At 39.4% G+C, this 288,358-nt stretch overlaps 1 protein-coding gene across 3 annotated transcripts; it reads left to right on the top strand.

The window, feature by feature from the left end:
- The first annotated feature begins 66,354 nt into the window (after positions 1–66,354).
- Positions 66,355–285,877, top strand: LOC121396214 (Kv channel-interacting protein 2-like). Of its 3 annotated transcripts, XM_041570957.1 has the most exons (9): positions 66,355–67,280; positions 269,182–269,277; positions 276,076–276,200; positions 278,230–278,299; positions 280,045–280,115; positions 280,561–280,668; positions 281,454–281,558; positions 282,424–282,486; positions 285,648–285,877. In XM_041570957.1, the coding sequence occupies exons 1-9, from the start codon at positions 67,208–67,210 to the stop codon at positions 285,693–285,695; spliced, it is 759 nt and encodes a 252-aa protein (XP_041426891.1). In that variant the 5' UTR covers positions 66,355–67,207; the 3' UTR covers positions 285,696–285,877. The 3 variants fall into 3 exon arrangements, with proteins under 3 accessions (XP_041426891.1, XP_041426892.1, XP_041426893.1); XM_041570958.1 differs by lacking the exons at positions 66,355–67,280; positions 269,182–269,277 and adding an exon at positions 162,162–162,917; XM_041570959.1 differs by lacking the exons at positions 66,355–67,280; positions 269,182–269,277 and adding an exon at positions 245,711–246,604.
- Positions 285,878–288,358: the final 2,481 nt, after the last annotated feature.

The raw sequence follows: 288,358 nt of genomic DNA, 5'->3' as shown, positions 1-288,358 counted from the left end.
TTCGCCCATATCCTATTTAAGAATACAACCCTTATGCCTATATTTGGGAATCCTGCTTTTGTTCCAGGTGTACGGAAATCTGATTTTCACTGGTGGGAAACACATAATATGCAATATGTGACTCAATTCTTAGGCTTACAGGGTATTGTGAAATGGGACACTATAATTAAGCAACATGATCCGCCTGGAAGCGAATATTTTCGATATTTCCAGAATCATCATTTTCTCACCAAAGTACTTAAAGGGTGCAATAATGTTTACTCTTTGACTGCGTGGGAACATATGTGTATTAAGTATCCTTGTAGTAGAGGAATGATTTCCTTGTTATATAAAGAAATTCTAGATTCTTCTTTGCTTACCCCTCCGACTTATGTTCAGCAATGGGAGAAAGAGTTAAATGCGACAATAGGATCCAGTTTATGGCAACAATCTTGGGAGATTACACAATAAAGTTTGATTAATTTACTGGCACAAGAAACACAATATAAGGTGCTATCTGGTTGGTACATGGTGCCTACTAACCTCCATAAGTGTTATCCTAATTTCAGTCCGTTATGTTTTCGGAATTGTGGTCTGGAGGGTTCGATGTTACATGTGTGGTGGCACTGTAGAGAGGCGTCTAGATTTTGGTCTAGGATATTCACTTTAATAGATTCTATTCTGGGAGTTAATCTTCGGAAAGATCCCCTGGTTGTACTGTTGAATACGAAACTTCCAGTATCATGTAAATACACTCGAAAACTGATTCAGTTTATCTTCATAGCAGCAAAACAAACCATCGCTGCTTCGTGGAAAAAACATTCCATTCCTATAATTATGTTTCGTCAAAGGATGAACTGGATTATGATTAATGAAAGATTGTTAGGTATCACAACTGATAAATATGTTGTTTTTACCAAGATCTGGACGCCTTGGATATCTTATACTAGTATGTAATACTGTCACACTATTGAGAAATCTTTCCCCCAACTGTGTACCTTGCCACCCACACTGTCTGGGTTCTCAGGTCGAGTTGGAACCTCTATGACAATGTTTTACTGTTCATTAGCACTATTTTGGGAGTAAAATGATAAACAAATATCGAGAAATACTCAGCTGTAGACGGTTTTGTTTGTTAGTTAAAATTTTTATTGGTATGTAGTATATAAATGGACTGTCATCTCTCCTTGTAACTGATTGTAATGCTGGTGATTCCCTCTGTGTAGGTGAACATCTGTTATCTGCAAAAAATCAGAAATATGGTTACTTCATATCGTACATGGATGTAATATGTTAAACAAATAAAAAAGTTTTGAAAAGAAAGAATACAACCCTGCTGGACTACAGCTCCCAGCAAGCCGTAAACTTGTTATATGTTATATGCTAAAGTATGCTGGGATTTGTAGGTCAGCAACAACTGAGTAAAATGCGGTTGAGCAGTGCAGTACAGTAGGGTTTACTGTCCCTTTAACAACGGCGGCCTCATTTACAAAAAGAAACTAGGTGCAAAGTGCAAAATTAGGGCTCTTTGGGGTGAATGTAATTAAAATTGCAAGAATGACTTAAAATGCCGTTTTGCGAATGTTTAGTGCTGCTCTCAATGAAAAAACATTCGCTGGTGAATATTACATAGCGCAGGATCGCAATGCAAAGGTTAGTGTTAACACCTGCTCTAGAGTTTTGTTTAGTATTTTGTCACAAAAAAACCCCTTTGCAATTGTGAAATTTTATTGCATACACCATGAATGTTCGCAACAGGCAATTGGCTGGAGTTTTTGGGCAATTAACAGAGGAAAAAAATATGCCTCAAAGAGTCCAAATTAATTAAAAACGGTCCAATGAGAACAGTGCAGCTCCCATTGACTAGATTAGAGGTGTTTGTGTTTTTTACACTTAAATCTCACATTTTTAGAGATTTTGAGAATTATAGGAAAACCACACATTTTTTTGATATTTGTGGGAAAAATGCAAATTCCTTTGTTAGTAAATTGACACTATAGACTTTTGATTGAAGCTCCTGCCAAACTTTCTCATGATCTAAACCGCTACTATATAAACACAATACACACCAAATTTGAAATGTGGCCTAGGTGCTCAATCCCTGAGCCCATCACTTTAGACCTCAGTCAATCCCTCATCTCACAGAGGCTTTGAAGACTAATTTTCAAACTTTCAGGACATTCACCAGGAGCTCTTGGTGGCCCAGGTGCTGCAGCCCTCAGTTGGAGAATTCCAACGTGTGCCCATTTGTCATACCTCCATCCTTAGCAATATCATGTAAAACTACTCATTTTTATGGGAACATAATTAAAAACATGCTTGACACGTTTCATGTCTCGCACTTAAAGGGGATGTTTAGTTACATTTTAGTATGATGTAAAGAGTGATATTCTGAGATAATTCGCAATGGGTTTTTTATTATTATTTTTTATTATTTGTGGTTTCTAAATTATTTAGCTTTCTGTTCAGCAACTCTCTCTGCAATTTCAGCAATTTGGAAGCTAGGGTCCAAAATACACTAGAATAAGATACTGATCTATGAATAGGAGAGGCCTGAATAGAAAGATGAGCAACAAAAAGTAGCAATAACAATACATTTGTAGCCTTGCGTTTTTTTAGATGGGGTCAGTGACGCCCCCCATTTGAAAGCTGGAAGCAGAAAAAGGCAAATAATTTAAAAACTATAAAAAAATAAAGGCCAATTGAAAAGTTTCTTAGAATTGGCCATTCTATAACGTACTAACCACCCCTTTAATCATAAGCAAAACTTTCCCCAAAATAAGTTTCAGTTACGTATAACTACAGTGATTGCAAACATTAGTATCTGCTGATAACACAGCTGCTTAGGACAAAACCTACATAAATGCATACAGAATTATTTATGGTGTCATAAATAGCCAACAAATAACCAATTCCTTTTCCATGTTCAGTTTAATTTAGTTCAAGGCTACTAGTTTTTGGACTATGTTGGTTCAACCTCCTATATATAATCCAGTGTTTATTCAAGGTGCCCCATCGCCCATATACTGTAATGAGCATAAATCAGCCATTCAGTCATATTGTAAGTCTGTAAATATCAAGAAATATTGCAAGCAGCAATTGTTGTAGCTAGTTAATATGTCCTGCATGTTTCTAAATTCTCCTGGGGCATTTCATCTGATTCCCTTCTCATTTTAAATTTACATCACTACCTCCTGATTGATGAGTGGGATGGAGCCAACCTCTTAGGCTAAGGCCACACTAGGCGATAGCGGGGCGATTTGACTCGCGGCGACTTTTCGCCGCGACTTTTAAGCCGCAATCGCTGTGGAAACTTTTGCGCTGGCGTCTATGGAGAATCGCGAGCGTAAAAACACACGCGGCGATCTTTTCTCTACTGTCGCTCGAAATTGCCTCGCTAGGCGATTTTGAGCGACAATAGAAAAAAGATCGCCGCGTGTGTTTTTACGCTCGCGATTCCCCATAGACGCCAGCGCAAAAGTTTCCACAGCGATTGCGGCTTAAAAGTCGCGGCGAAAAGTCGCGGCGAGTCAAATCGCCGCGCTATCGCCTAGTGTGGCCTTAGCCTTATAGACCTCTAAAGGAGTTAATTGTTTCTTTATCAAATTCTTTATGACCACCCCAGGGAGGAAGAGAGCAATCAATACAAGTTAGATAAGTTATTACAATGCAAATTTGAACTGCACATATTACTTCTGAAGACCAGCTGCATCTAAAGTATTATCTCATATAGTAAACTCTGCAAAAAGAAAGAAAAATTACTGGCAGATGTGTCACTAAGTATCTTTGGCAGTTTGCAAAGCATGTATTTAATTAATTCCATTATGCATAAGGGAACCAATATAACATTTAAAGCATTGAAAATTTATATTTTCTTCTAAATTACATTCATCCAGATAATGATTTATTATTAAGCAGTAAGATCATCCATAATAAGCAATCTCATTTATTTTGATCTTCCCTCCACCAACAACCCAGGTAGCTCCTGATGAAAATACACAGTTAAGATGCTAAAATACTGTCCTTTGTTTTAATAAAAGTGAGTAATATATGAATGCTATTACCAATTTAGAATGTAGGACATTTTTCTTGAGAGGCCCATGATGCACATTTTTTCAAGATGCAGATTATTAATAAGCAACAACCAACGTGTTTTTGGAATTTTGATAACTTCACCTCCAATTAGTGATGGGAGAATTTGGGAATTTTCACAGCAGTTTCACGAATTGTGAGAATTCGCCGTGAATTCGCTCCTGGACAATAAATTCGCCCATCACTACCTCCAATTAGAAGAAAGGCGGTTCCGGCTAAATATTTGGAAGGGTTTTTTTTACAGTGAGAGCTGTGAAGATGTGGAATTCTCTACCTGAATCAGTGGTACAGGCTGATACATTAGATAGGTATAAGAAGGGGTTGGATGGTGTTTAGCAAGTGAGGGAATACAGGGTTATGGAAGATAGCTCATAGTACAAGTTGATCCAGGGACTAGTCTGCCATTTTGGAGTTGACAATTAATTTTTCCCCCCTCTGAGGCAAATAGGAGAAGATTCAAATGGTTTTTTTTATCTTCCTCTGGATCAACCATAGCAAATAATATCAAAACATGTGAATTTCAATACAATTATAAAGACATTCCATCATAACATATAACATAACAAAGGCAGTGTTCTCCCTCTGTCTACCTCATGTCAGCCACTCCCTCCTGACGCTCTTTGCGCCAATGGGTGCTTCATCAGAGAAGGTCTCATAGCTACTAGGTATAGATTAGGAATCTTCTCTCCCAAGTCCATCAACCTCTGTCTTTATTTCAATATATTATAGTTCCAAAATAACTAATACAAATGTTTGATCATGTGACAATTTTAAACAAGATGACATCATTTTTTATACTGATATAAGTTTTAAAAGTTCATTCATTTATTAATCAGCAATTACTGACAGGCAAATATATCAAAAGTTCAGTTTGTGTTTTTTCCCACGATTTGAGAAAAAACGCAAACTGAAAAACTCAAACTTGTGATATTTATTTAAAATAAACTATATAGTGGGCTCATGTGTGGGGCAATATAACAACTTTATATTATTTTATTAAGATTTCACGGGCTTGTGTAGTGTAATGTATTTGCTGCAACATATACGTCCATTCAACTTTAACTTCCCACCGTATGCAAATTAGCCAATGCTAGCGCAACTTCGCTTCACTTGCCGCAGTAACGCTAGCGCAACTTTGCAAGCGTTCTGCGCCATGCACGCAACCTTGGATTTTTGTGATGTAGCGTTGTCCTGGCTAATCTACACCTGGCGAAATGTTGCGAGAAGATGCAACTAGCAGCCAAAAGGATGGAAATTATACATAAACCTTTGCTTCAGATCTTAAAATCTTCATTATTCAAAATTATTACTGTTCTTGCAGTACAGCAGGGAAAAGTACGAAGAATCATTTAGCAGTCAATTTTTTTTTTATTGTGTGAGCCATCTGTATATTTATGGAATAGAAAGAATAAAAGATTGGACGCAAGGGAACAGTCACTTCAGTGAAGAAGGATTAACATATGGGACATGTGATAATATGTTTTATATCCTTTGTCGCATGAAATTAGAGCATATTATATTAATCACCACAAGTTATATAATTTAAAATTCAAATATAACCTATTCATTGTAGGGGAAGGGGATGATGTTTTACTAGTTTAAATCTCTTTTAAACAGGCAGTATCCTTACTGGGTCTTGTTTACTAACCCTGGTCAGTTTGCACCGGTGTAGAAACCCTATTGATTGACACCTATTACATTGACACAGATATGACCACTTTTGACCAGATTAAAATCAGTGAGAAAAAATTATCTCATGATTTATCAAGTGTAAACTCACGGACGAGATTCAATTCGAGGAGAAAAAACTTTTCTCCCAATTCAGTTCTAGTTTTTTTCCCATAGACTTCAATTGAGTTTACACTAGGGATGCACCGAATCCACTATTTTGGATTTGGCTGAATCCTTTGCGAAAGATTTGGCCAAATACCGAACCGAATCCTAATTTGCATATGAATATTAGGGGTGGGAAAGGGAAAACATTTTTTATTCCTTGTTTTGTGACAAAAGGTCGCACAATTTCCCTCCCCCTCCCTCATTTGCATATGCAAATTCGCATTCGGTTTGGCCGGGATTTGGAAGAATCCAAATCCTGCTGAAAAAGGCCGAATCCAAAACCGATTCGGTGCATCCCTAGTTTTCACGTGAGAAGCTGTGACATCAGTTTTTCCCAATTGAATTGGACCTCAAATTGAATCTAGTCCTTGAATTTTCACTTGATAAACCTTTTTCTCACTGAATTGAAGGTAGCCCAATGTACAAGTTTTAAATTAAAAACAATTTCAGATAGAATAGCCGAGAAGTAACCTCGCTGGTAGATGCAAGCCTATAAAAGATACCAAGAAAGCCATACAGGTGTGGCTACAACCCAGTTTGTAAAAGGTCTGCAACAACTGCAGCTTAAACAAAGCCTTGGGTCAGTTGTTATTGTGTAAGTGTGCATGGTAGATAGATATAGTGAAATATCATCTGGGTAGTCCTTAAATCTAAAAAAGTTTACTGGCAGGTTCTATGGAACAAGATTGTCAAGGCCCACCAGCATTTCTTGTAAGCTCTTAATGAGCGATTCAGTGGCCCTGGTCTGTTCTGGGCCTTTCCCTAATAGTATGTGAGTCATTTGGGATTGTCAATAGATGCACAAACCCAGTGTCGGACTGGGGGGGGGGTCTGGGCCTACTGGGGCTACCACATCAGGGGCCTGCAGGCACCTGCTCCAGGCCCCCAAACCCCCCACAACGTCATGGCCCCCCTTCAGCATCAGTCCACAACCTGCCTCCACCCGCCCCGACCAGCACGGATTTTCTTCTATGGGGCAGGGAGAGATCACCAGTCAGGTGGGAGCAGATCTGGGCTGGCGGGGCCCACCCACGGTTTATTGCCGTGTCCCACTGGCCCAGTCCGACCCTATGCGAACCCCCTTAGCTGACATTGTATTCATCATATTACTGGATCCAATACATATCAGATGAAATTAACCAAAGATTTCATTCTACATAACTCCCTCACTGCAAAAGAAAGAATTTACTGTAGATCTGAGGAAAGGTAAAATACGTTGGTAAATATAAATATGACCAATAACCCTATTCTGTGTCAGTTGTATAGACAATAGCATTGAAATGCTGGCAGAAAACTTACGGGGCACCAAAAATTCATTGAGTCTTCAAAAACAGTTTACTGTGAGAGGCTTGTTAGATAATACTATAGTTGTAAATATATAAGAACAGCTTCAGAAAAGCTATAAATAAACCATTAAAAAAAAGCCTTCATTATTTCTATCCGTGCTCATATTTTTTTAAACCCAAAACAAATATGGCTGAATTCATAAAGATTAAACTGGAGTAGAACTGGTGTAATAATTGCACCATATTTAGCAGCAGAAAATGCTCTCCTGTCTTAGTGCCCCAGCCAGCCTGTCCTCAATAAGCCTATCCTCATCCTACATACAGTAACCATAACTATAAACTATAAGGATAGCCTATACTCATCCTACATACAGTAACCATAACTATAAACTATAAGGATAGCCTATACTCATCCTACATACAGTAACCATAACTATAAAGCAGTATGAATATGACTAAAATAATTAATTTTCTGTAGACACAACTCTTTCACAGATATGAAATAACCAGTATTCATTGCTCTTTTTGTAGAATAGTGTGGGTTTCGAAGACTTGCAATATTTTGGCAGACAAATCACAGATTTATTCCAGTACAGGTATAGTATCTATTATCTGGAAACCCGTTATTCAGAAATCTCCGGGTTAAAGTTAGGCCATCTCCCATAGACTCAATTTTAATTAAATAATTATAATTTTTAAAAAATAATTGCTTTTTTCTCTGTAATAATAAAGCAATACCTTGTACTTGATCCCAACTACGATACAGTTAAGCCTTATTGAAGGCAAAATAGTGATGGGCGAATTTGGGGCGTTTCGTGGAAAAATTTGCGACTTTCACGTGAAATTCGCGAAATGGTGAAAAAAATCACGAAACAGCGCCAATTTCCGTTTTTGTCATGCCGGTGCTAATTAGCTGGCCAAAATGCGCCGGCGTCCATTTTTTTTGACGCCTGCAGGATTTTGCTGCGTATTTGCGCCCATCACTAAAGGCAAATAAATCATTTTGGGTTTATTTACTTTTAAATAATTTTTAGAGGACTTAAGGTAGGAAGATACAAATTACTGAAAGACCTCTTATCTGGAAAACCCCAGTTTCTGATCATTCTGGATACCTGTTTTAGAATTCACACCAATCAGTGTTTGCAGCAGATTTCTATCTGTTATATAAACTTAGCATTGGCATCATGAAGACCTTGGGTGAAGAGGCTAATGTTTAGCCTGTTTAAATTGGGTCCCATTCCTTTATGTTATCTGGGGAGCAGCACAATATTTCTCTGCCCCAAGCATATCCATCATGTTCTTATGGCATACTGCCCATCATGTTCAATTAGAGTTAGAAAACACTTTTGTTACTGACTGTTTCACTATGACTGAGCAGAGAACATATTTCCTGATGAATTGCCAGCTTCATTGTGTTTAGGAGAAATCAATCATTCATTATGCCACTGAGTCTACCTGCTCATTATAAAAGAAGAAAAATGTTAGTGACATTGCTCAAAAGGTCATCTCCAATGAACCATCCAGCAGTCTGAAGCTTGATTAGCTTGCACATAATACAACGTCTTTTATACGCAATCATTTCAAGAATTTGCCTAATAAATCATGCTTTGTAACAATATATATATATATATATATATATATATATATATATATATATATATATATATATATATATATATATATATATATATATAGATAGAATATCATGTAAAGCGAGGCACTCACAGGTTATAGGGGCAGATTTATCAAGGGTCGAATTTCGAAGTGGAAAATACTTCGAAATTCGAAATTCGACCATCGAATAGAATCCTCCGACATTCTAATTAGAAGTCGGAGGATTTTATTCATCGTACAATCGTATTCCGATCGTACTCGTACTCGTACTCCGATCGTACTTCGAATTTTATCGTACGATCGTATGATTTTCATTCGAAACCAAAAAAATTCGAAAATTGCTCTGGAAGGTCCCCGTAGGCTAACCTAGCACTTCAGCAGGTTTAAGTTGGCGAAGTATTGAAGTAGAAGTTTTTTTTAAAGAGACAGTACTTCGATTATCAAATGTCTAATAGTCAAACGATTATTACTTCGAATCGTTCGAATCGAAGTCAAAGGTCGTAGTAGCCTATTCGATGTTCGAAGTACCCAAAAAATTATTTCGAAATTCGAACTTTTTTAACTTCGAAAATTCACATGAGCTTAGTAAATCTGCCCCTTTAAATAGGGTGAAAAAGAGATCTGTTTCTGTATGACTTTTCTGTAGTTTGCTCCCAGGCTTTTTCTCCAGTATGTATAAATACATGCAGGGGAATGTAATAGAATTTGTAATAGAATTTGCTAACGGAAAAACTATTCGCAATACAAAAAGTTATGCCTGAATTTAATATAACTTGCGAACCCGGAAACTGTTTAGCCACCACTTCTGACAGTCGAAGACCGTCTGCGAATTTTATAATTTGTGCCAATGCGCTGTCAATGTAATAAAAAAAGGTCATTATGTTTGCTCCAAAAGATTACGACACCTTCAAGTTCTTCTTAAGAGTGCGCCATTAAAATTCGCAATGTAATAACAGTTTAAGGAACAATATTGTATTGCGAGTTGTGGATTTTTAGTCTTATTAGGGCGAATTGTTTTGCTCTTTGCGACTTTAATTACATTCCCCACCTTCCATCATAGGCCGGGTGCTCACCAATTCATTTCATATCGCCATTAGAGAAAGCACTCACAGCAAGTCAATGTATTTGGACATTATAATAGAGAGAGCTTTATTCGTCCATATTATTATATGGACGAATAAAGCTCTCTCTATTATAATGTCCAAATACATTGACTTGCCATGAGTGCTATATATATATATATAGCTTTCAAAAAGACATTAGCAGACTTAGGGGCCAATTCACTAACTTCGAGTGAAGGATTCGAAGTAAAAATACTTCGAATTTCGAAGTTTTTTTTGGGCTACTTCGACCATCGAATGGGCTACTTCGACTACGACTATGATTCGTAGTAAAAATCGTTTGACTATTCGACCATTCGATAGTCGAAGTACTGTCTCTTTCAAAAAAACTTCGACCCCCTAGTTCGGCATCTAAAAGCTACCGAAGTCAATGTTAGCCTATGGGGAATGTCCCCATAGGCTTGCCTAACTTTTTTTGATCGAAGGATATTCCTTCGATCGTTGGATTAAAATCCTTCAAATCGTTCGATTCGAAGGATCTAATTGTTCGATCGAAGGAATAATCCTTCGATCGTTCGATTGAACTATCAGCGCTAAATCCTTCGACTTCGATATTCGAAGTCGAAGGATTTCAATTCCTAGTCAAATATCGAGGGTTAATTAACCCTCGATATTCGACCCTTAGTGAATCAGCCCCCTAATGTAGGGAGATCCAAATAATGGAAAGATCCCTCAGGTCCCAAGCATTCTGGATAACAGGTCCCATACCTGTACCACAACTGCACGTACGGTGGTTAATGATCCCATCAATTCCTCCCATCTGATATACCATAATGGAATTGCCCATCCTGGACAATCAATCTAGCGCATAATTAAATGGCTTTAAAGGGGAATGTTCACTTTTAAATTAGCTATAAGCATTATGTAGAGAGTGATATTCTGAGAAAATTTGCAATTGGTCTTTGTATTTTATCATTTTGCATTTTTTTTTAATTATTGAGCTTGTTTAGCAGCTTTTCAGTTTGAAATTTCAGTAGCTGTCTAGTTGCTAGGTTCCAATTTACCCTAGCAACCAGGCAGTGGTTTGAATGAGAGACTGGAATATGAATAGGAGAGGGCCTAAATAGAAAGACAAGTATTAAAACATAACAATATTATTGTATCCTCAAAAAGCATTACATATTAAAGTTAACTTAAAGGTGATCCAAAGTGTTGATGTCATGGCATCTAGATGTAAGGCATGACATTCCACCCATGCAGTGTATTATACAGTATCACAGATTTTCAGCAAAACGATACTTATTGTGTAATTTCCATATTTAAAATAAATATATATATATATATATATATATATATATATATATATATATATATATATATAGTTTTAACGTAACACATTTCTTGAATAAATAGCTTCATTAGCATGAATAATAAATCATTTACTGTCATCCTGACACCTTTAGCACCCCTGAAGCATTTTATAGCAATCGTCCCATTATTAGTGGAATGCAATGAACATCACTGTCCTTGCTCAGCATTCCCACGTGAGCCCTGAATAGTCTATCACAACTCTGGATTCCCCATCATTCTTCGGAGGAAAAGGAAACAGCCGAGCCGATACTTTGTAATGAGTAAAACCCTTTTTGTGAAACAAAAGTGTAATTTCTACCCTGTTTCATTGCTATACAGTTCCTATTAGAGTTTTACACCTGGATCATGATATCCTTGCATTAGTTCGACAGGGAAAGCTCTGTATTAGTTCACTGCAATATCAGGAAATGAGACGATGTATCATTTAAGGAGAGGGAAAGCTACGGAGGCATTTTATTGCCAATAGATTAGCTGCAATAGTGCAAGCTAGAATGCTATATTTATTCTGTAGAATGTTTTACCATACCTGAGTAAAAAGCTCTAGAAGCTCTCTGTTTGTTTAGGATAGCAGCTGTAGTATTAGCTTGGTGTGCCATCATTTCCTGCCTTAGTCTCTCCCTGCTCACTTGTAGCTCTGGACTCAGATTACAGCAGAGAAGGGGGAGGGGGGAGAGGAGCAAACTGAGCATGCTCACACCTGGGGTAAGGTTGTTTAAGATGAAAACAGGAAGTCTGATACAGAAGCCCATGTGTACACAATAGAAGGAAAGAAATGCAGTGTTACAGTATACAGAAATACAGTAACAGTAGTTACAAACTACTCATTTTAACTTTGCACATACTTAAGTGAAAGCTCCAAAACCTCAAAAATTTTGGACGATTGCTAGTGAGAAAAATCTGAAAAACTCGAATTTAATTTAATGCAAAAAACGTCCGCAAAAGACCATTGTAAATATTAGCAACTATGTTTGGGTTCTTTTTGACCAATTACAGACCTAAACGACTTCCTCGCACAGTTTGTGACCCCATGCCATTTAGGAACATTTGCAGTGTATGTAATCAATTTTTGCAATCACAAAGCATATTTTGCGAATAAATATTTAACGAAACTCCAGAGCAGATGTTAACGCTAACCTTTGCATAGCAATATAATATTCGCCAATGATTTTACATTGCAAGTAGTGCTAAACAGTGGCGGAACTACCGGGGGAGCAGGGGGTGCGAGCGGGCCAGGGCCCGCACCCCTCAGGGCCCCCCGGCAGTCCGTTCGCCGCTGAAAATGCAGCCAAATGCGACAGTACGGAGGGGGCGGGGCCTGGCTGTGCGTCACGCACCAGGGCCGCCCCTCTCTAGGATCGCTACTGGTGCTAAACATTCACAAAAATGCCATTTTAAACATTTCATTTTAATTACAGTCCCCCTTAAGGGTAGAACTCCACGGGCGATTTTGTCGTGACTGTCGGATGCAGATAAGGTAAGAGATATAATTGTCGCATGGTGTCGCAGGCGTTGATCCGACGCGACACGACTGTCGGATGCAGACGCGTCTGCATCCGACAGTCGTGTCGCATCGGATCAACTCTGCGACTCCATGCGACAATTATATCTCTTACCTTATTTTTGTTGCATGCGACAATTCGTATGCGTTTTGTCTCAGCGCGTCGGATCGCGACAATATCGTTCGTGGAGTCCTACCCTAAAAGTCTTAATGGCTAAACAAAGGTCTAATAGGATCAAGGCAGCTCCCTTTGACTTCTATAGGACCTAGTCTGTTTTTACTTGGCAATTTTTTTTATCACAGTTTGTTGGTGTTTTGATATATAAAAACACTTAAATCTTGAATTTTATGGTTTCAGAGATATAAAAAATTTTGATTAGTGAAAAGAATAGAAATTCGAATTTTAGCAAATGCCCCCTAAGGCTGATTTCCAAACTACTTTTACTACTAATTCATGGTAACATGGAATTCTATTGATTATGTTCCATACGAACACCGTATTCATTTTAAAACTTTAGATTGTAAGCTCTTGTGAGTAGAGGCCTCTGGTCCTATTTTTTTTTTACTCTGTAACCATTGTTTATAAAATTATTGTAAAGAATTTTTGGCATACAGGATATGAAGTCACTGACATAGGATTGAGGAGGCGGTAGCTGGTCTAAGGTGGCAAAGGAAACCCTCGAAAATTCGCCTGGCGAAAGGGCTCAAAACTTCGTTACCGATGTACTCTTTCGCTAGTGAATTGTCCTCTATGCCTGTTAGTAAATTGGCGATGTCCCTGCGGATTGGATTTCTGGCAAATTTTCACTAGGACAACCACTTTGCCCTTTAGTAAAGTTGCCCCTATGCCTTTTTTTTTGCATTATGCCCTATGTCTTATATATAAATATATATATATATATATATTATATATTATATATATATATATATATATATATATATATATATATATATATATATATATATATATATATATATATATATATATATATATATATATATATATATAGGTTAGGGTGATTATTGAGAGTAGTGGGAAGAGCAAGCCCTGTGACAATCTGTTTTTTAAATACATAATTAAGTTTGTTCCTAGAATGTCTTATTTAAATAAACTACTATAACTTTCTATTGTAAAGCTTTAAAAAAAAGTTTTCATTACTAATTGCCTTGTGAGAAAAACTGTGCCATTTTCTTTCTGACCCATTATGTCTGCTGCTCACAAATGTAAATAGCACTGATTGCTATTATTTATATTCACAGGGAAAGGAAATGGAACAGAAGACGAGATGGAAGAGTGAATATTAACTGTGCAATAAACCATTGTCAGGGTGGAACGCTAAATTTAATAAAGGGAGGAATGTGCAAACTGCTCTTTGTAAGAAGTGTTATGTCGTTTACATAAATATCCCTTATTCAAATGCTTTTCTTTCTTGACAGGATAAATGATAGGCTGTTTTATTCACATTGCTCTAATGTTTAGTTCTACTTTATAACAAAATCATTGAGCTGGAAGGAAAGACTTGAATGTTTCAGTAGAAGACAATGTCACAGTGACTTGTCTAATGGAAGAGAAAGATAATTAGCCTCGTTATCAGTATCCCATATACAATTAGTTATGGAGATTTAGGCCAGTGTGGAGGCTTTTCCAACAGAGACAAGCAGCATCAGAGTCCTTAAAGAAGAACTAAACCCTAAAAATGAATATGGCTAAAAATGCCATATTTTATATACTGAACTTATTGCACCAGTCTAAAGTTTCAGCTTGTCAATAGCAGCAATGATCCGGGACTTCAAACTTGTCACAGGGGGTCACCATCTTGGAAAGTGTCTGTGACACTCACATGCTCAGTGGGCTCTGAGCAGCTGTTGGTAAGCTAAGCTTTGGGGTCGTCGCAAGTAAAAAATGAGGTTGGCCTGTCAAATAAGCTGATGCTATAAACCTGATTATTAAATTCTGATGCTAATTGCACTGGCTTCTGAGCTGCCATGTAGTAATTTTCTATATTAATTACTAATAAGCCTGTTATTGTGACATTTATATTCTATGTGTACTGTATAAGGTTGTACCGTTTCAATATATCAATGCTGGAAAGGGGGCAGGGCAAGTGACAACGGCGGGTGGAGCAGGACGTCAGCAGGTGGGTCCAATGACGTCGGTGGCAGGAACTGGTTTCACAACATACATGTCAGATTTATAACACTTTTTACCCAGTTAATTGGATTCATTTTAAACTTAGGTTTGACTCTAGCCAGCACACATCACATCCTACTGTTTCAACCCTTTTATTTGTTTATATATTATAGAAGCAGAATGACTTGCCATCAGCTGCCAAAGCTCTATGAGCAAAATACGTCTTCCTTTATGTCTGACGAGTTCTACTACCCCTTCAAATGAACGAATGTCTGTTTATATTGGAGTACAAGATAAAATGAATCTTTATGTAGCGACTTTTTCATTATGATCATGCTGAGATGGTAGAACTGATAAACTCTTCTTGCCATCATACTGAATATTAAGCATATTATTTTTTAAGCCCAATAGGGTGTTGGAAGAACAGCACAAAATGAAAATTAATTTGATTCCATATTAAATAATGCAAGGTGAATATATATTTAAAGCAACTGCAGTAGGATAAAGCATACGGGAAAATAAAATGTTTTGCTGTAAAATGTGTAATAAAATATGCAGTATAATTGGAGCTCTTACACAGCACAATAAAAAGGCACTAAGGGGCATGATCTTGTAACACTTGTTCCCCAGGGAAAAGCAAATTAGGCCATATGTGTATTCACTGCTGCTGGCATATTCAGGCATATAAAATTAAAATATTAGAGGGGAATTGTGGAAGCACTCAAGGCTAAATCAAAATATATTCAAATATAATGGAAGTGCTACTTACAATGCACTTCCCTGGGCCCCTGTCTCATAAGTAATTCAGTATAAATGCAAGTGCATATGTTTACAAAACAGGGGTTTTTAGTTACCAAAGTTATGATCATAAAATTGAAAAGCCACCATACCACGTCAAGGTAAACCCCATATGGCGGTCCCTAACTTGCTTACTTTAAAAAGAGATACTTCTCTGCATAATAGCATTACCTGTGTTCAGTGTGTGTTGAACATTGGTTTCAATTTGAAGGCTGAATCCTCCCCCGCCAGTAAAGGCTTTTAAGAGAGAGAGATTGCCCAAACCAACGCCCATATTTAAAAGCGTAGGACCACCATTAATTTTAAGGGGGGGGGTATGGGGTGCTATTGAAAAACCACATAAAGCTATGCCACAGCTTCAGGCCAATATACAATATTAGAGGGGAATTGTGGAAGCACTCAAGGCTAAATCAAAATATATTCAAATATAATGGAAGTGCTACTTACAATGCACTTCCCTGGGCCCCTGTCTCATAAATAATTCAGTATAAATGCAAGTGCATATGTTTACAAAACAGGGGTTTTTAGTTACCAAAGTTATGATCATAAAATTGAAAAGCCACCATACCACGTCAAGGTAAACCCCATATGGCGGTCCCTAACTTGCTTACTTTAAAAAGAGATACTTCTCTGCATAATAGCATTACCTGTGTTCAGTGTGTGTTGAGCATTGGTTTCAATTTGAAGGCTGAGGCATAGCTTTATTTGGTTTTTCAATAGCACCCCATACCCCCCCCCCCTTAAAATTAATGGTGGTCAATGGTCCACCAATGGTGGGATCCTATTTATTCATTGCACCCCCTCAGCCCAATGTTACAGAGGCAACTGAGACTAGATTGGAAAACTGGGCAGCAAACTGGAAAATGAGGTTCAATGTTGATAAATGCAGGTTATGCACTTTGGCAAAAATAATATAAATGCAAGTTATACACTAAATGGCAGTGTGTTGGGAGTTTCCTTAAATGAGAAGGATCTAGGGGTTTTTGTAGATAACAAGTTGTCTAATTCTGGGCAGTGTCATTCTGTGGCTACTAAAGCAAATAAAGTTCTGTCTTGTATAAAAAAGTGCATTAACTCAAGGGATGAAAACATAATTATGCCTCTTTATAGGTCCCTGGTGAGGCCTCATCTGGAGTATGCAGTGCAGTTTTGGGCTCCAGTCCTTAAGAGGGATATAAATGAGCTGGAGAGAGTGCAGAGACTAAGTGCAACTAAACTGGTTAGAGGGATGGAAGATTTAAATTATGAAGGTAGATTGTCATGGTTGGGGTCAGTTTGAGTGTGTGTATGTACAGATGCTGGGTTTCATTAGAAGGGGTTGAACTTTATTATCTCTTTAATGTAAGTCCTTTACTTTAGCATACATATTTTATGCCAGTTTTTTTGTAGGATCTTTATACTGACCAATTGGCATTCTGTTATCAAACTGTACGGTTCCCATTTCTTTTGTCAAGATTTGGTGATGTTTCATCATCTGATGGTTAAAACTTATCACCATCAAAATCTTTAAACATCTCTTCGACAAGTGACAGTGCTGGCATGTATGGAACTTTTGACATTAACACGTTTTGTAAGTATTCAAGGCTTTAGATTAAGCAATAAGGACATTATCAGTATTTTACATAGATAAACTGACATCAGTAGTTTATGTAGTTTTAAATGTGTATCCCAATGCACACTAGCATCTCAAAAACTACTAATTATATAAGAAAGTCTGATGCAAACAAAACCTCTTTGCGCCCATTGGTGCGATGCAACATACATGGATATGACATCACTTCCACTCCCTTCAGCACCAGGTATCCCTTACCCCCACCCCAGCTGCTGGATTTTTTGGAAAAGTATCCAGTGGTAGGGCAAAAGTTTTTAAATAAAGTCTTTACTAGTACATAGATTGCATAGTGCATGGATTGTACTGATTACTCTACCCAAGATATCTATAATACAAACATACATTAAAGAAAGAACATTCCATCACTTAATTAGCATATCAATTAGATGCTCCAAGACGAGCATCATGGGTCATTATGGGTTAGAATTTTGTCTGTTGCTTAAATATTGATTATGGTAAATTAGATATGTCATATTTATGACTGTATGTTCTATTTTAAAAAAAATTTCAATAAAAAATATTGAAACCAAATATTGATAATGGTAATGAATAATCCCCTTTATAATTGACTATTTCTAACAGAACAGACACAACACAGATTAAGGGCAGAGACACACACTCAGATTCGGGGAGATTAGTCGCCGGTGACTAATCTCTCCGAACTGCCTCCTACCGACTATAATAATAATTTGAGGGCAAATGGGGAAACAAAAGTGACTCCATGTTTGGTCGTTGTGAGGTTGATGACGAAGTTCGGATCGTTTTCTGAAGTCGCCCGAAGATGCCTCATGAGGAAACTTCGGCGACTTCGGAAAATGAATCACTCTGAGTGCCATCCCGCCAGCGGTTTCGATTATAGCCGGCGGGAGATTAGTCGCCCCAAAGAAGAGGCAATTTATCATCGGCCGACTAAATCTCCCTGAATCTGAGCGTGTGTCTCTACCCTAAGAGGGTTGAACGTTGTCTTATCTAATCATCTACCTCAAATTATTATTTTATTATTACAAGAAGTATGTTCAGCGCAAGCCCTATTCATTGAACTCATGCTGAACAAGGGGGTTTACAACCCCTGCAAATTACTCCTTTTGTTGTGTATGTTTATGACCGTTTGAGGTCACAGGGTCGTCGTCTCCTGGGGGTAGACGGGTACCACCATTTATTCCCTGTTTGCTATAACTGCAGTAAAGCACTGCGTATCTTGACAGCGCTATATAAATAAATGATGATGATGATGATGATGATGTACTTTTAAGGTGGTGGCAGATGGGGAAATTAGACGTCCAGTGACAAAGTTTCTCTACTGCGGACGACGAATCTCCCCCAAATGCCTCACGAGGAAACTTCGGAAATCTGAAGTGATTCGTATGCCATCCTGCCAGTGATTCCCATTCTTGCCGGCAGGAATGCATTTCGGGGAGATTAGTCTCCCGCAGTAGAGAGTTCCCCATCTTCCACCCCTCTTAGGGAATAGCTCAGATTCCATATCCATAAAAAGCTGTGATCTTGCCTGTAGAGCTTTGATTGCCCACATACATAAAATTAATTTTTTTTAAAGAATTTAATTCATATTCCAAATGATCATGTGATTGAGAATTCTCAGAGCCAGTCTGATGCCAACTATCACGCACAACACCTTTCATTATTAAATTCCTTTAGAATTCCAAACCTGGCATCAAACAGGGTACTTATGCTTGTTTTCCCCTTCATATAATAGTAGTATCGGGAGAGTTACCAATTCTGCAGTCAATCCCCAGCCCATGCCTGAAACTACCCTCTTTTTACTGTTGTTCCTTGAGATCATTTTCTGAAGCCTTGCTGTCATGTCAAGCAGCATTATGGTTTTCTCAGCACCATAGGAGACGGTTCACTGAAAAGTGACCAGTATTAAAAGCATCAGCAGTTTCATAGAATTAATTACAGTGCAGAAGCTGAGATCTGTTCAAGAAATCCATCTGCATAACGGGTATGGATACATGTTTTGAGTTAATAATGCAATTTATCTTGAGCTTAGTTAAAATAGCAATCTGCACAGCGGTTAAATCTATTTTTAGTCTTTCAGAATTCTTTTAGTAACGAAGAAGCTGATTTGAGATAAGTGAAACAATTTAAAAGATTTATAATGTTTGCTATTTGGAAACTCCGCTGAGAATTCAAGCAAGCCATACATTTGTTTCTGAATGGAAACCAGTTCATAACTGATCAAATACAGACAAGGGTATTTTGAACAAAAAATGTTTTTTTTGTATAATGTAGTTATATCTCGGAGTTATAACTGTCACCCACTATTTACCACTGCTTTATATTCAGAAGTTTGGATGAAAAACAAGTAGTACTTTCACTGCTCCCCTTCCTTTACCTCTGGGCAGTAGGTAGTACTACTAAAACATCTACAGTAGGTGTGGCAGAAATCAATGGAATGTGTCCTTTGGAATCCAACTTCTCCCCAACAAGATGTCTGATAAAGCAAGGAAATATGTAGTAATGACCTCCTACAACTTACTTCTAGATGACATTCCTCTATCTACTTGGAGTAAGGTCACCTTGGTGTGGGACCAATTTACTATTTCAGTTGATAATGACTCCCCCGTGTGTAAAACTGTATATCGGGGATACCAATCCTTGCTGGAGGATGTATCAATCCCACGTGGCTGATCTCCCTCGATACCCTTACGAATGGGTGAAAATCTTGAGGGGTTATTTAAGAACAAACTGCATGTGCGGTGATGCTAAAATGTATTCCATTACACTGTATACTCTATACTTTCACCTAGTGCAATTGCTTCCATCCTGCCTTTTCTTGTGTCTACTGAACCTGGAGCTACTTCTACCCTTACCATTGTTTCCACCATTACATTTGAAGTATGTGAACTGCTTTGTAATTGATGGCAGGGGAAGCAAGAGAACATCAAAATATTTGCAGGGAGACATTGTTTTATACTATGTATGTTGAGCTTTGTCTTGAGCCTGTTGACATTGTAACCGTTTGAGGTCACAGGGTCGTCGTCTCCTGGGGGTAGACGGGTACACAGCAGTATTGGAGTCCACACAAAACAACACAAAACTGGCTGGTAATGTGCAACTGGCCGCAACCAGTTTTATTTGTCTGGTTGGCAGGAAAACATGAATCAAAACAAACAAAAATGAAAATAAAACCTTGCCTGTCCGGCACTAACTAAACAATTATCTCATAACTAACTAGGTGAGGATCTAACATCCAGCACCTAACAGAAAACAGTATCTTTGTGGCACAGCACGTACTCACATGAGTCTGGCTCTCTCACAGGCCTGCACTGCCTGCTCTTTTCCCCAGGATTGAGAGAGAGAGACACACAATCCCTTCCCTACTTAAGGAGAGAGAACACCTGTTCCTCTCTCAGGTGTTGGGCAAAACCTGGACCGTCCATCTGGAATCGGATCCCGCCCAACACTCAACACTCTTGTAAACCGGGTCCTTTTTTCCGGCTATTACAGCTAGCCACAGACCCGTGAAAAAATGTACATTTACTTGGTTGCTTAAAAACAGTATGACAGAAATCTGGATGATACATACACCCCTTCAACCAATTTCCCAGCATTTCTGTTACATATCCTCCCCTCCTGTTTCGACCTTGGGGTCGCAACACAGTTTGCTAACTGACAGTATACTCGGGACAAGGCATCAGCATTTCCTAGCTGGGCACCTGGCCTATGTTCCACTGTAAAACTATAATCTTGCAGTGCGAGGAACCACCTAGTGACCCTTCTATTCTTCTCTCTGTTTTCACACATCCATTTTAGGGGTGCATGGTCAGTAACCAATTTAAACTGTCGCCCAAGCAGATAATATCGGAGAGACTCTAATGCCCACTTAATGGCGAGAAACTCTTTCTCTACAATAGCATAATTTCTCTCATGACTGTTAAGTTTTTTACTTAAGTAGATTATGGGGTGTTCCTCTCCATCTTGCACTTGTGAAAGCACCGCTCCTACTCCTACATCAGATGCATCTGTCTGTACAATGAACGGTTTCTTAAAGTCAGGAGTTACTAATACTGGCTGTTCACATAAGGCTTCCTTTAAAGTCTGAAATGCTTTTTCAGCTTCTGCCGTCCATTTAATCATAACGGACTCTTTTCCCTTAGTGAGGTCAGTCAGAGGGGCGGCAAGGGTGGCAAAATTTGCTATAAAACGTCTATAGTACCCTGTGATACCTAAAAAAGCCCTAACTTGCTTTTTGTTTACTGGGTGGGGCCAATCTTGTATGGCTCCTAGTTTGCATATTTGGGGTTTTATTAAACCACGCCCAATGGTGTACCCTAGATACTTGGCTTCCTCCAGTCCGATGGAACATTTTTTTGGATTGGCAGTAAGTCCTGCATCTCTAATAGAATTCAAGACTGCTTGGACTCTAGGAAGATGAGTCTCCCAGCTTGTACTTTGTATAACCACATCATCCAAATAAGCTGCTGCATATTGGTTGTGGGGTCTTAAAATTTTATCCATCAACCTTTGAAACGTTGCGGGGGCACCGTGTAAGCCAAAAGGCAAAACCTTATATTGAAATAAACCCTCTGGGGTAGAAAATGCTGTCTTTTCTTTTGCCCTCTCTGTAAGTGGTACTTGCCAGTAACCTTTCGTTAGGTCAAGGGTTGTTAGATACCTAGCTGTACCCAGTCTGTCAATCAATTCATCGACACGAGGCATTGGATAAGCATCAAACTTAGACACAGTATTGAGCTTTCGGAAATCGTTACAGAAGCGCAAACTACCATCTGGCTTGGGAATGAGTACTATAGGACTTGACCATTCACTTTGAGATTCTTCGATTACCCCTAACTCAAGCATATGTTTGACTTCTTTTGCAATAGCCTCCCGTCTTGCCTCTGGAACCCTATAAGGTCTCAGTTTAACCCGCACACCGGGCTCTGTTACTATGTCGTGTTTGATAACTGAGGTCTCTGAAAAAACACCCCGGTTCCTAACAAGAAAATCCAGTACTTCGTTCTTTTGGGTGACTGATAACGTCTCAGCTACCCTGACTTCGGGTATTAAGGCTATATTTTGGGTTACCATATGCTGCCTCGAAGAGGGTTCTGCAGCTAGGGACTCCCTCTCTTTCCAAGGCTTAATAAGGTTTACGTGATAAATTTGTTCGAGCTTTCTTTTACCTGGCTGCCGAATTTTATAATTTACATCACTTACTCTTTGAATTACTTCGTAGGACCCTTGCCATTTAGCTAGGAACTTACTTTCCACTGTTGGGACTAGTACTAGGACTCTGTCACCAGGTACAAAAGTACGCAGTTTGGCGCTACGGTTATAAGCTCTTTGTTGTGCCCCTTGGGCTTGAAGCATGTTCTCCTTTACAATTGGCATCACTGTCGCAATCCGATCTTGCATCTCTGAGATATGCTCAATGACACTTTTATAGGGTGTGACCTGCCCTTCCCAGGTTTCCTTAGCTATATCGAGAAGACCTCGCGGGTGTCGCCCATACAATAATTCAAAAGGCGAGTAACCAGTCGATGACTGTGGAACCTCTCTTATTGCAAACATAAGGTATGGGAGCAGGTAGTCCCAATTCCTCCCATCTTTGTCTATCACTTTCCGCAACATACCTTTTAAAGTTTTATTAAACCTCTCAACTAGTCCGTCTGTCTGTGGGTGGTAAACAGAAGTACGCAACTGTGTGACTTTGAACAACCTGCACAACTCTTTAGTGACTCTAGACATGAATGGGGTACCTTGGTCCGTAAGGATTTCTTTTGGAATGCCGACCCGACTAAAGACCTGAACCAACTCTTTTGCAATATTTTTAGCTGAGGTATTGCGTAGTGGTATAGCTTCCGGATAGCGGGTGGCATAATCTAGAATAACCAATATGTGCTGATTACCCCGGGCAGACTTTACTAACGGCCCCACCAGGTCCATGGCAATTCTTTCAAATGGCACCTCGATGATGGGTAGGGGAACAAGTGGACTACGGTAATGTGGCCTGGGAGATGAAATTTGACATTCTGGGCAAGAATTGCAATATTCTTTAATTTCAGCATAGAGACCGGGCCAAAAAAACCTTTTCAGAATTCTTTCAGTAGTCTTTTCAACTCCTAAGTGTCCCCCCATTATGTGTCCATGGGCCAGGTCTAGTACCATTCTCCTATAGGGTTTGGGGACAACTAGCTGCTCCACAATGTCCTCCCCCTTCTTTGACACCTGATACAGCATATCCCCAATTAACGCCATGTAAGGAAAAGATAGCCTAAGATTAGGCTCAACGGGTTTTCCATCTATAACCTGTACCTTTGCTTTGGCTAGGGTAGGGTCCTTCATTTGTTCACTGCCAAAGTTATCTTTTTGAACCTCTAACTCAGGCATTTCTAAAGTATCCTCTGACCCAGTCTCTGTTTCATCTACATTCCCCAACAACACAGAGAAAGGGAAGGGTTGAACATCTTCCGGGAGCTCATCATTAATCCTAGCAAGAGAACTATCAAAGGGCCCAGGACCGACATTAGTATTACTGGGAGCATTTACAAGCCTGACAGGGTCCCTGTTTTCCCACAGTTCCCAGAAATGTGGAAATCCCTCCCAACTACCGCATCATGCAGTAAGCTAGGTACCAAACCCACAGGATAAGTCAGAGAACCAACAGGGGTACCAAATTTTACTTTCGCTGTAGGGTAGTCCCGTGTGTCCCCATGAATACAAATTACCCCTATCATATTGCCCTGACTTTTTTGGGGCTGAACCAGGTCCGACTTTACTAAAGTGACCTAACTGCCTGAGTCTAACAAAGCGGTTATTTGCTTGCCTTCCACAGAAAGGGAGCACATTTGTTTTTCAGTTTGAGTTTGAGGCACAGCAGCACAAACTGCTTGTGCAAACATAGACTGTCGTCTGTTTCCATAAACTAAACCACATTGCATGGGTTCATCTCTCCCTGGACAATTTGCAGCTATGTGACCCAACATTTGACAATGAAAACACCTTATAGTCTCTTGGTTTAGTCTGTTATTAGGCAGGGACCTTCCTGGAAATGCTTGCCAGTCTCTAGATCCAGTGCTTACAGTCTCTCCCGCTTTATATGTCCCTTGATACTTTCCAGCCCCCCTTTCCCCCGGAACAGTCTTACCGGGTGCAGATGCAATTCTGGCCTTCTGGGCTATGGGACGCTGGCAAGGTACTGGACTTATCAGCTCCTCTGCTGCAGTATACCTCTCCACCATCTCAATGAGTTGGTCAGCCGTATTGCGATCCGCATGACTCACCCACTTCCGCAGAGTAACAGGGAGAGCTTTTAGGTAACGATCCATCACTACCCGTTCCACAATTTGAGGTCCAGTAAGGATCTCAGGCTGCAACCACTTCTTCGTTAGGTGTATAAGATCATGCATTTGGGAGCGTGGAGGCTTTTCCACTTGGTAGGTCCAGCGGTGCATGCGTTGGGCCCGGACGGAAAGGGTCACCCCCAACCGAGCGAGGATTTCAGCCTTCAACTTATCGTAGTCCCCAGCATCTGGGGAATCCAGATCGAAATATGCTTTGTGTGGCTCTCCAGACAGAAACGGGGCCACTAGTCCTGCCCATTGTTCCTTTGGCCATCTCTCTCTCTCAGCAGTTCTTTCAAAGGCAGTCAGGTATGCCTCCACATCGTCGTTTGGGGTAAATTTTTGCAGAAAGTAACTTGCTCGCACAGAGGTCACCCCAGAAGCAGCTACCGTAGGTTGGTCAAAACGCCTCGTTGCCAACTGTTGCACAACTTCAGTTAATGCTTGTCGGTCTGCATTGGTGGCCTCTGTCAACGCAGTCAGCTGTGCAGATAGCAACCGGTTTGCTTCCTGCTGTTGTCGGATTGCCTCCTGCTGGACAGCTGTACCCTGCTGCAAACTGGCATTTGTTTGTTGCTGAGTAGCATTTGCCACCACCAGTTGCTTTATAATCTCCTCCATTGTATTGGGAACAGTCTTTCACACAAGTGAAAAAATAGGGTCTGGCCCTTTAAATTTTCCAACGTAGAATTTCTGCTGTGAAATTTTTGTGCCAAAGCATCCTCCACCAATTGTAACCGTTTGAGGTCACAGGGTCGTCGTCTCCTGGGGGTAGACGGGTACACAGCAGTATTGGAGTCCACACAAAACAACACAAAACTGGCTGGTAATGTGCAACTGGCCGCAACCAGTTTTATTTGTCTGGTTGGCAGGAAAACATGAATCAAAACAAACAAAAATGAAAATAAAACCTTGCCTGTCCGGCACTAACTAAACAATTATCTCCTAACTAACTAGGTGAGGATCTAACATCCAGCACCTAACAGAAAACAGTATCTTTGTGGCACAGCACGTACTCACATGAGTCTGGCTCTCTCACAGGCCTGCACTGCCTGCTCTTTTCCCCAGGATTGAGAGAGAGAGACACACAATCCCTTCCCTACTTAAGGAGAGAGAACACCTGTTCCTCTCTGAGGTGTTGGGCAAAACCTGGACCGTCCATCTGGAATCGGATCCCGCCCAACACTCAACACTCTTGTAAACCGGGTCCTTTTTTCCGGCTATTACAGCTAGCCACAGACCCGTGAAAAAATGTACATTTACTTGGTTGCTTAAAAACAGTATGACAGAAATCTGGATGATACATACACCCCTTCAACCAATTTCCCAGCATTTCTGTTACAACATCTATTAATGGTTTTAACCCTGTATCAGTGACATAAAATCAAGTCCTTAGTGAAGGAATATAAGGCAACAAAACTCATTCTTATAGGGGGGTTTGTAAGGACATGAATACAGTTATTGGACAAAACATAAATATTGCATTTAATTAGAAATATGTATTTAGAAGAGCAACCAAAAACCCTGCAACAGGAATATTGTAAAATCTAACCTGTCTGTAATAACAGTCACAGTACATATGAAACATGCATAAATGTGTTATTTTTTCCTTTCACATGTCTGGAACATAAGGGGCAGATTAATCAAGGGTCGAAGTGAATTCGAGGGAATTTTCAAAGTAAAAAAATTCAAAATTCAAAGTAATTTTTTGGATACTTTGACCATCCAATAGGATACTACAACCTCGAATTTACTTCCAATTCGATTTGAAGTAAAATAGTTTGAATATTCGATAATCATAGTACTGTCTCTTTAAAAAAACTTTGACTTCAATACTTCGCCAAATTAAATCTGCCGAAGTGCTGAGTTAGCCTATGGGGACCTTCTACAGCATTTTTATATGTTTTTTGAAGTAGAAGTAAAATCATTCGATCGTACGATAAGAACGCTCGAATCGTTCGATTCAAAGGATTTAATCGTTCGATCGAACGATTTTACTGCGACCGCGGAATACCCAAATTGATATCCCAGAGTAAGAAAGGACTCAAGTGGGAGGATTGATAGCTTTCTATTTCTTGTCAAATAATAAAAGGTAAATTACAAAGACATAGATTTTACCCTGCAGCTTTTACCCTGTTTCTCAATAATAAAAGTTTCATAACCAAACATGGGAAATGGAAACGTCTTTCCCTGAAGCGCATGGATCCTGTTCAGAGCTTTTATTTCTCTTTTTGAATGGTGAGTTCTGTTTTCACAAAAACGCAAACATTACACAGTTTTAATCTATGCCAATCAATGATATTGATATACAGGTATGGGATCCATTATCTGGAAACCCGTTATCCAGAAAGCTCTGAATTATGGAATGGTTGTCTGTCTCCCATAGACTCCATTTTATCCACATAATCCAAATTTTAAAAATTGATTCCCTTTTTCTCTGTAAAAATAAAACAGTATCTTGTACTTGATCCAAACTAAGATACAATTCATTCTTATTCTAAGCTAAATCAGCCTATTTAGTGTTTACATGATTATTAGCAGACTTGAGGTATGAAGATCCAAATTACGGAAAGATCCATTATACGGAAAATCCAGGTCTTGAACATTTCAGATAACAGGTCCCATACCAGTACAGATTTGTTTTTGAACATTCCATAATTTGCTAGGTTTAGTGAGCACAAGCACAACAATAGAGGGACATTGACCATGAAAGTTACAAATAGTATACAATGAGTCGTATATGTGTTACCATTTGATCAGCCCATGTACAGGTTCCAGGGTGGGTGTTTCATATTAATGAAGCAAAGAACACTTGAAGCCCTTGAGGTTGAAAAGGGACTAACATCCCTCCTGGAATACACCTTAATAAGGCAGAAAGAAGTGAAAGCAATGAGCTAAATAAATGCCTAAATAAAAACCACAAAAAGGATACAAAGTAGAGATAATGTTGTCTTCCTCAAGGCATTGAACCAAAGCATATTGACTTTAGCACATTGTATAAGCTTTACTATATTCTGAGCAATGCTGTTATTATATCAGCATATGTTAAGCTTCTGCAGGCTCACTTCTAGTTATTCTTCTCCTTTATGATTTGCAGTTGCATTTATTGTTACAGCATTTAGCATTTACATTTTTAGTCTCCAGGGGGAATATTCTTAGTTTTCTACCCTCAAGTGGCTTTTGTGGTTAATAATATAAATCTTTCACCTAACGGGATTATTAAGGGGTCTTAATAGCTATTACCAGACACAGTTACTGTGTGGTTGCCTAAAAGTATAGAGGACTTTGAAAGACACCCCTAGTTATACCACTGGTAACTTTTGAACTTTTTCCATTTGTGCTTGGTGCAGATGAACGCCCTATGCTGCCATTAATTTACATTATATTTATTTAAAGGCTTTAAGAAAATACAGAGCTTTAGCTCTGCTATGATCCATTTATAGACCTTAAAGTATAGGCCTAGCCTATCCCCAAATTATGTAACAATATTTTATCAGAACATTGCATTTTATTAATATAAATACACGGTCATTTCAGAATAGGAATTTAAATGTTTGACTGTATATGAATCCAAGTGAAGGTTTATACTTTTTAACACGTATTACTTTAATATTATTTATTTATAAATATTTGCATATAAGTTGTTTCTAATATCTCATCATCTTTATCTTCCGTCTTATGTTTACCCTTTTTGAGCTGCAACATGGCACAACCCACTCTCTTGATTGGGAGTAGTTATTCTATCCCAGCTTGCCCAAAAAGTTTGGCGCTCAGGAGAGTCCTATATGTGCAAAAATAAAATATGGCAGTTCAGAGTGGGTCTTTGTGGCTGACACTTTTCTTTTGTGTTTCTCTACCTTTTCTGGTAATATGCGAACAGTTTGGGAATATGAAATATATGTAATAATTATTTGTACTACTTACTACCATAATGTACTTCCTAAAGTCTAAGGGTTTCTTTTTTTTATTAAAGTCCGACTTTATCTCAATCTGCTCGGGTTTTATACGCTTATTTATTATTACATTTACCCGAAAATTTGCTTTGCGGGGAAAAAAAATCAGGTTTTTTTTTTATCCGATTTTCAAGATTTTTTTGGATTTTTTTATCCGATTTTCAAGATTTTTTTTCCGAATTTTCACCCGAAAACTTTGTGGTATTGCACGAAACCCAGTGCACATCAAAAAATCATTGCGACTTCTCCCATCGACTTATAGGCAACCCCGACAGGTCTGAGATGACGGATTTTCAGATTCAGACTTTTCCATCCTCAGGGTTTAATAAATTCCCGAAAAATTCATGATTTTTTAAAAGTCAGATTTTGTGATTTTTTTAATTCGGAATTTAGTAAATAACCCCCTCATTGTAGCAGTGAAGCTTGCACTCATATTATTTTGATGGCAATCGGTTTTTGGTAGGAAAAGAAAATGACAGCTACAGTTGACTACAATACTATAATAATTTCAACATCCATAGCATGAGCTGAAAATTCCCAGAGCAGAGTAAACTGGAGTCTTAGCTTGTGTTAAGGTTTTAAAGAAAAAGCAAGATTTCTGGGCTTAATATTCTCCCCTGCTTCAGCACTCTTGCTGCCAATGAATCTCTGCTCTAGGCAGTGTTTGCCCTCCAGCAAGTAGCTAAGTGTGCAAGCTGGGAGAGGGTGGACTTTAATAGAGGTCAGAGCTCTTTCTCCCAGCACAATCTGCCCGGCAATGTGTATGTGGGATCTGTCATTCACTGTTCTGCAATCATTGTAACAATACAGCAGGTGCTCTGACCCTAGGGACCCATAATATATTTTATTTGCTATGAGAGTAGAGACAGCAGTTTGCCGAGGGCTGCACTGTAGGTAGGTGCCCTCCAACTGCTACTAGGAAGTCTGGAGACAGATGTCAACAAAATGTGCATACTGCAAGGCACGCTTCCTTTTCCTGAAATTCTGCAACTTGCTATTCTAACCTCAAGCACTCATACTATGTAAAACCAAAGACTGCAGGTCCATAAACATTTTGTAGATCTTAAAAGAGTGGGACTCATTTATGATCAAAGGGAACAATTCATGGCAGTAAAGAATCAATTTGTTCATAGTCTATCCATTAAATGTCTATTTCTGGTTATTTGCAGTGACACCATAGGACAAATGTACGTCTGCAAGTGCAGTGAGCAACGTGCAATTTCAAGCACAATCAATGCAGCTGTTGTTCCCAGAACCCTGGCATCATTGGGGTCACAAAGGGGCAACACTCTTGACGCAATAGTGCTCCACCTACCGAAATAGCATTTGATTAGACAAAATTAACACGATTGCACTTACAAATTGGGCACAGGTGTACTAAATTTTTTTGAAGTCTGCCTGGTGTCATCTCTGGGTTTCACTGTCATCATTTCTAGGGGCAAATTTACTAAAGGGCGATGTGACTAATGCGGGCGAAAGGTCGGTACATTTCGGTACTTGTGTAGTGTAATGTATTTGCTGCAACATATACGTCCATTGAACTTTAACTTACCGCCGTATGCAAATTAGCCAATGCTTTGCTTGTCGCAGTAACGCTAGCGCAACTTCGCCAGCGTTCGGCACCCTGGATGAAATTTCGGCTTTTAGTGAATTAGCATTGTCCTGGCGAATCTATGCCTGGCGAAGTGTTGTGCTGTGAGCGAAGCTGTCGCTATCTAATTTTCATGGTTCAGTAGGGAAGGGCGAATTTTTTCTCCTTGTTTCGTCTCAAAAATGACGGCCATAGACTTGTGTTTCACCGTGCGACAAATTTTTTTTGACGCCCATAGACTTTAATGGGCGTCAGCGTCATTTCGCCGCCGGCGAATTATTGGCAAAACGAAACGGGTCAAATTCGCCCATCCCTATAGGTCAGTGAATTTGCCCCTAGTGTTCACTAGTGTGACCTGTGCATCCTATCCTTTCAGTGCAACTAAATTGCAGCAATTGACGCAGGATGCTGAGAGAACCCTGGAACTGCCTCCTGTTCCAGTTGTGCCAGTAGTTCCAGGGTTCTTCTTGCGTCATTAGGTGCAGCAACACCTAATTAAAATGGAAGGCAGAATTGGCAAGGAGTACATTTTGAGTACCATTCCATTGCTGAAAGTGGTTAGTCACGGTCAGTTTAACTAACTGCGTGGAAATTGCAACTGCACTTGTGGATGAGCCCTCATGTGTGTTTTAATCCCTTAACTGAATTATCCCTCACAATAATCTAAAAGCATATAATAGGAATTGGGCAGGGGGCAAAGTGCAATATAGAGGCGCAATCTGCCATTTTTAGCACCAGCAGAGTCTGGCAGCACAGCATTCATCAGGATTGGTAGCATCTAGGTTCCCCCCGACCACCACCTACTTATTCACTAATGCATGTCACAACTGTGTTGTCCTTTGCACTACATGTGGCACTATGCACTGCACCCAAATCTTAAATGCAAGAATTTATTTGGATGAGTACTAAGTGGCATACTCTTGAACTTGCATCCGGGTCTATTTTGTGTAAAAAAAAAAGCCTCTCTTTAAACTGATATTATGTCCCCTGATTTTAACCATCTTCAGCTTTTATGTAAAAAAGCAAATTTGCTGATCTTCATTGAATATTATGATGACTTGTGTGCTTTGCAAACATTGAGTGATGTCATCTTTTACTTACACCTTGGTTTTTATGGGAAACGGGAGGTTGGTCCTTGATGTGACCACTGTAATGGGCAAAGGCACACCTCCACTAAATTCCACTGGATGTAAAAGAAAGACATTGATCACACATTGCCCCAATTCCTGTATTCAGTCAGTTTAACCCAAGACAGTGGGAGGCAGAACCTTTGTCATTCCTATTATTTCAGGGTGTATGGAAAATACTGTAGATAGTAAATGTTCCTCTTTTTAGCCTTCAGCATTTATTTCTTATTATTGTGGAAGCTGAAACACAAAGGCACTAGAATTTCTATTGCAATGATAGGCGACTGCTGTGTGCAGACAGGTATGCATTTTGCTTTAGATGCTGAAAGTGGTTCTCAGGCAAACCTCTAATATCCCGTTGAAACCTCCAACTGGGCTAATTCTACTTGTGTGAAAGAGGCATGCAGTGATAAGGTTAATAATGGAAGAGAATGGAAAACAAATAACAAAGGATATAGAGTAACGCTGTGCTCCCAAAAACAATAGTATCCAAACCTACTGGCAATTCTTTGTATAGATATTGTGCATATTTTGTTTGCTATGAAGTCTTATGGCAGAAACTAGAGCTGATTGAATCTTGGCCCACATTAATTGCAGAATAAAATATTTTTCATACAGGCAAGTGTATCTTTTATTCCCAATTAGTAGTGATGGGCAAATTTGTTCCGCTTCGCAGAAAAAAATAGCGAAATGGGAAAATAGCGAAACTTGCCTATTTTGTCCAATTGCATTTAAGTCAATGGTCGGGCGTTAAATTGCCGGCGCCATAAAACATTTTTGTATACCAGTAATTTTTGCGGCAGTTCCGCAAATGTATTTGACAGCGGCAAAACACAAATCTGACACGAATTTGTGCCTGGCGAATAAGAAGATTTTATTTGATTCTGACAGCGACAGTAAATATATAAATAAATATATATAGTGAATAAAGTACCCCCTCTTGTAAAATATAAGGATATTATAAGTTACCGAGGAGTTTCATGACCATATAAAAACACGAGGCCGAAGGCCGAGTGTTTTTATACAGGTCATGGAACTCCGAGGTAACTTCTAATATCCTCATATTTTGCAACTGGGGGTACTTTATTTATTATAATACACAAATTTCAATGAGTCATGTGACAGAAATGACATCAGAACTCACCGTTTATAACTGATGACATCAGAACTCACCGTTTATAAGGATATAATTTACAAGATATTCATGGCTTTTGTGTATTATATATATATATATATATATATATATATATATATATATATATATATATATATATATATATATATATATATATATAGTTAATTCAATAACCGCACTCCAAGGACATTGTAAGTGAAAAAAAAATAAAGATATTTTATTTTCAACGTTTCGGCACATACAGTCGTGCGGTTTTCAGGAGACCTGTACGAGTGTAGGTACCGAAACGTTGAAAATAAAATATATATATTTTTTTTTCACTTACAAAATCCTTGGAGTGCGTTTTTTTGAATTAACTGTGCATTAATATTGACCTGCGCCCAGGCAGATGAGGTATGGTCTCGAGTGCACAGGTTGGGGATATTATATATATATATATATATATATATATATATATATATATATATATATATATATATATATATATATTCAAAAGAAGCAGCCTTTTCTACTGAATGATGTACACATTAGTCCTCTATATTGATATGTAGTGGATATTTCAATAAATAAATATGTTTTACCAAAGACTTTACCCACTTCCGTACATGTTTAGAGGTAGGGCAGCCGTAATGCTATCCTCTGCTGAAGTTGCTCCCCTACTTTTGTGTCCTACCATTGATGAATGGCCTTATACACGTTGCAAGAAACCAAAGAAATAAAGACAGTATTAAATTAGCCAAATGCACTGCGGTTTTTATTCAGGGCTTTAATTGCCCTTTAATATTATGTGATTACATGAATTATTTTTAAGAAATAATGACTATTCCTCTTGCTACTCAAAGCATGTTTAAAAACAAGCAACTATGGAAATGTTATTGATAGGATATTAATCTCCTGTCAGGAGCTTTCCATTGCTCCACTTTGTAGTCAAGATGATGGTGTCCATGGGTGCGTAGTGATGTCAGTGGCATGAAAATTAATAAAAAAAATGATGCCGGAGACCCAGGTTCAATGCACGAATATAGGTTCTACTCCGGAGTGTACCTGGGTGCACTATAATTCTTTATTGACTGGTCTTCTTACTTTGACTCTTCACCTCGCTATTCATTGCTTGCCCTGATCTTTTGGCTGGATACGACTATGAACCGTTTGGATACCGTGAAAAGGACTTCCTGTATGCAGCTACCTCCTTGGTCCTAACTCCAAAAGTTGCTATGCCCTCACACCCCTACTTCGAAAAGAAGAACCTGCTTTGAGGCCACTGGGAGCAACATCCAAGGGGTTGGTGAGCAACATGTTGGGGATCACTGACATAAAGTCTCTGGACAAGAAAGGCTAATGCTGGCCTGATGGCTGGGTCAGCCACTGTATCTCCTTAGAATTAATTTTTATTAGGATGTCGACAGTGTTAATCTATGACAATGTGCATTTTTCTTTAGAAAAGTACCCAAGATAATGTATTATTTGTGTGTAATGTAATGGGACTGGAATATGTGTCTTGGTTTAAGGCAAGAATGGGAGGAGCAAAAACTATTTACAGTATGTATATTTCAGGAAAAATCAAAGCATCGTATTTCAGAATTTAAGGCGTAATCTAGAATTTGTATTCTTTCAATGGATGCAAATGTACACAATTGAATCAACAATAGCAAAGACATGTACTGTATCTAAATTATTAAATGGCAAAATAACCATGCAATGCATTTACCCAAATATCTTAAGCGGCTACTTATTCATAATTTTAATTATTCAGAATAAGTTGCAGAGATCTTCCCTTTTTTCCTAATATCTGGTATTTCATAGCTTAGTTCAATAAGGGAAAAGTAGTTATGCAGAAAGTTTTCCTTTCCTTACATTTGCATATATAGGTCATAAAAAGTAATGGAAGTAGCAGGCAAACTTTTCATACTTGCAGTTTTGCTGGCATATTGATAAATGTTCTTTAGTCTCATGGAGAGATTTTAATATGTGACATTTTTACATTACTTATAAAAAAAGAAATGGAAATTGGATTTCTTCCTTCAGTATTTCCTGCATTTAGTTGCATTTTGAAGGAGAAATTGCGGTGGATTTAAGAAGAGAAAATACATTTGGCTAAAAACGTGGATTACGAAGGCAAATTCTAACAGTACCAAACATGCTAACAATTAATTGTTGAGTAAGCTTTATAGAAGTTAAGATTTTTGCTTAATGTTATCATTAGGAGTAAATTAGATTTACTATTTTACTAAACACAATAATTTCATTAAAATAATCAAGGTTACCTCTTTCAGTAGCTACTACTATGTTCTTTTATAAAATCTGTTTAGTTCTCTGTAGTGAACTTTAGTGTTATTGTAAAGCCATCCTCTTGTGGGGTTAGGGTTCCCCTGGACTGTCTGGTTCAAAACTACCTGTCTGGGTTTCTGATTCCTGGAACCTGGACAAAACCGTACCACTAAGAGGCCTAAAGTTGTGGTAGACAGACCTATTCCATTCACAGATGTAGAGACTGGACAAGGAGACCATCAGGAGCAGTAGACCATGCAGAAATTGCTATCCATTCTTGCTGATCCAATAAGTATATAGTATTCATGTTTTAAAATTTCAGGTTTACTGGGGTAGTTGCAGTCTGTGAAGTACCCTCCGTGATCTTCACCAAGGTTGAAGAAATGGCTCATGTATTATGAAACCTAAGTGGTATACATAGTATTAGAGGGGGCCTGTCACCCAAAAAAATTATTCCAAATACTACTTTATCATATTAGTCAAGCAAAATAAACTCTAATTACACTATATAAATGATTTGAATCTTGTTTCCTTCGGTCTGGGAATTCATAATTATAGCAAGCAGGCAGGAGCCATTTTGTGGACACTTTTATTAAGGCAAGTCTTGCATCGTCTCAGAATCTTGTGTGTGCACCAGAATGGGGAACCTGATGTCCATCCCCATGCATTGGTGAAACAATTAAATAGTAAAGAGAGAGGGGGGATGTGGGGAGAACAGTGACATCTAGGAAGTGCAGAATGAGAAGTGAATGTAGTTGCCTGCCCTGCCCCTATGCCTAAGGCATTGAGGAGGGGCAAGCAATATTTGATTGACAACTGAGATTCTTAAATGAGTTTACAACAGCTATGAATGTTTTAATAAAAAAAGAATTTTGATTTCTTGTTTAATTTGAAAATAACTTTTATTTTACAGCTTTTTATGTCTGAGTGACAGGCCCACTTCCTATTGAATTGTATAGTAATAGTAAATTATTGCTTCAAGAGTTTAAATTTTCATAACTCACTTTTCTAAGAGTTTATAAATTAAATACTGTATATATATATATATATATATATATATATATAATGTTGCAGATTCAGCGTATCATAGTTCACCGGCACCATCTTCTTATCTTGATAATCTTTGGGTCTTCTTCTGGCGCTTTGGCAATTTCTGTCAGTTTCGGCGCAAGCGCAGTTGTCAAAAACCGGAAGACTGCTCCAACTGCCCATGCATGCTTACTTAATGGAGATTACCAAAGAGAAGACGATGGCTCCTGTGAACTCCGATGCGCTGAATCTGCATGAAGGGTAAGTAAATAGTTAGGGGCATTTACCGAGGGTAACACCTAGGCTGGAGGGGAGCAGGGAGGGGGGGTCTATGTAGGGTAGGGGATTTTAATGAAAAGGGTTTGGTTCTCCTTTAAGGACATTAAAACATCTTGTGCCTTAAGCTACTAAAAAAAATGTGAGGAACTAAAGCCTTTTTTAACCATTTCAGGGGCTCAAAAGTAATTGGACAAATTAAAAAACGGAAAATCAAATGTTCATTTCTAATACTTGGTTGAAAACAACCAGCCTGAAGTCTTGAACTCATGGACATCGCCAGATTCTGAGTTTCCTCCTTTTTAATGCTCTGCCAGGCCTTTACTGCAGCGGTTTTCGCTTGCTGTTTGTTTGTGGGCCTTTCTGTGCGAAGTTTAGTCTTCAACAAGAGAAATGCAGCTCAATTGGGTTCAGATCAGGTGCTTTAATAAACTTCTGGGTTGCTTTGGCTGTATGTTTTGGGTCATTGTCCATCTGTATTATGAAACACCTCCCAATCAATTTGGCTACATTTAGCTGGATTGGAGCAGAAGTACAGGGTGCTAATTGCAGTTTTAAGTCAAGTCAAAGTTAAACTTTCTTTGCACAATGTGCACGACCCAACATAATAGTTACTTAACATAGCACGATAGGTTGAAAAATTAAGCCTTGTGTTCAACCTGTCCAAAATATTCTTCACATTTATTTTGAGGAAGGCAAACACATAGATTCCTTATGATACATTAAATGATATTCTTTTTACTTTTGACAACAGTTTGTGATGTCTTTGAAAAAAAAAAGAAAAAAAAACCTTATTAATATTTCCTTAACCTTGCTTTTCAAAACAATATCTTTAAGGTCTTTAAAACTACTGAAGAATCCATCCATACCAGCGTCTGAAATTGATATTCCTTTAAAGCCATTACACTCCAGATTGTAAATGATCTCATTTCAGTGCTTTCACTCAAGGGAAGAATAAATGAGATTCATTATTGAAGGGCCAATCAGTAGTAATCAAAAAGACAGATTGCCTTAGATCCCCACTGATAAAATCAGAGGTTTTGACTTTGCCTTTCACGTTTAAAGTATAAAATGAGACTCTATCTTATTTTTTTTTATTTTTTATTATTCTTTATTTATATAGCTTTAACACATTACACAAGGCATAACTAAGAATATAGAATTTAATTACAATTTAATTCCCTGACAAACACACACTAGAACCACTTTCATCAGAACAGAGGTAACTGAGCAGTTTTGTTTGACTGTGGGAGAAAACCAGGGTACACAAATTAGGGGTGCACCGAATCCACTTTCATGAAGGATTTGGGTAAATCCCAAACTAAATCCGAACCCAAATTTGTATATGCAAATATGGGCAAGGAAAGGTTAAAAAGAACCATGTGCCCAGCATGCGGAAATCCCACTCAAATTTCCAGGTTCACGTGATACGTGATTTTAAGAATTCGTATTCCGTTCAGCCAGGCATTTGGATTTGCCTGAATCCTGCTCAAAAAGGCTGAATCCCATTCGAATTCGGAACCAATTCCTGGTTTTGGTGCATCCAGACAAGGCTGAATCCCATTAGAATTTCAAACCAAATCCTGGGTTCAGTGCATCCGACACATGACAAACATGGGGAGCATATGTTGTTGCTTCATAATGCCGGGTGTATTTAGGGGATAATAGAGCTTTCCATGGTTCACCATCACCAGTGGAAATATTCACTTGTATAGGATTTTTAGTGATATATTAAAAAAAGTGTGAAAAACTGAGTAACTTTAACACGGACCCCGTCCACTCTCCGCCCAAACCGGACCACTCTCATCCCGGACCCTGTCCAGACTCCAGCTACTCTTCGCCATGTGCCGACACGCTCTGCTTCCCCACCGTAGGTAAGAGTGTTGCTCTGGAAGGGAAGGAGTTAACTATAGAGGAGGCTTCCTCTATAGTTACACCACTGCATAAGGGATCAGTTACAGTGATGAGTGAAATCTTTCAGCCGGTATGGATTCATGGCAAACTTCTGGATTTCTGTGTTGCCTACAGGAGTGATTAGTAAGGGGGCACTTTATCTGATGCTTGATCAGAAGCAGAATAAGATATATTTTCCATTTTAGTTCCTTTTAAAGCTAACTTGGCTTCATTGTGTCTTTTAATGACAAATCCTTTCTATTGTGCTCTTGAATACACCCCTTATTCTCAACAAAGCAGCATAGTATACATTTCAACCTGGAACTGTCTGTACCTTTCTTTTTCCCCTGACAGCTCCTTTTAAGTGAGTGGACACAAGAGGAACATATACCAGACAATACTTTTGTTTGACTCTCTTGTTCTGTACACTGTGCTTTTCTTCATGGCACTTAGTAAGCCTGAGATGGTAGAGGTGATATTAAAGTTTAACAAAGCTGTCATAACAACTCAGGTAAAATAGACATCACGACAATGGCATAGAAATCTGCCCAGGTAATTCAAGCTTTGCCTCACGTTAGACAAAACAGAGTTTACATCACTTGCCACAAGTGAAGCAGAACTAACTGCTCTTGGCGAGCGCCGGCCTTCATATCGAATGATCAAGGGTTGTTCTGTTGATGAACACGTTCAATAAAACAGATAGGAAAAGTATCATGTAATGACACAAGACTCTTTCAGTTAGCAGAGTAGCAGACAGGCCTTCTTCTCAAGAATTAAATAAAAAAGTTGCAAATTAGAATACATTCTAGGAGCAGGGATTGAAGCACTTACCATTTCCTGAGCTTTTCACAGTCAATCAGTCTGTATATTGACTGCTATTAATTAGTAAGGAGGTGAAGGAGTTTGTAAAGATTCTGCGCGCACGTCAAGATGACACGGACGCATCTGCGTCATCTTACATCGCGTGCCGAAACAGACGCGGGTGATGTAATAATAAAAGCATTATTACAACATATAAGGAATTAGGGGTATTGGAAAATGATTTATGCATATTCGTATTACCAGCTTTTCAATTATGCCTGTATTTTATGTTTACCTAAGGCTCACAAGCGATTAGACCACCCACAAGGGCGACCAGTAGTAGCTACTGTGGGTTCTTTGTTAGCACCTTCATCCACTTTTAAGATAAACTTCTTGCCCCTCTAGTGTCTAAAGGGAGATCCTTCATTAAAGATACAGCACATTTTTAGAAGCTTACATTGGAAATATCTTTGGGGACAGAACCTATTGTTTTGTCCGCTCTGGATGTGTCCAGTTTGTGCACCACCATACCCCACGAGTTGGGGGAGGAGGCTGTCTGTTGGGCACTACAGAGCTCTGAGTATACAGGAGATCAACAAAAATCGATATTGGATTTATTGTAATTGGTCTTATATAACAATTTTTTCATGTTTCAAGACAATTGGTACTTAGAGAGACAGGGTTCACTAATGGGATCCAACTTCACCCCTGCCAACATATTTATGGTTTTTTTAGGAGTATTCAAATACTTTATTTTTGGAACATTGTTTACATTGGCTGAGGTTAGGTATATAGATGACCTGTTGGTGGTTGGGAGGGTGGTTTTATGTTGGATACTTTTTGTGTTTCAAGGAGACACTAGATAATTGTTTACCCACAATACAGTTTACAATGACATACAATTAAAAATTGATAACATTTCTTGATACTACTTTATATGTTAGGGAAGGCGGAATTTTGACAGATTTATTTGTGAAAGAGACAGCTCACAATATCTTGTTTTTGTAGAATTAATTTCAACCAGAGATGTATAATCGTTCTTTACCTAGGTCACAATTTCTTTAAGGTAAGTGAATAGTGAGTGAGGAGGAGACTAAATGAGACTTAATGAGATGACCAAGAAGTTTATACAGAGAGATTAACCTCAATGTCTGCTTCAGAATGAATTGCACAAAGTGAAACAGACATTGGTGTACTTCAGGAAAAGAGACTCTATATGAAGCATATCCCCTTTGTATGTATAACGTATAATCTAGTGATGTTCAAGATCCACCACATTATAAACAAGCATTGGGGAGCTTTAGCAAGATCATACCCAGAAATAGAGGAAATTAAAAGTCCACCCTTATTATCATATAGCCGCCCAAGTAATTAAAGGGATCGGTAAGTGAAGGCTGATTTAATCTAACTTGATTGTTCAACAACAGACCTTGGCACCTGTATGTAAGGGAACATTTCCCTGTTTACATTGCAAGCAGTGTTCTCATGTCATCAAGAACTTATATTTTACCCTTATTCAGGCAGAAGATATTAATGGTTTTTACACGTTTTTTTTGAGTATGTGGTCTACCTAGGATGTTGATAGTGATATTTAGAGAACAATTTATGATTGGTTTTAATTTTTTTTATTATTTGTGGTTTTTGAGTTGTTTAGTTTTTTATTTAGAGCTCTTAGTTTGCAATTTCAGCAGTCTGGTTGCTAGGGCTCAAATTACCTTAGCAACAATGCACGGATTTGAATAATAGTCTCTGAAAAGGAAGACGAGTAATAAAAAGTAGCAATAGCAATAAATTTGTAGCCTTACAGAGCATTTGTTTTTTAGATGAGGTCAGTGACCCTCATTTGGAAACTGGAAAGAGTCAGAAGAAGAAGGAAAATATTTAAAAACTATAAAAAATATAATAAAGATCAATTGAAAAGTTGATTAGAATTAGACAATCTATAACATACTAAAAGTTCACTTAAAGGTGAACGACCCCTTTATATACCCCTGCAGGTCACTTTATGTGGCAGAGACCAAACAGCCTTTGATAGAATTAGCCAACAGAATTCTACAATCAGGACAAATAATCAAAAATTGGCAGTTCATTTTCAGAAACATAAACATTCTATTACATCTCTCCATTTTTGGTGATACTGTAGGCTGTGCTTCCCATATGAAGATGGGGTATCATCAGAGGCAGAACTTCTGGGCGTAAAGCTCCGAAACATTGCCCATATTTTTGCCTGTACTTTTGCTATGCATTTTTTTATCAAAAAGACCGCAAAAGAGGAGTGCAAGAATTTTTTTATGTACAGGAGCCTGCAGCAACAGGATATGTCTGTGCAACCAATATTCTAGCTATTCCACTCTTCTTTGAAGATTAGCTATACAGGTATGGGGCCTGTTATCCAGAATGCTCAAGACCTATACAAGGTATTGTATAATTATAAACCTCGAATTATTTGCTTAAAATGGAGTCTATGGGAGTAATTCGGAGCTTTCTGGATAAAAGATTTAGCGGTAGAGGTTCCCATTCCAGTACTATATTTGCCTTTTGGAAATGGCTTTTGGTGAATGATTGTGTCGCTTGTATTACAGCCCATCATATTCTACAGTATGGACTGGCGAGACTGCTTTTCTTAGTAAATCCCTATGAGTAGGCTCATATTAATAACTCAGGAGATTTGTTTTTAATAAAGCAAGATTTAAGCTGCAAGAAAAATGGGGGGGTAGTATTGACTAATGGTTTATGTATATTTGTGGAATGCTAATATTATCTCCTAAGGTTCATTTGAACCTTGTCATGTCCTATTGATATAGCTGTCTGTTGTATCTCCATGTTTATTTGCACTTCCGCACACTCGTGCGTACATTAGTGCACTCAGGTTGCCTAGGGCGCCTGGCCCAGCAGATTTTCCATACCTTTTATCAGCTTATTTGCCCTTTTCTGTACCCTCTCTAATACAATAATGTCCTGTTTGAGCACTGGAGACCAAAACTGTACGGCATATTCTAGATGGGGCCTTACCAGTGTTCTGTACAGTGGAAGAATAACCCCCTCCTCCCGTGAATCAATGCCCCTTTTAATACAGTTCAAGTCCTTATTTACCTTGATGCTGCTGACTGGCATTGCTTGCTAAAACCAAGTTTATTATCTACAAGAACTACAATGTCATTTTCCATTATGGGTTTGCCTAGTGCAGTCCCATTAGGGGTATAAGTGGCTTGGATTTATCAACATTGAATCTCATTTGCCACTTGGCTGCCCAGATTGCCAGTTTGTCAAGATCGTGTTGCAAGGATGCCACATCCTGGATGGAATTAATTGGGCTGCATAGTTTAGTGTCATCTGCAAACACTGATACATTATTTACAATACCCTCATTAATGAACAAGTAAAAGAAAAGTGGACCCAATACCGAGAACCCAGAATCTTACTCCAAGTAGAAAATGTACCATTTCAATACCCTCATTAATGAACAAGTAAAAGAAAAGTGGACCCAATACCGAGAATAGGGATGTAGCGAACCGCCGAGTATGTGTTCGCGAACGCCGTTCGCGAACACCGGCAAAAAATGCGAACAGTTCGCGAACTGTTCGCGAACTTCGAACATCCGAAAATCGTTCGATTCGAACGATCGTAGGATTTTCGATTTTAGCGATCGAATGGTCGAATGGTCGAACAATTTTGACGCGAACGCCTATTGGCGAACGTCGCGCGACGTTCGCGAACTTGCGGCGGACGCGAACAGCCGATGTTCGCGCGAACAAGTTCGCCGCAGAACAGTTCGCTACATTCCTAACCGAGAACCCAGAATCTTACTCTAAGTAGAAAATGTACCATTAACAACCACCCTCTGTACCCAATCCTGTAGCCAGTTTCCTATCCATGTGAAAACAACTTCATTAAGCCAAACAGCCCTTAGTTTAGAAAGCAGTCGTTTGTGGGGCACTGTATCAAACACTTTGGCAAAATCCAAATAGATCACATCAAGTGCCCCCCCCACTGTCCAGCATCTTACTTACTTCATTATAAAAAGCAATCAAATTTGTCTGACATGACCTATCCTTGATAGGGGTAGATTCACTAACGGGCGATTTTTTTCGCTAGCGTTACTTCAGCAGTGCGATTATTTCTTAGTGAAGATGCGTTAGCGTTTGTGCCGAAAGAAAATTCACTAGTGATCTTGTGCTTAGGTCAATTTGCATAGGGCGGGTAATTTAAAGTTGTATGGAGACCTTTATTATAAATACTTGAAGTTACCACTTTTTATTACAAATGTCCAGGGAACCTTAATAAAGACAAGAGAGTTAATATAATGCCCTACACATGAGCCCACTGTAAAATGAATGTTCCAAATGTTATGAAATGTCTGGAGAAAACCGGTTACCCAAAAAAAGTTAGGACTGTTGCAGGCAATTCAACTTCAAAAAAGGAAAAGTCGCCAGCGTTTTTGGAACTTTAATGCATTTTCGACACACAGGATATGAAGTAAGTGACAGAAGATTGAGGAAGATCTAGCTTCTTTTTAAAACTTCGCCTGGTCTGAGGTGCCGAAGTCAACTCTGCGAAAGAGGTAACGTTCAGTAAAATCCGCACTTTACTGAATTTGCGGAGTAACGACCTTTCACGAACGAACGCTAGCGACGGTCTCTTTTGCTAGCGAATTGGTGCCTGCGCCTGTTAGTGATTTGGCAATGTCCCTGCGGGTGGCAAAACTGGTGAATTGTCGCTAGCGTTAGCCACTTCATCCTTTAGTGAATCTACCCCATAAAGTCATGCTGATTGCTGCTCATATAGCCATTCATAATGTCATTCACTAGGACAAAATTTTTAATGTAATCCCTTAAACCCCGATGCTGTTAAAAGTGCAAATAAAAAAGTATTAAAATCTCAAACCTGCCAGGGTCATGTAGAAGTCTATGGCAGATGTCCCGCTTACAAGTGAAAGATATCATGTTAAGCGCTGGGTTTCATACAATAATCAAATAATTTATGGTTTTCGGGCGATAATCCGAAAAAAATCTTTTTGGGTGTCAAGTCATCAAACGATTCAGATTTTTTCACTATTTTATCGAATATTTTCCCGCACCAGATTTTTTTTCAAGTAAATGTATTGATAAATATTGTTAAAAAGGTGCACGGGCGTTTGGTCAAAGTGGCTTTAAGAGAATAGTGAGACATTTTTCGATTTTAGTAAATAACCCCCTTAGTGTGAAATTCTTTTTGAACTTCCATACAGTAATTTTTCCTCTGCGGTATAGTAATTGTTGGAATTCCATCACCTTTCGACACTGCACAGAAGTCTTTGAATAGGAAGAAGTTTAAATGGAGAATGGATGCACATCTGTGACTGCTACTTTCTATTTTTACTGGCCCAGAAGACTAGTGCCAAGACCAAGTCATAAAGGCCATATCAGGGGAACTGTCTTGGACAGGGAAGCTTACGAAAACTCATGGCCTCTTTGAAGTGAAACTAGAACATTATGGCTTTCACTTTCTGTCCTGGGCAGCTCAAAGCAATCTTGCAGCTCTTGTTAGACGTTACAGTGACTACTGAAATAAAAATACCTATCTCCTTGCTGCAATCTATGGGGGCTATGGGGCTAAAAAGTGAACTTAAAATGACATTTCCTTTTACTGTAAAAGTGAATTTTCGTGCAGTGTTATATGACGTATGAAAAGGACTTGACTTGATTACACTGGAGAAATAAAACTATTTGGCAGCCCCATTACTTAAGTAATTTACTGAGTTTTGTATTCTGAGTTAAGTAAAGTGACTCCACAATGCTGTATTTTTCAGTTGTCGGCTTAAGCTTTGCTAAATGCTGCAAGCCATTTCCTTTGTCTGCTGCTTTTTATTACCGGAATCAAATATGATTTTATTATTAAGGCTTCAAGAACTGACTTTCATTGAGAAGAGAAACAATTTTCTTTCCAGCTCAATGAGGCCACTTATAAATTGTTGTTATAAGGAGGATTTTGGGCGCCGAAATACTAGCCATGGATTTTGCTCAGTGTATAGGGCTGCTATAGCAATTGACATGAGGTACAGACCTGGACTGGCACTCTGTACAATGCAGAAGGGTTGCTGTAAGAGGCCATAGATAGTCACCATTTATTGGGCTGGTGGGAGCTGTATGGAACTTTACCAAGGTCCGTTTTCAATTCCAATCCAGACCTGATGCGGAACAGTGTCCAAGAAAAGCTCTTTGTTATGTGCCATGACTGTGGAATGAGTGGAGGGGAGTGATAATATGAAACTGGAGCTTCTGGATCTGTTATACATGAAAAAGCAAATAACAACCCCATGATATATTTTTTTTTTCCTTTTGGTGTCTGAAACACATTAATTACTACTATTGCCTAGCAGGGCAAGTATGGCAAGGCAATTGTGGCTTGCAATTTAATGGGAATTGGGAACCAACCCTAAGCAACACAAGTGCATTTGTGCCTTTATGGCAGTGTTTCTTGGTCTACACAATGGGCAGGATATTCATAAGAATGGGAATTTATATTCACTACACTGCTGTCTGGAGCCAGGGTTGGGCTGGGCCATTCAGGGTTCACCAGGACTTCAACCAAAGAGCCTACTTCCTGATGCCCTGCATCAAAGCTAGTTCCCACACCCCACCTGTGCCACTTACCTCTTCCTCCTTTTTCAATATCGGGTCCAGGAAGGGGAGAGTCTATGTTCTGGGTGGGGGGAGCAGGCTGGGTCCCAGTAGATGTTTTTCCATCTACACTGATCAGCCCAGTCTTTTTTTTATAATTTATCTATGAAAATGGAATAGATAATAGCTATAATATAGGAAGAACAAACAAACTAGTCAGCTTTTGAAATATATAGTGAATAAAGTACCCCCTCTTGTAAAATATAAGGATATTATAAGTCACCGAGGAGTTTCATGACCATATACAGGTCATGGAACTCCGAGGCTTACTTCTAATATCCTCATATTTTACAACTGGGGGTACTTTATTTATTATAATACACAAATTTCAATGAGTCATGTGACAGAAATTACATCAGAACTGACCGTTTATAACTGATGACATCAGAACTCACCGTTTATAAGGATATAATTTACAGGATATTCATGGCTTTTGTGTATTATATAAATATATGACACCTGAACCCTTTAATTGACCATTGGAAGGGGTAATTAAGTGATGATACTTTTTTTTCTTGAGCTGTAGGAAAAAGTAAAACATGGCAATTAGCATTTACAATATTACAGCCTTCTACCAAGCTATTAAACCTTTTTCATGTATTTGAATATTAACGCCCTTTCATATCATCCTTAGATTCTACAGTCATTATCTTTCTCTTGAAAGTGTTCTAATATATTAAGATCAACTTCAAGATTTTCTATTAACATTTTTCATATCCTTGTCAGGTTGAATTACTCTTGCGCTCGATACCTGAGCAAGTAATTGTTTTGTATTAAATGTACAGAACCTTCACATAAAAAGGAATCCGTTGGATCTGGATGTTTCAGGTGAAAAACAGATTTTTCATATGTTTCTCCATGGTTCATAAGATGATATTGTGCTTTATAATACACATTTACTCCTACTGAAGCAGCAGTTAATCTACTGTGGGGAAAAGGCATCTTCTCCTGTAATTGAAATAAATGAACCAAAAAAACAACCATTTTTTCTTTCCAAATCAAGATTTACAACGGGCAGGTTCTGCCACCATTGATTAAAACATTGCTTTATTCAAAGAGAAAAGTTTATCCCTTTTGCAATTAGTTTTAATAGATTGGAATTGCAAATGGTCTTAATGAGCTTTTTAATCAAGTGTATGACAGTTTTGTAAAATCCCCTCTGTCAGCAATAAAATAAATTAATAAAGAACAGTCAGTGGGTGACTCATTAAAACTGATCTGGTGAGACTGAGCATAAAATAGTAACAGAGGGGAAAAAAGAGTTCAAAGACTGCATAAAGGCACAAAGCCAAGCTAATTATATAGTTCAAGAAGCTCCAGGGTGAACTCTGAGATCCTTATTTTTAACATTGTGCACCAGATCCCTCAATAAGTGATTCTTTATGAACCCTGAATGAATAATTCCAGGGCACATGTAGCTCTTTGAGTGCTGTGGTTCCACCATAGTTATAGTAGTGGTTGATGCACAACTCTATCACTAGTTGTAACACCCGCCACTGGTTTTGAGCGCCGGCGCATAAGCGTAGGCACGCGTCAACTTGGGCGTCGAGGCGCCCGCGCACGTCAAATCGGACGCCTGCGTAGGAATGGACGCTCGCATACTTAGGAGCAATGACCTCTAACTTGGGCGCCTGGCTTCCTATTGGTCCCTGATGTGTCTGTCTTCCTCAGCCTGCTCCTGTTCCCTTAAATACCTTCCTCTTCCTCCTCACATTGCCCAAGCTGGCTTCAGTTCCTACTAAAGCCCTGGTTGTTCGAGTTTCCTGGTTTTGACCCTCTGCCTGTTTTCCTGACTTCCGAACCTTCGCTGCCTGAATCCGACTTCTGCCTGCATTTAACTACGCCTTAGCCTGACCCCTTGGTACTTCGCTTCTCTGAAACCCGTCTTCTGGAAACGATCTTTGCCTGCACTTGACTACGCCTTACCTGATCCCTTGTTACTTCGCTCCTGGTAACTCGCCTGGCTTCTCTACCACCTCCGCAGCAGAAAGCCCGGGGCCCCAAAAGAGTATCAGTGAATTCCGGAGCCGTAGAGAGGTTCCTGTTACCATCAGTTCTCCTGGATCAGCTACCTTCCTCCAGGATCCGAGGTAAACAGATCGTTATACTAGTGGTATAAATAAAAAGTGAACTCTTTATTGTCATGTGAATTGCTCTTGTGACTAATTAGAGGTTTCCACAATGACCCAATAAAGATTTAAAATTACTCATCAGCAATAATATGCATTTTTGTTATTTAGGAAGGTCGACTGGGCTTTTATAATTCCATATATATATTGGCCCACTGTTCAAGAGAACTGTGCACATGGTTAAAAAAGTTTAATTCCTTGTTTGTGTGACAAAAAGATATGTGATTTAAAGAATTTGGATTTGGTTACGGCCAGGCACTTGGATTCGGCTGAAATTTAATACAGCTGAAAAAGGCTGTATCTTGACCAAATCCTGAACCGAATCCTAGATTCCATTCATCCATACTATGTTTTTAAACCTTTAACACCTGTAATTAAAAGATCAACATTGCAGGTAGTACAATATGGTCCTAAAAGTCATTGTTCAAAGTAAAAACTGACAGACGGTAGCTTTTTGCCTCTAAACCCATAGGCCCAAAATTAAGTGGCATAGCTAAAGATCCAGCCATAGAATTATTGCCATTCATGTAAGTGTTTAACTTGTAAGTAAATAGTTGTGGCTCTGCTCTATTTAATGCAGATTATACATGCACATAGGGTTCAACCCCCATTTCCTACCAAAGTGTTTCGACTATATGGAGGTTGTTTATTAAACTTTGAATGCCAAAAAAACCCCAAAATTTTATTTTTCAACTATTAAATACAATTTTTTTTGGAAAAAATAACTGATTTTTTTGGGATTTATTATACCCCAAGGATAGAAAAGGTCAAATTCCAAAAATCCGGCATCTGAGAACTGCTGAGGTTGCATGTAAATCAATAGGAGAAGTCCTGGATATATCTTTATCTGTGCTGGGTTTCGTGCAATAATGTAAAGATTTTGTGGTTTTCAGGCAAAATCAGAAAAAATCTGAGTTTTTGTGTGAAAAATCCGAAAAATTTGTACGATGAGTTTTTTTTCATAATTTTTTCGGGTTTTTTCCCACACAGGAAATTTTCGGGGAAATGTATTGATAAATAAGGGGAAAAAAACCCTTGCGGATTTGGTCGGAGTATTTTTCAGAAAATGAGATCAATTCGGGCTTTGATAAATGGGCCTCTACAAGTTTTTTTGTACAAACTGTTACAGTATCTGTTGAAAATGCAAAATACAAAAACATAAGAATGCATGAATAGGTATTTAAATGAGAATATTAAAAAGTGGTGTTACTTCAGGTAAATGCAGGTGTAGTCTGACTTGCATGATGAATGAATTAGCCTTGGATCATATTGTATTTTAAGCACCACAGCTCTTATTTTCAGAACTGCCTACTAAGCATTTTTTCTTTTCTTTCACAACCACTTGGGAGATTCTTTACAAACCCTCAAGAGATGGAATTTGTAAAGTATGTGTCACTAAAACATCTGTTCAGCTATCTAGGACAGGCAAGGCCAACTGGATTTGTACAGTGAGTCTCCAGTGATTCACATTCAAAAGAAACAGGGTATTACTAGTACAGGTATAGGATCCCTTATCCGGAAACCCGATATCCAGAAAGCTCCGAATTACGGAATGGCTGTCTCCCATAGACTCCATTTTATCCAAATAATCCAAATTTTTAAAAATGATTTCCTTTTTCTCTGTAATAATAAAACAGTAGCTTGTACTTGATCCCAACTAAAATATAATTAATCCTTATTGGAAGCAAAACCAGCCTATTGGGTTTATTTAATGTTTAAATTAATTTCTAGTAGATTTAAGGCATAAAGACCCAAATTACAGAATTTGGGTCCCGAGTATTCTGGATAACAGGTCCCATACCTGTATTATCATTAGGGATGCACCAAATCCACTATTTTTGATTCGGCTGACCCCCTGAATCCTTCGCGAAAGATTTGGGCAAATACCGAACGGAATCCAAGGCCTAATTTGCATATGCAAATTATGGGTGGGAAGGGGAAAATTTTTTACTTCCTTGTTTTGTGACAAAAAGTCACATTATTTTCCTCCCCGCCCCTAATTTGTATATTCAAATTAAGATTCGGATTCGGTTCAGCTGGGCAGAAGAATTCGGCCAAATCCTGCTGAAAAAGACAGAATCCTGGCTGAATCCCAAACCAAATCCTGGATTCGGTGCATCCCTCATTATTATTATTATCAAATAATAATAAAAAAACTTTTTTTGTTTTTTACATACTTACGTATTTATTTTGGGTTCAACACATATGAATACAATACAATTCCATTTTCCATTTTGTAATTGTATTTTGCATTTTTATGACAAATTATTCCTACCTATCAGATAGCTATTGGCATCAAGCATGATTTTTACCGGCCAGGCCGGTAGAATAGCGGCCTGGTGGCAACCCTAGTTCCAGCCTGGTGAGTGCGAGAGAGACTGCTGTTAACCTGCAAGGGGAAAACCCTGCTTGGAGTGGTTTCCTGCTGTTCCTGTTTCAAGGGCCTAGTGTGATCCAGGAGTGCAGCCTGTCGGCCATTTTGAAAATGAGAAAGCTGCAGTGTGAGGAGAAGCAAGGTTCCTTCTGAACTAGAAGTTATTTACCCTTCTGTTGCCAGTTTAAGGGACATTGGAAGTGATATAAACAGAAATGATCCTGCTAGCCTATTAGAGGGGGAGACATATTGTGCAAGGAGAGTTGACAGCATTGCTCCCCACAACAAACTGCACCAGAGCCGTTTATACCCTTACTATGTGAGTAAGGTCAAAGCTCATCAGGGTTCATAATCATTTTAACATCATACATCAATTGGGTGAAGTGATGTGTCAGACCTTGCTATTGGCTCTAGTCAAGATGGGGGGGGGGGATCCAGAGAATAATGCTTTATGTGAATGTTTGCAGGTATTTCTTACAGACAACATGGCCTTGCAATAAAAGTTGGATAAGATACACATAAGAGACACATCACAATCTTTTGTTTTACACCCAGAGACAGAAACCAGTTTTCCAGTTCAGCAGAAACCTAAAGTTGAATTTACCATTGCCTCTCATTTAGACTGCTGTGCCATTTGCAGCCCATCCAGTCCCTTCCACCCTGTAGGGGGGGCCCTCCACCGGTACACAGTGGGGGTCATTTATCAACACTGGGCAAATTTGCCCATGGGCAGTTACCTATAACAACCAATCCGTGATTAGCTTTTTAAAGCCAGCTTCATGTAGAACAATGAATGCAGCCATTTGATTGGTTGCCATGAGTTAATGCCCATGGGCAAATTTGCCCAGTGTTGATAAATGATCCCCATTATATCCAGCTGGAAACATGCTGGGAGATTTAGGCGTGCACACCTGGGATTGAGGGGCTTTGCTGGGGGCTGTCATCGTTATTGCAGTGCTAGCCAGAGCTATTATTGCCCTGCTATTGTTTGTTTTCTAACCAATTCTTTCTTACAGCCGCAGCTGTTTAATAAAGTTGGGTTGTTCTTGTTGCACTGCCATCTTGTGTGCCGGGTTACTGGGGCTGGTTAGAGCAATTAGACTCATATATCTACTACTGCCAATACCTAAGGGTGCACCACAATAACACCACCTTTACACATAAGGGCAGATGGGGGGGGATAGAAAAATGGCACTGATACATTTCACTCCCAGGGCTATGTCCTTTCTGGCCCAGTGTGAACTCAACACTGCTGCTAAAATCAAATCAAATATTTCAAAACAAACAAAACACCGCTGCCTCCTTTAGTAGCCCAATAATATCCACTTCCCACACTTTCCACCAGCAGTCGGGAGTGTCGTTTAGGGACAACTTTCTCTGCACATCCATATTTTCTCTAGTGGAAGTGAAAGGGACCTTTTTACATACCTCCCAACATTCTGTAAACTGGAAAAATTTGGCGTGCGGCGAAAATTCTTTGACCACCCCTTTTTTGCGGCCACACCCCCTAATTACCATTCCCATTTTACAAAATTTGCCAGGTTATAAAAGTTTGAACACATTTCTGCAGTTTTTATGTTTTATTACAGTTTTAACTTCTCCCAAGGGACAAAACTGTTACAAATGTATCTTAAGTATCTATTCTGGGCTTTCTGCCAAGAGACAATTAAGTTAGAAACATTGTATCTTTTTCGGCTGCTCTGTGCAGAGAAATCGGGACTTTCCAGTAGGGATGCACCAAATCCACTATTTTGGATTCGGCTGAACCCCCGAATCCTTTGCAAAAGATTCAGCCAAATACCGAACCGAATCCGAATCCTAATTTGCATATGCAAATTAGGGGTGGGAAGGGGTAAACATTTGTGTGACAAAAAAGTCACACGATTTTCCTCCCTGCCCCTAATTTGCATATGCAAATTAGGATCCGGATTTAGTTCAGCAGGGGAGAAGGATTCAGCCGAATCTGAATCAAGCTGAAAAAGACCGAATCCTGGCCAAATCCCGAACCGAATCCTGGATTTGGTGCATCCCTACTTTCCAGTACAAACACAGAACTGCGGGTTGAGCTGTCAAAAGAGGGACTGTCCGGCTCAAAAACGGGACAGTTGGGAGGTATGTTTTTACATTATAACAGCTGACAGAGGAGGGTCAGTAAACCTTCAGCAGCTGTGAGCCGTGATTATGCCAAGATGTCCTTTAAGAAGAACAATAGGAATATCAGGTTTCTGTTTTGCTTGTATGTCTTTAAATATCAACTTTATTTAATGTTTTGTCACATGATGAACTACCCAAACATTAGCTTGTCACTTCTGCATTTTACATTTGTTTAAAAGACGTCACCAGGGGGGCCCAGGAGGTATAGGGGCCCCACGAGGCCATAATTCATATACAATTTCAATAAATATTGGAGAAACAAGTCAACCTCTAAACATTTTGGGGGCCTGAAAAATAATTTGCTGTGGGGCCCAGTAATATCTAGTTACGCCACTGGGCAGCCACGCTGTAGAAGCCCTAACCTGTCACACATGGCTGTACATCCATTCTCTATTCATTATGTCTGATAAATGCAGAATTTGCTGGTGAATAAGCTTGTTTGGTTGTCAGGCTCAGAGTACAGAGAATGTTATGTATGTAAAGCTAGTATTTGAAAAAGAAGTAATATAAATTTTCTCAACATTTTTCCCGTCTGTGCTTTTTTTAAAATTTTTTACAGAAACTCGAATTTAGATAAATCTGCCTCTAAAAAACATGTAGAGCCACTTTCAGACGGTTCACCTTTTCAGATGACTGCTGGTCCTGGTCAGTAGTAGTGGGGCGTTTATGAACATAGAGCAGTTGTCAACAACAACCAATCATTAAAAAATCATAAATGAGCTGACTGAATTGCTGAAACAAAGCCAACCCTCACAAACAAGACCCAGGGCAGATCATGGGTTAGATGACTTCAGCAGGTGTAATAAGAATGGAACATTGGTTAGGAATAGGCCAACAATAACACTTTTCTTTTGGGTCTCCAGTTCTTCCCAGGAGTCCTGTAAAGCCAGCAAAAATATTTACTGGACCCTTTATCACTCAGTGGTGGCCTTATGGCTTTATAGCATTATTAGTTCTAATATAAGGTCCACCTGTAAAAATGGCATCCGTAGCTGTTTTGACTTATCTTGTCTTCTACCTGTGAGCACTTTTAGGTCCATCTTTATTTTTTGTATTGGTGTGTTGGCATCTGTGGAAGATGGCAATGCAAACCTCATATCTAGTTTAAATATCTTAAAAAAAGCATTTGTTGCTCATATAACTTATATATATATATATATATTCTGAAAAGACTTTAGGAGCCAGTATTTGTTCTGCCCACATAATTAATCAATTAAGGGGAGGAGAAATAATAAGATTCTTATGCAGAGAGCAGGGTCCACTTGGGTGTATGCAAGCATTTTCAGGAGTTTCTATGCAGCACTGCCTTTGTATAAGACATATAGGGGCACATTTACTTAGGGTTGAATATCGAGGGTTAATTACCCCTCGATATTCGACCGTCGAAGTAAAATCCTTCAACTTCGAATATTGAAGGATTTACCGCATTTAGTACGATCGAACGATCAAACGTTTAGAAGGATTTTAATCCATTTTTCTTCTATCACAAATTGGCTAGAAAGCCTATGGGGACCTTCCCCATAGGCTAAAATTGATGTTCGGTAGGTTTTAGGTGGCAAAGTAGGTGGTCGAATTTTTTTTAAAGAGACAGTACTTCGACTATCGAATGGTCGAATAGTCGAACGATTTTTAGTTCGAATCGTTCGATTCAAAGTCGTAGTCGAAGTAGCCAATTCGATGGTCGAAGTCGCCAAAAAAATACTTCGAAATTTGAAGTATTTTTTATTCTAATCCTTCACTCGAGCTAAGTAAATGTGCCCCTTACTGTATGTGTTGATAATTTTTGATGATAATTTGTGGTTTTAACCAAGAACTATTAATGCTAAAGAAACATATTTGCATTGACAAACCAACTATTCCCTTTCAGTACTTATTAATCAATGTCCTCATTTTAATTTCAGAATGTACCTATCAGCTCCTCAATGGCTGGCACCTTCTATTTATTCCATTAACAATCTTCAGCCCATTCAGTCTGGCTGTGTTTGTTTGCTAGTGATATTGTTTGTAAGGATTTTTATGACTTGGGCCTAACCACGTAAATAATAAGTAAAATCAATGGAAAGCATAATTGACAATATTATATTCTCTAGAGATTGTTTTATCTATAAATGCATGTGGCATAAAGCATTTTATTCTAATGTCACTAGCTCTTTAGTTACAGGTAAATGATTTTGACCAGGTGTTTATGGTACAATGAATAAAGCTCTCTTGTTCTAATGTGCTCCCTAATGATATACTATTACTTTTAAATGCTGGGCTTTTGAGGCCGCTGTAAGGAATTTACATGGGTACAATGAACAGACTACCCTAGATTAGGGAGATAAGCACCTAGGTGTTATTGTCTAAAGGGTTAAACATCAGCAGCAGGAACAGATATACTCTTGGGCTTTATCTGCTGTCAGACTAGGTTTCCATATGTTGTCCTTGCTCTGCCCTTCCTTTCTGGGATATGCTTGATAAAAACACTGTTTTTCCAGTTATTTTGTGGTCTTTGGTACCATGTTGTTATTATACATGTTCTGTTTGTACATAATTATACAGTATTTTTCAAAATGTCTTTGTCACAGTTAACTGATGTCTTAAATCAAGAATTGCTTTCTGAAGATAAGAATATAAATGTACATGTAAAAAAATGGGACTGGCAAATTCTACAATTACACTTTTAGGGGGTTATTTATTAAAGTCCGATTGCCAATGATTTTACCTTAAAAACATGAATTTTTGGGAACAAAAAAAACTTTTCTGAAAAGTCAGAATCCGAACATCTGGCATCTCAGACCTACCAATATTGTACATAAGTCAATGGGAGAGTTAAAAAACTCGAATCGAGTTTGACAGTTTTGACCATAAAAAAAATTCAAAGATTCTTATTTTAATTTTCAATTCGACTTTTAATAAATCTGCCCCTTAGATGTATTAAGGGTCGACTTTTGAGTTTATGGGAGTTTCTAAAAATTGGACTATTCCCTAGTTGAATTACACTAAAATAAACTCGAAATTCAATTTTAAAAATTTGAATATTCAATTCAACCCTTGATAAATCTACCCCTTAGGGGCATATTTATCAAGGGTTGAATTTAGAGGGAAATTGAATTTGATTCGTGTTTTTTCACCAAAAAAACAACATTTTTTTTTAATTTTGTTTTTCAAAAGTTCACCAAATGACTCCAAATTGATTGTAGGAGGTCCCCCATAGGCTAAAACACCAATTCAGGAAGTTTTAGATGGCGAATACTCTAATTCAAACTCTTAAAGGGACAGTACATGATAAATTTCAATATTCGAATATCAAATTTTTTTTAAATTTGAATCGAATTTGGACTATTCCCTAGTCAACTATTAAAATAAACTCAAAATTCTAATTTAAAAATTAGAATTTTCCATTTGACCCTTGATAAATCTGCTCCTTAGTGTGATGCAGAAAAAGATATTCTGACACAATTTGCAATTGGTCTCAATTTTCTATTATTTGCGGTTTTTGAGTTATTTAGCTTTTTAATCAGCAGCTCTCCACAAGCAATTTCCACAAGGTCCAAATTACCCTAGCAAAAACGCATTGATTTAAATAAAAGACTGATATTTAAATAGGAGAGGGCCTGAATAGAAAGATGAGTGATAAAATGTAACAATAACTACTAATTTGTAGCCCAGAGCAAATGTTTTTAGATGGGTCAGTGACCTTCATTTGAAATCTGGAAATAGGAAGAAGAAGTCAAATAATGTAAAACTATAAGAAATAAATAATAAAAATGATGTGAAAAGTTGGCCATTCTATAACATACTAAGGGGCAAATTTACCTAGGGTCGAATATCGAGGGTTAATTAACCCTCGATATTCGACTGCCGAATTGAAATCCTTCGACTTCGAATATCGAAGTCGAAGGATTTAGCGCAATTCGTTCGATCGAAGGAATAATCGTTTAGATTCGAAGGATTTTAATCCATCGATCGAAGGATTATCCTTCGATCAGAAAATTGTTAGGAAGCCTATGGGGACCTTCCCCATAGGCTAACATTGGCCTCGGTAGGTTTTACGTGGCGAACTAGGGGGTCAAAGTATTTTTTAAAGAGACAGTACTTCGACTATTGAATGGTCGAATAGTCGAACGATTTTTACTTTGAATCGTTCGAATCGAAGTTGAAGTTCGAAGTAGCCCATTCGGTGGTCGAAGTAGCAAAAAAAAAACATTTGAAATTCAAACTATTTTTCCTCTATTCCTTCACTCAAACTAAGTAAATGGGCCCCTAAAAGTTATCTTAAAGGGTGAACCACCACTTTAACATTTATTAATATCTCTAGATTGTTGTTATACAATAGAAGCAAAATGTAATGATAAACCGGTCTTACTTTATAAAGCCAGGCTCTCCATCTCATCCAGATAATTGAACACAACAGCACACCAGCTGTCAATTTTTTGTACCTGACAAATTCATTCACATAATCTTGTGTTTCAATTCTTTGTGCATGTAAATACCACTATTAACCTTGCAGCCAATATGTCTTAATGCTTAATTGACATTTTTACACTGTCCCCAAGGTTAAAGGCCTCCATTTAGCTATTCCACCACTTGTCCAGTCTATGCTAATTATCCCAGCTGCTTGCTGAAGTGTACGATTGTTTTAACAAACAATGATGGGGAATCTACATGGAACATGTGATTTAGGGGATTAGCGAGAGGCTCTGATCTCTGTTTTACCCTTATATAACTGTGTTAGGAAATATACATTTATATAAATAGTGATGCCCTCAGCTAATTCAATAAGGATTAGAATAGAAATGTATATGGTTGGTCTCGTAGGAGTACTCCTAGAAAGGCTTCTAATTCAGCCCTCTACAAGTCCCTTGGTCTGCTGTTGTAAGAAGTACACAAGCACTTACTTGTTTTTCCGTTGTATTGACTGTATCCAACCAGAAGTTAAATCATTATAGCTGAAAGAGGTCTTTAACTGCTTGAGAAAGCCCTAGTGTGGCGAAAAGCGTTGCAGTACCCAGGTGGGAGCACTCCTTGGTCTGGACTTTCATTTCTGTATGCTTCAAACAACGAAAAATTAGGATTTGGTTCGGTATCATCAGAATCTCTCGCAAAGGATTTGGGGGTTCGGCCGAATCCAAAATAGTGGATTCGGTGCATCCCTATTCGATATATTTTCATGTTTTTATTTTCCCTACTGATTATCATAATTTATCTAGTGAGAGCTGAATGTATATATATGGTACACTCATTTGGGCTATTTTAGCCAAAAGGATAATTGTCCAGCTATATGGCAATAGAGCATGGGTTACATCTGATTCTAACACTCAGGCTAGTGAAGCTACAACTTCCAAAGGCTACTGTGCTTAAAAGTAAAATAAGGACGCCCGGAGGTTCTTGCAATAACAACAGAACAGTTTATTTGTTCAAGACATATGATCCACAGGGGGGTTCATACTCACAATCCATAGAGGCAAATAAAATGGTAAATATGCCAGGATAGTTGGGTAGAGACAGCAAGATGTGACTCCATGTGGAAGTAATAGGGTAGTTAGGTGCACCTCTAGGATGAAATGCTCAGGCGTGGTCCGGATCCCATACAGTGGAATAATCGGGGAAAATGAATCTAAAGCCTGATTCCCTGTCCAACCGTGGTCCCTTTACTATAGGCAGATTCAAAGCTACTCCCTACTACAAATCCTGCTACAAAGGCTGCTCATGCTACTTTACTCACTATTTTACTCTCCTAGAGATTACTATAAAATAATCTGACCTGTCTCTGTCAATCCTTATTCACTGGGTCCCTGTTCCCAGACTTATCTCTAGAAGTACTGGTCCCTCTAGGGCAGGGGTCCCCAACCTTTTTTATTTGTGAGTCACATTCAAAAATGAAAAAAATTGGGGGCAACACAGGCATGCAAAAACTTCCTGGGGTGCCAAATAAGGGCTGTATTTGGCTATTTCATGGGCCCTATGTGGACTGGCAGCCTACAGGAGACTCTGGCAGTACACCTGTTTTTTTATGAAACCAAAACTTGCCTCCAAGCTTGGAATTCAAAAATAAGCTCCTGCTTTGAGGCCACTGGGAGAAACATCAAAGTGTTGGTGAGCAACATGTTGCTCCCCAGCTACTGGTTGGGGATCACTGCTCTAGGGCAAAGCTGCTTTACTGGGCAGATGATGTCAGGGAGTGGATCAGGGACATCGGGGGAGTGGCTGATGATGTTGGGGCGCGCCCGATGACATGGAAATCGGTGATTGGCTGATCACCATGTCTATTTTCAATGTCCTGTCTGGATTTCCTCATTTGGAAATCCTGACAGGCACTTTTCACCCCGGCAGCCCTTCCGAATACCGGGTGAAATCCGGACAGGTGGCAACCTTACCAGCAACTATGGAGATAAGTAGGTGTAGGGATTTAAAGCCATAGGGACATTAGTAAACCTATGGGTCCCTACACATATTTTCAATTTGCTTTATTTATAAAGGTGTTTGTGTTAATGAAATACTGAGAGTAATATTTAATAATGTTCAAGTTGTATATCTTCTCCTTCCTGTAATTTTGGCTCACAAAGTAATGTCGAATCCCAAAGCTCACCAGGCGGTCCTCTAGCTACAGAATTGCATGGCGTGAGACCTAATAACCATGGAGGGCCTTATGACAGAATAGAACTCAAGGTAAGTGATTTGCAGCCATGTGTAAAATGCATTTTTGCCTAGAATGCAGTTTTTTCTCCCCATAATTAGTGTGTGGCAGTACACAGTGCTGGGTCAACGCCTAATGGCACCACCCACTCGTTAAATATCCCTACTTGTGGGCGCTGCTCAGCATCTATCCTTCATTCTCTTTTGCTGGTCCTTTCTGACCACAACTGAGATATGGGCTGGAATTAGGGACACATGTCTAGGCTCCTATTGCCCCACCATACTGCTGGGTCCTGGGCATGTGACTCTTCTGCCTACCTCTAACTTATTAATGCAGCATTCAGTGGAACCCTGAATAAACCCTAATGTCTTGTTCAAGGTAGCTCCAGAGTGTCCAGTTCATCAGGTTGGGAGGGCGCAATAGTGTGTAGCTCAAGTACGCAGAATTACAGAGCACGTTTGGATTCAAATTTGGATGAATAATGGCAATAAAGCATCAATTGCATCCATTTTAGCGTGGCCACACATTTACGGCTGTGTTCCTAAATGAGCCCTATGAACCTGAGTTATTTATGTTTTTTTTTTTGTTATTATAGAAATGTAAATTTCAGTACTTTACTGAGAACCTTCAGCTTCAGTATATGGGGTGCCATTTATTTTGTGTACATTTTGTCAAAAAAAAACATTCTGTTTACAAAAATATCTTCAATACAGTTTTGGACACAAAATGGATTTCTGCAGGGTACAGATGTGATTGTGGTCAGATACGCTGGTAGAAAATGTGCAAACGCAATATGTTTATACAACAAAGGAACTATATATCCACCATATATACCAAACAGAGGTACGTACAGTATCTGCTATATATACCTGCGTTTGTATGTTTGAAGATATTAAATATACTATGGTGTGATGACTACTCAATTTACCAATTTAAACTTTAGAAAAACAAAAAACAAAACAAAAAAAAAAAAAATATATATATATATATATATATATGGTACGGGAGTGGAGAAACTTTTGTGATTGCAAGCTGTTAGAGAAGGAGCTTTTTCTTCAAGAAGTACTGTACCTAATGTAGCCAATCAGAATCATTTGTCACTGTCATCTCCATTAAGATAAACAAACTCTCAGCTTGGTCTAAAGGGCACAGTACAATTATAGTAATTCTAAAGATCTGGAAATGTTTCACATATAACAACACTATACGGTATATTTAATAGTCCTACACCTACATTGATGTTGCCAAGGAAACAAGGTTCCATTGGATCTTGTGCACATAATGAAATTAATAGTGGAGAAATGCAAAATGATACAGAGCTCTTTAAAGGGGCTTTAACCCTTTTTAATGATTGGCCTTTTTTTTGGCTAAATGCAAATAGTAAAAGAATGTTTATATTGCAGGGGTGCCCATGCTTCTGTAAAGGTGTTTTAGCTCTGTTTGAATCTTCTACTTGTTTTTTTTTCAGAAACCCTCTTTTCACCAACCAAAATCTATTTGTCAATTTAAAGCTGGTTGTACATGAATGAACACTGGCTGCCAATTTAGCCTCTCCAGACCAAGTGGGCAGCTTATTTGCTGATGTATGGGGGCCAGAATAAAAGCTTGATACATAGAAATCTGGTCAGAATGGGCTAAATAACATATTATATAATATAATCATACCACAATCGGTAGCGGATACCGTTTACTCCTGATCTGAACACTGACTGGGGGCCAAATGAGAGGATTATCTTAAAATGGCCCAAACTGGACAAAGATCTACTGGACTGGTAACTTCACCAAATGAGCGTGATGGCAAGTTTTAGATGTGTGGCAATCAATTCCAACAGAATGGTTAGGAATGTAACCTTTGTGCTGAGAGTTTTGTCCGCTGTCATTTGGGGTATGAACAGGACTGACAGAACTGGTTATGATTAAACACAGGCATTGGAAAGAGAATCCATATTGCCTGGGGGAAAACAAGGACCTTGCGGCATATTGCATAATGGGTGAAAATAGAACTACGTTTTAGTGATGGGCGAATTTATCCGGCAGGCGCGAATTTGCGCGATTCGCCGCCAGCGAATAAATTCACGAAACGCCCGCAAAAATTTACGGTCAAAAACGGGCACCGGCGTCAAAAAACGGGCGCCGGCGTCAAAAACGAGACGCCGGCGCCGTTTCGCAAATTTTTCCCATCACTACTACGTTTATCTGATGACCCAAAAACAGAGAGCTGGAGATATACCCTCAGCTTAACTGAGGTGCCCTTATAGAGAGTAGTTTTTATAGTATCTTTCTAGGGTATAGTTATTAAGGGGTGAAAGAGAGCGTTCAGACTGCATAATAAATAATAATAAATAATTACACCCCTAAAATCACCTACTGTGTACCAGTGATTATTGAGTTGTAAAAGTTCTCTCTGGCAAATCATGGGGAATTCTGCTTTTACCCTCTGATAAATATGCCCTATGCCTGTCATGTGTATTCCTTAGTGATGAGCGAATCTGTCCCGTTTTGCTTCACCTTAAAATTAGTGAAACTGCAAAAAAAAATTGAAAAACGGCAAAATTTCACAAAATGCATTGTCAATGGGCGTTTATACATGCAACAATTTTTCTTGCTCCAAATACATTAAAGTCTTATGGCCACTTTTTTCCTAATGCATTAAAGTCAATGGGTGTTTTTTTTTATGGTGACTTTTTTGTCCAAATACATTAAAGTCAATGGGCATATTTCCTTATGGTGACTTTTTTTTCCAAATGCATTAAGGTTAATGGGTGTTTTTTCTTATGGGCATTTTTTCGTTGCAAATTTTCCCCGCTGCAGTTTCATGGAAAAATGTGCACATGGCAAAATTTGGAATTTCGCAGTGAATCCATGATTGGCAAATAAATTTGCTCATTGCTAGTATTCCTCTGTATTTTGCTGCATTTATAAAAAAACTGCTGTTAATCACACTACTAACGTTGATGACTAATTATAAAATTAGGCTAATGTCACTTTTTCTGTGATTAAAGGTTTCTCCTTTATGTTAACTTTTAGTACAGATATTGGACCTATTATTTAGAATGCTTGAGACCTGGAGATTACATACCTTAAGTCTACTAGAAAACTATGTAAACATCAGGGGGCCGATTCATCAATAGTCGAATATCGAGGGTTAATTAACCCTCGATATTCGACTGGGAACTAAAATCGTTCGACTTCGAATATCGAAGTCGAACGATTTAGCGCTAATCCTGCGTTTGATCGATCAAAGGATTTTTCGTTCGATCGAACGATTAATCCAACGATCGAAGGAAAATCCTTCGGTCAAAAAAAGGTTAGCAAGCCTATGGGGACCTTCCCCATAGGCTAACATTGACTTCGGTAGCTTTTAGAAATTTGTTAGCGATATACTCTTTCGCTAGCGAATTGTCCTCTACGCATGTTAGTTAATTAGCGAATTTTCACTAGCAACGGCCACTTTGCCCTTTAGTAAATCTGTCCCTAAATTGGCAGTTTATCAGCACATGTATGGTGGAAAACCATCATGGCACCAGATCAATATATAACCTCTTATTAGGGCGCTGCAATTCGGAAGATTAGTCGCCCGGTGACAAATCTCCTCTTCGTCGGGCGACTAATCTCCCTGAACGGCCTCACGAGGAAACTTTGGGTGACTTCGGAAAACAAAGCGATCCGCCAGCGATTTTCATTCTAGCCGGTGGGAAGGCAGGGGAGGCAGTTCGGGGGAGATTAGTAGTCCTGAAGAAGAGGAGATTTGTTGCTGGGCGACTAATCTCCCCGAATTGCAGCATGTGTCCCTGCCCTTAGATTTATGCACTACAGGATCAGGGAAATCTGGATGATGAATCAAAAAGATCAGATTCAACCACCATGTTTGGCTGTCTCACCAAACCAGCAGATCTTTCCTTGCTTGGCCGGCTCAAGTCTGTTTTTTTCAGAGCAAGCAATGGCTGAATGTATCACACAAGTCAACAAAAGCTGCCATTTGACTCTGTGCTTTACATAATTAAAAAGTATGACAGACAGAACAAAATAACAGGTGCAGAGCTTTCTTTGACTAGAAAGTCTTAGCATTAATAATGTATATGTCCCTGAGCTTGTAGCACCTACATTTTGTACAGTCAGTCTACTAGATACAGATGCTTTGTTCTCTTTTCTAATGCATTAAATCCATTGATCAACTGATGATACCATTTTTTTTCTCATTTTAACAGGAAAAACAGTTAATGTTCTGTAGAATTTAATTTAGAGAGAGAGAAAATGATAATAAGTAAAACAATCTCATTCTGTGTTGGGTCACGCAAGGACTGTGCTGGAATAAGTTTTCTCTTGCATTTGCAGCTTTATTGTGCTGTACTGGTGAAGCCAAAAAACATGAGCCTACAGTGGGCAGCGTGTTGAAGATGTTGTTTAAGTGGGACCCTTATCTGGCTATACAGTGTTACTTATACAGTACCTGAAAACAATGTGTAACTGTAAGTGAAGCAGTGTAGGTTTGAAACTTTTCCCTGTCATTTTTCTGTGCTTGCAGCGGGCAGTGTCTTTTCTGGTGCACATTTGTACGAGAAGCGACACTCTCGGGATCATTTAAGATGCAAACAGAATGTGTTTATTCCACTCAATGTTTTGATCCCTCACCAGGGATCTTCTTGAGGAGATTACAGGCAAACAAACCCTACATGTTTGCCTGTAATTTCCTGATGAAGATCCCCATGAGGGATCGAAACGTTGAGTGGAATAAACATTCTGTTTGCATCCCATGAGTGTTTCTTCTCGTACAAATATTGGTTTTCCCTAGCTGGCACCCGGGTCCTTATTAAGTAAACAGAGTGCACCTTTGGAAGTGTATTACATACCGTATCTAGGCTAGGCTAGACCTTGTCCGGCTAGGAAACAGCAGAACATTGGTTACATTTGACCCTCTCTCCACTGGATCGGCCTTTGCTTTATAAAAGGGTGAAGCAATTGTGTTGTGCAACTACACCTCGTTTGAGCTGCATGACTAAATAAAAGAACTGGAAGCCAGAAGGGTTTGAAAGCAACAGACTTTATTCTTTTAAAGCACAAATCCGGGTTTTATATTCAATCCTTTGAGGTTTATCACATACATGTCAGGTTACATCACAGCATTTAAGAGCCAACATATTTGAGATCCCTGTGGAGTGTCACATTGGATAGATACAACTTCAGGAACCTGGATTCCTACATGGCAGAGGAAAGAGGAAGCCCGACCCTCTGCCCAGCACTACACTGAAGTGTGGCAGGAACTTGTCATCAGCCTCTGGGCCAATGATACACTGTACACATTATTAGTGATGGGTGAATTTGCGCCATTTCGCCTTGCCGAAAAATTTGCGAATTTCGCCCATTTTTTGACGCCGGTACCCGTTTTTGACGCCGGCGTCCGTTTTTTCGAATTTATTCGCTGGCGGTGAATCGCGCAAATTCGCCACGAATTTGTGCCTGGCGAATAAATTCGCCCATCACTACACATTATGCTTATAAGCAAAAGTAGAGACATGGGCTTTTTTCCCAGCAACCAGAAAACAAGGAAGTGTAGGCATTTAAAGCCATAGAGAGCGATAACCCTATGGGTCCCTGTAATACATTGCTAAAAAAAAAAGTCCCATGCATACAAAGGTATCGTAGCTTTATCATAGTGTAGGATAACTCATTTTCACTGCTGCTTCAGAATGGAGGGCACAACCTGCCAAACTTTTTTTATCAGCACAAAAAGAGCTATAAGAAGAAAGTACCAAGCCCTACACTCTATCCATCCATCCATGCACAGATATATAATTGGCACTCTTTTATTTTACCAATGATTTCAGTCCTCTGACACCTGTTTCTCAGTTTTGGAGTTTCTCTAGTTGTGGGCATGTTGTATTCTGTTCCATTTGTAGCTAGAGGCTTTGTACTGTATGTCAATGTAGCCCATGTCTACAATTGTTGCACTAAATAGCTGTACCATAGAAAAACTATGGTGTAAACACACTATGGTTATGAATACCTGGTTATTAATTATGCTCCTCTTTCTAGCAGAGCTACCTGCATTCAATTAGTACTTGCTTATGTCCAACATCTACCCTCAATTTTATTTCTTCTATGCCTGACATACTTCTAGCACTAGGGTATAATACACTGTAGGTGAACAAAAGTGCCTATTTTTATGTGCTTAGAACCTGGTCCCAGAAACAAAAGGCCTAATGTAGGTAGGCACAGTAGCTGGGAGGACTCTGCAGGTAAGGTATAGCTCTTCCAGAATTATCTATGAGATGAAGCAAAAAGCACCATGTCCACTTAGGCTTGAGAAGCCAGTAAAGAAGTTGGGATGGATGATCAGCTGTGGAAGGAGAGGGTGAGGGTGTTGTGAAGTTGCTCTCTGTCCAGGAAGTAGAAAACAGGAATTGGAGGACTAGCTTGTGCAGTTTTCAAAATGCTTAGGAAGAGGAATAAGGAAAAAACAAATGTATATTACAGTACTTTATTTAAATGAATGTGCCATAATAGTGGCTGAGGCACAGTACAAGGCACTTTTCTTAGTTATCCAAACTGTCAGTGGACCAGTCTGCTCCGATATTAGAAAAATAAACTTTAATTAGTTGTTTGCATATTCTGTTAAAGATTGGGAAAGGTCATATTTTGTGGGGGGAAAAACTCTGCTGTGAATGAAACACAGGTAAATACCTGCTTAAAATGAAGATGTTGCTGTTTCTTCCTTTAAAAGGGTATTCATCATACTTCCATTCACATCATACACCAAAGAGAAAGAGGGGCCTACATGAAACCCTCCTGCAGTCATCATATGGCAGGCAAATGGTAAATAAACACACTGGAGCCCCACTGGAATGCAATGTTGTTTCTTAGAAACACAGAAAAATATGTCTGACTTGAGCACACACTTCCATGTAGAAAAAACAGCAGCTGCTCATTAGTATTGTATGAAACAATGTTTTGGTTCCTAAATGGAACCATTCTTGAGGCTGATATAATAACATAACATAACATTAGTTCATACTGTCGGCTTAATAAATTGTCTTGTCCGGGCAATACTGTATGTTTGTTTTGCTGGTCTGCTGCCGACAGACACATTCTATATACACACACACACATACAAGCACAGGCACATACACCTAGGCATACGGACAATGGATTGAAGTTGCAGCGGTTGTTTGTGTGCACCATGAATCGTAGGATCCCAAGGCGCAGCCCTTATTTCTTAAAATGGCAATTTTCTATTTAGGATTTCCCAATGGCACATAATACAAAAAAAAAAGTATATTTTTAAGAAAATGGTTTCTGTAAATGAGGCAGGGTTTTACATGTGAGCTGTTTTATTCCATATGTTTTTATAGAGACCTACATTGTTTTGGGGTACAGTTTTCCTTTAAATGCTTTTAACAATGAGGCTTAAAACTGCCTTTGAAAGAAATCACGAATCCGCAACATCTGACATCTTACACCAAATACTTATGCCAGGATTTGAAATTAAAACAGAGATAGTGCACAATAATATATTTCTGTGCAAATGGAGAAATTCACAACAAAAAGGATAAACTCTTTGAAACATCAGCCATGTCTATATAAAAGGGTCCCTTTGCAGGTGATGAGCTGATATTTGGAAAGCACCTTTCTAGCAGACAGAAGCCGGAGGTCCCCTACTGAGAGCAGTGAGTCACAGAACAGTTACTTTCAACCGTTTGTTTGCACGATTCCCTTTCCAACAGCCCCACATTTCTATTTGAACTGGAGCTGAAGCACAAGTCACAATAATACGGGAGCCAGAGCACAAAGATTCTAGCATGTCGTGTGACAGAGTGAAAGGGAATCAAATCTACAGGCTTTTGTTCTTCATTCTGCTGTGTGCTTAGAAAGTGATCCCACAGTCAAGGAGTTTCCCATTGTAATCCCAGCTAACCACATTCACTACAAGAGGAAGACAATGGCAAGCGGAAAAGGGATGAATACAGCAAACTTATTCCAACACAGGAGAATGGAATAAAGCAAAAGCCTAGGAAGACACGGGAAGAACTGATAACAATTGCCTGCGCGGAGCACAGAGGATCTGCTCTACTCTGCCTATATTTTAATTACATGGAGAGAAATAGGAGGTAGGAGACTGACAGAGACAGAGAGGTATAGGAGAGACAGGGAGAAGGGGTATGCACTGGGAATTAGCAGCAGGAGGTGAAAGCAGGTTTCTTGCAGGGAAAATTAATAGTAAGAAATAAGAGGACTCCGTAAACCCCCCCCTCCTGTTCTCCCCGTCTCCAGAACTGGACCACATCACATTGTGGAAAAAAAAAGGTGGGGGGAATTATTCATGCAAAAAAAAGACAAAAAAACACACAGCCCCAGTGAAGGTTTCACAGAATCAAAGCACTGCTCCGCTGAAAGGAAAATAGGCAACTGCCTGGGAGTCTGAAGAAGGATATTTGATAACACCGCTTCTATCCTGGCTCTGGGAAATTTACAGAAGAGTGGGAAATTGTTGGACAAAAGAAGATATTTTTGGCTGCCTTTTTCTTTCTTGGGTTTGGAGCATCCTTGGATTTGTAAGGGTTTGGGAGGAGGAAGGGGGTCAGTTCTTACTTCATTGTACATACACCTCTGCCTCAAAATGAGGGGGAAAGGTAGGAAGCAAAACCTTTCTGATTCCAGAGATCTTGATGGGTCTTACGATCAACTCACAGGTAAGTGAGAATCCCTAGCAGCCTTTCTGCTTCTCGAACAAAGTGCAGCATCCCTTGGCAACAAATTGCTCATAGACATTGCATAAATGGAAACCTTCTTTTCTGTATTTCTTCTTTCGGTACACATGCTTTAACTTGAGATTGTCACTGAGATGCAGTCTCTGGAGTATTGAGTCCCCTGTCATGCGTGTAGATTCTACGTGGAACAATAGACTGGGTTAACTCTGTGAGAGCTGCACAGACATAGGGGTAATTTGCCAATAAATTGTGTGTATAGAGTTTTTTTCTCTTCCAAATGTTAAGTTTGGAACTTGGTGGCCAGTGGAACTCCAACACCTTCTCCCTGACAATGATGAGATGATGTTTAAGGTTAGTGGACGACCACAGTGACTCTGAGGAATTTACAGTTTATTGAAGTGCAGAGCAGCAGTGTGAAATTAATTTTCAGAGCATTTCACTTAGGTATTGAAAATATCAGGACTGTGCTGTGAAAGTTATTTGCAAGGAAAGCCATTCTAAAAGATGATCAGTAGAAAGCTATGCTTTAAATGAAGCATTTAAGGAAGCTACTGTGTATGACATGGAAAAATAAAAGCACAGAGAAGGTATATGGTCCAGCCTTTAGACATGTGTGTTGTCTAGACGTTTATGTGCTAAACACATATATCTCCAATATACTTTAATTAAAAAATGTGTACAGTTTTTATAAGAAACCTGACTGTATGGAGTGAAATTCTCCCTGCATTTAATGCTGTGGATAGGAATTATCAGATGGTCCCTAACTGCTCTGCAGGGAAACAATCATACTTATGAACAGCAGGGGGAGCTCCCGCCTTACGTCCCAGCCATGCAGAACTCAAGCAGCTTTGTTTATGACGATCCCTAAGCAGCCCAGACCACACTGAGCATGTGCACAGTCTTAGTCTTGCAAAGATGTATAACAAAGTTACAAGATGGTGACCCCCTGTAACCAACTTTGAAAGCATAAATTATTTGTTTGATTAGGCTTGTGGTGCAGTAAGTTCATATTTATATTTAGTATAAAAAATACAGCATTTCTAGCCTTATTCTATTTTAGACTTTACATGCCCTTTAATTACTAACTTAATTGCATGGCATACATAATGTACTTTTTCAGTCTGTTGCGGTTCATTTTAAACAACATAAGATAGGATGTTAAGAGATTGAGAGAAGAGAAAGAGAGAGATATTCAAGGTAGAAGGTGAAATATACAGGAGGCACTATATAGAGCAGTGATCCCCAACCAGTAGCTCGTGAGCAACATGTTGCTCTCCAACCCCTTGGATGTTGCTCCCAGTGAATTTCAGGCTTGGAGGCAAGTTTTGGTTGTATAAAAACCAGATGTACTGCCAAACAGAGTCTCAATGTATGTTGACAATCCACATAGGAGCTGCTAGATGGCCAATCACAGTCCTTATTTGGCATCCCAGGAACAGTTTTCATGCTAGTGTTGCTCCCTTTCTCCTTTTACTTCTGAATGTTGCTCACGGGTTCTAAAGGTTGGGGATCCCTGCTTTAGGCTGTGAACACACATGCGGTTTTACAGCGCGGCTTTTAAAAAAGCCGCGTAAATACTCCAGGTGGTTTTAAGCTTTTTAAGCTTAGGCAATGGCACACTAGGTTAGCGTATTTATGCAGCGGTTGGCTTTATAAAAACCGCATGTGTGTCCATGCCCTTAAAGGAGAAGGAAAGCCCCAGGGCGCAAAACCCCTCCCCCCTCCCGTGTATTGCCCCCCCTCCCTCCTCCCCCCTGGCCTACCCCTCCCGCTGGGCAAATGCCCCTAACTTGTTACTCACCCCTCTGCGCAGGTCCTGTCCACGGAGTTCACAGTCGCCATCTTCTCCCACGCGCGTCTTCTTCCTGCTCTGACCGGCGTCTTCTGGCGCATGCGCAGTAGGAACAGGTACCGGTACAGCTCTATTGCGCATGCGCCGAATGTCACGAAGTTTTCCGATTTCACTTCGTGACATTCGGCGCATGCACAATAGAGCTGTACCGGTACCTGTTCCTACTGCGCATGTGCCAGAAGACGCCGGTCAGAGCAGGAAGAAGACGCGCGTGGGAGAAGATGGCGACTGTGAACTCCGTGGACAGGACCTGCGCAGAGGGGTGAGTAACAAGTTAGGGGCATTTGCCCAGCGGGAGGTGTAGGCCAGGGGGGAGGAGGGAGGGGGGGCAATACACGGGAGGGGGGGAGGGGTTTTGCACCCTGGGGCTTTCCTTCTCCTTTAAGCTCCAGCTGCACAAGGAAGGCTGCTTTTAAGATGAGTTACATAACTTACATAACTCGTTATAAAGTGCATAGCGCCTTAGCATTAAGATTCCTTGTTTCACCTCTTCAAGCCGGACCCAGCCCCCTGCAGATTTCCCTGTAGCTCTAGCTTTGTATACAACAGGCAGAAATGCATTTAACAAATATCGTGACGTGACACATTCAAATCTTTCTAACCACAGTGATGATCCCAGATAAAAGCAGAAGGACATATCATAGAATCCTTTGCACTGCACTTTGTAAGAAGTGAAGGTACATGGCACTTATAACTCCCAGGATGGGTGATACCACTCTGTCCTACCTCTCTTCCATCGGTCCAAGCAGTCGTGGTCTAAGGTGCTTGAGCGCAGTAACACCGAGGTGCAACATTCTAAAGGCCCCCATACAAGGGCAGATAAAAGCTGCCGACAGACCGAGTCGGCAGCTTATTGGCCCGTGTGTGGTGCCGTCCGATGGGCTTTCCTGATCGATATCTGGCCAAAAGTCGGGCAGAACTCGATCGGGCAGGGTAAAAAATCCCGTTGGATCGCGGCCGCATCTGTGCGTGTATGGGGTCTCGTGATCCGACCGCCCGTATAAGATGCATTATGATCCGATCATTTGGCCCTAGGACCCACAATCGTATCAACCGATATCGCCCACTTCAATGAGGAATATCGGGGAGAGATCCGCTGTCTCGCGACATTGCCAAATGAGCGGATCTCTACATCTATGGCCACCTTTACTCCCACTAGGATTCTTTTTGCACCCATGTGTATTTATTATAAGCACTAGTCACTTTTTGAACACTAGGTGGAGTTATAAGCTATCACAATGATGATGATGATGATCACAATATTACTGGCATTTTAGAGCATACATATTGAAATTGGATTCTAAAATACTACACTGTGTTATTTATCATTATTTATTCCTCTCTTCTATGTTCCCCGTTGGTATAGACCAGTGATCCCCAACCCTTCATGCTTGTGTTGCTCCCCAACTCTTTTTACATTTGAATGTGGCTCAAGGGTGAAAAAGGTTGGAGACGCCTGATATAGAGCTAACTAATGGATAGTAAAGGTTCCACACAGAGCAATATGGAAGAAGCAATGCCAAGTACAATAATGTTTTATGGATTTTAGTATGGCTTTTACTTGTGCCTGTCTCAAATTCCTTCCTAATAATGAAATGATATTAGATGAGTGACACTATAACCAATGGTTATTTACATAGATTGCCACTGATTTAAGAGAAAGAGGTTGAAACCTAAGATCAGCTGGAGTTTATCATATACAGAATGTTTCAATAACAATAATAATAATTATAATAATAATATATTATTGCATATTCAGCAGAAGGAGTTTTGGACTGTATGCAATTTTTCAGATCAACATACTTTCCCTTACAATATTTTCCTCTTTGATAATCCTATATAAATACTGTGAGTTACATGCTCATGTAACAAATGACTTCTTCGCTGAAAGCCTTATGAAGTAATATTAAATAACAAATAATATACCCAGAAGGCTGAGTTACATGAATAGTCATACATTAATGATTAGATTAAGTGGTTGTTGGCACATAATGCTTTTAAAGGGGAAATATGCTCTAGTGATTTATTGATTACTGAAGTTATCACCTCTTACATGTGCAACCTGCAACCACAAGGTCCTAATTTTTGAGCTTTGTGCACTTTATAACGCCAAATATATAAATAGAGGGACTGTCCTTTCACTTCCTATGGTACTTTTTATAGCCCTCAAACTATAGCACTATCTTGAAGCCAAATATAGGAGGTGTTACTGTAATGTTAGCAGTATGACAGCACTCACTCATATTAAAGAATGCAGATAGCTAAAGTTGTAAGTGTTCACTTACGATTTTTTGGGCAGTGTGCAAAGTGCAAAAAATATCTATTAACACAGCTTTCCTGTGTTTGGCATTGCTCTATTCATGAGAGGCAAGCTGGGGAAAGTGCACAGGTGTCCCTCCTTCCGGTCATCCCCACTGGTGAATGCAGGTGCAAAGGAGCATTGTCCCTACTACCGTCCCTATATGGCTTGAGAGGTGTAGTATAATTTCTGAATGAGCAGCAAGGGACCTAGTTTTGCACTGAGGGCATTAATAAATAAGGCTCATAATCTTCTCTGCACAAATTGCAAAGTTTATAGGGATTCTGTCAGGGGAAATGTGTTTGTCTCAAAACACATCAGTTAATAGTGCTGCTGCTCCAGAAGAAGTCGACACTATAATCTGTTTTTCAAAAGAGCAAACTTTTTATATTTGATTTCAAAACTGACATGGGGCAGTGGCGGAACTACCGGGGGAGCAGGGGGTGCGAGTGGGCCAGGGCCCGCACCCCCTCAGGGCCCCCCCTGCAGCCCGCGCCATTGAAAATGTGGGCCGTACGGAGGGGGCGGGGCCCGGCTGCGCGTCACGCACCAGGGCCTGCCCCCCTCTAGGATCGCTACTGACATGGGGCTAAACATGTTGACAATTTCCCAGGTGCCCTTAATCATGTGACTTGTGCTCTGATAAACTTCAGTCACTCTTTACTGTTGCACTGCAAATAGGAGTGATATCACCCCCTTCCCTCCCCCTCGGCAGCCCATCAACAGAACAATGGGAAGGTAACAAGATAACAGTTCACTGACACAAGATAACAGCTCCCTGGTAAATATAAGGCTAGGGCCACACAACATGGATTTCAGCCTACCTCCACTGCTCCTCTTCTTTTGCGCTGCCTGCACCTGGTATCATTAGCTCTGCTTGGGTGCAGCCAGACAAGGCAGATTTTGTCTGTGAGCTTATTAATTTTCTGCCGAAATCTGCTGAATGTGCAGTGCATTAGAAGAGGAGCAGTGATTCTTGGCCTGTGGAGAATCTGGTCATGTGGCCCCAGCCTAGGAATAGGACTCAGTAGTAAAAGTCCCACTGCAATTTATACAGTTACATTGAGTAGGAGAAACAATTGCTCATCTGAAAGCAGTTCCATTGTGAAGTGCTGGCTCTTTCTGAAACACATAATCAGGCACAATGACCTGAGATGGCTGCTTAAACACTAAAAATTACAGCAAAAAAAATACATTTGTCGTTTCAGGAATACATTTTTATATGGTAAAGGGAATTATGTGTAATGTAAACAGTTTAATTTAGCAAATAAAACTACACCATAAAAGTCATAATAGAAACCCTTTAAATACAATAATACAATATAATTTGTTTTTTTTGGCCTAATCAGTGTCAATTAAAAACCTCTAGGTCAAGCTTGGGAATAGGTTGGTACATACCTATACACAAAAAAATATTTTCATTGGAGGTCAAGAGAAATAACACCTGGCAGGTTTTCACACAGTATGCAGAATGTTTATTTAACATGATGGTTTGCGGTAATTCCTCATATATTTTTGCCTGTATTAAGGGAAACCCTGAATTAAACACAAGTGGTGCAACCAAGCTGCTCCTATTTAATTTTGCTTGGTCATGCTTCTGCACAGCCAAATACACCTAAAATGGACAGTATATTTATGTTTTCAACAAGAGGGATAAAGCATATATTTGTATCAGAAACTTAATGATCACACAGGGTAATATTCCTCTTTAACTGTTCTTAAAATCTTACACTATAAGGTCGTGAGCATCTAGCTCAACATCATATGGGAAGAGCGTAGTGGAAATACATAGCTCCTAATAGTCCTGACTTAGACAATTTCAAATGATCAAAACCCAAAAAGAGCGGGGCTTGGAGGAGAGTGGGCTTGGTTAGGTATGAAAATATATTTCCTTTTAGAGTGGCTAAGTGAGGGGTTTTTATGTACCCTATCTCTGTGGGTTTCATTGGGGTATTCCTATGTTTGTAAGGATTCTTATTCATCCAGGTCATGGTATATCTGTAGAAATAAGTCAAAATAACTTTCTGTGTTTGTCTTGAAGTTGTTTCACCAGTCATCCAATTAGCTTTCTCAGCTGGGGTGATATCACTCCAATTTGCAGTGCAGCAGCAAAGAGTGACTGAAGTTTATCAGTGCACAAGTCACGTGATTCAGGGCACCTGGGAAATTGACAACATGTCTAGCCACATGTCAGTTTTCAAAATTAAATATAAAAAAGTTTGCTCTTGAGTGCAGAATTCTGCTGGAGCAGCACTATTAATTAAGAAAGGCAGTTGGATGACTGGTGAAACGCTCCCACGCTCCAAATCAGAAAGGCAGGTTAATTTCTCCTTAACAAAAACCCTCAAATGTGTGAATGTGATAGGGTGCATAGGGGTAGATTTATCAAAGAGTGAAGTTAGAGATCTCCACAGTCCGCAGAGTGAAATACCGCCTCTCTCCATTAATTTCGATGGGATTTTTAAATGCGTATTTATCAAATGGTGAACTTTCGCTATCACCATTTGATAAATACGCCTTTAAAAATCCCATAGAAATGAATGGAGCAATACAGCAATTTGTATAGTAAAAGAGACCTCTACAGAGATATCCCACTGCCTTTTGCATTTGAAGTGACATGTAATTTTATCTCATCACCTCTAGTCCATCCCCTCTCGCAACTATTTATTCAGCTAAATGCAAACTTACAGATAAATAAAGCTCTCAGAATGCCGAACTACCCAAGTCACTCCTGCGCAACAAGAATATACCTTGTTGACTTTGTTAAAATGTTTGTTGAATGTGTTGGCTCAACAAACTTCAAGTGGCTCCTCTCATCTCTTGTAATAGGTAGGAAGTTCAGTATTTTCCATTTTAGTGAACCACTTGGATTATCCACCCCTTTCCACAGTTCATTTGGTCTCTTACAGCAGGACTATTTAATACTGCAGCCCAGTCTAGTGAATATGACCACCAAGTCTAAGACAATGAAACTGGGAACATTGGGGTATTTTGCATCCAAGCATGTTCTTCTCAGCCTTTATCTATAACATAAATTCCTTTCTCTGGCTTGTGTAGCAGAAGGTGGAGATTACTTTTAATGACCTCCTCTGCTCAATAACCAGTTCACAAAGTAACTAATAATAGCAGTAAATGGCCTCCATATTTCCCAGGTTTTATATAGTAACTTGGAAACCTGCTTAATGTGCAGTAATAAACTGCAATCTGGAATTCTAGGATCACCATATGTGGAACGTATGTCTCTGTAGTATTTGCACATCTAGTTTCTTGGATTTCATATTCAAGACCCTGGTTGAGACTCTAATGTTGTTGTGGTTCTTGACATGATATTTAAACTCATTTATTAACATACTGTAGGTGCTAAATTGAACAAGTGCAGTTGCCGATTGCAAACAATTAGCTGCAAGTGTGAAAAAGATGTGATTGTTGCTATGGGTAACTGATCTGCTGCAATTTAGTATCTATGTTGATAAATCAGCTTCTGCGTGTCATGGCATATACTCAGAGGCATGTTTTTCAAATCAAGGGTGACATTTTTTCCAAAATAAAGTTGGAAACGGAAACATCTTAAATGTGAACTTGTTTATTAGTTTACCAGGCAAATCCATTATGGAAAAGGACCTTGAAATCCTTATAGATAATAAACTTGGCTGTAGCAAGCACTGCCAGTGAGCAACATCTAGGGAAAATACGGTCTTGAGTTGTAATGAAAGGTGAATTGATTCATGGGAGGAGGGGGTTATTCTTCCACTGTATAGAGTACTGGTAAGGCCCCATCTAGAATATTATTGAATTAGAGAGGGTCCAGAGAAGGAAAACTAAGCTTGTAAAAGGTGTTTGAAAGACTGGCCAAATTGGGGATGTTCATGCTGGAGAAGAGGCGCTTAAGGCGTGATATAAAAACTATGTATACATATATAAGGGGATCATATAATAAACTCTCTAATGCTTTATTTACCAATAGGTCCTTGTAGCTGACACAAGGGCACCCATTGCGTTTAGAAGAAAGGAGGTTCCGGCTAAATATTTGGAACAGATTTTTTTTACAGTAGAGATGTGTAATTCTCTTCCTGAACCAGTCGTACAGGCTGATACATTAGATAGCTTTTAGAAAGGGTTGGACAACTATTTGTGAATAAATACGCAATGTGCAAACTTTTTAAATAAATAAAGACCCCCAATGTGTCAGTGTTTCCTAAGAAAATGCCTGGCAGCAAATATTAATGATTTTATAAGGCTTAAAGCAATGCATAGCTATTCTTAATTTCCATAATGACCCATGCATTATTATCTGTATTTAAAAGGATTAAAAGGTCCCAAGCTGGAAAATGAATTGGAGGCCAGTTAATTGCATGTTAAAGCCCTGATTGATTGTGTAGCTTTAGTGCAGTGGATTAGCATATGCATTATCAGTCCACAATAATGTGAGGTATGCGTAGATTATGTGGCTCAGCCATGTTACAGGTCAATTTATGTCATTGGCGTTGCTGGGGAAAATCCATGGGCAATCACTTTGTACTTTGTAAGTCAGGAATCAGGATCAGGAATCTATAAATAAATGAGGCTGCTGTCGTTGACTTACTAACTAGGGAAGTTCTAATTGAAAGGCATTCTAATTAAACCTTTGTTAACCCCTTTTCTTCACTTGGGTCAGTTGCTTGACTTTATTTATGACTCCTTATTTTTACTTTGTTATTTTCTAAATCAGCATCTGTATAATAAAGGAGCAACAGCTTAGCCAAGCAAGATGATGTAGAACATAGAGTACTGTATGGTTCCTATGGAATGGTTATCTAATCAGTTTGCTAGATAGAGTGGTGATAGAGTGCAAATGACCGCTAACGCCAGTCTATTTCGCTAGTGAATTGGCGCCTGCGTCCGTAAATCGCCAATGTCCCTGCAGGTGGCAAAGTCACTAGTGGTAGCAACTTCGCCCTTTAGTAAATCTGCCCCAAGGTATGAAGAGCCAAATAACGGAAAGATCGGTTATCTGAAAAGCTCCAGGTTCTGAGCATTCTGGATAACAGGTCCCATAACTATACTAATTTTTGAGAATCAATATTTGTTTTATGTAATTATATATTGCCCCCCAGAGTCAAATATTTTGTTTGCTGTTGGTCCTAGGCAATGTTGGTTCCTCAAAATACCTGTTAGTTTACTCCAATATTGATTGTTTCAAAAGGTAAATGATTCCACGAATATGTACATTTGGGATAACCATCCTTTAGTTGAATATAAAGCAATAGCTACAGTACATTCTGAATATTTAAGTATTTCTCTTTCACACTTTCATTTCTATGTTCTAGGATGACATATCTCAATTTTAACCTAAATAGCCTAAAAACCAAATTCAAGCCTTTATTAAATGAGCAGTGTATAAAAGAGGTTTTAGAGTAACTTTGTATAAAAGGGATGCTGCATTTTTTACATAGATCTTCTGCATGACTTAATGCCTTCGTACCTTTACCAAATTGAATTGCAAATGTGTTTTATGCTTTGCTGTCCTGGCTTTGTTCATCAGTATTGATTGGGACTGGTAAAGTGTGTGTCTTTCCTTTTATTCATTGTTTAGGGACTTGATTCATTATTTCCCACCACCAGCTTTGGTTCAAATCCCTCCTGCTGCTCTAATTGGATAGAATATAGTGGAAAAAGAGGCAGTGGAAATGGCTATAGCTGCACACTTTACATCCAAGCTGATTAAATTTGCTTGTACCGATCGTCCAAAATGCATTTGTCAGCTGAAGGGCTGAAAGGCAGAAAGCTTGCATAGCAGTGATATATAAATCACCCTGTTAAAATTCAGCAAATCCTTGGACAGCATATTGAAAGGTAATGATCAGAGGACTGCCTGTATAACATGTTGCTTTTACATGAAATTAGAAAAACTTTTATTAAACCGTATCAAACCGGAATGAGAATCTTCAGAACTGTATAATTCTAGCAATGTGACAGCTGATAAATCTAGTTCTTTGGTTAGATTAATATTACATATTGTTCAGGAGGGATCCCTGTATTCCTTAAAGGGATACTGTAATGGGAAAAAAAAATTTTTTCAAAATGAATCAGTTAATAGTGCTGCTCCTGCAGAATTCTGCACTGAAATCCATTTCTCAAAAGAGTAAACAGATTTTTTTATATTCAATTTTGAAATCTGACATGGGGCTAGACATATTGTCAATTTCCCAGCTGCCCCAAGTCATGTGACTTGTGCTCTGATAAACTTCAATCACTCTTTACTGTACTGCAAGTTGGAGTGATATCGCCCCCCTCCCTTTTCCCCCTCAGCAACCAAACAAAAGAACAATGGGAAGGTAACCAGATAACAGCTCCCTAACACAAGATAACAGCTGCCTGGTAGATCTAAGAACAACACTCAATAGTAAAAACCCATGTCTCACTGAGACACATTCAGTTACATTGAGAAGGAAAAACAGCAGCCTGCCAGAAAGCATTTCTCTACGAAAGTGCAGGCACAAGTCACATGACCAGGGGCAGCTGGGAAATTGATACATGTCTAGGCCCATGTCAGATTTCAAAATTGAATATAAAAAAATCTGTTTGCTCTTTTGAGAAATGGATTTCAGTGCAGAATTCTGCTGGAGCAGCACTATTAACTGATTCATTTTGAAAAAAAATGTTTTTCCCATGACAGTATCCCTTTAAGGGACTATACTAACCTACAATATCAAAGCCAAATATTAGGTTCCTAGTGTCAAATCTAAGAAACAAGTGAAAATGTTGTCCAAATCATTCCATAGGGGAAACATTGTTCCTCTATGTAATAAAATGCCGTTGAGTACGTTTATTATAAAGCAGGTAAATTCCACTGTATATAGAGGTACAAGGCTTTCTGGTGCCTTTTGTATTAATTGTGCTGAACATAATAATATTATGTGACCATGACCAATACTTCAAGTGGGCCATATCATCCTCTTGCACCTTTTTTTCAATTCTACTTGTAGATTTCATTAAATGTCATTAAATCTAATTGAATTACCTCTTGCTAGTTACACTAAGAATGTCAAAAAGCCACTTCAAGGTTCTCTTGGGTCAATCTTGTCATTGTTAATCATTGTAAAAGGCTGTGTTCAAGTCATACAAGTGCCATTATATCCTATGGCAAAAAAATTGTGTAGACAGTAGTGTTGGGCGAATTTAATCAGCAGGCATTTGGAATTTGCATGATTCGCCGCCAGCGAATAAATTTGTGAAACGGCCGTGAAAATTCGCTGGCGTCCAAAAAAATGGCCCCCGGCGTCCGTTTTTTGGGCGCCGCCGCATTTTCGCCAAAAAAATGGACGCCGGTGTCAAAGAAACGGACAGCGGCATCAAAAACGGATGCTGGAGTCAAAAACGAGACGCCGGCGCAGTTTCGCAAATTTTTCGCTGTTTCACGAAATTCGCTAATTTTTCGGCGAGACGAAAAGGCGCAATTCGACCCATCACTAGTAGACAGGCCTAGGAGCTGCTAAACCAGTTACTTGGTGAGTAGGTAATGTAGGTGACTGGTTGGCATAAGACGTATCAGAGTCGAAGTCCATCTAAATCAGGTACAGATATGGGATCTGTAAACCCAATATCCAGAAAGCTCTGAATCAAGGGAAGGCTGCCTCTTATAGACTCCATTTTATCCAAATAATCCAAATTTTGAAAAATTGTCTTCTTTTTTCTCTGTAATAATAAAACAGAACATTGTGCTTGAGCCAAACTAAGATATAATTAATGCTTATTGGAAGCAGAACCAGCCTAGTGGGGTTATTTTAAATGCTTTTCTAGAAGATGTAAGCTGTGAAGATCAAAATTACAGAAAGATCCATTATCTGGAAAACCCCAGATCCTAAGCATTCTGGATAACAGGTCCCATACCTGTAATGGAATTAGCTTGCTCCATGGTTCTGGAGCAGGTATTTTGCTAACGTACAGTGTAAAGTATGAGACTCCGACCAAAGACCTGCTATTTGGGAAAAAGGAGGATGGATTACTTACATAGAGTAACCCCCATGTTACAGAGCCCACAGAGTGTTTATTCATATTATTTTGTCACAAAATCCCATTCATCTAAAAACTGACTTGGCATGCAAAAATGGTGCAAACAGTGGATAAAATCGAATGCGATCATGGAAATGGAACTTTTGGGATGCACCGGGCAAAATTTTTCAGTACAAATGCAATGTTTTGGCAGAGATGGCAGATTTAGCCTAAAATGGTCAATGATGTATTCGTTCCTCACTAAATTTCCAGTAATATCTGCATGCAGCACTTTCTTGCTTTCTTTCTTGCTTAATAACAGAGTAGATATCAGGGTGTTCTAAGGAAAAAGAAGATGTATTTTAAGAGTTTGATTTGAACGTTGAGCATTTGATTAAATACTTACAGTGAAGTCAAACTTTGATTAAAGACCTGGGCTATGTCATTTACTGGGCAGTGTTTAATAAACAGATGGGCAATGCACCCAGCTAAAAATAACAAGCAAACCTGCCCACCCAAAGGTCTCATTTCCCAATTGAACCAGATAGGATCTAGCAGGTATTTCATATGCTCAAGAAAAAACATTGAAAGAATAGAATTAAAAATGTTGTATTTGTACAAATGTTCATTGTACCCCTCTCATATTTGGAAGATGTTTATGCCTCTGTACACGTGTCTACATACAGTATGTATTTAAGTACATTATAAAGCACTCATCCGTCACTAATAAACGAGTTGTCTTTAGCAAGCTAAGTGGCAATAAATGTTTCTTCCAATAGGCCAAAGCAAACCTTGCTGATATTGCATTATTAGTTTTACTATTTACCGAACACCCTATTGGAAAAGCAAAAATATTACTGTAACCTATTTAAAACTCACATGAAAATTCATCTGCTAATTAATAGCACCAAGCACCTACATTCAGACTACTGTTTTCTATACAATCGCAGCAGAACCCACACCTGACACTACAGGTATGGGATCCTTTATCCAAAAACCTGTTATTCAGAAAGCAGCGAATTACGGGAATGCCATCTCCCATAGACTCCATCATAATCAAATAATAATTCAGAATTTAAAAAAATGATTTCCTTTTTTCTCTATAATATTAAAACAGTACCTTGTACTTGATCCCAACTAAGATATAGTTCAACTTATGCCTTTTGGAGGCAAAACAATCCTGTTGGGTTTATTTAATGTTTAAAGGAATAGTAACAGCAAAAAGTGAAAATGTTTAAAATGAATGACATTATTTGACATTTACTTAGCTCGAGTGAAGGAATAGAATAAAAAATACTTTGAATTTTTTTGGCTACTTCGACCATCGAATTCGCTACTTCGACTTCGAATAGAACGATTCGAACTAAAAATCGTTCGACTATTCGACCATTCGATAGTCGAAGTACTGTCTCTTTAAAAAAAACTTTGACCACCTACTTCGCCACTTAAAACCTACCGAGCATCAATGTTAGCCTATGGGGAAGGTCCCCATAGGCTTTCTAACAAACTTCTGATCGAAGGAAAATTGTTCGATCGATAGATTAAGATCCTTTGAATCGTTTGATTCGAAGGATTTAATCGTTTGATTGAAAGATTTTTCCTTCGATCGTACGAATGAAGGAAATGCAGTAAATCCTTCGACTTCGATATTCGAAGTCGAAGGATTTTACTTCGACAGTCGAATATCGAGGGGTAATTAACCCTCGATATTCGACCCATAGTAAATGTGCCCCCAAATGGTACTATTGCCCTGCACTGGTAAAACTGGTGTGTTTGCTTCAGATACTCTACAATAGTTTATATAAAATAGCTGCTGTGTAGCCATGGGGGCAGCCATTCAAAGCTGAAAAAGGAGAAAAGGCACAGGATACACAGCTTGAATGGCTGCCCCCATGGCTTCTCAATAGCTTGTTTATATAAACTATAGAAGTGTTTCTGATGCAAATACACCAGTTTTACCAATTCAGAGAAACGGTACATTATATTGTCATTCATTTAAAACACTTTCCTTTTTGGTGTAACTGTTCCTTTAAATTATTTTTTTTTTTTAGCAGATTTAAGGTATGGAGACTCCTTATCCAGAAAACCCCAGGTCCCAAACATTCTAGATGACAGGTCCGATTCCTGTACTATCATATATATCTGGTCATATGGACCTGACTTTTATTCCATTCAGATTCATTGCTGATTTAACAATGTGTAAAAGTTACATTATGTTGCAGCATGGGTGCCAGAGTCCGAGTAGAAACCCACATACCCCATTAATGTTCGGTTTGATTCCCTAAATGTAAATTGATAAAAGTTTGCTATAAAACCTCTTCAGCTAGTGTAAGTCAGTCCAACTAAAATTGGATAGAACACCTTGCACCTAAAAATAAATCACTTATAAACATTTTGTAAATACTCTTCTCCAAACTACTTACACTCAACTCGCCTTGTTTTATGGCTTTCCCCCAATACAGACAAAGAGAGAAATAATGAGAGAGACAGAGTTAAATAGTCTGTTTGCTACTAAAATGACCTGAAAAGCAAACGGGTGTAATATTTGCTCACATCTGTAAACACATTTTGTCAATTACTTTAATGGAAGTGGTTTCGTAATAAATTGCTGCGCTTTAAAATAAATTATTCCTGGAAATCAACGGACTGATTTAGGGACAATCTGCCAACCAACACTAATCAAATTTATTTTGTACAAATTACATTTTGAAAAAGGCTGCAGCTTTGCTTGGTATCCAGGTCAGTAAAGCTTGAGATTTAATGAGGAAAAGAAAACACTTGCTACTTTGTAGCAACTTGTAAGAGAAATGAATGAAAGAACATTCTTAGAAATGAAAGTATGACTATTTAGCAGCTTTCATCAATGTGCAAAACCATGGTTATACTTGTTTTCTGCCCTCCATTAATCTTCTTCTAGTGTTAATATTATAGTGTTAATATTAGTATGGCAAATGGCAGAGTTAAGCATGCTGGTTAGAGAAACTACAGACAACAATAGGCACTTTTTATAATTGTTGATTACATTGTGACATCTAAAGCTAATAACTCATAAAAACGAACAATATCAACTGGCTGTATTACAAATAAGCTGATATCCCTCTGAGATATCTCTGTCTACATTTCTGTCCCTATGTAGTGTTAGCCTGGGATACCCCTCTGATATATCACTGTCTACATCTCTGTCCTTGTGGACTGATAGTCTGGTATATCCCTTTGAGCTATCTCTCTTACATCTTTGTTCTTGTGCTTATCTCTCTGAGATATCTCTGTCTACATCTTTGTCCCTGTGAAGTGATAGCCTGGGATATCCCTCTGAGACATCATATCAAGTGAGCTTTATTGGCAGGACCAAATACATTTAGCATTGCCAAAGCAGGTAGAGGGGTGAAATGGGTGAGGTTAGGGGGGACAGTTTATGGGAGCAGGGGGAATTCCTGTTTCTCAGTCTATGACAGTCTCTTACATATTGTGAAGCTATTGCTACTGTCATTGCTTCTCCTCCCAGGAGGTTGTGGAGTTTCCTCTCTTCTTTTATGAATGTGAAGTCTGGGATGTGATGGGAGAGTCTTTGGAAATGGGTTTCCCTCAGTGCCTCCTGGTCAGTATTTGGGGCACTGTAGCACTGGTCACATAGCTGGCACATTCTGCTCTCCCTGGGCCTGTAGGTTTGTCTGTTCAGTCCCAGTTCAATCTCCAAGTTGTGAGCACTCAGTCTGTACATAATTAGGATCTGTGTGTATTTGGGGTTCTGTAGCCTTTCCAGATATAAAACCAGCCTGTATTCCCTCCTCAGTGATTGGTAGATGGAAAGTTTCTGGGAGTTTGATATTTCATTCCTCCAATCACAGACATATTGCTCTTTGGATTTGTTTATTGTTTGTGTTACTTGGCCTTTTGTCAGTTGGTGGGAGTCTTGGGTGGGCAGGACACTGATGAGTTGTTTCAGGGCACATGGTTTTCCCGGAAACATGGTTCAGTTATGCTTTATGGCGGTAGGTCATGGGGCTTCTGTTCTGTAAGTGTGCCCAGTATGAGAGCACCTACTTCTGTAAGGGGAAACCTTGGAGAAATCTGCACAGCTCAGTCTGACAGGCAGAGTTTGAGGTGCTCCAATGGACCTGCTTACAGAATTTCAGTTGGAATATTTCTGTTGCGCTAGAATCAAATTTGGATTGGTCTGGGTATGTGACAGGAACCCACACTTCACTACCATAGAGGAGGATTAGAGTGATGACACTGTTGAAGATATCTCTGTCAACATCTCTGTCCCTGTAAGCCCAAAAATAGCAGAATAAGTATCTAGTATTCACTTATAAGCACAGCCTCATACTCTTCATTGTTAGATGTCACAAGAGACTTCACAACACTACTATCAGAAGTAGCAAGCCTTCCAATTTATGGAGTGCTTGCAATATCCCTCAAACCAATTAATAACACGTATAAGTGACCTGGAGGCCACTTAATGTAACCATTCAGTGCAGCTACAGTACTTGGGAGAACTGGATAGGTATGGATCTAGCACAGAGACACATAAAATTGTAGCCATAAACTAAATGTAAATCAAAATGTATAATAGGATAGTACCCCAGGCCAGAGAAGAAGGAGTGCTGGTCCAGAATCTGAGCAATTACAAACACTTGGGGGGTGCCTAAAAATTTGGCATCCCCAGTTAGAGTCCTGCGCGGGTCCATTTTTTGGGACCCGAACCTGACCCCTACCCGCAACCTGCAATCCGCAACCCAAACCCGCAACCCGCATTCTTACCCGCTTGGACGCGACCCACAAGTACCTTATCCGCAGCCCGCGACCCACTGACCATCAAGAATCAGGAAGTGCTGTCATTGTAAAGAAGTGACATAATCGGAAATAGACGTGACCAAAAAAAAGGAGTAAATATCGATGTTGAGAAGACCCACGGCCCCACCCGCAAACCAGCAGAACCGCCGACCCACCTCTATACCCACACCTGGAACTTCTACACGCAACTCGCAGGGTACCGCAGGTTTTTGCGGCTAACCCGCGGGTACCCAACCCGCTGCAGGACTCTATCCCCAGTCATTCACTTTTTCCTTGTCATTCAGATTAGAAACATATTTCCTTGTAGTAAAAAATGGCTTCTATGATGATTTAGGACAACAGATGTTATGGAACAGTTGTACTGTTTACATCACAGCAGTCCAGAAAAGCTTATTAGAAAGCTGTGCAAGCAAAACCAGAGCAACCTCAAGTCAAAATTTAGAAACATAAAACTGGATTTCCCAAGCAAAAGAATACTACATACAAAGTCATAGTTTCATATAAACCTTATAAATAATTAAATGGGTCCACACACAAGTACATTTTGTGATGATATTCTCCACCTATGTACAAATCCTCTGTTATTGATGGGTTAGCAGCCCCCTATAGCTGCATTATACTGTACTTCATGGTACCTAAGCTGTATATTGGTGGCAAAACAATCCTATTTGGTTTATTTAAATTTTAAATGTTATTTAGCAGCGGAAAACCCCATGTCCCAAGCATTCCACATAATAGGTACCATACTTGTGGAACCAAGCAACCATGTGAAGTACTTACGTATTATACCTTAGAAAATGTATTAGGGGCTGTTGTATCTTCCCTTAATTCTCTTTGCCGCTTAGTTGATCAAGGCCAACTTTTCAGGTTATTGCCACACGTTCTGATTCAAGGCACAGATATAGTTACTGATATTTGAATGGTTATAATGGGGGAGTGAATGTATTCATTTGTGCTACACTGTAGAGTTTCTCATTATTCATCTCCCCCTCTCTCTGTCTGTGGAGCCTCAATTTTAGTTTTCAGGTCTATAAAGGATTTATTGAGTAACTGAATAATGTACCTGGCAGCTGATTTTTGAAGGTAATGCTCCATAGGGCAAATTCTTTATTTTATATTTTATAACAATGATTATTTCCATGGTGCCATTTTCTAATAAAAATATTATCAGCCATCATTCACAGCAGAAGGACGGAGGCTTCCCATTAAGGAACACATAATGGTTTGGGGGTACCTCTATTTGGTTTTTATTTTTCAAATTTTTTTTTATCTCACAGCTAACTCATATTTTGCTGCATGGCCTGTAGGAGGGCACAGGAACAGATTCTTGAGTCTGGAGTGTGTAGCTTTAATTGTTATGGTTCAGAATGGACACTTATTGGATCTTGCTTGTTGCAGAGCAACTGGAACACTACTCAAACTCAAAACAAGGGTTTGGTTTTCATCCCATGACAAAGGCAGTTACCATAGCAGGCTGCTGCTTGAATGCACCAATCAGAAACTCAATCTAGTTCGGCTACTCCAGGAAACACTCTGAGGCAAGCTAAATTAGGGTCAATAATGGTTGATACTGCTAGGCCCATGAGTAGGTGGCTATAATAATGCCTAATTCAGCCTGGCCCTTTTTGCCCAATTCAGCCTGCCCATTTTTGCGTCTGCCATGTGGAACTCATGCAAAAAAACTAGACCATTGAGAGGTACCCTTGCATTCATGTACCCTGTACTGTGTGTCTTGTAATCATGTAATCATATTGCATGCTGCAAATATAGAGAAGGATGTAGTTTGGCAAGTACCTTTGCGTTGTAGTGTACCTTCTGTTACTAAATGAGCCTTCAGGTCTTGGAACTTGCTTGCAGGTATTGTGCCCCTAATTCCAATCCCATGTCATATACATTGTAATGTCAGACATGGCTTCTCAAGCACACATAGATATGCAAACAAGACTAAAAAATGGTTAAACAAATGAGGAGAGTGTACCAGGTGCAGAATTGCTGCTGCAGGGTGCTTTAATGCTGACTACAAACACAAATGCAAACAAGACTAGACACATATAACACATATAACACTCAGACATGTGAAAATCTCCCTGGATGATGTAGAAGAAGCCGAGCAGAAAAAAACCCCAAATGTGCCCTTAAGGGCAATGGCACACAAGAAGATTGGTTGCCTGCAACAGTGAAACAGTGGCAAGTTGTAAAATTGCAAAATGCTTGTTTGGTACTGGAAATGATATATATGTTATTTCTTGGGTATTATAACACCTACTGTACTTTTACTTAACAAGGTAGATAAAACACATCCCTACACTACATTCCAATACATACCCTTTAATAGGCCACTGAGTAGCTGCGCTTTGACTGCTAATGACCAGGATGCAATTATCTCATGTGCAAGCCTATGGGGTTACTAGGCAGCTGCCATATGATATTGCAAAAAAAAACCAAATATAGATATATATATATAAAATAGATTGTAAGCTCCTTGGGACAGGGACCTCGTCCAAACTGTGTATTGAAAACCCTTAGCTCTTAAGCATTGTATAACTTAATTATTACTATACCTATAGTTATATAGCGCTATATAAAGAAAGAAATAAAAACAATACGTACACATATATATATATATATTTAATCCCAGTTGTACTTGATGCCAACAATAGCATAATTCAACTATCATTTATGATAGCTATTTTTACTGTTGTTATTTTCCAACAAAAACACCACAATGTGCTGTCTAATGAGACCTGTTTGGCGAAAATGACAGCACTGTGAATGGTTTTTAAAATAATTATTTTCAACGCAACGCTGTACATATGATATGAACTCTGCAGCTTAAAAACACAGCTTGTATAACAATGCCATTACCGTTCAGTGGCTTCTAGTTTGATTCACGAAATGAACTATACTAGCAGGCTTACAGCTTTATAAGGTTTTGCTTCATTGTTTTCTTAATCAGAATAATTCTAACTGATTTTAATGTTACTATAATATTCTTAACGTAAAGCCATTTATTATGGATGAACAGTGTCAGAATGGCACAAATAATATCAACTATATGTTGCAAACCCTGCAATCCTCCATACTGCACCAGCATGCATCTGTTCTGGCCACTACACAATGTGTGAATCCATATAAGGTCCTGTGATCTCTGGTTCCTTTGTGGGATGGCTCTTTAGGTTGGGTGTGTATTAGGCAAGTTCAACAGAACCAGTTTTGGACTGGGGTGCTATTTATAGATATCAATATATCTCTATGTCTAGTAGTGATGGGTGAATTTGGGCCGTTTCACTTCTCTAAAAAATTAGAAACGGCGAAAAATTTGAGAAACGGTGCTGGCGTCTCAGAATTCACCACGAATTTGCACCTGGCGAATAAATTTGCCCATCACTAATGTCTACCTAATTTTATTTTTCTCTTAATTACTTCCAATTATATAATATCATCTATCCTTTCCTCCATTTCTTCTCTTAGTTCCAGGGGCGCTCCGCCAATGAAGTGAGTTGAGAAACATGCCACTCCAGGTAACTATAAGAGCCAAATTTCCATTTTTTAACCCGAAAATTCGTCTCTTATAGTGCAGAGAGAGCAATTCTCTGCAAGTTCTCTGCACTAGCGACATGGACCCCCCGACCCCTCTGGCACTGAAAAGGTGAGTGCCACTGGGAGGGGGACGGCAGAAGGAAGGCTGCCTCGGGCCAGGATCATTTCTGCTTCATTCTCAAAGAGCAATGGCCATGGTATAGGCATACAAAGGAAATGGTTGGGTGAGTAGGAGGACCCTCAGACATCTGTGGCCACCGTGAGTTTTCCTGGTATCCATCTGACACTGATCAAGACCTGTGCATTTTGGGAAAACACACATTAGTATATTATAAGCATAGATAGACTTAACAGCCTATAATGTAGAATGGGGGCCCCAAACTCATGAGCCAGATTCAAATGTAAAACGAGTTAGAGAATCACACAACCAAAAAAGGACTGTCATCGGCTATTTGATAGCCTGTTGACATGCAGAATAGAGGAGGCTCTCTTTGGCAGTACACCTGTTTTTTATGCTTGTCTCTAAACAAAAAACTGAAAAATAAACAGGCCAACCAGCAATTTACGTGAACACAAATCCGCCGCATCTGGCCTTGCTCCATGTAGTTACATTACTGTAAGAGACTGTAAGATGAACAGTAGAGGGCCTCAATATAAAGAAAAATATAGAATAAAGAACCTCCAGAGCTGCTGCTGCACCCCCATCTTGCTTCTCTATACTCATAAAAAGGTAATGGGTTTGTTTAACTTGCCCAGTTTTATTGTTGTTCGTAACTTTTTATTTCTGAAAAGTGGCCTAAGTTAAACATATATAACATACATATTTTTTATGTTGCTTTCTTTTCCTTAGTTTTAGAGGTATTTTCATTGTTTATAAGCAGCCCTGTTAGTGGCCTTGGTTTAAATGATGGAACATCCTTTCAGAAAGCCCTTTATTTGTACAATTTGTATGACAGATTAACTGTTGGTTTATACATATCTCCTTAGATAAACAGAATCTGTATACATGTGAATTTAATGTAACACTCAATACTGGATGAATGCAAGGCATTTGTGAACTGAGTACATTATTCTTCTCCTGTCACAGCTTTGTAACTTGTAATTATTTGCCTATTGTTCTCTTTGTGATTGGCAGCCTGAACAGGGCAAGGTCATCTCCATCAACTCCATCAGCACTGCATTCACAAAATCGTATATGACTCTTTACTATGAAGTGTATTGAAGGGATACAAAAACCACACAGTCCCATTAATCAAATTTTTTTGGTTTGAGAATATAATATTTCTGTGCACAAGTGTTAGGAAGATTTTAAAAAAACGATATGATGCTCAGCCAAGGAAGAGGGTTCAACATTATTATTATTATCGTTTTTTTATTATCAAGATATTCCATAGCACTCTGCAGAGTTGATATACAGTATGTAATTCACATTAATCTCTGACCAGTTGCTGATCACATTCACAATAAGGAATGTGAAGAGAGAGTCTGAGTTAAAGAGGAGATTAAGGCCTAAGGTAACCAAGGCCTTGAAGTTTGGGATAAGGAACCCCATAAATGATAGTGGCAGGCATTCCTGGTATAGAATACTCTACAAATGTTAGACATATAGGGGAAGATTTATTTAGGGTCGAATTGAAAAATCTAATTCAAATTTGAGTTTTCACATTTTTTTTGTGGTCAAAACTCTCAAATTCAAATTGTGAATAATCCAAACTCGATTCGAATTTTAATTCAAAATTAAATTAGAATTTAGAGATTTATCAGATCTGGTCCCTTTAAAAATTCAAATTCGACTATTCCCCACCTAAAACCTGCCAAGATCATGTATAAGTCAATGGCAGAGGTCCAGCGACAAATTTGAAGATATTACTAGCCTTCCTCACATTCAAGTTTTTTGGAGTTTTAGATATTTGATAACCGCCCAATCAAGGAAAATCAAATTAGAGTTAAAATGAATTCAAAATTCAACCTTTGATAAATGGGCCTCATATTAAGGCACCGCAGCTCCAAAGCTCCGTGCCGGAGCTTGCAGTTGCCTTTCCTCCACTACATAAGGGCAGCGCATGCACAATTATACATACTTAGGTCAAACCTGGAAGAAGCTTCAGCATCTGCATGCTCCGTGGTCCTGTTGGTTCCAGACCTCAGCTCGGTTCCAGAATTGGTTCGGTCCTTTCACCCTTGGCCTCTCCGCATCAGTGGAATGGATCTTGTTGCCTGTGTTTCTGTTTTCGGCTGGCACCTTCTTCACTGACACGGTTTCCTGTTTTCTCAACTGCAAGACTGCTTATTTCTGTCAAAGACTGTGCTGTTAAGCCTTGCTGTCTATGTTTGCCTGGCTTGCTTATTTCTGCATTACCCCAATATTGACTGCATAGCGATCTACCTCAGTGGGGTCTTACATCACTGATTGGCTCCTAATCCAGCGCCGAATACTTACCCAACTTTCCCAAGGTCCTTGGTTACTCCCCTTTGAGGGAATCTGTGTTCTTTCAGCTGTTAATTCCTCCCTTCCTGTAAAGAGGTTCACCTTGTGAAGTATCAATTTCTTCAAAGTATCTGTGGGAATAGGTCATCATTAAGACCACATATCTCCCGTCGGAATTACCTTCCTGCTACATCTATACTTTCCTGGAAGATCAGGTCTCTTCTCTGCCAGCTTGTGGATCAACTTCCCCTGAGACATGTGGGGAAATTCTTTATTACCAGAACCTGAAGACCAGAGACTCTATCAAGTCGCAAACATATATAGTGCTCTTGCTGCTTCTGTACAGGATTCACCCCATTAGTTACATTAAGGGGCAGATTTATCAAGGGTCGAATTTCGAAGTTGAAAATACTTTGAAATTCGACTATCGAATTATATTACTTTTTTCATAGAATTTGGCCATTTGCGGTCAAATTAAAATCTTTCGATCGAACGATTAAATCCTTCGAATCAAGCGATTCGAAGGATTTCAGCGATCGATGAAACAATTTTTCTTCAACTTCAAAAAACTTAGAAAACTGCTCTAGAAGGTCTCCATAGGCTAACATAGCACTTCGGCAGGTTTAATTTGGCGAAGTATTGAAGTCGAAGTTTTTTTTAAAGAGACAGTTCTTCGATTATCGAATGGTCGAATATTTGAACTATTTTACTTTGAATCGAATTTGAAGTCACAGTATTCTATTCGTTGGCCGAAGTATCCAAAAAATTACTTTGAATTTCAAATTTTTTTACTTCTAAAATTCCCTCGATTTCACTTTGACCCTTAATAAATCTGCCCCTAAATGTCTAACACTCATAGAGACCTATTTATAAAATATCGGATTTGTGTAATTTTAGAGGTTTTTTATTCCGAAATAAACTTACAATTAAAAAAAAACATTAATGTTACCAGCTCAAATAGTTATAGTTGAAATAATTAAATAATAATAAGAAATAAAAGTGGAAAATTAGTTTACAAACTTAAGAAGGCTCGAAAAAGCTAAATTGAATAAATTTTGCCTAGGACAACTCCAATTGACTATGCATGACCTGGCAAGCTTTTAGATATCATAGATTTACATCCAAGTTTTTTAGTTTAATACTTTATTGATTTGAAGCTATAATTCGAGTTTGTGAGTATTAGTTCAGAAATACTCAAATTCTTGTAAAAAGCCAAATTCGAATGTTGATAAATCAGCCCCATAGCGTTAGTTAGTTAGTGAAGCTTAATTTCACCAAGGAGTTTGTAGTATAGGGTAGTATGATGTAAATATTGATATTCTAAGGCCATTTGCAGCAGTTCTTTATTTTATATTTTTTTCATGATTTTTACATGATTTTGTGCATTTGTCAGGCTTAGAATTTTACATCTGGCTGCTAGGAATCAGACAGGATTTGGGAAGAAAAAAAAGATGAATAGAAAAACTTGGCATACAAGTATAAACAATAAAAACATACATTTCCAGTTGAATATGTCATTGACTCCAACAAATAATAACAAGACTAGTAATTTGAGAACCATAAAAATCTTAAATCTGTGGAATAGAATCCTATATTTCCAGATCCAATTAGCATCTTTTATCCTATAATAAAGGCAACACAGAATGCATTTGATATGAGGTGCCTCATTCTGTAATACATGACGAGTATGTCAGATCTAGCGGCAGCAGCGGTGGCACGGTTAGTTGCCCACTGACTTCCTCTAACATGAAACAGAAATTATATCTCTGCAGCAGACACAGTTACTCAGGGTTACACGCACACTATCCAGTATTTGTCTCAAACTATTTGCTGCTAAGCATCAAGACTCGAGTTGTGAGTTCAAAGGAGAAGGCTCATTGCTTTGCAAAGATAATTACATCCTTCTGCTGCATTCTCACAGCTCCAAAAGAAGAGAACAACAATATTACATAGCAGGAAACATCCAGAGAACATTTCCCAGAAAGGCAAATCAGTATTTCTACAAGGGCAACTGGCATTACAGTAACAGCAATTTAATTTCCAATTTGGTTGAACTGGCATACCGAGGGATCATTTAATAACAGTAGGTACAAGAGCACAGTACATTAATGAGTGCAAAATTGGCTCTGAAAGGCAATAGTTTCATCAATGTTTTATTGATGAAATAATAAATTAGTTGGACTGTATTTAAAATAACAGTTGAATATATATAGCCATCTTCTGAAAATGGCTTTTTACAAAACTTTCCATTAAAAGTTGAAAGCTTAAATATTTGTTGATGTAGTAAAGGAACGTGGTCAAAGGAGTAAAAAGTTGCTGAGATTCCATTATTTGAATAGCATTGCAAAAAAATTTAACCAAATGATTGACTGGTAGTAAAACAACCAAGGTCTTTTGACTTTGCCCAAATTAATTATTTATCCTGCCACAGAAATCTGTGGCAGTATGAGCTGGCCAACAAAATCCAGTAAAAAAAATGTTTTTATAAAGCTTTTCATTAAAGTTGAAACAAAAATATTTGTTGATGTAGTAAAGGAAATTTTTGACTTTGCCCAAAATAATTATTTTTCCTGCCATAAAAATCACAGATTGAGCTGGGCAGCAAAATCAAGTGAAAATGGCTTTTTATAATAAAAGTTGAAAAAGTTAAATTGAAAAAAATAGTTGTTGATATAGTAAGGGAATTTTGGTCAGAGAAGTAAAATGTTGAGGGAATCCCATCATTTTATTAGCACTCCAAAACCTTTGAAAAAATGATTGACTGGTAGTAAAATTGCTTTTTTTTTTGCCCAAAATAATAATATTTTTCCTGAAAGTATGAGGTGACAAGCAAATTTCAGTGAAAGGTTGTCAAAGTTGATAAATAAGGCAAATAATTAAAAAAGTAAGAAAATAATATCTGAATTGTGTTGTACGGAATTCGACAAACTTCAATACAAAATTGGAAAAAATTATAAGCATTTTTTTTAAAAACCTCCTACCTTAAAATAATGCCCCTTTGCATCAATGGACTCCACCTGCATATTCTGGATTATAGATGCCATTCTTCCCTGTAATACCATAAAGAACATCAGGCTTGACTGGAGGCCAACAGGTTATAGATGATTATATTTTTAGAGGCCTAGTAAAGTCACACACAGTGGCTTAACTACCAGGGGTGAAGATGTTGCAGCTGTACCAGGGACCGTACCCCTGCATCCCCGTTGGGGGCCGCGTCCCTGAAGAAAAGTTACTTGGATTTGAGTGCGCCGTTCTCTGTAGCACACTGCACATGGCGTCACTAATGGCAGTTCCTGCCTGAGGCTGATCGAGTCCAATCGGGCCCGCACCAAGTAGCCAGCAGGAGCTGTCCCTCTTTATTTTTTCCCTCACCCAGGGCCGGCCTTAGGCCGATTGGGCCCCTCACCAATGGGGGCCCCTGCACCCTGGTTGCAGTTGCTGGCTGGCCTGGAACCCATTACAACCACATTTATTTTTAAGCAGGCTGTGCTGCACAGTGCGCACATATTGGCCGACTCATGATGACGATGACGTACCGTCGGACTGCAACGGCGCAAACACGATGCGACGTTGCTGACGTGGGTGAGCTGTCTGTCTGGGACTGTCTGACCATTACCATTTACCAGTACCACCAGCCTTCTTCCGCCTGCTGCGCCACAGGCCCACATGCACCACGGTCGACTGCTGCAGCCTGCCTGCAGCCAGCAGAAGTTTGCAGACTTGCAGAACAGCTCCAGGCATCTGAGTCTCAATCTCCGACTCCAAGTCTCTGTCTGAACTGCGTTAGACTCAGCTCCTGGAGCTGATTTTGAGCTCCCTCCAGCTCCAGGCCTCCAATCCCCACAATTTAAGGTACATCATGATGGCAGAGAGGAGAAAGAAGGACTCTTAATACCTCTCATACCAGACTATAGTAGGCAGAGCTTTCATTCAATCTTGAGTAGGGATGTAGCGAACTGTTCGCCGGCGAACTAGTTCGCGCGAACTTCGACTGTTCGCGTCCGCCGCAAGTTCGCGAACGTCGCGCGACGTTCGCCAATAGGCGTTCGCGTCAAAATCGGTCGCCCATTCGACCATTCGATCGCTAAAATCGAACGATTTTCGTTCGATTCGAACGAAAATCGTTCGATCGAACGATTAAAATCCTTCGATCGTTCGAATCGAACGATTTTCGGATGATCGAAGTTCGCGAACAGTTCGCGAACAGTTCGCAAATTTTGCCGGTGTTCGCGAACGGCGTTCGCGAACACATCGGCGGCGGTTCGCTACATCCCTAATCTTGAGCTCGTAGAGCCTTATTTTGGCTGGACTGACTGCATAATGCTACAGGCAGTCAAGGATGGTGTTGCTGAAAAGACAATGATCTTTACCCTTTAAGTTCTGGGGCTATTTATACATGAAATTGCCACCATGCCATTTTACTATGAGTCCTGGGGGTATTTATACATCAAAATGCCACCATGCCATCTTACTATGGGTTCTGGGGGTATTTACACATAAATCGCCACCGTGCCATTTTACTATGAGTTCTGGGGGTATTTATACATGAAATTGCCACCATACCATTTTACTATGATTTCTCGGGGTATTTATACATGGAATTGCCACCATGTCATCTTGCACAATGCCTTGTAAGGCTATTCGTTTATTACTACTTTTTTTTTTTTATTCAGACTCTCTGCAATTCATATTCCAGTCTTTCATTCAAATCAATTCATAGTTGCTAGGATAATTTGGACCCTATCAACCAGACTGCAGAAATTGCAAACTGGAGAGCTGCTGAATAAAAAGCTAAATACCGCAAACTGCAAAAAAAAAAGAAAAAAAAAAACAATTGCAAAATTTCTCTCTGCACTATATTAAAGTTAATGTAAAGGAGAACAACCCCTTTAATGCTGCACTGATTAATCCTTGCCATTAACGCAGTAAAATATATATTTCAGACTCTTGTGCTTAGATCCTTTACAGGTATGTTCCTATGACATTAGGTCAGTAATGCTGTGTTCCAGCCCAATTCACGGGGCAGGGGGGGCCAGTTGTAAATTTACTTACCAGGGCCCTTAGGGGTCTAGTTTCGCCACTGGTCACACATAGATCAAATTAAGCTTTAACATGTTCAATAACATTTACATCCAAATATAATGAGGTAATGAGGAGTGATGCCATTACACTAACATCTGCCTCTTGATGAACTGTCAAATTATTTCTAGCTTTACAATATCCTGCAGCATTAAAACTATACTGCAGAATTGTACTATGAAGAGTTAAATATATATATAACGTGCCCATTAGGCAAAGACCACACAGTACATAAATGTGATTCTGAAACTTTTGATGCACTAAAAAATATTTTATGAGCAGAAATTGTACTTTTGGGAAGGTTGGCAATTATACTGGCTGAAATATTAATTCAGCTTTCATTAATATTTAATATGGTTGCACTTATACCCTATATCTCTATATCCTTGCACTGTTTCTCTTTTATAACAGTGGATTGTTATGGAGTAAGACAGTTGAGTTCTCTCATATTAGATACCAAGAGCGGCTTAAAGAGATATTGACGCCAGAAATGAAACCTTTTTTTACATCTATCAAAATATTGTCTTCGCATAATATGTATAATTTTGCCATCAAAGTATTTACAGATGCTTTCACATTACCCATCTGATCACCCATGTTCCTTTCTGAGGGGACTGCCCTATCTGAGCTTCAGTAGTCTGCTAGTATTAGACATTCTAACTGACATTTAAACAGGAATTAAACTGAATAGGATTGTTATGTCCTCAATACAGAGCCATGCCGCTTATTTAGAATCATTTACAAGGTACAGTATAATTAAAAGAGAGCAAAATGAAATTACTGTATGTTTAAAAATTCAAATTGTTTGCTTAAAATTGAGTTTGAGAGATGTCCTTCCTGGAATTGGAAACTTTCTGTTTCCAGATAACAGATCCCATACCTGTAACAACCTTTTTCCAGGGTAAGCAGGGGCAACAATCAGTGATTACAAAAATAACTCAAAACACAAATAAACGGTTACATAATGGACATAACTTTCATAATGCATAAAAAAAGAGTTTCAGAATTTGAAAGAAAAATAAGGAGCACTGAGTAAATGATCCCGTTTTCCATTCTGTGGCCAGTGCATGCCTATCAGTATTGGAGCCTATTACAGGTATGGGATCCGTTATCCGGACACCCATTATCCAGAAAGCTCTAAATTACAGAAAGGTCATCTCCCATAGACTCTATTGTATCCAAATAATCCAAATATTTAAAAATGATTTCATTTTTCTCTGTAATAATCAAACAGTACATTGTACTTGATCCAAACTAAGATATAATTAATCCTTATTGGAAGCAAAACCAGCCTTTTGGGTTTATTTAATGTTTATATGATTTTTAGTAGACTTAAGGTATGAAGATCCAAATTAAAGAAAGATCCATTATCCAGAAAACCACAGGTCCCGAGCATTTTAGATAACAGGTCCCATACCTGTACTACATTACTCCTGGGAAAGATCATTAAGACATGTGGGGCCTCAGTGTATAGAGGTTACAATAATACTATTTCATATTAAATTTAATATTAAAGGGCATGTAAAAGCAAAAAAATAAAATCCAATTTTTACTTTCTTTAATGAAAAAGAAACCAATAAAATCTCCAATATACTTTAATTAAAAATTGTGTACTGTTTTTATAAGAAACCTGACTTTATGCATTGAATTCTCCCTTCATTTACTACTTTGGATAGGAATTGTCAGATGGTCCGTAACTGCTGAGCAGGGAAACAATCATACTTATGAACAGCGGGTGGGGGAGCCCTCGCCTTACTTCCCAGCCATGCAGAACTCAAGCAGCTTTGTTTATGACGATCCCTAAGCAGCCCAGACCACACTGAGCATGTGCACAGTCTTAGTCTTGCAAAGATGTTTAACAAAGTTACAAGATGGTGACCTCCTGTAACCAACTTTGAAAGCATAAATTATTTGTTTGATTAGGCTTGTAGTGCAGTAAGTTCATGTTTATATTTAGTATACAAAATACAGCATTTCTAGCCTTATTCGATTGTAGACTTTACATGCCCTTTAAATGTCACACACAAGCTTCTATTGTATGCAAGGACTCAAGGATTGTTATCTCCATGTATAATGGTCTCAGTAGGTCCCAGTTTGCCCCAATCCCCATTTAGATTATTTCTCGGCGTTCACTCTTATGAAAGAACAGTGCTGTCATAATAAAAAAGCTGCGCACTTATAGCTGTGATTGCAACAGTTCAAGAAGCATTTCATCCTTACAATACATGCTGCATTCAAATTGAACGTATTCAGTTTAATGTATCTGATCTTGAAGGGCTCTCATTGCAGGCTACACAGAGGGCTTTGCTGAGAGATATTAAATTAAGATACTGCATTCGTAGCGAGTAAGAGGATTCACTTACAGTTGACATTAATGAGACGTTTGCGCTGCATATCCTTAATAACTTTCTTGTTCAACCTTCAAGATTAGCTGAGCATTATTCGGTTAATACAGTATGTTTTCTTTTACTTTAGCTCTAATAACAGCTTAGGTGTATTCTCCATTATCAAATGGCTAATTCTTCTTCTTCTAGGACACCTAACTCTTCAAGCTGTATAAGTTGATTTTTTAAATTCCTTCAATAGACCACTGTTATATCCTGTTTGTTTATGTAAAACCCAATAAAACTTTAAAACTTTTTTGCAGTTTTTTAATTAATATGCTTTGCAGCTTTTAAATTGGGGTCACTGACCACAGCAGCCAAAAACCTATTCCACTGTGAGGCTACAATTTTATTGTTACTTGCATTGCCTATTTTTCCATGTAGGCCCTCTCCTATTTATATGTCTAGCTCTCTTTCAAACTACTGGCTGGTTGCTAGATTCAGCTGGACCATAGCAACCAGATAGCTGCTGAAATTGCAAACCGGAGACCTGCTGAACAAAAAGCTAAAAAATGCAAAAAATAAACAGTTGCAAATTGTCTCAGTATAGCAGTCTCTACATTGTACTAAAAGTTTATTTGAAAGAACATAAACATCCCCTTTAAAATGTACATTTGCAGCCTCAAAGTTATTTGTTATCATTTATCAAGTTTTCCAGATCACAGACATCCCAAAAGTCACTTTTTTTCATTTGGTGAAAACGCCTTTATTCATCAGACTGGCACAGGCAATCACAGCAAAGTTTCTAGTCTACGCTGAACCTGTGTCAAGATTACAGAATAGTGAGCGGTGGATTAAGTTGTGCACAATATTTTATACCTAGAATTCCAATTGGTTTACAAAAAGAATGTATTTGTGATCTACTGTTACTTCAATTACTACTGTTACTACAGCACTATACTACTACAGCACTACTACAAGCATCAGGGGTAGTATTGTTTCATGGGGATCAGCCTATCCAGCCTCCTTTCACCTCTTACATAAGCTGCAAGCCACAGTATAGGGCCTATTTAGTTTCTTTTTTAAAGTTTTTTTTTTAAAGCTAAATTTTTTTTTAAAGTTACATTTTTTAATTCATTTTAAAATGATAAACAATTTTTAAAAAGTTCTCTAAATAAAAAAAAACTTGAACACAAAACTCCAGCAAGTATAAACAGTCGAGGTCGCTGATCCTATTGGATTTTTTTTTAGCCATTCAGACTTTTAGAGATTTTTAGAGTTTTTTTCGCTAGTAAGGGGCAGATTTACCTAGGGTCGAATATTGAGGGTTAATTAACCCTCGATATTCGAATGCCGAATTGAAATCCTTCGACATCGAAGTCGAAGGATTTGGCGCTATTCCTACGATCGAAAGATCAAAGGAATAATCGTTCGAATCGAACGTTTCAAATGATTTTAATCCACCGATCGAAGGATATTCCTTCGATCAGAAAATTGATAGGAAGCCTATGGGGAACTTCCCCATAGGCTAACATTGGCCTCGGTAGGTTTTAGGTGGAGAACTAGGGGGTCAAAGAATTTTTTAAAGAGACAGTACTTCGACTATCGAATGGTCGAATAGTCGAACGATTTTTAGTTCGAGATCCGCAGTCGTAGTAGTAGTCTATTGTCAAAGTAGCCAATTTGATGGTCGAAGTAGCCATATTCGGCCATTCGAAATTCGATGTATTTTTTCTTCTATTCCTTCACTCGAGCTAAGTAAATGGGCCCCTAAGTGTCTGAAAAACTCAAATTTTTTGAGGTTTCTGTATTTTTACTCGGATCGTTCAGCGTTTTTTTTTTTTTTATAATAAATGACATGGCATTTGTAGTTTTAGAGAAAATGAGTTTATTCTTGCTTTCAAAAACTTCTAAAACCACAGAAATGAGAATATTGATAAATGATCCTCCCCATCTCGCTAAAGGCAAGCAGTCTGTGAAACTAGGGAAAACTATAGTTACATTTTTACAGCTGAAATATTGTGTTATTGCACTATAAACCAATTCAATTTGTGGTATAGTTTTAAAGCCATGCGTCAGCTCTCCAAACTGGGGGGAAACAGACTGACCATGGGCAATATAAACATTGACTTAAAACCTATTTGCTTCAAAATCTTGATTTAAAACTGTATTTTACTCACTAGAAAAGTGGTCAGAATCATAAAACCCGCTTGTAATTTGCATCAGGGTTGGCATTATTGAGGGGTGTTAGCGCTTGACACTGTCCCTCGACTCTAAAGCGGGCCATAGATGCAAAGATCTGATTGTTCGAATCCTAGAACGATTGGACTTCCCCATCTCCCGACCTGCCACTAACCATTCAGATCAAATAAAGTAGAAAAGAACAGATCATCCGATGTTCTGCCCTTGACAGCAATCGTACGAAAGTTATGTCCGACAAAACTAGTCTTCCACTGAAAATCGTACGATCGGCGATACATGCAGAGATATTACCCGACAAATCTTTTAACCTGTCCGATCGACCAAGCGACCGATCTCCGCCGGGCGAAAAATGTCGGGACTCTCCACACACGGTCCGAAAATCGTACAAATCCTCGATTCGATTGGATCTTTGCGTCTATGACCAGCTTAACACCATGTAGAATAGAATAGTATAGAGCTACTCAAAGCATTCTGATGTATAAACATAGGGGCCGATTCACTAAGGGTCAAATATCGAGGGTTAATTAACCCTCGATATTCGACTAGGAATTAAAATCCTTCGAATGTCAAAGGATTTAGCGCAGATAGTAGGATTATTCCTTCGATCGAAAGATTAAATCCTTCGAATCGAACGATTCGAAGGATTTAAATCCAACGATCGAAGGATTATCCTTCGATCAAAAAAAGTTAGCCAAGCCTATGGGGACCTTCCCCATAGGCTAACATTGACTTCGGTAGCTTTTAGATGCCGAACTAGGGGGTCGAAGTTTTTTTTAAAGAGACAGTACTTCGACTATCGAATGGTCGAATAGTCAAACGATTTTTACTTAGAATCCTTCGATTCGAAGTCGTAGTCATCGGTCGAAGTATCCTATTCGATGGTCGAAGTAGCCCAAAAAAACCTTCGAAATTCGAAGTTTTTTACCTTCGAATCCTTCACTCGAAGTTATTGAATCGGCCCCTTAGTCTTCTGTTTTGATAATATGTATTGATAATATGTATTTGATATGTATCAGTATATTAAACACTTTTCTGACAGATAAGGAAGAGCACAACTGATAAGAAATAGGATTTTCTAACATAAACCTTCGAATATGTATTTGTGAACTGGAGGGTAAGGAGAGAAAATATAATTGCCAAACAGGAGAGCTGGCAAGTGAAAATATCGCCTTCGTTTGTACGAGGTATAAATACAATCCATCTTGTGAATGCTTACAATGATATAAATTCTTACATTACTCGTATACCACATTTTATTCATTAAACGCATCTGAAAATACAAGTTTCCCGTTTAATGTGAAATTTGTTATGAATCCCAGTGCTAAACCTTTCTCTAGAAATGATAGAATGCCATGCCAGCCTGATGATCTGGATATTAGTCTCCATGATGGAAAGGACCCAAGAAAGTAGCAGCCTATTGTTTGGACGGCTGGCAGGGGAGAAATTGTTGGCTGCATCTCAGTAGCAATATGTGCCAAGTTATGGTCCATTTCATTAAACAGAATCCCTGATTTTGCACAGTATCACAAATAGCCTCCATTCTATCATCTCTGATGTTCATTTCAGTGTTCAACATTCACAACAATGCGAAATACAATTAAACAGAAAATACAAAGAGGAGATACATGTCAGATTTTAAACAACTTTTGTTGTTGTTAAAGGTGCTTACAAATAATGAACAATTTATTCCTTTTTTTCATCTGTTTCTGGAAACCTTGCCGTGGTATAGCGGCAGTCGCTTGTTTTGATATAAAAAGGTACTTTATTTTCAAGTCAGCTCTTTCTGCCAGACTGGATAAATTTTCTGTTAAAGAAAACATGAGCCTAGTCAGCAAGTGGAGCTTAAATTAGATCTACAAGCCCAATAACTCAGCAGAAGGAAGCAGAGTGCAACAAATCTAAGATGACAGACCCCCTTTTCCCCTTCCCAAGGGATGTGCTCCTTCCCAATGTGATCATAAAGGTGATTATTGTTAAAGTTGGGGGATGGCTTGACTCTTGGCAAGGTGAGTGGGACTTGGATAGGAGGTAATAACTAGACTTAGATCAGTTAAAGGACTTGCTGCCATTGTTTTACTTTTGCTTAATGTTTTGTTACAGTACAATGTGGTTAGTCATATACCAAACCCCCCACGTCAAAAGATTTGGCCGAATACCAAAGCAAATTTGAATTTGCATATGAAAATTAGTAAAATCACAGAAAATGAAGGTCTGGATTCAGTTTAACCAGGAACTAATTCAAATCCTGCAAAAAAAACCCCCAAAAAGGCTAGTTTTGGCCAACCCTCTGCCAATTGCAATATTCAGTGCATTCTTGAATTACTAAATAACTGTAGTCATCTCTTCACAGTAAATTCGACAACAGGCAGGCTCCACTCCGGAACACCAATCATGAAAATAGTGTCCTGATGATCTCATCGATTCATGCTTTTCCTGATTTTTCATTTATATGCAGTCATTTCTTGCTGTGTCATGTGTTGTGTTGAGTTACTGGGTGTGGGTGCAAAGTGGCATGAGCGTATCGACAAACTTTAACCATCATGCCTCTAAACAAGGAGTCCCCAACTTTTTTACTCATGAGCCACATTTATAGGTAAAAACAGTTGTGGAGCAACACAAGCATGAAAATAGTTCCATGGGGTGCCAAATAAGGGCTTTGGTTAGCTATTTGGTAGCCTCCATGTGGCAGCCTACAGGAGGCTCTGTTTGGCAGTACTGTACATCTGGTTTTTATGTAACTAAAACTTGCCTCCTCCGGTTTAACAAGGCGAAAAAATTCACCCATCCCTGTCAAAGAGGGAAGTTAGAGATCACCGCAGTCCAATAGCATGAAATACTGCCACTCTCCATTCATTTCTGTGGAGTTTTTAAAGGTGTATTTATCAAAGGGTGAAAGTGAAAGTTCACCATTTGATAAATACGCCTTTTAAAAAAAATTTTTGGTTTTCTTTTAAACGAAAACTGGAGGAAGACTGCATTTTCAGCATACGTTTTTTTTACTCATGTTGGAAAAAGGTGGAACAGTGCTGTTGCCTTTCTTAGGTGCCTACCCTTTCTGTGTCGTATAATCAAAGTGCATCCCAAAAAGAATGGTTATAAGCATAAACTGATACTACCTATGCTGATCATTTGCAGGAAATTTCTTTTGTTTAGTTTAGACTTTGCTTTAGAATCACTGGTACTCAAGCTGGTAATGGGTCACCTTTACACAATTCAGTGAGATATTCTGATGCGATTCTGACATTCTGATGTTTAACTCTGGGAATGTAAAATAAATAGAGGACCCGGGAGATATCATATAATCGAGCCCATTGCCCTCTGTTCCCTCCTTGCCTACACTCCAGTTTTGGATGCTAACAGCATGTGCCATACATGCTGAAAACATGTAACCTACTGTAACTACTATACTGATAATACTTCTGTACAAAACGGCTCTGCAATCTCTTCAACTGAAATGCTACAAACTAAAAAAAAACAACCCATAACAGCATGTTAGAAGTATTTGGCTGATTTTGTTCCTCCCAGCGAAGGCCTGTCTTCCAGACTGGAACTAGTATGAATATATGTTTATATAATAAGCCTTGTGACTGCACTTTAGGGCATGTTTAATTGTTGGCATCAGGTCTGTACTGGGAGTCAAAATAGGCCCAGGCATTACAAGTACAGAGAGGTCCAATCAGCTCCCCACCAGCCCATTAAATAGTGACTTTCTATGGCATCTTATGGCAGCCCCTCTGGCATTTGCTAGAAACCACAGATTGCCAGTCTGGGCCTGGTTGACATCATGACTTATCTACCCTCAATATTTACACAATGCTAGACATTTGCCCAACATGGCATTAGTTATCGTTATAGATACTGAGCAGCAACTGTGTTAGTACCATTACCCCTGTAGCACTGCCATCTGGAGTTTGATTCTGAGCAGGGAGTTTGCTTGAGATTTCTTCCACAATTAAAATGCATATAGGCAGGTAAAAAGGCTTTCTATACAGTTTATCCTAGTGAATGTTATGTGGCACTTAGACTGTAAGCTCTGCTCAGAAGATACAGTAAATAAAGCACGTTGCCAAGTGGAGTAGTGACTTCTATTCTTCTGGTGGTAGAATTTCATGATTCTTTTAATCTCTTGCTTCCTTAGGAAGTAAAAGTTGCAGAACCCTTTGGGCAGTGGAACTATTAATTACATTTCTATTTTAAGAAACCATGGGGCATTGACTATGAGTTCAAGAAGCACAAAGGTAATTGTTAGCACTATCCCAAGAGGAAGGTCCTGATAGCGAGAACAAGTGATGTTTTGAACCTTGACTGCAGCCAACACCCACTGAAAAAGATGCGATGTATAAAAGTTAATGGCGTCTTGACCTGACAAAGTTTGTATAGTATTCAGTGTCAAGCGTTAAGAGAGTGAAACAGAGAACGTTTATCCTGTCATTCCCAGTCTTTGCAGATAAGCTCATTCTGTTGTCCTGACTTGGCTGTTTGGAGCCTCGAGGGGTGGCAGTCCTGGGTGCACTCCCCGCTCCTCTGGTAGTTCCGCCACTGATTATCTCCACTGCTACTATAGGCACCATCTCTCCCTACTATACCTGCTATCCCACAGTCACACTCCCTTCCCTGAGACTATTATCCCACTGTTACTATAGGCACCATCTCTCCCTACTATACCTGCTATCCCACAGTCACAGTCCCTTCCCTGAGACTATTATCCCACTGTTACTATAGGCACCATCTCTCCCTACTATACCTGCTATCCCACAGTCACACTCCCTTCCCAGAGACTATTATCCCACTGATACTATAGGCACCATCTCTCCCTACTATACCTGCTATCCCACAGTCACACTCCCTTCCCAGAGACTATTATCCCACTGATACTATAGGCACCATCTCTCCCTACTATACCTGCAATCCCACAGTCACACTCCCTTTCCAGAGACTATTATCCCCACTGTTACTATAGGCACCATCTCTCCCTACTATACCTGCTATCCCACAGTCACACTCCCTTCCCTGAGACTATTATCCCACTGTTACTATAGGCACCATCTCTCCCTACTATACCTGCTATCCCACAGTCACACTCCCTTCCCAGAGACTATTATCCACTGTTAATATAAGCACCATCTCTCCCTACTATACCTGCTATCCCACAGTCACAGTCCCTTTCCAAAGACTACTGGTAGATCCCTATCTACCTTTTGGGCACCCCTGTTTTAGTCCCTTTGTTGTGGCACTCGTGGCTCAATATAGCCAGGTTACTCACTATTGTTACTCACTATGTAATATATCCAGCCCCCTCCAACACTAGCATTAGCAATGTGGGTGAATGAAGGAGATTGGTGGTAGCAGTTGCAGGTGCCAGGTATAATGCAATGCTGCTTTAGGTCATTGGTTTGGCACAGAGACTCCCCCCAGTGAGCTATACAAAGAAATATTTGCTTGTGTATATTTTCCGATGAACACAAGAGTTCCCTAAATACAATATTACAGATGGATCTTTTCTTTGGCCAAGTCTCATTTATTTACATCTCGCTGAGACTTATTCTAAGGGGCAGATTTATCAAGGGTCGAATTTCGAAGTGCAAAAAGCTTCGAAATTCAACCATTGAATAGGCTAGTTCGACATTCGAAGTCGAATTTGTAGGATTTTAAACATTGTACGATCGTACTACGAACAAACTACGATCGTACTACGAACGTACTTCGAATCGAACTATTCCAACGATTTTAATCATACGATCGTACGATTTCACTTCGACTTCTAAAAACTTAGCCAAATGTTGGCTATATGTTCTAGGAGGTCCGCATAGGCTAACATAGCAATTCGGCAGGTTTAAGGTGGCGAAGTGTCGAAGTCTAAGTTTTTTAAAGAGACAGTACTTCAATTATCGAATGGTCGAATAGTTGAAGCATTTTCACTTCAAATCAAATTTGACCTATTCGATGGTCGAAGTACCCAAAAAATACTTCGGAATTAGAATATGCACTTCGAATTCACTTCTACCCTTAGTAAATCTGCCCCCTAATTGTGCTTTTGGTTCACTTATTGCTCTGGCTGAAAATGGACAATGATTTTATTTGAAAAAAAAAAAATGAACCATAAATTATTCCTGTCTTCTTAACCTGTATACAGTATATTCAACCGTTTTAATAAAAGTAACAATTAGAAATTGTCTGTTTATGTGCAAAAGGCATTTTAGAAAGAATGATTGCAGTTTCCACAAATGTTCCAGCAGCACTAAGAGACTGGTTCTGGGACGCCAGCCAGCTTCTACATTTCTCACCTTTCCCACATTGTTCTATGACTAATACTAATTGCCAACACCGTTTTAAAAAAATTAATATCGGATCTGTGGCTCAGAAGGTGACTTTATTTCAACAACTCATATTGTCCATCTGGTATAATATAAACTTTAATCAAATACACACATGTACTCAGTACGCACATAATTAAATGGGAAAATGTAATTTAAGCTTCCATTTGTTTTCAGTATACATATGGGACTTTTTATTCAGAATGCTCTGGACCTGGGGCTTTCTATATAACGGACCTTTCAATAATTTGGATCTTCATACGTTAAGTCTTCTAGAAAATCGTGTAAACATTTAAATAAACCCAATACGCTGGTTCTGCTTCCAATAAGGATGAGTTATATCTTAGTTTGGATCATGTACAAGGTACTATTTTATTTTATCATGGGAAAGCATTTTTAACAATTAGGATTATTAATGGAGTCTATGGGAGATGACCCTTCAGTAATTTGGAGATTTCTGGATAACAGATTTCTGAATAATGGATCCCATATCTGTACAGTTATGGGAGCATCGGGCGTCACTAGGGTTGGCACCTTTGCTGATGGCTAAACCTGAACAGGGGGGTGTGGCAGATAACATTGGGGGTGGGGCAGTGATGTAGGAACAGGCATGATGACATCAGAGGTGGGCACAATGATGTTGGTGGAGTTATGACACCAGGGCAAGGTTATTGCATCACTTACATGCAACTGGTTGGGTTTCTTTCTAGTATTCTCAGTGTTTCACTGTAAAGTGTTGATGCCCAGTTGAAAACCACACAGATGGCAACCCTAACTCTAGCTATATTCTGCTTGACTATTAAGCCCAATCTTTTAATTACAGGTATCAGATCTATTATACAGAAATTAATTATCCAGAAAGCTCTGAAATACAGCAATGCTAATTTTGAAAAATTCTTATTTTTTTCCAGTCATTTTTTTATTTATTGAGTTTTCCATAACATTCTTATTTTTGATTGATTTCCTTTTTTAGTATCTGTATTAATAAGAAATTTACTGTATTAGATAGTAACCAAGTCATGTTGAGGTTAGTACCTTAGTATTTAAATGCTTTTCATGTATTGGCCAGATTATTGTTCAGATTTCATAAGGCTGAAAACCGAACAGAAAGTTCAGACCCAAACAGGCCTTACAAAAACCGAACTGTTCAGGTAAAAAAAACAAAAACAGATGGCAACCGTAGGCGTTAGTGATGTGTGGGCCGACCTGATACCCGCAGGTCGGGTGGGTTTGGGCCGACCTCGCAAGCTCCCGTCAAATGCTTCTGAGGTCCGGGTTCTTCTTTTATAGATGCTGCGCCTGCTTGCCCCACCCCTTTTGTGACATCATCGGTCTATAAAAGGAACCCGGAAGTGCAGATGCGGGTGGGTGCGGGCCAAGGGAGGGCGGGTTAGGGTCGGTGCGGGTCGGGTGCATCCCAACCCACGCATCACTACTAGGCGTCACTCAGCACATTTCACCTGGGAAGCATATTACCAGTAGAAAAAGCAAAATATCAGAGCATTTAAAGTGAAAGGACTTCTAGCTTCTCGCTTTCAACAGGTTTTGCAACAATTAGCTTTATGTTTTCATCTACCCACAGGAAAGGCAGAAGGGATGGAGAGAGGCTAGCAAGAGAAAGGGGGGGGCTGAGGGGCCACCCCTCTAGAGAAGTCTATTCTGGGACCCAGTTGTTGCTATATGTCATATCCAACATCCATTGCCATACTGGTCAAATTGTTATACAAATATGGAGGGAAGTGTTACTTGCCCTTTCCCTAAATGCTTTTCCTAGGGAGTCGTATGGCACCAATATCTGGCTTTAGCCCTGGGTGAAGGCACATAACTTATCCAAACCCCGCAAATTAAAGGAGGCTTGGAATCTATACTGTTAGTGCCACAGTGTGACCCTGGATATTCCTGCCAAGAAAGGGTTACAAATACTGTATATAATATAGAGTTTATAACCCTTTAGAACACGAACATACTTCACAGCACTGTCCCAGTGTCCCACGATCCAGTTTCCGTATAACAGGTGCCCTAAAGCTGGCCGTAGGTGTGCAGATTTGATACCTTGTGCAACAAACACTCGTTTCTGTCAGTCTGACGATCTACAACTAACATTTCAGATTAAATAAGTAGGAGAAATAACAAATCAGATGATGATCTGGCAAGTAATTGACAACAATTTTCCAAAAATACAGTATTGGTAGCCGACATGATTCTTTTAACCTGTCCGATCAACTAAATGACTGGTCCCGTGACACTTCACACACGATCCGAAAATCGTACAATTTATTTTATACACCTTTATATCTATGGCCATCTTAACACATGCGCATGCCAGTTTTATCTGATTAGTAGATTTAAGATATGGAGACCGAAACTATGCTGAGACTCCTCATCCAGGAAGCCCCAAGTTACAAGCATTCTGGATAGCAGGTCCCATAGCTGTATTCCATTCTACGTTTTCCTTTTATTTGTTTCTTTATATATGCTCAGATAATCAGTGATATAACTTTACATTACACTAGGTTATAGCTGGCACAACATATCTGCTTGTTTCTATATCTTCCTTTGAAAAATGCCTTGCCTTGCTTCCCCTTTAACCCGCCATATAAAAGATACCATGAAGCCAACCTAACATGCCAGAACTCTCTAAAATAGGCTATTTATTATTGCAGCAGGGTTCCTTGACAAGGCAGGCAGCGCTTGTTAGAAATGTCACACTGTCATTCAATCTAAACAGCTTGATACCTTCACTAGAGAACAGAAGCGCCGTTCCAAGGGAAAGGCAAAATGCTTATAAAACTCACAAACTCAGCCGAGGTGGTTCTTTATCCAATTTAAACATGTCTGCGTTGATCGTTTGATTTGCCATGGGATCAAGGAGCCATGCAGATCTGGGAATAGGATATTTTTATTTATTAGCAACGAACTAAAAACAATGGATTTTCATTGCTTTGCTATTCACACCTTTATTTATCTCTCCTTTCATTTGCCTGTTATAGCTTGATCATTAAGGAAGCTTTTCAAGGGATGCTATCATCTCTTAATTTACATTTCTTTATAATCCCATGTAAATCTATTCATAGCTGCTTGTATGGGTCTGCTGGGAATTGGCACTCGCTGGAGTCCATAATCTAAGTAGAAGTGTGGGGGTCTGACTTGTGTTTGCCATGTCTTCATGCAGGGCTGGAAAATAATGTCTAGCCTAATTCCCTTCCCAGGGGGCTGAAGAAGTGTATACCGTATATACTCGAGTATAAGCCGTCCTGAGTATAAGCCGAGGTACCTAATTTTACCTCCAAAAACTGGGAAAGCTTATTGACTCGAGTATAAGCCGAGGGTGAGAAATGCAGCAGCTTCTGGTAAGTTTCAATCAAAAAATTGAGGGTTTCTGCTCCCATTGGAGGTGCCGGCGTCTCGTTTTTGGATGCCGGCGACCATTCTTGGACGCCGGCGAATATTCTTGGAGACTATTCTTAGGAGCAGGCGACTATTCTTAGGCGCTGGCGACTATTCTTAGACGCCGGCAACCGTTTTTGCGCATGACCGAGTATAAGCCGTGGTAGAGTTTTTCAGCATATTTTGGGGGCTGAAAAACTCGGCTTATACTCGAGTATATACGGTATGTGTGTCAGGGAACCTGCTGACTAGGGCATACCAACAGTGGTGGTTGAACATATGAAACCTATCGATGAGTTTTTGTGTTTGTGCATTCTACAAGTGATTTCTTAAAAGAAAAGGAAAGGCCCAATCCATGTGGGTTTCCCATGTTAGGGCATCCCCAAGGGTTGTAATCAATTACCTGATACCCTGGGTCGGTGCTCCTGTTGGCAGAAAAATGCACCGGTTTAGCATACTTACAGTGCTACGCAATATGTTGGCGCTATATAAATACATGTTAATAATAATAATAAAATAATAATACTTGTAAGCAAGCCATTCTCTTCCTCCTTCTTTTTTTTTTTAACAAAAAAGGACTTTTCACTCTACTGCATATGTTTCGCCTGCTGAATTTTAAAAAAGGAAAGGAGGAAGAGGCTCATTCACTTGCAAGAACTCCAGGCTAGTGATGGGCGAATTTATTCGCCAGACGCAAATTCGCGCTGAATTTGCGTGATTCGCCGCCGGTGAAAAAATTCGCGAAACGACTGCGTAAAAAAACCCGTAGTTTCGCAAATTTCCCGGGAAATTCACACATTTTTCGGCGAAGCGAAATGGCGCAAATTCGCCCATCACTACTCCAGGCTGGTGTTAGCAAAAACTGCACTGGCCCCAGGGTACTTGTCTCTTATCCCCGGGGATAAGGGGTCTTTCCATAATTTGGATCTCCATACCTTAAGTCTACAAAAAAATCATGTAAACATTAAATTGTTTAATGGCTTGTTTTGCTTCCAATAAGGATTAATTATATCTTAGTTGGGATAAAGTACAAGGCACTGTTTTATTATTACAGAGAAAAAGGAAATCATTTTCAAACATTTGAATTATTTTATTTTAATAGAGTCTATGGGAGAACGCCATCCCGTCATTCAGAGCTTTCTGGATAGCAGGTTTCCATATAACAGATCCCATAACTGTACTAATAAGACAATGCCGTGTATATTGCACTGCAAATCCATGTATTCTGTTTCAGTTTACATCCCTTTTACATAAATGTTTTATATCTGTGTTAACAGACAGAAATGGATCTTTCCTCTGTTATATAACCTGATTTTAATGCTATTTCTAAAAGACAGCAGGACAATGAAATGGAAATAGGTAAACGCGACAAGCAATCCAATTATAATAAAGGCTTAGTTATAACTGAGTATTGACCTCTGATCTCCTTCCTTAGCCTATGACACTTTCAGCATATTATCCCGGCACACTCTTTGGATAGTTCCTTATCTTCTCTTTTCAGGCGCTCAGCAAATTTCCACATGGTAGACCATGCCATTCACTCACTGTTACCAGAGACAAAATCATTGTAAGGAAATTGAATGATAGACCAAAAATGATGTGAAACCTCTGTGCGACAATCTTAAAAAAAAACACATATTGACATACCACTTGATATGAGCACTGTGTTATTGATGAGTGATCTGTCCCGTTTTGTTTCACCCAAAAATTCTCGAACCAGCAAAGATTTTTTTTTATCTTGCATGTCAATTGTTTTTTTATCATGCGCAACAATTGCCCCAGAATGTGTGTGATGATTAGGGGTGAAGCCCTGAAGCATCGAGTATCACTGAAATACTGAATGACATTTGCTCCAAAAGTTTACGCCACCTTCAAAAACGTCTTAAAAGTGCACAATGCTCAATTAAGATTCACAATCCAATAAAAGTGCAATGAAGAATATTACATAGTGAGATGAAAATGTTATTATTATTTGTGTGCAAATTTGTTCTTTACGAGGGATGCACCAAATCCTGGGGTTAGTTTAGGGTTCAGCCTAATCCAAACCTTTTACAGCAGGGATCCAAGTTTGCCTAAATCCAGAATGCCTGGGGGAGTGAGCCAGGAACTGGGAATGACAAGGCCATGACAGGTCTACGAATTAGGGATTAGGGGGGTTGTAGTTCCTGGGTTGCTATTGGGATGGGTGGAGACACGGTGAGTTAAACGAGGAAGAAAGTGAAGAGAGTATTTAATAAATAAGCTGCGGCCTTTTTAACCAAGATATCACCTGTTGGCTTGTTATTTAAGGAAAGCGGGGAGAAGCTTGGTGTTGCTGGGAGGGGCATGTCGGCTTGACGATGCCTCTTTCAAGGTTCCAGGCCAAACTGAATCCGAATTGAGTTGCAAGAGCAGGAAGGTTGTGCTCAGATGGTGCAGACCACCCCTGTCCTTAGGGCAGGTGTCATCCTCGCCCCCCCCCCCTACCATGTTCTGCTTACCTTTTTGTGGCACAATTGGGGGTGGGGGAGATTGACGACACACACCATTCCAGCTGGGCAGGCCTGGGTCAACGGGGCCCACTGGGTTTTTTCCCGGTGTTCCACTGGTCCAGTTTGACCCTGCAGACCCTATGCACGCCCAGCAGTTGTGTATTTATGAGGATGAGTGCAGGTCTCTGTGCTCCAAAATAAAGCAAGAAACATGCAGCAATTGAAATAGAGTGTAAGGTGTTGGGCAAAGTGCCATATTGTTGCCTTTTTTTGCACTTTGAACCTTGCCTTTCACAAGCGAATGACCTCTAGTGAGTAAGACAAAGAAGCAGTACAAAAAAACAACATTTCTTCATGTAGTGATGGGTGAATCTGACCCATTTCGCTTTGGCAAAATTTGTGAAACGGTAAAAATTGGCCAAAATGCATTGAAGTCTATGGGCGTTGAATTCTTTTTGTCACTTGATGCGATGCGTCAACATTTTTTTTGTCGTACGACAACTTTTTTTTCACCCATTGGAGTCTATGGTGCAGATTTACTAAAGGGTGTCGCTTGAAATTCACCAGAAATCCCATCCGCAGGTACATCGTCAATTCACCAACAGGCATAGAGGACAATTCACTACTGAACTAGACCGTCGTTATCGTTCGTTTGCACCCAATCGACAGGTGACTTTTCACTCTGTCGAACGGTCTTGACTCCGCAAATTTACTAAGATGTGAATTTTACTGAACGTTACCTTTCGCCAGAGTTTACTTCGCCACCTCTGACCAGGCGAACTGATAAAATGAAGCTACATCTTCCTCAATCTTCTGTCAGTGACATCATATTCTGTCTGCCAGAAATGCATTAAAGTTGTAAAAGCGGGATTGTCTTCAAAAGGCTAAACTATTAAAGATTTACGGATCTGTGAAGAATGTTTTAAAACTAATTTGAGGGGCATGCCACATTTGTTTAAGAGTGGGCTCATGTCTAGGAAATTAGAGGATCTCTACTGTCTTTATTATGGCTCATTGGACATGTGCAATAATAAGTGGCCACTTCAAGCATTTGCACCAACATTTCTGATAAAGAAGTCCCTACGGCTTTTAGGTATCAGCCCTATTCAAATTAACCTAAATTTTGCTATGAAATGCTCGCCCAGCTGAAGAAACGCTAGCTAAAATTCACCAGCGTTTAGCTGAGAACATCTTTTAATTTTAGTGAATTAGCGTTGTGGTAACGAATTTGCGCCTGGCAATGTGGCGCAGAGCGTGGCAAAGCAGTCACTGGCGAATTTTCGGAGAGAATTCGCCTCTATGGGCATCATTTTTGCTGGGAAACTAGTAGAAAAATTTCGCTCATCACTACTTCAGATTGTAAATGCAGTGGGATCTTTAACAGTAAAGCATTTTGTGTTTTTGCTTTGGTATCAATGTTATCGCACCCCAAAGTCTGACATGAGTCAGTGCAACAGCTGAATTGGCTCTGGAACACTATTAGAGCAAATAAAAAGAGATAAGAAAACCCAAGGTTATTGTCAATATATCACAAAGCAGATACACAAAAATGTGAATTGAATGGAACATTGTTTTAATGTCCCGAGGCTGATGTCAGAGCATTCAGGGAGGAACGGCTGATGTGGACTATAAAGGACTGAAAGAAATTGCCCCTTTGAAATAGGAAATATTATTGCATACTCAGACCGAATTTGCAATTTACCATGTGTAGCTTTCTAACAGAAAAAAATCTTATTAGAATAGATTTTGTTCTGCCTTTTGCACATTACGAAGATATAGCCCATGGAAAAGATTATTATTTTGCACAACAACTGCTGGCCTTTAAAATGACTGTTTATAAAATAGTATATTTTAGGATATAACTTTTCATTGATTAACATTTTTTTTTTGTAGATCATTTGTTAAATTATAGTTTCCAGTATTGTTCAGGTTGATTCTGAATCTATTTTGGGTTAATAGTAGTGATGGGCGAATTTATTCGGCAGGCACGAATTTGCGACGAATTTACGAGTTTCGCCGCAGGTGAAAAAATTAGCGAATTTGCAGTGAAATTTGCCAGCGACAATTAAACGGACACCCATTGACTTTAATGTGCGCCAATTGTCACCGCCGTCAGAATTGTCGCTGCCGTCAAAAATCCAGTTTCGCAAATTTTTGGCGCGTTTCAATGAATTTCACAGGACAAATTCACCCATCACTAGTTAATAGTGCATATGCAGCGTTTCTTAGGAGTCATGGTCACACATTTTATCCCTCTAAATTTGAAACAAATAAAAAAACTCATGACACGCGTTTGTCACGCAAAGAGTCCAGGCTCACATTAGTGACTCTATTCGTAAACCCGTTATCCAAAAAGTTCAGAACTATGGGAAGGCCATCTTACCATAGAGACCATTATTTAGTGAATGAAGTACCCCCTATTGTAAATTATAAGGATATTATAAGTCACTGAGGAGTTTCATGACCATATAAAAGTACGAGTGGTTTGATACAGGTCATGGAACTCCGAGGTAACTTCTAGGGGCCCATTCACTAAGCTCGAGTGAAGGAATAGAAGAAAATAGAGGAAAAAAACTTCGAATTTCGAACTACGACCTTCGAATCCAACGATTGGAACTAAAAATTGTTCGACTATTCTACTTTCGATAGTAGTCTCTTTAAAAAAAACTTCGACCCCCTGGTTCCCCACCTAAAACCTAACGAGGCCAATGTTAGCCTATGGGGAAGGTCCCCATAGGCTTTACAAGGTTTTTTTGATCGAAGGAATTTAATCGTTTGATCGAACGATTATTCCTTCGATTGTTCGATCGAACGAACAAATTGCGCTAGATCCTTCGACTTCGATATTCGAAGTTGAAGGATTGCAATTCGGCAGTTGAATATCGAGGGTTAATTAACCCTCGATATTCGACCCTAGGTAAATGTGCCCCCTAATATCCTCATATTTTGCAACATGGGGTACTTTATTTATTATAATACACACGATTTAGTGAGTCATGTGACAAAAATGACATCACTACTCATCGTTTATAACTGAGGACATCACTGTTCACCGTTTATAAGGATATAATTTACAAGATATTCATGTTTTTTGTGTTTTATAAGCAAATAATTTTAAAAATGATTTCCTTTTTTTAAAAAGAGTACCTTGTACTTGATGGTAACTAGGCTGCATGAATCCATATTGGGGGCATATAATCCTGTTGGTATTATTTAATGTTTAAATGATTTGTAGCAGACTTAAGGGATGGTGATCCACATTACGGAAAGATCTCTTATCTGCAAACTCCAGGTCCTGAGCATTCCAGATAAAACATCCTTAACTACATATAAATGTATTATTAGTACATTAGAAAATAAATTGATAGCTGATATCAAACTTTCATATTTACATTAATACAGGTACGGGATCCGTTATCTGGAAACCCGTTTTCCAGAAAGCTCTGAATTATGGAAAGGCCATATCCCATAGACTCTGTTATAATGAAATAATCCAAATTTTTAAAAAGTATTTTCTTTTTATCTGTAATAATAAAACAGTACCTTGTACTTGATCCAAACCAACATATACAGGAATTAATCCTTATTGGAAGCAAAACCAGCCTTTTGGGTTTATTTATTATTTTTTATTTTTAATTATTATTGGGTTTACATGATTTTCTAGCAGACTTAAAGGAGAAGAAACCCTAAAGTAAAAAGAAACACTCCCTCCCCCAGCCTAGCTGCTACCCCGGGCCCCTAAGTCTTTACTTACCCCTCCGTGCAGATTCTGCCCAACGGAGTTCACGGGAGCCACCTTCTTCTCTTTGGTAATCTTCGGAATGAGACCGGCGGAAGTTGGAACAATTTTCTGTTTCACGACAATTGCGCATGCGCCGAATCTCACGAAAATGCCGAAGTGCCGGTCTCATTCCTAGGATTACCGAAGAGAAGAAGATGGTGCCCGTGAACTCCGCTGGAAGGGTAAGTAAAGACGAAGAGGCATTTGCCTGGGGTAGCAGCTAGGCTGGGGAGGAGGAGGGAGGGGGGTCTATGTAGGGTAGAGTGTAAGGGTTTTTTTCTTTAGGGGTTGCTTCTCCTTTAAGGTATAAAGATCCAAATTATGGGAAGATCTGTTATCCGGAAAACCACAGGTCTCTAGGATTCTGGATAACAGGTCCCATACCTGTACATGAATAAATAGCAAATAATAATTAATACTGTTATCCAGAATGCTCGGGACCTGTGGTTTTCTGGATAACGGATCTTTCTGTAATTTGGATCTTCATACCTTTAGTCTACTAGAAAATCACGTAAACATGAAATAAACCCAATAGGCTGGTTTTGCTTACAAAAAGGATTAATTATGTCTTCGTTTTGATCAAATACAAGGTACTGTTTTATTATGACAGAGAGGATAATGGGTTTCCGTATAATGGATCCCATACCTGTACAACGTATGGATAATTCATATGAACCATTCAATAATGCTTTCTTTACAAAGGTAAGACGAACCAGGGAATCCAGTGGCTCCTGCAGTTAAAGGAACCTTACATGGCATGGGCATCTCATTTAGACTTGAGTGATGATAGATGCTATCTATATTTAACACCATTTTTGGACCGGACTTGCTATTCCATATGGTGTGTCAAAATGATGAGTTCATTTTTGGAATCAAATGTATTTGAGTAGGAACAGGTGAAAACTTTACAATATTTCTGGATAATTTCCCTTCGCCCGGCTCCGTCGTGCCAGGGTCAGGTGTACAAAAGCTTTTCTGCGTGGATATTTTTTTCAGCTTTTTAAAATAGAACTTTGCAAATTATAACCTTTATTCATCTTACGATGACTAGAGTTGTATTCCACACTTTTCTATGATTTATATTTTTTTGGGCCCCTCCAATTTGTGCTGGGTCAAGAGCAGTCTCTCCTATTTACACCTAAACAAAGTTCTGGGGGCCGAAATATAGAATCTGTCCAACTATGACCCGAATGTAACGTGTCCATATGCACTTTCCCTCTCTACAAGAAATTCCCATGTAGTCCCCATGATCTCCATAAAACATAATCTCTTTAGTTACAATCACAGAGGCAAATTGGTCTGTAAAACATCGGAACAGCTGGGACTGCACCACAGCAGCTGTTTCACTTTCAATAAGCTTCTTCCAAAAAGGAATCAAACTCTATTACTGGAATACCTTATAGCTCCAAATCAGCTTCGAAACACACCAAGGATTATACAGAAGTGAGAAATTTCTTGCTTTTGACACATTTATTTAGTTTACCTTCAAAACAATCGATTAAAATGAAACAATAGGCAAGATTCAGTTCGACTAGTAAAAGGTATCTCATGATTTATGACATGAAAACTGCTTTGTAGTCTATAGTGCAACCTGGAATTGGATTGGATGAAGTCCTGCTTTATCAGCAGGCAGCATACCTTTGTTGGGCAGTGCTCATTACATTTATAAATCAAAACTTGTCCACATCATTAGCCAAGAACACCGGTTGGCACTGCCGAGTGTTGATCTACCTTCATTATCAATGTTCCAAGGCAGAAAGACAGAAGAAAAAGTACCCGCTTAATCGCTCAAATAACAGCGGTCACAAACTGTAGCCTTATTCAATTACCTTATAAATAAAGATTAAATTATAAACTGCAGTGCTATAATTGCATTTAATCCAATTAATAAACAATTACTGATGTTGATTCTTGATAAAGTAATAAAGAGCAGTGCAATATAGTTCATTCAGTTAATTCGATTCTAAAAGGCAAGAATTGATGCTTATGCCCAAGCTGGAACCAATTACAAAACACCAGGTTCCCTTAGCCGGGATTTAAATCCACTATAATATTATAAATAGCAACGTTGCTTAAAAATGTGAATAATTCTATTCCCCCATCAAATTAGGCTTGAGGAATTAATTCATTGGATTTAAAGTGCTTAGTAGTGCTGAGTAAATAAATATAGTAAAAGGTAGTTGAACTAACTAGAGTGACCACAATTCAAAGTCAAAGTCAAAGTAAACTTTATTGTCATCTCAGCAGTATACGGATATACATTGAGACGAGATGACGTGGCTCCAGCTAGTACAGATCACAAAAAGGCCACTTAAAAATACACAATAAATATGAAAACATGAAATGTGCAATATATAGGCAAGTAATACAAAAACAAACCGGACAAACGTACGGAAAAAAAATAAAAAAAATAAAAAAATAAATAAACTGTTTTTCTACTGTATTCGCTGGAGCACAGTTAGCGGCTGCCCCACTAGGCCCACAGTCTCCCCCGGGCAGGACCACCATCAGAAATCGCAGGGCCCCATACGATAAAATTTCCTGGGCCCCCACCGCAAGCCCCACCTTCAGGTCCGCTCTCCCCACCACACAGTAAAAAAACAAAAAAAAATATTGGTGCCTAGGGTTCCCACATGTAGGGCCCTATAGGGATACAGGCCCTATAGAGTTAATCTTTTCACCATTTCCTTGGGTTATTGGGTAGAATCCCTGTTACAAAATAACCTTTACAGTGATAGGCTGAGAGATTTGATGACACTGCTCTGACTCACTCCTATATAGTGTGTGCAGGGAGTGGCCTCTTCCTCTTTTGCCTCTGGATGTGATTCCAGCTGGATGTGCTCAGGGGGACTGAGTGCAATAGGCCCAGAAGAAGTCACGTGTCCAAGTCGGGTACCAGGAAACCCCGTGAATGAGGAACAGATATACTAGGGCAGACTTGTCATATTCTCTCTAGGAGAGAAAGGCAGAGAGGATAGAGAGAAAGAGCAGCTGAAGCTCCAACAAGGATTTGCAGAAAGGGAGTAGCTTCCCAGAGGCTTTATGTGTTGCCTCCAGTCAGGGACCTCAGTGAGGAGGGACTGTAGGGTACAAGCTGCTTTCCTGACAACTTCCAGGAGGGAAAGGTTGTACTGCATCTGCCTGTGTACTCTCTGTGTGAGCCTGCCTTGTTCTGTGTGAACTCTCAATATGCTGTTTTCCTCAACTCCTGCGTGACTACTGAAACCTGTGCTCATTTGCCCTTTTTGGCATAATAAACCGTTCCTGATTGTTAAGAACCTCCTGGCGCCCAAGTTGTGTTTTTGTGTGCACAGTAGCCTGGGAGGGGATGTAGTTGCACTACACCATAGAGGGAACACTTCCACTTAGCGAAGGCCCTGCCCTGGGTGTAAGTCGCGTGTAACCCATGCTCTAGTGTTCTAGCTGGTGAATTAACCCCGAGTGGCCCAAATAGGTGTTACACACATGTTAATAAAAAATAAAAAGATATTGGTGGTCAGGGCCCCCCATAAAAAACATTTGTGGCCAGGGTCCCCCCATTAAAAAATATTGGTGGCTAGGACCCCACATGAGAAAATTAGTGGCCAGGCCCCCTTAAACGTCCATGCCTTCCCGAGGTCAGCAGCTCTCAGAAAGATGGGGGGCCCGGCTAATCAAGTGAGTGTGGCGTGGCCGGGCCCCCCTTACCCTCGGGCCCCCTACAACTCTCCCCCCTGCCCCCCCCTGATGGCTGCCCTGCCCCCGGGGGTGCCCCACGTCACCAGGCCAGCAATCTCCCTGCAGTTCAGGCCTCCAGCTCAGTCCCGGGTACCTTTACAACTCTAGTCCCTGGCTTCTGTCGAGGAGATAGGCCCCGTTTTGTTCTCTGGCTCTGTGTGTGCTAGAGAGCCCGTTTTTCCTCCTTTAGGCAGCGGATGTCCCTTTTAGGCTGCTGGTGAGGGAGATGTTGGCAGAAAGCGACTTGTAAAGCATGGATGGGTGCAGATTTTAACAGTGCCCTAGGAGCCCTTGCAGATGTGTCTTCCCTGGGGGAGGGAGGGGATTAATGGGATAAAAATTATAATCAATGCTTAAGTTCATGAAAAAAGAGAGAAATTGGAAGGAAAAGAAGTTGGAGTTGTCCCAAATCTACTGCCTAAATAATTTCTATCCCTGGGACACCACAAAGAATGAGAAGACAGAGCAACCGGGACTGTGGTCTCAAATTTTAGCTAAGCCCTAATGCTGTTGAAGGCTAAGATATCCTACAAAACCACAAATCCACGGCCTCCTGGGAAATTAGGTGTACAGAGAGAGATATAGTTATGAGCCTAGCAATTTCCACCACCCCGCCAATAGTTAGACCAATAAGTTAAACAAGTTTAAAAAGACTAAAAGATCTTTAGACACAGGAACGCCGACACGCGTTTCGCAATGTCAGCTTTTTCAAGAATTTTTATCCCATTAATTGTGGCCACTCTAATTAATTTAACTACCTTTTACTATATTTATTTAGTGGCACTATAGACTTGGTGTAAGTCAAAGGGACAAAGGATCTGTGTTTGCTAATGCCTCAGCATTGACTCTGCTGAGAGTAGATATCCAGGGCCAGCAGAGTATTGTTTTCCATTAAAAAGGGTGTAGATTTATGAGAATAATCTGTACAAAGCACTGCTAAGGTCCCATCTAGAATATGCAATGCATTTGTAGTCTCCAACCTTAGGAGGGACATATTCTGTATACAACAGAGAGAACCCAGAAGAGCTGATAAAGGGAATGAAAAGAAGAGCTAAGGAGGGAGAGCTAAGGGGTTATGATAACTTTATATAGATATGTATATAAGGGACCATTAAATGAACTCTTCAACCATTAAAGAGATACTGACACCAGAAATTAAACTCTCTTACATCCAGTGTTGGACTGGGATGCCAGGGGCCCACCAGAAAACTTTGAACTGTGGGCCCACTTTCCAAACTATTATTCCTCCTCACTCAACTTCTTTATTCTCCTAGTCTTTTATATCTACTTTCTAAATTCTTCCATAATTAAGCTTTTTTTTTACCATTAAAAAATAGGGAATGACCATGAAATTGGCCAAATGGTTAGAAGAAAAAGGGCCCACTGACATCTGGGCCCACAGGGAGTTTTCCTGGTATCCCAGTGGGCCAGTCCGACACGGCTTACATCATAATATTGCCTTTGAAGGCTACCTATAACTTTGCCATAAAGTATTTGCACGATGCTTTTACATTACCTGTCTGATGCCCCATGTTCCTGTATGAGGGGGCTGCCATATTTGTGCAGCAGGAGTTAGTGATGGGCGAATTGGTGGAGTTTCACTTCGCCCAAAAATTTGCGAATTTCCCGCGAAATTCACAAACAGCGAAAAATTTGTTTTTGAGGCCGGCGTTCATTTCTTTGACGCTGGCGTCCGTTTCTGGCGAAAATGCGCCGGCGTCCAAAATAATGGACGCCGGCATCAAAAACTTTTTTTTACGCCAGCAAATTTTCGCAGCGGTTTTGCAAATGTATACGCCGGCGGCGGCCTGCCGAATAAATTCAGCCATCACTAGCAGGAGTCCGTTAGCATTAGAAACTTTAACTGACAGGCTGAGATGGGACAGTCTGGTTGGCAGAACAGTCAGGTTTAGAAACTTCAACTAACACTAACTTAGATAAATAACCCTTTCAGAAAAAAACGATCAATATGATCTATAGGTAACTTTTAATGTACATTCATATTTTAGAATCACTTTAAATCCTTTCAGAGGGCATAATGACAGTCTTTGAAATTAGAAGAGCAGATGCTCCATCTTAAAGTTTGGAATTTTTATTTCCCTAAATTTAAGTGAAGTTGTGGAGTCTCTCCCTGAAGAAGTTGTACTGAAAGGTTGGATGCCTTTTTAGCAAGTCACTAAGTTGGAGCTCGGTTATTGACGCTGGGCAAATTTGTTTCTGGAAATTAAGCCACGGCAACCAATCAGGTTTTATACTGTTATTGTCCTAATTGTAACAGGTTTAAATTTGGCCAGCGTTGATAAATGAGCCCCAAATGTAAAATCGCTCATGGTACAAAACTGAAGGAGAGACTGGTCTTTTTGGAGGCAGAATAATTTGTTCCTCTGGTCTCTTTATAATCAGACGTTAGATTTTGGTCAGAAATAAGATAAAACTTTGGTGCTAGGCACCTCTTTTTTCAGCCTTCTCTACTAATTATGGAACAATGTCAAACTGCAGGTTTTTGGACGGCTATTCAAGCTAACATTTCCTTTTAAACCAGACTTATACATTCAGCTATACGTTAACATAAAATACTTTATAAATGGCTGTTGTGATGATTAGTTGCTTTGACACACCTTTAGAAATAGGCATCATAGCCTACCTATCTCGTATTGTATCATACTGCTGAAAATGTTTAAAGGAGAAGGAAAGGTTAAAATTAAGTAAGCTTTATCAGAAAGGTCTATATAAATACATCAAAGTAATGCTGCTCTGAGTCCTCCTATGTTATATACTATACATGGGCTTCTGTAGCAGACTTCCTGTTTTCAGCATAAACCTCTAGGGCTAGGGCTTGAGCATGCTCAGTTTGCTCCTCTCCCCTCCCTGCTGTAATCTGAGCCCAGAGCTATAGGGAGAGACTCAGGCAGGAAGTGATGTCCCACCAAGTTAATATGGCAGCAGCTCAGGTATGGTAAAGTATTCTGCAGAATACATATAGTGTTATAGCTTGCACTATTGGCAATAAACTGCTTTAGTAGCTATCCTTCTCCTTTAAGCTATACAATAGATGATGAAGATGATCACACTGGCCAACCCTTACTTTCCCATTAGTACCACATATGAAGTTCCACGATGGCACGTATAGCGTACCATCTGCTGTAACAGCTGATGACAGTTTGTATATAAATATTGGAATGGAAATTATGTCTGAATGTGAAGTCAAGAACAAGGCAAAACGGTGTTCGTTGTCAGGTCTATACTGGAAAGGTTCTGGCTGCAGGAGAACAAGTGATGCTATTATGTCTTCCTATTGTTTATCGCACTACAGCAGGAATTAGAAGGTCATTCATCAAGTTGCCAGAAGTGCAGCTGGTACATTTGTTCTACGGTGAGAGGACTTCCATTATTTTTCCTCCCGTGGCTGCTCAGCTTTATTAGTATGGCATTAATTTTAGATTCTCTAAATTGTGCTACATTTGTTCAACAAACGGTATCGCCTCGAGGAACAATAACATTTCCTTCAATGAAGGAATAATATGGAAATATTTTTTTCATAAATTAAAAATATAACCCCATTTACAAGCAGCACACAGGCACTACTGATATGTACCAGATTGAATATGCAGAGGCTGAGAAGCCCTCATATTCATATAATAACATACAGCAATTTAATGAACCCCTTGAATAAGGTCCCTGGGGGTATTCAGATAGGGGGGTACCCTTATTAGAACTGCATAATCTTATTAGGGCTGATAATCCAATACAAAAGACTTTCTTATCTATAGTTAAACATATAATTTAGTCATATGAATAGGTAGGTATCAAGTACAATCGTTATTTGCATCACTGCTCCAGTGTACAGGCTTTACAGTATCCAATTAGTGGTTAAAGTCTGTTTTCCCTTTCCCCCCTCTGTTCTGTTTCATTTGCAATCTCCAAGAGAAAACAGATCTTTAAACATTTATTGCTTTATCTTGTGTACTGTTTGAATCTAAGGAAGAGCAAATGTTTCTTGAAGAAAGTCTTCTCAAAAATATATAACAATTAAAGTTTGCTGCCTTGGGAACTACGTAGAGTTTTCTACCTAGAGGGCTATGGAGCATTTTGATTACTGTCACAAGTTGTACCACGCTATAACCCTTAGGCCAGTGCAATATTATCTTATTGAGTTAGATAACCTTACATTACACCTTTCAGAATATACCATCTTTTTGACATGAGCTTATTCAGTTGGGCTAACGTAGAAAAGGTGCATAAACACATTACTGGGATAAACCATAAACCATGTTACTGGTAAGAACCATTTCCCAGCCCCACTTAGACTCACAGTGGAATGCAAAATTTCCTTCATACACTGGGTCAGGTATCCGTGGAATACCCGTAAATCGGTCAGGGTATGGTTAGAAAATCCCTGATTTCCTGAACATGCGGGCAGTCCCCAGGTAAACCGCCTGGATACCCGGCCAATGTGCGTGATTGGTCCCTTCCATCCTCCCTAACATTGTAGTAAAATTATTTTATCCTTTCCTGATGAATCGGCATCGGAGTGACTAGTGATGGGCGAATTTGCGCCGTTTCACTTCGCCGAAAAATTTGCGAATTTTGCGCAAAATTTGCGAAACTGCGCCGGCGTCTCATTTTTTACACTGGCGCCCGTTTTTGACGCCGGCGCCCATTTTTGATGCCTGCGCGCGTTTTTTGATGCCGGCGTCCGTTTTTTTGGAAAAATTTTTTTGACACAGGCGAATTTTTGCCGCAAATTTTCTCTGGGGTTTCGCGAATTTATTCGCTGGCGGCGAATCGCGCAAATTCGCTCCTGGCAAATAAATTCGCCCATCACTAGGAGTGACATCAATTCCAGTTTTGTGAGTCCTGAGTCAGAAAGTAAGTTTAACAGTACAGGCTCCAGGTCTGTTTCAGGCATGGGTCCTTCCAATTGACTCTAGTTCCAGAATCCATCACTTCACAATGGCACAAGGAGAGTGAGGGGCTATCATATAACTGTAAGCCTAAGGGCAGTGTGAAACTGGTCCCTACAGCACAGACAGACTTAAAGGAAAAATATACCACCCCAAACAATGTAGGTCTCTATAAAAAATATATTGAATATAACAGCTCATATGTAAACCCCTGCTTCATGTAAATAAACCATTTTTATAATAATATACTTTTTAAGTATGTGCCATTGGGTATTGAGAAATAGAAAATTGTCATTTAAAAAAAAAAAGGGCCGCCCCCGGGATGCTAGAATTCACGGTGCACACAAACAAATAAACAAACAAAACAAACAATACATGCTAGGTCACATGAGCCAATTAACAGACAAGAGTTGTGTCTTTTGCATCCATGCTTCTTCCTGTTATAGTTAGAGCTGCAATATTTCTGGTCAGATGATCTTTGAGGCAGCACACAGACAAAATGGTGCTTAAAGGCAAGAGATGTAAAATGACAATATTTACTTAAATATATATATACCTGTTTGGTAAGATTCTTTATTATGAAACTTAAATGGTTCCCTTTCAATTTACCATAAGCCAAGCCCCTGTAAAGAAGGGGGGGTACATTTTCCCTTTAAAATGCTATGAAGGCCCTGCAGTCTCTAGCAAGTCTAGTTACGTATATAGCTAACATGGCCAAAAAATGAATGGAACTGCTGAGCCTAACTTCAATGGAAAATAACCAGTTCATCACAGTTCCATGTAAATCCCTATAAACTTCAGCTCAAATCAATTCCAATCATAATCATTCATGCAACGGCTCATTCTTACCAAAAATGCTTGCTTCTAGGACTGAAAAATGAGAGTTAGATAATGGAGTTTTTTTAAATGGAGAATCAATTTTCCTGAATGGAATAAAATGCATTATACAACAAAACCATTGATTCCTAAAGGATTGATTAATCTTAATTAACTTTCAGTATGTTATAGAATGGCCAATTCTATGCAACTTTTCAGTTGGTTTTCATTATTAAATTGCAAACTGAAGAGCTGCTGAATAAAAAGCTAAATACCTCAGAAACCACAAATAATACGAAATGAAAACCAATTGAAATTTGTCTCAGAATATCACTAGCTATGTCATACTAAAATTAATTTAAAGGTAAGGTGAACAACCTCTTTAAATACAGATATCCCAGTTAGGCAAGCAGACACAAAGCGCAATAATCTTTATTCGATTTTTCGGCTCAGACTTGAGCCTTCATCACGATCCTCAACTCAACCATATATGATTCCTTAGACTGAGAGGAACCGTCTGACTTGCAGGGATCATTTTCATATCCCACATAGGCTGGTCCTTCAGTTCCTCCCTCACCTTGTTCTGTGCTGAAGTAATGAATTCTGCTGTGGGAAGCAACTTCAAGTCCTAGAAATGCTGGGTCAGACTGGGCCAGCAGAACACCAGGAAAAAACCTGATGAGCCTTGCCAACAAATTACGTCTTCTACCCAAGAACGTGACTCAGATAAAAGAATACAAAATCGTGTGCAACGTGGCGCGCAACATGTGCACAGGGGGGAGGAGGGGCGCCTGTGGGTTGAGGAGTTTGCTACTTGTTTTGGGTGCCCAGTTGGCCCCAGACACCCCAGTCCGACACTACAGAAATTGAATCTATAACTTAAACACAGAACCCTTTCTTTTATGTATTTCAAAGAAGTGAAAAACACATTTTCAACTTGAAGCTTGTTTAATGGACTAATTGTGAAAATACATGATTATGGCACCTTTATAAACATGGAAATGTTCTTGTATGTTACTCAATATTTAAAATACATTTCTGCTTTTGCATGTGCATAAAAGAAAGTGTAGGGTGCTGTAGGCAGGGGAAATAGCACAAGGAACTGACATACCATTGCGGTTTTAATACCTTATTATCCTATTATACGACCAAGGTTTCCTAGGTTCAGCAATGCTGAACAAGTAATTTATTAGCAGCTGCAAAATGAAATAAATTGCTGGCTTCATTGCTCTTAAAAATTACACCCTCAGGGATATCTTCATCTTTTGATAACCTTGGCTCACAACAACAAAAAATCTGCAGGTGCCATCCGATGTTCCAAGAGCCTGTTTAACCGTATCCATGCAAAACCTTCAGCTTGGCTTTGCTGTTGGCATGTAATCATGTGAAACACTTGACTCCTTGCAAAAATCCCAACCCCCAGTAACATTATTGTAGGGACTCTGAGGCGTAAGTTCCCCTTTTCATTTGGAGCCTCATGGTGGATACAGGGTCTACTAGAGCTTCCAAGGGCAGAGCTCTTGGATTGGTGCAACATGGCTGATCCCAAAAGCAGCCACAAGGTGTCACTGTGCCCTATAAAAGGAGATTGCCATGTGCTCGCAGCCATTACTGCTGGAGGATTCCTACTTTCACTTTCATGTAGGAGTTGGACAGAACTCAGGCAAAGATGTAAGGGGCTAAAAGGGAGTTCGATAGCCCTGCGGGCTGATGCGGGGTACTCCAAAAGCCTGGAAAGCTCAACCATGCCGGTTTGCAGTTTTGCTGGACATCTTTTGTGCTCGCGCTATGGATAGTGCTGGGAGCTGTAGTTCTGCTTTGGATTTAGCAACAGTGTGCTCGCGCTATAGACAGTGCTGGGAGCTATGAATGGAGGATCAAGCAAGCTGCATGTGCTTCATGGAATGGATTCATCGCTGTGGATGCCTGCTCCAGCTCTGGATGTGCCTACCCATCTGTGTGAATCCCCAGGGTAAGGTGTGCCATGGGGAGGGTAGAAATAGAGAGGATCCAGGATGGTTTCTGTTTATGACACATGCCTGCCAGGAAGGAGCCATTACCAAACTGGAGGGAAAGGTATTTTGGGCTGCTATTGCTACTTGGGACCTATTGTGCTCTTTGGGGAAAAGGTACTGAGACTCTTTGTCTGCCAAAGGAGTTGCAGGACTTTGCCTGGCATGGAGGGCCAGGAAATGGACTGCCATAGGTTCCCATGGGAGTGGGTTATATTTGATGTGATGTAAATGTGTTTTACTTCCCCTTTAAATTACACTTTCCTTTTATAAAGTTATGTTTTTTATATAATAAAGTGTGTGTTTCATGTTATTCCTAATGGGACTATCCTCAGGTGTATTCCGGGATCCCATTAGGTGGAGGCACTGCCAGAGAAGAATAATTCCCAGTACCCTTTCACCTAGTAAAGGGGACTCAGGACCTGTAAGTCATGTAAATATTGTGATGTACCACTTTGGCACCAGGGGATGGCCAAAAATGGGTTACATTTGGAGTTGACACTGATGAGATGCATACTGGGAACAGTTAAAATGATTGATTTGCATGTTTTATTTCAGTAACCATTGTACCGGGTAGTTCTCTGGAGAGACTACCAGAAGAGTGATGTCTTTCGTTTTGAAATGTGTTATAACCATTTGGCTGATCCCAAAAGGCCAAAAATCGTCCAGAGGACCGCATTGGCTAGTTGATGGGGTCCTGCGACCCTTCAATGCTCATTCTCTTTGTTGTAATCTGATCGTTAGGCCCTAAGGCCGAACGTTCAGATTAACCCGATATCGCCCTGCTGTTAGTGGGCATATTGAGTTAAGATCTGCTCATTTGGCGACCTTGCCAAACAAGTGGGTCTAATAGTGTATGGCCACCTTAAGGCTTACATGACAATTTACTAAACCTCAAGCCTCTGGGCTCGAGCATTCTGGGTTTGAGCATTCGGGTACTAAAATAACGAATGGTTAAATAATGAATGGTTTCCACAGCTGATATACATCGGCTTGCTGCCACTCGTTTTTTTTCCCCAACAAAACATATAAACGTCTCGGCAAGTTTTAGGTGGAGAGCTTTTCGTTTTTTGAGAAAACCCATATAGGAAAAAAACAATCGGCAGCAAGCCAAGGTATGCAGAAACCACAAGTGAGTTTAGGAAGTCACACATGATTTTAGTGCCTGAATGTTCGAGCCTAGAGTGTAGTAGCAGTCGAAAATACAAAATGGTATGTGAGAGCAAAGTGCAGATTTTGCACCCTATAGTGAGTACAGGCACAATACAGCACTGAACATACTGGCTGCCATGGGGATGATGTGCAAGTTAGGGGACAGGGGCCTCTCCCTGCCCGCTGAATGCTGGTAACACAGTATTTATGGGGAAGATGCACAATTTTGGAACACAGAGACCTGCAGCCATTCAGCAATGTGCAGGGCACAAGTGTGCAAAAAACATAGTGGTTTGCTCCTGTTATTAGTTAGGTAAGATGAAATGACTGCAAGGCAGTGTGGCAAAATGGAGTGTTGGGCTGGTTATGTCACCTAGTCAAGTAGACTCATTTTCAGTGACACACATGGTTAATCGCTTCTGTACTGCTTGCCTTTGGAAGGCACTAAACATAAGAGCTCATTAATAAATGCAAGTTTAGTGTGCAAAGTGCAATTTTGGCTACAATTCACATGAAACAGTATTTTCCTCCTTGTGTATTTGTATGTACTAACACCGACACCATTGCTTGAATAGGCAGCAGCTTTGGACAACTCATCAGAATAGACTGGGTTGCAACCGCCCTTGCTACAATAAGCACAAATGGTATGTTTAGCTGTAAGTACTGTTAATGAACGCCGTGTTATGAGCGCAGTGCCGGGCCAGAGTGTCCAGGCGCCCCAGGCAACTGGCCGGCTGCGTCGCCCCCTTCACTGCGCGCGCAGACGTGAGCGTGTGCATGCGCGCTGGCTACAGCCTGACTGCGCACACCACCCTGCCGTCAGATAGGCGCATGCGCATATACGCACATGGAACATGACACTCCACCCTGCTGTCAGATAGGCGAATGCGCACATGGAACAGAATGCCAGACTGGACAGGGGTAGGCGGCAGTTAAAGGTACGTGCCCGGCGCCCCCCCAATCTTTGCGCCCTAGGCACGTGCCTACTCTGCCTACCCCTAGTTCCGGCCCTGTATGAGCGCATTAATTTTTGTATGACTGCAATTTGAAACACAGGGTCCTAACCCCACTATTTCTCCTCGTTGGAGCGGGAGCTGCTCACTATCTTCCCTGAGCCTTCCTCTTCCTCCTAGAGCAACTATGACAAAACTTACTAGCACTAGATAACTCTATCTAACATTTTCCAAACTGCAGTCCTGGGCCTGTAACAACTTCCCAGAGAGGTCCCAGGAAAGACCACCATTTGCACATGGGGCTATACCCCTTTATACTTTTAAACACTGCCATCTACTGGGCAACAAGAGCCAAGCTCAAATTACAGTGGAACCAGGAAGGGAGAAATAGCAGACTGGGTCCTTAAGTCTAAAGGACCACACACACACACACACACAAGCCCAATCTATTTTTAGGGGGTTATTTATCCGAATTTACCTCAATATTTTCTGCTACAAACTCCAATCAAATCTGTTCTGGTTTTTTTACACTTATTTATTATTACATTTTCCCAAAAATTTGCTTTGGGGGAAAAAATGATTTTCTTAATTTTCGCGATTTTTCATCCAATTTTCAAGATTTTTTTCTGAATTTTCACCCGAAAACTCCAAAAACTTTGGGGGTATTGCACGAAACCCAGCACACATCAAAAATAATTGGGACTTCTCCCATTGACTTATATGCAACCTTGACAGGTCTGAGATGCCGGATTTTCAAATTTGGACTTTTCCATCCTCTGGGTTTAATAAATTCCGAAAAATTCGGGATTTTTTAAAAGTCCGATTTTATAAACATGAAATCACAAATTTTTCATGATTTTTGCATTTGGAGTTTAGTAAATACCCCCTATAGCGTGTGTATAAAACCCTTCTGCGCACACCTCCTAAAGCTATTCTATTCTACTCTGCCGCATTTCAACGTGCCAGTCAAAATGAATTTACTTATTAACTGGTGCCTGCTGCAGTCTCTGTCCCTGATAAGAAATACACTGACAACAGTTAGGCCATTAAAATAATTCACAGGATTTAATTTGCTTTGCATGAAACAAAAGTTGGCCCCAAGGGTATAGGTTAATTGCCCCTTTTTGTACTAAACTAAATCTTACACAGCCTGAACATGATTGTGGTTATTTCTACCAGCGAAACAAGTGCTGGAAATTCTTTGTAAGCATTTATTTTCCAGCAGAAACCTTATTGTATTGGAAACTGAAAGCCGTAATGGCTCAGCTGATGTCTGTAAATTGTCTGTAAATTGATCTGAGGGGAAAGCAGAGATATTAAACGGCAGTATTTTGCTCTAAGTGCTATTATGCTATAAGTTCTAGTCAATGTTCTAGTCAAATTAAGTATTGACATGGCAAGGAGGAATACATTGTCTGTTGAAGACAATGGTAGTCTAAACAGGTCTACAATGGTCAGCATCTTTTACTGTTTTTGGCACTGCTCCTCTCCCATTATGCATTTAATGAGGACATACTGTATACCCTCTTACACAATTAATGTAAAATAGTTCAGAGTGCTCTTCTAAGCACTTCTGCAATTTACATTATTTGGTTTATTTGCTCCAGTCCAATTGAGAGATAGAGCTGAGCAGAGATGCATCAGGAGGCACTTGCATAAATCACTCAAAGGGATTCTATTACAGGAAAACCTGCTCTTTTTACGAAACCAATCAGTGATGCGCCAGCACAATTATGCCCCAATATCCATTTTTCAAAAGTTTTTTATTTAATTTTGATGTATTTGAGCTGGGACTACCATCCTGTTTTCTGGCAAAGCAACCAGAAAATTCTAAGCCATATGGAGTCATTTATTAACATTCATAATTAGTGATGGGCGAATCTCTCCCGTTTCACTTCGCCGGAAAATTTATGAGAAAACAAGTTCGCAAGAAATTCGAACGTTTTCAAGAAAAATTTGAAATTTTTTCACAAAAAAATAGAACAATTCAAACGTTTTCACAAAAAAATCTGAAATTGATGCCGGCGAATTCTCGCGGGAGATTCGCAAATTTATTTGCCGGCAGCGAAATGCGGGAATTCGCCGCAAATTTGTGCCAGCCGAATTTATTTGCCCATCACTATTCAGAATTTTACTATTCCTACTACAGGTATGGGACCTGTAATCCAGAATGCTCGGGACCTGGGCTTTTCTGGATAATGGATCTTTCCATAATTTGGATCTCCATACCTTAAGTCTACTAGAAAATCATGTAGACATTTTAAATAAACCAAATAAGCTGATTTTGCTTCCAATAAGGATTAATTATATCTTAGTTTGGATCAAGTGTACTATACTGTTTTGCTATTGCAGAGAAAAAGGAAATAATTTTTAAAAATGTTTTCGACCATTCGATAATCGAAGTACTGTCTTTGACTTCATACTTCGCCAAATTAAAGTTACCGAAGTGCAATGTTAGCCTATGGGGACCTTTCAGAGCAGTTTTTTTTGGTCGAAAAGAAATCCAGGGTGTGAATTGCTGCTCGAGTACATAAACAGTTAAGTACAAGGCTCAAGTTTTTGTCTAATTCTCTTTGAAACACTCTAATTGTGTTCTTTGTAAGAGTTTTATGTGATGGAATAGCTAATTTTAACACTAGAAAAGACAGGACTGAGATACGTTATCTAAATACTTTTATTCCTTGGTTGTGGTGCAAATTTGCTTTGAAAAACTGCTGTTCTGCACAATAAAATCCAACGCATAAGAACTGGCATTATAATATCGCAAACCATTAATCACTCGAGTTGCTATTCTGGCTTTTCCTCCCACTTATCAGGCTTTTGGCAGATGGGAAAATGTTTCAAGTGAAATTAAACAATTCAGTCTGCTCCACTTGTAATTCTGTTTGATAAAGACCAAAGTGGCATCTTTTATTTTAACCTCAGGGTTTGGAAAAAAAAAAATCAAAACGTCGATTCTAATAAAGTTTTTTTTTTCCTGCAAAAGTCCCTAGAGTGCAACAGCATTTTTGAAAATTATATATATTATAGTAAAAAAAAATTATAGTAAAAAAACTTCGAATTTCGAAGTATTTTTTGGGCTACTTCGACCATCGAATGGGCTACTTCGACCTTCGACTACGACTTTGAATCGAAGGATTCAAACTAAAAATCGTTCGACTATTCGATAGTCGAAGTACTGTCTCTTTAAAAAAAAACTCCGACCCCCTAGTTCGGCAGCTAAAAGCTACCGAAGTCAATGTTAGCCTAAGGGGAAGGTTCGATATTCGAAGTCGAAGGATTTCAATTCCTAGTCGAATATCGAGTGTTAATTAACCCTCGATATTCGACCCTTAATGAATCAGCCCCTAAGTCTACTAGAAAATCATGTTAACTTCACATAAACCCAACAGGCTGGTTTTGCTTCCAATAAGGATTAATTATATTTTAGTTTGGATCAAGTACAAGGTTCTTGATTTGGATAAGATGGAGTCTTTGGGAGATGGCATTTTCGTAATTCGGAGCTTTCTGGATAAAGAGTTTCTGGATAACAGATCCCATACCCATACATCAATAAAGTCCAAAATATGGTTGTATCCTTCTAGGTTTTAACCACCTTGCCACATTATACTGTATATGTTATATTTTCATCAGCCATAGCTTGCTCTAAGCTTGTTTATTTTCTCTTTTTATATGTGCTCCAGATGAACCTGTCATTCAGATTTGCCATCACAATAAGCACACAGAATACCACCTCCATCTTTTCCTTCTGAATGCAAAATATCTTTAAGCATGTGGGTTTTTTTTTTAGGCTACAGCTAATGCAGTACTGGCAGAAAGTATTCCAGTTCATTTGAAATACCTGCCTGCAGACGGCAATGAACAGCTGCGCTGCTTGTGGGTTCCTTCCAATATAATATAAACTGTCAGGATAAAAGAACATTCTCGCGTTAAAAAAAAAAAACCTGCCATCCAAAATAATTGAATTATTTATGTTTTCTTTCTGTCTTCTTCTGCTTACGATATCTTAGCGATGTGGTAGCAGGATGGACTCACGAAAAAAATTGTGAAAAATAAATATATAGCTGAAATATGTATAAACGGAATTAAAAGTAAGTCATGTGTATGAGCTGAGTCTTAGGGCTCTTACACATGAGCGTTCCGACCTGCGCTCCCCTGCGTTCCGTTTTTTGGCGTTCAGCCGCAGGGGAGCGCAGGAATAGACGCAAGTCATTATTTGAAATGGGGCTGTACTCACTCAGGCGCGTGTAGGCGCCGAACGCAGGTTCAGACGCAACATGCTGCATTTTTCCTGCGTTCGGCGCCTACACGCGCCTGAGTGAGTACAGCCCCATTTCAAATAATGACTTGCGTCTATTCCTGCGCTCCCCTGCGGCTGAACGCCAAAAAACGGGACGCAGGGGAGCGCAGGTCGGAACGCTCATGTGTAAGAGCCCTTATACAGACATAGTTTTCATATTGTCTGCCTAAATAGTTGATCTGTTTAGGCTTTCTTTTGCCTGCCCAACGACATGCCATCATACCATACTTTTTCTTTAAATATACTGAAGGAATCTTTAATAATTGGAAAAGGAAATGGTTTTTCTAAAATAAATATTTAATTGGTTTCTAAAAACCCAGGACATTATAATAGTGAGTATATATTTACCATTTCTATTTTATGAAAAGGAGCTGCCAATAAGAATAAAAACAATAAAATATAAAAGAATAGCTAACTTCTTAGTCCAATTTTAACTGAACGTTGGTGATAGGTGATTTTACATATTTTTAATTTGCTTTTGTTTCAAGACAAGCACATAGATTTGTCAATCCAGGGTCAGACTGGGTCAGCGGGACTCAGGGTGAAAACCTAAAGTTCCCCTGTCCAGGACACCCCATCAAAGTTAAGGAGGAGGAAGAAGGTAACCCCTCAGGCATAAGCGGCACGGAGTAGTTTACAGCCCTGGAGGTTGTGAAATGAGCCCCGATGTTCTGCTGATGCCCCAATCAAACACAGTGCCTATCGTTTTAAATTCATGTGCTTTTACTTTCTAATTCATGATTTACAGGAACATATTTATAATTGAAGATTCTTTTTTTCCTCGCTATTTGAGATAATTGTGATAAAAAATACTAACTTTTCCGAACTCAAATTGAGATAGGTAAATAAGAAAAAAATCTCAAATTTGAATAGAAAAAATCCCTAACAGGCTTCTACCGAGATGTATTTTCATCAGTCAAGCTTTGATGTTTTTAGAGTTGTTTTTTTTAAAACAGTCAAATTTTGAAAAATAAATAGAACTTTTGATTTGCTTTTTTTTTTCTGTGACTTAAACATGACTGTGTTCTTTCAATACATATTTTGTACATAAGCATAAGGAATAAAAAAAAATCACAATTTTTTTTCCAATTGAAAAATTGATTATGTTCATCGTGTGAATGTAGGTGACTAAATTCATTATTCAAAGTGTGACAATTTGCTCACCTCTGTTCACAGTGATCTTCAATATAATGTACTTCAAATTCATTCAAAAAAAATTATAAGGCATTTCTCCTTTCCCTGGATGAACGTATTTTTATTAGTCATGTGAAAACCTGAACTCCAAAAAACCCATGATACTTTTGAATATGGAGCATGCAGGGGCGTAACTATAGAGGAAGCAGACCCTGCGGCTGCAGGGGGGCCCAGGAGCTATAGGGGCCCATGAGGCCCTAATTCATGTACAGTTTCAATAAATATTGGCAAAACAAGTCAACTGCTAAATATTTTGGGGGGCCTGAAAAATAATTTGCTGTGGGGCCCAGTAATATCGAGTTACACCACTGGGAGCATGCATGCCTTAAAAGTGATCCAAAGCAAATGTACTGTACATGATCCTAAATTTGGGTTGGACCCTTTACATTGAGGTAGGTGGGCATAGTCAGTTCTTTTTCTAGGGCCATTGCATAATTTTTTATGTACTCTAAACCTTTTTTAGTATGTTGCTTTCACTGGTCTTTTAAATGTACTCATATGGGACCATGTACCTGCAGGCAAAATGTAAAAGAAGGAGACATGAGAATGAAATAAGAAAGAATAAGAGGTCCACGTAAACCAAGGTCAGACATGATAATAGAATTACATAAAGAGATAAGGGAAATAAGAATTAAGTACTGAACAGGAAATAATAATAAGGGGCATGAAAAAACATGGGGGTAAATTTATCAAAGAGTGAAGTTCCGCCACTAGAGTGAAATTCCGCAGCTCTCAATTCATTTCTATGGGACTTTGAAAGGCGTTTATTTATCAATCGATGAAAGTGAAAGTTCACCCTTTAATAAATACGCCTATAAAAATCCCATAGAAATGAATGGAGAGTGGCGGAATTTCACTCTAGTGGCGGAACTTCACTATTAACTTCACTCTTTGATAAATATACCCCATTTAAAAGGGCTGATTACTTATTTTTCAACTGGAACCACAGGCAAAAAATAAAAATACAGGTATGGGATCCATGATCAGAAAGGAAAGGCCATCTCCCATAAACTACATTTTAATCAAATAAGTCAAATTTTAAAAAATAATTTATTTTTTCCTCTGTAGTAATAAAACAGTACCTTGATCCCAACTTATTGGAGGCAAGGCAATCCCATTACCCATTACTAATTTTTTAGTACAGGTATGGGATGCGTTATCCGGAAACCCGTTATCCAGAAAGCTCTGAATTACGGAATGATCGTCTCCCATAGACTCAATTTTAACCAAATAATCTACATTTTTAAAAATAATTTCCTTTTTTTCTCTGTGCTAATAAAACTGTACCTTGTATTTGTTCCAAACTAAGATATTATTAATAGGGATGCACCGAATCCAGGATTCGGTTCGGGATTCGTCCAGGATTCAGCCTTTTTCTGCAGGATTCGGATTCGGCCGAATCCTTCTGCCCGGCCGAACCGAATCCGAATCCGAATTTGCATATGCAAATTAGGGGCGGGGAGGGAAATTGCGTGACTTTTTGTCAGAAAACAAGGAAGTAAATTGCATATGCAAATTAGGGTTCGGATTCGGTTCGGTATTCGGCCGAATCCTTCGTGAAGGATTCGGGGGTTCGGCCGAAACCAAAAAAGTGGATTCGGTGCATCCCTAATTATTACTCCTTATTGGATTCAAAGCCCGCCTATTGGGTGTATTTAATGTTTACATGATATTCTAGTAGATTTAAGGTATGAAGAGCCAAATTACGGAAAGATCCTATATCCAGAAAACCCAAGGTCCCGAGCATTCTGGATAACAGGTCCCATACCTGTAGTTTTAGGTATTTTTAGAGATCCAAATTACGGAAAGACCTTAACCCGGAAAACCCCAGGTTTCAAGAATTGTGGCTAAAAGGTCCCATACCTATATATAGGGTGGCTTAACCTTCCCATGTAAAAGTATTTGATTATAATCTTTACCATTGGGAGCTGCTAGTAGTTTCCCCAAACTAAAATGCCACCTACTCCCCCTCCTCAGCCTTATAATGTGTTTTTATGTTGAAAATGTCTTCCCATATTTGTATTGCAAAACAACAGTTTTAACAGCCCTCAAGGAAAAGGGTGAACATATGATTTTCCTTTTCTGTAATGACGTACTTTATACTGAGAGCACAGGCAGCACAGAGCGGGTGAGTGACATTTATCATACAAATTAAGGCACAAGCAAACTGTAATTCACTACTGGACCCAGGGCAAAATATGAAACAGTTTGGTGTAACATTTGGGAAAGCCACCCACTGAAGTGCATTATACTATAAATTAGCGGGACCACAGAAAGATGGTGTAAAATATGGGGAAAAATGTAAAAGTAATAGTGGGGTTTGACCACACATGATAAAGTCTAATTACTTTATTTTTCAAACTTGATTAATGTTGAAATGATTATTGCTCCACATAGGAGTGAAATTATGTTTTTCGGAACACTAAACACCCAGTTAGACAAGATGCTAGTCAGGTTTGATTTCACATTATTTGTGGATTATAGAGATTATTCCCAGAGAAGCAATTTGCTTTCTTTTATAGTTTGTTTTGCATCATGATAATGTGCATGTATAGGTATTCACATTTACTAATTACACCCTGGCACAACAGCCATGATTACAAACACTGTCTTCTAATTGCTATGCAAATGATCTAATAATGTATCTTCTAGATTAATTACAGATTCATTAAGGCCTTCTTCAGCAATCTAATGATAGATGCTCTGCGAACAAACTGGTTGTTACATTATCTAAATCTATGATGGTGAATCACTGCACCTCTGGAATAATTGTTTGAAAACCTATTTGCCATTGGTAGTTTGCTCAGCTGTCACGCACACAATCACTTCTGTTCTAAATAAAGCATTGTTGGAGAATGGAAGCCCAAGTCGGCAGCTGGTTTATGTAGAGCACAATCTAGAAAGAAAATCTAGTGGGACTGAATTATTGGTGATGTGCTCCTGTTTGACTTGTTTGAAGTAGTACAGGTTTGATTCTTTTTATTTGAGACACTGGCACTAGTGATGGGCGAATTTATTCGCCAGGCGCGAATTTGCGCGATTCGCCGTCAGCGAATAAATTCGAGAAACGCCAGCTAAAATTCGCCTGCAAAAATTCGCCGGCCGGCATCAAAAACAGCGGCTGGCGTAAAAAAAAACAGGCGCCAGCGTTAATAACAGGCGCCGGCATCAAAAACGAGACGCCGGCGCCGTTTAGAGAATTTTTCGCCATTTCGCTGGAATTTCACAAATTTTTTGGCAAAGCAAAACGGAGCAAATTCGCCCATCACTAACTGGCACCCGAAAACGGGGTAAAATAACTCACTCTGTAAGTTTGTGTGTGTCAAATGTAGGGATGCTCCGAATCCAGGATTCGGGATACGCCCTTTTTCAGCAGGATTCGAATCGGCGAAATCCTTCTGTCTGGCCAAACCAAATCCAAAATTTTATATGTATATTAGGGGCGGGGAGGGAAATTGCGTGACTTTTAGTCACAAAACAAGGAAGTAAAAATTTTTCCCCTTTCTGCCCCTAATTTGCATATGCAATTTTGGATTCGGTTTGGCCGAATCCAAAATAGTGGATTATGGGGTTAGGCCGAATCCAAAATAGTGGATTCGGTGCATCCCTAGTCAAATGCCAATTATATTATACAGTATATAGTAGACTCGGGAAAAATACTTGACATTGCAAGGTAGGAATAATATTGTTTAAATGAAGTATCCCTCAGCTCACTGGTTGCCAGTCGGCAGGGCTGACTATTCTCAGGGGGCATGATGGAGGGTCAGGGGGCTCAGCCTGAAGGCCAGTTAGTGTGAAATTTGGGTATAATATGTATTTGCTCTTCTAGATCCACCCAAAGCCCACCTTGAAGGTAAATTAGGGGGAAATCAGAGCCAATAGTCATATTCAGGAGCCGTCTTCCCTCCTTGTTCCCATCGGTTACCTTTCCTGCCCTGGAAATTGCTAATTAATTGCTTTAATTTTTTTCGCTGATACAGATTTACTGTAAAATGTGCGTTTTTTGGTTTGATTGGTTGGTTGAATTCACTGAATTCTGGACATTACTTCTCAGGACAAGTCAATATGTAATATTAAATCTTTTAAAGTAAATACATCCTTAATAAAGTTATAAGATCTTTTATCTGGAATCCCATTATCCAGAAAGGTTTGAAATATGAGAATGATTTTATAAGGCAGTACAATGTGTTTGATAGTGATTATGCTTTATAAATCCAGGTTGTTGGCAGAATGATCCTATTTTATGTTTAAAAGTTTTTATGGTGATCCAATCATATTCCTGGATAATAGTGATGGGCTAATTTGCGCCAGCGTCATGTTTTTGATGCCAGCGTCCATTTTTGAAGTCCGTTTTTTCGACGCCAGCGTCCGTTATTTCAACAGCAAATTTTCGCAGGTGTTTTGCGAATTTATTCCATGTCGGCGAATCGCGCAAATTCGCCGCAAATTCGAGCCTGGCGATGCCCATCACTACTGGATAATAGATCCCATACCTCTAATAATTAGGCAACATATTAATATTATACAATAGATAGATAAATCATAGAAATGTAACTTCTGTAAACAGCGTAAATATCAAAGCATTTTCCCTATAGGTAAAACTTTATTACTGATTTCTATACACAACTTGGTACAGGTATAGGATCCGTTATCTGGAAACCCGTTATCCAGAAATTTTCAAATTATGGAAAGGCCGTCTCCCATAGACATTTTATCCAAATATTTAAACGTAATTTCCCTTTTCTCTGTTATTATAAAACAGTACCTTGTGCTTGATCCAAACTGAGATATAATTCATCCTTATTGGAAGCAAAACCAGCCTACTGCGCTTTTTTAATGTTTAAATTATTTTCTAGTAGACTTGAGGTATAAAGATCCAAATTACTGAAAGATCCGTTATCCAGAAAACCCCAGGTCCTGAGCATTCCGGATAACAGGTCCCAAACCTGTATATGCAGATTCTCGGGTAATAATTTGCTTGTGTGTAATGCACCCACTGTCTGGTCATCAGCTGCTCTCCTTGTTAGTGGCCTCCAAACTAGTATATGAGTGTCCTTAGAAATGGATGATAACCAAAACAAGTGGAAATACTGAAGCTATATTTATACTGTATATCTGTGAATATCACAATACAGTTTTAACAGCTGTACAACTGATATTTTCATATTGTCAATTTCAAAAACATAACCAGGAGATAATGTGACAGGCTGTGACAAGCGTGACTACCAGCTGCTTCCATACTGGCACATCTTTGACAAATTTAAGTTTGAGATGATTTATTCTGACTTCTCACTTTCTAAATTCCTATACAAATATTTTTTGATGTTTAAGTGCATGTAGAGAATAAGCTAGGCTTAATTAGTTTAACTCCGTCTTTCCTATAAAATGACTTTCTTTTCTACGTAAAAGCCCTGTAGTCTCATGGAATATAAACAAACTCTGCATTATACTAATTATAAATTATGAAAACTAAAAGGGAAATGAGTTTTTTTGTTGTTGAGTAGGGATGGGCGAACTTTTTCACCTTGTTTCGGCATGAAAATGACGCCCATAGACTTGTCTGGCATTGTGCTTCAAAAAAAAAATTTCGGCGCACATCAAAAAATTTTTGACGCCCATAGACTTTAATGGGCGTTGTCGACATTTCGCCGTTGGTGAATTTTTGTTGAAGCGAAACTCCAAGTCTATTGTTGAACAAAACACAGGAACAACATTGCCTCTACTTTTATTCTTTGTGCACAATTTTGTACAGGAATGGGACCTGTTATCCAGAATGCTTGGGACCTGGGGCTTTCCGGATAATAGATCTTTCTATGGTTTGGATCTTCATACCTTAAGGGTAAGGACACACTGGACGATTTGTCGCCAACGTTTTTAAAAAGCAAATCGTGGCGACATATCGCTCGTTTTGTCTCTGAACAAAACCAAATGAAAGACGCCAGCTCCTGTGCCCACAGCGCGTTTGTGAATCACCTGTAGCTCCAAAACGCACTGAGACCCTTTTCCGAGCAATTTATCAGAAATAGCATGTACTTAGAAAAGCACTGAAATCTCCTAGACACGCACACACATACAGATAAGTAGCAGCAATTGTATTCTAATTACAATGCGAACGCAATGACGCAAGAACGCAAGCACGTAAAGACGCCAGGTTACAGCGGGAAGCACAAACCGTTTCCGGTTTGGATGGAGCACGTACCGCGCAGAGTAATGGGATACAAATCGCTCTGTGCCAATAGTCGCTGTGAATCGTCTGTTCAAAAAAGACGATCGTCTTGTCGCCGCGATTTACTTTTTAAAAACGTTGGCGACAAATCGTCCAGTGTGTCCCTACCCTAAGTCTACTAAAAAATCATGTAAACATTAAATAACCCCACTAGGCTGATTCTGCTTTCAATAAGGGTTAATTATATTTTAGTTTTAGATCAAATACAAGGTACTGGTTTATTATTACAGAGATAAAGGAAATCATTTTTAAAAATTCTGATTATATGGATAAAATGGCGTCTATGGGAGACATTCTTCTTCGTAAATTTCTGGATAACGGATGCCATACCTGTACTAGTACATACAGTACGTGCCAGTACTTTTAAAAACTTTACACACATCGAAGTGGAAACTTGGAGGCATGTTTATCAAAAATGGCAAATGTGAAAAAAATAGAAAACTCACCAAACTTGAAAGGGTGCTTATTTATTAAATGAATGTTGAAATTTGATCAATTAAATGTTAAATTAAATGTCAATTAAATGTTAATTTTTAAAAAATAAAATCACATTGTACTCATCGTTTTCAATAAAAAACTGGAATTAAAAAAAAAACACAGTAAATTTGGTACAAAAGCTCAAACCATTATGTACAACATTTCTAGCTACTTCTTTAGTTAAGCTTTAGATCTCCTTTAATATGGGCTTGAATGATTTCAAGTAGTATAGATATGAGTATATATCGTTTATGTGAGTGTATGGAGGTGTCAGTGTGAGTGTGTCTATGTTTGAACGCTGGGTTTCATTTGGAGGGTTTGAACTTGATGGACTATAGTCTTTTTTTCAGCCCAACTTAACTATGAAAATATGTAACTATGTCAGTTTTGTATATGGTCACGTAAACACTTGATGACTTCTAATAACTTTAGGAATTGTAGTACAGGTAGTGTGTGGTATTCAATATCTGCATGTGAATATATATATATTCTTTTGAAAATTAGCTGTCGTTTGAAATTAAGTGCTAATCAGTTTTCAGCCGTGTTACCAGGGAAATCCTTTTTATCCTTTTAATAATAGTAATTATAGAAGGTGATGTGATTCGCTGCCAGTAAACAAATGAACACGGTTACACTGTATTACAAAGTATGGCAGCTGCAGTCACTGGATGGGGAGTATTTCCCAGTCACTGGATGGGTAGTATTTCCCAGTTATTCCCTGACGTGCATTTATGATTTATCAAACGCTACACAATAATTTGCCAATCTCTTTCTTTCAAAACTCTCAAGCTGGGGTGGACATTGCTGTCATTTTCTGCTGCTTAATAGTCTCCTTTATTCTGTTTTATGTGCTTTCCCTGCAAGGATCTTTCCTGTGCAATGTGAATGCTATTTTCACTCCTTGCAATGAACTAAATCTTTGAAGTGGTCAAAGTTTTGCTTATGTATTCGGCCTCTGGCATATCTACTATAAGCTGGAGTATAAAAAGTAGTAACATGATAGTATAGAGACCAATTATTACCTATATATTATAGTCAGCAAGGTCTAAGGTTTAGACATTAAGGGGCAGATTTATCAAGGGTTGAATTTCGAAGTACAAAAACGTTGAAATTCGACCATCGAATTAAAAAAACTTTGCATTCAAAGTTTTTTCAACAAATTTGGCAATCCTGCGGTCGAATAAAAATCGTTCAAATAAAAATGTTGTAGAAGGTCCCCATAGGCTAACATAGCACTTCACAAGAATTGAAGTCAAAGTTTTTTTTAAAGAGACAGTACTTCGAATGGTCGAATATTCGAACGATTTTTACTTCGAATTGAAGTTGAAGTAAATTTGAAGTTATAGTATCCTATTCGATGGTCCAAGTATCCAGAAAATTACTTTGAATTTCGAATTTTTTTTTACTTCGAAAAATCCCTCAAATTCACTTCGACCCTTAGTAAATCTGCCCCTAAAAATCAAAACTGAACCCTAATATACCACATTTAAAAGGGTTGTTGATTGAAGTTTGGAGGCCGGGAGGTGACCCAGTGCTCCAGTCCGACCTGCAGTGATTTAAGTGAAAGACTGTAACATGAATAGGAGAGGGACTGAACAGAAAGATAAGGAATGTAACAATAATCATAAAACTGTAAGCTCACAGAGAAATGTTTTTTTTTTTTGTTGCCAGGGTCTGTGATCCCCATTTTAATCTGGAAAGAGGTAGAAGAGGAAAGCAAATAATTCAAAACTGTAAAAAAAAAAAAAAAATACAGCGAAGACCAATTGCAAAGTTGCTATGAATAGAACATTACATTTTACAACTTAACTTAAAGGTGAACCATCCCGTTGACAGAGGTACTGCCAGTGTCGGACTGGTCCACCAGCAGGAGCGTAACTACAGAGAAAGCAGACCCTGTGGCTGCAGGGGGGGGGGGCAGAAGGTATAGGGGCCCCATGAGGCCATGATTCATATACAGTTTCAATAAATATTAGTAAAATAAGTCAAACTCTAAACATTTTGGGGGCCTGAAAAATATTTTGCTGTGGGGCCCAGTAATACCTAGTTATGCCACTGCCCACCAGGATACCATGAAAACTCCCGGTTGGTCCAGAGGTCAGTGGGCCCTCCTGCTTCTAATCATTTGCAACAATTTCAGGTTCATGTCCAGATAGATGGAGAATATAGTACACCATGTAAAGAAAAGTACTAAGAAAATAAAAATGTTGAGTGAGAAGGGGAAGAAAATTAGCTTGGAGAATGGGCCCATGGTCTAAGGTTTTTTGGTGGGCCCCTGGCATCCCAGTCCAACACTGGATACTGGCACCTATTGACATTCATGAATACCTTGTGATAAATGAGATGAATGCCAGGGTATAGTTTTGCTGATATGAATGCAAGCTGCTAATTACAGTGCACACGGAACACAAGGGAAACATGGAATTCATATTTCAAGGGTTCCTTAGCAAGGTGCACCAACACAGTAGTGATATGCTTGCCAACCCGAAACCGGTGGGATCTGTTTGTTTACACACTGGTCGGCAGGTTCAGGCCTATTTCCACACAAAGTGGAGGAGTTTGAAGGGACACTGTATTTTCTATCACTGCACACAGGCATCTTCCTTCATTCAGGCAAGCTAGTATGCTGATTGGATTGCCCCGTGAGTTTAAATCCCGGTTCTACTTTTGGGGAATTCAATTGGCTGGAAAGTTAACTTTGACCCTCCTTTCAACCAAACCAATTCCTGCAGTGGGACTTTGAGGGCAGTATGAAGAGGAGGAGATGTCTCAGAGATCTGGAATTTAAGTTAGATTTATATTTCTGCTGATGAAATTGGAAAATATCTTGATCTGCGTTGGGTTTCGTTAAATAATACAAAAATGTTGTGGTTTTCATTTGATAATCTGAAAAGTCGCAGGTTTCGGACGTCAAATTCCCAAAAGTCGCAGTTTTCAGGCGACAAATCTGAAGAAATCCTACGATTCATATTCTCTCGCAATTGTATTGAGTCTTTATTCCACATAAGAAATTTTCATATAAATTTATTGATAGATAGGTGGAAAGGTCACTGCGGTTTTGGTCGGAGTGGTTTTTATAAAATAGTGAGAACATTCTGGATATTGATAAATAACCCCCTAACTCTATACCCATCAGTGAGTGCTGCCATGTCAATATACTGTATGTTGTGTCTTTATATGTGGCTGGGCTACAAAAATACTGATTGACCAGAATTAAAATAATGATAAACTGATTCCAGTACTGGTAAATCAGAGGGTACTTTTGTATAAAACACTGCCTGACTCTTTTGCACAGTTCCCACAGAAGTCAGTGGGAACTGCGAGTGGTTGTTGGGTTGTTATTTATTATTGTTATTATTATTAATAATAATTATTAACTCTGTCTGTGTATGGCCAACTTTAGCCCCCCCAAACAAAAAAAATCACCCTCCGCCTATGTCTAGTGCCTAGGGTTGCCACCTGTCCGGTTTTGATCTGGACACCCCGGTTTGTGGAAGGAAAACCTTCCAGGATTCCCTATGATTGACACGGAGAACTGACGATCACCAGTCATAGCCCCGCCCCTAATGTCACAACCCCTCCTGGCGCCTCCCATTACATCACAGCTCCGCCCCCTGCTCAGAGTTAGACAGGCCAAAGGATGGCAACCTTACTAGTGCCCCACTTCCGCCTGGATGGGCTCCTTTTTATAGACTCTCACCGGAGTGCCCTGCCCCCTTCAGTGATGTCACAGTGGGGCATGGCGGGTGCAGGTATATAAATAGGAGCGTGGGTGTGGGTTCTCTAGGGTCGGGGACTGATCAACAGTCCCTGGTCACAGACCCCAAAAACAGGCTTGCAGGATAGTAGGTGATATTTTGGGAAGATTGGGGATGCATCTGCATGTAACTGGGCAAGACTGGGGTAGATAGGCATATAGCCTAAATCATACCTCATTCTCAAATCCAAAGTGTGAACTGTTGCACTTAATAAAGCTTATATAATTTTATAGTGACAATGTATACAATTCAGAAACCCATAGCAACCAAACACATATTTGCTTTTATTATTTAAACTATATTTTGCATTGCTGTCATGGGCTACAGTGCTTGGCAATCTCTCACACATTTAATTCTATTATTTTGAGTGCACTCAATTAAAGCAAACTGCTGATTGGTTGCTATGTAGTCGTGCACATAGACACATTTGCTTATAACTGCACAAAACCAACCAAAATGAACTGCTGATTGGACGTCGAGGGCCTGTGCAATGGGTGAAATTGGTTTCTACATATCACATTCTGTATTTAGAATATTACATAGGAATGGTGTGTCAGTGCAGCTTAAGGTGACTTTTTTTTGTCCCCAGGAAAGCTATAAAGTTTGGCAAGAACAGCATGTCTGAGGGTGGCAGGGACACAGCCATTTGCCTGAGGATGACACTTGCACACAGCAAATCTGAAAGGCTTTTATGTTACAAAAAATAATCTTTAAAAAAAATGAATTATCAGAGCATTTCTGGAGCATTGCATATATATATATATATATATATATATATATATATATATATATATATATATATATATATATATATATATATATATATATATATATATATATATATAATGATCAAATTCAAGGGAAAAATGCAATGTGACAACATTTGGAAATGCTATAGCAACTACATGGGAGCTCAACAACTTGTTTCCATGGCAACATTTAGATACTGAAATGTGGCCTGCCCCAAAAAAGTGCAAACGATCAAAAATTGAAGGGCCTGGCAGATGTTAAACGAGTGACAGTGGCAAGCGTAGGTAACTGAAACATGAAACAGACGCACAGAGACATTTATTATAATGTACTGGAACTTTGTAATGCTCAAGGGTCATTGTTCATTTCTCAGAAAATAATACAGATTTTCCATTCTACATCAGAGCTGTAGGGATCATTTAACAAACGCACACTTTTATTAAAGTCCGAATGCCAAAAACCCGAAAAATTTGTGTTTTTTACTATATAATCCAAGTTTTTAGTGGGAAAAAACTGATTTTTTTTGGGATTTATTATACCCCGTCAATGGAAAAAGTCAGAAAATCTGGCATCTCAGACCTGCCGACGTATGTATATAAGTCAATGGGAGAAGTCCCGAGGATATCTTGATCTGTGCTGGGTTTTCGTGCAAGAATTCAGCGATTTTGTGGTTTTCGGGTAAAAATCAGAAGTTTTCAGGTGGAAAATCCAAAAAATCCGTACGATTCGTTTTTTTTCACAATTTTTTACTGTTTTTTTTTCCCATACAGGAAATTTCGGGAACATGTACATGATACAGTAAATAAGGGGGAAAACATGTGTGGAGTATTTTTCAGAAAATAATGAGATAAATTCAGACTTTGATAAATGGGCCTCTCCATGTGCAAAATCATGTGCAAATCTGTAAACACTTCAAGGGCAAGTCAACCCCAAAATAAAAATTTGCCTAATAAAATAAAACATTATTCTAAGCAACTTTGCGGTATAAATTACGCAGGAAAAATGCAGCATGTTGCGTCTCAACCTGCATTCGGCGCCTACGCGTGCCTGTGTGAGTACAGCCCCATTGGAAAAAATGTAATGCGTATATTCCTGTGCTCCCCTGCGGCTGAACGCAGAAAAACGGAACGCAGGGGAGCGCAGCTACAACCGCTCATCTGTAAGAGCCCTTAGACTGTTGATACAATGTAAGACAAGGCAGCTAATTAACAGACTTGTCTTTGCTGGGGAACCAAGACTTGCAACATTGTTTAGAAAGTAACAACTGGGAGTTAAGCAAATGCTGCTTTAGTAGCAATTGTTTTTACAAATAACTTTAAAAGCACTAAAAATTGTTAATGAATGTATATTGAAAAGTTGCTTAGAAGTATATGTTCTTTTATTAGGCGCATTTTTATTTTGGGGTTGACTTGCCTTTTAAACCCTATTAACAAGGTAGCTGCACTAACGCACACTCCATATCACCCTGCTTTGATTAATTGCACACAGTTGTGTGGAAGGTGCAAAGCCCTGAAATTAACAGCTGCCTTGCTGATTATCCAATTTCTGTAGTAATTACCCTGTCATGTCTAGGGTTAATATCAGATTTTTAGATAATCCAAATAATGCAAATTTTTAGGATTTTTTTTTCTCTGTAATAAAACAGTAGCTCGTACTTGATCCAAACCAAGATATAATTAATCCTTATGGGAAGCAAAACCAGCCTATTGGGTTTATTTTATGTGCATGGTTTTCTAGAAGATATAGAGAGAGAGAGAGAGAGAGAGAGAGAGAGAGAGAGAGAGAGAGAGAGAGAGAGAGAGAGAAATATTACAGAAAGATCCATTATATGGGAAACCCCAGGTCCTGAGCATGTTGCAAAATTGTAACAGTTTAGAACTGCACCTGAATTAGGGCTCTTACAGACGAGCGTTTTTACCTGCGCTCCCCTGCGTTGCGTTTTACGTTCCGCAGGTTGAGACGCAACATGCTGCATTTTTCCTGCGTTCGGTGCCTACACGCGCCTGTGTGAGTACAGCCCCATTGGAAAAAATGTAATGCGTCTATAACTGCGCTCCCCTGCGGCTGAACGCAGAAAAACGGAACGCAGGTGAGCGCAGCTACAACCGCTCGTCAGTAAGAGCCCTTACTGAGCTGCCAGACTGAAACACCAGAGACAGGGACATTTAATTTTAAAGGGTTGGTTCACCTTCAAACAACTAGTTGTTATCAGATAGATCACCAGAAATAACAACTTTTTCCAATGACTTTCTATTTTCTATGTGTCAACGTTATTCTAATATTGAAGTGTAAAGTGTAATTTTTCACCTTCTAAAGCAACTCTGGGAAGGTGGGGGGGTCGCCGACCCTATAAACTGTTCTAAATGGATACATTTATTTGCAACATTTCTTATCTTTGTCCCTGCTGAGCAGAATCTCTGGGTTTCATTAAAGACAGCTGTTAGACTTGATACAATAGTTGCTAATATTCCAGAGATGCTGCTGAGAAATGTTGCAAAAATGTAACAGTTCATAATCTGCACCTGAATTACTGAGCTGCCAGACTCAAACACCAGAGACAGGGACTTTGAACTTTAAACCTAGATTTTGGAAAAAAACGTAAAAAAATAAATAACGGAAAGTAATTGAAAAAAGTCTTTATTTCTGGGGAACAATCTAAAAACAGTTTGGAAGGTGAACAACCCCTTTAAACTTAGATTTTGGAAAAAACGTTAAAAAAATAAAAGATGGAAAGCAATTGAAAAAAGGCCTTATTTCAGGTAGACTGAAAAAAGTGTTTGGAAGGTGAACAATCCCTTTAGGCAAATTCGTCTGTTTCACTATATATTGGCAACTAAAAGCAGAAATATCTGCACAAATTATTTGTTTATTATTTGTTTGCTCCATGTTGTTTCAATTACTGAATCCCTTCTGACCAGTTTGCTGGACATTATATGCAATTGTCAGCCCCATACATGCACCAATAAGGTTTACAGGTAGGGTTGCCACCTATTCTAGAAAAAAAAGATCTTCTTATATCTTTTTAATACCGTTGGCATTAGGCATCACTGGCCAGCGCTATACAATACCCACCAACCCTATTCACAGAACAACTGGACCTTTTTTATTTGGACTCAATAAGTATGAGATAAAAATACACGACAGTGCTGAGCAAGCCTTTTCAGAGCCTGCTGGATGCTTACTTGCAACATTATAAAGATTCATAGATATTATATATTATAACACAGGAGTTAGATTCAAATGTATTATTGACTGGATGAATTAGGCATAGAAATTATTTTTATTTTATTAAATATACTCTGTGCTTAAAAATCCAAAAACGCTGTGAAATTTCCTGCAGGAATGAACTATAAAAGGAGACTACAGTAAACTGCCTTTGTGAGAAAAATAGAACAACATCGCCATCTAGTAGGCACTGTTTATTGTTACAGTTTTGCTTTTTTGCTTTGTAGTTGGCATTAGTTCAGCGCCAGCAGGCCTTATACACATGATTAGAAATACTTGTGCAAGATATTATAATGTATTTTATATGTTGATTTACATGTTTCCCATAACTTCATCTGCTGAGTTTAGAGCAAACTTTGTGCTTCTTTTCCAGCCAAATCGCCATGTTTGTGCAGCATTTTTTACGTACCCACAATGCGTAATTCTGGTTGTCGCAATTTGTGGCACTTGGTGTTAAATAGGATGCAACTTTTGGTGAATATGGTGCAAGTTGCAGCAATTATTCCAGTAGTGGGAACTGTTGCAGCAGTGCGTCAGTTTCTTCAAGAGCCATTATTAACCCCATCAGAATCCTATCCTTGCACAGGGGGCTATGATACGGCACGTGGACTCTGGAATTATGGGCAGAATTAGAGATGCTATTAGGTTTTTAAGGGAAACTGACCCCAGCAAGTCAAAAGATAATTTTGAAAGCTTAAATGTTATCCTTATCCTTTTTATTGCTTATGTCTTTTCCATTCTGATTTCTAAACTGTTGTTAGGGTTAGGTTTGCCCTGCAATCAGATAGCAGTTACCATTCCAAGCCTGAAAGCTGCACAATACAAAAAGACTTATAGCAAATCACTTCATTCACAATCACTTCATTTTAGGGGCTCAAAAGCAATTGGACAATTGACTCAAAGGCTATTTTATGGGCAGGTGTGGGCAGTTCCTTCATTATGTCATTATCAATGAAGCAGGGCTCGCTGGAAGAACCCTGGGTCAGTGCAGTTTTCTCCTAATAGGTGCACTGGCCCAAGGTTTCAGGTAAGTATATACGATCATTTTGGGGTGCCACACTTTTGGCAACCCTAAGTAAAAAGACTTTCCTTCTCCTTTAACTGTAGATAAGTAATGGAGAGGTAACTGCCAGCTCCCAGTAAGATTCTCAGAGATGAGATTTAAAACTCTCTATTATTTTTTTAATTGGGACAAAACTAGCCCATTTTGTTTTTATTATGCAAAGCCATGCCATTGATATAACCTTGTCAGAGGCACTTTAATTTTACTTTAGAAAGCAGATGCAATCAAAACAGGATGAAGGCTGTCTGATTGTATAATTGCCTCCCAAAAGGCAGCTTGCATCATGTACAGCGAGCACCTAATGAGTAGGCTTTATTGCTTCATCACACTACATTAGATCTGGTGCCTAGTTGTCTAATTCAGTGTCAGACTGGGGTGCCAGGGGACCCCACCAGACTGTAGGCCCACTCTCCAAACTATTTTTCCTGCTCTCTTCCTGCTCTTTTCATTCACTTTTCTCTTATTTTCTCAATTGCGTCTCCTATCATTTATCCTTTGCTTTCTTTGTTCTCATAAAGAAATACATGGCCATGGTATAGGCTTTGAAGGCTGGTTGGCAGAGCAGAAGCACACACTTGTCTGATGACTAAAGCTTGTAGTAGCTAAAAGTGCTTGTTCACCTTCCAAACATTTTGTAAGCTCAGTTGTTTTTAGATCACTGGAAAGAACTAGTCTTTTTTAAAGTTGCTTTCTATTTTTTTTTTTTTTTTTAAGGTTTTTCCAAAATTGAAAGTTTATTGTTCCTGTCTCTCTTTTCTGTGTTTCCGTCTGGCAGCTCAGTAATTCAGGTGCAGATACTGAACTGTTACAATTTGCTACATTAGCTGATTTCTCAGCTGCATCTGTGGGATATTAGCAACTAGTGTATGAATTCTAACAACTGTCTTTAATGATTCTGCTCAGCAGGGTCAAAGATAAATGTATTAAATGTATTAAGGGGTTGTTCACCTTTAAATTAACTTTTAGTATGATGTAGAGAGCATTATTCTGAGACAATTTGCTATTGTTTTTCATTTTCTAATATTTGTGGTTTTTGAGTTGTTTAGATTTTTATTCAGCAGCTCTACAGTTAGCAATTTTAGCCTTCTGCTAGGGTGCAAATTATCTTAGCAACCATGCATTGATTTGAATAAGAGACTGGAATATGAATAGGAGAGGGACTGAACAGAAAGATGAGTAAGAAAAAGTAGCAATTACAATACATTTGTAGCCTTGCAGAGTGTTTTTTAGTTGGGGTCAGTGAGGTCCATTTGGAAACTGGAAAGAGTCAAAAGAAGAAGGCAAATAATTTAAAAACTATAAAAAATAAACAATGAAGACCAATTGAAAAGTTGCTTAGAACTGAGCTTCTGTCTATAACATAACGTAAAGGTGACCCACCCCCAGAGCTGCTTTAGAAAGACAATGACAACAAGGAACTAATTAGAAAAAGTCTTTTTTTTCAGGCGAGCTATCCAAACTGAAAAAAAAGCATTGGAAGGTGAATAAGCCCTTGAAGCTTACTCAATGTATAAAAGCTGAATCCTACAAGAATAAAAGCCTTAGGATTGCAAGATCACAGCGTGTGGTGACTTTTTCTCCTGGGCAGAACAATTTATTGTTTATCCACTAGATGTCGCTCTGTTTCTTGATAACAGGTCCCATAGCTGGACCTTACCTTTTTATATTCTATGTATTTGTTTTCATGAGTGAGCTTTTATTTATGTTTATATTGCTATATCCTATGAAGGTATTGGTGACTTTGGTGACAAATGAATGTCTGCCTGATATATATAGTAGGTGCCCAGGGACAGAACTGCACTGCTTTCTTAAAGATTCCTACACAAAATTTGCACCTAAGCCTCTACTTTCAGCCCAATAAGAAACAGGCCCTGGATTAATAAATAAACCCTCCCGCAGTGCTCACACAGGAAAAACTCCTAGGGGGTTATTTATTAAATTCAGAATGCCAAAAACTTTAATAATTGTACTTTTTTTTTACTATAAAATCCAAATTTTTAGCAGGGGTAAAAAACTCTTTTTTTATTATTATTTATAAAAATTATTATTATTAAAAAAGTACTCCAACTCAGATCTGCCGAATTCATGTAGAAGTCAATGGGACACATCCCGAAGATATCCTGATTTGCGCTGGGTTTCCTGCGATAATCCAAAGATTTTGTCGTTTTCGGGCAAAAATCTGAAAAATTTGTACAATTTGATTTTTTTCCCACACAGGAAATTTTCAGAAAAATGCATTAATAAATAAGGTAGAAAAAACCTGTGCGATCTGGTCGGAGTAGTTTTCAGACAATATTTTTGGATTTTGATAAATAACCTAATTTCCTGATCCTTGGCTGCTCATTCACTGAATTAATAGGATTATTTTCCAATTGGATTTGCATCCATTTTAACACAATCGCTCTTTTTGCTGCATTTCGTTAATGACACGGTTTCTGAGTTAAATTTTATAAGCTGTTGGGCCATTTACATACCAGTCTCAGATAACAACAACTTTCTCCATAGGCAATTGAGAACTTTGCTTTAGGTGGCACTTTACCCAGGTGTGATAAAATCTACTCACCCTGGTGGTCTAGTGGTGTGGCAGGGACGTCTCTTAGGACGTGCGCGACTGCGTCTCATTCTAATTATTGATGCAGACACGTGAGCGCATGGCGCAAAACTGGCGCTATAAAAAGCTCAGCTGAGTTGCTAGACCTTGCCCGTGATAGGATCTGTTTCCTGTGGTTCCTGAGCTTATAGCTGTCTGTTATTCTGTCTGATTCCTGTTTTGACCCCTGCCTGGCTAACAACTATTCTGAACTCCTGATTCCTGACCATTGCCTGTTATCTGCTGAATCCCTTCTGATTGATTACCTGGTTTGACCCTTGCCTGCCTGACTACGCTTGTTCTCTGCCTGCCCCGACCTGGCCTGATCTGACTACGATTCTTCTTTACGCCTTGTACTGTGACCTTCAGCCTAAAGACTCTTGCTTTACAGTTCTGCCCCTCTGCTTGTTTAGAACCCCTCGCCTTGCACCTCTCGTTTTTAAGACCTGGCGGCATCTGAGTAGCTGAGGGCTCCTCCCGAAGCCAAAGGCGGCTGCTACTGCCAGAAGCACGAGCCGAGACCAGGGTGCTTGCCATCGGTTCTAGATTTAGGGTGCCAACCGTTACACCAGGGCCATAAGAAGCCATCCCTATTACCTTTAAGAGCAGAATTTCCATTCCTAACAGATACCAAGGGGCTTAATGTGGAGCTAGAGTTCCCCGCAGTGAATTTCCACCACTCTCGGTTCATTTTTACGGGTTTATCAGAGGGTGAACTGTGACTTTCACCACAAAAATCCTATAGAACCGAACAGAACGGCTACATTTCGCAGTGGTAAGCACTAGTGTTGCATTTTGATAAATATTTTCCATATCATATACAGGTATTGGATCCATTATCCTGGAACCAACTAACCAGAAAGTTCAGAATTACAGGAAGGCCATCTCCCACAGGCTCCATTTTAATCAAGTAATTTGAATTCTCTAAAATGATTACCTTTTTCACAGTGCCTTGTACTGGATCCCAGCTAAGATACAATTTTTTTTTTGTTTTTTGAATGCACAACAATCCTATTGGGTTCATTTAATATTTAAATTATTTAGGTCTACTTAAGGTACGGAGATCCAATTTACGAAGAGATCCCTTATTTAGAAAATCCCAGCTTCCAAGAATTCTGGATAACAGGTCCAATACCTGTAGTGTATTCCCCCCTTCCCCCTAAATACACATGCGATGGTATAACAGTCCTTTATGAGTTGGTTATGTAATGCTCCTGTACACACTGTGTTGCAATATTACCCAGCTGTTTGATAATGCTTGTGGTATTTTACAGCCCATTAATAGAGCCACTGATGTGCCATTATGGTTTATTACTTCCTGCATTAGGCACTGACTGGAGGCCTGGGAAGCCTGCGGTCGCTGCGGATTCTCTACTGGTCTTGTTGTCACTCCGACAAGACAAAAAGAATCAGTACATTAATCACCATGCTCTCAGAGTTTTGAAAAAATTGCCACTAAAAACCTCAACAAGAAAATTGCCATAAGAAAAAAACACCTATTGACTTTAATACAGTTTGGACAAAAAAAGTCGCAAAATTGTTGCACGTAAAAAACATCTTGACGCTTATTAACTTCAATGTGTTACGCAAATTTTTCGGCAAAGTGAAACAGTACAGATTATGTGGAAACCTGTTATTCAGAAAGCTCTGAATTACGGGAAGTCCGTCTCGCATAGACACCTTTCCTTTACACTGCATCCCTGTGCAGCGGCTCTTGCCTACAATATTTATTTGTATATAATACACAAAAGCCATGAATATCTTGTAAATTATATCCTTACAAACGGTGACTAGTGATGTCATCAGTTATAAACAGTGAGTAGTGATGTCATATTTGTCACATGACTCACTAAATCTTGTGTATTATAATAAATAAAGTACCCCTTGCTGGAAAATATTAGAAGTAACTTCGGAGTTCCATGACCTGCATAAAAGCATAAAAGCCTTCAGCCTTGTGTTTTTATATGGTCATGGAACTCCTTGGTGACTTATAATATCCTTATATTTTACAGTAGGGGGTACTTTATTCACTATATATTCGTATAGGCTTGCCATATCTGATCATTAGTGATGGGCGAAAATTCACAAAACGGCGCCGGCATCTTGTTTTTGACGCCGGCGTCTGTTTTTGTTTCCAGCGTCCATTTTTTTTTGACGCTGGTGAATTTTTCGCCATCGAATTTTCGCGGCCATTTTGCGAATTTATTCGCCGGCGGCAAATCACGCAAATTCACCGCAAATTTGTTCCCGGCGAATAAATTCGGTCATCACTAATGATCAACTCTTCTTCTGGAATTCTGCAAAGACACAGCTGTTGCTAGGTTATTAGAGATCCATCTAAACCCTCAACCATGGGACCCTCTAACCGAAATATGAAGTCCCACTCATGCTCTGGACTCACTAAAAGTTTCATTGGTTAGAAAAAAAGAACTGCTGTGATCATACTTCTATCTCCCACCGCTAATTAGAAGGAGCCTTGAAAAGAGCACCTAATGTTTATAGAAATATTTTATTGTCAGATCAATGTACATACAGGGTCGGACTGGGGGGCCCGGCATCAACTGCTGGTCTAGGGCCCCCCGCCCCCCTACTGCGATGCGGCAAACTCGGCGCGACTGTGCGTTGCGCATGCGCGAGCGGTGATGCACAAAGCCGAAAACTTTTTTTTTTTTCTAAATTTTTATATTGGTAGAGGGGGTCCGACACTGTGTGGCAAATTTTTTCACCTTGTTTTGCTGCAGAAATGACGCCCATAGCCTTGTATGGCGTCGTGCGACAAAAAAAAAGACGTGTGTCAAAAATATTTCGCCGCACGTCAAATTTTTTTTGACGCCCATAGACTTTAATGGGCATCGGCGACATTACGCCTGCAGCGAATTTTTGACGAAACGAAACGGGTCAAATTCGCCCATCCCTAGCCGTGAGCCATCCCTGGAATAAGATTAATGAGTTTTAGTGTACTACAACCTGGATATAAAAGAATCTGCAACCGTAACCTCTTTCTTTGTGCTGCTTAGAAAATGATTTACGTAGTGTGGTACGTGTAAGGAGATCCTGGAAATCCAAGATGATGTGGCTGTTTGATCTCACTTAAGATAGAAACTAACCTGGCACTTTACATTGAGAGATAACATTCTACATAGAGTACAATTTCTCAGTCATAATTGTGTTATCGAGGCACTGAAATCCAGCTTCTCACGGGGCAGCTGCGTTGTCTACATGTCTAAGCCTGCCTCTATGTGTTCATCCTTCTTTTGTTATCTGGGTCAGAACCTAAATATATGAACGTAAATATCTTTTTTTCCCTTCTAAATATAGAAATTATGTCAGCCAAAGGCAGTGAGCTTTTGCTAGACAATATCTGTTTGAGATTTCCCTCTAATTTGGTAACTTTTGGGATAGATTAATCTTACTGGCCCAGATAGCAGGTCACTAACATGTTACACTGCTATCGGGAATATTGATGGGCCTAGTGGCCTGTCTGCTTAGCTGGAACATCTAGCTTCGTTCTCTTCTCACAAATAGTGTTTCACTCTAAGGCAATTTTATTATGGAACACTGTGGCACAAAACACCAATTTTCTGTCCTCTACAGACGTATGTGACTTGTGTATCAGGCACAGTTTGGTATATGATGCCAAGAGGCAGTCACAGATGGCCCGTCACATATCTCATGTTTCATACCTGCTATGGCTTCTACTTGCACATGGAACCCTGCATTTATCTCCCACCACAGGCTTCCAGCTTCATTAACCAGTGGCTATTTATCCATACAGGAACTGCATACCACTTTTAAAGGAGAAGGAAAGCTACCAAAGCATTTTATTGCCAATAGATTAGTCACAATAGTGCAAGCTATAACACTATGTTTATTCTGAAGAATGCTTTACCATACCTGAGTAAACAGCTCTAGAAGCTCTCTATTTGTTTAGGATAACAGCTGCCATATTAGGTTGATGTGACATCACTTCCTGCTCACTCATATCTCTAGGCTCAGCAGGGGGGAGGAGTGAAGGGGGAGAGGGAGAGAGGAGCAAACTGAGCATGCTCAAGCCCTGCCCTGGAGATTTATGCTGAAAACAGGAAGTCTGATACAGAAACCCATGTTTACACAATAGAAGGAAAGAAATATGGTGTTTCGTTTGACAGAGGACTTTCTTTGGGAGTTTACAGGTGTATTTATATAGAACTTTCTGATAAAGCTTACTTAATTTTAGCCTTTCCTTCTCCTTTAAGTTTCTGTTACTGTTAGTTATATAAAAACAGGCGTAGAATTAGCTCCAGGTCTGCTAACCCACAGCAACCAATCAGACATTTGCTTTTTTCAAACAGCAGACCAGGAAATGCTACTTTTTGTTGCGGGTAACTAAAACTGCAGCAAAATGTGCAATATAACTTATTAATATATGAAAAATCCTCCATCTTTGTGTTTAACACCTTCATGTTGCATGGTCCTTATCTAGTATGCCATTTCAGATGACCTCTGAGATACAGGCGAACTCAATAGTCATAGTTGTGAACTACACTTCTCAACATTCCCCAGCAACTACAAGTTGTTCCCAACTACTCTGACACTAAAACTTGGTCCCAAGGTAGGACAACTGGTTTGTTTCCCATTATTATCTCCCTGTGACCCCTAACAATGTATTTGTACTTCTTGGATCACATCTGAAGTCCACCTTAAATCCCTTGTGGGAATAATAGCCAATTAGTTGCCAAATTCTATTTCTGTTGACCTATGATCCTATAGTAAACTTGCAGGGAATATTTCTGGCAGGAGACACAGGCTTATTCACAGGCTTCATCATTACTTTTATTCACCCAAGCAAGTAATATATTTATGTGTTTCTTCCTTTTCACTCATTCTTTCAAGGTATGAAACCTTTCAGGGCACATACACTGTTCTATTTGACTGTTACATTGAAGTGTTTCCAATACAAAACTCTATTCCTGAGAACACGATGTACTCCCTAGATTGGAGTCCATCTGTTTATGAAACAATCTTTTCTTTTTTCCTTCAATGAGTTTCCTGGTAGCTGTAAATAGGTTTTCCTGTAGCTTCAGCGTTGCATGTGGGTTTGTCTTACGGTTAAGATTTCAGGTTACCTAATCGATAAGCCAGCAGGCCGATTGATCGGATCTTGTACAATTTGACCACGCAGGTGGATGTCCAAATTGTACTGATCCCATCTCTTGGCCTGTGGACCAGACAATCGGATTGCTACAGAGCTGCAGCCCCCTTTTGTTTCCTGCTTATGTTAATATCCTATACGGTAGTGGTGTACATGGGGTTAGTAGCAATGCGCTCCTGCATGCACACACAAGTAGCACACACATCTAACTATGGAGTGCACAGATTGTCTTGTATTGTATGTACACACATAATTCTGCACTTGTCTAGCCTTACCTACCAAAAAATGTTCACCAGTCAACCATATTTGTTAATCACAATTTTATCCATTGTACAGAGATCACACATATAACTCCGAATGCAAAAATCACGAAAAATGTGTGATTTTTTTCTATAAAATCAGACTTTTAAAAAAAAAAAACAGAATTTTTCGGAATTTATTAAACCCTGAAGATGGAAAAGTCAATATAAAAAGTCAATGGGAGACGTCCCAATGATTTTTTGATGTGCGCTCGGTTTCATGCAATACCCCAAAGTTTTCGTAGTTTTCCGGTGAAAAATCAGATTTTTTTACCGCAAAGCAAATTTTCGGGAAAATGTGATAATAAATAAGCAGATTTGATCGGAGTTTATAGCAGAAAATATTGAGATAAATTTGGACTTTGATAAATAACCCCCTTAGACTAGTGGCCTGCAGTAGGACCACAATGGCAGACCAGAGTTTGTATTTATGGCCAGATATTAAACATAAAATTTGGCTTTTTGGATGCAGCAGAATAACCTATTCCATCCTGCAGGATATGCCATACTGATTGCCAGAATCCAGGCAATAACTAGAAAAGCAACTGCAACTTTTGTTCTAGGGAAAATGTCACAGATAAATCAACTGCTATGGCTCCAATGCCTATGTACAAATGCAGACAAATGCATTAAAGTGCTGCACATTAGTAGTGCTGCATAAATTAAAAGTAGACGAATAATATGCGCAATACAATATATTAAAGCATATGAAGAAGTGCAAATAATGTAAATAGAAGCAGGCCTCTTTGAGACTACTAGAGGGGAGCATATTGGCCCCTTTACAGCATCCATAATATTTGTCCATCAAGGCATGAGGCCCAAGTGACAGCCATATACATGCACATACCCAAAATGTGAAGGATTAAATCACATCTGATCCTAATTTGCTTGAAGGGTTTGCTTCACTGCAGATTGACGAAAAAATATTGTCATATTTTTCCTAAAAAAATCAAAAGTTTGAGACGGTTTCACCCAACTTTGATCGTTACTTTGTAGGATAATTGTATTACTGTTCTTATGCCAAACTTATAGAAACTTTAATCCAGGACTGGGCACAAAGACAGACACAAATGGACGGCACTAGTGACATCATCAGGAGGAAATATGTTAATAAGCACATGGAGAGGCCGCTAGTCGAAAAGTGCTGTATTTTGAATATTAATGCTAATTTTTGTACAGATCTGCCTGAAGCGCTGAATATTGGATCCATCCGGTACAACTTTGCTGGTGACACACAACGAATAAATGGCATTCCTCATAGGCAGTAATGTCACACTTGTCGTCCCCGTGCTATGATCTTAATAAGGTCACATCAGCACATGGATAAAAAGACTGTTGTCTCTGTCTCAGCTATTTTAAATCTAAATATATTATATATATAATATGGCATCCCTTATCTGGAAATCAGTTATCCAGAAAGCTACAGGAACATACCTCCCAACGTTTTGGATATAAAAAGAGGGGCAATTGTTTTGACCATGCCTATTTTTGTGGCCACACCCCCTAATTACCATTTTACAAAATTTGGCAGGTTATGAAAGTTTGAACATATTTCTATGGTTTTTTTCAGTTATTACAGTTTTGCTTATGAAGTTGAATTGCCCTTTAAACGCCCAAGAGACCTGTTATCTTATATTGTTACAATTACTTCTTTGCTCAAAATTGTTACAAAAGTATCTTATCTGCAGCTGTGGCTGTTCTGGGCTCTCTGCCAAAAGCCAATTAAGTTAGAAACAATGTTTCTTTTTCTGGCTGTTCAGTGCAGAGAGTATCGGGACTTTCCGGTACAAATGAGGGACTGCTGGTTGAACTGTTAAAAGAGGGTCTGTCCCTCTATAAACGGGACAGTCGGGAGGTATGCAGGAAGGCTATCTCCCTTAGGGTCTCCATTTTAAGCAAATAATTCTAATTTTTAAAAATTATTTTCTTTTTTGTAATAATAAACCTGTAATAATAAAATAGCACCTTTTATTTGATGGTAACTAAGCAGCATGAGTCCATATTGGTGGCAAAACAATCGTATTGGGTTTATTTAGTGAATTTTAGCAGATTGGATGGTGATCCAAATTACTGAAAAAAACACATATCCAGAAAACCCCTGGTCCCAAGCATTTCAGAGAATAGATCCCATACCTGTATTAAAATAAACGTCACTAATACTGGGAAAATAATGACAAGACAAATAATGTCACAAGACATGCTTAGCATGCTGGGCAAAAAAGATTTTGGATCCAGAGTCTGCAGCTGCAGGTGGCTCTAGGATGTAGAAGGCCACATAGGACCCTAATTGATATACATGTATGGGACCAGTTATGCAGAATGCTGGACCTGGGGTCTACTAAAAAAAATATGTAGGGGCAGATTTACTAAGGGTCGAATTTCGAAGTTAAAAAAACTTCGAAATTCGAACCACGAATTGAAATCCTTCGAATATCGAAGGTCGAAGGATTTTTCGTGTATTCGACTAATCGATCGAATAGAAATCATACGATAGAACGGTTAAATAGTTCAAATCGAACGTTTCAAACTATTTTTAGTGATCGATCGAAGGATTTCTATTCGATCAAAAAAAACTTAGATAAGTGCTGTGGAAGGTCCCCATAGCCTAACATTGCACTTCGGTAGTTTTAATTTGGCGAAGTATGAAGTCGAATTTTTTTTTTTAAAGAGACAGTACTTCGATTATGGAATGGTCGACTATTCGAACGATTTTTACTTCGGATCGAAGTCTAAGTAAATTTGAAATCGTAGTATCCTATTCGATGGTCAAAGTACCCAAAAATTTACTTTGAACTTCGAAAATTCACTCGAGCTTAGTAAATCTGCCCCTTAAACATTGAGATTTTTAGTCCAATAAGGGTTAATTATATCTTAGATTGGATCAAGTCCAATGTACTGCTTTATTATTACCGAGAAAAAGGAAATCAATAATTCAGAGATTTCGGCATAACGGATTTCCACCTAACGGATCCTATACTTTTATACGGTAAAACAGCTCATCTTCTAAAACTTTCAGGGGCTTTAAAAATGTATTTGCTGGAGGTGCTCAGTAACATCTAGTTAAACTACTGATCAGAACTAATGATGGGCGAATAAATTCGCCTGGCACGAATTTGCGGTGAATCTCTGCGTTTCGCCACCAGTGAATAAATTCGCGAATCTCCCGCAAAAATCCGGCTTCAATTTCCGGTTTTCGCAATTTTTTTGTGAAAATGTCTGATTATCACGATTTTTTGTGAAATCCTTCAAATTTCATGATTTTTTTGTGAAAACCTTCAAATTTCATGATTTTTTGTGAAAATGTCAGAATTTCATGATTTTTCGCGAATTTTTCACAGTTTCGTGAATTTTGTGGGAAATTCGCAAATTTTTTTGCCATTTCGCGAATTTTGTGGGAAATTCCCGAATTTGTCGGTGAAGCAAAATGGGAGAAATTCGCCCATCACTTATCGGAACCCTAGTTTTAAAATGCATGGCAGGTTGCACCAAATAAATTAGTAACTAATAAATAAATCAGTAAATAAACCCTTATATGTGTAAAGTAGAATTATTGAGATCAATAAATACTAGTTTGACCAGGAGGAGGAGGAGGAAGAGGGGGATTTATTTTCAGCATCTCTTTATTTGCCTGAAGCTTCCCTGACGTCTACATTTTTTCACGTGGCGGAAGAAATCTTAAAACTTTGCCCGTCCTTCATAATTTAGAAGGGATGAAGCATTCATAGCTGGTTCTAACGAGGCATAATGCAAAAGACTTGCCATTGGTTGGCCAAGCCCGTGGAGTCTGCGGTTGCTATGCCAACCATAATCACCTCTAGTTCCCAGGACCCGGGAGCTGTAACATGTAAAGTGTTCAGCAGGCTCACAGCTTGAGTGAGAGAGAATATCACTTATTATTTTAATTCAACAGCACTCCATTGTTTTCTTCTTCTTGTCTTGTTTACAGAGTAAGAAGACTTTTCTTGTATTATGCGCTAAAACATTTTTACAATTGAAAATTCTCAAGGGGTGAATTATATTTACAGCATCATACTTTAAAAAAAAAAGGGTTTTAGCACCCGAAAAGGACTAAGGATTTGTTTATAGCAACGCCACCCCCTATTTACTTCCCTGTGCTTATATATTTTGGTTTCATGAATCAGCCTGGAGGACAGAGAAACAGATTGCTTTCCCCCAGCAAGAACAATGATAACAGAAGACTTGGAAAAGAAGAAGAAACATGCGTGAGTTTTTCCGTGGGGGTCCTGACGCTGTTTAGTGCGAAGATTTCGGGAAAAAAAGCTCTTTCGAGTGAAAATTGACGGATATTGCTGCATAAGTTCTTAGAAATCTCTGTGAGTAAATCTATCTATTGCTGATTTAATCTGCTGGAATTACTCCGCTTGGCATTGACTTTATCCTTTGGGAGAGAAAAGAGAGATCACAGAAGGGGGTAAATCTGGACGAGGGGAAATAATTACCTCTGTGATTGTAGTGCCGAGTCGACACTTGTCCTTTCATTGCTGCTTGAAGGAGCGACATGAGCAGGTGCCAGAAGAGGTGTAAGAAGCAACTGGGCAAAGTTGCTCGATATTTCTACCATTTCGTCACTGGGACCCTCACTCAAGGTAGGGGGGTCTGCGTATAGCTGAAACCTGGTGCTTAATTTACATGCTAATTGAATATATTGGCCGTCTGCTTTATAGTGATCTGTAGTGAACTGTTTGGCTTTTGTCAGATATCACTGGGGTGTTAAATCATCTTTTCTGATGATTTGTCAAGCGAGGAGTTAATCTCAGTGCTACCACCTTTATAGGAAATATGTATACGCCGGCTCTTCTTCTCTGTATATAATTAATTCACCTGCATGTTCATTTTAAAAGCTCAGGGTCTATTATGTGTTCATTTTGTTCTCGCTGTCAGTGTCGTATGATGGAACGGCCATTAAAGAGTCATAGACAGCATGAAATATTCTCTCATTCAGCGCTCCAGTATATCGTACAGTAATAAGACTGCCGGAGAAGGAAAGTAATAAGCCACCAAGCACTGATATTGTGCCAAGTACAGAACTCTGTCTAATTAACTGGATCACAGAGCTGCAATTTGTACTGCTCTGTAGTCCTTAACCTTAATGATGAGAGCAACAAGAAGTGTTCACACCCGGATATACACCTCTGACACCATTAAATGAGTGATTAAAAAACAAACAAAAAAAAGATGGGGGCAATGTCTGAGCTTTGGTGGGAGGGACTTAATATATTCCGCCAGTGGGAGGATGCAGTATTACTATACATTAATGTAAAAGAAGAGGCAATAGACACTATATGGAACTCTCGTTTACTGTCTTGCAATTATGGGAGTACAACGTGTATTTCATCTGTTGATGTGGTGTTGACAGCCCATGGTTCATTTGTAAGAACAAAATACATGTTATCCAGAATGCACGGGACTTGGGGTTTTACAAATAATGGATCTTTCCGTAACTTGGATGTTCATACCTTAAGTTCGGTAGAAAATCATGCATTATGGGGCATATTTATCAAAGGTCGAAGTTAAAAAAACTTCGAACTTCGAATTCAAAAAGATCAACCGAATGGCGGTCGAAGTTTTTTGAGGTTTTTTGAGGTTGAAGTGGGTCGAATTCAGCCTACTTTGAATCGTACGATCGTATTACGATCTTCTTCGATTCGAAGTTTTTTTGACCTCGACCTTCGATCACCCAAACTCCCCCAATTGCCTCCATATAGGTTCTAGGAGGTCCCCCATAGGCTAAAACAGCACTTCAGCAGCTTTTAGGTGGCGAATGGTCGAAGTCGAAGTTTTAAAGAGAGTTTTTTCAAATTCGAATCGAAGTTGGACTATTCCCTAGTCGAAGTACACAAAAAATAGCTCAAAATTCAAAGTTTTTCAATTCGAAACTTCACCTCCACCTTTGATAAATCTGCTTGTAAATAAACCCAATAAGCTGTTTTTGCTTCCAATAATGATTAATTATATCTTAGTTTGGATCAAGTACAAGCTACTGTTTTATTATTACAGAGAAAAAGGAAATCATTTTTAATAATTTGGATTACTTGATTATTATGGAGTGATGTGAGATTCTGTAAGTTGGAGCTTTCTGGATAACCATTCCTGTACCAGAAAATATATATAGTATATTAAATAATAAATGAAATAGTAAATAATGTGCATCACTGGCTCCTGATTGGTGTATGGCTACAGGTGTAAAATACTGGAACTAATGTATAGTTATCTCCTGAAGTGAGGCATAACCCTGACTGGGAGCACAAATGACTGAGAATGAAAGCAATAGGAGTAGAACTGTATTCTGTTTACTGAAAAGAAAAGAAATGTCACTTGAGGATTTTTGATATAAAACAAAAATAAAAACAGTTTACTGATTCATATGAAAGTGTGTACTGTTGCTTTTAAAGGCCCAGTGGCCCCAAGGAATGAAAGGATTTTCTATGCATGTAACTATAACTGTTACTCTTCACTTTTATGAACGGTGGGGTATCAGGGGGTAGCTATACCATTGAAAATGTATGTTAAAGTAGTAGGGGTAGAAATGCAGAACCTGATCTAAAAAAAACATTGGGACTTCTCCCATTGACTTATATGCAACCTCGACAGGTCAGATTCGAACTTTTCCATCCTCAGGGTTATGATAAATTCCGAAAAATCTGTGATTTTTTAAAAGTCTTATTTTATAAAAAAAATTACAAAATTTTAGTGATTTTTTTCATTCGGAGTTTACTAAATAACCCCCATAGTGTCAAATAGCTATATAGTCAGCAGCGTAAAAACATCTTTACAGGGGCCCGGCCGGCTGGGACTTCAACTTCTTGGCTTTCACCTTCCTGAAGTGTGCCTGCTCAGAAAGCAACTCTCCCGGGCAAGAATCTTCAGTGAGTGGCTAAAGATGAAGCTGACCCCACGGCCTGGGTCCCCCTTTTCACCAGGCCCCCTCGCAACCGTTGGGTCTGCTTCTTCTATAGTCACTTCACTTTATATAGTGTTTTTGCCTGTTGTCTGTCTATCTGCCCACTTACCCATGTCCCAGTCATGTCACACATATGCCCTTTTCTCTTCCCTGGAGGCTTTTCTTTTTTTTTTTCAACTTTCTGTGCCCACACAGAATGATGATATTCAAGACATTTATATTTCCAGTATATTTTTAGAACAGTAGCAAAAGCGGTCACCCATTTTTTTAAACAATCGTCAGGCGTAAATACTCAGCTGGGGGGATCTTTTTATATCAACAGATAATCCTAAGTGTCATTTCCTCTCCTAATGATATTATCATGTTGTGACCAGCTGCCAATTTGTGTTCTTTACTTTTTGCTTTAACATTCATATAGTAACAGTTTCTTTTCTTATTACTAAATATACAATATAAAGCTCCCTGCCCTTTACATTTTATTATTATTACCATGTATTTTTTAAAGTGCCAATATATTGCAAAGTGCTGGATATTTATTAAGGAATTCTGGGTAAAACAAGTTCCATGGTGAAATTGCTGCTTTAACCATTGTTGAAAGTGTGGGAGGACCTGTCTTTAGAACTATTCCTTCCCAGCAATGATCTGCCCTCTGTTTCAGAAACAGCCACTGATCTCTTACCCATAAGTTAACTTTATAATTTAAAAGAAAACATATTAATATATTATTTGGGATGCTTTGCTCGTAAACCTACCTCAGTTGAAAATAGGTGCCCCTCCCCCATGTTGAAGGATAGGGCTACAAGTTTCACACCGATGGCTTACATGGCACTCATATAACATTGGTTTTCTCACAGTAGAGTCAACTAAGAATACAGGTATTGGAGCAGTTATTCAGAATTCTCAGGACCTGTTTTTTCCTGACAATGGATCTTTCTATAATTTAGACCTTTATATATGTCTACTAGAAAAGCATGTACATTAAAGAAACCCAATAGCCTGGTTTTGCTTCCAATAAGGATCGTTTATATCTTAGTTTCACCAAGTGCAAGGTACGGTTTTTTATTACAGACAAAAATGAAATAATTTTACAAAATTTGGATGAAATGGAGTCTATGTAAGATGCCCTTTCTGTAATTGGAGCTTTCTGGATAATGGATCCCATACCTGTATATATTTCTAGGGATAGAATTCTATGAACAATCTTGAATGCATAGAAATATTTAAATTTTTTTGGTTTAACTCTAGAATCTGCCCCTTTTAAATATGGCAGTGCCAAAGCAGTGGGCCATCTGTTAGAATAACCAATAACCACCCCAAAATAAAACCTAGACAAAAACTCACTGGGATGCATGTGAAAGGCTTTATTCACACAATAATATCAAGGAACTGTAAAACTGTAGGTTTAAAAATGCAAGTCAAAATAATAATAATATTAATAATAATGATAATAAACAACACCCCAGAGATGCTTGGCAACTTCAGGTGCAGTCTGTGTTCCAATGCACAAGTGAAAGCAAGGTCGACCTCTCACCTCTGCACCCCTACCTCCTGCAACCAATACCCCGGGAGGTACTACATTAAACTGCAGGGGAATACCAGCTCCTTCCCAAGTCCAAGGTGGAAGGTCTCCATGCTTCTCCCCATGCAGCCAACAGAAAAAGAATTAGCCTTGTATCTCTTTATAGTAACCTCACTCTCCCCCTCCTACCTTTCCCTGTCCTCCCTGCCTCCTAAACTAGTCAATCTCCCTTACCTTTAACCCTTTGTTATATGGGGACTGACATGTTTCTTTAACTACAATTCCCATAATTCTTTGTTAGCCTTTGGATGACATTACATTCTGAGAACTGAAGCTGAGCAACATGCAAACAATATACTGTATTCTAACAGCTGCTGTTCAAGTATAGGGTGCAGCATTGTGGCCTAGATAAAATAGGAAGGAAAATCAAACACGAAGAAGATTTTTGGGTTCAGTGCCTGTATAATAAGAGACACTTGCAGCAAGGGAGCAAATGGTTTAAGAACTGCGTTAGAAAAATACAGCAAGTGGGTTCTGTTTACATATACTTCTGTATTTTATGAAAAAAACTGATATTTACCTGTTTATTTAAACTGGTTGTTAGGCCGCTTTTTTTTTTTTTTCTAACCAAGAACCAGGAATTAGGAAGAAAGAAAGCATCTGATGGGTTACTTGCCCATAGGACTGTGTAACTCCCAGTAGTTCTCAAAAACAAGTTAAAAGCCATAACATTTTCCATTAGCACTATACTGTATTGAGGCAGCATCTAATGGGCTATTAAAGGGTTTAAAGAACAGTGAATTCTCTCAGTGTTCCCCAAACAGCTGTTAGATTTGAGCCAAAGAAGAGAAGTTTTGATGCAATAGGACATCACAGTATCTGCTCAAGCGGCTGCTTTGTTTTATTCATTGGCTATGGGATCATGAAAGGACAGAGGTTAAGGCTAGCAATTAGTGAGACCATACACTCATGAAGTAGCTTGCTGGCTGCTTGCCAACCTAAAACTGACAGTTGCTAGGGGCACCACTATGCCCCTGTTTGGGGTGCCCAAAGGGGCTGAAAGAGCAGCTCCAAGCTAATCACTAGCTCCGTTTCATAATGAAGCAGAGAGGAAGTTTTATTTAGAAAGATGACTAAGCCCTTAAATATACAGTATGAACCATTTTGATATACCCTATTAATTTATTTCAGCATAATTATTCTTATTAGTATTACCAGGTATTTATAGTTCACTCTGCTGTACAATAGGATAGTATATTATTGACATTTTCCTTTCTTGTTAGTGACTGTCCAGGTCTGACAGTTTTACTGGTCATAACCATTTTTATATCTGATTCTATTAAAGGGGCAGTATACCCCCATTTCAACATTAGTCCACTGAATAGTTTTCCTTTAGCCAAGCTGGCTAATTAGCTGGACAAAACCAGTTACCAGTCCACTGAGAAGTTCACCTTATAATAAGCTACTTCTTATCTCAAAGCCTAACAAAAGCTGCCGCTGGGAAGGTTTTTTTGGACCAGGCAAAAAAAGTATTTTCAGCACACAACTTAGTTACTGAACTAATGCTGAGAAAAGGGTTACCGTATACAGGCCCTTTAAGTTACAGGCTCAACTAATGGGCTGGAGTTTCGTTTAAAGCAGCTATAGTAGTGTTATAGCTATTTTATTGTTTTAGCAATGCCAGTAGCTTATTAATATTATCACCTGACGTTTTTTTCTTCTTCAACAATTCTATTTTTAAACTCCTTAAGTAGTACTCGTTAGTAGGTCATTTACACGGAATAACAATTTTTAAAGAGAAATTTGAAGTGCAGAAGCAATCTGTAACATTAAGTTGATCCATCCCTGTATGTTGCCTGACCAAGAATCTGGGGGAGTTGTAGTTCACTAAAGCCGTTGTGTTGATCCATCCCTGTATGAATCTGGGGGAGTTGTAGTTCACTAAAGCCGTAGGGTAATAAGCAAATATTGGAACAATTTATTTAGAGGTAGTTTGGCCGGTAACATCGGTCACTATATATAATATATGTCTTCCAGTGCTTCTGTCCCTTTATTCTAGATCAACTGCAGATCTTCCTCTATATATTTCCACGCTCCCTCTTATCTGAAACAATGCTGTTACATAAATCACACAGCTCTATGACTAATGTTCAGCCTTAATTAAAACAGATTCAACAGGATATGAAAACGGACATCCATTTTTCTCTTCTTCACAGGTATGTCAGACTGTCTTTGCTGCATAATTCAAGTACTGGCTGCTTTAATACTCTGTTGTAGCAATGTCCCAATTCAATAAGGGCATACTGAATATATATATTCCCCAATAACTGGTAACTTTTTTTTATCTTTCAAACAGAAAAAAAAATGTAATTTAAAGACAGTTGTTGCTGGTATGTGAGCAGACCATTGGGATCCCCATACAACTGTGAGGGTCACAATATGAACTTTGTAGCTGCCATCCAGGGCTGAAATTAAGGGAAGGCAGAAAAGGCACCTGCCTAGGGCACAATGGTGGGAGGGCACTAGGCATGTACCTAAACGGTCACCTACTCTCAGTTGGGGGCCTCGTACTCTCACTGCCTGTTTTCATTGTACCCTTTGACAAGGGGAGCCATCCTGACCCGTCCTGTTACTGCTGTCATTGTAAATCTGTGTTGGCTTTTAGAGAAGTTTTTTACTGATGTGTTTACCCACAACCCCCACCTACATACAGAATAGGAGAGGCACATGTCTAGGGTACAGTGGTGGGGGGCACTAGGCATGTACCTGTTCTGTCACATACTGTACCCCTAGTCTGAGCCCTTGTGATTCGACCTCCTTCTTGTCTTGTACCTTTCGGCATGCATGCAGGCATGTCATCATGAAGCTGTGTTGCCATGTAGGAGGAGTACTTTACTTTCATGTGCCATGAGCCTTAGTATGTGTATTTTTTATCTTGTATAGCCATTATTTATATCTTTCTATGCTATGCTTTCCCTTGGATCTCAAGGTTGGATACTTGTTCCAAATGCCCTTTTCCTTAACACTCTTTTTTTCAATCAATTTTATTTCAATAGGACTGTGACCTAACATGGATCATTAGTGTATATCTTTGTCCCGGCTGCTTGCATTTTTATAAAGAGGTGAGCTGTATCTCAGAGTAGAATGTCGTCATTGGTTGACCTTGAATCATGCTCCTGCTTTAAGAAATAGGACATGAGCATTATATACCAAGCAAACTATGAATAAACTAGAGTTCATTATATACTTTAAATTCTACACCAAAGGTTTTGGGCATCTTGGGTTCCACTTTTATATAAAGAGTTGGTGTAGTTGGACCATATTTGTTCAGGGTCACTCTTGAAAAGAAACTTCAAATCTCTGGGGTTGTTATATTGTTAGGAACCCTGTACTGACTCTAGTCTTTACCTCCTACTTTTGGCTTGGTCTTCTTTTCTTTAAAAAGCTTACCAGACAAGGGCGCTATCCAGCAGAGCTGGCCAACCCTTATTGGCTAAATCTCACAACCAATCAACTGCCCAAGTTCAGACTTGGGCAGGGGGAAATACAGCAGACTGATCCAGGCCCCTTGTCCCATTGTTGCCCCACCGCGGGGTCTGCTGTATGGTAGTTAGACCACTGTTAATATTGCAACACCCTGATCACCCCACAATTTTTCTTGGTTAAAGGTTTCATGTAGCCTTCTTTATTCATATTACATTTGAAATAAGAGATCTGCCTAATGTGTAGGTTGTTTATGGTTCTGATAAATGATAATTTGCTCTATTGCTTTCCAAGGGTGATCAACAGCACCCCTAGTGGCCATAAATATAGATTACTGTTGCTATTAGTATCTATGGAAATTGTACATATGTTATATGTAAACCTGAATGACAGGGAATGGATGTCTCTACAAACCTTCAGCTACTGTATCTGCATTAGTCTCACTGACATTTAGGAACCCAACTTGATCTAAATGTCAACATAATAAAGTGAATTCCCAGTGCTGAGTGTGATGTGGCTGCTGTACGATGCGGATAATGCTTTTGACAAATGTGAAGTGGTTAATATATTAGATGTAGGTGGTATAGTTTCTGTAGAAAGTGGATAAAAATTCTCTATGAATGTCCCTTGTCCCTGGTCACAGATATCCTTAAATGATGATCATTAATGCACTTTGTGTGTCTAACATCTGACAATGCATAACATTAGGCATTTGCTAAATTCCGTACATGACTTATGAAATACAACATGAGTTAGAGGCAAACCAGGCAACCTAATTGGTTTTTTTTTCTTACCTTAGCCCACATTGCATTTCAAGGTTACAGCTGATTAAAGGTGACTGATGCCAGAGAATTATGATTGCTTGGATAGTGTTATGAATTTCCCCTACCCTCCAGACCCTAATATACAGACTCCAGACTGCCTAAAACTGAGGGACACTATATATCTATAAATCCAGGAACTTGCAATATATATATATATATATATATATATATATATATATATATATATATATATATATATATATATATATATAGTGAATAAAGTACCCCCTCTTGTAAAATATAAGGATATTATTAGTTACCGAGGAGTTTCATGACCATATAAAAACACGAGGCCGAAGGCCGAGTGTTTTTATACAGGTCATGGAACTCCGAGGTAACTTCTAATATCCTCATATTTTACAACTGGGGGTACTTTATTTATTATAATACAGAAATTTTAGTGAGTCATGTGACAGAAATGACATCACTACTCACCGTTTATAACTGATGACATCACTACTCACCGTTTATAAGGATATAATTTACAGGATATTCATGGCTTTTGTGTATTATATATATATATCTTGCAAGTTCCTGGATCAATGTGAAGTTTAACCTTGATGGAGTAACAAAGGCATTTGTCCTTCCCAGTGTACATTAAGGGTGTTCAGTAATCTTCACCATTGAGAACTGAGAGTGAATTCCTCTACAGATGTACAAATTCTTTTTGCTGGGCAGTTACATGGTTTGCAGTACTTCTCCTCTGCAAAGAGTATTATAACTTCATCTTTTCCCTACAGTAATTAGCCTTTTCTTCTAACACTGGTGTTTGACTTTTTTCACCCCTTGTGTACTTCTACATCAAACCTTCATCCATCCAGGACAGTCCTATAAATACTGTCTGCCTATGGCTCCCTGCATTTGGCATCTCTGTATTCAAGAGGGGCAGGTTGTGATTGGTACGTGGGCATCTCATTTAGATGGTCCCTAACTTGGGTGTCATTCAGATTCAGTAAGGTAGGGAATGTCAGGGACATGCCTTGCACTACAGCACTGTGTTCTTTGTGCACCATATTGAGATTCTGTGAACTTCATTCATGTTATCCTTTAACATTGATGAGTGGTTCATGGAATTATAAATAACAGAAGTTGGAGGCTGCAGCGGCTGCCTTATTAATCACTGCCTTCAACAGAAAAACGAATTATTCAGAATTCAATTACCATTTAACAACAAATTCAGGCCACACTGCAATTAGAGCCAGGAAATACCACACAGGACATGCCTTGGGCCAATTTTCCAATATTCTTTTACTGAATGCTAAAATACATTAATATAGAAATGTGATATTTCTTAGAAGCGAATTTATGAGCAGTAATCTGCTTGATAATGTAGTTGCTGGCAAAATGTCAGCACTGAATCAGTGACTTAATGAGCAAGTAGATGGATTCTGGCGATTTCTTGTGGCATATGGCACGAAAATTGTCTAATACCAGTTTTACTTCCTCTTTCAAGGGTTTGATTGTTATCAGTATTTAGGGACCCTGAGATTTTCTACCTTTACTCAGGCAGTCTCCCCTATGTAATTGGGCACCTAAGGATCCTTTCAGTCTACTCAGGTAATTATGTCCCTTTTTCCTGGATCCATAGGGGCAAATTCACTAAGATGCGAAGTTGCGCCAGGCGCAACTTCGCCGCACTTCGCCAGGCATAGTTTCGCCAGGGCTCCGCAAATTCACTAAAATCCGAAGTTGCGCACAGGGGTAGCGTAAGGTTGCGAAGTTGCGCTAGCGTTGATTCGCTATATAAAGCAAAGTTACGCTAGCGAAGGCTAATTTGCATACGGCGCGAAATTCAAATTTCAATGGAGGAACACGTATCTGCACTACAAATGCCTAGAAAACCTTCAAATCAGCAAATAACATTTTTATTTTGCCCTACACATGTGCCCACTGCCTAGGTAAGTTGCCATGAGTCAGGAAATGTAGGGGGGAGGAAGGGGAGCCCCAAAAATTTTTCGATCTTTTTCAGCCTATCAGCCATCATGTAGAAAACACGCCAGCGTTTTTTGGGACTTAGAAAAAAAATTTACTTTTTTTTAAACAATCCCTATCTACTCTATTGCGCTTCGCCAGGTCTGCGGTGGCGAAGGAAGTCTAGCGTAAAAGGTAGCGTTCAGTACACTGCGCAAGTTAGTGAATTTGCGTAGTTTCGTCGCTAGCGAAAATTCGCCTGGCGTAAGGTTGCGAAGTAACACTAGCGAAACTACGCCAGCGTTCGTTAGTGAATTTGCTCAGTAGCGAAAATGCCAAACGCTAGCGAATTAACGCTAGCGTTCGGTGCTTCGCGGCTTAGTGAATTTGCCCCAGAGTGATTAAAGGGATACTGTCATGGGAAATTTTTTTTTTTTCAAAATGAATCAGTTAATAGTGCTGCTCCAGCAGAATTCTGCACTGAAATCCATTTCTTAAAAGAGCAAACAGATTTTTTTATATTCAATTTTGAAATCTGACATGGGGCTAGACATTTTGTCAATTTCCCAGCTGCCCCTGGTCATGTGACTTGTGCCTGCACTTTAGGAGAGAAATGCTTTCTGGCAGGCTGCTGTTTTTCCTTCTCAATGTAACTGAAGGAGTCTCAGTGAGACATGGGTTTTTACTATTGAGTGTTGTTCTTAGATCTACCAGGCAGCTGTTATCTTGTGTTAGGGAGCTGCTATCTGGTTACCTTCCCATTGTTCTTTTGTTTGGCTGCTGGGGGGGGGAAGGGAGGGGGGTGATATCACTCCAACTTGCAGTACAGCAGTAAAGAGTGATTGAAGATTATCAGAGCACAAGTCACATGACTTGGGGCAGCTGGGAAATTGACAAAATGTCTAGCCCCATGTCAGATTTCAAAATTGAATATAAAAAAATCTGTTTTCGCTTTTGAGAAATGGATTTCAGTGCAGAATTCTGCTGGAGCAGCCCTATTAACTGATTCATTTTGAAAAAAACTTTTTTCCCCATGACAGTATTCCTTTAAAGGGTTTCTTCACTAGGTGGCAGCAGTTTAAAGTATAATGGGTTTTAGCCCCGTGTGCTCAAGGTCTTTCCTGGGACCTTACCTCACTGTGAGGCATTACAGGTCCAGGTCTGCCGGTAGTAAAGATAGATAGAGTTATTTAGTGATAGAAAGATTTTGTAATAGTTGCTCTAGGAGCAATGGAGAGGCTCAGGGTATGTAGTGAGCAGTTTCCACTCCAACGAGGAGAAGAAGTGGGGTTAGGACCCCGCGGTGAGTACATCACTAGCTCAGAGACTCAGTGGGTGAGGTGAGGACGAGTGAAAGTGTCAAGACCCAAGAAGCCAAGCTGATTATTCCTGGACAGGAAGCTGTACTCTCTGGGAGGATTTTGCCCCAGGAGTGTCATAACCTAACTGTACTATTTCACTGGAAAGGAAAGGATCCTGTTACTGTTATTCTGTGGACATCTAAGTGCCTGTGAAGTACTCCATTACAACTGTTCTCTAACAAGTTATTTTGCTGCAAGACTCATCTCTCTTAATGGATCCTTTGCTGCACTGAACCGCACCAGGTACCAGGAGTTGCACAGGAACAATACAAGCAGTTGTAGCCTGGTCACACACAGTCATAATACACAGCTAAAACAAAACAGCTAAGGGTAGGCTACAAGTATATAGTATATTTTTTAGAAAAATCATAAGCTGAGCGACAAATGACTGATTATGGAAGGAACAGAACAACTAAGCGCTGTTTCATTTATAGGGACACAGACGAGTAAATACGGTGGACATGGAGCCTTATTTACAAGGAATGGGCACAGTGCTAGGCACAGATATCTGCTTGTATAAACCCCATTTAGGCAGCCCTTGCATTAAGCAACTATACAGGAGCACCTACGATTTGCATCTATTTAATAACAAGTAGAGATTGCCTACAACATACTTGAATGACCCCCCTATTGCTATTCGCAAGTGATTTATAAAGGAGAAACAAAATGTATGCCTTTTGTCTTTGGAATTCTGGGTTAAATCTCTGCATTATTTGTAATGCACCTGTACACTCACTAAATGAGATCCATAAGGTCTGCTAAATAATCCAGATTTGTAGCTCATCTATAGCTGTAGCTCATTACCTAGATTAAATGTTACAGTAAATTAAATCAAACATCAGATAGGCCCTTGTCAATGCAGAAAGACCTGGAGGATAATATAAATCAGAGATGTGAACAGCACACATTGGTAGTCAGTGTAAATATTGCATTGGTTAACCATTAATTTATTTTGTTACTTTCCCCATATTCATCCTGAAAGCTGCCATGACAGTTTTCTAGTCCCACCCATCACTGGAGTCCCTGACTTCATGAGATTTGGCCTAAGTTATCACTTACCAACTATAAGGTATTGCTCATAGATGACCAGTGCGACATTTGCCAAATATTACTTATTTATTGTTATATCACTGTGCCATTAAATTTATTTCTACTTAAATCTACATAAAATTATTAAACCTGTTGAAAACATAGGTTTTGGAGTTTGACAAAAAAAAACAAACTCCTATGACATCACAGTAAAACTTGCCCACCATTAAGGAAAGGGGATTCATGGAGCCTGAAGATCACCCAGAGAAGAGCATTGCAAGAGGAAAAATCTGAACGTAGCAGTAGAGTTAAAGTGAGGAACAGTCTATTAATAAACACTAGAAGCAGATGCTTTGCATGTTAGGGATTAAATTATGGTTGGATGTGTCATGTTAATAACATCACCAAGGAGCTGTGTGATTGCTACATCTTTGCAAAGTGCCATGATAAAATGAAAAAAAAAAACTGGGACAGTGGAAACTAATTAGCATGTGGCACTTGCCTCTAACTGGATAGGGGCCCTCCCAGAACAAAAACCTGTCTGCATGTGTGTGTGTCTCTATATGGGAGACAAAACTGAAAAATGCTGAACCTAGTGTTAAGCCAAAGAAGATTTCTTTCCAATTACCTTTAACAGGCTTCGTACTCTGGTGAGCCACGGTAGTCTGTGTACAAAAATAGGCAAGTCTTTCTTGATGTCACTCTCTGTAAGGCTTTTTTCTCGAGCTGCCTGCTAATAACACAACTCTGCAACCTTTCCGAAGACACCAGAAATGAAGCGTAAGAACCAGGACAGATATTTTTGCTTCCATCATGGGAATAACAAATGTAACCTGTCTCCCTTGGCCCCACCATCAAATAGTTTGACATGGTTCCAGCTTAATGTCATGTTTAGGCTCCAGCATTTGTCCATGTTGAATAATTATAATGGTCCAAACCATTCTATTCGCTTTAAGCACCAACCGCAGAACTGTAGAACATAACAGAGCATAATTCCCTGACCAAAAGGAACAGTTCTTTGAGGGTGCATTGGGTAAAAATGGATGACCTTTATAAAATTGCTCTCCTTTATTTACTTTCACCCTGGTAATTATTTGTTTCATGAAAAATCCTACTGCATCGGAGGTAAAAATTTGCTGGAGTCAGTTAACAAATTTCCCCCAAAGAATACACTTTTCTAGTTCTGCAACCCACCTACCATCCCACCATTTATGGGCATTGATAAGTACAGGTATGCGACTTATTATCCAGAATGCTCGGGACCTGGGGTTTTCCGGATAATGGATCTTTACGTAATTTAAATATTCATACCTTTAGTCTGCTAGAAAATCATGTAAACATTAAATAAACCCAATAGGCTGGTTCTGTTTCCAATAAGGATGAATTATATCTTAGTTAGGGTCAAGTACAAGGTACTGCTTTATTATTACAGAGAAAAAATAAATAATTTTTAAAGATTTGGATTAATTGCATAACATGGAGTCTATGTGAGACATCCTTTCCGTAATTTGGAGCTTTCTGGTGAACGGGTATCTGGATAATGGATCCCATACCTGTATTGAGTGAGAAGGAGTCTACATCCTAGCCCAACCCAATTTCAAGTCTTTAACAGCTGCCCCTTTATTATAGGTTGGAAAACGTGAGTGCATAGTAAGTAGGAAACAAGGGTATATATAAAGTAGATTCAAAAAAGCATGGGCTAACCAACAGCTATATATATATCTTGGATGAGGATGGTGGGTCTAGAGATCAAGCCATGGAGAAACAGCCCTTAGGAATGAGCATAGGACTGGAGATTACTGTTGCTATTAGTATCTATGGAAATTGTACATATGTTATATGTAAACCTGAATGACAGGGAATGGATGTCTCTACAAACCTTCAGCTACTGTATCTGCATTAGTCTCACTGACATTTAGGAACCCAACTTGATCTAAATGTCAACATAATAAAGTGAATTCCCAGTGCTGAGTGTGATGTGGCTGCTGTACGATGCGGATAATGCTTTTGACAAATGTGAAGTGGTTAATATATTAGATGTAGGTGGTATAGTTTCTGTAGAAAGTGGATAAAAATTCTCTATGAATGTCCCTTGTCCCTGGTCACAGATATCCTTAAATGATGATCATTAATGCACTTTGTGTGTCTAACATCTGACAATGCATAACATTAGGCATTTGCTAAGTAGGAAACAAGGGTATATATAAAGTAGATTCAATAAAGCATGGGCTAACCAACAGCTATATATATATCTTGGATGAGGATGGTGGGTCTAGAGATCAAGCCATGGAGAAACAGCCCTTAGGAATGAGCATAGGACTGGAGATAACAGCATCCTTATGGACAAGAAGACTCTTTATGCAAATTGCTGTTGCTTTTGTTAAAATGTATTGCCATTTCAACAACTCTAAGGGCAATGGTCTCCAAGGTGCTTAATCGACTGCTACAAATCTCCTCTTCTGCGGCCGACACATGGTATAGCCCATGTGTCGCTTCTGAAATTTCCTGAAGTTGCCTTTAAACTTCAGGTGACTTTGGAAGACCATTGCCCTTAATCTTCCCAGGGTCCTAGTCAAGGGTATTTTATTACATGGAGCTCCTCTGTGTGAGATGCAACTTATACAACCAGAAATGATATTTATATAAACCATACAAGCTAAATGGAATATTCTATAATCCCCAAGTTAAACAAACGAATGAAAACGCCCTTTCTGGTGGACATGAAAATATTGTGGCTCGTCTGAAACCCTTCCATTGTGTGCTTTTATGTCAGAATAAATGAAAGCATTAATTCCTGTTTATATTGGCCTATTGTTTGTAGGTGGGAAGGCCTTGATGTGTGCTGTGTTTCATTCATCAGTATCAGTTGTAATTATACAACAAATGAGCTCTTCAAATATGAAGATTTGCTTTTTAGAAAAGCAAATATATAAACAGGTGTGTTGACATACTGTACCTGTAACCTGTACAAGCTGTTGTTTGGGTTTGAGTAATGGGAATACACATTATTATAATAATAATAAAAGAGAATTAGGTGTGTTTGGGGGGGTATGTTACTGTGTGTGTCAAGATTGTTATTTGCCTTCAGTAGTGGTGGGATATGAGATTTGTTCTGACAATGTTTTTGACAATAATACTACTCTATCTTCTTATTACAGTATTCTGTACTACTGTGTTTTGTTGTATAGATTGTTTGTCTTTTCAACACTGTTTAATCATTGTGTCCCAGTGATGGCAGGGTCTTGACCTCTTCATATAGTTCCTTGTTACGAGCAGAAAGAATAAATAGTTCAGGAAGGTCGGACTCAACCCCATTTTTTGCTTGGTTTGTGTGTAGTTATGAAGATATTATTATTCTGAAATAGGAAAAAAATCTATAACTTTAATGTACTTTTGTTGAAGTCTTTGCTTTAAATGAATGGGATGTGTCCCTCTACAGCTGAGGCTGCTTCTGGGGAAACATCTGAGGCCTAAGCGCAAAAAGGGTTGGGCCTTATTTAAACTAACACAGTCTCATTAAAAATGCTGGCATAAAGACTGTTCCCCTAGATCAAGAGTGAATTAAAAAATGAAATGTACCCGCCAATAGCAACTTAGAAATGTCTCTTAAAGAATGGAGTATACTGAATAAGCTAGTAAAGAGGTAGGGGCATTTACTGGGGATAACGCCTATGCTGGGGAGAGCAGGGAGGGGGGGTCTATGTAGAGTAGGGCAGTAGGGGTTTTTAAAATTAAGGGTTTGGTTTTCCTTTAAGGCCTGTTATCTGGGTGCTTGGGACTTGGGGTTTTCTGGATAAGGGGTCTTTCTGTTATTTGGATCTCCATTCCTTAAGTCTACTAAAAAATAATGTAAACATTAGTTAAACCCAATAGGATTGTTTTGCCTCCATATCTTATCTGAGATCAAGTAAAAGGTACTGCTTTAAAACTACCGAAAAAAGGGAAATAATTTATTAAACATGTAATTATTTGCATAAAAGTGAGACTCTATTGGACATGGTCTTCCCATAATTGAGCATTCTATTTTTAAGTTATGTTCAAATTATTATGCTGGGTTTGTAGTATTCATTCATTTTATAGCAAGTATCTATCTATATCTATCTATCTAGCTATCCTTGATGCACTATATAAGGCTGCATTAAGTAATCTACTGGCTTTCAGGTTTAAGCATCAATGCCAAAAGTAGATTCTATCTAAGCTGTCTAAATCCTTTTCGACGGGTTTTCAAGAAATAATAAAAAGGCGTTCTAATCAACCGGACCCTTTGTCCTTCAGTAATGGCGTGTTGCATCTTTTATTCAGCGCCTTCAGTCTTTTGTACATTTTTAATGTGTCCTTCATCAATATTTATGTTAGAAATGTTGATCGGAGGTGACTGTGCTGGGCAGTGTTATAAAAAGAATTGTGTTAGTTCTCAAAAGTAAAACGATGCTTGAACATGAAAGGTGCGCAGAGCAGAAGTAAATAAAGATTAATGATACCCACAGACTCAGCATATGATATAGTAAAGTATGTCCAACCTTTGACACTCAAGGTGTTGTAGGACCTTACTCTCTCCATGGAGAAGGATCAGAAACGGTCAGTGCACCTTGCTCCATGGTATATATATATATATCCACATGAAAAAATTGGAGGACCAAAACGTTGACAAAAACCCAAAAAACTGTGTTAACTCATTCATAAGTCTCATGAGTGGTCCAATTTTTTCATGTGGATATTAATTTGTCTGTAATGCACCTGGGCCCATTTCACCCAATATTGGGAGTGTGCTACAATCACCCCTTTTGAATGTTTTCCCAGTGCCAGCATCTGTACCATGTTCCCCATTCAAATGAGAAGAGGTCTGACTTCCCCTTGAGAAGGGTGGTCGGACCCTGTATAGAATAATCTATATTCTATAATCGAATCTATTCCACAGGCATTATATTTTATATAATAACCTAAATAAAACCTTTATGGCATCTGCCGCTTCCTAAAGTCTCAGTTGAGTGTTGTTAGAAGAGACCTAATGACGAGAGACGGCATGAATAAATCAGCTGGTTTCCATAACCAGAAGCATGCAATATGCAACCTGCCTGGAAGCTAAACTGAACAATTGCTAATGTGTTACCCAGAAGATAGGAAAAAAAAAGACTTGTCATGTGCATAACCCTGACACTATGGAACGTGTTCCTTAAAGGGATACTGTCATGGGAAAAAATTTTTTTTCAAAATGAATCAATTAATAGTGCTGCTCCAGCAGAATTCTGCACTGAAATCCATTTCTCAAAAGAGCAAACTGATTTTTTTATATTCAATTTTGAAATCTGACATGGGGCTAGACATATTGTCAATTTCCCAGCTGCCCCAAGTCATGTGACTTGTGCTCTGATAAACTTCAATCACTCTTTACTGCTGTATTGCAAGTTGGAGTGATATCACCCCCTCACTTTTCCCCCCAGCAGCCAAACAACAGAACAATGGGAAGGTAACCAGATAACAGCTCCCTAACAGAAGATAACAGCTGCCTGGTAGATCTAAGAACAACACTCAATAGTAAAAACCCATGTCTCACTGAGACACATTCAGTTACATTGAGAAGGAAAAACAGCAGCCTGCCAGAAAGCATTTCTCTCCTAAAGTGCAGGCACAAGTCACATGACCAGGGGCAGCTGGGAAATTGACAAAATGTCTAGCCCCATGTCAGATTTCAAAATTGAATATAAAAAAATCTGTTTGCTCTTTTGAGAAATGGATTTCAGTGCAGAATTCTGCTGGAGTAGCACTATTAACTGATGCGTTTTGAAAAAAATATGTTTTGCGATGACAGGATCCCTTTATTAATGTTGAGAAAGCAATGGTAAAAATGTGCAGTGTTAATTTGCTTCGGCTATAATGCCTGTGCTTTAAATCTACTATAACTCAATACTTTTAATGTGAAATGCCTGCAATACTAAGAAAAAGCATTTGATTCCCTGCCCCTACAGAGACATCAGGTGTAGGATCCGTTATCCGGAAACCCGTTATCCAGAAAGGATCAATTTTAATCAAACAATTCAAAATTGTAATAATGGGAGTAGCTTGTACTTGATCCAAACTAAGATTTGATTAATCCTTATTGAAGGCAAAACAAGCCTATTGGCGTTATTTAATGTTTAAATCATTTTTAGTAGATTTAAGACACAGAGATCTAAATTACGGAAAGATCCCTTATCCGGAAAACTCCAGGTCCCGAGCATTCTGGATAATGGGTCCCATACCTGTACTTGATCCAAACTAAGATATAATTCATCCTTTTTAGAGGCAAAACAATCCTACTGGGTTTATTTAATTATTTCTTTTAGTGGACAAGATATGGAATTCCAAATTACGGAAAGATCGTTATCTGCAAAGCCCCAGAACCCAAGCATTCTGTATAACTGGTCCCATACCTGTACAGTAAAATGAAAAAGATATGGTGGCAACTGGGGTGCTTTGGTCAGTCACCATTGGTTAGCCCTAGCCTTTCCCTTTTACCAGCAAATTTGGTGATAGTTTGCCAAAGTTGAGCAAGTGTTTTAATATAAATATATAAAGAGATCATTAATAACATACCAGGCACTTTAGTATAATACCAAACAATGATTTCTGGATGATACGAGCCGAAATACCATCTCCTTTGGAAGCTATAGATAGACTTTTAGTGAATTAAATTCAATTAAATATCATTGTCCTTTATAAATATAGCACCAGCATGCTATGAGCTCTACAGAGATTTTCATCATCCATATCATTGCTTGCCCTAGTGGAACTAACAAGCTTACCTAACGCATTTCCATATCACACTGGGGTCAGATTCATTAGGAGTCACTTAACCTTATTTGTGTAAATATACAAGTAGGGTTTTCTACAGAGCAGGACTGACTGAATTCAAATTTGTTCCAGAATGACCCGAGGTGCTGGGTTCATGCCCCTTTTTAGCTTGCAGAAGGCAGGATAAACATATCGCGGGAGGTAGGGTGGGGGAGTATTTTTGGGGTGCGTGCAGTGGACGTGACTATGAAGGGGATGTGGACCTGGCAGGGGACTCACAATTTGTCTTTCATCTTCATCACCTGGTTAAAGTTGCCCTTGTTTTTCATGAGCCTACATGTAGAACTTAGGATGTTACCCTACACCTTTCTATGATGTTAAACTGCCTTTTATTTCTGTAAGTAAAGAGAGATCCATGTGGGCTGAACAATGGACGATTGTTAACTTTCTTTATTGCTTTTTCCATAATTAGCTTCTTCTGCGACACAGAACTCTCTGTACAGTCTCAGATGTTACATTCATAGCCAGGCACAATTAGTACTCGAGTGACGGTGATGAGAAGCTTCAACAATGCTCACGCTCCTTCAATCTCTCTCTCTTTTTCTTTTCTCGGCCTGTCTTCAACTGCAGCATCTCCGTCTTTTGGTGTCACTGTGTTAGATAGATTCTGCTTCTCACTCAATAATACTACTTCTGGGTGCCAAGACACCCCAGCACTCATGAGATCCACACCATATGTGTTTACCCAGGTCTCACACTCTTTGGCAATATCACAGCAGTCCATAAAGTATTGGGGTTTCCAGTGGGCTAATATCCCATGAGTCTTTTGTAAGGAAAAGTCTGTTCATGCTGGATGTCCTGGTCCTGTCTCTCAACTTCTAAATCTAGCATATAATCTGATGCTTCTGTCCTCAATATGGGTAGTAACACCACAGGGCCCTCATCTGGCTCTCCTATCTTTTAAGACAGCCTCAAGCATCTGACTTGGGCTGCTCATGCATCCCAGCAGTGATAAAGAGGTCTAACATGCCTTAACTGTTCCTTATATAGAGTACTATAGGGCAAAACACTTCCCATCTGACTGGGGCCTACAGGGATCTCCTGTAATAGAGTTCTCCCAGCCAATTTTTGCCTAAATGTGCCACCAACTCCTTCTACTAAGAAATTACCCATCAGCTAGATTTTTTCTCACAAAACGAATTATCCTTCTAAAGGGAAAGTACACATTCTGCCACATAACTTGAACCAGATATGTATGAAGCCCAAGGAACTTTTTGGTTGATTTACTAAGTCTTTGCTATTTGGAACCAGAATCCAGAATTCGGTTTGGGATTTGGATAGAATATGGCTGAATCCAAGGGCCTGGCAGAACCGAATCCAAGTCTTAACAAGGAAGTTTACTAATTAACTAAAATGCGGGGTACTAATTAGTAATTTTTGCCTGATTTGCATATGCAAATTAAGGTTCGGATTTGGTTTGGTATTCAACCAAATCTTTATGAAGGATTAGGGATTTGGTAGAATCCCAAAATTGTAGATTTGGTGCATCCCTACTTGCTATGGGCAACCCCACTTGCACTCTTTAGCACCTAAGTTAGAAAATGAGCCCTTATGTTTCTTGGTTTGCTATCTAAGCTAAAATAATTGATTTACAGTTATTTACACAGTCAAAGTATATAATGCCACAACTATACAGGTATAGGAAGATGCAACAACACTGTGTCATATGCAAAATAAATCTTGTTGGATAAATTCCAAATTACGGTATGTGCATCACTTTTAACCTCTTTCAACCCTGAGATCATTCTAATGCTCACCTTGGTGTGGCTCCAAACACTTCAAACACTCATTACCCAAAAAATGAACTGTTTCAAGCTTGGAAGTGAGTTTGTTACATCTGATCAGTATTTTGTTAGTGAGAGATAACCAAATGGCACCAAATATGCCCCATGTAATTGCTTCTGTCGCTAAATTTTAGCAGGTTTTGGATTTAGCTGAATCCAAGAGCCTGGACAAACCAAATCTGAACCCTACAAGATTCAATTCAATGAGAAGAAGTTTATCCCATAAAAATTCATAGACAAGATTCAATTAGAGGAGTAAAAACTATTCTCCTAATTCAGTTCCATTTTTTCCCATAGACTTCAGTAGAGTTTTCATGTGATGACCCGTTTTTCTGAAATGCATTGCATTCCATGACTTTTCACATGATAAACCTTTTTCTCACTGATTTGAATCTGGTCCAAAATGTGAGGGCTCGGATTCAGTTAGGTATTCAGCCCGATCAAAGGGGGTATCAATGGGTTTGGTACATGCCTAATAAGTGAACAGTTTTAGGGACCGATTCACTAACTTCGAGTGAAGGATTCGAAGTAAAAAAACGTCGAATTTCGAAGTGTTTTTTGGGCTACTTCGACCATCGAATGGGCTACTACGACCTTCGACTACGACTTCGAATCGAACTATTCGAAGTAAAAATCGTTCGACCATTCGATAGTCGAAGTACTGTCTCTTTAAGAAAAAACTTCGACCCCCTAGTTCGCCATCTAAAAGCTACCGAACTCAATGTTAGCCTATGGGGAAGGTCCCCATAGGCTTTCCAAAGTTTTTTTGATCGAAGGATATTCCTTCGATCATTGGATTAAAATCCTTCGAATAGAATGATTTTATCGTTCGATCGAAGGAATAATCCTTCAACGCACTATTTGCGCTAAAATCCTTCGAAGTCGAAGGATTTTAATTCCCAGTCGAATATCGAGGGTTAATTAACCCTCGATATTCGACCCTTTGTGAATCGGCCCCTAAATGTGTGTCAATTCAAAACATGTCAATGGGGTCATTCACTAGGTGTCAGTCAGGGGACCCATGGACATTTCTCTTTTTGAAAGTCAGTCCATAAACTCTTCACGTCATACTTTTCAAGCCCATTAGCATTCAGTTTTGTTGCAAGATCCAAACATTTGTTTTGTTCAGTAATTTGTATCTAAATATAGATAAAATGAGACGGCCTAATGTATCAAAGTCATTGGCACACTCCTCAGGTGTTATTAACAGGTGAGAAAGGATTTTTCTGCTTGGCAAAACACAGGTGGTGCTTGTCAGCTGCATTATATAAACGCTTCATCAGGAAACCCGTCCCTGCGTGATTGAACACTCTTACCTGCTCTCCATAAATTGCACACGCAGATGCTTATCTTTCAATTGTCAAAATATGCTATTTATAGTCAGCCCCATACAAAGATATATTGTTCCATGCATACAGTATGTAAGACACTGAGGTTTTTTTTCTGATGGCAGTACATCTTAGCTATAACCATTGTGAGCAGAATCTTCAAGCGAGAAGCAGCCTAGTGCCTTGAATATAAATTGGTGTGTATGACTAAATCTGCAGAGAGTAGGGAACTTATGCATAGTATATAGACTGTAGTTGTAAGTTTGAATTAAAATTGGTTATATGGTTATCTAGAACACACCAAATTCTGGTGAGGTCATCTCCTATAGGCTTTAAATAATTAAACTTTTTAAAAATGATTTCCTTTTTCTCTGTAATAATAAAACAGTAGCTTGTACTTGATTCTAGTTAAGATTAATTAATCCTTATTGGCGGCAAAACAATCTCATTGGGTTTAATTAATACTCAAATGATTTTTTTTTTGCAGAAAAATTAAAAGTCCTTGGTCCATCCATCCTTGAGGTGGCCATGCACATTACAATTACGTGCTTTCCTGCCACCATTGGTCGCAGGAAAGTTGGTTTGTTATCTCTACAAACGTTACAAGCTGAATCGTCAGATTTTCAGGTAGAAACAACAGAATTTTCCATCTATCTACAATTTATCTTCAATTTAGCAGTAGCCCTTTGCCTATGTAAGGGCACCTTCAATGGTGCCTGATAAAAAATTTCTGTCTTGTCCAATCTACGGAGATGACCAGTATCCAATAGTGATGGGCGAATTTGCGCCGTTTCGCTTCGCCGAAAAATTAGCGAAATTCGCGAAACGGCGAAAAATGTGCAAAATCGCACCGGCGTCTCGTTTTTGACGCCGGCGTCCGTTTTTTTGGAAAATAATTTTTTTGTTAAAAATAGGGATGCACCGAATCCACTATTTTGGATTCGGCCAAACCCCCGAATCCTTTGTGAAAGATTCGGTCATATACCGAACCGAATCCGAACCCTAATTAGGGTTGGGAAGGGGAAAACATTTTTTACTTCCTTGTTTTCTGATAAAAAATCACGTGATTTCCCTCCCCGCCCCTAATTTGCATATGCTAATTAGGGTTTGGATTCGGTTCGGCCTGGCAGAAGGATTCGGCCGAATCCTGCTGAAAAAGGCAAAATCCTGACCAAATCCCGAACCAAATCCTGGATTCGGTGCATCCCTATTAAAAAATATTTATTAAAACAGAGTCTATGGGACCTGTATTTCAGAGCTTTCTGGACATGGTTGCACAGGGCCAGTGGGGCACCACATAAAAACCTTATGGGCCAGCAACCCCCACAAACCCAGTTCTTCTTCTGCTGGCAACTATGGGCACCAATTGGGATGCTCCTCCCCACATAATTATGTTTGCAAGGATTACAATTATGGTACATGGCAGGGGTTTGGTGATGTGGTGAGGGGCCCACATGTGGCAGCCCAAGTGGGCCCCCAGACACCCTAGTCTGACATTGGGCGTTATTTATCAACGCAAAATTGCCCATAGGCAGTAATCCATGGCAACCAATCAAATTGCTGCACTCATTGTCCTACTTGCAGCTGGTTTTAAATAGCTAATCACCGATTGGTTGCTATAAGTAACTGCCCGTGGGCAAATTTGCCGTGTTGATAAATGAGCCCCATTGTTTCTAAATAATGGGCTTCTGGGTTAACAGATGCCATAACTGTAAAGTCAAAACAGGAGCAGCTGCTACAACTTTCTTACTGTTCCTCCTGACACTCTGAAGGACACAAGGTTATATATCACGATGAGAGGGGAAATTTGGGCCAACAAGATAAGACGTTATTATTTGAAATGAATGATCAAGCTGGTTCATGACTTCCACATACGTTATCTGACAACTACGAAAAAGTACACAACCTATCCAGCAATCCTGCCCTTCAGCCCACCACACTACCCACATCCGTAATGTGCGGCCATCTGCTTGGAGATCTGATTTATTAATCCCCAGACTGAACCAACTGACAGCACTGATACAGCTTTTTGGGTCACCTTGTTATAAACATTTGCCAATAAGGGGGTACAAAGGTACAAATCAGCGGTGTTGGGCAGGTATATCTTTGTTGCATAGTTGTGCATATATTTCTAGCAGCACACACAATGAATCTCAAGGGGAAAATGGGGCACTGGACTTGTGCCGCCTCATTATGTAGTGAATTCTTGCCGAGCCTTGTGTCGAGCTGCTGATAAAGCTCCATCCAATGATGTTGTCATGGTGCTTCTGTTTTGCCTGCTGTAATCTCTTTATACTTCTTGATCGTTTTGGACTTATCAGCAATGATGACTTTGTGGGGGCCTTTCTGCTTTTGTTGTGAAGGTGACAGCTGCTCAACACAGCCGTAGGAGCTGCTAGACAAATTGTAGTTGTGAAGGACACGGCGTATCAAGATGTGACAGCAACATCTGGGCTTTGTTAGAAGGTGACAGCCAATGCATTGTCTTTTTTTTTTTTTAAAGAGGTGACATTGGAAAGCTCATAATGACGGATGATTTGGAAAGCTCATTCTGCGCTTGTATAGGGCCTGATGGAATGTGAAGATGCTTCCGCTCTGGCAGCATGAGCAGCTGGATGGGTCCCCTGTAGCCTTGTAATTCTCTTGGAAATAGGAAATTGCTTCTAGTTCCACGTCCCTTAATATGAATAAAATCAAACTCAAAAGTTCTGTTATTTAATCATCTACCTGGCAGCTCGTTACCATGTCAACAGCTTCATCTTTTTCTCAAAGAGGGTGACTAATTTTATCTCTTGTGCATTTATTACCTACTGAAATTGATCTTTGTCACTCCTTCCATTGTTGGGCGCCTTAGTGAAAGGTAAAATCATGCATCTCCTTTTAATTTTATTTATGGGATAGAACTTCCATCCACGGTGCACTGGTTTGGCTCCTGTATCAGCCCCGACAAGCTCATGAGAAATATTCAAGTAATTTCCAATTACTATACATTTATTGTGATAGTTGACCTGTTTGTGATGGAGCAGGGCCATACATTGGTGCTGGGTGAAATTGCATTTTTCTTGTAAAGAAGGGGTTAATTAGCTTTGGTGGTGTAACTAGATATTACTGGGCCCCACAGCAAATCATTTTTCAGGTCTCCAAAATGTTTAGAGGTTGACTTGTTTTACCAATATTTATTGCAACTGTATATGAATTAGGCCCTCATGGGGCACCTAAACCTCTTAATCCCCCTCTGCTTCCTCTATAATTACGCTCCTGATTATCTTAATGTTGTTTAATTTAATCTTATGACAAAAAGTCATTTTTAAAGCTTAATTAGTACACAGCATGGGACTGCTAAGGTGCCATTTATTAAATACTGCTAGAGCACAGTAAATTCCCTCCTGGCAGCTGAATATGATCTTTCCATATTCATTTGCTGCCCAACAAATTTCACCATGTTAAGTTAGTGAAAGGGCAGGCGGTTTGTGGCCCTTCAATTGTTGTTCAACTACAATTCCCAGAATGATGTGACAGCCTTTCACTTTTAATGGAGGAAGAAAAGGTTTATACTACAGAGTGAATTTCTTTACACATTAAGGGGCACATTTACTAAGGGTCGAATATCGAGGGTTAATTAACCCTCGATATTCGACCCTCAAAGTAAAATCCTTCGACTTTGAACATCGAAGTTGAAGGATTTACCGCAAATACTTCGAACAATCAAAGGAAAAATCATTCGATCGACCGATTAAATACTTCGAATCGAACGATTCGAAGGATTTTAATCCATCAATCGAAGGATTTTCCTTCGATCACATAAAGCTTAGAAAGCTTATGGGGAAGGCCCCCATAGGCTAACATTGATGCTCGATGGGTTTAAAGTGCCGAAGTAGGTAGTCAAAGTTTTTTTTAAAGAGACAGTACTTCTACTATCGAATGGTCGAACGATTTTTAGTTCGGATCGTTCGAATCAAAGTCGTAGTCGAAGGTCGAAGTAGCATATTCGATGGTTGAAGTACCTAAAAAAAACCTTCGAAATTCGAAGTTTTTTACATTCGAATCCTTCACTCGAGTTTAGTAAATGTGCCCCTAACTGTCATCATTATTTCTCAATTATTAGCAAATTCATACCCTATATTAGGGATCATTTATAACCGCAAGTGCAAAGCTCAATTTCAGTGCAGTTTGACCCAGGATGAATTGCAACCTCAAGTCAAAATACACTCAACTACACTCGCACTGCAATTGCACTGAAAAGTTGCCATGTCACTCACTGTGATAATGATGTCTGCACCCAGTGTTTTAGATGCAACTATTGATACAGGCTGCTCAGGGGTGCTTCGTCAATGAGGCAAGTTGAGGCTGTCGCCTCAGGCGGCAGCGCCCCACTAGGTACCAGGGGCAGCAAAAATGCTGCTCCTGGTACTTTAAGAGCAAATTTCCGGGGGAGGGGGGGCAGCAGCAGTTGCTGCTGCCTCAGGCAGCGGAGCGGCCAGGATCGCCCCTGAGGCTGCTGTGGGAACCCTGAAGCTCCACCTTGAGAGGAAATGATGAGCCCTATTGGCAATAGGTATCAAGGGTAATTTCCTATATATTCATCTAGTAAACAAGGTGTTCCCGCTTGTGTAATGATGCAAAGTGTAAGGAAGTCAGTCTGCCTTTTTGTAATACCAATTAAATCCGATATTTTCTCTGATCGCAAGATTAATTGCATTCACATTCATAACATTCAGCATAATGGGGCAGATTCACTAACGGGCGAATTTTTGCCAGCGTCAGCTTCGCATCCATCACACCACTTTGCCAGGCCCAAATACACTACGAATATGCTCATTCACTTATATGCAAAGTTTCATCCGTGACTTCGAACGCTGGCGACTTTTTGCTAGCGATATTTCGGCTGCGAAGATGCGCTAGCATTCATTTGGGCCTAGTGAAACTTCGCTAGTGATCTTGCGCTTAGGTCAATTTGCATAGGGCAAGAAATTAAAGTTGTATGGACATCTTTATTATAAATGTTGCTGCAAATGGTTTATATTACACTGGTTATATTATACATGTCCAGGGAACCTTAATAAAGACAAGAGAGTTAATATAATGCCCTACACATGAGCCCACTGTAAAATTAATGTTCCATATGTAATAAAATGTGTGGAGAAAACCTGCTTACCCAAAAAAGTAAGTTAGGACTTTTGCAGCCAATCCCACTTAAAAAAAGGGAAAGCCGTCAGCGTTTTTTTGAACTTTGATGCATTTTCAGCACCCAGGATATGATGTAAGTGACAGAAGATTGAGGAAGATCTAGCTGCATTCTAGCACTTCGCCTGGTCTGAGGTGGCGAAGGCAACTCTGGCGAAAGAGCTGACGTTCAGTAAAATCCACATTTTAGAGTGAAAAGTTGCCTGGCGAGAATTGCCGCCTGTGCCTGTTGGTGAATTGGCGATGTCCCTGCGGTTGGCAATGCTGTTGAAAAGTTGTTAGTGCCACTTCGCTCTATAATAAATTTGCCCCATAGTTTGCTCTGAGCAGCATCTGAATGAGGGGGCACTTGGGCTCCAAGCCTCAGGGGCCCCCACATACCTTGCCTCAGTCATGGAATCCTTCACTCCCTGACCATTCAAAAGCCCCTCTTCCTCCTGTGCATACCTTGTTCTTTTCCATTGTGGTACATGATTGGGGGATGTAATGGAGCGTGGCTATTGTGTCAGTTGGGGAATAAGTCTGGCTTGGGAGAGCCCACTGGGCTTTATCCTGGTGTCCAGCTGGCCCAGTCCAATCCTGGCTCCAAGTTACCTACAGCCGCAAGTCAGCAGAACACGTTTAAACCTACTACTGTTTCAGTAACTAAACTAGGTGGGGGCGGGCCCTGGTGCGGGCCATGCAGCCGGGCCCGCCCCACCCTCGTCCGTGCGATTTTGCTCTGCGCCTGCAGCCGACTCCAGCCTGCTGCAGCGCGCGTGATCTGCTGGGGGGCCCTGCGGGGGTGCGGGCCCTGGCCCAGTTGCACCCCCTGCTCCGGTAGTTACGCCCCTGTACTGTTTACATAAACCAGCCTTATTGAAGGAACATTTCTTCTGAGCATGTAAAGAAAATGAATGTCTTATTAAGGATGATCCACAGGGGGGCATCATAGGTCTAATGTTGCGTCTGAATGTAAATGAGCTGAAAAAGAAATTACAAAATTACAGTAATTCAGTAGGGCTAGGGCTGGTTATTGAAAATCTTACTGTGCTTTCCCGCTTGTTCCAGGTATTTACAGTATGATTTAATGATTGAGCCTAGAATTTAAGAACATAAACATATAACTGTGAGTTCTGTTTATTGGCACTTGCCCTGTAACCAAAAGCAGCATTACAGAGAGCATCTTATGTTTCTATGTATCCAAAAGCAGGCTAAAAGAGGGAATTTTGGCACTACTTTTAACTGGTCCCCTATATTTTCAATTACATTTCCTTTCAAACCAACCAACCAGCAGATCACATTTAGTGATCAGCTGTTTGGAAACAAGCACCTAATTGCTGCCGTGGGTTACTAAACCCGGGTAAACTCTGCCCCTTTTATTAAAAGCCGGTTATGGGCTCCTGAAAGTTATAGTTCAAAAGCTTGTTGAGTGACACAGAGATTACTTATATTATTAATTATTTACAGATTACTTATACAGGCAGGCAGATGCCTATACTTAATTAACGTTTAAATAATTTTTTAGTAGACTTAAGATATGGAGATCCAAAATACAGAAAGGCCTCCTGTCTGGAAACCACCCCAGCATTCTGGATAACAGGTCCCTTACCTGTATAATTATAGATTACTCAAATATTTATGTATATATTTAATAACCTAACCTAATCACAAATAGAAGGCTGCATAATGGTTCCAGTCAATGGTTCCATCAAGGGCACTATCTGCAAAGAGTATGTGGGTATTCACAAGCAGATTAATTGTTTCTTGATAAAATTGACCAATGCATGTATGAATGTGATAGGGACCTTAGAGTGTAAACTCCTCAGGGCAAGGGTTTATGTGAATGATGTATAATCTCTGTACAGTGTTGTGGAATATGTCAGTGCTATATAAATATGGAGATTGGAGCAGACCACTCAGATGATGGCGCAGTCTCCCAATATATAATGTAATATACAATACACTTAAGCAGTTGAGACGCAATACTTTTATAGATTTTCTGTAGTTTTCTGCATCACTGATCCTATGAGCTGCTCCTCTTGGGTAGAACACATATAGGAAGCTGCAGATCTGAAGATAATATATCTTAAAGGGTTTGGCGGCAGCTCATTGTGGACATCAGAAAATTAAACTGTCACTCACCATCTCAGAGCTGATGGGAATTGTCTTTCCTACTTCCATCACACAGACTGTGACTTTAATGTCAATAACGTGGAGCACCTTTGGTGGCAACTTCTAACGTGCTTCATGGGAGTCTGCCAGCCCTGATATAATTCATGTACTTCGTATGTAATCATGTAAATCATGTAATTGTGGTCATGAACATCTTGTTATGTTGGTACCTCTGGGGACAGCATAGATGCTAGTATTAGATGTTAAAAAAAATCTGATTCTGTCTCTACAGCTACAGCTTCTGAGTTAGAAGCTTGGTGGGATGGCTTTCACGGTTGCATGCTATCATTCCTATATGTTTCAATTACTTTTTATTAATATTAGGGCTGTTTGCCAGTTTTTCAGTACACAAGGCACTGGAGTTCATTTATCAACACTGGGCAAATTTGCCCATGGGCATTTACCTATAGCAACCAATCAGTGAGTAGCTTTTTAATGCCAGCTGCAAGTAGAACAATGAATGCAGCAATCTAATTGGTCGCCATGGGTTACTGCCCATGGGCAAATTTGCCCAGTGTTGATAAATGACCCCCAGTGTGTTCCAGTGCAATGGATGTATCTTCATCACTTGCATTTTCAAGGGGGGCGGGATTACGGGCTTTATTTATGTGTTATGCTTATAGGAACTTGCACCAGTTGAACCACACGCAACTAATGGGTGGCGAAATGCTTGCCATCACCTGGTTACATACTGCCTCTTCCTTAGTATCTGCAAGTTACACCCATTTGAGTGAGCTATACTAACTTGAGCAAGACTTTCCACTAGGATTATTAAATTATGGGTCAAAAAATCATAGGGGTGGAGGGGCAGCAGGGAGAGGCAGGGATGGGCGGTGGGCCCTGGGTACCCCAGTCCGATTCTGCTGTTATATTATATTATAATTATATTAATATTATGCATTGTTATAATTATGGAATTATAATTAAGGGGTATTTATGCAATGACTATTATTTTAAACCAGTGCTGTCCAGCATATTAAATGTATTATTATTATTATTATTAATAACATGTATTTACTGTATATAGCGCCAACATATTTTGCAGTAGTAGTGGGCCAATTCATTTTAATGCAGTATACTGTATTTAAGGGCCAAATTACATTTAAAAGATGATGCCATACGATAAAGCCTGTAGAGACTTAAAGCAGACTGGGAGGCTATAGAGATTCTTTGGAGTGTCTCTAGTTGGACATCCCTGCTTGAAACTATTCCATATTTAGCATTTAAAGCACTGTCCAATTCCAGATATTTGCTCACAGATCTCTCTCATGCATCCTACAAGCTGAGGCCACCATAAGAAGTGGGCAAAATAGACTTTAGGCATTACTTATTCACTATGAGCCCTTGTGTGTCCCAGCAAGAAGGTTATCAACAAGAAGCAAGTTGGAGACTGATTTTGGTGCAAACCTGGGAAGGACCAGCCCTATCCCCCAGCTTCCTCTGCCAGTCAGTGCTTTGAACTTTAGTGCACAATTGAAAAACTGAAAGTTTGACTCAGGACTATATTTCTTTATAGGCACCCAAGGGTCTGTGCATATATATATATATATATGTATGTATGTATGTATGTAAAAAAAACAAAACCCCAAGCCCGTTGCCAGACATTTGTGGCTAAATCTGGTGGTGGAGCTGAGGGAGAGGTACCCTTTCTTCTCCTGTGCTGATGGATGAGAGAAGGGAGCGGAGATCTGGTGCCTAGGACAGTACTGGATCTAAATACAGCCCTGGGTTGACATCTCACTGTTTTCCCTACAGTTCTGGTCCTGTTTCAGAATGATCAGGGCTGAGCCAAGAGAGAAGGGAGGTTTGCAGGGAATAAAGAGTTAATGATGCATGTTCCTACACTAATGTTGACAACAATGACATCTGCTCTAAATATAGCCATCTTTCCCAATGTTCTTGCTTAGTGGAATTCACTTAATATTTTGCACTGCTCCAATCAATACGATCAGTAAAAAGATTAAAGGCTTTCATTTTATTTACTTTGAGTGCCAGACACTTATGTGCAAGATAAAGGGAGAGGATAAAAACAAGTCATTAGAAATGGGATGAAATGTTCTGCTACTTCTCTTTGCATCAAATGGTTTATATTACACTGGTTATATTATACATGTCCAGGGAACCTTAATAAAGACAAGAGAGTTAATATAATGCCCTACACATGAGCCCACTGTAAAATTAATGTTCCATATGTAATAAAATGTGTGGAGAAAACCTGCTTACCCAAAAAAGTAAGTTAGGACTTTTGCAGCCAATCCCACTTAAAAAAAGGGAAAGCCGTCAGCGTTTTTTTGAACTTTGATGCATTTTCAGCACCCAGGATATGATGTAAGTGACAGAAGATTGAGGAAGATCTAGCTGCATTCTAGCACTTCGCCTGGTCTGAGGTGGCGAAGGCAACTCTGGCGAAAGAGCTGACGTTCAGTAAAATCCACATTTTAGAGTGAAAAGTTGCCTGGCGAGAATTGCCGCCTGTGCCTGTTGGTGAATTGGCGATGTCCCTGCGGTTGGCAATGCTGTTGAAAAGTTGTTAGTGCCACTTCGCTCTATAATAAATTTGCCCCATAGTTTGCTCTGAGCAGCATCTGAATGAGGGGGCACTTGGGCTCCAAGCCTCAGGGGCCCCCACATACCTTGCCTCAGTCATGGAATCCTTCACTCCCTGACCATTCAAAAGCCCCTCTTCCTCCTGTGCATACCTTGTTCTTTTCCATTGTGGTACATGATTGGGGGATGTAATGGAGCGTGGCTATTGTGTCAGTTGGGGAATAAGTCTGGCTTGGGAGAGCCCACTGGGCTTTATCCTGGTGTCCAGCTGGCCCAGTCCAATCCTGGCTCCAAGTTACCTACAGCCGCAAGTCAGCAGAACACGTTTAAACCTACTACTGTTTCAGTAACTAAACTAGGTGGGGGCGGGCCCTGGTGCGGGCCATGCAGCCGGGCCCGCCCCCACCCTCGTCCGTGCGATTTTGCTCTGCGCCTGCAGCCGACTCCAGCCTGCTGCAGCGCGCGTGATCTGCTGGGGGGCCCTGCGGGGGTGCGGGCCCTGGCCCAGTTGCACCCCCTGCTCCGGTAGTTACGCCCCTGTACTGTTTACATAAACCAGCCTTATTGAAGGAACATTTCTTCTGAGCATGTAAAGAAAATGAATGTCTTATTAAGGATGATCCACAGGGGGGCATCATAGGTCTAATGTTGCGTCTGAATGTAAATGAGCTGAAAAAGAAATTACAAAATTACAGTAATTCAGTAGGGCTAGGGCTGGTTATTGAAAATCTTACTGTGCTTTCCCGCTTGTTCCAGGTATTTACAGTATGATTTAATGATTGAGCCTAGAATTTAAGAAACATAAACATATAACTGTGAGTTCTGTTTATTGGCACTTGCCCTGTAACCAAAAGCAGCATTACAGAGAGCATCTTATGTTTCTATGTATCCAAAAGCAGGCTAAAAGAGGGAATTTTGGCACTACTTTTTAACTGGTCCCCTATATTTTCAATTACATTTCCTTTTCAAACCAACCAACCAGCAGATCACATTTAGTGATCAGCTGTTTGGAAACAAGCACCTAATTGCTGCCGTGGGTTACTAAACCCGGGTAAACTCTGCCCCTTTTATTAAAAGCCGGTTATGGGCTCCTGAAAGTTATAGTTCAAAAGCTTGTTGAGTGACACAGAGATTACTTATATTATTAATTATTTACAGATTACTTATACAGGCAGGCAGATGCCTATACTTAATTAACGTTTAAATAATTTTTTAGTAGACTTAAGATATGGAGATCCAAAATACAGAAAGGCCTCCTGTCTGGAAACCACCCCAGCATTCTGGATAACAGGTCCCTTACCTGTATAATTATAGATTACTCAAATATTTATGTATATATTTAATAACCTAACCTAATCACAAATAGAAGGCTGCATAATGGTTCCAGTCAATGGTTCCATCAAGGGCACTATCTGCAAAGAGTATGTGGGTATTCACAAGCAGATTAATTGTTTCTTGATAAAATTGACCAATGCATGTATGAATGTGATAGGGACCTTAGAGTGTAAACTCCTCAGGGCAAGGGTTTATGTGAATGATGTATAATCTCTGTACAGTGTTGTGGAATATGTCAGTGCTATATAAATATGGAGATTGGAGCAGACCACTCAGATGATGGCGCAGTCTCCCAATATATAATGTAATATACAATACACTTAAGCAGTTGAGACGCAATACTTTTATAGATTTTCTGTAGTTTTCTGCATCACTGATCCTATGAGCTGCTCCTCTTGGGTAGAACACATATAGGAAGCTGCAGATCTGAAGATAATATATCTTAAAGGGTTTGGCGGCAGCTCATTGTGGACATCAGAAAATTAAACTGTCACTCACCATCTCAGAGCTGATGGGAATTGTCTTTCCTACTTCCATCACACAGACTGTGACTTTAATGTCAATAACGTGGAGCACCTTTGGTGGCAACTTCTAACGTGCTTCATGGGAGTCTGCCAGCCCTGATATAATTCATGTACTTCGTATGTAATCATGTAAATCATGTAATTGTGGTCATGAACATCTTGTTATGTTGGTACCTCTGGGGACAGCATAGATGCTAGTATTAGATGTTAAAAAAAATCTGATTCTGTCTCTACAGCTACAGCTTCTGAGTTAGAAGCTTGGTGGGATGGCTTTCACGGTTGCATGCTATCATTCCTATATGTTTCAATTACTTTTTATTAATATTAGGGCTGTTTGCCAGTTTTTCAGTACACAAGGCACTGGAGTTCATTTATCAACACTGGGCAAATTTGCCCATGGGCATTTACCTATAGCAACCAATCAGTGAGTAGCTTTTTTAATGCCAGCTGCAAGTAGAACAATGAATGCAGCAATCTAATTGGTCGCCATGGGTTACTGCCCATGGGCAAATTTGCCCAGTGTTGATAAATGACCCCCAGTGTGTTCCAGTGCAATGGATGTATCTTCATCACTTGCATTTTCAAGGGGGGCGGGATTACGGGCTTTATTTATGTGTTATGCTTATAGGAACTTGCACCAGTTGAACCACACGCAACTAATGGGTGGCGAAATGCTTGCCATCACCTGGTTACATACTGCCTCTTCCTTAGTATCTGCAAGTTACACCCATTTGAGTGAGCTATACTAACTTGAGCAAGACTTTCCACTAGGATTATTAAATTATGGGTCAAAAAATCATAGGGGTGGAGGGGCAGCAGGGAGAGGCAGGGATGGGCGGTGGGCCCTGGGTACCCCAGTCCGATTCTGCTGTTATATTATATTATAATTATATTAATATTATGCATTGTTATAATTATGGAATTATAATTAAGGGGTATTTATGCAATGACTATTATTTTAAACCAGTGCTGTCCAGCATATTAAATGTATTATTATTATTATTATTATTAATAACATGTATTTACTGTATATAGCGCCAACATATTTTGCAGTAGTAGTGGGCCAATTCATTTTAATGCAGTATACTGTATTTAAGGGCCAAATTACATTTAAAAGATGATGCCATACGATAAAGCCTGTAGAGACTTAAAGCAGACTGGGAGGCTATAGAGATTCTTTGGAGTGTCTCTAGTTGGACATCCCTGCTTGAAACTATTCCATATTTAGCATTTAAAGCACTGTCCAATTCCAGATATTTGCTCACAGATCTCTCTCATGCATCCTACAAGCTGAGGCCACCATAAGAAGTGGGCAAAATAGACTTTAGGCATTATTTATTCACTATGAGCCCTTGTGTGTCCCAGCAAGAAGGTTATCAACAAGAAGCAAGTTGGAGACTGATTTTGGTGCAAACCTGGGAAGGACCAGCCCTATCCCCCAGCTTCCTCTGCCAGTCAGTGCTTTGAACTTTAGTGCACAATTGAAAAACTGAAAGTTTGACTCAGGACTATATTTCTTTATAGGCACCCAAGGGTCTGTGCCTATATATATATGTAAAAAAAACAAAACCCCAAGCCCGTTGCCAGACATTTGTGGCTAAATCTGGTGGTGGAGCTGAGGGAGAGGTACCCTTTCTTCTCCTGTGCTGATGGATGAGAGAAGGGAGCGGAGATCTGGTGCCTAGGACAGTACTGGATCTAAATACAGCCCTGGGTTGACATCTCACTGTTTTCCCTACAGTTCTGGTCCTGTTTCAGAATGATCAGGGCTGAGCCAAGAGAGAAGGGAGGTTTGCAGGGAATAAAGAGTTAATGATGCATGTTCCTACACTAATGTTGACAACAATGACATCTGCTCTAAATATAGCCATCTTTCCCAATGTTCTTGCTTAGTGGAATTCACTTAATATTTTACACTGCTCCAATCAATACGATCAGTAAAAAGATTAAAGGCTTTCATTTTATTTACTTTGAGTGCCAGACACTTATGTGCAAGATAAAGGGAGAGGATAAAAACAAGTCATTAGAAATGGGATGAAATGTTCTGCTACTTCTCTTTGCATCTAAGCTTAGATGCCATCAGGTTTTTTCTGATTAATAGTTTCTGGATATATAATCAGTTTTTTACTTGTTTTGGGACCTTGAAATGTATAGTCATCCCATATCCCAAAGTTAAATCCATATTATCTTTTCCAAAAATGTCTCATGTGCACTTTAGGGTAAGGTCACACTGGGCGTTTTGGGGAGATTAGCGCCGGCGATTTTTCATTTTAGCCAGCACAGAGTGAGGGAAGGCGTTTGGGGAGATTGGTCGCTGCAAACATGAGGCGATTAGTCGCCAGGTGACTAAATCTCCCCAAAACGCCCAGTGTGACCTTACCCTAAATGGCACCTGTGGGCTTCCCGTGTGTCTTACTACAGAGCTTCCCATATAAAGTGGGCCTGTCTAAAGGTGGCTGTTTACGGGCTGCTTGTCTAGAGCTCACTAAAGGGGCTTGCCAACAAATACTTGGCCAAATATCACCTAACAAGCAGTCAGGAATGAAAATCCCATAGACGAGGAGCTCATCAGCATGTTGATACCATCCTTGTCCATCTGGTCTCCGTAGGACCCAATGGATAATCTGAACGTTGGCCCTAGGTACAACAATTGATTTCTTTTGTGGCACTTAAACTGGCCATAGATGAAAAGATCTGATCGTTCGAATCCTCGAGAGATCGGACTTCCCAATCTCCCGACCTGCCACTAACCATTCCAATCACATAAAGTAGTAAAAGAACAGATCAGCCAATGTTCTGCCCCTGACAGCAATCGTACGAAAGTTATGTCCGACAAAATTAGTGACAGTCTCCCACTGAAAATCGTACTATCAGCAATACACGCAGAGATATTATCGGCAGCCGTCAGAAATCTTTTAACCTGTCCGATCGACCAAACGACCGATCTCCGTGGGATGAAAAATGATGGGACTCTCCACACACGGTCCGAAAATCTTACGAATCGAGGTTTAGTAAGATTGATCTTTGCGTCTATGGCCAGTTTTACTCATGCACTGCAAACAACTATTTCAGACAACATCCCTTTAAACATTTCCATTTTCTGTTGTATTGACATTTGTATTGACATTTCAATTCCACAAGCTCAAAAGATATTTCACTCTGCAAACAGAAAAAGAAAAGCCACGTGAATACAGTAAAATTTAAAGTGAAGACCATTTAGGAAGTTAGTTCAGTTGTTCTTCTGCAGAATAAAAAGTTAGCCCAAAGGTGAATGTCCCCTTAATTATGATCTTAAAAGTTATACATAAGTCATGTGAGGCATTTCATTAGGGGGGCTCTCTAGTGCTGAACTAATAGTACATGATAGTACATGATCCATTATCTGTAAATCTCTTATCCAGAAAGCTTCAAATTACTGGAGGTTCATCTCCCATAGACTTCATATAAATTAAATAATTAAAATTTGTAAAACATATTTCCTTTTTCAGTGCAATAAAACACAACAGTACCTTATACCTGATCCCGATAAAGATATAATTAATCCTTAATGGAGATAAAACAACCCTATTGGGTTTTTTAATGAATAGACGTGGGAGAACTTACCGGTCAGAGTTCAGCTCCAGCATGCTGCACAAACACTGTCAAATTCAGTATAAAGTACAAGGAAAATGGAGTACCAAAGGAGCTGATTTTTTGTTCATTAAAAAATGGAAATTTATTGAAGAATCATTAAAAATAATGAAAGCATGGCCAGCATATTATGTAATAGACTGCCCGCTTTATGCGTTTCATGGCTATTGGGTTTATTAAATATTTAAATATCTGTTAGTGGACTTAAGGTATGTAGTTCTTTTATGGAAAGATCCCTTATCTGGAAAACCCCAGGTCCCAAGCATTCTGGATAATAGGTCCCGTACCTGTGTTATATTAATATTATAGTATTATTATAATACTATTCTTAGCTCCCAATATCTTTTGATTGCTAAGAAATTTACTGTGGCCCATAGTGTGAAAATTGACCTAGAACTAAAGATGAAGTGCAGCAATATCAACTAGGAATATTTATGCCATTCCTTATTAGCAACTTGAGCAACCTTTGCAGCTACTACACTCTCAGATTATCAAAAATTGACTTGTGCATTGGTTATAAGGATCAAATGTAATTGCTATTTCATGTAATAAATAAATAAATAGCCTGGAGAGTAGATTTTTTTAATGCCAAAAGGCATATATTACTGTAGATTGTTAATTATGGATATTGCACATTGGCTGTGCTTATTATACCTTCTAGTCAACCTCTTAAACAGCCACCAAAGGAATTGACATTGAATGGGGAAACAATGTATCTGCAAATCCCTATTCCCAAAGCCTGGACTATACGGCAAATTAAGTGATGTGTCTTTACAGAATATATATCACACCAGAAAGGGTTGTTGGTTAAATCTCTTGCTGCTGGAACACAGTGTGCAAGGTGCAATTTTCAGTTGCAAATTAGCATTGTATTTCACCCACGATCGGGGCTTAATTTACATAGCGGGCACCCCTAGACCCGCTGCCGTTCATCACCCCCGTCCCCTCTGTGGTGTTTATACAAATGGCCTGCGGGTGTCACTGTGCACAGGACTTTCTGTACAGCTTGAAAGTGAAAGTGAAAGCTTACTGTTGTGTAATGCCTGCATGACTCTGCTAATAAAGCACTGTTATACTCTACTCAACAAAACCCAAAACATAACACCCTCCATTTTATTTGCGCAAATTTTCATTAGGAGTAGAGCAAAGGGGATTGATACACAGGGAATTTAAAAAACTATTGCATCTCCTGCGCATCCCCAGTGTTTCTGAACCAATGTGGGTGTAGTTTGGCAGCATGCCGTCCCCTGAAATCCTGCCACCCTACGCCTGGGCCTTGGTGGCCTTTACACAAATCCGGGTCTGCCCCAATGCATAATTTCCCCCCATAATTCCAGTTTCATTGTAGCCAAGCACCGAGTTGCAGCCACCACAATTGAATCCAAAACAGAAGCAAGAGGGTGAGCATTTTTGTAAATTGGGCGCAAGTTGCATCTAAACATTCCCATCCCTTCCAACATGTATGACGATAACATTGCACTAACTTGTGACTCTATTGGTGCAAGTCAGCCCACTGATGGAACCCTGGAAATAGCTCCATGTTTAGGGTGGCTGAAGCTCCAGGGCTTCCGGTAGCCACTTATAGTTAAAAACAAGCCTATTTTTATAGCCATAAATAATTTTTTTTTATTTAACAGGTGCCACCAACTACATATTTGTTTCTGTCACTAGGCTTGTAAATTGCAAATTATTTGCTTTATCAAAACAGTAACTGCATAGTATTGTCTGATTGGACATATTGGAATATGCAAGGACAGACTGGTTTATGCAGATAATTTTGTTCATCTTGTGATTCGATTAGAAGAATAGATCGGCTTTCTGCCATGCCCGTTATCACGCTATGATAATAGAGTCATCAACTTATCTTCTAGCACCAAATCAAGCATACTAGAGGCTATGAATTTTACCATTAAACAAACTGATTAGTAAGACCAAATAACATATATTACAGCCAGTAAACTCGTCTTACTCATGGAACAAGTCACTAATTTGTTCATAAAATATTAAAAGCCAAATAGGGGATTTCTGGAACAAGCATCAGCCAACAGGAAAATATTGAGTGAAACATAATGAAAAACAGGCAATTTGGCATCAGATTGCTGGAAGCACTTCTGAATAATCTTTATTACCGCCCCTGGACCAAGCCAGAGCATGCCTATCAATAACTGCTTCCAATGAGGCTTTTGAGAATACAGGTAACAGGATCCATGTGAGACAAAATAATACAGCAAGGAAATACAGCAAGTAATGGAGAAATCCACTAAAGGGGCCAAATAATCCAGAGGGTAGGGCAGAAAATGGGCCATTCAGGTCCCAACGTCTCGAAGGTAAAATGGAGACTTCGAAAAATGGAGAGTAAAATATCAATGATAGATTTTATTGTGTAACCATATATACAATCACAATGCTCTTTAAACAGAATTAGGAGAAAGTAATCGCGGAGCTCACCAATTCCAGCGGTATCATGGCGTGTCCTCTCCTCGGGCGACTGGAGTCTATTGGAGTAATGCCGTATATCCACTGATGGTTCCCAATGGCGCGCTCTGCCGAAGGAACTTACAAAGGCCTTTATCAATTTATCAATTTATAAATTTTGGCTTTATTAAAGCATACTCAGTGATACAGTGGCTTCAACAGTGCACGTACGTTAACGCGTTTCGTGCCCACACACAAACTCTCGTTCTGAGGAAGTGCCAGTTTGTGTGTGGGCACGAAACGCGTTAGTTCAGCAACAATGTCAGGTTTTACTCTACTGCATTTCCACAAGTGGACTTCATTGCTATGGTTGCCTGGGAAGGATAAGTAAAATGACCGCACATGGCTGTGTTAATATTCTCCCCATTATGCATTATTTCCTAAAAGGAATACAGACTTGGGAAAAAAATGTAGCAATTGCAGTCATTGGCAAAAGTTAGCTCATATAGCTGCTAAATGAGACGATCAATAGCATAATTATAAGTTACGAAGTGCCACAATTATATGTATTTAGGGCCCTCCAAACCTAGCAGAGGAATGTTTATTTAGGACATAAGTCTTGAAAATGCACATAATTGTGGATTTAGAATCCCCACTCATCCGCCTATCCTCTTGGTCCACTGAGAAGACAACTGTCAGTTCAGCTGTCTCTGATGTTACCTGCTACAACACCCTGTCCTCTGGCTGAGGATGCTGGGAGCTGTACAGTCCGACATTTACAGGGCCACACCTTTGAAATGCAAGAATCTGTGTATAATTTGGCTGTTATATCTTGATTCCTCGACGAATGACCTTGCAGTTGAAATTTATCTGCCATTTAGCCATGTCTAGTATCCAATTTTGTCTAAATCTGTCAGCTGATGTTAAGATCCTGTTCCGAGCTTATTAAATCACATAATTATGTGTCTTCTGCAAAAACACTGAGATGACTTTCAATTATAAAGTCAAGGTCATTATCATGGAAAGGTGGGCACCAAGGACTACTGGTCATGCTCACATCACAACTTTCAGCCTTCTGTCCTCCAACCACATTTGCCGCTGTAAATTCCTTAGGCTTGGTGATCCATTATCCAGAAACCTGTTATCCAGAAAGTTCTGAATTATGGGAAAGACAAATACAAGAGTCCTCTGCACTCAACCCATTATCAATATATTTAAGACAGAGACATTTTGTGCATACTGCTACTGAAAAATGCCTTACCCTTTAAACAAAACAGGGATTGTTTGTCCATATATTGCAATATATTTAAGATGGCCAACTACGTCAAAGTCATCCCATATCTGGCCAGTCCTATGTTCAATTTTCATCTGATTCATTAAGAATTCTATTGCTACATTATACATTTATACATTATACATTTGTTTAAAGGGTAAGGCATTTTTCAGTAGCAGTATGCACAAAACGTCTCTGTCTTAAATATATTGATAATGGGTTGAGTGCAGAGGACTCTTGTATTTGTCTATATGTATTTTGTGGTCACAGCCTCATTGCACCCCCGCCTAATGGTTTTAAAAATTAGTGGTGAGCACAACTTTCCCTTGTCTGAATAATGGGAAAGACATCTCCAATAGACTCCAAAAAAAACCCAGTACCTTGTACTTGATCCCAGCTAAGTTATAATTAATTCTTATTAGAAGCAAAACAAACCTACTGGGTTTACTAACCAGGGATAATTCGCCAGTGTCCACTTCACACCCATCGCAACACTTTGCCAGGTGAAAATTTGCTCGGACTATGCTAATTCACCAAAATGCGGAGCTTCGTAGCTGGCGCGGACCACTGGCTACATTTTTCTAGCGTTACTTCGGCAGTGCGAGCATTTGATTTTGTTCATTTCTACCTAGCGAAACTTCGTTAAGAATCTTGCACAATTTGCATAGAGCGGGAAATTTAAAGTTGTATGGACGTCTTTATATTAAATGTTGGCGCATATACTTACAAATTACACTTTTAAAACACATGTCTAGGGAACCTTAATAAAGACAATAGCGTTATTCTAATGCCCTACACAAGAGCCCACTGTAACATTAATGTTCCACATGTTTGCTAAAGTATGGGGGAAACCGGTTACCCAAAAAAAGTTCAAGTTAGGTCTTTTGCAGGCAATGAGGCTGAATAAAGGAAAAGTCGCCAGCGTTTTTTGACTTTGATACATTTTCGGCTCACAGAAAATAATGTAAGTGACATAAGATTGAGTAAGATCTAGCTACTATAATGCATTTTGCCTGGTCTGAGCTGGCGAAGGCAACTCTGGCGAAAGAGGTAACGTTCAGTAAAATCCCCACTTGTGAAGAAAATTGTTTTCTGGAGAGTGCGAATGACCACTAGCGCCTGCCTATTTCACTAGCGAATTGGCGCCTGTGCCCGTAAGTAAATCGACAATGTCCCTGCGGGCGGTAACACTAGCGAATTGGCGCTAGCATTAGCCACTTCGCCCTTTGGTAAACCTGCTACTTAAAGTGAAGATCCAAATTACGGAAAGACTCCTTCTATGGAAAACCCCAGGTCTTTGGCATTCTGAGCAACTGGTCCCTTTTCCTGTATTTTCCAATTCACACAATAGCCTCTTGTGCAATATAAAACAAACATGGCCCTTTATGTAGTCTAATCCAAGCAGATTACAGAAAGCTGTTGTTTTTAATTACTGTATACCCTCTGACAAATGTATCCATTCATACAATCATTGCATTACAAAAGTAGACCACACTTCATAAATCTTTCATAATAATTCTACCAGTTAAGCCCTCTATATCACAGGCCAATTAGTGCGAGAATAACAAAGCATTATATAACAGTTCAACAGAGCCCTGCACTTACTCTGCTAAAGTATCTTTATGATTAAAGCAACATGCTGGGTAATATCATTTACAATCAATTTAAAGACTACAATACAGGTTTTGGAAACAGCACACACACTGCTATGCGAAAGTACATGTAGTTACTGTATTTATTAGAAGGGATGGCTTGTTTCACTCCTTCTTCCACAGGAAAATGCCCAATTATAAGTGAATTAGTCACATTAAAATATATACTTGCTCTAACAAAGTTGTGTGCCCAAAAACAAAGGCAGTATAAACTGTCGCAAGCTTTATTCCCAATCACTTCATCATCATCATCATCATCATAAGGGTTCCTAATTAGCGACGGGCTAATTTATTCGCCAGGAGCGAAATTGCGTGTTTTGCCGCGGGCAAATAAATTCGCAAAGTTGGCGCGAAAATTTGCTTTTCGGCATCGGCGTTACACAAAGTTTTGTGAATTTCGCAGGAAATGGGACAAATTCGCCCATTACTCTTCCTAATATTCAGACCTGTAAATTAAAGGGGTGGTCCACCTTTAAGTTAATGTTTAGTATGTCATACAATGGCCAATTCTAAGCAACTTTTCCATTTTTTATTTGTTATAGTTTTTTTTCTTCTGACTCTTCCTAGATTTCAAATGGGGGTCACTGACTTCATATAAAAAAAGAAATACTCTGTAACAGGCTCCAAATTTATTGTTACTGCTCATCTATTCATATTCCAGCTTTTTGTTCAAATCACTGCATGGCTGCTAGGGTCATTTTGATTGCTGAAATTGTAAACTGGAGAGCTGCTGAATAAAAAGCTAAATAACTCAAAACCCTACGAATTGTAAAAATTGAGATCCAATGGCAAATTGTCTCAAAATCTCACCCTTTACATCATACGTAAAGTTAATCAAAAGGTGAGCAACCCCTTCCTTTTATGAAGGTTTTGTAAAAAAAAAATAATAGGCATTGGCTCCTAGTCCAGAGTAAAGAACTCATCTACCCTTTGGGGCCCGTTTAAATCGGCAAGTGCAAATTTGCCTTTTTCCCTGTAGTTGCACCTTAAACCACTTCCATTAAAGGTACAAGATACTTTATTTGCTCCTTGCATTTCTGTATAATTGCACTCACCACTTCTTAGTCCTTTTTGGATTCAATTCAAAATTGGGCTCTGATGCTCCTATCGATGCAGGGGAACCCTGGAGCTACTGGCACCTCCTGACCAGGCAGCAGCTCCGGGTTCTGTCAGTGCCCTGAGTAAATAGGTGTAGCACACTTGGGCCTAAAGAATCTGGCGCAGACTTCACTCACACATTGAACACTGGAAGTTGCACCATGGAACATTGGAAATGATGCTAGGCAGGCTTCTAAAATAATCTGCACAACTACATCTGATTTGAGACTGTTTCAAACCATGGAGTTTAACCATTACCTTTCACATCTGGGGATGTAAACCCAAAGGAAGCAGAATTCAGTCTGTACAGTCACCCTCAGCTACTCAACTTCCTCCAGGTCTTACCACACTTATTTCTCTATGGTCAGACTCAGATGGGAGAGAAAAATTAGGCAAACTACCCAAGCATCAGACAAAGGCAGTGTTAGACTGAGCATAATCAGAGTTAGTCTGATAAAGGGTCCAGGTTTGGCGGAGTCAATTTAAGAGAACATTCCATGTTGGAATGGAACAAAAATGGAGTAGAGGAACAAGGACTGGGCACTATCAATGTAAAGGCAGACATAACCTACAGACAAGGCAGGAGTCCTGGTTTAAGCGCCATCATTCTTCTTTATGTATATAGCCCCCCAATATATTCTTGAGCACTATATGGGCCCTACAGCACTACCCTGTGCACCCCTCTTGTCAATTGTATTTGTATATCTCCCTTTGTTAAAGGGATACTGTCATGGGAAAAAAAAATTTTTCAAAATGAATCAGTTAATAGTGCTACTCCAGCAGATTTCTGCACTGAAATCCATTTCTCAAAAGAGCAAACAGATTTTTTTTATATTCAATTTTGAAATCTGACATGGGGCTAGACATTTTGTCAATTTCCCAGCTGCCCCAAGTCATGTGAATTGTGCCTCTTCTGGAGAGAAATGCTTTCTGGCAAGCTGCGGTTTTTCCTTCTCAATGTAACTGAATGTGTCTCAGTGGGACATGGGTTTTTACTATAGAGTGTTGTTCTTAGATCTACCAGGCAGCTGTTATCTTGTGTTAGGGAGCTGTTATCTGGTTACCTTCTCATTGTTCTTTTGTTTGGCTGCTGGGTGGAAAAGGGAGGGGGGTGATATCACTCCAACTTGCAGTACAGCAGTAAAGAGTGATTGAAGGTTATCAGAGCACAAGTCACATGACCAGGGGCAGCTGGGAAATTGACAATATGTCTAGCCCCATGTCAGATTTCAAAATTGAATATAAAAAAATCTGTTTGCTCTTTTGAGAAATGGATTTCAGTGCAGAATTCTGCTGGAGCAGCACTATAAACTGATTCATTTTGAAAAAAATTTTTTTCCCATGACAGTATCCCTTTAAGTAACCACAATAAAGGAGTTCAAGTAAGCAGAACATGAGGATATGTAAATGTTAAGTGATGCACTTAGCTGTTTTCTTATTCTGGCACAGGTTACCGTATTATAGGGATGGGGCCCTGACATTTACAGTATATTGGTTTGCTCTGGAGAAAAACAGATTGTGTTAAAGTTGTGGGTTTCAGTTCAGGAGTATGCACTGGTGGAGATGGAAGGCTTTAAATGTCAGCACTGCAGCAAAATGCTTTGGTGTTACTGAAGCACTGAAGAGATGCATTTGCTAATCAATCTTAAATTACCTCAAGCAAACCAATAGGCGCCTTGGCTCTATAGCAAATGTATTTCTAATGGGCTTGTGGTCTGCATGCCAGCCAGGCAAAAGGCTGCTGATCAGACAGGGCACAAAATCCTTTCTTGTTTATATATACACTGGAGAGGGACTCTTATTGTAAAATGTATGCTTAAACTGGTAAATATTATACTGTATGTGAGAGTAGAACAAATCTTACAGTTACTGGATTTATCTATCAAAGCATAATCCCAGTGGATGAATAATATATGGGACCCTCCAGCACCTTTTTCCCTTTTGGAAATACAGGTATGGGGTCTGTTATCCAGAAACCCGCTATCTAGAAGGCTCTGCTTTACGGAATGGCCATCTCCTATAGACTCCATTTAAACAATACTACAAATTTCTATACATGTTTTCCTTTTTCTCTGTAATAATAAAACAGTACCGTGTACTTGATCCCAACTAAGATATAATTAATCCTTATTGGAAGCAAATCAATCGTATTAGGTTTATTTAATGTTTGAATCATTTTTAACAGATTTAAGGTATGGGGATCCAAATTGAAGAAAGATCCATTATCCAGGTCCCAAGCACTTTGGATAACAGATCCCATACCCAAATATAATTTCACAATCTAGATGCAATAAGTTCCCCTCTTGTTATACAAATGATGCTTAACTATTTCATATTAGTTTTATTGCACCCCTGTTAACTATTGTAAATCATTAGTGGGGTGAGGGATATGTGGTTCAGTACAGCACACCATCAGCAATTATCAGCATATTGTTGCAGCTGCTCCCTCTTGTGCAAATCCCTATAGGGTTCCCCATCCAACTTGTAGGGTCTCAACCTTGGTGGCTGCTCAAGCCTATCAAATAAAGTACAGGTATGGGACCTGTTATCCAGAGACCTGGGGTTTCCACATAACAGATCTTTCTGTAATTTGAATCTTCATACCTTAAGTCTATTTGAAAATCAGTAAACATTAAATAAACCGAATAGGCTGGTTTTACTTCCAATAAGAATGAATTATATCTTAGATCAGATCAAGTACAAGCGACTGTTTTATTACTACAGCAAAAAAGGAGATTGTTTTTAAAAATTTGGATTACAGGTATGGAATCCGTTATCCAGAAAGCTCTGAATTACGGAAAGACCATCTCCCATAAACTCCATTTTATCCAAATAATCCAAATTTTTAAAATTCCTTTCTCTGTAATAATAGCATAGCACCTTGTACTTGATCCAAACTAAGTTAAATTGAATCCTTATTGGAAGCAAAACAAATCTATTGGGTTTATTTAATGTTTACAAGATTTTCTAGAAGACTTAAGGTATCAAGATACAAATTATGGAAAGATTTCTTCTCCGGAAAAACCACAGGTCCCAAGAGCTCTGAATAACAGGTCCCATACCTGTACAGGTATAGGATCCCTTATCCAGAAACCCGATATCCAGAAAGCTCTGAATTACGGAATGGCTGTCTCCCATAGACTCCATTTTATCTAAATAATCCAAATTTTTAAAAATGATTTCCTTTTTCTCTGTAATAATAGAACAGTAGCTTGTACTTGATCCCAACTAAGATATAATTAATCCTTATTGGAAGCAAAACCAGCCTATTGGGTTTATTTAATGTTTAAATGAATTTGTAGTAGACTTAAGGCATGAAGACCCAAATTACAGAAATATCTGTTATCCAGAAAATCCGAGGTCCCGAGCATTCTGGATAACAGGTCCCATATACCTGTATTTGGATATTCCATAATTCATAGCCTTCTAGATAATGGGTTTCTGGTTAACACACCCCATACCTGTACCATAATGAAAGTTTGAACTGAAGAAGTCATTCTCTGCATCTCGGCATAAGGGCATGCAATTCACTAACTTCTGGACTGATAAGGCGATAGTAGTAGTAGGAAGAAAGGGACATGGGGGACATTAAATCTCTCAAATTCAATTTTTGATAAATTAGCCTATTATTCTTTCCTTTGGAAATACACACTGTCTGTTATTTTAATACCAACAGCTGATGGGATATACTTTATATGTGTTCATGCAACATTTTATTGTGTTTGCTGGCATCAAAGTAGATGCAACTGACACTTTAGCGCAATGCACTGTGCCTTTAAAAATGAGCCTTTGGAATGCATTACAATTCCTGGGTGTTGAAAAGCTTTGGGATCTCTGGAAGTACACTGGCAGAAAAATGATGTCATAATTAAAGGAGAAGGAAAGTCATCTTGCACTTGGGGTTGTCAAATGTTAGGCACCCCCAAGTGATTGTATTTATTTACCTGAAACCCTGGGCCAGTGCTCCTATCAGCAGAAAACTGCACTGCGTCTGCCCCGGGAAATTTGAAGCAAGAAGAAGCCGGAAGTGGATCGCTCCGTGGTGCTCACTGGTATAACCCTGGGCTGGTGCAGTTTTCTGCTGATAGAAGCACTGGCCCAGGGTTTCAGGTAAGTAAATACAATCACTTGGGGATTCCTAACATTTGGCAATCCCAAGTGCAAAAAGACTTTCTTTCTCCTTTAAAGCAAAGGTCCTTTAAAAAGGAGTCAGTTTATAGCCTGTTAGCAGAGAGCTGGTCTGAACTGCATGTGCAGCTTCTCTGTACGAGAGGGCAGACCCACCAATTTCTGTGTGAACAGTAACTTGGTTGCTTTATAGAACTCAGCATAAACACTTCAGCATAACATGTCTGCAACAGGAACTTTTCATAGATCCTGGATTCCATACCTGTATTGCAATCTGTACTCTACCATATCTGTAATTTGTATTAGAAAACTACCCCTAACCATGGTTTTTAGGGTTGGGGTTACAGCGCTGGATTTCTTTGCCGGCCGCCCCTAGGCCGCGCGGTCCGACCAGGCGGCCGCACGGTCCTAGCGCCCGCCTACACTTCCCCTTCCCATCGCGCCAGCGAAAAAACGCCAGCGCAGCTGGTGTAATTGAATGGGGACGCACATGTCCCCATAATGCAGCTGGGCGGCATGCCGCCCCTATTTTTTGCCGCCCTAGGCCCGGGCCTATGCGGACTTGCCACAAATCCGGGCCAGTGGGGTTAGGGAGAGCGTTAGGGTTAGGAGCGAGAACTTGCACACATGCTGGAGTGTTGAGAGCAGAAGTTGGGCTGACAATGAAAGAAGTTCTCCTGAGCCCTGACAAGAAAAAAACATTGAACACAGAGAATACTGTGTAAGAGAATGGTATTACAGTATTCTACCTGATATATGCAGCAAGAAGATGCTTATTAATTAGCAGGCACTACTAGGATTCAGAGGATTTGGAGGATAACGTACCTCCCAACTCTCCCGTTTTCAGCGGGACAGTCCCGCATTTGATCAATTGAGATTTATTTAAAAAATCGAATTTGTAAAACTCGGGTGAATAGGATCGACCCGAAAACTCGAATAGAATTCGAATCGAATTTGATTTGAATTTTAAAAATTCGATTCGAGTTTTTTCTCCAGACATAATTTTCAATGTCAGGAGAGTTCAAACAACTCCAAATTGATCCCAGGACTTTTCCCATTGACTAAAACAGCAATTCGGCAGGTTTTAGGTGGCAAATAGTCGAATTTCATTTCTTAAAGGGCCAGAGTATGATAAATCTCGAAAATCAAATTTGAATTTAAAAAAATAAAAAACAGTAGAATCGAACAGGGACTTCAACTTTGACTTCTATCGTGACTTCTGGTCTTTTCGCCACTTCGGGTCTTTTCGCCACTTCAGGACTTCGGCTGTTTGACTTTTCAACATTTCCACATTTTGTCTGTTAGGGACTTCGGAAGGGCGGCACGACTTCGGCGCTGTCAAGGGGGCCCAGCTCTTTCGAAAAAGTTCAGCACTGCCGGACCCCCCTTCAGGCCCGGGCCCGGTACACTTGTACCCCCTGTGCTCCATTGATGTCGGCCCTGCTAGCATGTATGTGTGTAAAGAAGTGATCCCCAACCAGTGGCTCATAAGCAACATGTTCTCACCAACCCCCTGGATGTTGCTCTAAGTGGCCTCAAAGCAGGGGCTTATTTTTGAATTCCTGACGGTGGAGGCAAGTTTTGGTTGCATAAAAACCCAGGAGTGCTGCCAAACAGAGGCTTCTGTAGGCTGCCAGTCCACATAGATCCACCAAAATGGCCAACCACAGCCTTACTTGACACCTCCAGAATAAGGTGTCATGGAGGTTGCTCCCCAACTGTTTTTACAATTGCAAATGCAGCTCATGGCTAAAAAAAAAGTTGGGGAACCCTGAGCTAGAGGGATGGACATTAGTGTTGCAATATGGGATTAACCAATTGCACACATTGTTAGATAAGTATTTTTTTTCATGAAAAGGCTTTTATTTTAATGAAACTTGGGCTGGTTTATTTGAATAGAGACCTGCAATGTTTATGCGAATAATTTCTGTAACGTTCATAATTACAAAAAGATTTTCGTGGCTTTTCACGGAATTTCAAGCAATGCAATGGTACTTTATCCTTGCGCTGAGAGTTGTCTCATATCTAATAGTTTTGGAACACAAAGGGCAGCAGTGGTATTTAGTCTTTACTACTTTACTACAGGGAGAAGCAGGGCACACCATGGCACTAACTGAAACTTTCACCCACACTCATAACCTTGACAAGAACAAGTCTGCTGCTGCTTACGGGATGCTCAGACAAGAAACTGATTAACGGATGAAGACTTTGATTGTCAGAAGCTCTGGGACACAAAATGGATTGTTGTTTTGGTTTTCTTGAAAAATATATTTACCCCATATATTTACCAAAGGTGAAGAGAGAACACTTAATATCCATCATTGGTCTCCATAGTAACTGCATTAAGCAAATCAATGTTGGTGGTGTCACTGATACGGGAGGCAAACCTCCCCTCACGCCATCCCTCTCTCCCTCTGTCCAACTATTCTCTCTGACTCTTTTTCTTTTCTCTTCTGTTCTCTTTTCCTTTTCTTTCCCTTTATATTTTAGTAGTAGTAATAGTAACAGTCAAAAGGCTGCAGACACTTGAATATTTTTACTGTTCCTCGGGACCATCAACACTTCTAAGTGCAGTGGTTTGGCAAGATACATTTACTTTTTCTTGCCAGATAGTTCTCATTGAATTATTTTTTTTTCCTGCAGGAGCAGGCCACAAGGATGAGTGAGGACTTATATGGCAGTTTCATCTACCCTTCTTTATTTTGCTCCTGAAATGCTTCATTTTTCTTCTATTTTCCATGGGAATTCAGTTGGCCAATATGTGTTTGCCTCTGGCTGAAATGTTTGGATAATCTCAGTTTCTGGAGTTGGAAGAGGAGAGCCAACTTGCTTGAATGTCAGGTTAGAAGGTGCCATGCTCCCGGATCACCATGAACCTGGAAGGACTTGAGGTGATAGCAGTTCTTGTGGTTTTAGGTCTGTTTGTAAAGGTTCTGGAACAATTTGGTCTGTTTGAACCAGTCGGCATAGAAGGTAAACTATATGAGATGCTTTTCCCTCACCCCCACATACTGCTGCCGATAATTATAGACCATAAAGTAATGATGCATGTGCCTGATGGCATTAGATTACTTAACTCTGTAATTAAGATGCTGATTAGGAATTGTTAATGACTAGTACTGAAGACTGGTTTGTGGTTATATAAGAAGGTATATGCATCTCGGATGTCCTGTCTGCCGCCACCAACTGTTCTTGAACTGCAGCTCCCAACAACCAGTTGACAGTCAAAGGCTGTTGAAGAATGTTGGGAGTTGTAGTCTGTCAAAAAATGGATGATGGTAGATTGGGAGGGATTATTTTTATACTTCAGATTGGGACTTGACATTGCCAGGTCCCCTGCTCTCAAGCCATTATCTTGCAGATATTCATTTTCCACTGTAAAGAAAAATATGACTTCTAGGACGTATCATGTTTAATAGCAAAGTCCATAACCTTGCTGATATGTTTCAGTGCAAATGGTAATGGCTCTGAAACATATATTCCCAGAGAGGTTTCCAGCCGCACTTGAACTGCAGCCCCTGAATGCAAACTGAAGGCTATCAATGGATGCTGGGAATTGGAGTACAATGAGAGCTGGAGAGTTGTCAGGATTTCTTGATTCACCCACTCCCTCAACTTCCGTAGATCTGCACTGTGTTTATTATTATGATGTAAATGTGGGTAGCTGAGTTGCTGTACTAAATGATACTGTCTGAAGGGCTTTAAAGGAAAGAGAATCATTGCCAATCATGTGGTTTAAATTGCCAGTTTAACCTTGGATCGGTATTAAACAATAGACTGGTGAAGTTTGTAAGGTGATTTTAATATTATTCATCATTGCTAATATTGGACATCACAGTGATTAACCCAAGCCTTGGTCACCCCTCAATATGTTGTTGTTGAACTTTCGGAGAATCCCAGGGCCACATATTGCTCAGTCCTGGATGGACATTGCTTTACCTCACGTTGTTGGGCTGTATTTTTGTGCCTGGATTACCTGTAAACCTAATATTCTAGGGACAGTTCCTAATCTTGACTGCCTTTCTCCTGCAAATGTTTTTCCCTAGGAATGTCTCTGGTTTTCACAACTGACCAAATATTTCAGTGTCCATGTAACCAGCAAGAAGTAATGCTCCTCAGCAAGTTGTAGCCAGTGCAAAACCCTTCCCTGACATGTATACGGGGTTCAGCTGTCTGCCTTCTTTTGCCAACTAGGATCTCTGTGTATTTCATTGCATGGTCTATTTAGGGCTGCTTTGAAATAAAGTGAAATAGAGCTTTGGTCCTTAAGCCCCACACTAAATAGAGGCCCTTGGGAAGAAACTATATTTCTGAAAACCAAAAATGTATACATTATTTTTACTGAATAAGTCTTGTTGAAGTCAAACTCAACAACAAAGAGAGAGTTAGACATCCCTGGCTAACTTTTTTTCCTCTCTAAAGATGAGGGACACTAGGGGAATGCCAGACAGGTACAGGGTACTGTTTTATTATTATAAAGAATTTTTTTTTTAAAACTTTGAATTATAACAGAGAATAAGACAAGGGCTGCTGATTAGCAACCGGTGTGTGGCCTCTGCTGTAGAATGTCGGTCTATACAGGCCGATGGATAATCCCTAAGCAATGCAGGAATCACAGGCCGTATATCACCTCCACTGAATGGAACCTTTTTAACAGGGAGATAATTGTTAATTTCATGAATATTTTCCTATAATACATTACTTTCTTCAAAGAAAATGAAAAATAATTGAATACTTAATGTCAATATGATTCGCTATAATGTCAAAATGTACATACTGTGGAATGTGCCATTTACTGGTGATATTGTATTAGTACCATGTAATACTTACTTCACTCATCCTCATCCTCAAGGCTTCTCTCACTCAGGAACTCCATTACATGCCTTGGTTACTCAGACAAATGGAAAGAGTGAAGGGGAGGAAGAAACACTTACAACAACATAGGGCAGTACTCATTTATTACAAGATGGTGCAGAGATATATAAAGCCAAATTAAATGGGTCAAAAACTTCTCTATTTCTATTAGTAATAAGTATCCATTCTTGTACATGGTGCAACAAATCATAAAATATAAAATCAGCTCATTAATATTCTTGGAAGTCTACAGTTATCCTGCATGTTGTTTTTAATATCTGTAAGCGGAATAAGGTACTTGATATATAAATCCTGCATGAGCATGTAGGAGGATACAAGGAAACAGGCCTTACATGATGTGTATAATGGCATTAAGAAGAGTTTTAGAATTGTTCTTTAGTTGATATGTGGGGGTCACGTAATTTGTTAAAGTATCTAATACATGTAACCCCATCTAGGCTAGGCTAGACCTTGTCCGGCTACGAAACAGGCAGAGCACCGGTTACATTTCACCCTCTCTCCACAGACAAAATAAACAGCAACAGGCTATATTCATTTAAAGAGCAAATCATGGTTTTATGCTACTTTGAGGTTTATCACATACATGTCAGGTAACATCACAGCATTTCAGAGCCAACACTTTTCCCTGTTTAAATAGCGTCTCACATTGGATAAATGAACCCTCAGCATCTCTGTACTGTAACCTGGATCTACGCACATTGGATCAGGGAAATAGCTAAATCTAAATCCCTATTAGCCTGTGATCCCTACACTATAGGCCAGTGTTGCCTGAGAGGAGAGCTACCCCCTTGCTATCCCTACTAGTTGGAGCACAGGCTGCTCTTGCTCACTAGTTCTACCTGCCTCACTAGAAAGTGCTTTATAGAGAAATACCCTGTCTTGACTACTCCTCATTCACAGGGTCTCTGTATCCCCAACTTCACCAAGGACCTCATCAAGCTTGGTTAGGGTTGCCATCTGTCTGGTTTTGACCTGGACAGCCCGGTATTTTGAAGGGGTGCCCGGGTCAAAACGTACTGTCTGGTTTTCCAAATAAGGAAAACCGGGCAGGATCCCCATGATTGACACGGGGATCGGCCAATCGCCAATCACTACATCATAGCCCCGCCCTTTGACTTCATGATCCGCCCCTCCATATCATGATCACGTCCCTAAATGGCACGGCCGATCTGTGTCATGGCACTGCCCCCTGCCCTGTCTCCACTGGGGTAAAAGGTGGCAGCCCTAACCTTGGAGCTTTGCCGAAAATTCTTGAAATGACAAAAATTCATTGAAATGCATAGTCTATGACCAACAACATTTTTTCACACACAACCATTTTTTTCACCCATTGGAGTCTATGGGCGTCATTTTGGAGTCAAAACTTGGCGAACAATGTGCTCATCTCTATATATTACTGTATTTTAAGAGCATAAAGATGGAAAACACAAATACAGTATGTTGTTGGAAATATTATTTAGGTTTGGATTCTGTTTCTTTTAAACATCATTGGAAATAGCCCCAAAGCTCTCATTCATAGGGGTTTCTTGCACATTAGGAGGGATGTACAGTATGGGCTCAGTTGGGGTTTGATGATAAATTTCTCTTTAAACTGTGATTATTTACATAATAAGTAGGAGTTAGTGTTCCTCTACATTGCCTATGCTGTTATCAGCTTTCTTGTAATTAAAGAATAAGTAACAACTGGTTTGTTCTCAGTTGCAAAGTTGTTTAACTTGTATAACCAAAATATATTAAATATGAAAATTAAGTTGACCTTCCCCAGAGGTTTGGGTGGGTGGGTGGATGTATAGGGAGCTTCTCTCATGTACAAAATCCTTTCTGAAGAAAAATGTGAATTTCTTTCCTGAGAAGATGTGAGTGAAGCTTTTATATGGAAGTGTAATGAACTACCAGAGAGAAGAGTCCCCTCCCTTCTGACTCTCTCATTCTCTTTGATGTGGTAAAGTATTAATGAAGGTTCAGGCCAGAGTAGAATTGCACAAAAAAACGCCCAGGGTTATAATATTCCCTGAGCTGTCCAGATTAATGATCTTTGTTGCTTTCAAATAACAGCAAGTTGTTGCATTGCTTCTAGAGCTAAGATACCGCTTTCCCCTTTATCTCGTCCCCATTATGTACATTGGCACTTACAGTATCAATCAATTGTACAGCCAATAACAAACTACATGTACTGTCACGGTCGGCACCCAACACCAGAACAAACATCAGGCACCCAGGTCTCGGCTCGTGCTTCACCAGTAGTGTGACCGCCTTTGGGCCTCGGGAGGAGCCCTCGGCTTACTTGGATGCCACCTGGACTTAAACGAGAGGTGCAAGATGAGGGTTCTGGATAGACAGAGGGGCACGACTGTAGAGCAAAGTCTTTGGACAGAAGGTCATAGTACAAGGCGTTAGGGAATAGAGTAGTCAGATCAGGCCGGGTCGAGGCAGGCAGAGAATAAACGTATTCAGGCAGGCAAGGGCCAAACCAAGAAGTCAATCAGAGGGTTAAGCAGAAGAGGTAGTCGGTATTCAGGCAAGGGTCAGGATTAGTGATGGGAGAATTTATTCGCCAGGCGTGAATTCGCGGCATCAAAAAAAAAAGTCGCCGCGTCCAAAAAAAACGGACACTGGCGTCAAAAATGCAGTTTTGCAAATTTTACGCCGTTTCGCGGGAAATTCGCGAGAATTCGCCTATCACTAGTCAGGATCCTGAAGTCAGAATAGTCAAAAGCCAGGGGTCACAACAGGAATCAAAAACAGGTTCAGACAGATATAGCTTAAGCTCAGAAGCACCAGGAACAAATCCTATCACGGGCAATGAAGAATTAGCTGAGCCCCCCTTAAATACCTATTTGAATTTCACAGCAATGCGCCCGTCTACACCTGTAAACGTGGAGCGCTCACCTTACTGATACACATTCTTGTAGTGTCAGGTGCTGAACTGGAGGACCCACTCCTGTCACTGGGTCATAACAATATGTAGAAAGGAAGTGGGGCTCATTTATTAAAGCAGCGCAGCGCATAAGTGGACGCAAAAGGTTGTCTGCGCCATCACAAGCGTGATCGCTAATATATTTGCGTGATATTGCGCATAACACAGAGCTTTTGCGATGGTTTTGTTTATGCGCATTGCGCAAAAGATTGGGCATTTATGTCGCAAACGATGCCGTGGTTGTTAGGGGCGTGGCTGTGGGCGTGGCTACAATGCGCTTGCACTGCGGCCGTCGCAGATTTGCGTCTGTATATGTGCAAAACTGCACCCGGGCAACAGCACCACAATTTTTACGCCTGCCTCTTCGTGGCGTAATAGTAACGCTCTTCAAAATGCGCATTCCTGCCCAGCTGCGCTAGTATATTCAAGATGAACAACCCTTGTAAAGTGCATATTAACCACGCCTTCCACCCAACATGTTTATATTGACCAAGGTTCCTTTAATGGTATCAGGTAGGCTAAACACCTTTGCAACCAAACAAATATTAGCACAGAAACAAATGCAGATGCGTCTAAGTGAACGCAATATGCGCAATATGTGACGCAACTAATTAAAGCAGCGCATTCATACATGAGCACAACTAATCCTTACCTTTGCGGTATCTTCCTGTGCGCACAATTTATTATAAGCACTGCGACAGCTGATACGCAGTTTCACACGTCGCACCTGTCTTGTGTCTACATTAGCGCACAAATCGCACTGTTAAGGTATCGTGCGCTACATTATTAAATACTCGCATGCGCTGGGCAAATGTCTGGCCACTGCGCTCTTTTTAGCGCTGCGCTGCGTTAATAAATGAGCCCCACTGTGTTTAAATTGCAAAAGTGCACCAAAAATTTATTAAGCCCACATCATATAATTAGGCAACGTTTCGGGCCCACCTGGCCCTTTATCAAGCAATGCGCGCATCTATAAAGCCCACGAAACACCACTAGACCACCAGGTAAGTTCCTCACATGTACATTCCCTTGCATTTTATACATTCTGCCTGCACTAAAACGATGTAATAAGATGACAGATGTCTGTTTTATACACCATATAAACAATGTTATTTCTAGTATTATTTACCAGGCATGAAACCTATGTAATACACAAGAGCCCTGAATATCCTGTAAACGATATCCTTATAAACAGTGCTTAGTGATCAGTTATTATCGGTGCTCAGTGATGTCATTTCACATGACACTGAAACTTGTGTACTATAATAATTAATGGTGACTAATAGGGGCAGATTTATTATGGTCCGAATTCAAACTCAAATCCGAATTCGAATGTAAGATTTATTACTAGAAATACACTGAATCCAGGATTCAGTTCAGGATTCAGCCTTGTTCAGCAGGACTCGGATTCAGCCGAATCCTTCTGCCCAGCCGAATCAAATCCGAATCCTAATTTGCATATGCAAATTAGAGACGGGGAGGGAAATCTCATGACTTTTTGTCACAAAACAAGGAAGTAAAAAAGTTTTCCCCTTTCCACTCTTAATTTGCATATGCAAATTAGGATTCGGTTCGGTATTCGGCCGAATCTTTCACGAAGGATTCGTGGATTGGGAGAATCCCTATTTACTACAGTCAGACCCTTCAAAAATTAGAATTTGACTATTCTCCACCTAAATCCTGCCGCGTTCATGTAGAAGTCAATGCCAGAGGTCCCTTAAACTATTTGAAGATGTTTATAGTAGTGATTTTGTTTAGAAAATGACTCCCCATGGACTCCAATTAGTCGAAAAAAATTTGAAGCATCAAAAAAATTTAATGGGCAAAAGTCTAGTTTTTTTGGAGGAAAACTCGATTTGAATTCAATAAGAGTTTTCGGGTCGGGACTGTTCAATCGAATTTTAGACAATAAATTCTAATTTTTTCATAAATAACATACCATTCGAATTGTGAATAAAATTTATTAGAGTTTAAAGAAATTCACATTACTCCAAAATGAGACCTTTGAAAAATGACCCCCATAATAACATAATCAGTATTATCATTATAGTTTACAATAGGGGGTACTGTATACTTACTATATATTACAAATACATCACCCCTCATTTATTAGAATTGTACACATGTGGCCTCGGGGGATTTGGGTTCAGTTGTGAACAGTATGTATGTGCTTACAAGTTTCCTTTGGGTGCTCAGAGTTCCTCCTACTTTTCAAATTTATACAGTACTGGTAGGTTCGTTGGCTTCTACTGAAAATGACCCTATAGGGGGAAAGGAATAACAAATAGAGGTATAGGATCCCTTATCCGTAAACCCATTATCCAGAAAGTTCTGAATTACGGAAAGGCCGTCTCCCATAGACTCTATTTTATATAAATAACCAAAATTGTTAATAAAACAGTACCTTGTACTTGATCCAAACTAAGATATAATTAACCCTTCTTGGAAGCAGAACCAATTTATTCAGTTTATTTAATGTTTACATGATTTTCTAGTAGACTTAAGGCATGAAGATCCATGGAAAAGATGGAAAACTATGGAAAGATCCGTTATCCGGAAAACCCCAGGTCCCGAGCATTCTGGATAACAGGTCCCATACCTGTACATTGAAACCAATCAGCAAAAGATCATCATCTACAGGGAACTACCAAAATACTAGACCATCTGATAAACCTCAATTTTACTTCCCCTGATTTTAAGTTTTGCCTCTTTTTTTTTTTTGGTCTTACAGATATATACTGCATAATACGTTTCACTGATTTTACAATTTCACAGATGTTACACCATTATTTCCTGGTCCCCTGAAAAACATAAAATGTGGGTTCTACTGTATCTAGTCCTACTTCTTCTACATTGGGTCTTTGTCTTGTGAAGTACCCCTGGGGCACTGGCCCCTCCCTTACTCTTCATTGGAGCCTCAACTTCTCAACTAAGATCCAAAAGATCTGACCTATCACTAGGTAACCTAACTATAGAAACCTTTAGTGTCTTTACTGAGGTCACACACATCCGGCTTCTTGGTGTCCTTCAGTCTTGTCTATTATTGTCTTCTCTCATCAGCCGAGACGAAATGACACACATCTCTCCCTCTTTTCTAGTCTAGGGCAGTAATCCCCAACCAATAGCTTGTGAGCAAGATGTGGCTCACCAACCCCTTGGATGTTGCTCCCAGTGGCCTCAGTGCAGGTGCCAATTAGAGCCTCCTGTAGGCTGCCAGTCCACATAGGGGCTACCAAATACCCAATCACAGCCCGTATTTGGCACCCCCAGGGATTTTCCGCATGCCTGTGTTAATAAAACTTTTAACAGCACTTGCTACACTTTTTGATCCAGTTTTTGTACTTGCTTGTCTTTCATCACCTAAAACTTAATATTTCAACAACATAATCTTCCCATATATCTACAAACCTTTATACCTTGCATTTTACTTACTGTGCCCTTTTTAATTGTAAGCCCTTGTGGGCACAAACAGTGCTGAACTGCATTACATGTTGCCTCTGTATAACTGAATGTAATAATACTTCTGATAAATTTATCCTAGTTGGTCAACATTTCAGGGACTATTTTGAAACTTCTTAATATTATTTACAAAATACATACAAAATACAGGTCCCACACAGGTATGGGACCTGTTCTCCAGAATGCTTGGGTTTTCTGGATAACAGATCTTTCCATAATTTGGAACTTCATACGTTGTCTACTAGAAAATCATGTAAACCCAATAGGCTGATTTTGCTTCCAATTAGCAATAATTATATCTTAGTTTGGATCAAGTACAAGGTATTGTTTTATTATTACAGAGAAAAAGGAAATCATTTTTAAAAATGTGGATTATTTGAATAAAATGAAGTCTAAGGGAGATGGCCTTTCCTACCTTAATTCAGAGCTTTCTGAATTCCAGATAATGGATCCATGCCTGTAGTTACTGTATATAGATAATAAATATTATTAATAAATATTATTGTATCAAAACTATTTATAGTTTTTCCCAGCCGATACAGACAGAATGAATAGGTAGATGGCTAGAGAGAGAGAGAGAGAGAGAGAGAGAGAGAGAGAGAGAGAGAGAGAGAGAGAGAGAGGAGATAGATAGATGATAGATAGATAGATAGATAGATAGATAGATAGATAGATAGAAAGAAAGAGATTATGATAAATAGATGATTAGATGATAGATAGATAGATAGATAGATAGATAGATAGATAGATAGATAGATAGATAGATAGATAGATAGATAGATAATAGGTAGATAGTTGACAGATAGATAGATAAATAGATAGATGATAGACAGACAGACAAATAGATAGATAGATAAATAATAGGTAGAAAGATGACAGATAGATAGATAGATAGATAGATAGATAGATAGATAGATAGATAGATAGATAGATAGATAGATAGATAGATAGATAGATAGATAGATAGATAGATAGATAGATAGATAGATAGATAGATAGATAGATAGATTATGATAAATAGATGATTAGATGATAGATAGATAGATAGATAGATAGATAGATAGATAGATAGATAGATAGATAGATAGATAGATAGATAGATAGATAGATAGATAATAGGTAGATAGTTGACAGATAGATAGATAAATAGATAGATGATAGACAGACAGACAAATAGATAGATAGATAAATAATAGGTAGAAAGATGACAGATAGATAGATAGATAGATAGATAGATAGATAGATAGATAGATAGATAGATAGATAGATAGATTATGATAAATAGATGATTAGATGATAGATAGATAGATAGATAGATAGATAGATAGATAGATAGATAGATAGATAGATAGATAGATAGATAATAGGTAGATAGTTGACAGATAGATAGATAAATAGATAGATGATAGACAGACAGACAAATAGATAGATAGATAAATAATAGGTAGAAAGATGACAGATAGATAGATAGATAGATAGATAGATAGATAGATAGATAGATAGATAGATAGATAGATATCAACATATGGCATTCACATAAGGTGAAAGGCTGGTTCTGAGATCTAAGAAACCCAGCATGTTTCAGAGGAATAAGCTTCCACTGATGTTAATATTATGACTTGGAGTCAGGGAGCTGCCAGCTTTGATTTATGATGCTAGTAAGAGTGGTGAAAGTTCAAAGTCCATTCCAATCCTCACTGCTACAGGATTCTCTGAAAATTTTGCTTCTGATAAGAAAGGACAGGCATGTTGTTCTAGGTGCTGCTTTTGGCATTAATTATTGCAGCTGCCAGAGGTGTTGGAACAATGGAGCTTGCTGATTATTTGAGCTGTATTTAATATAACTGAAGGAGGTATCTTGAACCGTTTTAGCTCATTTGTTACTCAGCTAATATTCACTTTACTCTCATTGCCCTATCTTAGGCAACAGATTCCTGAAGAGGGCTCTAATGTGACCCGAAACTATAAATCCTTTTTTATTTATTTATTTATTAAAACCTGAGAGTGCTCGACTTCATACTATTGTGTGATATCCGGTTCCACAGCACCTGGGCAGCTGTTTTATTTTTTCATGTGCACCTTGGACTTTTAGGCAACAGGTTACTATGAACATATGTTATTTGCAACGTGGCCTGAATTCTGTTGCTAGAACTGCTAGTTAAAGGGGTGCTGCACCTTTAAACAGCTGGTTGTTGACAGATAGATCGCCAGAAATAACTTTTTCCAATGACTTTCTATTTTCTTTATGTCACAGTTTTTTCTAATATTGATGTGTAAAGTGTCATTTTTCACCTTCTGAAGCAGCTCTGGGAGGGGGGTCGCCGACCCTGTAAACTGATCTAAATTGATACATTTAGTTGATACATTTCTTATCGTTGTCGCTGCTGAGCAGAATCCCTGGGTTTCATTACAGGCAGCTGTTAGAATTGATACAATAGTTGCCAATACTCCAGAGATGCTGCAGAGAAATGTATCAACTAAATGTTGCAAAATTGTAACAGTTCAGAATCTGCACCTGAATTACTGAAGTGCCAGACTCAAACACCAGAGACAGGGGCATTAATTACACTTTAAACTTAGATTTTGGAAAAACAGTAAAAAATAAATAATGTAAAGTAAATGAAAAAAGTCTTTATTTCTGGGGGAACTATCTAAAAAGAACTGAATTGAAAAAAGTTTTTGGAAGGTGAACCCTTTAAGGGGTTGTTGCTCTACTTTTGGTTTTTAATGGCCTCCTTCTAGTCAGTCTGTGACCCTCTGTGTATATTGACGTTTCTCATTCTTCTCACCCACTACCATTTGGGCCTGACCATGCCTTCAGCAAACATGCTTATGTAGCTCTATTTCTAACAGGGGTTTTATTTGCCTTGTACATTAGTAGTAGAGACCCTTGGTCCCCAATGGAAATGTCTTACACACACACACACATATATATAAATATATATATATATATATAGCAAAAGGACCTTCGTTGCCAAAGTTGCCAAAACTTTCACGTTTTCAAAGATGTTACTTGTAGTGCAGAAAATAGGAACATACGGGTGAATGTAATAAAAATCGCTAACAGAAAAACTATTCGCAATGCGAAAAGTTATGCCTTTGCGCGAACAAATTTTGCTTTGTGCGAATTTAATATAGCTTTTGCGAGCCCGGAAACTGTTTAGCGACCACTTCCGACAGTGGAAGACCGTTTGCGAATTTTATAGTTTGCGCCAATGCGCAGTCAATGTAATAAAACTTCTTACTGAAAAAGTCGTTATGTTTGCTCCAAAAGATTACGACACCTTCAAGCACTTCTTATGAGTGCGCAATTAAAATTCGCAATGCGCAATTAAAATTCGCAATGCGCAATTAAAATTCGCAATGCGCAATTAAAATTCGCAATGCAATAACAGTTTAAGGAACAATATTACATTGCGAGATGTGGATTTTTAGTCTTATTGGTGCGAATTGTTTTGCTCTTTGCGACTTTTATTACATTCCCCTGTTAGTTTGATATTGATGAGGGGACCTGGACAATGTTTTAAATATGGGCTCCCGACTGCAACTTCCATTTGTAGCTCAACTTTAACTTGCACCCATGACAAGCTCCCCACTGAAAGAACATGTCTAGGCACTTGTCAAATAGTGGTTCTGCCCTTGATATGGAACTAGGATCATTACAGCGGCCATGACAGTATAATGGAAAACTCATTACACACACACACACACACACACACACACGGTTATGTATGAGATAGGGTCTGTATGTTTGTTCTTAATCTGTGGGTCTGTAGGTTTGTTCTTAATCTGAATTTGTATGTAAATTGAAACATGTACATTACTTATTAAATGCAACTTAGACAGACATTTGTCTTAATATAGTATTTATTTTTACCTTTCTGTGCTCCACAGACAAGGCACAGCAGAGGGGGTTAGGGCAGGTGGTTTATTAAAGCTAAATGCTAATAAAGACCAAGCAAACCACAGTATGTTACTGTAATAGCCCCCGTATGTAAGTGTGAGTTGTATGTAACTCGCGGACTCCCTGTATTAAAGGAACAGTAACATTAAAGTAATTTAAAGTAATAAAAATATAATGCAGTGTTGCCCTGCACTGGTAATACTGCTGTGTTTGCTTCAGAAACACTACTATAGTTTATATAAACAAGCTGCTGTGTAGCAATGGGGGCAGCCATTCAAAGGAGAAAAGGCTCAGGTTACACAGCAGATAAGCTCTGTAGAACATAATGGTGTTATCTACTATTTAAACTGTGCCATATAGACTTTTTTTAATTTCCACCATTGCTACACAGCAGCTTGTTTATATGAACTATAGTCGTTTTCAGAAGCAAATAGATCTGTTTTACCAGTGCAGGGTAACAGTACATAATATTTTCATTACTTTAAAATAGTTACATTTTTTGGTGTTACTGTTCCTTTAAGTACGTCTCTAAATTGAATCCTGCATCCCAGAAGCCGTAGGAGAAACAGTGGGTTCTTCTAAAGGCTTCCCTATACATGGCTTGTTGGTTTTTAAAAAGAAAACAATTACATTCTTGACTGATTCTCCCAAAATGCGCAATATATACTTGTGTCAATAGGAGACAATAGTAAAAGATTTGTAAACAGAAGTAAAGCAAGTTACTGCACTTAGTGGCGCATTGTGGAAATATGTATAATATCTGATTGTATGAGGCCACAGTTATGTTCCGCTTTCAGCCCCATGTGGGATTCTCAGTTTTAGCCCATAAATAATAGATGTGCTGATTATTGGTCTGGTTTGGATCTTCTTACAGCTCTGTCTAAGGGGAGAGCATTGATGGAAACCTAAGTCATCGCCGTTACCCTGCTTTAAAATCTAACGTTTAGCTGGAAAAATGGGATTAAAGGAACAAATAAATGAACAAGGTATAGAAAGACTATTGTTAGGAGACAATGAAACCCCTGAAGAAGCAAGGTACAATCCTCTTAGAAAAGTGTCAAACTATTGAGCAGGTCTTGCCTACACAACATATCTTAGATTCGAAGAACTGAATGAATTGTAACGCTAACTTGGGCTATACAGGACAAAAGGGTTTAATGTCCAGCTAGTGCTTAGAGCATGGGTTACATGTGACTCAAACACCCCAGGCTAGGGTCTTCGCTACATGGAAGATTAAAGGAGTGGTGTAGTGCAACTACAACTCCCACAGGCTACTGTGCTATAAAACAGGAAAAGAATGGGCGCCAGGAGGTTCTTCCAGTCAAACAGAATAAACTTTTGGTTCAAATGGTTCACAGGTTTACTTACAACGGTACAGAGGCATTTGCAGAAAAAAAATGCACAACGCGCTCTCTTTATCATACTAAAACTTAATTTAAAGGTGAACATCCTCTTTAAGCTGTTCTTGAATTATAACTTCTAACTGGAAGGTTGAAGTTTAGGCAAAACTTAAATAAAGTGTTGATACTATCATGTAACCCTAATATACCTACTATTCAACAGACACAAACCCTTCCCAGCAGTGATTATTCCCACTGCTACTATAGACATCTCTCCCTACTATACCTGCTATCCCACAGTCATACTCCCTTCCCAGAGACTATTTTCCCACTGTTACTATAGACACCATCTCTCCCTACTATACCTGCTATCCCACAGCCACAGTCCCTTTCCAGAGACTATTATCCACTGTTACTATAGGCACCATCTCTCCCTACTATACCTGCTATCCCACAGTCACACTCCCTTCCCAGAGACTATTATCCACTGTTACTATAGGCACCATCTCTCCCTACTATACCTGCTATCCCACAGCCACAGTCCCTTTCCAGAGACTATTATCCACTGTTACTATAGGCACCATCTCTCCCTACTATACCTGCTATCCCCAGCCACAGTCCCTTTCCAGAGACTATTATCCCTACTGTTACTATAGACACCATCTCTCCCTACTATACCTGCTATCCCACAGTCACACTCCCTTCCCAGAGACTATTATCCACTGTTACTATAGACACCATCTCTCCCTACTATACCTGCTATCCCACAGTCACACTCCCTTCCCAGAGACTATTATCCCACTGTTACTATAGGCACCATCTCTCCCTACTATACCTGCTATCCCACAGCCACACTCCCTTCCCAGAGACTATTATCCACTGTTACAATAGGCACCATCTCTCCCTACTATACCTGCTATCCCACAGTCACACTCCCTTCCCAGGGACTATTATCCACTGTTACTATAGGCACCATCTCTCCCTACTATACCTGCTATCCCACAGTCACACTCCCTTCCCAGAGACTATTATCCCACTGTTACTATAGGCACCATCTCTCCCTACTATACCTGCTATCCCACAGTCACACTCCCTTCCCAGAGACTATTATCCACTGTTACTATAGGCACCATCTCTCCCTACTATACCTGCTATCCCACAGTCACACTCCCTTCCCAGGGACTATTATCCACTGTTACTATAGGCACCATCTCTCCCTACTATACCTGATATCCCCAGCCACAGTCCCTTCCTACTGGTCCCACTTAAAGACAGTTCTGATCCCCTTTAAATGTAGAGATGATGTAATTGCTTTACAAGATTTTGCAAATTCTTTTCTTATCATTTTTACCTTACTTGTAGAAATTCTAATGTGTGTAAATTGAACTGCAAATGGCATTGCTGATGACTCCCTCATTTCTTTTTACATGTTTTTTTCACTTCCCGCTAATGTGTTCAGCAAGACATTAGCACCCAGGTGCCCTTTCCTACTTACTGTTACATTACTGGAAGGAAAGTGCTGGATCAGACCCAAACCCCTGAGTACTTGGGAACCTGTTTCTGACATCACATAATTAAGCATATCATCAAAATATGTGGGGAAAATGCTTGGGTATTAAAACTAAAGTAATGTCACACCGCACTTACACTGCATTTACTTCTTTATTTATTAAACCAAAAGTCATTAAAAGTCAGTGAGTCCTATTCTTTTCAGCTTATTTATTAACGATCTGGAAGTTGGCCTGGAAAGTAAAGTATCAGTCTGTGCAAATTATACAAAGTTGTGAGGAGGAATAAATGCTCACGATGCTTTCTCAGTACAGATTGATATACTGTACATGTATGCATTATAGCACATTATTTTACCCTTGCTGTTGTTAACCTACAACTCTCTCAGCATCCCCCTGTATGTGACTTTTCCCTGTGTTTTTATTGGATGGTATATATCCCAATCAGGTCATGTAGAGGCAGAAATCCTGGGTATTCTCAGCATGGATTTTCAAGTCTGCAGCAGAAAGAAGAATGTAATGCAAGTTAAATGGTTTCATGCAGTTTAATTCAAATATTATTTTATATATTCTGGAACAAAGTTGAGGTTGAAGATATACTGTATCCTTGCCAGTGTCATAGCTGATACACATGGTCATTTCAGCCTTCATTATTTAGGCCTTTCTTCTAGCTTTTGTGGCTGCCAGCTCTTGCAGTCCGACAGTCTGGACATGAGCTAATATAAAAGTTAAAGGGATACTGTCATGGGGAAAAACATTTTTTTCAAAATGAATCAGTTAATAGTGCTGCTCCAGCAGAATTTTGCACTGAAATCCATTTCTCAAAAGAGCAAACAGATTTTTTTATATTCAGTTTTGAAATCTGACATGGGGCTAGACATTTTGTCAATTTCCCAGCTGCCCCAAGTCATGTGACTTGTGCTCTGATAAACTTCAATCACTCTTTACTGCTGTACTGCAAGTTGGAGTGATATCACCCCTCCCTATGCCCCCCAGCAGCCAAACAAAAGAACAATGGGAAGGTAACCAGATAACAGCTCCCTAACACAAGACAACAGCTGCCTGGTAGATCTAAGAACAGCACTCAATAGTAAAAACCCATGTCCCACTGAGACACATTCAGTTACATTGAGAAGGAAAAACAGCAGCCTGCCAGAAAGCATTTCTCTCCTAAAGTGCAGGCACAAGTCACATGACCAGAGGCAGCTGGGAAATTGACAAAATGTCTAGCCCTATGTCAGATTTCAAAATTGAATATAAAAAAATCTGTTTGCTCTTTTGAGAAATGGATTTCAGTGCAGAATTCTGCTGGAGCAGCACTATTAACTGATTCATTTTGAAAAAAATGTTTTTTCCCATGACAGCATCCCTTTAAGCTAAGAATAGGACATTCTTTTATGTACTAAAAGCTAAAATCATAAAGGATAATTAACAGTGATGGGTGAATTTATTTGCCGACTGAGATTTAGACAAAAGAGCTGTAAAAATTGTTGCGCACATAAAAATTGTCGGGCATCAAAATTATTCAGACGCCCATTGACTTTAATGCATTTGGGCAAAAGAGTCACACATATAAAAATTTCTCGCTCGCTTCAAAATTATTTTGACGCCCATTGACTTCAATGCGTTTTGTGGTTTTTTTTGCCATTTCACAAATTATTTTACAGTTTCGCAAATTTTTCAGCGAAGCGAAAAGGGACAGATTCGCTCATCACTACTTATTAACCTTTTCAGCCTACTAAAATCATTTGAACCTTATAAAAGCAAACAGGATTGAATTTGCCACCAACAAACAGACAGAATCTTGCCTGTCCATGTCTCTGGATAAATCCCATTTTAATTCTGTGCATGGGAGTTGCTTTGGCAGAAGCAGTGGTTTCAAAAGCTTCAATACTCAGAAATTCAATTTTGGCTTCACTTGGCTTTTTTTCCCATTAGACACTTACACTGTGTAATCATTGGAAGTCCCTTCTACTGCCTGTCACAGAGCCTTACACATAATGTGAAGGTCATTGTGATAGGTGGAGGCTTTGTACGACTGTTATTCTCTTCAGGCCAAGGACAGCCTGCTGCTGGGCTTCAGTAACTGTGCAATTATAGAAGAACAACTCACCCCTGGGGTTCATTCCTAGACAAAAACCTTATTTATGCTCTAACTAGCTATACTGCTGCAATGGAATTTATTTTATGGGTAAAAATGACCTGCAAATAGCAAATATGAGATACTTTTCAATTGGGTCATCTCATGGTTTTATCATTATTCAAGATATCACATTTTTGCATTTGAATTTTCCACTTTGCACCTAAACTTCTACAGTTGCTGAATTGTTGTTTTGGGTCATAGAGATCTGCAATTCTTCCTTTCCTTTCTTTTCCCTGTTCCTTCCTTCCCTTTCTTTTTTCTCCTTCTCTCCTGCCATTCAGATGTTTCGTTTATTGCCCCACCGCTATCCTTAACCCTTAGGCAAGCACCTCTTCTACCTACAATACCAAAGATACTTTACTGGGCGATGTTACAGTAAAGTACAGGCAGTGTTTTCCTCTTTTTTACTTGCTTACTAGTGAATACCAGATGAGCAACCAAAGTGTCATTATACTTAACAGTGCGGCCAATACAACTGTGGCCTTGCAGTGCTTAGTCCCTGAGTTCAATTCTAACCTGGGTATCATTTGCAAGGATTATATATCTTCTCCTCCTGGCTGTGTGGTTTTCCTATTCGTTTTTGTTTTTCAGACTCCCAAAAAAAACTGGGGTCTTGGATATGTCTGTGGTATAAATAAAAGGGATAATAATCAGCTATGTGCACAGGATGTAGTGCAACGTGATGTGACTCTCTGACTTGGAGATTATAAGATCCACTGATTACACAGTTAAAGCTCAGTGCAATGCCTCTTATGTGCAAGACAAGGCATGTTACTATATCTGATTGTGTACAGATATTATTCTTTCTGTGCAGACTTGTCTCAGATGTATCTAACAGAATACTGTTAAGGTGGCCATACATGGGTGGATTTAAGTTGCTGATTCGGGTCCTTTGGGTTTGATTTTACCATTGGGTTGAGGACTGCATCAGATAGTTGATGTGGTCTTTGTCCTGCCGCCACCTATTCCCGTCATTGTAATCTGCTTGTTTGGCCCTAGGGCCAAATGATCAGATTAGCCCCATATCGCCTGCATTTGGTGAGCATATCGGGAGAAAGATACTTTTGTTTTGCAACCTCACCAAACGGGTATAACTTATAGTGCAGGGGTCCCCCAATCTTTTTTTTATACCCGTGAGCCACATTCAAATGTAAAAAGAGTTGGGAAGCAACACAAGCATGAGAAATGTTTCTGTGGGTGCCAAATAAGGGTTATGATTGGCTGTTTGGTAGCCCCATATGAATTGGCAGCCTACAGGAGGCTCTGTTTGGCCATAAACCTGGATTCTATGAAAAATAATCACCTGCTTTGAGGCCACTGAAAGCAACATCCAAGGGGTCGGTGAGCAACATGTTGCTCACAAGCCACTGGGTGGGGACTACTGTTTTGTGTATGGCCACCTGAATGCTGTTGTGTTGTGCTGCCATGTGATTGCATGTACTGAACACCTCCACTGAACAAGAAATAGTTTAGCTTCCACTTCCCACAAATAGGTAAATATGCAGTAAAAGAAGTGAACACAGTAACACAGAAGTGAAGAAGTGAGAATCACTGAACTCCATGGGGCTCTAGGTTCTCTGTTGCCCATCTCCTACCCTTCCTAGATACCCCTCAAACCCAAACCAGAAGGTCAGTTGGGATGAGACTTGGAGTAACTGTCCAAGGTTTTCTTAAGACTATGGCTGAATGGTTATTACAGCAATGATTTTCTATATCTGTAACCTTTTACAAGCCACTGAAGAAAGGTCAGTCTGGAACCATAAGAGTCCAACGCATAAGACACTGTGCCTTGTGCCTAGGAATTAATTAACAAGCTGATGATCTGTGAGGCTCTAAGGGTAAGGTCACACTGGGAGATTCAGGAAGATTTAGTCGCCCGGCGACTAATCGCCTCTTATTTGGGGCGACTAATCTCCCCAAACTGCTTCCCCCTGTCTTCCACCTGCTAGAATGAAAAATCGCCTGCGGCATGGCACTCGCGGCGCTTCGTTTTCCGAAGTTGACCGAAGTTTCCTTGTGAGACGAGTTTGGAAAACGAAGTCCCGCGAATGCATTGCCGCAGGCGATTATTCATTCTAGCAGGTGGAAGAAAGAAGAAGCAGTTCGTTAATAGTCGCCCCAAAGAAGAGGCATTTAGTCGCTGGGTGACTAAATCTCACCAAATCTCCCGGTGTGACCTTACCTTAAGAAACTTTTGTAACAATTGTTTTATACAATATTTCCATGCTTTGCTTTGTGTTGTCTGTTCCATTTGAACTCGATCCCAGGGAGAGTGATAAGCAGAAATATGGAGACAAAAAACCCATTAAATGGGGGTCTGAAATAATGTTAAGCATGTTACAGGCATCACCAGCAAATGTATTACTGCCATCTTAGGACTCTCAGTGACATTCTATTGATTGGGGCTGCGGTTTGGATTTTGCTGCGTAAGGCTTGCAACCCTTTTCTCTGTACGGGCACAGTACAGCAGATTCTTGGGTTCCATCTGAGGTTCCATCTCCGCGACTGCTGTAGGTCAGTTTCAGATTTCTTCCTCCGGCATATTAAAAGAAAGGCTACAAACATGGTGAATCTATAATCCTTTTCATGGTTAATTGCATGGGGCTACTTTTAGCAGCTACACAAAAGAGTATATACTGCTTTATATTAACAGGGGCAACAATTGCCCCAACCTCACTGATATACTGGTCTAGTTCTGTTTCAATAATGAAAACAATCCAATGGCTTTTCAATATCAGCATTATTAAACCGTAGATACCCAGCCTGTGCCATGTGTTCTACTGCAGTCACATCAACAATGGAATACTTGCTGTAATGAGTAAACAGTACAGGTATGGGACCTGTTATCCAGAATGCTCGGGACCTGGGGGTTTCCGGATAATGGATCTTTCCGTAATTAGGATCTTCGTACCTTAAGTCTACTAGAAAATCTTTAAATAAACCCAACAGGCTGTTTTTGATTCCAATAAGGATTAATTATATCTTAGTTTGGATCAAGTACAAGCTACTGTTTTATTATTACAGAGAAAAAGGAAACATTTTTGGATAAAATGGAGTCTATGGGAGACAACCTTTCCGTAATTTGGAGCTTTCTGCATAACGGGTTTCCGGATAATGGATCCTATACCTGTAGTAGGGCGATGTATGGTCCGTTATCTATCCCATGGACTGGCTGAGGATTTTGGATGTACACACTTACAATATTTAAAGAGGTGCTTCACCTTTTAGTTAACTTTTAATAGTCTATATAGAATGGCTAGTTCTAAGTAACACTTTAACAGGTCTTATTTTTTTCTTTTTTATAGTTTTTGAAATATTTGCCTTCTACTTCTGACTCTTTCCAGATTCAAATAGGGAGTCATTGACCCTAAAATATAAAAAAATAAATAAATGCTCTGTAAGTCTACAAGTCTCTTCAAGTCTTCTACAAGTTTTTGAAATATTTGCCTACTACTTCTGACTCTTTCCAGACTTCAGATAGGAGGTGACTGATCATAACATATGAAAAAACAAATTCTCTGTAGGGGGGTGTATGGTCCGTTATATATCCCATGGAGTTAACATGACTTTTTCTTTTTTTAAAAAAAAATACTTTTTTTTCTTTTTTTTTAATTTTTTTTTAGAGTTTTTGAAATATTTGCCTTCTACCTCTGACTCTATCCAGATTTTAAATAAGGGGTCGCTGACCCTAACATATAAAAAACAAATGCTCTGTAAGTCTACAAGTCTTCTACAAGTCTACTCCCTGCTGTTTATATTCCAGTCTCTCATTCAAATCACTGTTTGGTTGGACCCTAATTCCAAACTAGAGAGCTGTTGGATAAAAAGTCACTCAAAACATGTAAATAATAATAAAAAAAAAAAAACCAATTGCAAATTCTCTCAGAATATCGCTCCCTACATCATGCCAAAAGATGAACAATCCCTTTAGCTTTCTACCAAATGCATGGCAATATTAACATGGCAGTTGCTGTCATCTCAGCTGTCTCGGTGGATATCCCCAGCAATGGGAGGAAAGGATCCAGAGTGACAGTTAGATGATGAGTGTGTCGGATGTACAACTTGTGTCACTTTGCCCCTGACTTGTTTCCAAGAGTAATTGCTGTGAGAATTGCGGGCATTATGGCAAAGCTTTCACGCTATAGTATAGCGCATGTCATTGACCTCAACTTTGAAGAATATATCTCACTGTCAGAACAAGGGGAAGAACTGATAGAACTATATAAGGAACTCTATTGATTCCTGGGCTTGTTATGGGTATAAATAATTAAATACAATTATGTGGTTCTAACTTCTATGTGAGAATACTTGTTCCTGTTATATAATATTACAGAAATAAATGTCCTTCAGTTTAGAGGTCATTTCAAGAGGGCTTATATTCCTTCTATATTCCTGTTTTTATAGCGGTTCCCTAACACTCAGCAGCCCTTGATAATGATACTCTGGGGGTACAAAACTACCCCCCAAAAAAAGGAAAGGAGCCTAGCACTGTGGAAACATTGTACAGGCATGGGACCAGTTATCCAGTGTCCTAGACTTATCCAGATGGGTACTGTATATGGATACACATATGGATGCACAGGTATGGGACCTGTTATCCACATTTGAAAGTTGGAGAGAGCCAAAAATTTTTTTTAAAAACTACAAAAATTAAATATCTAGACCAATTGAAAAGTTGCTTTTAATGGGCAATTCTATAACATACTAAAAAATTAACATAACATGAACCACCCATTTAAAAACGTACAGCAACGGCAGAAAATACTTATAAATCAAACCAAAACGGCCCCTCTTTTGTATGCTGGAGGCAGGGCCGGAACTAGGAGTAGGCAGACTAGGCAAGTGCCTAGGGTACAAAGCTGGGGGGCGCCAGGCTCTAACCCTCAGCCAGTCCAATCCCCTCTCTCTGCTCTGGCCGGCATTTATTTACCTATGCAGCCACATTGCGACTCCATTTGCGCATGTGCAAGAGCGGCCATTCGCAACCGGCCAGGTTGCCTATGGCGCCTGGACAGCCGGGCCTGCCGATGCCTGGAGGGTCCCATTAGTGTTTATGTTGGTCATTAGTCCTTTCCTAAATATACCAGAACAGAACAGCTAAAAGCGATAGAGAGCTTTAATATTGTATACAAAAAAATTGATGTTTTCTTACTGTGTTCCATCAGCCTAAAAATCTTCTGGTGCAGAATCATTGGAAAGTTCAGCTGCTTCAGCAAATAGAATTTTTAGCAATTATCTCTTGTTAACATAGTTACATAGTTAAATCGGGTTGAAAAAAGACAAAGTCCATCAAGTTCAACCCCTCCAAATGAAAACCCAGCATCCATACACACACCCCTCCCTACTTTCACATAAATTCTATATACCCATACCTATACTAACTATAGAGTTTAGTATCACAATAGCCTTTGATATTCTGTCTGTCCAAGAAATCATCCAAGCCATTCTTAAAGGCATTAACTGAATCAGCATCACAACATCACCCGGCAGTGCATTCCACAACCTCACTGTCCTGACTGTGAAGAACCCCCTACGTTGCTTCAAATGAAAGTTCTTTTCTTCTAGTCTAAAGGGGAGGCCTCTGGTACGGTGATCCACTTTATGGGTAAAAAGGTCCCCTGCTATTTGTCTATAATGTCCTCTAATGTACTTGTAAAGTGTAATCATGTCCCCTCGCAAGCGCCTTTTTTCCAGAGAAAACAACCTCAACCTTGACAGTCTACCCTCATAATTTAAGTCTTCCACACCTCTAACCAATTTAGTTGCACTTAGTCTCTGCACTCTCTCCAGCTCATTTATATATATAACGGTCTCTTGGCATCAAAGGAATCGGGTTATGGGCAGGCGCTCTGCCCTCACTGACTGGGTTATACCATGGGCTTTGCAATTGTGAAGTTTATAGGGCTTTTAATAAAGATAATTTAATAATATATACACTCTAAACAAATGTCAGGAAGGAAAATATTCCTATACACTGTGTATGCATGCTGTTGCACTGAGACTCAGCACACTACTATAGAACTCATTGTTGATATTCCAACACATTTGGAAAAAGAATATCTGTTTTAGACGGCTGGTTTCTATTTAACAGGCTTTTATGTATGGCTGCCTCTTGAGTCCCTGTTATCTATGGCAGGGGCTGCTTACTATTAGTTGTGTATCACTGCAGCATGAAATTAAGGGTCAAGGCGTGATGACATTTTCTGCATATCTTATTAGAACCTTCTATATGCAACATGAAATGAAATGTATAATTTCAATCCTATATGGTGTTCCTTAAGGTTAAAAAGTCAAATTATACGATAGCTTCTATTTCCAGTACCTCCTCTTGTTTTTCCTTAAAGGAACAGTAACTGGCAATTGGTGCACCACAGTTGCCAGCAGAAGAAGCGCACTTGGGGCCCACTGGGTTTTTTCCTGGCCAAATCAGACCTTGTCTTTTCTGCCATGCAGGGGGAGGGGTTAAAGAACTGCAAAAAAGCCCAATGTTCCAAGTTTGGCTAAAGCTGAAAGCAAAACACAACAATCTGTTGCTACATTAGAGGTGTAAGCGGTTTGCTTATTTCTGTCCCCAATTCCCAGGCTGTACATGTGGCAGTTGTCCTGGCATGCAGCAGCCCTTTCTGTTCTTTGCTTTGTTTTCTCTTTAGAAGCGCCAACTGTTTATCTGAGTAAGAAACAGCTTGTGTCTTGAAATCCTTTCTAAGATTACACAGCAAAATATGAACACAGAATAGCCTCACCACACATTCCAAAATGTAAGGCTAAGCCAATTCAATCTGTTCCCATTTCCCGTGCCTTTGCTTGCGCAGGTGCTTTGCCTGTTTCCCAGCAGTGCAGCAAAGGTATATAAAGAAACACTGACAGTTTTAGAATCACTTTGCTCTGTGTCTGTAAACATTCTGCATGATAGAGAGAAATTAGTATCCGTCACATATGTCACACTTGCAGCTACCAGCTTTTGTAAGATATTCCCATGCAAAGACACAAATTTCAGCTCCCCAGTATTTGCCCCTATCCCCTGGTCTCTCAAAGGTCCGTCGCCCCCCTATGTCTTCCAATGTTATCTACAGTAGGGGGCACAGCAGGGACAGGAGCATAATGGGTGGATTTGGGAGGGAACCAGGGAGTGACCCCTGTAACCTGTATGGTTGGAGACATATAAGAGAGATACTTTCAGAGGGAAACAGAGAACTGTTCTGATGTTGCTTTGTTCAGGAAAGAGATGGGAAAGGTCTTCTGAGGATCCTGATGTCTAGTGCACAATGTCACATATGGGGTTTTATATGCAAATTGCAATATTTAGAAGCAACTGATCATGTTTTTTTGTACCCACAATGCAACTTTCTTCCAAAATTCTGTCAATGCAGGCTAATTTGCCACCATTGTAACTTAGGCCTGATCCATCAATTGTGTCCATTTGGTAAATCATTTGGCAATAGATGCAGTTTCCCCTGTATTTTTCTTACAATTTCCAGCAATCAATGTTAATAACAGCATTAGTATACAATCAGTAGCACCTAACAATGCAACTCGCTAGTGGAACCCTGCAACTGCTGCCACATCCAAGATGGAGTTAATTCTAGGGTTCCCTTGTGTCTATACCTGCACACATGCATAATTCATTAGAACAGGTCCGTCACACTGGGACTGCCACAAGTTAGTTGAACTTATTGGTTTTTGGGAGGAAATCATGCTCTGGGCCATATGTACCGTAGTCAATTCTAATAAATCAATTCTAAGCAATTAAAGGATAAGCAAACCTTTAAAACAAGTGAATGTAAAATTGATGAGAGTGCTATTCTAAGAACTTTTGAAATTTACATTCATTATTTATTCTTTTTTAATTCCAAGATATTAAGGGATGCATGTACTGTTAACATGAATGAATTTTGTTCCAACAGCGCCACGTGCTGGTCAGTACATGTATCCCTTAATATCTTGGAATTAAAAAAGTAAAGGTATAGCATCCCTTTAAGGTGGCGTCACAATTAGTTTAATTAAATGTATTTAAGCATTATCTGTTCACCATCCCATAATCATTCTATATCTATTGGCTGAATATGGGAATACCCTGTTATCCTATCAGGCAGCTAAATCACTTATCTTGGTTATGGGTATGGTATCTATTTAGCTGCAATAAATTAGCAGCTCACTGTACAGGCAGGATCAATCTAACTGCTTCTATTAAATTTCACCCATGACTCACGACTCTGTTAAAAGAGCGTGCTGCACAATTAGTTGGAACATTCCATAGATGAGGAGTAATTTGTGCCGCTCTTGAGAAAGATTGGTTGCAAGAGAGAAGCACAAGGCATGCTTTGGTCTCTTCTCCAATAGTGCCCTCTCATGGATAGATTGCAATATGACCATCTTGTCCTTCTCTTTCTTTTAGAAACATGTCAATAGCTATTTCTATTATCATATTCTATTATCATTACATGGAAATATAGAAAATATAATACAACTCACAATAATAGAGAATTAGTGGGAGTCCTGAGCTTGTTTCCCTGCAATTTTGAAGATTTATTTCAAAATTGCCATGTTGCCATGGTTGCCATGTCGATGCGCCCGCATCATACACATGACTTGTCACACGCAGGCCAGGAGATCGGGAGAGGGGTTCTGGCACGGGGCCCTTGAGGGCCAGGGCCCACCGGGTTTTTTCCAGGTGTGCTCTGGGATTCACAGAACCTTTAGTCCAGCTGTCTAAATTAATATACTGACATAAATGATTTCCCGTAGCCTGGCGATTTGCAGTCCATTGGAGCATGGATCCTTCAAAGCACATCCAGACTGGCTTTAACATTGGCAAGAGGACTGACACAAGTCCATGGGTGCATGCCATGGTTGCAAAACTCTGCTGCACAGAATAAGATTAACAAAAATTACCTCTTTCCTATTTTGGGGCTGAAAAAACCCTGTGCTATGTCATTTATTCTTACTCTATCACCATACCATAAGACAAATATGTGTGTATGAAATGCTGACCTCCAACCTCTGCCAGAACATTGTTCTCCCTCTGGCTTAGAATAGCGGTCCCCAACTTTTTTGGTGTAGAGCCAAATTTTTTTCAAGGACATGGGGGGTCAGAAGGGTCGGGAGGGGTCAGCGTCCAATTCTGGCACGCCAGCGTCCAATTCGGGTGCGCCGGCGTCCAATTCAGTGCGCCCCATTAATTGTCCCCTAGGCTCGGAAGCCCAGTTCAAAACTGTCCGCGGCCCGGCGGTTGGGGACCCCTGGCTTAGAACACTAAATAGAATCCTGCTCTGGGTTGGATACCAAAAAGTAAATGGATTATCCTTCGACCAAAAAAACGTAGGTAACATTGGGTTCGGTAGGTTTTAGATGGCGAACTAGGGGGTCGAAGTTTTTTCTTAAAGAGACAGTACTTCGACTATCGAATGGTCGAATAGTCGTACGATTTTTAGTTTGAATCCTTCGATTCGAAGTTGTAGTCGAAGGTAGAAGTAGCCCATTTGATGGTCGAAGTAGCCCAAAAAACACTTCAAAATTCAAAGTTTTTTTTACTTCGAATCCTTCACTCGAGCTTGGTGAATTGGCCCCCTAGTGTTTATTTTATATATATATATATATATATATATATATATATATATATATATATATATATATATATATATATATATAGGAAAGTTGCTTAGAATTATGTTTTCTTTTGTTAGGCAAATTTTTTTTTTGGGGTTGACTTCCCCTGTTTTGATTTTGTACAATGGGGTTAAAGGAAGCTGCGTATTTGCTGCCTTGGTTGTGTATGATCGAGGGGAGGGGTGTCTCTTTCTACCAGGGTTTAATATATACTCTATATACTCTGTAATATATACTAGTATGTATATATATAAATAAATATACAATAAAATATATATATATATATAAAATACTGGACCACAAAGGGTGATTAAACCCCAAATGACTGGAAACTCAGCTATATGGAAAAAAAATGTAATATAAATCAACAACAGGAGATGGGAAAAGATCCACTATAAGTAAAAAAGTAGCCAATATTAATAAAAATTTGAAAAACTTTATTAGGACATACATTAGCCTAACTCGTTTCATGTAATATGTCTCCAGTTTTATACGAGACTGAATTTGAACATTAAGGAGGTTATTTATCAAAATCCAAATTTGTATCTTTATTTTCTGAAATATACTCAAACCAAATCTGCACAGGTTATTTCCCCTTATTTATCAATACATTTTCCTGAAAATTTTCTGAGTGGAAAAAAGCGAAAAAATTGTGCTAATTTTTCTGCATAAACAACTCCAATTTTTTTCGGAAAACCATGAAGTGTTTGGATTATTGCACCAAATACACTGCCATTTAGGGGCCGATGCACTAACTTCGAGTGAAGGATTCGAAGTAAAAGAACTTCGAATTTCGAAGTTTTTTTTGGGCTACTTCGACCTTCAACTACGACTTCGAATCAAAAGATTCAAAGTAAAAATCGTTCGACTATTCGACCATTCGATAGTCGAAGTACTGTCTCTTTAAAAAAAACTTCGACCCCCTACTTCGCCATCTAAAAGCTACCGAAGTCAATGTTAGCCTATGGGGAAGGTCCCCATAGGCTTGCCTAACTTTTTTTGATCGAAGGATATTCCTTTGATCGTTGGATTTAAATCCTTCGATCGTTCGATCGTACTATCTGCGCTAAATCCTTCGACTTCGATATTCAAAGTCGAAGGATTTCAATTCCCAGTTGAATATCGAGGGTTAATTAACCCTCGATATTTGACCCTTAGTGAATCAGCCCCTTAGTGTATAACTTGCATTTATATTATTTTTGCCAAAGTGCATAACCTGCATTTATCAACATTGAACCTCATTTTCCAGTTTGCTGCCCAGTTTTCCAATTGTGATATGTTGGTGGTTGAGGGTAAAACATTTCGGTTGCTTTTGCCCTTTGACACCCCAGCACTATGTAGTAGGGCACATTCTATTCTAATGGGAGCCTGGCACAGCACTTGTTAACAATGTTGCTTGACAAATTTTAAAGTAAAAGTCCAAACACTGCCACTTGTTACATCCCGGCGATATACAGAATCATTGACCTACTTGTCATAAATCAGTTCAAGGAAAAAAAAAAAGGTTTTCCCCAGAGTTTTAAAAAAGAAGAACAGTCAATCAAATGTATTCCGTTGCACGGAGCTATGGGAAACCTTTACAAGTGGGTCGCACAACCTCTGTCAAGCCCAATACCAATTCCAGCACAAAGCTTTTGCATTCATATGGATCTGAATTCCAATGACGGCAAGTAGCATTTCTAATGGGAAAAAGTTCTGCTAGTTTGCTTTCTTTTTATAATGTACCTATTTAGTTGTGACCCTCATTGGAGTCACAGGTTTGTTATTACAGGTATAGCATCTATTATCCAGAATTCATGAGACCTGGGGTTTCTGGATAAGGGATCTTTCTGTAATCTGGATCTTCATACCTTAAGTCTGCTAAAAATTATTTAAACATGAAATAAACTTAATCAGATTGTTTTGCCACCAGTATTAGTTACCATCAAGTACAAGCTACTGCTTTAATATTATAGAGAAAAAGGAAATGATGTTAAAAATTAGAATTATTTGATTAAAATTGAAGTCTTTTGGGGGATGGACTTCCTGCACTTCTGAGCTTTCTTCTGGTAAGGGAACACCAGCTGATACAACTGATACAGAGATTCTGTTCACATAATGCTGCAATACATTTGGAAGATTTCTTAAAGAGACACTGTCGATACAATCAACTTTATAAGGTTCAATTGTTGCTTAAAACAAACTCTAAAAAAAAGTATGTAAACGTTCCATTCAAGCTCCCCTTGAACAGAACACGCACTTGAGTTCAATGCAAATTGCCTTGTAGCGTCTCTTCCCTCGTGTTCAGTTGGGGGCGAGAATCTACTCCTACTACACTGGATGAAGATAATATCGTTAGTGATGGGTGAATTTATTCTGCAAGTGTGAATTTTTCCCCGCCGGCGAATAAATACGCAAAATTGCAGTGGAGATTCGCCGGTGAAAATTCAATTAAACGGAAGCCCATTGACTTTAATGGGCGACAAATGTCACCAGCAGTGGAATTGACGTCGGCATCAAAAATCGCTTTTCGAGAATTTTTCGTCATTAAATATCGTCAATAAAGCAGCACCATAGGAGACGATTTTTATGTGCAAGCTGTAAAAGAGAACGTTTGCGATTACCCACCTGCATAAAAACAGGTTTATATAAGGAAAGTTGTAGAATGGTGCATGTAGTAATCTCTATAAACATCAATACTGGGGGGCAGATTTATCAAAGGTCTGGGTGAATTTTTCGAATGAAAAAAATTTGAATTTCCAGCTATTTTTTGTGTACTTCAACTAGGGAATAGTCCAAATTCAATTCGAATTTGAAAGAAATTCGTAAAATTTGAATATCAAAATTTATCATGTACGGTCTCTTTAAAAATTCGACTTTGACCATTCACGGTCTAAAACCTGCTGAATTGCTGTTTTAGCCTATGGGGGAACTCCAGGAACCTATTTGGAGTCAATTGGTGGACTTTGAAAAATCTAAAAAAAAAATTTAGGAAAAACTTTGAATCGAATTCGATCAAATGCGCTATTCCTTTGAGTCATACAATTTGAATTCGGACCTATGCGATTGAAAACGGACTAAAAAAAAAAAACTTTGACAATTTCTTTTTGAATTCGAATTTCGAAGTTTTTTCAATTCAAAATTTGACCCTTGATAAATATGACCCTGGGTGTTACCTACCAAACAATATTACCCTATATATTTTTCTTTGCTTGTTCCTGTGCTTTTAGCGCTGGCTTTTATTTGAGATATTAAAACCAACTTTGAACTGGGGCAAAGCCCATGCAAAGAAAATAAATTAAATTTGCTCTAAATACTGTTCTGAGCATATTTTCCATTTACTTTTTTAAAAAAAGTAAATTTTGTGGTTCTGATCCCTTTTATGCAGGCCAGTACAGCTGTATTCAACCAGTGTCATTGTGCAGGCATCATTAGGCTTTGAGAGGTCTCTCTTGACCTCAGTGATCCAGTATTGAACAATACTTTATACTTTAATAAAAGAACTGTTTCCTGATGTTAGTTAGTGGGAGTCTAACAGGGGAGCTGACTTGCAGAGCTGCTCCGTCCCGGAATCTCTCAGCACAGTACAAACATATTGAGGGACAGAGAACTCCATATGCAGAGCAGCGTCTCGCACGAGAGTTTGACTGAATACTTAATTAATTCATGGGTTGCTGCTGTTCCATCAGGCACATGGAACAAGACCATAAAAACCTAGATATGTAAAAAATCAAGGGACTGCTGCAACACTTCTGAGAAGAAGAGTTTGATTTCTTTGGAGGGTTGGTGCCCCCCTTAGAAGACAAGGTTATCTAACATTCAACAGCAAGAGCTAGCTGCTGTAACTTTATAAATAAACGTGTTGCTTTCCTCCAATGCCTGTGAAAGGAGTTAATTAAAACACTGCTGAGGGAAGATGTGAGGAAGGGAGTTTGAGGGGGGCAATTTTGCATATCGGTGACAGCAGAGAGTCTTTGCAGGGCGAGGAGCAAGAAGGGAGGGGTGCCAGGCTTGAAAAAGACACACTGACTGGCAACTCTTGGGAAAAGCCACACATTGCGCTCTGAAACAAATTACCCGTTTCTGTGCTCCTTTAGCTCGGAAAGGCAACATGAGAAGCAAAAGTAGATTAAGTATGTGACCGAAAGGGAAAATGTCAGGAAAGCGCTTGTTAGCTGAAAGTAGCCCATTAGTAGCGTTGTGTAGGGAGAGCTGGGACTCCCACTGCCATTATCCTGGACATACTCAAGGACAAGAGATTTTTTTTTCCCTTTGCCATCTTGTGGCCGTAAGAGAGTGAAAACAAAACCTGGACTTGGGAGGAGAAGACATGAAAAAGTTTCCCTTTGATATAGGATATTCATGCATCGGTTTAGCAGGGAAGCAACAAGCTGGGGGTGAGTACTGTGTCTTACAGAAGATAATGATACCAGGGAAGAGGATCGTGCAATAGAAAAGTCATGTCTTCTACAGAACATACCTATACAATGAAATGTCCTCTGCTCTGCAGGACATACAGAGACTGAGGAGGGTCCTGAAGATACTAATATTGGGAAGAGCTGCTCTGTGTTAGGGAGAAGATAATCCTATAGGAAAGAGGACTGTGTTAAGGAGATTATACTTATTTTGGAAAGAGCACTGTATTATACAGCAGATACTAGGAAATAGTGCAGTGGTACATAGAATATATTACACAATTACTGTGTTACAGAGGTGATTACCATGTTATAGAGAAGATATTGCAAAGAGTTCTGTATTATAGAAAAGATTCTGGGAAGGACACTGTGTTACAGAGAACATACCGTATAGTGAAATATACAACGTATTACAGAAGATACCATGTTATAGAGAAGATACTGTGAAAAGTACTGTATTATACAGAAGATACTGGGATGGACATTGTGTTATAGAGAAGATACTGTAAAAAGTATTGTTTTTTACAGCATAAACTGGGTAGGACACTGTTATAGAGAAGATAATGTGAAGAGTATTGTGTTATACATACAATACTGGGGGAGAAGAATCTGGGGACAGTGCTGGTTTTTCATGGAAATATTGGAGTTTCAAAGCAAACAAACTTATTTTGTGGACCTACGAGACAGCAGAGATCGGTGGAGCCAATATAACAGACCCCCATATTGGTTGGGTTACAAAATCACCCCCTCTATCTTGCCAGAACAGTAATGTTAAAAGTAGCAACAGATGACCTGTTGAATTTTAAAGACTGCGCAGGAATACAATGGAATTAACTGCTTATAAACTGATACATTGGGAGCAACAGAGCTTAGAAGAAGAGGTGAATCTGAGAAGAAGCAAGTAGTATCCAGGTCACTGTCTGGCACCTTCTGGGGGGGGGGGGGCTCATGGAGACGACTTTGTTCATGTTGTACTAAGTGACTGCACAATATGTGCCGCTTGCACTGAGCCTGAGCTGTATTGCCCTAACCAGTGAATGTGGAAGCAGAGGATAGTCGTGTTGCCTCTCCACCTTCAGTGCTATGGTGCTGCCTGAGACCATCCTGGAGGAGGAGTGGCAGTCGGAGGGGCTGCAGACTGTCGGCATTGTCTTCTTAATCTGCAGCTCCCTCAAACTTTTGCACTTCCTGGGGATTATTGACTTTTCTGAGCAAGGTAAGACCTGACGCTGGAAACAGCTTTGGAGGTGGTTATCTTTTTTCAACTGTTGCAAATGTGTGCTGCTGGGCTAATTATCAGTCTGTTCATGGACAAGCTTCATGCCCAACCAATCCCTAATCAGCTCAACACAGGGGTTTCATAGGTGTCCAGTTTTAAAGAGATAACACACTCAAACGCTGCTGCACTGTACTAGTACTGTACTAGCTGGAGCATATAACCAATCTGGAACCACAGTAAAAAAATACATTTTAGTACAGACAACTAATTAATATTTCGTGTAAGTATGTTAGATACAATTTGGAGTACTCAAGCTGCTGTGAGACGATTCCAAGCCCTATCCCTGGCTGGCTTCAGGGAGATACAGGGGATTGTTGTACAATAAAAGTTGGAGACCAAATTATGTTGATACATTAAAGTACTAATTATATGCAGACCTGCCCCACAGAGCCCACAATCTAAATTTGGTGCCTGAGTCAATAGGAGATTGAATGACTCAATTGTCTTGAGTGTTCACTGATGTGCCACAAACTCTCTTTCATATAGAAAGTTATTGATCCTAAACATTTCAGTGACATGAGATGGAGTTGCCCCGTCTGGGCTGTCACTGTTCTACAACAACATTAGTAGGAGTTCACTAAAACAAATATTTACAGGTCTGACATCTCTGGGGTGAATTTTGCGTTGAGTTGACTACTAATTGTCTATATAGAACATTATTATTGCACAAAGGGGAATAGGAAATAGAGAATTTATCCACTGATTTCCCATGTGTGCTCTCCTGCTGTGAGTGTATCAGATGTGGGAGAACCATATGCCTGATCAGTGGAAACTGGGTCTTCAAAACTAAACACACTGTTGAAAATAAAGGGCCCATTTGTCTTTTCTTCATTGTTTATACAAGTGAAATTAACATAACACTACTTATATGATAGCCTCCAGGCTATCCTCCACATACATTCCATGTTCTACTACCATGGTCCTCTTTTCCAGCCAAAGTGTTGCAAATACACAGAACTTCCCAGGTTGCTTCAACTAAACAACTTGATGGATTAATAATCTTCATTTCACTCCCTTATTTCACATGGTGACCCTACCACTCTTATTTAACGAGTGACTTGTAAAGACCACAAACCTTGTCTGGTCCATCTAAGATTCAGTTAATTGCAGAAAGTCAGTGGGGGTCATTTATCAACACTGAACAAATTTCCCCATGGGCAGTAACCCATGGCAACCAATCAAGTTGCTGCATTCATTGTTCTACTTGCAGCTGGCTTTAAAAAGCTAATCTCTGATTGGTTGCTATAGGTAAATTTGCCCAGTGTTGATAAATGAGCCCCAGTGTTCTCTGTAAGTGACTGCAACATTCCTGGGATTTCAGATACAACTATAGCTGCCCCAAAGCCTGGGCATTTTAAATAACACATAAAAACCACATAAATGTGTTGAAACTACCTGCCAACTTTTGTTAAATGGACATGGTAATTAGGGGTGTGGCTCCGCACGGCAAGCCTTTGTGTCCCTTTTCTATTTCCAAAATGTTAGGAGGTACAGTATGTGAATGTAGTTACACAGCTATACACAGGTTCATTTATAGTCTCTATAACTCACACACACAGTTTGTCAGACCTTCTTACACACAGTCGCCCTTACACACATTAAGGGGCAGATTTATCAAAATTTGAGATAAGAACTCACCACAGAAAAACTCACTCATTTTCTATGGGATTATTAGAATCATCGATGGAGTTCACCGTTTCATAAATATGCTTTTAGAAATCCCATGGGAATGAATAGAAAGTGAGGGAGTTTTTTCTATGGTGAATTTTCACACTTCGATAAATCTGCCCCAAACAGTTAATTTTACCCACAGACACAGATACACACACAGACACACACATATACAGTGACATTCACACTCTAAGCTTCACACAACAGATTCACACTTCTCTGCCCTGGGAAAGAAGTTGCTTCATCAGGAGGAGATTCTCTACTGTGATTCTCTCTTTCCTCATACAATTGAGGAGCAGGAAGCTTTTCACAGAGGGAAGAGGCAGAGCTAAACCGGACTGCTGATCTGAGCAGTAAAACAGGCATTGGGATGGTCCATTATTTGAAGAGGTGCTGACCATAAGATGTAAGCCTTTTATAAAATGATTGTAGGTCATTTTAAAAAATGTTTTCTTATAAAAAAAAAAAAAACAATATATGTATACATATGGTAAGGGAATATCCTTTATTATTAAGTACAAATCCAGGGAGGGGCAAGTGCCCCCCCTTGCCCCTATATGTTGTCTCCGATGGACACAGGCCCTTGAGTGCCTATATGGTAAATATCCCTCTGGTACTCCCTATGAACAAGTATAGGGAAGGGATATTATTAGAGAGCCAGGCGTTCCATACACTGTATAAATACATCTAGTATAGGTAAATCTAAAAACAACTGGACTTGCTGAGTAATCAATGAAGACGTTTCACTACTCATCCGAACAGCTTCTTCAGTTCAACTGACTGGTGTGGGAAATTCTCGGCATATAAACTCTTCCACTAATCCAATCACAATGGCACATTGTAACTCTTCAACGAGGTGACATCTGAAGAAACTCACAGAGGTGTTGATTCTGTGTAGTTGTGATAGGATTATCCAATGTGTCATGCAACTCCTAGATACAGGTGTTACTTGTGAGAGTTGCATGAATGGATGTGTGAAGTGTTCTGAATCCGCCGGGGTACAGATGTTAGAACAGCATTGTATGTAGCAGACAGGTGGTGTCGAAGGCCCCCACCTCTGTTCAGATGTCACCTCTTTGAAGAGTTACAATGTGCCATTGTAAATGGATTAGTGGAAGAGTTTATATGCCGAGAACTTCCCACACCAGTCAGTTGATCTGAAGAAGCTGCTCGGGTGAGTAGTGAAACGTCTTCATTGATTACTCAGCAAGTCCAGTTGTTTTTAGATTGACCTATACTAGATATACTATGACCTGGATGAATGAAAATCTTCATAGTCACTGTATAAATACACTTTGCCAGCGGTCTCATGCCTCTATATGATCACAGAACCCTTAGTGAATTTTTTAGGTCACAGCTATTCTTTGTTAAACTCCCATCACCTGTGTCCAGTGGCGTAACTAGATATTACTTGGCCCCACAGCAAATTATTTTTCAGGCCCCCAAAAAATTTAGAGGTTGACTTGTTTCTCCAATATTTATTGAAATTGTTTATGAATTAGGGCCTCGTGGGGCCCCTATACCTCCTGGGCCCCCCTGCAGCCGCAGGGTCTGCTTCCTCTATAGTTACGCCCCTGCCTGTGTCTACGGGGCCGACCTCTTTAATTCGCTATTTTCCCATTAGTTAATCTGATGCAATACTTGAAAGTGCCCCTCTTGTACTTTGTACGCGTCCTGTGATTCTTAGTGACTCCGCTGTCTCGCAGCCTAATGAAATATTTACCAGCAACTCAAAATGCCTTTTGTACTGTCCTGTTCTTGTAACTCCATCTGTGAACGGCAGATTACACGGTGAACAAGTAGTCAGATGGAAAACAGAAAAAAAGCAATCTCCTTTCGCAGAGGAGGGGACTGATTACTTTATTTGATAACAAAATGCTCAAACGTAAAGGTCGTAACGTTTTACAGATGAGCAATTGTAGGATGTCGGAAAAATAGCAATATTATTTAATGTTACATATATTTTAATTAAACTTCAAACAATAATGTTTAAATCTATGTTAAATAACATGCCGTGAGTATTTTAAAACTTAAGCTTTTATTTTATTTTTTGTTTTAAAATTCCAGTAATAAACCATAACATGCACTTGGATGCCAGTCTAGCTTTGGAAGTGGCAGAGATTTCTCTGCTCAATTATTAAGGGGCAAATTTACTAAGGGTCGAATATCGAGGGTTAATTAACCCTCGATATTCTACCATCGAAGTAAAAACAATTTACTGCACATACTTTGATCGATCAATCGAAGGAAAAGTCGAAGGAAAAAACAATTAAATCCTTCGAATCGAACGATTCAAAGGATTTTATTTCATCGATCGAATGATTTTCCTTCGATCAGAAATTGCTTAGAAAGCTTATGGGGAAGGTCCCCATAGGCTAACATTGGTGCTCGGTAGGTTTAAAGTGGCGAAGTAGGTAGTCAAAGTTTTTTTTAAAGAGACAGTACTTTGACTATCGAATGGTCGAATAGTCGAATGATTTTTAGTTCGAATCGTTCGATTCAAAGGTCGAAGCAGCCTATTTGATGGTCAAAGTACCCAAAAAAACCTACGAAATTCAAAGTTTTTTTACTACGAATCCTTCACTCGGGCTTAGTAAATGTGCCCCTAAATGTACAATGCTACTGTAGTGCTGACTAATAGAATGTCAATTCATACTCAGTATAAGTATTCTGTAGGCAGTTGCCTAAACATTTTAGCCTTTGATCCTCTTATTCTGGGTTTGGTGATGATGAATATAATTCAGTTATTGCACAGAATTTACAGATGATGGTTCTTTCATCAGCCTATATGGATCATTACTATTATATGTAGTTTTGCACTTCTAGTGGTGAGTGACCCCAGAACCAAGGAAGCATTACCTATTGCCAGAGTCAGCACCCATAACAACAAGGGACAATATCAACAAGTATAGTCACTAGTAACTGAGCAGTCTCGATATGAATCAAATATGCAAGGAACAAGGAAATTAAATTAACGATTTTGGCATAACATTACTTATCTGTATATTTATATTAATTCTTATGTGGGGTGCTGCCTTACAAGAAACCTCGATACAAAGCAGTTATTATTTTCAGATAGATAATTGGTCAGTTTAAAAAGAAGGGTTAAAGGATCCTGGTTGTACGTGTCAATGGGCTGCAACCTGTATTCGTCTGCAGTTTATTGGAGGTTTGCATAAGCCATGTAAAACAGGAACTAACGTGGCAACATATTCTGCAAAGCTATACAAATAGATAAACAGTGGTATAACTAGCGGGGAGCAGAACCTGCAGCTGCAGGGGGTCGGTGACACAGAGGGCCCAGTAAAGACTCATGATACTTGCTCTTTATTGGGCCATGGTCTCTGTTTCTGTGCCCTCTGATTCTGATATTTAAAGGAGAAGGGAAGCTACAGAGGCATTTTATTGCCAATAGATTAGCTGCAATAGTGCAAGCTAGAATGCTATATTAATTCAGTAGATTGTTTTACCATACCTGAGTAAAAAGCTCTAGAAGCTCTCTGTTTGTTTAGGATAGCAGCTTCCATATTAGCTTGGTGTGACATCACTTCCTGCCTGAGTCTCTCCCTGCTCATTTATAGCTCTGGGCTCAGATTACAGTTTGGAGGGGGAAAAGGGAGGGGTAGAGGAAGAGAGGAGCAAACTGAGCATGCTCACGCCTGGGGCAAAGAGGTTTAAGCTGAAGGCAGGAAGTCTGATACAGAAGCCCATGTGTACACAATAGAAGGAAAGAAATGCAGTGTTTCTTTTGACAGTGGACCTTTCTGATAAGGCTTACTTAGTTTAAACCTTTCCTTCTCCTTTAAGCAATCTGGTGGCTGGTCTAAACCCTAGCAACCAATCACTAAATTGAATAAGAAACTGGAATATGAATAGGAGAAGGACTGAATAGAAACATGACTTAGAAAAAGTAGCAATAACAATTCATTTGTAGCCTTTTGTTTTTGAGATGGGGTCAGTGACCTCAATTTGAAAGCTGGGAAGAGTCAGAAGAAGAAAACAAATAATTCAGAAACTATAAAAAAAAAAAAAAAAAAAAAAATGAAGAAAAGTTGCTTAAAAATGACCATTCTATCACATACTAAAAGTTTACTTTAAGGTGAACCAACCCTTTAAAAGCTCTAGCTATCAGGGGAGACAAACGGATATTAATTGGACATTGATATTATCAGGATATTATTTGGTTTGTAGATTGGCCAGGTCTAAAACTGTCAGCCAGTGTATGATGCATCAGCAAATGAGAAAACCATAGCTCCAAATTGTATAAGCTTTACGTATGGCCCCTTGTATGGTATTCGTCAGCCAATGAGTCAGATACTATGCAGGTCGGTGCATTTACAGCCGCGTTAAAGGAGAAGGAAAGGTTAAAACTAAGTAAGCCTTATCAGAAAGATCCATCTAAATATACCAGTAAACCCCCAAAGTAGTGCTGCTCTGAGTCCCCTGTCAACAGAAACACTGCATTTATTTCCTTCTATTGTGTACACATGGGCTTCTGTATCAGACTTCCTGCCTTCAGCTTAAACCTCATTGCCCTGGGCAAGAGCATGCTCAGTTTGCTCCTCTCCCCCCACCCCTCCCTTCTCTACTGTAATCTGAGCCCAGAGCAGGGAAAGACTCAGGCAGGAAGTGATGTCACACCATGTTAATACTGCAGCTCCTATTCTAAACAAACAGAGAGTTTCTAGAGCTTTTTACTCAGGTATGGTAAAACATTCTACAGAATAAATATAGCATTCTAGCTTGCACTATTGCAGCTAATCTATTGGCAATAAAATGCCTCCGTAGCTTTCCTTCTCCTTTAAGAATTTTGTAGATCTTCTGCATTACTTTTTTTATCAGTTTTGTCTCCAGTTTATATTTCTGTATCTCCAGGAAAAGGGCACCTACTTAACCCTGATTGCCAGGATACTATTTCTTGGCTTTCTGTATTATTTAGAAAGGGCAGCCAGACCATCTACTGCTGACAGTCCCTTCTTAAGTTTCCAAATCTAAATGAAACATTTACCAAATGGGCAATCGTAATGGACACAAACGAGACATTCAATATGTGTTGTGTCTTTCCAAAAATGAGGTTAATCAGGATCTGTTAAAAAATACATTGTTATCCTGTCGGACTTTACTTTACTGCATATACTTGTATTACTTTAGCACAATTATTAGAAAGCAAGAACATACCCCACAGCTGTAGAAGCCCTAAGAAAAGAAGGGGTCCATGACCCCAGATGTACTGTATATGTGCAGGTTCTGGTGGAGGAGGCCCAAAGGACAACATGACCTCAAGGGGCCACCACCCTAGGCAGCTCCAAGCACCCCCAACCAACATTTGTACTGCCCAGCTGCCAACACCCCTAAACCATACCCTCCACCAATGAGCCTGGGGCAGCAGGACCCACCAGGATTTCTCCCAATACCCCAGGTGGTTAGTCAGACCATATGGAGAGGGTGGCCCAATTTTTTTTTTTTTGCCAAGGGGACCAGGTAGCTGAAGTTATGACCCTGAATCAAATCACAGCAGCTGATGCATTTCAAGCCTAAAGGTCAGTTTGTCAGAGTAATTGAATCACACACAAGAGACCCCATGAATGGATGCCCAGATGTTTTCATTGGCTATTACTAACACATGAAAAAGCTGGACACGCGCGATAACCAGTTTGCCATACACACTAGTATAATAAACATTTTTCCAATTGCATACATTGTTCATCTAAATCTTGTATTTCAAAGATTGATTCTAAATCTATTAACCGTTTGGAATTAATTTCCATTAAATCGTTAATCACATTAATACAGGTAGTTATTTCCTATATATATATTTATATACTAATAGAGTTGCACAAGGGTAAGAACAGGGGAACAACACAACGTTTTATATATATAACAGAACCGTGTTTATATATAGCAGAAAAACATGTTAGCACATTGTCAAAAGATGAATTGTATCTGATTTTATAATATCTAGCTCTAGCAGAAACCCATAACAGTCTATCGGTATTCAAGCATTCATCAAAATACTGATGGTAGATTAATGGTTATTTTTGCTGCTGATGAACTATATTGTCCACTACTAACCTGGGTGTAATGATTTTGGTTATCTGATCAAGCCTGTCTGATCAACAAGCAATTAAACACTGCACTGTTCCAGACGCCCACAGTTCTAGAATGTTCAACACGTTGACTGCAATGCTTGAGCAATAGTCACCTATGACTAAGGGAACTGGGTCAAATGTCCAGCACTCAAATTGATGTTTCTTCTTATGTTTACAGTGTTGAATTGGATTTCTCTGTAATTTAAAGGTATCGGTGTCCTACTTCATATATAATTCAGGAAGAGCGTTCACAGAAAGTTTGTCAGCATTATTTAGGCGCTTGGATTAAATGTTACTTTTTAGCAAACCAGTAAAGTATGATTTTCAGCTGGAAAATTATATATATTACAGGACACCTTTTACAAATAAAAATGTTATGATCATGTTTTATAAGCCACATGAACAGGCACACATGGCACACAGCTGATGTAGAACCTCTTCTCCCAGCATCCCTTGCCAGGAGAATTGGTAGCACCATGTAGGAAATAAATTCCCCCCCCCCCCGAGTCTATTTAAGCTATTAATTAAGGATGCACCAAATCCAGGATTTAGTATTCGGCCTAATCGTTCGCGAAGGATTTGGGGGTTCGGCCGAATCCAAAATAGCGGATTCGGTGCATCCCTACTATTAATTATATGTGGCATGTTAACTGCATATGCATTATATAGGGGATCATTAATACAAAGCATTACTATCATTAGTAGTAGTAGTAATAACACCTATTTTGTACCACTTTAGAATCACAGAAACAGATATATAGATATATGACTGTGGCTGTCAATTTTCAATTCAAGCTTCCCTTATAGGTCCAACCTTTAATTAGATCCCCCTAAGTTCATGACTTATAGTATAAGGTAATAAGAAAACAGTGCAGTATCAGTCATCCCTAGAACACTAAGCTGAACTTTCAGGTATATCTAGAAGAACAACTGACATTCTTCCTAAATCTCTCCCTAACTGCCCCCTTGCCATTGCTCCAAACCCTTCTAACATGGCAGAACCACAGTTTGGGAACCATTGATATACTGTATTTATGATACTAACTCCATAGCTCAACAAGGACTCGAATATCTGCTTTCTGATGGTGACTAGCCGAGAACAGAAGCTAAACTATACATAAAACATAACCTGACTATAACTTATAGTTGTATGAAAAAAAGTTTTGTGTGATTTTTGTCTGTGGACAGTGAATAAATCATCCTGACAATTTTTGTACCATGGGGATCAGTGGTTTAGTTGATCAAACAGGTTATAACATTTGTGTTGGATAATGATATATTTGCATGTGTTGCGTATATGATGATATCCATGGATGACTACTAGTGATGTGCAGGTCGAGAAAAACTCGACCCAACCTGGACCCATGCGCCAGCTCACACCCAACTACAGCCTACCTTTTATAGACTTGCTCCATGTCACAAAAGGGACAGGCAGGCGCATGCTTATAAAACTAGAAGTCGGAAGCTGGATAGTGTAAGTTTGCATGCAGGGAGAGCAAGAAAAAGAGATCAACTCAAACAAATGGGGCAGCGAGGTTGGCCCGAACCCACCCGACAAGCAGGTATCGGGCCAGCCCGCACATCACTAGTGACTACTCAATATCACTACTATTTCTGATACACAACTATGGCCAGCGATGGACTGGAAATATGGAGAGCAGGAGAGGACAACAGAGAACAGGCTACACTGCATAAGGAACTGATAATTCCATTCCATTATCAGTCATATAAGTACAACATGCATCCCCTTGAATGATATCATGTAAACAAATTAAACTATTAATTTGACTTTGGTCAAAGCAAACAACCAAATTAAACTAGTGTTATCATGTTTTCTAGGTTTTACAACCCTTGAACTCTTGAGCCTTGCCAAATGGGCAGATTCAGGGAGATTAGTCGCCAGGAGACAAAGCTCCTCTTATTTTCGGTGACTAATCTCCCCGACCTGCCTTCCCCTGCCTTCCGCCGGCTAAAATGTAAATCGTCTGGTGGCAGGCACACAAAACTCTTCGTTTTCCGAAGTCTCCCATAATTGCCTCACAAAGAAACTTCTGGCGACTTTGGAAAACGAAGAGAGATTAGTCTCCAATTTGGCATTTTATCTGCCAGTGCAGGGGGCTTCTGACACGTCTCCCCGATCAATATCTGGGCAAGATAAAGATTGGGTAGGTTTGATTTTTCTGGCGATCGAGGACCACATCAGCTAGCTTCCTACCCCTTAAGTTGTGAGTCATTTAGCAGTGGCAGAACTACTGGGGGTGCGGGGGATCACACCCGAGTCCACAACCCCTTGGGGCCTGCTGTTTGCTCGCTCAGACAGGAATCTGGTGTGAAAATCGCACCCAGATGGGGGGGGAGGAGGAGGCCTGGGTGCGCTAGTTATGTTACTGTCAATACAGGTATGGGATCTGTTATCCAAAAAACACCAAATTCCAAAAAGGCTGTCTGCCACAGACTCCATTTTATCCAAATAATCCAAATTTTTAAAAATGATTTAATTTTTCTCTAATAATAAAGCAGTACCTTGTACCTGATCCAAATTAATATAATTAAGCCTTATTGTAAGCAAAACTAGCCTATTGGGTTTATTTAATGTCTACATGATTTTCTAGTAGACTTAAGGGATGAATATCCAAATTATGGAAAGATCTGTTATCAGGAAACCCCCGAGCATTCTGAATAAAAGGTTCCATACCTGTACTACCTGCTGATTGGTTTCCATGGCTTACCTGGGGTAAACTTTGTGACTTTTATTACATTACCCCAATAGATTCCATTTATTAATTTACATTTCTTTTCAATTCAATGTATCCTCTATAAGAGCACAGTATCTGGTTGTGATGTCACATTTCTATATCTCCCGCATTCTCTCTGAATCGGAAATGAAAAGCAGACACACATTCAATAATCATTTCTGAGAGTATAAATCTTTAGAAGCCAGGACAGCAAAACATATGTTATAGATATTTTCTATGCACTTGCATGATGCTGACATATTGCACAGTTCCTAATGTATTTGTTGCACGCGCTTGTGATGAAATGTTTGTGGATTTATGGTGTAACACGATGTAAAACAACATGCAATTTATCAATGTGATGTTCGCTGTGTCCATGACCTGTGTAACACTTCCATTCTTTCATTTGCCAATTCATTCTATTGTCATTCACATTCTCGTTTGTCATCCAGGCCTTTATTATGTTGGAAAAAAATTGATTATCTAAAAAATTTAAAGGGAAAATATACCCTCTTTATGAGTAGAAATTTTTTTTTCCTTTATTTTTCCAATAAGAGCTAAAATATAAAATGTAATAATGTGAAAGGGATCTGCCAAGATCTAATCCAGAGATTACAGAGAAAGAGAGACCCTCAATGGGTAGATTGTCATGAAACAAATGGCAGAATATTTTCTCTACAGTTACAATCAATTTGACACACATGGAAATGCCCTTGTTTTGTTCAGCAAGAAAATTGTTAACACCCTTAAAGGAATTGTTCAGTGTAAAAATAAAAACTGTGTAATTAGATAAGAACAGTTGAATGTAAAAATGAAAACTGGGTAAATAGATAGCTTGTACAAAATAAAACATGTTTCTAATATAGTTAGTTAGCCAAAAATGTAATGTATAAAGGCTGGAGTGACTGTATGTCTAACATAATAGCCAGACCACTACTTCCTGCTTTTCAGCTTTCCACTGATTGGTTACCAGGCAGTAACCAATCAGAGGGGGGGGACATAGGTCATAAGTGTTGCTTTTGAATCAGAGCTGCATGCTAGGGATCAATTGCACTTACTGAACAGTTATGTCCCACGTGTCCCCCTTTAAGTCGCTGACTAACTCTGAGTTAGAGAGCTGAAAAGCAGGAAGTAGTGTTCTGGCTATTATGTTAGACATTCAGTCACTCCAGTCTTTATACATAAAATTTTTGGCTAACTAACTATATTAGATACATTTTTTTATTTTGCACAGCCTGTCTATTTACCCAGTTTTTATTTTTACACTCAACTGTTCCTTTAAAACTCCATGTTTTTTGCACATTATGCCCTGCCCTTGCCTGAATTGGTGCAGGTCACCTGTTTTAGGTCCCCCATGAATACATTACCCGTCACCAAAAAAAAATGATTCCAAATCCTATTTTTTAACGTTAGTCAAGCACAATGTTTTTTGCTTTAATAAAAAAAAGAATTTAGATTTCATGTTTAACATGAAAAGGACTTTTATTATACAGCTTTTTATGTCTATGGGACAGGTCCCCTTTAAGACACAAATGTTAGGGTGTGTGGTGGGTGCAGGTCCAACAGAGCCCTGTATTTAGCACAGGCCAAAGGGACAAGGCTGCATTGTGCCCATTAGTGCTGCCTCTGCACATGGTTTTGGATTTCCAATCCAGTGATGGGTGAAGGGCACAGCCAGACCAGAGACAATTAAGGGTGCACTCTTGTTCCACTTAGAGCTCTAGCACATCTGTCTGGAGTCAAAGTAGATGACCTCTGATATGAGCAGTGGCAGAATAAATAAAAGTAATGGGCTGCTGCATACAGGACCTTATATAGAATCAGTGAGGCAGCTCAGCAAATACTTTCTATAGGTTTAGGGTAAGGGCACACCTGGCGATTCGGGGATATTTAGTTGCCTGGCGACTAATCGCCTCTTCTTTGGGGCAACTAATCTCCCTGAAGGGCTTCCCTGTCTTGCGCCAGCTATAATAAAAAGTCGCCTGCTGCATGGCACACACGGCGCTTCGTATTCCAAAGTTGCCTGAAGTTTCCTTGGGGCGACTTCGGAATACGAAGCCCGCGTGTGCCATGCTGCAGGTGACTTTTCATTATAGCCGGCGCAAGACAGGGGGAAGCAGTTCGGGTAGATTAGTTGAGGCGATTAGTCTCCATTTGACAAAATCTCTCCGAATTGCCACGTGTGCTCTTAGCCTTAGTTAAATTTCAGTGCATTCCATGTATTTAGCTCTGCTGTATTCCCAGTTTCACTGTTATATCCCCATCATATCTTCCTCATCAATTAGGCAAAAACCGAAATGAGATCAATGATTATCCGGAGCCTCAGTCTAGCAGGCCCTGTGAGAATATCATCAACGATAGCATTAACTGCTGTAACTGGGCAATAATTATCATTTAACACAGATAGAAGGACAGTCCAACAAGAACGATCGATTAGAACCTGAAGCCAAATAAACAGATATACAATTCCAGGGTATCCTTGCACTATTCAATGTTGATGTTTATGATATAAACAAGAGACAGGCCACTCCACTGTACAATACAGATGTGTCTATGAAACACTCCCAAAACTGACTTTTTATCTCCATGCTGCAGAATTAACCCTACTCTTCCCACAACTTGTCCCATCAGGTCAGTGCTGCAGAGTTACCCTAACTCCCATCCCATAGCAGCACTCACAAGTGTCCTTTTACATCATGATCACGCCTCATAAACAAACAAAGCACCCGGGATTAGTGTACTCAGTCTTCATTTGACACCAGGGTTGCCAGATTGGTGGTTTTACAGCCAAATTGGGCTACTAATTTAAAGCCCATGCGGGTTTTGAAAGTACAATCTAGCCAAGGTATAGATTTTGACTACTTTTTGGGCTTTTGGCTGGTTTTACTTTGGTTACCAGCCAAAGTTTTTTTCTTGCCCTAAAGCCAAAGTTTTGTTCTTGGCCTAAAGCCTGCGTCCCCTAATGCATGTTGGGTAGTGTCATTTTTGTTTAACAATTTGCCAACTGCCAAATGAAATGTAAGTTTAATGTAAGACTACAATAACCAGCATGCAATGGAACTGACTTGTGTAGACGTTAGGAGTTACCAGATTTTGAGCTCTGTGCCCTAGTTTTTCCCGTCAGTCGTTTTCTGGTGACCTCAATTTCAGACAGTTTTTGGACAAAAATCTGCTGACCACCAAAATGACTAGAGGTTGACCAGTTTCACCAATATTTATTGAAATTGGATATATATTAGGGCCTCATGGGGCCCCTATATCTCCTGGGCCCCCCTCTGTAGTTACAGCCCTGGTCAAATCTGTCCCATTTTGCTTCTTGGAAAAATTGTGAAAAGGCGTATTTTCACATATATTCATTTTTTCTTTCACTGCACACATTGCACTAATTTTGGGCTAATTTTGAAGTGCCTCTTGGCTAGTTTCAGGCTGGTTTTGTAGCTGACTTTGGCTGGTTTTGAAAATTAGACCTGGCAACCCCGGCTGACACTTTCTATAGCCCCCTGTCTATAGCCCCCCCCCTCCCCAGTTCTGCAGCGACCCTGGTATTACAGCCTTAGTATCATAGAAAATAAATGGCAATTACCCATGGCAGCAAATCAGACCTGTGCTTATATTTTATCATTTTTATTAGGTTGATCAACACTTTCTGCAGTTCTGTTATTAGAGAGGTCGCACAGTCATTTTAAACATACAGTACATCATTTCATACATTTCATTTTTCTTCAGGGCAAACTGTCAAGGCATTGGGGGAAATGGAGTTTTGGCTGGAAGGTCATTTGAGAGCCATTTAGTCCTTGATTAGGCCACAATTCATCTGTGTGTGATACCAGATGAGTTATCATGTTTGTAGTCTGGGATGAGTATATACCTGATTCATGGCACCGCCAGTCTGCCTACTCACAAAACCACCCTCTGCTGCTGTCACCACTACAAACCTTCTCAACTGCTAAAGTCTACCCTCCTCGCTCTCATCCAAACTCAGAACTACACGCCCAAGTGATACAACCTAGACAGGAGTCGATCCTGCTTTCCCCCAGTTCCAGCCCTGATATTTAGTATGGAAACCAACATTGCCCCAACCAATATTGATCTTAGCCAAGCAAGCAATAGTATAAAATCTGTCTACAAACAGATGCAGACAGAAAATAGAAAAGGTACCGTACATATGTAGGATGTCTGACTAACATCTTTCTGACATCAATGCATGAAAATATCTGGGAAAAAACAAAATCGAAGTGAGGGCCAAAAACAATTATCATATATCTAAGTGAATCACCCAGGTAACAGAATAAATTATGCTCCTCCACCATTATTATATAACTATTATGTTTCAAGGATTTCAGATGCCAATTTTAACAAGGTTCTCTATCTGCCGCTTAACCTGAGTTACTTTAAGGCCCTGTGCATGAAAATGCTTTGCAGTTGGCGTTAGTGATGGGTGAATTTGGGGCCTTTTGCTTTGCCGAAAAATTAGCGAATTTCCTGCGAAATTCGTAAAACGGCGAAAAATCTGCAAAACGGCGCTGGCTTCTAGTTTTTGGCTCCCGTATTTGATGCCGGCGTCTCGCCAGGTGCGAATTCGCGGCAAATTCCCATGTTAAATAAATTCGCAAAACCGTGGCGAAAATTCACCATCGAAAATGCGCCTGCATTTTTTCGCTGGTGAATTTTCGCGGTGGTTTTGTGAATCGTGGGAATTCACTGTGAATTCGCGCCTGGCGAATAAATTCGCCCATCACTAGTTGCCATATATTTATGGTCGGCAATGCCCCATTTATTCACATGTAATGTATGCCCCAAGGCCATATCATATGAGAGCACATTCTTTTAAAGCTCATTTTTGCCCCCTGCACTTCTTATGCAGAAATGGGCAGGTCCGGACTGAGAATTAAATTAGGCCCTGGCATTTCAGGTACACAGAGGCCCACTCAGCCCACATAGAGGCCCAAACAGCCCCTCAGCCCACTAAATACTGACTTTCAATGGGGCCTTATAGCAGCTCCTCTGGCATTTGTAAGAACCCACAGATTGCTAGTCCGGGCCTGGAAATGGGTACACCACTGTTGAAAAAACTGTCTGGGATAAGTCTACCCTGAAGTGAGGGAAGAAAATACACACCAGAAGGACTAGTTACCTGCTTATGAGCCAACAGGAGACCTCTAGTTAAACAAAGTGCAGCAGAGATCTCTGCATTAGCTAACCTGCTAAACCCCACCCCTGAGGAGTAGAAATCTGCTGCTTTGACAGCACAATGCCCGAAATCACGCCTTAAAACTGGTTCAAGGTAAAAAAATATCTGTTGCAGTTTATTCTTGCCATTGCTGTGCACCTTTAGTGGGAAAATGTGAACACTAACCAATTGGTAGAAACTATAACCACCTGCTATCAAATACATATCTGGGTAGATATCTGTAGGCCAAGCCTCATGCATCATGTAGATCAGTTCCATCATAGGTTGAATAAGTGAGTATTTAGAAAGATTTAATTCACGTCCAGCCATATTGCATATTACACAATTCAAATACATATTTAAAGTCTCAATAAAAGACTATTTCAGGGTATACTTTCCCTATACTACAAATCATAAAGAACATTTATCTACAGACCTGTAGAATTTTCTTATCTGAATACCTGCTGCACTTTTTAAAACATGTATACCTTAGCGCCAACAATCTCCTACCCCTGTTCCCTATGACATAATAATGGCTGCTGTGTTGTCAAATCCAAGAGGCAGTAAACAATTTTCTTTTCTTCTTTTTTTTGTGCATCTTTGGTGAATGATCTAATTTCCTTACATCCCCAGAAGCTCAAATTCTGACATTACATATCTCATTCCAGCCCAAGTGGTAGCTTTAACCATGCACTAGTGAGAGGAACACCAGGAGCAGCAGAGGAAGAATTAAGGCTATCCGGTTAGGCGAGGACTTTAACAGAACAGTTGGTGATGGGGATGCTATAAAAGCAAACACAGCCCACATTGCAGAGGTAATTAGAATCTTATGTTAGCTTTGCTGTGACACATGAGCTCATTATCATGTTTATTTGTGTCATAACTAATTTGGTTTTGTACTGAGCCTTCAGTGTGCTCTATAGAGAAAGCATCATTTACACGTTTACAGCATGATAGATAAATGCCCTGTTTAGAAGCAGTATTTATGTTATGCACAAACATAGACCAAGTTTGGCCAAGCCTAGTCACCCATAGCAACCAAGCCGTAGCTTTTACTGGTCTAATGCTATTTTATTTACACTATAGAATATTCTCCACCTAAAATCTGTAGAAGTCAATGGCAGAGGTCCAGTGACCCATTTGAAGATGTTAATAGCCTTCCTGAGTCCAGACATTCGAGTTTTTTTCTGAGAAAAAACTCGTTTTGAGTTAAGTTGAACTCAAATCGAATTCGATTAGCGTTTTCGGGTCGGTAATATTAGTTTGCGTTTTAATCTTCTATTTTTTTTTTTATTAAATAACCTTCCAATCGAATTTCGACTTTAAAAAAGTCACATGAATTCGAAATTCGATCTTTGATAAATGGGCCTCTCGAAGTACATAAACCAACTCACTGACGTGATTATGGCAATAACAGCTAGAGTAGTTCGACTTTCATAAAACCATAGTTACCAGGAAAGGAACTTGGAAGTACTCATCGGTGCTCCGTGGTAGGCAGGAATTCTAAATTGCTTTCTCAGGATTAAATCTTTTTTTAGAACAGGGAAATCTCTAACTGATACCTGTACCCCTGTACAGTTACCTGGTAAAGATAATTGCTCCTGCTTTCAGTCTGGGACGTACAGCATTTACGTTGTTTGCAGAGAAGAAAAATCTTGTTAGGTTGAGAGAGCTCTCAGTATCTCAAAAACTATAAGACAAATGCTATAGACTATTTATTAAAGGGATCCTGTCATCGGAAAACATGTTTTTTTCAAAACGCATCAGTTAGTAGTGCTACTCCAGCAGAATTCTGCACTGAAATCCATTTCTCAAAAGAGCAAACAGATTTTTTTATATTCAATTTTGAATCTGACATGGGGCTAGACATTTTGTCAATTTCCCAGCTGCCCCCAGTCATGTGACTTGTGCCTGCACTTTAGGAGAGAAATGCTTTCTGGCAGGCTGCTGTTTTTCCTTCTCAATGTAACTGAATGTGTCTCAGTGGGACATGGGTTTTTACTATTGAGTGTTGTTCTTAGATCTACCAGGCAGCTGTTATCTTGTGTTAGGGAGCTGTTATCTGGTTACCTTCCCATTGTTCTATTGTTAGGCTGCTGGGGGCGAAAAGGGAAGGGGGGGGGTGATATCACTCCAACTTGCAGTACAGCAGTAAAGAGTGCTTGAAGTTTAACAGAGCACAAGTCGCAAGACTTGGGGCAGCTGGGAAATTGACAATATGTCTAGCCCCATGTCAGATTTCAAAATTGAATATAACAAAATCTGTTTGCTCTTTTGAGAAATGGATTTCACTGCAGAATTCTGCTGGAGCAGCACTATTAACTGATTCATTTTGATTTTTTTTTCCCATGACAGTATCCCTTTAAGCACATCTAATTTCTATAGCAGTAACAAATTGCACCCGAGTGAACCTTATTTGATAATGGTCGTTGTCTTTAAAAGGGATGTCCTCCTTTGGCCAAGTTTTAGGCCTTGCAAAGTGTAAGGCCTTTGCAAAAGAAGAACTTTACTCATTTCAATAGTTTAAAGCAGGAGTGCCCATACTTTACAAATGCGAGGTCTACTTTTAGTGATGTTGTCCCATTAGGATCTACATCCATAAAAGCATTGTTATCATTCTGTTCCATGGAAAATATGACTTAAATATTTATTTATGGGAAAATGAATGTTGCTATATTTAACAAACAACTATTTCTTATGTAACCTTAACATAATACATATCTGAATGAAAAGCATGAAATAGGAGAAACAAAATCTTCATAGTCATCAAATAGGAGGGTTAGTTAGTCAAGCTGTTTGTTGACAGTGTCTTGAGATCTACTGATCACCAGCTAAAGGTCTACTGGTAGCTTACAATCTATCTTTTGGGCATGTCTGGTTTAAACCAAATGTATTTTTTTATTAATTAAAATGAGCCTCTTACTCAATCCTGGGTTAGCAACCTAAACCCAGAGATTGGCAGCAGGGAGAGGGCATTCTCCTGGACAGAGAGCGGTGTTGAGTGGGCTTCTTCTGCAAAGGTGGATACCACTTATTTCAGAATATACTAACAGCTTGCAACCTACATAACATAATAAGGGTAATCGTAGGTGCTAAACTGCACAAGTACAGCTTATCAAGCAGCCAATCAGCATTTCGATTTTAAAGGTTCACTATTAGTTGGGAAATGAAGACCTGACTGGTTACTATCAGTGCTTGTGCAATTTAGCATTTACACCATCTCCCTATGTAATAAAAGGCACGAAGTTTGCCCAAGTGCAATTACCCATAACAGCCAATAATATATTTGCAACCAACAAATGGCCAGTAAATGCTGCCTGTTGATTACCTGTTATAGGTGGCTGGAACTGCAGCCAACTTTGCACCATTTATTGCATTACTCCCTATATTTATAATATTGTGCCAGTAAGTGCCGGTAATTATTTTTTCTCTGCAAACAAGTAGTCTATCCTTTAATAAATCTTACATTGCAAACACTAAAACATACAGAACAACCAAAAAGTTCATGTTTATTCATGTATTTTATACTTTTATAAATTATTATTAATTATTTTCTGCCATTGATTTCTTTATTTATATATTTCAAGTTTACAAATAGTATCATGCTTAAACCAGTGGTGTACCATTTGGCCCTGGGGCCCCCTATCCCCCCCTCATCCTCAAGCCCCCCCCCCGCCACTCTGACTTGCAGACCCCCAGTTCTCCCTGCTACAGAGCTAGATGTAAAAGGCAGGTGGTGGGGTTCCATAAGGGGGGGGGTGGCAGAGGCAAGAATCACGGGTGACAGAACAGGGATAGCAAACGGGAGCTGGAATGGGACAGTGATCCATGAGGCAGCAGAGAACCTCATGGCTTTGGAGTCTGCTCCCCAAATTGCAGGCCACAAGCAATGGCAGTGCCTTCATTCATCCAACAGGACACTAATTTATAAGATGAGAGCAGACATAGAGAACATTTGCTTGGAGAAAATGCAATAATAGGCAAGTGAGGGATGAGGGTTGATTTTCTACTGATGAGGATAAGAATTAATAACAAAACAATCAGTATTTCGTGTCCTTCCAAAAGACACAACCTGACTTTGTCCTGTGTAATTTGCAGAATGACGGTGTTCATTAAGAGATCAATATGTATTTAGATGAATAACCGAGACTTACAGTTGTAATGGCCTGACACTTTATCCTTCTGTTCAAATCATCTTTCCAGTCATAGTCACTGTGCTTCCATCCCAACAAATAAATGGCATGTTGTTGATTTGTTTCTTCTTTTTTTATTTGCTTGCTCATAATTTGCTGCTCTTTTCTGTTGGGGTTCACAAATGAATGTGTTTGACGGGAGCAGGACGCAACTTGTCATGTAGAACTATAATGCTAAACTTCAGCAGGGTGAGAAGACAACGCATAATACAGAACACTCCTCAAATGGCCATTTCCCTTGGACAGGAATATTACAGATAAATATGTATATACATACACAAACTGGTTTAGGCACACACTGTAAAAACCCAGGGACTTAATGAAAAAGGTTTCTTTATTGCATCAACATTTGGGTGAAAGAAAGAAAGAAATATAGCCTGATAGATAGATAGATAGATAGATAGATAGATAGATAGATAGATAGATGATAGATAGATAGATAGACAGATAGATAGATAGATAGATAGATAGATGATAGATAGATAGATAGAGAGATAGATGATAGAGAGATAGATAGATGATAGACAGAAAGACAGACAGATAGATAGACAGAAAGACAGACAGACAGACAGATGATTGATGATGATAGATAGATAGATAGATAGATAGATAGATCGATCGATAGATAGATAGATAGATAGATAGATAGATAGATAGATAGATAGATAGATAGATAGATAGATAGATAGATAGATAGACAGAAAGACAGACAGATAGAAAGACAGACAGACAGAGACACAGAAAGACAGACAGACAGATGATTGATAGACAGATAGATAGACAGACAGACAGACAGACAGACAGACAGACAGACAGACAGACAGATAGATAGATAGATAGATAGATAGATAGATAGTTGGATAAAAGATAGAGATAGATAGATAGATAGATAGATAGATAGATAGATAGATAGATAGATAGATAGATAGATAGATAATTCAGTAGATGTATTGTTAATGCTACTTTTTATTATTCATCTTTCTATTTAACCCCTCTCTCCCTCTTATAATTGAGACCCTAACAACCAGATGGCTGAAATTGCAAACTGGAAAGAAATAAAGAAAAAAAGAAAGAAAGAAAGAAAGAAAGAAATATAGCCTAATAGACAGATTTATCGTTATCATTATAGTCTTACCTAAGCACTTATCATATCAATCTAGCAGGTCAGAAACCTTCCTTAGTATTTCTCATAACCCTCCTATTATTTTATAATCCCTTATAAAACTAGTGAAGAGCATAGCCCAGCAGCCCACTGAGATGCACCCAGGCAGGACTGTAAATTGGATACACCCCAAGCAGAGAAAACTCCTTACATTTTCCTGAAAGGGTGGTTCACCTTTAAGTTAACCTTTAGTATATCATAGAATGTTCAATTCCTTCCAACTTTGCAAAAGTCTTCATTATTTATTCTTTGTAGTTTTTGAGTTATTTGCCTTCCTCTCCACCTCTTTAAAGCTATTTAAATGGGGGTCAACAAGTTAAAAACGATGGTTCTGTAAAGATCCTCCCCCCCTATACTTATTCTAGTCTCTCACTCAAGTCACTGCCTGGTTGGTAGGGAAAAGCAGACCCTAGCAACCTGATAGCTGCTGAAATATTAAACTGGAGAGCTGCTGAACAAAAAAACTAAATCAATGAAAAACCATAAAAAATGAAGACCAATGGCAAATTGCCTCAGAATTTCATTTTCATTGTTTACAACATACTAAAAGTTAATTTAAAGGTACCACTTTAAAGCTTACTGACAGGTTACATGAGCGTAGGATTCTGTACCAAGCCCGTGTACAAAGCAATATTTTTGTGGCCCCTTAAAGGAGAACTAAGCCTCCCCCAATAAGAAAAGCTCAGAGCATTTACTTGTAACCTCCAGACACTCAGTCCCATTAGTTTTCATTAAAAATGTATTGAACTCCAAAATAGTGATGGGCGAATTTATTCGCCAGGCGCAAATTTGCGGCGAATTCCCTGCCGGCGAATAAATTCGTGAAACCGCCATGAAAATTCACTGGCAAATTTACGCCGGCATCAAAAAACGGACGCCTGCATCAAAAACGGACGCCGTCGTCAAAAACGAGACGCCGGCGCCATTTCGCAATTTTTTTGGCGTTTCATGAATTTCGTGGGAAATTCGCAAATTTTTCGGCGAAGCACAACTCCATTAATTCACCCATCACTTCTACAAAACATGCACTAGACTACAAGCTCATGGGAACTTCTGCTGAAATGTAGCAAACATTCCAGTACATCGTATCATCTGAATTTAGTAATTTGCTACAAAACATTATTATTGGCCGTGCAGACAATGTAAAAATAAAAAGGGCTGTTTCTCCAACAAAGCACTGGATGTGTTTAACTCTTTCATGACAAGTTGCTCCATGTTTCATAGTTCTGGGCTCTAAATGATTTTGATTGTACAAAATGTTTCGAACAAAAGGCCAATCAGTAACGTTAAAATACATCATGGAACAGTTATGGAATATACATTGTTGCATTGAAACATGTTTAAATATTCTTCTTATCCAGATGAACCCAATAAAGACTTATTGAGCCTGATTAATGAAAATCATTGGCACCCAGGAAGCATGTACTTGTATCTGGCACAGTTTGGAATGTAGATTTCTTCTGTAATTTTTTGTTTTGTTCTGCTAATTTTCAGGCAACCTGCCCAGCCAAAATAAAAAAGCTTTTAAACAGCGCATCCTCAAACTATTGCCTTGCTGTGGTCCCGATTCCACCCCCTCAGTCAGTGAAAGCAAGTGACATTTTTTCCTTCTGATTTCTTTCATGTGGTCTGCTTGTGTACAATGTCAATGCTAATACTGTAATTCAGTGCTACAAAGCTACAGGTGCAGGCTAAAACCAGCTATGGGGTAATGTAAGAACAGGCACAACATATGTATCCGATCTGGTAATGAGATGAAGATCTGTGTCTCCAAAGATGCCCCAGTAGCTGCCCATCTTCTTTTCTGTTGATTCACTGCACATGCTCTGTGCTGCTGTCACTTACTGAGCTTAGGGGCCCCCACTCACAATATACCTAATATGTACAATAAAAAAAGTCACAATACAAGGCTGGTAATTAATGCAGATTCTTATTATATGGCAGTTCTCCTTTAAGCCAGTTCACCAGCCATGGCAGTGAATTAGTCTACAAAGCTCAGCTCCTATGCTCCTGTCGACAAACATTAAAAAAAAAAAAAAAATCACCAAGTTAACATACCATGCCAATGTAAAACTTATATAAGCTCTCTTACCCAGGAGCTAGCTGGGAAACAATTTTTTTCTACAATATCTTTAATAAGCATGCCAAAAGGGCACACTGGGCCAAAGCATCTAGGGGCACATTTAGCTATGGTCGAATATCGAGGGTTAATTAACCCTCGATATTCGACCATCGAAGTAAAATCCTTCGAATATTGAAGTCGAAGGATTTTGCGATATTCCTGCGAGCGAACGATCGAAGGAATAACCGTACGATTCGAAGGATTTTAATCCATCGATCAAAGGATATTCCTTCGATCAGGAAATTGTTAGGAAGCCTATGGGGACCTTCCCCATAGGCTAACATTGGCCTCGGTATGTTTTAGGTGGCGAACTAGGGGGTCGAAGTTTTTTTTAAAGAGACAGTACTTCGACTATCGAATGGTCAAATAGTCGAACGATTTATAGTTCAAATCGTTTGATTCGAATGTCATAGTCGAAGGTCAAAATAGCCCATTCGATGGTCGAAGTAGCTATATTCGACCATTCGAAATTCTAACTTTTTTTCCTCTATTCCTTCACTCAAAGTAAATGGGCCCCCTAGTGTTTGGCATGCTTAACAAAGATTTAACAAATCTAGTTACCAGACTTTGCAATGTGCGCAAAGCAAAGGTATACTTAGGAGCATTCTTATCAAGGGTCGAATTTCGAATTTGAAAAACATAGAAATTCCAATTCAAAAAGACAAACCGAAAATAAGTCTAAGTTTTTTTTGGCCCGAATGGGTCCATTTTCGATCGAATAGGTCCGTATTCAGTCTAATTTGAATCTTTCGAATCGAAGTAATACCGCATTCGATCGAATTCGAATCAAAGTTTTTCCCAAATTGTCCACCAATTGACTCCAAACAGGTTCTAGGAGGTCCCCCATAGGCTAAAACAGCAATTCGGCAGGTTTTAGATGACGAATGGTCAAAGTCGAATTTTTAAAGAGACAGTACATGTTAAATTTCGATATTTGAATTTTCGATTTTTTTTTTTCAAATTCAAATTGAATTTGGACTATTCTCTAGTCGAGATACACAAAAATAGCTCGAAATTCAAATTTTTTCAATTCGAAAATTCACCTCGACCTTTGATAAATCTGCCCTACATGATAAATTTAAAAATTTGAATTTCCGATTTTTTTTTTCAAACTCAAATCGAATTTGGACTATTCCCTAGTCGAGGTACACAAAAATAGCTCGAAATTCAATTTTTTTCAATTCGAAAATTCACCTCAATCTTTGATAAATTTGCCCCTAAGTGACTGCGACAGGTCTTGCATTGATTGTAGAACGCTTTTTCTTGTCTGTGGTTGACATTTCCACCTACTGTAAATCTCAGTACCCCTACATAATACCCACAGCAAAAAAAGGTAAGGGTTTCAGGTGAGACAGGCCCATATAAATAATGTGCCTTGTTTGGGGAAATTTGCTCTTGACCCTATTCCTATTTTTAAAAAAGGCAATGGCGACTGACATATCCCTTTCCGTGTTTACTCTGTACTAATGTATAATCTGTCCTTACCACCTGAAGCTGGTTTCTTTCTATAACTGGTCATCCCCAAAGTTTGCCCATGTAATAAAACTGGCAACACTGCCAAGGTATTAATAAAGTAATTGATGTATGCTGTTATATATATATATATATATATATCCCATTCAGGCTATGAATTATTAGAAAATACAGGTATTGGACCTGTTATCCAGAATGCTCAGGATCTGGAGTTTTCCTGATAAGGCATCTTTCCATAATTTGAATCTCCATACCTTAAGGGGCATATTTATCAAGGGTCAAATATCGAATTAAAAAACTTCGAAATGCAAATTCAAAAAGACCAACCGATATTGAGTTGAAGTTTTTTTTTTAGTCGAATAGGTCAGTTTACGATCGAATAGGTCTATATTCGTCCCGATTTCGAATTGTACGAATCGAAGTAATAGCCAAAAGTCCACCAATTGACTCCAAATGGGTTTTAGGAGGTCCCCCATAGGCTAAAACAGCAATTCGGAAGGTTTTAAATGGCGAATGGTCGAATTTTTAAAGAGACGGTACATGATACATTTTGATACTAGAATTTTCAAATTTTTTTCAAATTCGAAATTTCGATGTTCGAATTTTTAAATTTTTTCAGATTCGAATCGAATTTGGACTATTCCCTAGTCGAAGTACACAAAAAAATAGCTCCAAATTCACCTCAACCTTCGATAAATCTGCCCCTAAGTCTACTAAAGAATCATTTTAACATTCATTAATGAAATCTTAGTTTGGATTAAGTAGAAGGTACTGTTTTATTATTACAGAGAAAAAGAAAATCAGTTTTTTTAAATATGTGAATTATATCTAGGGGAGGTGGCCTTAATATGGAGCTTTCTGGATAAAAGGTTTACGGATAATGGATGCCATACCTGTACTGGTCAAGAAACGTTTAATTCCTTTATGATAAATGATAATATCGCGTGAGAGAAGAAAGCAAGAAGCTAAGGCAAAGCAGTTAACAGGTGTAATATTTCAAGTTCTATTATAATAAAGAAATGACGAGATATATATATATATAGCTATGGTAATGGCAGCTTTATGCTGATCATCCAAATTGTCCAAATAATCCCCATGTTTGATGAATCAGTCATAACACAGAGACAGATACCATTTATCTTACATTGTAACAGGGTTTGATAAACGAGCAATGTCAAACCTGAGATATTTTGGTTAAAAATAGTAGATGCCCCCCGAGGCCAGGAGTTTTGATTGCAATTGATACTTTCACATTTGGATCACCTTTCCATCAGTACAAAGGCCCGAAAGGTCCTTCTCAATGCAAGAAGTGCAATAAAAAGACTTCCAAAAATAGAAGGTATCATCATGCCACACATATAGGACTTCAAACCAGCAATCAGAGGCATTAACCCTCACTTAAGAAATCATGGGCAGAGATGTGCAAATGTCCCTGTGTTCACAAATTCACCCAGAACTGCTCTTTTAATAGTACAGATACACCATACAGGGTTCATTCATTTTTCTACAGAACATCAGCTGCAATAAGTCTGAGCCGACTCATAGGTCCTGCCTAGCTTTGCAACTGATTAGGCGCCCGCAGGCAAGAAGTCTACCTATACAGGTATGAGACCTGTTATCCAGAATGTTTGGGACCTTGGGTTTTCCAAATAAAGGTATCTTCATAATTTCCATACATTTATGGGGTTATTTACTAAACTCCAGTATGCCTTTTTTGGGCAAAACTAAAATTTTTCGAGATTTATTAAAGTCTGATGCAGCAAAAAACCTGAACCCGGGGGTCTCAGACCTGCCGAGGTTGTGTATAAGTCAATGGCAGAGGTCCCTATCCTATTTTGAAGTTTCTGTGGTCTGCGCTGGAATTAGCCTGAAAATCCAACTATTTCTGACTTTTCGGGAAAAAATCCAGAAAAAATTAGTGAAATGTATGCTCTGTATTTTGCCCTAGCCTGTACCCAGGGGTAGGAAACAAGAGTATGTGCCTGGGGCAGCGGTCCCCAACCTTTTTTGGACTGGGGGCCGGTGCAAAATTATTTTTTTTTGCAAGGACCAGGGGTGGGGTCGGTGGGTTGGGGTGGGGTCGGCGGGGTCGGGGACGGGGTCGGCAGCAAGTTTTGTCCGATTCGGCATGCCTTGATTTTGTGTGTTGGGCTCGGCGGCCCGGTGCAGGAGTGTCCGCGGCACGGTTCTGGGGCCCCGTGGAGGTTGGGGACCCCTGACCTAGGGTGCAACTGGTGAGGACCACACTGAGAGGTCACATAACTTTTATAAGCCACCTCCAACATCATCAAGTGATAACTGTCTCTAAAATGTCTCTATTATCGGGTAACGACTTGGCTGTGGGCCAGAACAATAGCATTAGCGATAGCATTACCAAGAGGAACTTCCCTAGATTTAATTACAATGCCATTTGGTTCTAGTTAACAGAGCTGAACATGTCTACAAATGAGTTGACATGAAACCAGAATACGCATTGGTTACATTTAGCGAAAGATTAATCCCTTTGTGCTGCTATTGAGACGAGGGAGTGAACTGGGTCACAGCGGTCACATTACAGTCTAACTTGTTTGTAGCATTCCACAATAATGTACAACGGCACTATATTCAATGGAGCAGCCGCTGGTCTCTGTGCTCCAGGAATACATTCTTTCATGATCTCAGCCATGCTACCAATATGCTATATGTAAATAATGTTGAATTCCTATCTTGGGTGCATCAGGGATCATTACTCTGTTAGCATTGCTTTTAGTATGAGCTTTAGTTTGTCCTATATAAAGAACAAGTTCCTATCTGTCCAACATATTACCTGTTAAAATGACGAAATACTTTGTGTTCTTGGTGCACGCTGAAAGTAGGTTTCTTTTTACCAGGAGTGCGTTTTATTATCACCTCTGCTATTTACATTTTAATGATTCATTTACAACTGGGCACAGATGTAAAGTGTAAAGCATTCTGTCTTATAGCACTTTGCTCCACAACAATTTTTGCCCAGCACCCGTAGGTGCAACTCATCGAGCTTCTATAATGGCAGAGGATCAGGGGCATCAATTGGTTCAGATGGTTGTGGACTTTTGCACCATTTAGCACTCCAGAACTTGTGCTCTTCTCATATAATATGATCCCTTTTCTCTGGGTTTGAGGTTTCTAAGCATTATAAGTAATTAATAATTAAACTAATTATTATAATTGGCCAGTAGTGATATCAGCGATAACTGATATTTTCACGAAAAAAATCATGAAAATCAGACATTTTCCCAAAAAATCTTGAAAATCGGAAGTTGGCGCCCGTGTCCAAGCTGACGTTGGCGTTAAAGTTAATTTGGAGTCCGAATAGTGTTGACGCGCAACGATTTTGACGCGAGAGACTATTTGGATACGTGTCCAAAAAAATTTTGATGGCGGTAAAATTTTGCTCCCGAATCTCCCGTGGAAATTCCCCGGAGTATAAATTTTTTTGGACGCGTATTCGAAAAGTCTCTCGCGTCAAACTACTATTCGGACGCCCCTTGACTTTAACGCCAGCAAAATTTTGCCTGTGAATTTCCGCGGGAGAACCGCAAATTTATTTGCCTCCGCAGAAACGATGCTCATATTATGCTAGTTTTGTCTACCATTGCACACTATCCAAAACAGAAAGGTTATGAGGTTTATGAGACTTCATTCTAGTAAACAAAATATTTACAGGTATTGGATCTGTTATCTGGAAACTCATTATCCAGAAACCTTTTACTTATGGGAAGACCATCTTTAATAGACTCCATTTTAACCAAATAATCCAAAAATCATTTCCTTTTTCTCCTGTTATGCTGAAATGGTCACACTTAAGGTATGGGCTAGGCTGCCATCAGAAATCACGGGGCCCTGCACAACAGAATTTTCTGGGCCCCCTTTGCCACCCCTAAATCAACCATCAGGCCACACAAGCATTAAAACATTAAGTGCCCCCCTACAAGTTAAAAAAAAGAACTTTGGTGCCCAGGGTAGAGTCCTGCAGCGTGTCGGGTTGAGTAGCAGGTCCAAGCAGGTAAGAATGCGGGTTGCGAATTGGAGGTTGCGGGTACGGGTACGGGTTCCAAAAAATGGTCCCAGAGTCCCCCTACAAGTTTTGGTGGTCAGGGCCCTCTACAAGTTAAAGAAAAAATACATTGGTGGCCACAGACCCCCTACAAGTTATGGAAAAACATTGGTGCAAGGACCCCTAGTTATTTTTAAAAAAAATCATTAGTGGCCAGGGCCCCTACAAGTTATTAAAAAATGTGGCCAAGGCCCCTACAAGTTATAAGAAAAAAGAACACTGCTCTTATTTTAGCCAGGAACTTATGTACCTGTATCTTCCGTTTCCTATGGTCTGATTTGCCAGTGAAGTGTAAGTCCTAGTAAAGCCGCATGGTGATTGGATAAACTGGAGGGGAGGTTCAAACTTCACCCATCCAAACCCCATGCGGCTTTACTGGGACTATGCAAGTAAGTGCAGCACGGCCGGCCCCCTTAACTCCCCAAACCATCTGGGCCCAGGACAGCGGCACTCCCTATTCCTCCCTTGGTATGGGGGTCCACATTATCTGGAAAAAACAGGCCCTGAGCATTCTGGGTAAGAGGACCCATAGCTGTATACAATATTCAGTAACTTTGCTTATATCACATTTAGAATAAGTTATTATTCTGAATATTCATATGTTTGAATGAAAGCCTTTCTTAAAAAGACAAAATGGAACATTAGTGGCAGTGTCATTAAATGAATTTAGTCTTATTTGTAATGAAAATGACTTTTGCCTGAAATCCCTCCGTTTCAGACAGCGTAGAAGATGACTTTGAACTGTCTACAGTTTGTCACCGTCCTGAAGGACTGGAGCAGCTGCAAGAACAAACCAAATTCACCAAAAAAGAACTTCAGGTTCTATATCGAGGCTTTAAAAATGTGAGTATGTGATCAAAACAAGCCATAGTTGTTCATTATTGCATGAATAATATACCCATGCTTCCTGACAAGGTGGGACTTGCCTTCCCACCACTGGAGTTGAGTGAAGATATGGCACAAGGTCAGGTTGTACTTCAAGGGCCAGTTATTCCAACTATAATTAGATTATATCTGTCTGTCATCTATCAATAAATTACTTTTGAGCAGCAGCAGTCCTATTATATAAATGTTTTTGATCTGTATGCATACTGAAAGGCACAGGATTTACCTTCTTTTCACTTTTTCCAGAATCTGGTGTGGTTGTCCATACCCACCAAACTTGGTCAGTGGCCATGACTCCAAATCCCTCCTTCCCACCTCAATAAAAGAAATCCTGTACTCATTGGGTAGACATGACCAGTGAATTCTAAGAATATAGGTCATGACCAACATGGCCATATGACTATGAAGATTTTCATTCATCCAGGTCATGGTATATCTAGTATAGGTCAATCTAAAAACAACTGGACTTGCTGAGTATGGCCATACTCTACTAAACCATGTATTTCTGATTGCTATTATGAAGTACGCTCTTTCACTACCACGTTGCTTTATAAGTACGTCATATTTCTGGGGATCTTGGCTAAGTTTGTAACAATACAAGCTGTAATAACATATATAGAGGATAATCCAGTCACCGGGTTTATTAGAAGGCAACAAATTAAATTCTGCCAATTATTCTTTACATACACTCACAATGAAAGATCACCTTGAACAGCTGGTGATTTATTAAGCAGAAATGGAGCCAGAAGTTCTCCTTTGTGCCAGGGGTATACGTTTGTGTTGCAATTAACTGCTGAACCTGTTGCCATTTAATAGGATCATACTAGAAAAAGACAAGGGCTATGAATAATTAGACAGTCATCATCTTATGCTCATTAGACACTGAAAAGTATTCCAACCTGCTTCTCTCAATCTGTCATTACACAATGTCCTTAAGTTCTCACCTGTAGGCATGGCTGGATTTACATTGTTGGCGCCCCTAGGCCTACTGCCGTTCGTTGCCCCCGTCCCCTTCCCTTCAAATTTTCATCATCGGGACCAGAGCAATGGGGATTGGTGCGCAGGAAATTTAAAAAACTATCATATCTCCTGCACATCCCCAGTGTTTCTGAACCAATGTGGTTGTGGTTGGGAAGCATGCCGCCCCCTATAATTCTGCCACCCTAGGCCTGGGCCTTGGTGGCCTTTCCACCTGTAGGATTTAAGATGACCATAAGGTTGCCATTTTTGTATCTTCTCTATTGCATTACCGGGCACACAATATTTATGTAAATAAACACAATATTTTGAGATTTATAAGGTCTGTTGTATTGTTTCACTCAATTTTGCTGCCCTTGGAAGCTTGGGAACTTGTAGGATTACTCAAGCCCTAACCTCAAGTCGGTCTACTGCCTCTAGGTAAAGAATTGTTCCTTTTTAAATTGCTTTGTGGAGCAAGAATGCCCTCCCCCATAGACTTCTGCTGAAACCTCCTGCCAGCAATCACAGAACAGTCAAGATCAAGAACAGTCAAGATCAAGTTCCCTCCCCAGCCAGGAATGTCGAGCCCTACACTCAACTCATAGCTAGAGAGGTTTGGACACTTCGGAAAGGGGTGATCTTGAGATCCTGGAACCCACACTACTTGTGGATCTGTGGATATAGGGAATACTTGCCTTAGCTTTCAAAAAAGTGTATTGTGTACAATGAGTCAAGGCATGCTAAACCGTTGTATTGGAGTTAAGTGCCAATTGCAGTGTATATGGGCACAAGTATCTTTGTGAATTCCATTTAAATACATGCAATTCTACACCAAATTCTGCCCTAGTGGCATAGCTTTTCTCTTCTTAAAAATGATTGGCTTCTATGGTGACTGGTACTGGTATAGTTATAACTGGCACTGGTATTGTTTGCACCTATGTTGGTAAATAAGCCTACAATTCCACAAGATATATATTGTTATACGTTTTAACATGACAATATCAATATTTTCTTCTTTTTCTAACAGGAGTGTCCAAGTGGAATTGTTAATGAAGACAATTTCAAACAGATTTACTCAAAGTTTTTCCCACAAGGGGGTGAGATTTCATTTTCCAACAATTTGTGATTCAAAAGCTTTGTAATCGTTTGCAGTATTTCACCTGTACATCCATCCTCTCCAACCCAGTGTTCCCCAACCAGTATCTTGTGAGCAACATGCTGCTCCCTAATCCCTTAGATCAGGGGCGCTTCGCCAATGAGGCGAGTTGAGGCTGTCGCATCAGGCGGTAGCACCCCACTTGGTACCAGGAGCGGCAAAAATGCCGCCACTTGTTACTTTAAGAGCCGAATTTCCGGTTTTCAAACACAAAGTACAAAATGCAAAAACATGGCGGATTGAGGCCATTTTGCATACTTAATTCCTGGCGTAAAGGATGCAATACATTGTGTTCCATCTGTAGCATATGACACCACAGATAACCAAAATTACCCAAAGTATCGATATTTAAAGGAACAATAATGTCAAAAAATAAAAGTGGTTTAAAGTAATGAAAATATAATGTAGTGTTGCCCTGCACTGGTAAAACTGCTGTGTTTGCTTCAGAAACACTACTATTGTTTATATAAATAAGCTGCTGGGTAGCAATGGGGGCAGCCATTCAAAGGAGAAAGGGCTCAGGTTACACAGCAGACAGCAAATAAGCTCTGTCTGTCTAAAGGTGTTATCTGTTATCCATTAGTTAAGTTGTGCCATATAGCCATTTTTCAATTTCTGCCATTGCTCCACAGCAGCTTGTGTATATGAACTATAGTAGTGTTTCTGAAGCAAACATCAGTTTTACCAGTGCAGGGCAACACTACATTATATTTTCATTACTTTAAAGCACTTTCATTTTTTGCAGTTGCAGCAGGACTGATGATGCCGGGGGAGGGTATGATTATGTCAGGACGGGACTGATGATGTGGCAGTCAGCAATTGGCTCAATGCCCTGTCCGGATTTCCTAATTTGGAAATCCGGACAGCCCTTCCAAAATCCAGACAGGTGACAACCCCAGCACCAATGGCAGTACACAAACACTGAGCTGAGCTCTAACACTCCATAGAGGAGAATGTCTTCCATATCTTTGCAACTAGGGCCTGAATTAGGTATAAAAGGCACATGCCTAGGGCTCAGCAGTGCAGGGAGGCCCAAAGACCCAGTGGCATAACTATAGAGAAAGTAGACCCTGCCATAGTTGGTGGGCCAGGGAACAGGGGCCCCAAACCATGGGGTCAGCTTCCTCTATAACATTAAAATCCACACTTTCCGCTGCTCATCTTCTATAAATTGCCACTATTGTGCCCATGCAACGGGAGAGGAGGTTTTGGGCGGCGGAGCTATATAACTCAGATTTTTTTGGCGGGGGGCCTGGAGCACACTTGTTACCCCACTGAAAAGAAGAGAACCTTTTCAATGAAGAGAACCTGAAGGGGTGAGAGATGATGCCTGCCAACCGCAGTGGAGCAGTTTGGGAAGGAGATAGAGGCCTGTGGAAGGGCCTGGGGTTCTTCTCAGGCTTTCATTCTATTTAAAGAATAGATTGGAGTTGGTCTCAATCACTGATCTAATAAATTGGAGTTGGTAGCAATCCTCATGTCAACAAAAATCGCATATGATTTTGCTTGATAACAGTTTTATGTTTTTTCCACTTAATATTGTTTGCTGCTCAACAACATACTGACTAAAGAAGAGTCATAACAATAAGTTTAGCATCATTATAAATAGGGTATAGTAAGGGCATTCTTGTTTTTCCTCTACTTTGTATCACAAATGGTATCTTTAAGCTTTGTGTCTTCTCCCAGATTCCAGCATGTACGCTCATTTTCTCTTCAACGCTTTTGACACTGACCACAGCGGCTCTGTCAGTTTTGAGGTAAGCACCTTTTTGTTCCAGGAGAAATAGAACTGCAACTTTTCTATTTTAAATGCGTGTCAATGCTTGGAGGACAAGTTCTAAAAAGATTGTGCAAATCCCATGTGGAGAGTGAAAGGGCTTTCTAATTAGACTCAGTCGCCAAATGATTCTTGTAACTGTGGAAGAATTCTATTATTGCTATTCCCTAGAAAGCTAGCACTCCATTTACATGACTCTCTTTCAGAAAAAAAAAATGGTGCTCTGGTTGTCATCATGTTTAAAAAAGAAAGGCGTATCTTTTGAGAAAGCTCTTTACTTTAATTAAGAGAAACGCATCTGAACCTATTGTTCCTAATACTTCAAACATCTGATCATGAAAGACTAGAATTCTACTTGATAGATCATACATTTATTATTTCCCTGTTCTTTATATCATTATTTTTATTTTTTTTCCCCCCCACAGGATTTTGTAGCAGGGTTATCGGTGATCTTAAGGGGAAGTATAGATGACAAACTCAACTGGGCCTTTAATTTATATGACTTAAACAAAGATGGCTGCATCACTAAAGAGGTACGGTCTTCAGATAATTAGAGTCTTCAGAGTGAGTCGGCCAAGGTTTCCAAAAGAACACACGAGTTGAAACAAATGCCAAATAATTGTAAATATAAATGTACTGAATGTTCATTTATATGAAAAAAAACCCAGCTTATATGCCTCACTCACTTCATTTGCTGGAAATGTAGGTCTACAGCTTTATGAAAATCTAACCTAAAATTGTAATGACTTATTGTAAAGAGTTATGGTGATTGTTCCCAAACTGTCACTGCCCCCCCCCAAGGGGACCTGGAGGATTGACACAAGGGGGTGGCTCAGTCTGAAGGTCAGTTAGAGAGGAATGGCTATTTGGTCTCCTAGGTGCTCAAGAATGTCTACTTGATGGTCAATAAGGCTAGACATTGGGTCAAAACATTATTGCTGTCCCAGATATTCTTGGAACTCTAGCCAAAGGACATATATGCAATTTATTCCCAGATGTTATGATCAAAGGTTGGATCTCCAAGGAGGGATTACGTTGATAACCACTACTTTATGAGGTTTTGACAACTGGCTTGCAAACTGACACAACACACATGGCAGACCATTCAATAGACTAGCAGCAAGTGTGTGCCAGAAATGAAAGCCTCAAGAAGGTTTATGAGAAATACAGTGCATTTAGAAATGAGACACAGGACTGGTCATCCATTCAACTAGTGGTTTTGTCCATAAACATCACATGAATAAAGCAATGTCATCTCTGTCCAGCAAAAGTTAAATTACTGTATGTTGTCATTCTAATAAGTATGTCTCTACTGCAGGAGATGTTGGACATTATGAAATCTATTTATGATATGATGGGAAAGTATACATACCCAAATATGCAGGAGGAAGCACCAAGGGAACATGTGGAAAATTTCTTTCAGGTGAGATTCCACCATCTATCACCACTCGAGCGGATCTCTGCCCAATTTGGCCTTCTCTGGCAGCTAACCACTAGAAGATGGAGGAAAGAAGTAGGAAACCACTGAGTTTAACTCTCAAAAGAGAATAATGTGCTAATGGTTCTTATGCAAAATGGTGACTTATTGAACAGTAGCAAATGCACTTCCAGAGTACAGCAAATAATGAGGTACTTATAAGAGTGTAGTGGTATAGCAAAGTACAGACAGGCATGCACCATTATCCATAGGAGAGAGAAATTGCCAAGGAATAGTCTCAACAGTAGAAAGACACCTTAGTGAAATGGATCCCCTCAAGTAGCATTGTCTCTCACCTACACTTACACTTAGGCAGGTGTCATCTGGGAGATCTCACTTCACAATACTTCCCTTTATATAGTGAATGCTACTAAGCTTTTGCTTGTCTAACTCACAACTGCTATGAATGTACTATGACACAAACTGCCAACTACTATCTACTGCCTTTGCCTTGTTCATGGGGTCCATGTTCCTTTACTTCTCGAAGGATGCTGGTCTTCATCGTAGTGATACCTAGGGCTTTTTTCTCAAGGCTTTCAGCACATTCAGCCCTAGTACAAGGTGGAAAGCACCAAGTTCCCCCTTTTTATTATATACCCAACAGGAACTGGTCATAAAATCCATGGGGAAAACTCCCTCCCACAGGGAATAAGTAATAGAACCAGGACCTCCTGAGCAGTATGGGGGAATAAACCCTTTGGGACCCCCCACACACACATATAGAACCCGCCCCATGTTCGGCTAAATGTTTCTAAGCCTATTTAATATTTGTATTTACCAATGGTTCTAAAGTGTTTTCTTATCACCTTAGAAAATGGACAGAAATAAAGATGGAGTTGTTACAATTGAAGAGTTTATTGAATCTTGTCAGAAGGTGAGTCAAAAATTGCCTAAGAAACTGTATTTAGGGTTAGACTTCCATTTACCTTTAGATGTGTGTACAGAATACTCTATCTTCATATTTGTTTTTAGACATATTTGTGGAGGATGACTAACTGCTTGCCTCCTCTGAGTTAGGCTTGGATCTTCTTGGAGGACACTGCAACACAAAATATATCAATATCTACTCATAGACAAAAAATGTGCAGTCTGTAAAAATTTCTCGGGACTGTGGTGTCTTGATAATGGGAATATGGAAGCTAACCCCTACTGCTAAACAAGACATTCCCATTGGAGCAGAGAAAAACAATGTGGCTCTTAAGAGGTTTAGCAGGAGCTAAACTAGTGGACCAACTGTCTTACCAACTGTACCAGGAGTAACTGGGTTCTCCTATATTTATATTTCTGCTGTGAGTAGGATTAGCTTTCAATCTAAAAGACTTCCCTTGATGTAATGGATGCGGCTATAGTATAGGTATTCATGGTCTCCCATTATGTTTTGTATGTGTCAAGAGGCTGATCCCACTATTAGGGTGATATTACTAAATTGTGATTATATTAGAGATCTCCATACTGAAAAATAACAGCATCAGGATCACTTAGCGACTTAAGGTTACAGGCAGAATGGGCAAGTCTGGGACTGAGGAATAGGTAGGACAAGCAAAGTCCCGTAACAAGGTACCAAAGAGGTTCAGTAGATTTGGGGGCCGATTCACAGGGTCGAATATCGAGGGTTAATTAACCCTCGATATTCGACTGGGGATTAAAATCCTTCGAATATCGAAGTCAAAGGATTTTAGCGATTATTCCTTCGATTGAATGATAAAATCCTTCAAATCGTTCGATTCGAAGGATTTAAATCCAACGAACGAAGGACTTTCCTTCGATCAAAAAAACTTAGGAAAGCCTATGGGTACCTTCCCCATAGGCTAACATTGAGTTTGGTAGCTTTTAGATGGCGAACTAGGGGGTCGAAGTTTTTTCTTAAAGAGACAGTACTTCGACTATCGAATGGTCGATAGTCGAACGATTTTTAGTATGAATCCTTCTATTCGATGTCGTAGTCGAAGGTCGAAGTAGCCCAAAAAACACTTTGAAATTCGAAGTTTTTTTACTTCAAATCCTTCACTCGAAGTTAGTGAATCGGCCCCTTGTAGTCCGACTTCAAGCACAGGTCAGGGCAGGCCCAGTAGCAGCTATTTATATTTAAACTCTAAACTAAACATGACAATGATTGTATGAGAAATAAGCTCATATAGGTGCTGGCTTTCCAGTGTGGGTGTTGGCTTTCCAGTGTTGGTGCTGTGGTGCAGTAATATCAGTGTCTCTCAAGGAGGTGTAGGAGCCCAGAAAAGGGCATCAAAAACTCTATGTTCTTATGCCATGTTATCTTGTACAAATTAAAGTATATTTAGGAGCAATTAACAGAAAAAAGAAGAAGAATATTTTGCTGCAGAAACTTGTAAATTACTGTATTAAAAATAAAACACTGCTTTCATCTGGTACAAACTCCAACAGTCCCTCAAAGAACAAGGCACCATCTGGAGGAATCGTGACAGGTGCCAGGTGTACAGAGAGACAATGACATTTATCTGTCCTCTGAAATTATCCAGCAGAAGGCAGTGAATATAATGCACTGTTACTGAGAAGTGTCTGGTGTTTCCTATGGTTATGATAGGATACCTTCTATGGAAATGAAAGAATATGTCCTATGGAAAGGATAGGATACAGTCCATGGAAATGATGGAATAATTCTACATAAATGATAGGATACCTCCTTTGGAAATGATAGGATATATTCTATGAAAATGATAGGTTACCTCCTATGGAAATGACAGGGTGGGTCCTATGGAAATGACAGGGTGGGTCCTATGGAAATATTAAGATTCATTCTATAAAAATGATAGGAAAGGTCCTATTGAAATGATAGGATACATTCTATTGAAATGATGGGATACCTCCTATAAAAAGAATAGGACACATTCCATGGAAATGATGACATACATTCTATATTAATGATAGGATAGGTTATATATATATATTTCTTTAGAAGCGATAGAATACCTCCAGGCTCGGATTTTGTGGAAAGGCCACCAAGGCCCGGGCTCAGGGCAACAGGATTTTAGGGGACGGCAAGCTGCACAACCACATTAGTTTGGAAGTTCTGGGGCTGCTAAAGAGATACAGTAGTTTTTTTAAATTTCTGGTTTGCCAATCATCAGTGCTCCTGACCTGATGATGAAAATTTGTGCATGTGAAGGCAAGGAGACAGGGGTGACGAACGGAAGTTGGCCTAGGGGCACCTGCTATGTAAATCTGGCCCTGAATAGCTCCTATGGAAATGATAGGATACCTTCTATGGAAATGATGGGATACCTTGTATGGGAATGATAGGATACCTTATAAAAATTATGGGAAGTCTATGGAAATTATTTGATACATTCTATGGCAATGAAATGATAGGATACCTCCTGTTGGAATTATAGGGTGCCTCCTACGGTAACAAACACTTCACAAACTCATTGCCTGCAACGCAGCTAAGCTTCTGTGACCCGTTTGCTTAAGGGTCAAGTGCTAGTGTTCCCAGAGTGAATGTGTAGCAGCACCCAGCATAACTAGTTGAAATCTGAGCGGGTAGCAATGCAATGCATATGGCAGCCACTTGCTTCATTGGGCATCCATACCATGCATTCATGCAGTATTTATCAAGGCTCCTTTTACATCGCTTGTTGAAGTTCATCTGAGGACATGTTAAACCCAGTAATAAATAACAGATAATATAATGTATGAAACTGGGTATGTTACTATGCTTAATTTCTCAACATGCAACAATGAATAACATATTTTTTATATATAAGTACATTAGCATGCAAAATGCATACATTTAATAATAGCTGCTCTTATTATATTCCAAGACTGACTGGAAGATTATGAATTATGCAATGGAAACCCTAATTACCTTTCTTTATAATTAAAAATTGAGAAGCAGTAATGACTTAGATATAAATTTGCCTGTGCCCTCCACTTACTTATTGTTTTCCCCAGTTCTTCAGGTTTCCCTCCCTCATCAAATAACCTATGGTTGGAATGGAAATTCTCTCAGAAAAATATATTTTTAATACATTTTTATTTTTTCTACTATTTTCTTTTTTCTAGGATGAAAATATCATGAGGTCCATGCAGCTGTTCGACAATGTCATTTAGCAACGCCACTAACCTAGAAGATGTTTTGAAAAATCTCAGTTGTTTCTGAAAGACTTCTCGCTGCACAAAATACACAATAGCGTGCTCAATGCAAACACGAATGCAACTATAATCTCTCTCTGATCTCCTGCCTGTTCTAATATATATATATATATATATATATATATAAAAATAAATATATATAAGCAGATCCCTCTCTGGAAGATTCCAAAGCTGCCACTTGGGGACAATAAAAAACTGGCAGCGACGATATTTGACCTGGGACGTTAATTATGATGACAGGGAAACTCCTCAGCGTTCTATAGTGTTTAGCATTTTTTCCATGAAGATCAAAATAAAACCCAGGGACTATTTAGATTTATTTTTTTGTTTTTTGATTGCCTCCCCCATTTTTTTTTTTTTTTTTAAACCTTCCTAGTTTTTATTGTGACAGGTACACCCCCAGCTTCATGGCATTTTACCTTCTTGCACCTATAGTTTTGGCATTCTGCATTATTCATTTATGGGGATGAATCAGAATCGCTATGAAATATATACCTCTCTTATATCAGCTGATTCTTAAAGGAGAAGGAAAGTCTGTTTGCACTTGGGGGTACCAAATGTTAGGCACCCCAAGTGATTGTATTGACTTATCTGAAACCCTGGGTCGGTGCTCCTATCAGCAGAAAACTGCACCGGCCCGGGGTTATTACAGGGAGCACCATGGAGCAATCCTCTTCCGGCTTCATCTTTCTTTGTGCAGTTGCGCATGTACAGTAGAATGAAAAACAAAACTTTTACTAAAAAGTCAGCCATTTCATTGTACTGCGCATGCGTTTGCCAGAGAAATTTGAAGAAAGAAGAAGCTGGAAGAAGATCTCTCCGTGGTGCTCGCCGGTGCCGATAGGAGCACCGGTCAGGGGTTTCAGGGAAGTAAATACAATCACTTGGGGGTGCCTAACATTTGGCACCCCAAGTGCAAACAGACTTTCCTTCTTCTTTAAGGGGGAATGTAATATCTTAAGAGGTCAGCTCACATAACAAATTGTAGTGCGCAAAACGAATTTTAAAGGAGAAGGAAAGCTAACAAAGCAGTTTATTGCCAATAGATTAGCCACAATAGTGCAAGCTATAACGCTATTTATTCTGTAGAATGCTTTACCATACCGGAGTAAACAGCTCTAGATGCTCTCTGTTTGTTTAGGATAGCAGCTGCCATATTTTCTTGGTGTGACATCACTTCCTGCCTGAGTTTCCCTAATCACTCATAGCTCTGGGCTCAGATTAAAGCAGGGAAAGGAGGAGGGGGAGGGGAGAGGAGCAAACTGAACATGCTCAAGCCCTGCTCTGAAGGTTTATGCTGAAAACAGTTAGTCTGATACAGAAGCCCATGTGTACACAATAGAAGGAAAGAAATGTGGTGTTTCTTTTGACAGAGGACTCAGAGCAGCATTATTTTGAGGGTTTACTGGTATATTTATATAGACCTTTCTGAAAAAACTTACTTAATTTTAGCCTTTCCTTCTCCTTTAAGATTTGGGATTTATTCAGAACTGAGCACACATTTTTAAAAACTGTGCACACAAGAGAGTTTGCGCACATTACAGATAAGGAATTAGAGGAAACACTGGTTGTGGGCAGAGGTGGAATATGACAGTAAGGGCTGCAGGTCGGGCAGTGATAATAGGAAACATAAGAAAATATACAAGACATTTGTTGGATCCCAAGTTTACTGTAAACTACTGAAAACAGTCAGAATTGTTTAATTTACCAGGGAAAGATAGAGAAGCTTGGAATCCAGGCTTTGGTTTGGGATTTGGCAAGTCCTAGCATTTTTGGTAGGATTTTGCCAAATGTTGTGTGCCCAGATGACTCAAGTGAGAACCCGTAACACTTGACTTACAACTCAAGACAGACTTTTTTTCTACATGATATAATTTTGTTTTGTTTTTTGCCACGTTGTGGATTTGGTGCATTCCTAGACGTGACATTATGATTTTTTTTTTTTTTTTTGCTTTGAAACAAATGTGCCCTGAAATGAGACTTATTTATGTTGCTGATTTGCTCACATCTACTGAAGCTGTTAGTCAGATGCTGCAAGATGGCCGGGACAATAATAGACCTTTAGATTGATTACCTTGATAGATCAGTTAGAGTTTGATTGATCTTTAAAAAGCTCCTGAATGGACTGAATGTCTCGGAATTCCTTTTTCACTCAATTATAAATCTGCCCATGGTTAATATTTTTCTATGTGTTCAGATTTCCAGTAGCAACAGAAGCAGTTGCGAGTACAAATGGCGCTGCTCTTGATGCCGATTGGCTGCACTTAAAGGGATCCTGTCATTGGAAAACATGTTTTTTTCAAAACGCATCAGTTAATAGTGCTGCTCCAGCAGAATTCTGCACTGAAATCAATTTCTCAAAAGAGCAAACAGATTTTTTTATATTCAATTTTGAAATCTGACATGGGGCTAGACATTTTTTCAATTTCCCAGCTGCCCCCAGTCATGTGACTTGTGCCTGCACTTTAGGAGAGAAATGCTTTCTGGCAGGCTGCTGTTTTTCCTTCTCAGTGTAACTGAATGTGTCTCAGTGAGACATGGGTTTTTACTATTGAGTGCTGTTTTTAGATCTACTATGCACCTGTTATCTTGTGTTAGGGAACTGCTATCTGGTTACCTTC

The sequence above is a fragment of the Xenopus laevis genome, chromosome 7S (assembly GCF_017654675.1).
Source record: "Xenopus laevis strain J_2021 chromosome 7S, Xenopus_laevis_v10.1, whole genome shotgun sequence".
Taxonomy (NCBI): Eukaryota; Metazoa; Chordata; class Amphibia; order Anura; family Pipidae; genus Xenopus; species Xenopus laevis.
The sequence above is the reverse complement of the archived record's forward strand: the minus strand, read 5'-3'. Positions and strand labels throughout refer to the sequence as shown.

Coding starts and splice junctions, on each gene's coding strand:
- LOC121396214 (XM_041570957.1), top strand. CDS start 67,208: ATGAGGGGGAAAGGTAGGAAGCAAAACCTTTCTGATTCCAGAGATCTT. Junction 67,281..269,181: donor GTCTTACGATCAACTCACAG/GTAAGTGAGAAT, acceptor GCTAATTTTCAG/GCAACCTGCCCAGCCAAAAT. Junction 276,201..278,229: donor TATATCGAGGCTTTAAAAAT/GTGAGTATGTGA, acceptor TTTTTCTAACAG/GAGTGTCCAAGTGGAATTGT.